Source organism: Simochromis diagramma, unplaced genomic scaffold, assembly GCF_900408965.1.
Source record: "Simochromis diagramma unplaced genomic scaffold, fSimDia1.1 OVJJ01000602.1, whole genome shotgun sequence".
Classification (NCBI taxonomy): Eukaryota; Metazoa; Chordata; class Actinopteri; order Cichliformes; family Cichlidae; genus Simochromis; species Simochromis diagramma.
The window spans coordinates 14,744,044-15,031,554 of NW_024387040.1; the positions used below are offsets into that span (position 1 = coordinate 14,744,044).

General features: G+C 40.5%; 15 protein-coding genes, 3 long non-coding RNA genes and 1 pseudogene across 24 annotated transcripts in view; 8 read left to right on the top strand and 11 right to left on the bottom strand.

Moving 5' to 3' along the window:
* Positions 1-44,136: 44,136 nt before the first annotated feature.
* LOC120741453 lies at positions 44,137-49,183 on the bottom strand. Its single transcript, XM_040044388.1, has 5 exons — positions 49,085-49,183; positions 48,743-49,000; positions 45,060-47,153; positions 44,886-44,984; positions 44,137-44,210 (listed from the first exon to the last, which is right to left on the bottom strand). Exons 2-5 carry the CDS (start codon positions 48,996-48,998, stop codon positions 44,182-44,184), a joined length of 2,478 nt encoding a protein of 825 aa, XP_039900322.1. The 5' UTR covers positions 48,999-49,000; positions 49,085-49,183; the 3' UTR covers positions 44,137-44,181.
* A 2,707-nt stretch (positions 49,184-51,890) lies between these two features.
* Positions 51,891-55,082, bottom strand: buc (bucky ball). Of its 2 annotated transcripts, none has more exons than XM_040043873.1 (7): positions 54,801-55,082; positions 54,543-54,695; positions 52,985-54,448; positions 52,843-52,899; positions 52,435-52,521; positions 52,273-52,346; positions 51,891-52,114 (listed from the first exon to the last, which is right to left on the bottom strand). In XM_040043873.1, exons 1-6 carry the CDS (start codon positions 54,805-54,807, stop codon positions 52,315-52,317), a joined length of 1,800 nt encoding a protein of 599 aa, XP_039899807.1. In that variant the 5' UTR covers positions 54,808-55,082; the 3' UTR covers positions 51,891-52,114; positions 52,273-52,314. The 2 variants fall into 2 exon arrangements, with proteins under 2 accessions (XP_039899807.1, XP_039899806.1); XM_040043872.1 differs by having other exon boundaries at positions 52,000-52,114; positions 52,277-52,346; positions 54,801-55,081.
* A 781-nt stretch (positions 55,083-55,863) lies between these two features.
* Positions 55,864-67,823, top strand: kbtbd2 (kelch repeat and BTB (POZ) domain containing 2). The gene is made up of 4 exons (XM_040043871.1): positions 55,864-56,056; positions 58,649-59,206; positions 62,900-63,065; positions 63,277-67,823. Exons 2-4 carry the CDS (start codon positions 59,034-59,036, stop codon positions 64,834-64,836), a joined length of 1,899 nt encoding a protein of 632 aa, XP_039899805.1. The 5' UTR covers positions 55,864-56,056; positions 58,649-59,033; the 3' UTR covers positions 64,837-67,823.
* A 3,830-nt stretch (positions 67,824-71,653) lies between these two features.
* Positions 71,654-100,038, bottom strand: avl9 (AVL9 homolog (S. cerevisiase)). 4 transcript variants are annotated; one of them, XM_040043878.1, is made up of 17 exons: positions 99,925-100,038; positions 97,995-98,171; positions 93,793-93,913; positions 87,626-87,711; positions 86,662-86,733; positions 85,897-85,986; positions 85,737-85,803; positions 85,601-85,641; positions 85,477-85,515; positions 84,645-84,714; positions 83,832-84,307; positions 83,393-83,516; positions 83,078-83,308; positions 82,558-82,675; positions 82,413-82,466; positions 74,857-74,945; positions 71,654-72,654 (listed from the first exon to the last, which is right to left on the bottom strand). In XM_040043878.1, exons 2-17 carry the CDS (start codon positions 98,076-98,078, stop codon positions 72,527-72,529), a joined length of 1,890 nt encoding a protein of 629 aa, XP_039899812.1. In that variant the 5' UTR covers positions 98,079-98,171; positions 99,925-100,038; the 3' UTR covers positions 71,654-72,526. The 4 variants fall into 4 exon arrangements, with proteins under 4 accessions (XP_039899812.1, XP_039899810.1, XP_039899811.1 ...); XM_040043876.1 differs by lacking the exons at positions 71,654-72,654; positions 74,857-74,945; positions 82,413-82,466 and having other exon boundaries at positions 82,564-82,675; positions 83,078-83,297; positions 83,381-83,516; XM_040043877.1 differs by lacking the exons at positions 71,654-72,654; positions 74,857-74,945; positions 82,413-82,466; positions 99,925-100,038 and adding an exon at positions 99,035-99,114 and having other exon boundaries at positions 82,564-82,675; positions 83,078-83,297; positions 83,381-83,516.
* lsm5 (LSM5 homolog, U6 small nuclear RNA and mRNA degradation associated) lies at positions 99,116-100,809 on the top strand. Its single transcript, XM_040043881.1, has 6 exons — positions 99,116-99,216; positions 99,320-99,457; positions 99,970-100,065; positions 100,295-100,322; positions 100,408-100,480; positions 100,576-100,809. Exons 2-6 carry the CDS (start codon positions 99,421-99,423, stop codon positions 100,606-100,608), a joined length of 267 nt encoding a protein of 88 aa, XP_039899815.1. The 5' UTR covers positions 99,116-99,216; positions 99,320-99,420; the 3' UTR covers positions 100,609-100,809.
* A 7-nt stretch (positions 100,810-100,816) lies between these two features.
* On the bottom strand, positions 100,817-105,609 carry psme2 (proteasome activator subunit 2). The gene is made up of 11 exons (XM_040043880.1): positions 105,439-105,609; positions 105,120-105,152; positions 104,945-105,007; positions 104,759-104,845; positions 103,381-103,429; positions 103,182-103,279; positions 103,009-103,077; positions 102,810-102,877; positions 102,658-102,712; positions 101,332-101,418; positions 100,817-101,146 (listed from the first exon to the last, which is right to left on the bottom strand). Exons 1-11 carry the CDS (start codon positions 105,484-105,486, stop codon positions 101,066-101,068), a joined length of 738 nt encoding a protein of 245 aa, XP_039899814.1. The 5' UTR covers positions 105,487-105,609; the 3' UTR covers positions 100,817-101,065.
* A 1,758-nt stretch (positions 105,610-107,367) lies between these two features.
* LOC120741157 lies at positions 107,368-127,870 on the top strand (annotated as a pseudogene).
* Positions 127,871-130,193: 2,323 nt separating this feature from the next.
* irf9 (interferon regulatory factor 9) lies at positions 130,194-144,868 on the top strand. The gene is made up of 10 exons (XM_040043852.1): positions 130,194-130,302; positions 130,741-130,816; positions 131,546-131,668; positions 131,758-131,938; positions 137,892-138,022; positions 138,329-138,395; positions 139,553-139,612; positions 139,748-140,137; positions 141,379-141,494; positions 142,193-144,868. The coding sequence occupies exons 2-10, from the start codon at positions 130,760-130,762 to the stop codon at positions 142,358-142,360; spliced, it is 1,293 nt and encodes a 430-aa protein (XP_039899786.1). The 5' UTR covers positions 130,194-130,302; positions 130,741-130,759; the 3' UTR covers positions 142,361-144,868.
* Positions 144,286-146,964, bottom strand: emc9 (ER membrane protein complex subunit 9). The gene is made up of 6 exons (XM_040043853.1): positions 146,796-146,964; positions 146,352-146,554; positions 146,048-146,124; positions 145,528-145,597; positions 145,268-145,362; positions 144,286-145,115 (listed from the first exon to the last, which is right to left on the bottom strand). The coding sequence occupies exons 2-6, from the start codon at positions 146,544-146,546 to the stop codon at positions 144,935-144,937; spliced, it is 618 nt and encodes a 205-aa protein (XP_039899787.1). The 5' UTR covers positions 146,547-146,554; positions 146,796-146,964; the 3' UTR covers positions 144,286-144,934.
* Positions 146,965-150,621: 3,657 nt separating this feature from the next.
* On the bottom strand, positions 150,622-153,508 carry LOC120741547 (bromodomain-containing protein 4-like). Its single transcript, XM_040044526.1, has 5 exons — positions 153,378-153,508; positions 152,361-152,407; positions 151,946-152,277; positions 151,592-151,915; positions 150,622-151,200 (listed from the first exon to the last, which is right to left on the bottom strand). The coding sequence occupies exons 1-5, from the start codon at positions 153,392-153,394 to the stop codon at positions 150,622-150,624; spliced, it is 1,299 nt and encodes a 432-aa protein (XP_039900460.1). The 5' UTR covers positions 153,395-153,508.
* A 2,373-nt stretch (positions 153,509-155,881) lies between these two features.
* LOC120741474 lies at positions 155,882-157,195 on the bottom strand. Its single transcript, XM_040044408.1, has 5 exons — positions 157,073-157,195; positions 156,952-157,001; positions 156,780-156,862; positions 156,187-156,694; positions 155,882-156,061 (listed from the first exon to the last, which is right to left on the bottom strand). The coding sequence occupies exons 1-5, from the start codon at positions 157,087-157,089 to the stop codon at positions 155,949-155,951; spliced, it is 771 nt and encodes a 256-aa protein (XP_039900342.1). The 5' UTR covers positions 157,090-157,195; the 3' UTR covers positions 155,882-155,948.
* A 644-nt stretch (positions 157,196-157,839) lies between these two features.
* LOC120741473 (putative uncharacterized protein DDB_G0294196) lies at positions 157,840-159,822 on the bottom strand. Its single transcript, XM_040044407.1, has 3 exons — positions 159,699-159,822; positions 159,569-159,615; positions 157,840-159,497 (listed from the first exon to the last, which is right to left on the bottom strand). Exons 1-3 carry the CDS (start codon positions 159,713-159,715, stop codon positions 158,599-158,601), a joined length of 963 nt encoding a protein of 320 aa, XP_039900341.1. The 5' UTR covers positions 159,716-159,822; the 3' UTR covers positions 157,840-158,598.
* Positions 159,823-160,608: 786 nt separating this feature from the next.
* LOC120741387 (neutral cholesterol ester hydrolase 1-like) lies at positions 160,609-170,468 on the top strand. Its single transcript, XM_040044262.1, has 5 exons — positions 160,609-161,092; positions 163,485-163,707; positions 164,363-164,432; positions 165,516-165,687; positions 166,468-170,468. Exons 1-5 carry the CDS (start codon positions 160,958-160,960, stop codon positions 167,086-167,088), a joined length of 1,221 nt encoding a protein of 406 aa, XP_039900196.1. The 5' UTR covers positions 160,609-160,957; the 3' UTR covers positions 167,089-170,468.
* A 3,401-nt stretch (positions 170,469-173,869) lies between these two features.
* LOC120741107 lies at positions 173,870-176,754 on the top strand. Its single transcript, XR_005697552.1, has 3 exons — positions 173,870-174,341; positions 175,274-175,351; positions 175,546-176,754. It is a non-coding gene; the product is annotated as an uncharacterized LOC120741107 (long non-coding RNA).
* Positions 176,755-194,605: 17,851 nt separating this feature from the next.
* On the top strand, positions 194,606-207,017 carry LOC120741304 (tumor necrosis factor ligand superfamily member 10-like). The gene is made up of 6 exons (XM_040044104.1): positions 194,606-194,821; positions 195,805-195,930; positions 200,084-200,141; positions 200,255-200,350; positions 200,854-201,095; positions 203,591-207,017. Exons 1-6 carry the CDS (start codon positions 194,714-194,716, stop codon positions 203,798-203,800), a joined length of 840 nt encoding a protein of 279 aa, XP_039900038.1. The 5' UTR covers positions 194,606-194,713; the 3' UTR covers positions 203,801-207,017.
* A 3,752-nt stretch (positions 207,018-210,769) lies between these two features.
* On the bottom strand, positions 210,770-218,240 carry msl2b (MSL complex subunit 2b). Its single transcript, XM_040044207.1, has 3 exons — positions 216,932-218,240; positions 213,243-214,609; positions 210,770-212,394 (listed from the first exon to the last, which is right to left on the bottom strand). The coding sequence occupies exons 1-3, from the start codon at positions 217,071-217,073 to the stop codon at positions 212,095-212,097; spliced, it is 1,809 nt and encodes a 602-aa protein (XP_039900141.1). The 5' UTR covers positions 217,074-218,240; the 3' UTR covers positions 210,770-212,094.
* A 39,227-nt stretch (positions 218,241-257,467) lies between these two features.
* Positions 257,468-258,072, bottom strand: LOC120741289. Its single transcript, XR_005697590.1, has 2 exons — positions 257,914-258,072; positions 257,468-257,871 (listed from the first exon to the last, which is right to left on the bottom strand). It is a non-coding gene; the product is annotated as an uncharacterized LOC120741289 (long non-coding RNA).
* Positions 258,073-286,492: 28,420 nt separating this feature from the next.
* LOC120741290 overlaps positions 286,493-287,511 on the top strand; it is a 2,233-nt gene continuing 1,214 nt past the window's right edge. Inside the window, exons 1-2 of the long non-coding RNA XR_005697591.1 lie at positions 286,493-286,866; positions 286,995-287,511. The exon at positions 286,995-287,511 is cut by the window's right edge and continues 1,214 nt beyond it. This is a non-coding gene — a long non-coding RNA (uncharacterized LOC120741290). The remainder of the gene's footprint in view (positions 286,867-286,994) is intronic.
* The window catches only part of LOC120741281, a 12,901-nt gene continuing 12,564 nt past the window's right edge, over positions 287,175-287,511 (bottom strand). For all 3 annotated transcript variants that reach the window (XM_040044079.1, XM_040044080.1, XM_040044074.1), the window contains one exon: positions 287,175-287,511. This exon is cut by the window's right edge and continues 156 nt beyond it. The gene's annotated coding sequence lies outside the window, so the exon portion shown is untranslated.

Consider the following 287,511-nt stretch of genomic DNA (forward strand, 5'->3'; position numbering starts at 1 on the left):
GACTGCTAGCAACCACTCGCCAACTGGTCAGGAAATATACATTTTTTTCCCTATAACAGGAGGTTGCAGGGGGTTCTAGGCCCGTGTGGCTGAGGCTTATAATATCCATCATACAAGGCTCAGTCTTTCAAGACTTGATTATTAGGAATCAACAGTGATCAAAAACAAGTTTGTAAATGTACAACGGAAAAAATGTTGGTATAGTCTAAAGAGAAAACTAGAAAGCATTGCACCAGTCAAATAACGTCTTGCCCTTTACTATCCTAGGTGGGGAAAGAGCACTTTAAGAAGTTTTCATCACAAAATTCTGACAAACTACTCTTGACGTCCTAGATTTAGCAATGATTGTTATTGCCCTTGATCATATCTGGTTATGGTCAACACATGGATCAGTTTTTCTTCCTTTTCTTAACTTGTCCTGGCTCTAATATTTCATTGCAGATAAATCATTTTCCCAGTTTAGCTGACATATAATTCCTTCTGGATCACATCCAGAAGCAGCTTTGATTTAAAATAAATGAGGAGAAGCATTTACAAACTACATCAGTGTCAGAAGGAGGAGGTGGGGGTGGATAGTGGGCGTACAAAGCACTCGACTCTCACACCACAAACTCTAGTATGTGGCTTAAAAAAACAAACAAAAAGAACATTTTGGTCAAGAAAAAGAGGTCATTTTCAAACACTGATTTTTCTTTAATAAAAGCAGCTAATTGCCTTTTTCTAACTCGGTTCTACCAGAACCAAAAAGTGCTAGTGCTTGGACATGCAGAGAAGGAAGAGTGCATATATTGGACTGAGTGGTAAATATGGAGCTGCCAGGCAAGAAAATAAGAGGAAGACCACAGAACATTCATGGATGTAGTGAAGTGAAGCAAGATGCAGGGTAGGGGGTTGGTGTGCTAAGTGAGGATGGTAGGAACAGGGTGAGATGTAGACAAATGATGTACTGTGGACCCGTAAAAGCAAACAACCAAAAGTGTAGTGTAGTGGATATTGCAATACAAGCTTGGATGCTCGTGTCTTCCCTGAACATATTGAATGACCATATTTGGAAAACATTAACAACATTTCTTAATTATGTTTGCATAAAACGTAATTGAAACCATTTATATCACTCCCGTAAGGCATTTTTTTTAAAAGTTTAGTCTCTTATTGTTTTTGTTCAAGTTATTTTTGGCAATATTTTGCAATAGTTTTTCATTTCTGCCACTTTTACTGCAGTTTCAGACAGTTTTACTGCTCTTTGTTCAGTGTCTGCACCACCTTCTTTGTGCATACACCAGTTGTCCACCTCCCACTTGCCAGATTATCTTTGCACTTTGTCAAGTTGACCGTTCCAGCTTTAAGTTTCCATTTTTTTCTGTTTATTATTAGTTTATTTTCTCATGCATTCCTGCACTATGAAGCAATTCACCTCACCCAAATTATCATTTCCTTATCCAATCAGAAATATTAGCATGTCCATGGACAGCAGCAGAGCAGCTGATTCACATAAGAAACATAAAAATATGATATTAGAAAAATACGGTTGAAGCCATAATATAGGCTGAAAGCAGCACGTGTGTGTGTGCGAGTGTATGTGAGAGTGCACTGACTAAATGTCATACAGTAATTATTATTTCTATAATGTAATATTTAGATGGACACAGGGCTGGTTTAGCTCTTACTCTTTCAGCAGAGGTGTTTAATGGCCTGAAAGCAAGAATTAATCTAGAAATAGAATTCAAACATAGACGTAATCTAGCAATAATAATACTTTTATTTGTAGAGCACTTTTTAAAACATACAGTCACAAAGTGCTTCACAGTCTGATTAAAAACTTCACATTAAGTTTACAGGTTCAACATTCATTCCTGCATACACACTTCCATACACACATGAGCCAAAATAATGGGGAACAATCAAGAGAAAATTAACCTCTAAAACTGAGTTTTCAGCTGTTTTAAAACAAACCACTGAATCAGCCGGCAGTCTATCAGGTAGACCGATTAGACTACGTCAGGCTTCCTCGATCCATCAGGCTGGTTAGCCTACCTGACGGACTGACGCTTCCAAAGTTTAGCAGCCACAACCTAAAAGCCTAGGATCACCTTTGGTTTTAAAATAGGAGCAGTTAAGAGGCCCTCAGCATGTTTGCTAAAGGCAGGAGCCTGACCATGTGGGACTACATGCAACTTTGATATGAGACAAGAAAACAGATTCTGAATCTAAGAATCATATTTGTTACTGATGCTCATTAGAGAAAGACACTGCCACTTCTTTGTGAACGCTTTTCTCTGCGTCATCTGAAATTGAATCATTTTGGATTTGGGACTTTAGTTCATACCACACTATACCCTGACTGTAGTTCAGTCCGAATCAGTAGAGCCCAAACTGCTGTTTATTGGTATTTCAGCTGATATTTATTATTCTTGCACTTGTCATTTTGAGCAGGAAATAATTACTCAGAGAATCACCTTCAACCTGTTTCACACACACATTGGAAATTTCCTCTTTTTTGCAGCTGGATTTCTTTTTAAGCCAGACCTAAGCCAGATCTTAGAAAACTGTCTTGCCCTACAGTATTGACTTTAGAAAAGCAGAGACAATCAAAATGTGGGGCATTGTCTTAATATGTGGGCCAGGAGGACAAGGGCTAAAAATATTGTGCAGTCCTACATAAGGAGGGACATCTGGTCACCCTACACAGCTCTGTTTTGGGGACCTCGCCACTATAAGATAAGAACAGCTGCACCTTGCATAGCTCGAAATATCTGACATTTCCTTCTTGGATGTGCAGAAAAAATCAGATGGCTGGGATTCCTGCTGAACCCTTCCAATATTGATGGAAAGAGCAATAATATTGCAATTGTGTGTTATCGAAGCTGCTGCTAAATTGTCCAGAACTAGCAATCTGGTGTGGTAATTAAGGTTGGATAGAGCAGGGCAGGATCAATTCGGTATTTATCTTAAGAATTATTATCTATTGTGAACATTTCTCCAACCATCAGGCCTTCTCTGAATATCCTTTCCAGTGCTGAAGTGCTGCAGCCTCATCAAGAGCCTCTCCTGAGGACTCATAATGCTACACAAATTATCAGCATCATCTGTGTCAGCAGGATTGTAACTGTCTTATTTATCAGGCTTCAAAAGCTTGAATTCTCAGCTTCTTCCTGTTTCCTCCATTCAAATGTGCATTTTGTGTCTCCCAGTGTTTCTTAGCCATCATCCATGAATACCAAAAACTTAAGGACGGGTCAAATAATTCTTTACAGTCTTTACAGTCTAAGTCTATACATTTTGCAGAGTGCCTGGGCAGACTGTCAGTGTTCATTGTTGATGGGGAAGCTGCTGCACCTGGTGTAAAGGTGTAGCATCAGTGTAGGAGGAGAAAGAAAGCAGAACTATTCTGCTCTTCTGCTCAGACTCTATTTGTTCATGGTAAACACACCTATTGTTAGTATTTGCTTAGGTGCTATAGTAGTCAGATTTTTGTGCATAAGTATTCCACATTATGCTATGTTGGTTGGTTTTATCGCTGTCTGACTCACATCAACATCATCAACTATGTTAGATCTGCTTTTTTGCCTTTAAGTCTTAAAACCAATTATAGCTGATAAATGTCAGCGACCACCTCTGTATTGCTTCTGTCTCTCGTTTCTCGTTGTGGTTTTACCGGCTGCTTTTGTTCTGTTCCCTCTTTTGTTATTGTCTGTGTTGTGTTCATTGCTGCTGCTGTCTCTAATTTCTGTTTGTGTACCTCTCGTTCTTCGAGCTTTTCCTGCTTCTTTTAGACTGCCATTCAGATGGATTCGTTTATTTCCAACAAATAAATGAAAAGATAAAAGTGGAAAACCAAGATACATCAGCGAGGTTGGTATCAAAAAAACTAAATTACAAACTAAACTTTATACAGGCCATAGTTATAGATACACACACATAACAATAATAATGGACAATGGTAATATCTTAATTACCAGAGTGAGAACTCAATAAAAGAGAAAAGCCAAACAACTTATTTGTATTGTTATATAGTGTATATATTTCTGTTATAAGAGCTATGAAAGGTTTGCTTTTTCTTTTTTAACTTCCCTCAGCGTTCTTCACATACATCCACTCTACAGCACCACAGTATTCACAGCATCAATAGTCAAAATAACTCTTTGACCTGGTTAAAGTAATTGAAACTTTGAGGCAAGACAAAGATGATTTTCTTCTGGTGAATGGCAACAGGAATACATGATCCTTTCATATTTTCTTCCATGCATTTTTCCTGCTTGGCAGGGTTGTCTACAGCCACTTTAGAATAATCAATTAACGTAAAAAGCTGTGGGAGGAAGCCAAAGTACCTGAAGAGAACAGTGTCATCTTCCTCCTTCTGAGACGCAGACTGAGTTTGTTTTTGTTTGTTCTCTTTTTTTCTTTTTTAAACTTTGACATTTTAAATATTACTGAATATTCTCTGTTTAATCCTTAGTTTAACTATTGGTCTTATAACGTTAGATTCTTAGTTGTAGTTATTGTTGCCTCGGGTTTTCCCTCCTGTCTCTGTTAGATGCTTCCCTGTTTAGTTACTTCCTGTTTTATTTTGATAGTCTTTGTTTCTTTTGTCCTATATTTAGTCTTGCTTTCCTGCTCTTGTTACCCCTTATTCGTTTCAGCTGTTTCTCCTCATTGTGTCTGGATATATAAAGCCACGCTTTCCCTTTTTCCTGTCTCAGAGTGTCTGTTTATCATCCCCGTGTTTTTTCCCCTCCTGTGCTTCAAGGTTATATTTTTAACTCTGTGGGTTGTTCTCGCCCACTCTTAACACACCGGAAGAACATGCAAACTCCACACAAACGGCACCCAGCCAACCGGTGGATTCAAAATCACAGTGATGCCCCTTCCTTAAGTCTAGATGCTTGAAGAATAACCAGGAGAAGAGTGTTTTTAAATTGATGGCGAAGCTAAAACAAATACTTGATTATGCATGATTGACTTATTTATGTGCAGTGAATGGCAGGTACAGAAAAGCTGCAGCTGAGATGAGGAGATGTGATATCCTGAGGCAAAGTTAGAAATCTGTGATTTTTAACAACAGCTTCTGTATAAATGATAGAATATTTAACCAGGTGTTCCTGTGAAGTCTAGATGTTTCTTTTTGGTGTTAATTTATGAGGTTTCGATGGTTTCGTGGTATTGGACGTGGCAGTGCACTCTGTAGATTGAGAAAGCTTTTGGACGATTTTAAGTAGCAAAGACAGAAATATCTGCCTGTATATGTGCTAAAGATATTACAATACAGCACACGTAACATTTTCAAATGAACTTATATTTATATTTGGATGTGGAGAGTTTGTTTATAGATTTATTTATTTGTGTGTGAGTGTGTTTACTTCCTGTGCTGTTGTTCTATATTTTCTCTCTTTTACCCCAGGAGGGGTCCAACATAAATAACTTAAACTTAGCAACTGGAGGGATGGAGACCACTTATGACAGAGTAACAGTCTTGAATGTTTATTACACAGAATTTATGCTCATCTTCGTCAAACAGCAGCATGAAGCCAAAAGTGATGCACAACGGCTGGCATGTAAAAAAACTTTTTTACTGTGTTTCCAAAACATTTCCAGACTAAAGAGCTTTAAACACCGGATGTGTAAAATGTGCAAATATATTATGCATTAAAAGTATTCACTGTTCACACCGATCGCATAATTTTGCAGGAAAAATTTGTGGCATTTTGATCTTTCAAACCTAGCTTGATTTGTTTTGCGTTTTTCCTATTTTTTGCATGCAATCGGACCAATCAGACGATTGGATCTGGCAACAAGCATGCTCGCAGATCAAAACACACATCGGTACTGAATGTACAATGATATGGAAATAGTGAAATAATACTATTTTATTTCAGACACACAGCTGGACGCTGCTTCGGATCAATCAGTTTCTCTGCGTCCTCAGATGTGGTCCCAACTCTGCAGACGAGAGCTCAAGCTGCCCCTCTGACATCCTGAAATATGCATGAAAGCGATCGTGATACAGCTTCAGCTCCTGGATGAAACCGTGAAATTCTCCCTGCTGCTGGCGTCTCGTGAGAACTGGATGAACCCAGAATCTCAGTTACTGTTTAGAAACACGGTGACCAGCTCATCGTTGTGTGTTATTGTTGGGTCTGCGCTTCCACAGGCCTGCTAGTTCAGACTTATTCCCGTTAACAAAGCAAGACAGAACAGCTCAACCGGTTTTCACGTGCTAGCAAGGGAAGGATCTCAGAGCAGCCCTTCTGCCCTCGGTGTCAGACCACTTTGAAGAAGCATCACCCCACAGCAGCCTTTTACTTCTGTGACACACAGTTTACACCAACACCCATTGTAAAAAAACTCCTATGGTGCATCATAAACCCTAAGGCATTGAGTGTATATGTATCCGTGTGTGTGTGTGCATTTAACAATTTGACTCTAACAGTTATCAATTACAAATTTTGAAATTCAGTTTTTTAACAACAAAGTTTTTAAAAAAAAACAGCACATTTTTGGTGTTTGTGGATGATACGCGACAAGCTTGCATCTGAATTTCGTCTAATTTTGTCGCAAAAGCACTCAGTGTGAAAAGGCCTTAACTGTCTTTGTTACCATAAAGATGTCAAACTGTGTCTTTGACTAATTGTGGTTTGGTAACAATGCAAATAGATAAATACTTCTAACTTCGGAGTAAAAGCTCGACTAGGTTTTGAAGAAACTGCAGATCGATCACATTCTGCACTACTCCATCTGGACTGTGGTGAAAGACGGAGTGTGCATTGGTGAAGTCACCAGCATCACTAAAAGCACAGAGCAATGCTGTTAATTTGGAGCACAAAGTTGCACAGTGCATTCGCAGTTTATGCAATGACAACTGACAAACTAACTAAGCTTTGAGAAATGCAAACAGTTCAGCATTAAGATAACAAACAGTAGAAATACCAGCCAGTCTGGTTGTTCTTGATTGGCTGTTTTTGTGCATGTTTGGCCTGCTGTTCCCGTGCTGTGACACACATCAGTGTAGCAGCTCAGAGATCCCCAGACTCCACAGAGGGAGATGCAGGAAAAGTTTGAAGAAGAAAACTTTAACTTCTTCTGTTTCCAGCCACAGTGCATGACTGCCATCTCATATTAATCTAATTTATCATGTCTACCAGAGTTTATGGATTTTAACACATTTCAAAACTTTGTGCATCATGTTTCTGTTTGGCTGTTTAATATATGGTACGTCACTTATTTTATCTACGTCAATCTGGCTCTCTGGTCAGGCTTTCTTCAACAAAATAAATTACTTTCAGTTCTTCCAGAGGACCTGTGCTTGTTGAACTGACTGTTGCAGCTCTTTATGTTTGTACGCCTGCAAAATGAATTTGGAAGCAGGTCAGACCTCTCCCCAGTGCTGTTGCACGATGGATAAGGCGTTTCCCACAGCAAGGTACAAATGTGACAACACAGATATGTCAGCGTGCATCCAGCCAATTGAAAGGGTATCGATGGGCTTAAAAACAGAGCATCCACATTCCTGGAAAATTAGGTCAGCTGCTGCCATCTCTAAACGGGACGGCGGCTGAGATGAAAGGCGGAAAGCTTCGGCGGAGATTTTCACCGCTCCTGTCGACTTTTCCACCACAAAGAATCAAACACCTGCTGCCACTCCAGGCTATAAATGGAGTAATTTAGGGAAGCATGCAGGCTGATGGCGTGTTTGTGAGAAATTTGCGATATCACAGCAGAGCGCGTGGCTGCTGTGTACTTCCCAAACACAAACCCTTCAAGCTCCCGATGTTTCCTACAAGTAAATTAAGGTGAATCTCCTCCTGGCGGGATCAAACTCTTCAAAGGATGCAACATCCAAACAACAACAACCACCCCCTCCTCTTCTACACCCAGTCCTTCCTCTATTTTCCCTTATTAGCTACATCATGTCTCCTCTGCTTCCATGGGAGCTTCTAATTGCCTATTGTGCTCGCAGCTCGGCTGTCTCTGTGATGTGCTGTGACAAGCCGCATCCTCAGAAAAGTAACTCCTGGTCCTTGTCTCCCACACACATCCCCCTCCACCCCCCCTCCCCGCCGTGTGTCTCTTGTAATGTAATGTACATGTCAAGTGGAAGTGTAATGTATGTCGAGTGGAAAGTGAGCATGCACGCGGCGTTCCCAGGACAACCAGTTTGTCAGCTGCTCTCTTTGCCCGTCCAAAGAAGTTTGTTCAGAGTCACAAGCTGCGAGGCGTTCAGATGGAAAGTCTGGGAACGAAGGACGAGGAGACAGAAGCAGCCTTTTTGAATGCCAATGTACAATCATTTCCACTCTGATAGTTTAGCAGCCTAGAAATGATTTCCACGGCAAACCGAGTATAATACTTCACAGATCCCATTCTTTAAAAGTAAAGTAACATTTCTATATTTGGGAAATTGGCTTTCTGCTGGAAAGAACATCTGGATTTAATGGCAGACTCTATAAAAGGTGGATGTAGCTGCATTTTCAAGCCACGATAATGTTGTTTTCTTGGCTCATCAGATATCTTGGATCATCTGCACCACACAGCAAGTCGTATTATTAGTCAAATAACCCAATTAACTAAATTAACTCAATTCCAAAAACGTAGAAGTGGTAGAAAACATGACTGAGATATTTAGTGCAGCACATTGCCACTTGCATTGGCATCCACTTGTAACTCTGATTCTAAGACTTTGTAAAAAAAAAAATCTTTGCTGACAGATTTTGTAGTATTGCTTCGGTACATCACTGTTGGATTTTAAATCAAACAATCAACATGTGACTGAAGTGCAGACTTTCAGCTTTAATCCCAAAAAAGTGTTTAGGAATTTCAGCCACTTCTGCACACAGTCTCTCATTTTCAGAGGCTCAAATGTAATTTGAAAAGCTGGCATAATTTTAAATATAACGATTGTTTTTAAATGAAAAAACAATCGTTGAAAAATATCTCATTTGTTTAATTTAAAAGACTTTTCCGCAGTTTGTTTTCGACCATTATCCTTTGGTGACGTGAAGCACTGTAGGATCGGTTTTGCAGCTTTTCTGTGAATCTGAGCAGAGAGTATAGCGCTATACACTTCACAGTTCTTTCTTCTACTTCTATCAGCAGTTTTTAATAAACCCCAGCAATCTGTTTATCACTAATGACCCACTGGCAGCCATACATGCACGTGCTATAACGTCATGTCCGACAGATGATGCAGAATTCATCATATCATGAACTGCTTCTCATCTTCCCCATGCTTTTCTCTTCCCATTGTTCTGGTTCAAGTTCATCATAGTTTCATCTGTTCAAATATTGTTATTTATTTATGTGCCAGCTCTTCTCGCTGTGTTCTGATGAAGTCTAATCTGACCTTTCTGTTGTTGAGTGTGTTTCTATTAATGAAACTAATTAAGGCATCTCTTCATGTCGACTTTCACAGTGGGACGCCTACATCCTTGAAGCTGTTCTTGACTTTGTTAGATGCTGTGGAGGAGGTTTTCTTAACCTTCTTCTTAAGAATTTACCAGATTTTTGATTTGCCGACTCCTGTTTTTTGCTTTATCTCTCAAAGTTTCATTTTGATTTTACCTCAATTATAAAATGACAGTAAAACCTTTTAAGTTTAAGCTGGAAGTATGTGTTTCAATCACACCTTGATCAGTTTGATTTAAACTGCAAAAATGATGTATTTTCCCAGCAGATTATTGACACAACTGTATCGTCTCATCAGTGCACATTAACATTAATGACCTTCAATGCATTTGACTGTAATGAGTCTGTGCTGTTATTTGCAGTAGGGTGCTCCACTTAAATTATCCTTTTCAATTAAGAACTTCAAGCCATTACCCTCCCAAAATGATCTCACAGATGAAAACATCTTAAATTATTATTAATGTTGTTGGGTTCTTTTAATATTTATGCTTGTTTTATTCCGTGTGCAGTTTTGGTGCTCATTTTTTATTGTTGCTTTACATATTTTGGAAGCTTTTATTGTGGTAATAGTTTTAACTTAATAGCTTAGTTTTACACCTGCTCAGGTGACAGACCAATAAAAATCCAGACATTATTTTAAAACATATTTTCCGTTGTACATCAATTATTTTTCATGATTTCATTCCTCATTACACTTTTTCTCACCCTTTCCCCATTACGTGTTTGTTCATAAATATTAAATGATGATATATTGGACATGTAGCAAGGTGTAATGGGTCTAATGGGCTCATTTAAAAGTAGATGCAGCATATTACCACACTGTTTAATGTAGATTACGTACTATATTTGTGGCTTTGTTTATATTAAAAGTGGACTTCTGGGCTGAAAATTGGCTCCACTTTGACCCTGATCAGATACATGTGTAGGTTTTTGGCCCTCAAAGATAAAAAATAATTAGTCCTGAGGTGTACATTTTTGAAGATTGTACCCATGAGGGCAGAAATAGATATCCTGCACCTGTGTCCATACACTCAGAGACTCTCATATTTCAAGTTATGCTGGTAACATCAAAGAGCATGAAAGTCAGCAGCACGACAGAGGCAAAGACAGAGAAAAAAGAAAAGAAAAGAAAAGAAAAGAAAGAAAAGAGGGCTTGTATGACATCCACAAATCCAGCAGACTGAAATGAAGCTCATACTGTTAAATTAGTGTAATCAGTGAACTTCTCTCATCAGAGGGATCTGCTCCGTCCCCATCTGCTCCCTGCCAACCACCGCAGGGCTTCCTCGGCTGATAGCACCCCGCGAGCTTGGCACCAGGTTCAGCCACCGTGATGAGGACATTTACATATTAAGCATTTGGCTGCTGCTGGTATCAAGAGTGATTTACAGTTAGCAGGGCCCGTGGGCCGAGGCTGACCTTGTGTGAATCACTGGTGCTCCTTGTTTTATGATCTAAGCTGTGGCAGTGTGTGCACATTCATGTTGTTATCAGCCGTAGTTTTCTCATAACATCATCAGACAACTTTCACAAAGGAGCTAAACAGCCTTGAAAACGGAGCACTTGCTGACGTGTGTGGCTGAGCTCTGACTAATGCACACCCCCCGTTAGATGGGTGAGTTAATAATAACTGTATAATAAAAGCTTAACCTGTGCAGCACACAGTTCCACAGAGGCATACAGATCCAGATGCAGTGAAGCCAAAAACACTGGAAAACCAGCTGTGGTTTGTTTTAAACCATAGATTCAGTCAAACTGATGAGCCGAGGAAGTCTGCTCTAAAGCAAATTAAAAATCGTCTCTAGATTTAAAAGAAGAGCATGGAACAGTCAGAATACACCGATCAGATGATAATAAAATTAATAAAACAGATTTTAGAACTTAATTCAGTTCAATTTATGAAGCACCGAATCACAAAAGCAGCTGTTTTAAGGCTCAAAGACTTTAAAATAATCATTCAGAACAGCAGTGACATGCAGCACCAGCTTAGATGTGGGCAGGCTTGTTTTTTTTTTCTCCTTCCCCGTCTTCTCTCTCATGCTTTCTTCCATCTTGTTACTTCCTGCTCTCAGGTGAAGATGTGGGCCACTGCTTCCTCGCAGGTCAGCCTGCAGGTGGAATGGTCTTTTCCTGTGTTTTTTCCTCCCACACCTGTAGTTCATTGACTAATCAGCTCATGATATTTAAAAACCAGCTGGTGCTGCTACACTCCACCATCACGGTGGTAAATAGGCCTCCTTTTTTTTTTTTTAACTTTCCAGCTCTCATATGTTTCATCCAGTAATTCTCTGCTCTCATTTGTTCTCCAGTTGTCTGCCCGAAGCCTGTGTTACGCTTCCAAGTTCACTGACCTGCATAACTTCAAGAAGTTTAATGAGCACAGCCAGTTTAACTTGGCTGAGCCAAACAGCCACTGCAACTACAAAACCAAGGACTTACCTGCAGCTCACCTGCCTGCTCTCTATTGAATCTCTTATTTCCTCACTGGAATTCCCCCCGTCTGTCTGCCTGCTGCCCCTCTGAATCACCTATTCAAGAAAACAGCAAGTAAGGCATCAGAATCATATTAAACTTTGCAAGATGATACCAGTTGCCCACTGTTAACATCTACTCTCCAGTTCAGCAGAAACTCCAGCCCTGCTCCAGCTGTGAATACTCCCTCTAGAGTCAAATACTGGCTCTCTGATTACTCATTCCACCTTTACAAATAAACCTTTTCAAACAGTTATCAGTTGTATGTATGAGTGTAATCTTTGGGTCTATGCATGACAACTATGTTCTGAACTAGCTGGAGCCAGTGAGGACTGAGACACATTTAACCCTCTGTGTACAGTTAAATGTATAAATAGAGAAAATACAAGATAAATTCAAACTCATGCACCCAATTCTTGTTTTTTAAAGTCATTTAATATGTATGCTGTGAAATCGTTCCAGCCTGCAAAAAGAACAATTCGAAGAAATCATCAAAAGCCTCAAATCCCCATGACATCCATGTAAACTTCAAACCTCCCAACTATACTGTCCGCTGCATCATTCACCTGAAGCTGAAGATGAGAAATGGTTGAGGATAAAGAGCATCGTCATACTAAATCGTAACTTTAAAAACGCAACACTTTGATCCTTTATGAGACACTGCCACAGATCATCTTCTGACTGCAAGTGTTACACTTTTTATGCATTTAGTGCTTCGAATTAAAATTTGTTTATTATAAAAATAGAATGAAAATAATAAAATAAACCTTTTTTTTAACTACTGGCACAACACGTTTGAAGCCTTTACGCATTATCTTTATTCACACAAACCTTCCAGCAACAAACCCTCAACTGCACAAAACAGGCTGAAAAGCGATAAGACATCTGCTGACTCACCCCTCGACTGACCACCCGACTGCTCCATTTTGCTTCACACTCCAGCTGGCTTTACTCCCTTGGCCTTACCTTCCCCTAAGCATTTCCTTCTAAAAAAAGATAGACGGGGTATGTTGATGATAATTTACCAATATACCCCACCGCCACCACCTTCTGCTTCGGCTGCTATCATCCAATCAAATCCCCCCTTTCAATCTCAACTCGATGAGGAAGAGATAGGAGTTAAGGTGACCTCGTTCTGAAAGAGGCTGGCAAGGCTGTATAATTGGATACTCTGACATGAGATTGAGTTTATCCCAGGTAAAAAAGGCCCCCACTGACCTGCTTTCCCAGAGTGTTTGCGCAGGGATGGATGTTTGTGAATGAGAGTAATCACTTTACAGAGGATGAGATGGGGCCGCTGCTCCTTGAGCCTCTGAAACAACAATCAGTTTATGCTTGCTGAGAGGAAAAAATGCACCAGAGGTCAACTTTAGTTTGCTGCAAAGCATTTGGCCATTGGTACACTCTAAAAAATATTTGTGTTTGTCGGTAGAACTTAACAAAAAAGCATTTTTCTGCTAAAAAAAAAAAAAAAAAAAAAAAAAGTAAGTTGTCAATGAGTTGACTAATCAATGTTAAAAGTCAGTGCAACACAAAAATTAAAAAACAGCTCCTTAACTTAAATGTTTGAGTATAAATAAAATACTTTTGTCATCAATCAGCAACAGAAAACATTAAGTTTGTGTAACATGTAAAAATGAGTTTCAACATCCTTCCACAGTGGTGTTTAAATAGTTTAAAATAAATTTCTCTCACACGTTTGGATTTGACACCTTATTACAAGTTTAAACTGCAGTCTGTAGATGTAAATTTTAAAATTCGATTTTGTTCAGTCTTTGTGATTCATCTTTTCAGTGTTGCATTGTAGTGTTTTAGAGAAGGTTTTAGCTTGTTAACTCAAAAGCTTCAATAATTCTTTGCATTACAAAAGGTTGCAGTAAATTTCAAAATGCATTGGACTTGCAAAATTTGCAAATTTGAAACATAAAGAGTAGGTGCCAGGTGTATTGATGAATTAGTTGTTACAGTTACAATTCATTTCCTCCTCTGCTTCAGGTCCTATTCATCAAAAGCACAATTGTGCTGTTGATGAAATTTAGGTTACATTTACTTTTACTCACCTTATCCTACTGCTAGCAAAGTGGGCATTTAAAGCAGGCCAGTGTGTAACAGTTTAAATTGAAGTTACAAAGATTAAATCTTTAATTCTTTTAAAAACATATTTAAAATCAATATTTGGCACAAGGCAAGTCACATAAATGTAACAGTTTTGACTTTTCACCTAATAAACTGTAAGTTTAAGTTTTGTTTTGCTTTTTTTTTTTTATTCTCCAGAGTTCGGTGGAAATGAAGAGAGAGGTCGCAATATGTCGCCTGAAGGTGTATCTGAAAGAGAAGGAAGAGGATCTCTTCAGAGAACAGCTGGTAGGTGAATCTCACATTCTTTTGTTTTATTTTTAAATGGCACATTAAATGGAAACATGTCGGCATTTTAACTACCTACCTGGTAAAAATTCAAAAGTGTTGAAATCATGTGGTATATAGTCCTGTTTGCCCCCTTGCTAATTTCCTAGTTTGTTTGTTTTTTTACATATTTGTCACACTTAAATGTTTCAAATTGATCAAATTATTTGTAAGCTGTTACGACCCGTCTAGGGCCAGGCCATAACATGAGTGAGGCACTCGCTTCCCCCCCAAGACCCAAGCAGCCACAAGAAACAAATCCATTAGATACAAGGTGATTTATTTACAATGTGAAATAAAGGAACCAAAACGGGAGTGTCAACACTTCAGGGTGAGCCAAGGCCAAAACAATAAACAAAACAAATCTACACAAATCCCGCACCCCTGACCTTACCAAAACAAAGTCAAATATAAAGACAGAGTCTGACCTCCTTAACTAACTCAAAACAGGAGAAAACGGGTGATCAAAAGAAACGGCAGCTCACCCCTACCCACTCCACTTCCACAGCTTTTAAGCGCACTGCAGCCAGCGGCTGCCACAGGAATACTGCTGGGTCATGAGGAGAAACGCGAGGACCTCTCCCGCTGTAGCACTCCAGCCTCCTTTTAATGGGCGGGTCCTCCAGCTGGAATCAGTCACGTCGGGGCGGTGTATCCACGCACCAATCGGGGCAGGGCCCTGGCACAGCTAAATTAACATAAAAAGACAACACCTGCACAAACAAACACATGAACATGCAAGTTCGTAACAAAGCTTATAAATGATTATTTAATTTATTAGAGGGGGGTCAGTCCACAGAACATTGTTGCAAATGTGTTGTGGATCATCAGGATGTTTGTTGGCAAACGTGAGGCGAGTGTTTGTGTTCTTTTTGGTCGGCATTGGTTTTTGCCTTGAATCTCTCCCATAGATGGTGTTTTTTCCATTGTTGAATCAGGAATCCTGACCTTAACTGAGGCAAGTGAGGCCTGCAGTGCTTAAGATATTGGTCTGTGTTCTTTTCTGCCCCCCTGACATGGAGCTGATATGCTCATGGAGTAATGTTGGTTTGCTGGGCACTCTTGGGGAGGTTCATCACTGTTCCAAGTTTTCTCTATTTGTCGATAATGGCTATCACTAAGGTTCACTGAATGACAGAGCCAGGCTAAGTTGGATGGTTTTTTAACAATGTAGATTATTTTTAGTTTATATATTTGCACAAATTTGTATTTCAAAATATTTTTATTTTTGTCTGATTAGATTAGAACCCAAATGAATTTTGTGTCCTGAGCTGCATGATTTTGTCATCATTCACATTTATAAGCTTAAATGGACATTATCACTTTTTCCCACGTGCTCAGATGTGACAGTTTGTTTAATTTCTTTATGTAATGATAGAGCTGCTTGGACTGTTGGACAGCAAACAGCTTCTTACTTTCAGGCACTGTAACTAAGACTTTTTGGTAATTATCTTATGCAACACTGATTTATTTATTTATTTTTAATTCACATAGTTCACAGAAAGACGTGTAACAGCACAACAGTGCTGCTAATAAAACACTAATTTACACCAATTTAAAATCACAGAGGACTGTCTTTTCCTTGTTGGGTGAACTTCTACATCACAGTCTCTGTCATGCTTTGACTCAGAGTGGACACTCAAATTTTACTGTAACATAAGAGTGACACACATGGCTGTCCCTGCCTGAGCCTGAACCAAATCACAGAGCATTATAGGCCTTTAAACTGCAAATATTACATGTTTTCAATTATTTTCTCAATTCTTCTAAGTCATAAATAACTTCATATTTATGTTGTATTCTAGATGTTTCTATTTTATTTATTTACTTTCTCATCAGAACACCCTGTTGCCTCTTTGTTAACAAACAAAGATAAATTACTGTACCTGAGTGTGACGTGGGGAATGGGAATCAGCTTGTGCTTCCAATCTCTTCGATTAAGGGGAATTACAGATGAAAGTAACCAGTCTTTGCCTCGTTATTCTTAAGCATTTAAAATGAACCCTTTAATTGTGTCCTTGTAGATTCCACGCTGGCGTTGCCTCTCAGATACATGCTCTCTGATGCAGTTTAAATCAGCAGAATAGCCTGTAGCATTTCTGCCTTTGAAGCCAAGCTGAGATGAATTTCAGGGATTATTGCAGTAAAGGTCTGATCAAACACCGCCCAAGTAAATCTGAGGTGCAAATTAGCACTGGAAAAGCTGGAAAATGTAGCTTCTTCCACATTAAGATAAAAGGTGAATAAAAGAGATTTAACGCATTATCAGTTTGTTTGTAGGGTTTTTTTTTTTTCTTCAAGTTTGATGCTTTGGAGTGCAGTGTCAACCCTCACACAGAAGTTTACTGGAATCCACCAAAATTGATGAAACAACACATTTTGGTTTGTGTGGGAAGCAAGAAAAAAGTATAGCAAAGCAAAATATATTTCAGTCTTAGATTCTTCAAAGCAGACTCCTGCTTTGATAACAGCTTTGCAAACTCTTCATTTTTCTCAAACAGCTTCTTGAAGTCATCACCTGAAGGAGTTTACGCAAACATTCAGGACTTGATAAGTTGGTTTTCTCCCTCTCCGTGCTCCAGTTCTTCCCAAACCAACATGTTTGTGGTGCAGCAGAAGATCTTCCAAGAGCTTCTTCCAAGATTGTGACAGTTTGACGGTGTGTTTTTGGTTCATTTACTAATAGCGTGGCATGTCGGAATTCTTTCCTGACATTTAAGATGTTAAAGGTTTGGCAGGTTATCCTGTTTGTTTGTTAGAATTAAGGAAAACAATGCAATTTTCATCTCATGGCATCTAACAGGTGCTGTTGGTGCTTATAGGAGTGGTTGGTGGCATCCTAGATAGATAGATAGATAGATAGATAGATTCAGGCTGTTGCAAGATGTCCACCTTAAGAGCTAGCTTATTTACATCAAAATTAACTACTGGATCGATTTCCCAAGTTTTAATGTCATTATAACCAAATATAATGACATTAAAATGCAGCTTCATATGAACTGGAAGATACTGAACCCCCTGATTTATTTATATATATATATTTTATATACATACCTGAAGATTTCTAAAGGTGCTATGGACATGAACTTCTCACAGGATTTTGAGAATAATTCATCCAATCCACACATGCAAAAAAATCAAAGCATAGATGTCCATAAATTAAGTTCTGTGTAATAATGAGAACAGGGAAAAAGTATTGACCAGGCTTACTGACATGTACTTAGTACATGTCAGATTCAGGACACGGCCTGTATGGAGAAACGAGTCCATGCACTGCTCAGGTGTGATTTTGACCCATTCTTCCACACACAGTCTTTAAATCCTGAAGGTTCTGTGGGCCTCTCCTATGAACTCTGAGCTTTACTTCTTGCCAAGGATTTTAAATTGGATTCTGGTCAGGTGATCGGCTCGGCCAATATAGCGGCTTTATTTTCTTTCTCTGAATCCAATTGCAAGTTTCCTTTGCTGTATTTTTGGGATCACTGTCTTGCTGAAACATTCGCCCTCGTTTCATCTTCATCATCCTGGTAAATGGCAGAAGATTTGTATGAAGAATGTCTCTGTACATTTTTCCATTCATCCTTCCTTCAATTACATGAAGTGTGCCAGGACTGTATACTGAAAAACAGCCCCACACTATGATGTTCCTACCGCCAAACTTCATTGTCGTTATGGTACTTATGCAGTGCCTTTTGACTTCCAAACATGGTTTATATTATCTAAATGTTCTTTAAACACACTTCAGCATGCTTTTGTCTTCAGCAATGGAGTCTTGTGTGGTGAGTGTGCATGCAGGCCATGCTGAGTGCGTTACTTATTGTTTTCTTTGAAACAACTGTACCTGCTGATTCCGGGTCTTGCTGGAGCTCTCCACAAGTGCTCCTTGGCTCTTGGACTCTTCTGATAATTCTTTTTACTCCTCTGTCTGGAATCTTACAGGGAACAACTGGTCATGGCCGTTTTATGGTGAAATTCATTTTTTAATTCATTTTTGCTCACTGGAACCTTGAGTAGTTTATAACTCTTCTGCAACCAATACCATCCATATGTCTTGCAACAATAAGGTTGGCAATGTCTTGAAAGAGCTCATTGGTTTTACTCCTCATAGGATGTTTCCTGTGTGACACCTTGGTAATGAGACACCTTTTTATAGGCCAGTTGGGACTGAACCAGCTGATATTAATTTGCACTAAGTGGCAGGATTGCTTTCTAATTACTGACAGATTTCAGCTGCTATCATGACTTTCCATGCCTTTTTGCACCTCCCTTTCTGCACGTGCTCAATACTTTTTCCTCGTGTCGTTTGTCATTATTGCACATAACTGTCAATTTATGGACGTTTCACTAGTTTGGTCCACGTCCTCATTTTAGGATTTGACAGCGTTTTAGTAGGTAAAGGTGAATGCTTGGACATGAACTGAGCTGCGGTTTGGGGAAGGCCTCGAAGGGACTGGCGACGGCTCCCGAGCAGATCCCCATGTACTAAATAGGAGTGAAGAAGTTAAAGACTTGAGAACAAGGAGGGAAGGAGGGTGGGGCACGTAAACAAGAATGAACAGCTTGCAGAACTGGGGGGAGCCTATATAGACGACAACCGGAAGTAGTGTGTTTGGAGGCGTGGCCCCGCTCCTGAATACATTCTCCAGTCTTTCCAGTCTACAGTCTTTCTCCTCTGCTCTTCTCCCTGTACACCAACTGCTGCACCTCCACCCACCAGTCTGTCAAGCTAATCAAGTTTGCAGATGACACCACCGTTATCGGACTCATCTCGGACGGGGATGAGTCTGCCTACAGGAGGGAGGTTGAACGTCTGGAGTCCTGGTGCAGCCACAACAACCTGGTGCTGAATGCCCAGAAGACAGTGGAGATTATTGTGGACTTCAGGAAGCACACAGCTCCACTCCCCCCCATCATCCTGACTGACACCCCCATCACCTCTGTGGACTCGTTCCGCTTCCTGGGTACCACCATCACCCAGGACCTGAAGTGGGAGCCCACCATCACTTCCGTCATTAAAAAAGCCCAGCAGAGGATGTACTTCCTGAGGCAGCTGAAGAAATTCAACCTGCCAACACGGACGATGATGCAGTTCTACACTGCAATCATCGAGTCCATCCTCACCTCCTCCATCACTGTGTGGTACGCTGGAGCCACTATCAGGGACAAACAGAGACTGCAGCGTGTTGTGCGCTCTGCTGAGAAGGTGATTGGCTGCAGACTCCCATCTCTGCAGGACCTGTACACCTCCAGGACACTGCGGCGTGCAGCTCGGATCTCAGCTGACCCTTCTCACCCTGGACACAGTCTGTTTGACCTGCTCCCCTCAGGCAGGAGGCTCCGGTCCATTCGCACCAGAACATCTCGCCATAAGAACAGTTTCTTCCCCTCTGCTGTCGGACACATGAACAATAACCATATGACTGTTCCCACCACTAACACATGACCCTACGCTGTGTTCACTGCATCATTCCATGTTTGGCACTGATCACCACCTGCACTCATGTATATATCATGTATATATCTATCCACTTAGCACTTTTAATTCTTATTCTTATTTTTATATTTTTATGACAGTATGTTGCACTGAAGCACCGCAGCAATTTCCTAATGTTGTAAACCTCCTCAACATCTGGCAATAAACCCATTCTGATTCTGATTCTGATAATCTCCAACTATGGTTTGATTTCTTTGTATGCATGAATTGACTGAGTTGATACAAACATGTGGTGATAATTTTATGTTAATAGCACCTTCAGAAACACATTTACTTAGAAAACTGGTCATGTGTTCGATACTTATTTTGCCTGCTCTGTTTCAGTTTGTTTGATTATAGATTATTGTTGAAACAATCTTCCTATTTAATCCGGCTGGCACAGTTGTTGCTGCGTTGGGACTTCTTAGTTGCAGTGCAGCATGTGACAATTAAAAGATAGATATTAGTAGTGGCTCATGGTCGAAGTAGCTATTCAATTTGCTCGAATCCTTGAATTGCCCGTTTCTTAATTATATCCCTCCTTCTTAGTTATGTCCACACTAAACTTTGTTCTACAAGATGCACGACTGCACAGCAAAGGTAAAAGAAGGGCTGGGTGCATTAAGAGATTTGAATGGGTAGTCCAGTGAGTAAATGTATGGTCTGGCAGATTACCAATCCAGCCCCATGAATGCGTTTGTGATTGGCTAAATGAACCTTGTTTTAAAAAGTGCTTTGAGTGCTCAGTTAGACTAGAACACTATATAAATTCCCTCCATTTATCACATGTTGTCAAAAGAGTTCTTCGAACTGTGGGTGAGAGTTCAGCAATCCATGAGCGGTGTCAGGATTTCATTTAAGAGACAGCCAAAATAAAAGCTTATCAAGAGCGTATGGACATCCACTTCTGAAGACTGAATTGAATTCAGTTTTTTTATATAGCACCAAGTCATAACAACAGTCACCTCGAGGCGCGTTTTATTGTAAAGACTCCACAATAATACAATTATTGGAACATAGCTCTCTGCTGCACTGTTGGGTTTAGGATGGATCATTGTGAACATTAAGTGTTTTGGTTCTTTGTAATGAAGAGATAATGGAAAGGCTTCCAAACCTGACAGGAAGTATGTAAAAACAGATGTAAGGTAAAAGTTTGTGAGTGTGAGAATATGCCAACTTCCCGAGGGCTGTTTATGCCAGAGTAAACTCAGTTTGAGCCACCAACAAAGACAAGTAGAAACTGCTTGTTTGTTCATTCATCGGCCAGCACAAGCATTGGTTTCCAAGTATCTGTTGGCGTCCATAAGACTGGCAGAAACATTTTCGACTTCCTGCCTATTCACACAAAAAACTACATTTCAGAAAAGAAAAAAGCAAACAGAAAAAGAACATCTTCCCCCAGAAAGACTCGAGTTATTGGAGGAGTTGATTGAAAAACAGGATGTTATTTGAGCATGTTCTCATCCCAGCGTGTCACGTAATGTTATTTTATCATTGCCTGCATCTCACCATCTCAGCATTACACACTATGTGTCCTTTGGCATCTGTGACGCACCAGTTGTAGCAATAACAATACCCATGAGAGCCATCCGCCTTGGTTTTATGGAACTTGAAGGTGCATATTAATAGAAAGTATCAGCCAGATACTGACTGTACATTTGCTTGCTGTAGAATTAGGGACTAAAAACCTCATTAGTAATCATTAGTCATTATTTTATGGCCACATTTACCTTTAACTAAAATATTTTGACTCTGGGCTGAGTTTGGTTGTCTCAGCTTGCACACTGGTCCTCTTTATATGAGCCAGATGTCAGATGTGTTGTGGGATTCAGGCCACATCTGGCCAAAATCAGTGGTCCCAACCCATCTCAAGCCCAGCTCCTGACCACATCTGGCCCTCTCAGCATTTCCCAGTACTGAAACTGAGCTGAAAGTAGCAAAGATTAAGGTGGAATATATCTGTTCTCTTGGTATTAAGTTATGTTTAGGCACTAAAAGTCATAATGATCATGATCAGGTTTTAAAAAAAGAGTGTTAAAATGATGCCGGTATGCATCACATACAGCTAGAAAATGGCATCTTGGTCATACACCAGCAGCTTGGACATTATATTCTGGGACTAAGTACAGGCTACTTATTTTATCAGAGTTATTATCAGTGAGGAGGTGAAAGCTATACATACTTAATTCACTGACCAGGGCTGTCATGTTTAACAGGATGACTTAAATGAGGGAGGACGTTACTGGAGCAATTCATTTTACTGAGGTGGGGTTTTGGGAAAAGTTGTTTTCTTTTTCCTTCTGTGAGTATAATTCCAAAGATGGTTTCCAGACAGGCAGAAATACTGATGTCATGATGCCTGTAAATATGGGTCCAAAAGCACAACTCCGCAAACTAGAAGGACAGGACCTGGGACTTCTAAACAGGTGAGAGAAGATCAGGTCAGATTTTTTTTAGCAGATTGTGGGGCTGGAAGGAGGCAGGCCAGAGGAGTCCAAAGGTGAGGGGGGAGTGGGCAAACAGGTGAGTAATGGGTAGGTATTTCTTCCCCCAGCAGGATTAGACCAGCTTGTGAGAGCAGGTGAGTCAAGTTTGCAGAAGTTATCCAAAACCCTTCAATGAGGAACAAAATTCATAGAGGAGTTTCCAGCTGTTTATGGCAATAGCAGTTTTATTCATACAGTACAACACATTTCATTAAAGGTAAACTTAATGTGCTTAACACAGAAGATAAGAGCACCAGGAAATTCACCAGGGAAAAAAGAAAAAGCAAAGTCACAACTGAGGAGGCAACAATCTAGCAGAATGTGGAGGCTTGAGATGGTCTTTAAATACTGCAGGCTTGATGAGCTAATAACAACCAGGTGGGACGGCTGGAGGTACGAAAAGCTGGAGAAAAATCTGCAGAACCAGCCCACTGCTACGCCTGAGAGGTGATAAAGAGTGAGAGGGAGAAAGGAAGGAAAACAAACTCAGGCCCGCCGGGACGGTGACTGCTGAACCACAACAGAGCCCTAACGATTCGCGGAAAAGCCTATCCTTTCATGTGGAGGACGATGATGAGTGTATCAGACATACGTGTTGGAAGATAGGTCTGTGGAAGATCTCTGATCCCAACAAAACTCACACATTTACACCAGAAACAAGAGTTAAGGATGGAGCGAGAGGAAGAAAAGAAGAACAATGACAAGGGCATGTAATCTAAAAACCACCCCACCTGTCTCAGAGGAATAAATCCCACACAGATCAGGATTAAGACACAATGCTGACAGTATCTGCAGCATGCTGTCCATTACATGTCATGCAGACTGAGCTTTGTAAGACAGGATGCCCTGATTGTGATAGTGGGACAATCTTCAGATAATAGAGTGCCTGAGGAGCTACATGGAGAGACTCGAGGGGATGACTGTCTCAGCTTGATGGACAACACCAAGAGTCTGGCTGTGGATGTCTTCAAAGAAAAAAAGAAGCTGTAAATCCACTCGGTTTGTGTTTTTCGCTGCATCTCACTCTGCAGACACTGTTAATCTCACGGTGTCGCTCTACTTTCTCACCCAAATTTCCTCTTTCCTGTCCTCCTGCCTGTCTGTCTCACTTTCAGATCTCTGTGTCTAATTAATTCTCTCATATATCTCAGGCTGTGGGTGATCAATGACCTCTCACTAATTTACTTGGCAGCACATACAGTACAAGTCGAGCGCTATCTGGCAGAGCTGCTGGTGGGTACAGTACATGTCAGCAGGCGGCCGTGTGCAAAGTATAAAGTGAACTGGCCTCTGAATATATCGGAGGCTGTATTAACATCTCAGCCTGGAAATGAAGCAGAAATTGAATTTTGAGGCCCACTGCTTCTTATTTCAGAAAACTGACCTTCGGTTCTAATGCTAAGTGGAGATGGATGAATATATTATACACTGTGTACAGAGAACCAGCCCACCAAACAGCTCATATCGTGCAGAGGTTTTTATATGTCAAGGGACCTCAATATAAGAGACAGAAAATTTTAAACCAGACCAATGAGACTGAAAACAAACAAAAAGGTGTAAAACTGATAAAAGGCACAAAAAAAATACTACAGAGCAACAACAGATACAAGATAGAGGAGCTTCAGTTTTAATGTTAATTGATGGGAAGTGAAAATTTATTATTAGCTTTAAACTTATTATACTGTAATTTTTTATATAACTAGAAAGAGATGCTATATTAGAGCAATATTATTACAAAGACACAAGAAAAACAAATACGCAAAGTAACCACAAAGATGCAAAATGAGTAAAAAAGGACACAAAATGATTCAACACAATAAGAGAGACACTAGGAAAACAAGAAAAACTACCAAAACGATCACAATAACTTTACACAAACACAAAAAAGACTGCAATGATATGCAAAATCACATTTTGAAGACATGCAAAATAACAGTAAAAACACAAAAAATGACATGCATGCTGCACAGAGGAGGAGGACGCATCTATTATAACAGCATGGCTTCGTAGAACTCGCCTGCCTGCAGCTCAGACCTTTCACCAGCTGTAAACATTTGGAGCACCATGAAACAAAAAAATACAACAAAGAAGACCCAGCGCTGTTGAGCAACTAGAATCCTATCTCAGCCAAGAATGGGTCAACATTTCTCTCCCAGAAGTCCAGCAACTGGTGTCTTCATCTCCCTGATGTTTGTAGACTGTTGTTAAAAGAAGAGAGGCTAAATACATTTTAAAAAATTATTTCAAATACAGTATTTTTAAAAATTAAAAAATAACTTTAAAAAAGTAGAGAGGAGGCCACACGGTCAACATGGCCTTATCCCAGCTTTTTGGAAATTGTAGTCATCAAATTCAAAACCAGACAATGTTTTTTTCTTAAAATTGTGCAGTTTCTACGTCCTGTTTTATGAATAAAATACGGGTTTAGGGGTTTGAAATTCAATGCAATTGTAGAATAACAATAAAAAACAGCTATTAAAAAATGAAATCGCTAAACAGAGATGCAAAACAATCTCAGAGACTCAAAAACATACAGAATAACTAACAAGACATAAAAAAAATTGACAGAAAGGCAAAAACACAGTATAAGAACTGCAAAATGACACACAGTCACTACAAATGATCATTACAAGCAGATGCAAAACAATGTGCACAAACAGAAGCAGATTGACCACAAAGACGTGCAAAGCGAGGTCCAAAATATTCATAAAGATTCTAAATAGTTACAAGGAGACAAATAACTATTCAACAGAGCTGCAAGGAGACTGAAAATCCCTACCAGGAGATGCTAAATGTTAGAGGCGTACTTGTGCAGTGTACTAAATGAACTGGCCTCTGAATATCTGGGAGGCTGTATTAACACCCCTGTCGCAGCCTTGAAATGAATCAGAAATTGAGTTTTGAGGACGACTGCTTCTTATTTCACAAAACTGACCTTCAGCTTTAATACCGGCAGAAATGGGTGAATACATTATGCACCGTGTATAGAAACAGCCCAGCAAACCGCATCCACCACTGCAGAGTTTTTCCCTCCCGCTGTGTCCAGGGGTCTAATGACCTCGTTATGGAACGATCTCCAGGGAGGAAATTTCATGCATTTTGAGATGAACCAAACCATGACGGTAAATGTGTGCACTTTCACACCTGGACGGCGCCTCTGCCCATCGGCTGCATCTCCTCCCCACCTCTGATTCAAATTCGACTCCACTAATCCATGATAGACACACAGCAGGGTCTCCAGAAATCAGTGACCGGGTCAGCTGTTTCCTATCCACGAGGGATTATATCAGCCTGCCTCAGGAAAGCAGGAGAAGAAAGGGGGGGGAAAAACTCCATATCTTGTGTTAAGAGGCTCCAACAAGCAGGCAGGGGATCAAATCTTTGCTCGCTCTCGAGGTTCATTCATCACACTTGCAAGATAAGCTAATTTTACAGGGAAAGTGTTAAATTTAGTGACGATACCATTCATTTTAGCTTCACATCAGAACATCAGCTGAGAGAAGCATCTGTGAGATAAATGAGTCAGGGTTTGAGCATCACAGATTTAATTAGGTTGTGAAAAGTGAGTGTGCGTTATTGCGGAAGCACCGGCACAGCGTGAATCGTTCAAAAACGGCAAAGGAGAGTACAGTAGAAGTTTCTTTTCTCTTAGCAGACAGCATGGTGGAGGCTTTCGCGCCATCTGTGCTTCAGTCTCATCATCTTTGGTGAAAACGTAGCGGCGCTTATCACAGGAGACGCACAAAGACAGCTCAGCTGAAAGAGGACATTATGGTGTCTGACAGTATAAAGGCTGCAGATCTTAGTGTGTGAGGCTCCCACTGTTTTGTGAGTCTGAGCTGAAGTGTTGGAGAAAAGCGAGTGACAGGTTTGGTTCACGCAGCAGCTTATCTTTACAGTTACTGCCATATGTTTGTTTAGGGATGACGATATTAAATTACAGGACATTTATTAAAGGGGATCTATTCAGTTCATTTCCAAATTCTTATTTTTATATTTGGACTCTACTAGATACACTTAACAGCTTGTGATATTGCATTTTATTGAAATAGCAAAGTCTGCTGATAATTCTCAGTTCCTAATCGGCTCTGTCTTTCTGTGTTGTCACGATTTACCGGATATAAGAGGCAGGAATTGAGTCTAGGAACTGAGCAGAAAGAAACTACCAGTTACTCTGATGGTCAGGAAGGGTCTGTAGAAAGGGAGAGACAGGCAGTGGGGAGTTGGGAAAGAGAGTTAACTCCACCCGAGTTCTTCTGTCGAGAAGGTCATGGTGGCAATGGAGTATGTCAGAGGACATGCTGCGTTCCAGAGTTGGTTGAAATGAACAGTGGAGAGTCAGCACGCAGATGCATTCCCTGAGAGAGCAGGACTTTGTGGAGGAGCTCGAGGCTGTGGTGGTTTGAAGGGTTGTCCAAGAGGCAAGGCAGGAAAGTCTTTTAGGTGAGTTACAATTTTCCAGGAACAGAGTTATAGCAAGGAGCCTGTGACACTGTGAGCACAAGAGAAAAGGAAAGAGACTATTTGCCAACATAGTGAAAGTAACAATCTGGTGGAGATTTGCAGCCACAGCTGGTCCCAACATCCTACAGATGAACAATGGTTTGAAGTGCGAGAGTGTGATTGGAATGAGATGCAAAGCTGCCTCTAATTTTAAGCGGAAGGAGAGAATGGCGGAAAAAAAATCCACCAAGCATGAACCAGAACCTGATACCAAACCAACACAAACAGAAAAATAACTTTAGAGATGCTGGAAACACTGATGTGTTTGTTGTGTGTTTGATGTCTTGCTTCTGCTCGCTCCTTTCCACTACAACACTGAGTTAGCAGAAACTTGAACATCCCCCTAGTCAGGCCTCTGAGCCCCTCTGCCTCACAACCTGATGTAATGTTTTTGGGAGCGCTTCAGTTTCAAGCATTACCCTGATTCCTTGACAAAAATGGGATTTTCCATACAGTTTTTGCAATGAAACTTAGTCGTGTCACTACCATTCTGCAAGTAGTTGGCAAGCAACTGTTGCAGGCTGCATAAACATGACATATGTGTACATTTCATGGGAGGTGGACATCATGTTATGACATACCGTAGGGTTACAAAGGGGTTTGCAGTTACACACATAGGTATCAATCCCCTGTGACACCTCTTAACAATCGGGCTTCAAAATTCACCAGTGGGACATTTACATGTTTTATTTTGTAGGACAAAATGTGAAAATGTCTTTGGGTGATGTTTAGACATTTCTCTGAATTCATTAAAAGATAACTGAAAAAGCTATCATTCCTCCACCTTTCTATGGAGGGAAACTTGATGGCTTTTACATTGCTGTTCGCTGTGTTAATCTTACATTGTTGATCAATGGTGCTTGCTTAATGGGGAACCAATCAGTGTTAAGCTCTGCCTAACAGTTTCTCAGAAATCTTTTTTTTCCTCTCTGTAAATGGCACTAAAAGCAAAGTCCTTCAGGTCCTTCATTTCCTGCCTGCCGCTTCCTGCAGGGAAAAACAAGCTCATGTAGGAGCGATGGGGGGCTTTTTACAAGTCTGTGTGCAGTGGCCTGTTGTCTAATATCCGCCACTAAAATGTTCGACCATGCCAAACATGGAAAAAAATTTCAACCAGGCACATTGTCTTCACTGGTGCCATTATCCCTGCCTCTGAGGTTAAGAAATATTGCAAATATTACATCTTGCTCTTTGGAGGGTTGTTTTCTTGTCATTTTACCTTAAATCAGGTGTTTGTTTGTTTTTCAACAGAAGAGCACCCAAAGTGCACCAGAATATACACATCAAAGAAAACAAGAGATAAAATAGGCTCCAGAAAATTCTGTTTTTCCTGACTCAAATCATGCTGTGTCACAGTGTAATCAGCTGCAGCTTCACAGGTGTGTGTGTGTGTGTGTGTGTGTGTGTGTGTGTATTGTTTCTCCGCAGTGCCCCACCTCACTTCCCCACCACATTACATAATCAGGATTATCTCATTCCTCCATCCTGCACGCTATTGTTTGCTATTCCTAACCTATTCTGTAATCCTTTTCTGCAAATGAACGCTCAGCTTCTGATAGCCACATCTGCTGCGTGTTACTGCAAATTAAGGAGGAAAACAACATTCCTCCGAGCTCTTCGAGGGCCCCAGCTACACGTGTTTGCAATCTCCGTCGTCATGAATTTGCTCGTCATTGGCAGTCCCGCTGTGTTTGTTTGGGTAAAATGCCCTGTGCCCAGGCCTGAAAAGCCCCAGATGCCAAGCTGATTACCTCCGGGTGGGGTAGCAGTGCTGCCAAGTGCTCAACTCAGGAAAACAAGTCCATGCTCAGGTATTTATAGTCTTTGAAGCTGAGCTCAAGTGTTCAATAAGTCATACTGTGATCTTAAAGTGGACCTGTTATGCACATTTCCAGCTCCACATTTCAACTACACTACAGTAGCTTTGCATGAGTCACAGCTTATAATAATCCTTATTTATCTTATGCTGGACTTTAGCGCGGCCCTTCTGTTCATCCTCTGTCTAAAAAGAAGCTGTTTAAGCTCCTCTCCCTGCAAGCCGGTTGTACTCAGAGTGGTTGGGCATGAACAGTCTGCATGTAGGGTATGGACATCCAAGAAATGATTAAGGAGCATGAAAGAAAATTTCTCCTAAGATTTTCAGATCATATCTGGAGGATGCCCAGACTACCCTCATCGCAGCATCCCCCAGTTCATCTGGTGGGACACCAAGACATTCCCAGGCCTTCCCACGGCAGCCCTGACTACCCTGTTCAGCAGGTGACTGTGTGCTTAGATGACAATATTTGGGACATCGCCCCTCTCTGACATCATAAAGATTGAGTAGTAGAAAAAAAACTGAAACTGAGTGTTTAGAGCAGCATGAACCCTGATTTTTGCGTCACGAGGATTACTTGCACATACACTGACCTCATTATTTGAAAGCAGTGCATATATGTGACAGAAAATAGGCACAACAGGTCCACTTTAAGTCATGTATATCATTAATCCAGGGCTGCTGAATGCCTGTTCAGCAGCTGATCATGTCTCTTTATTCACGAGCAGATAATTTATGTCTACTTAATATTCATTTCATGCTTTGAACTGAGTATAATCAGCACTACAGTATTTACTGCTGATAATTACTTCACAAGATGAATGTCCTTTTCTGTGTTTCTCCATTTCATCATCATTATTATCCTATAAATATGATTTCTTATCTCCAGCAATTGATGATAATAGTTTTTCTTAATTACGAGGAAAAAATCATTTAATAAATAATCCTCTTTAGATTTTTACTCTAAAATCGTGTGATTTGATCATCATAAAGATCCCAGTTGTGTCTCCAGTAACATTTTTATGAATAAGTCCTTGTTTTGTTTATTTTGCCTCATAGTTCCAGCATCCGTATCTCAGTAAAGTCATTCCCCCAGCAGTATGTATCTCATCAAGCAGGCCACGAAGAGCTTGAAAACAGCAAAAAGTTTTTCTGCAAAACAAACCATAAAGCACTGTAGTAAAGTTTTAATTTGAAACAATGACAGATATGTGAACGGGTCATTAAAAGCAGATCCTAGTTGAGTTTTCAGAAATACATTATCAGAGTAAAAAGCATGATGAAGACGAATAATTAGGCTGGTTGCAAATAAGCCAAACTATGAAAGTGTGACACTTGGCAACACTGGTGCAATGGTTTCTGTTATTTCACTGATCTAGCAGCTCTGGCAACTCACAAAAAAAAAGAATCCAGCAATGTGTCGTTTGCAAGATAGAAAACATGGAAGGAAACAGTGGAAGAGTTTAAATAAGAGTAAAAAGTACTTTTAAAAGTAACTTTGTTAATGATTTACGAGGAGGAATACTGATTGTGGAAACAAGAGTAGCCCCTGCACAGCGTGCATGAATTGAGACTCTGCATCTAGATGATGTCCAGATAGGTTTGTGGTATTTTCTTGAGAACGTCATCATAATGCCTAAGAACTTTCTTGTTTAGATCTAATATCTCTTTTTGAAGATATGACACCTAACATTCATTTTTGGCCTGTTTAGCAACATTAAAGCAATTCCTGGATCTGGATCTACTCCAACACTTCAAATCACTTCAAAGTTGGGCCAAGTCACACCTGTTCTCCTGCAAATCTGTCTGCAGTGTTTTAATTAATTGTTAACAAACATAATCATCTCTTAAACTGGGGTAATTAAACGTTCTGGACTGCCATGAAGCAACTGTGTCAGTTAAAGAACGATCTGAAAATGGAGGCATCTGCTGCCCAGTACAACAAATCCCATTATGATTTTCTTCATTAAAGTCTGAAGGTGTGAAACTGGATATCAAATTATTTCCTCCAGCTAAATTCAGACAAAATTGAAAAGCTTGTCAGTGGTTTTCAGCTCGTAGCTCATCTTAGAAATGTTTCAAAAATAAGATCCATTTAATATTTAGAGAAACAGAGACTATTTTACATGATTTTATTTTTTCATGTGAACTGAAAAAATGTCTGTCTGGAAAAGAAATCTTTATTGGTATGACAAGCTCGGTTAAGAAAATTTCACTTGTTAACATTTATCCAGTGTGTATCCCACTGGGTTGGAGAACCATTATACACCCTAGTAAGTTAACATTTTGACTCCCAGATTATAGTTTAGCCAAAAGAGTTATTAGTTTAGTTTGTAACCCGTTTGACCTGCACCTCAAATTTGCCTTAAACCTCCTATTTTAATTTACTCACTGAGGATCACCCTAACACTCATTTTTAAGTTAATTTCTCAAAGGTTTTGAGATAAGACCCTGAAATTTTCACAGTCTTTTAAGTTATCGGGGCTTCTACGCTTCTAACCAGAGTAAAGATGGGACCACAGCACTCCTGTTTTAGTGGTTTAACTCTGGCTCCCAGTATGTTTTAGAATTGATTTTATTGACTACTTTTCATCTCCTTGCTGTCAGCTTACCACCCTGGCAGAGAATGATGACTCAGGCTGATCCTTAAGTAGTGGTGAGAGATGATGAGATAAGGAATAGATGCATTGGTAGAAGAAGGGAAACCAGGTGGCTCAAGAACCTGCCGACCATCAAAGAGGGAGAGGGGGCGGAACCTTGACCCTCCCTAAACCATGACAATAAATAAATTAATGTTCAGTAAATTTTCACCTCTAACCACAAACTTGTTTTCAAATAAATGATAAATGGACTGATTCTTATATAGCACTTTTCTACTATCCCAGAGTGCTCAAAACGCTCTATACAGCTATACAGCATGCCACATTCACTGTCTTCTTTGCACTTACTAACTACCATTTACACTCCGATGGATGCATTGGAGAGCAACTTGGGGTTAATATCCTGCCCAAGGATATTTGGCATGCAGACTAGGGGGAGTCAGGGATCGAACCACCCACCTGCCGATCAGTAGATGACTTGCTCTACCTCCTGAGCTATAGCCACCAAATGAAAGCTTTGCACTTGAAGGCCTCAAGTATATACTGTGTATGTAGAAACTAGTTATCCATCCCTTATTTATTCCAGCATCTTTGCACTCATAAATATGCAAGACGTGTTGTTTTGTGTGTCATGCTGTCAGTATTTTCTGTTGTCTACTCTGTTACGTGCACTGAGAGCGAAGAAATAGCTGAAGTCAAGATCCTTGTATGTGTACACATTTTTTTCTACAGATTCTCAAATTTTGCAGCATATTTACGTCATAATTCTGATTCTAGTGCCAGAAAAAAGGGAACTCTTTAACCTACCATTGTCACAAGGGGCCGAAGACCAGTACCAGAACTGAAACCAAGCGCAGTAACCCAGAGCAGAGGCAGCAAGAAAGTTTTACCAATGTTTATTGAAATATCACAAGGTAATACTTGGCAGTGGCTAAACAACTAGGCACAGAATGCACAGCGGCCTGGTGTGTGTGGCGCGATAACGTGGGCGTGGGAAAAATAGGGGAAACAGGACTAGGAGGAGCAACTGGACCGTGACTGGGATGTTAATGGTCCCACTGGGGAAACGGGATTAGAACAGAAGTCAAAGGTGAGCTTTGGAGAAGATGAGTATGGCTGTATTTCCATCTTACTTGCAGGAGGCGTGAAGGAAGCATCGAGGGGGAGGCGGCGTGAGTCCGGGTGAGTTAGATGGTGTGAGATGGCTGACCTGAGTTCTGTTGGTTCCTAGGGAGTGTGATGGCAGGAGGGCAGACAGGTGAGGAACAGAGAGATTCCCAAAAAGAAGGTATGTTATCCAGAGGGTATTAAGAGGTTCCAGAAGCCAATGGAGCAGCTGACGAACAGGCGGAGATGAAACGCCAGCGTAGGGCTTAAATCTCCCCAGCCTGATTGCTTCAGTTAGCTCCAGGTGAGTGAGGCTGTCGCAGACGTGGCAGCCCTGTCCAGGAGCGGACACCAAGGACACTCGGGAACCTGGTGGAAATTTCCAGCCAATCACCCAGATCATGACAACCATTGACGTCTCATCAGGTTTGCTGTAGCTTCAAACTCAGGACTGAGAATTTGCTTGAATTCGGTGTATTTTTGTGAGTTTAATATGTATTTAAATATGGATATAACCAGCTGGGATTTCTCCCCTGAATTCACAGAAAACTGCAGCTGTATAGAGGTCAGAGCCACAGCTCTATGGAAACTTGTTTAAACCACTGAAAAATGTATTTGTTCACTTATTTTTAACACTCTCCTGTTTCACCAATGCGATAGTAGTGCAATTGCTATGAGATCGGATACAAACAGCCAGCATTTACCACTGGGTAGTGTCACAGTGGCTACTTCCACCTTTTAAAGACAGTCTTTATTTTAAGGTTCAAAAACTCTTGCTCTACTACAGGAGGAATAAAACACACATTCATTAGACCTCAGGGGTGCACACAATAAATATGGATGAATGAAATGCTCCCCGTGCACCTTGCAGCAAGACTGTTTCATCAGCTACTTTTCCAAAGAGGCCGAGAATGAGCTTTCAGTCTTCTGAGCCTTTAATCTGACATGAGCGAGGAGTGCAAAGGAGCCGCAATGGCCACATTAATGGGAAATATGATCTTTTAAGTCCAGTCTGGACCCAGAAGGTGATGTAATCACACTTTCAGCAGTTTGCATTATCGCGTAACAAGCTTTAGAAACGGCAGAGGTAATCAGTTGCACTTTGACCCTCTCGCTTTGTCGTGACACCATCAATATCGCCCTGCTCCATTAAACGCTCCTCTCGCTTCCTGTAAAACCTGGATCGTTGTGGGGGTTCACTGCCACTGGCTGCTCCACGAGGTGCACTTTGTAAACACGGGTCGTTCGTCAGTTGAAAGACATTAAGTGTAAAAGCCTGGGGTATTAAGACCGCCAAGCATTGGCTGATCTATCTGCCGTCATGTCGGTGGAGAAATGCTGAGCCTGCAGCGACGGGGCGCCTGGGCTCGCTCTCAGGACCTGTGCGGTTAACAAGTGGACATGCTGAACTTTGCAGCTTCTGCTTCCCTTTGGGCTCAGCCGATATTGTAAACCACACTCCTTATCGCAGAAGCCAATATCCGGCAAGGCCACACTTCATTGTCGTTTATGCTGCAGAGAAGTGGCAGGAGGGATTTTTCACTGCTGTTCTGATGCTCTCTGCTGCTCTGAGGGTCACAGCTCCTTAAGCTACGAGCAGCAATATCCCAAAGAGCAGGGGGTGCTAAAAACAGGAACTCTTGACATTTCCGAGAGCAGCCGAGCATCACCTGCTTTTCAATCTGACCTTCTCAACAAACACTGCATCGTCTAAAACAAGGAGTGGTTTTCTAATCCTCATTTCCCTGCAGTTTCACACTGTGAAGACGCGAACTCCTCCAGAGAAAAAGGAATCTGATGCAATGGTTGCAGTGTACAGTACGAGATTAACATAAAGGCTTTCTGTTGATGAAAGTGTGCCATTCATACGAGCCACTTTGTGTCCTTCAGATATCACAGCTGGAGAAATAATTGTTTTTTGCTAAAAATCCACTCCACTTGTGGAAAAAGCTCATTTGAAAAACTGCAAATGTGGCAAATTAAGTAACCTCAGAAGTATCCTTGATTTGCTCTTTATTCACACTGTCTTCCAGCCATGAAACTCACAGCTGCAAATGATGGTTAGCAAGCAGCTAAATTAAGGTCTGTATAGTTTAAACCAGGGGAGGACCATTCACCGGCCTCTTCATGTGCCCCCACACCTGTTTGTTTACATGTGTGGTCCTGCAGAGTTTGCTGGAGCACAGACAAGGAGCTAAATTAAATGCCCACAACAGTACTGGAAATACATCAATTGGCAGCGTTTGTGTCGCTGAGGAGACGACGTTTCACCTGCCCAACACTGAATGAACCAAACAAAAGGAGTTGTGATTGGACTCCAAATTTAATTAGGAAAATGAGCATTTCAATAAATAAAACGCATATTTGTTCCCTTTGCTTTACAATATGTTAGCTTGGGGGGGGTCTAAAATTGCATTTTTGCACCAGCAAAGTGATTCCCAATGAGCTATTATCCAAAAACCTGGCATTTCTCGACATGCAGACATTCAGAGGGAGCTCGGAGGAGGTTTTTTCAAGTTAGCCCAACTGGGAGGAGGCTCCAGGACATCTCATCTGGCACGGAAAAACCTTAATGAGTCTTGCTAAGGAAAGAAACATCTGGAATTTCTTAACCAACTGCCCCTGTCACCTGATTCTGGATAAGAAGAAGATGGGCGGATGGAAGTTTCTGCTCCAGTTTAGGTGAAATTCTAGTATTTTGCAGCTTGTTAACCACGATAAATATAGTCTAAGATACCAAAATAACGTGGTTTTCTACTGATGTGGAAGAACTTGACTGGCTCACACAGAGCCAAATGAAGCTGATCTAATAAAATGTGGAAAGCCTGATCAAGAAGATTATAGAGCGTGAACGACCAGAACAATCTTTTAGGGTGGTAAGGTTATTTTCTGTCATATTTTATAGTATTAGAAAGAATTAAATAGTGAGATCAGCTTATGTGTAAGTCATTCCTGGGATGTGGGTATTTCTTTTATTGGGTCTGCATGATGTCACAGAAAGGGGGATATCCCTTATAATGTCATGTCTGCCACACAGATTTGGCCGTGTGTATGGAAGCTCCACCCACCTGCTGGCCAAACCTTCTGTTTGTAAGGGGCAGCCAATCAGAAAAAAGAGATCAAAGCTGACTTAAAGGGGGGCGAGTTAATGTGGGTTGTTTCAGACAGAGGGTGAACTGGTCTGTATGGTCCTGTATGAGATAAATAACTATTATTTTGAACTGTGACACATGCAAAGCTATTCTATTGCAGTCCAAGACTATAAAGTTTGTGCAAAGTAGTCACAGTAGAAAAGGTGGTGGCAGCAGTGCTGCTCTCAAGTGAAATTCATTCTGCTGAAAGTAAATAAACTGCCCCCCAAACTGGCTGCACAGACTTTGAGTGCAGGGCAGCAGAAATCAACTCCCCACCCATAAAAAAAAAGTTAATCAGGCATCACTTTTCGAGCTCCTGTGTGAATGCAGGCAGTGTTGTGTAAAAGCAATAACAGTCAAGGTCATGTTTCACTGTGGCTGCTGGCTGATCTACATTTCCTCCAGCTGCAGCTCACTGTTGCCAATAACACTATGCAGCGTGACCTTGACTGTGTTATTGCTTAATTGAGTGCATACACCTGAGTGTGGGATGCCCCGGAGGAAATCGCCCCCAACGCTGCCTATGGTAGTACCACCAAGAAACACGCGACATGCAGAAAGTGACCACGAGAGAAATGCATTTATTTGCCGTCTTCCATTCCTCACCACAATACTGCAGAGTGGATGTGCTGTCTGCTAAAGTTTCACATTAGGGAGAGAACTACAGCAGTGTACAGAGCTGCTTTTGTTGCTGTGTCAGGTGACCAATGCACTAAGCTGCCAAAAAAGTCGGTGTGGTCTGCTGAGTGACTGATGCTGCCCTCCTATACTCGGCCCAGAGTGGCCAGCCGTAGCCAGGCCCCTAAATGGGCGTCTGGATGACAGAAGGGATCCTTCAAATGGGCATCCATCATGTCCTTCAGGAGCTGCAGAGACCAGACGGCAGGACACCGGTCGAGTGTTTCTCTTCAACCGAGGAAGGAGTGATGACCTGATGATGTACAAGTTTTAAAGACAGAGATCTTCACAAGTGTATTGCCAGCATAGGTGAGACTTTCACAGAGACCTGCTTCAATTAAGCCTTGGCATGCAATATAAGGCAGGCAATGAGCATGTTGGAAGCAGATATCTATTTGTAAAGGGTTCTTGAAGGAGACCTATTATGCTTTATAGCTTACAGGTTACAAAATTAGCATGATCCAGATCTTTATTTATCTTGTACTCGCCTTTGACGGTGCCCATTGAGCCATTTTAGTCTTTTTAAGTCTCCACTCACTAAAAGTCACAGACACGATATCACGATGTTACACAATGAGAGAGCTGTGAAAAAGCAACATAAAATACAAGTCATCCTAAAAAATGTGAAAAAAAATGAAAGCAATGATTTGGTCCTGATGTTTCTAAAAGGGAAAAAAAGGAAAACATGGAAATTCTGGGTTTGTCCAGTTCTAATGAGAAGGCAGCAGCAGGGAGCACTTCATGGTTTGATCCAGGAGTTGAAACTGCATCACGACACCTTTTATACATATTTGTGGATGTCAGTGGGGCAGTTTGAGCTCCTTTTGGCAGAGTTGAAACCACATCTGAGGAGGCAGAGAATTAATTTTAGAGAGCGGACTGAACAGAGCAGCGTTTAGTTATGTAGAGGTAATTTGTATATTATTCACCTGTGCACATTTTGATCTAAGAGTGTGCCAAATGCACTGATCTGATTGATCAGAAATGTTTATTCGGATCTGAAAAATTGAGCTTTGTTATAAAAGACAAATGTCACAAATCATCTTGTGAAATTCTGCGGTTGGTGTGAACGGCTACATTAAAAAAAAATTTAAAACGCAAAATACACATGCTTTTGTGTAAAGCTCTTCAATATAAACATGACCACTGTGATGTCACCAAGCCGCTAGTAAAGTAGCGTTACGAAGCCTCGTGATGGCCGCTTTCACCAATGGGCTCTTTGAAACTGGGTGTGAGATCTGACGTCACGTTCTTCAGCTAACATCTTGTGACTGACACCTCGTTAGCCAAGTGAAGTGAGAAGTATGGTTGTTTTCCTGAAGACTTTAATACCATCTTTTTTTACGATCAGAGGAGTCTCCCCCTGCTGGACATAAGAAAGAATGCAGGTTAATGGCTCTCACTTTAAGCTACATTCATCTTTTATTCGTGGTCATCCAGGTCTCTCGTGTTCAGTGTTGGTCAAGTTACTTGAAAAAAGTAATCAGTAACTAATTACTGATTACTTCCACAAAAAAGTAATCCCGTTACTTTACTGATTACTTATTTTCAAAAGTAATTAATTACTTAGTTACTTAGTTACTTTTTAAAAACACGATTTACAACCTGAATAGGTGATAAAGCGATAGATCTTTCAGCCCAATTCTACTTTTTCTGCATAATCCATCATACAAAATGTAATCAAATGGAAAAGTCTCTTTTTTTTTTACTTGTTTTATCAGTTTTAATGTTTTAACTTTATGCATCAAGCAAAAATTTAATTATATGCAACATTCTCTGACTTGAATAAATTAGTTTAACATTTAAACCTATTTTCTGCACATTCCAGCACATAAAATAAAATATTTTTTGTGTTTGCACTCAGTCTTTCAAATAGATGCAAGTAAAACACAGCAGAAAATAAATAAAGTCAAAGACTCAGCGGTCCTGTTGCTCTATTTTCACCTGTAAAGCAGGACTGGGGTAGGCGGAGGTTTACCCTGGTGCAGGTGTGCTGCGGTCAGTTGAAGAATCCGCGAGTTTCTCTGTGAATTTCCCATTACGTCATTGCGCACTCGGTGCTTGTTTAGGGGTTTTTTTCGCTGTAAAAAGAAATTTTCTTCCCACGCACAACGGACGCTAATGTTTTTGTCACTTTTTATGGAATCAAACTCAAAGTAAGGTCAGTACTTCCACGCTTTAAACGCTGCACGCTCATACTCTGTCCCACAATCGATATATGATCCATTGTTGATCTGCACACAGCTGTTGTCACTAACAGCGCACTCGCTTACGTCACTGTGGTGAGACATTCTCGCAAAAAAATCACGGTTTTAGTAACGCAGTAACGCAGCGTTCCTACGGGAAAGTAACAGTAATCTAATAACCATTTTTGCAATAGTAATCCCTTACTTTACTCGTTAATTGAAAAAAGTAATCAGATTACAGTAACGCGTTGCTTGTAACGCGTTACTGCCCATCTCTGCTCGTGTTACTGTCAAGAATAGTGCGATTAAACCGATATTATTGTAAAAAGGAAAAGATTTAAATCACCTCTTTTTGATTCTCTTTTATTTGTCAGTTCAAAGTTCGTCTTTAATATTAATAACACTTCAGCTGTTTGATTCAATATTAATAATATTTAAGCTTTTTCATCTTTTAGCCTTAGAAATAAAGAATTGTTTTCAGATGATAAATCCTGTCTGCTGCATAAAAAAAACTGCCAGCACTGACAGTCTTCAGGCTGTGCTTCTATTTACCGATGTATAAATCGCTCACTGTAATTCACTGCAGGTCTAATTTTATATTTCTCTGTAAACGGAGCAGGGAGCACTTGAGGAAACTCTCCTCAAAGTAATCTCGTGCTCTGATACCACTTAGTCATCTCAGAGCCGTCGGCTGATGATGAACATTTCAAAACACTTGAACCGTGTGACACGTTCTCCGCCGTTCTCGGGGAAAAACCACCTCGACAGCTTGACAGAATCGCTCCAAACCGTTAAGGAGGCTGGATGGATGCTCTTAACCTCCTACAGCTTTTATAGGAATCTAAAGCGGCTACGCACACAGAGGCACTGACATTAAAGCAGGCTGCTTGAACACAGTCGGAGACAGTGTGGAGGGATGTATGCACACATGATAAAAGAACATGGTTCAATCACAGTTTAGATACAAGAATACTTATATTTTACCTTTTTTTTGCAGCCTAAAACATTTGCATTGTGCCATACATGCATATACAAGAGCCAAAAACATAATACACCATCATATTCAATCCCCAATAGTCAAAAACCTTTAAATAATCTCTCATTCTTGGCTCTCGACTGATGATTTGGTGGTTAGCACATTAATGGAAGCAGTGTAGGGGTATTTTAGATAATATTTTGATATTTCAGTCAGTCAAAATTTATTATTCCTGGTCACACCCCTAATGCTGCTGTATGGCAATTACATAGAAAGCCTATGCAATTGTGAAAATCCATGAGCTGGGATTCTCCTGATACTGCCGACAGTCAAAAATCAAGGGCTAAGCTTAGTGATGCCGTTTGAGGGCAGCTGGAAGTGTATGATTCAACTTCACTCTTAGACAGAGACAGGGAAGGAAAAAGTAGTGGGCTAAGAGAACAGGGAGCCAAATTTCACTGTGGGTTTTACTGCAACTTCATTCAGGGCATCAGATGGATTTCCATTGTTGTTACCTGTTAGTGGAGGGAAGAAAATTTAATGGTAACCAATGTGAGTACCACCGGGGAAAGCTTAACTTCACACTTCCTGCGAAAGTCCCTAAACTCAGAGAAAATCCTCTGCCTTTTTCATGTCTTGTAAACCTAATTTAGACACTTCAAGGAACATGTATCCATCCAGTCAGGCCACAAGGGCAGCAGACTAAGGATCCTTCATGCCAGCCACATTTTCCGCTTCCTCCTGGGGGATTCCAAGGTGATCCCAGGGTGGATGAGATATACAAAATCTCTCAGCGAGTTCTGGGGTCTCCAACCAGTTAGAAGTGCTTGGAAAATCTCCAAAGTGAGGCGCCCAGGAGAAATCCTAAGCAGATGGCCAAACCTCCACAACTAGATCCTTTCGACATGCAGTTGAATTCAATTCAATTCAATTCAGTTTATACAGCACCAAATCACAAATACAATTGCCTCAAGGTGCAGACAGACGAGTGACTTCACTCCGAAACCCCTCAAGAAGGAGGGGTCTAAAGGAGCATTCAGACAATTAATTCTCAGTTCTATGCAGTAATGCAGAGACATGGTTAGACTAGCTTATTGTAAATGTTGCGAATTTTCCTGAATATGACTGGAAACTGACATTTTAAAGGGGAGTTGGGAGATGTGCCTGTTTCTCACTGCTGAAATAGTCCTTTAACTGAGCTTTCTTGCCTGGATATTAGACTTTAAAACTCTAACAGAAACCTAAGTTATCCCCAGGCTTTAACATGAGTTAGGAGCAGCTGTGGTTCAGAAGGTAGCACGCTCATCTACTGATCTGAAAGTCAGGGGTTCAGTCCCTGAATCTTTTGCCCTACTGAAACCCAAATTGGATGGATGCATCAGCAGATAAGATGTAAAGGGTTCAATAAAGGTTTCTGAGACACCAAGTTTTGCATTAGTACAAAGCTGGCCTAAAGCTAAAGGCATGAAAACTGGAAGCCAGTAAGAGACATCTGAGAGAGAAGAACAGGAGTATAATTATTATAATTTTTATACTTTTTGTGTGACAGTCTTTTAATAAACTGTTGAACTAATCCTTTAAGGGAGTCTATTCTTATTTTGCATTTCACATTTTACAAGCCTTCTTATCTGCCACCATCACACGCAGCAGCTTGTTTCTGATCATCACCTTACTTTTCCTCAATGATAAGAAAGTATTAAGCGACCTTGTAAAGCAAGATGTTAATTATAATAATAGTTTGTTCACATGTACTTACAAGATCAGAGTTGCAAACTGCAACACAGAGAAGTAAGAGAGAGTAAAACATGCAGAAATCCTTAAATTATTAATAGAAGCAATAAAAACGTGAACCAGTGTTAAAATAAGCAAAACTCAAAGCTGGATGGGCAGGTAGGTTTTATGTGCCTTTGGTTTCTGTTGCTAAGTGAACACAATGGACCTAAATAGTTTTATGACCTACCCCACGACTCTGACAAAGGGTTTCTTTTAAAAATAAAACACCACCAGCTTTATTTTCAGGTTCTTAAGCTCATAAATGACTGTTTTGCTGCAAGTAGAGAAAGTGAAGAACTGCAAAATGCTCTCACATCAGAGGTTTTCTTCATCGTTCTGTCCTTAAGAGGGCATTTCAGTGCACTTTGTGTACTGGAATACATCAGCTCACACCCGGCCTGTGAAGGGAAATCATCCCTGCATAACGTTTTACCCGCAGAGACCCCAAACATTTACGTGCCTCCCCCGGCTTGATATCAGACACCCTGCCACCACCACCTCATCATGGAAGTACCTCTGGGAGACAGTCACGTCTAAGCCTTTCACATTTACCCATAATGCAGGTGTCATGAAGATGGAACGATGGTACAAAGCAGGAGTCTCCAAGATATGAGCTCTGAGACCAGCCGGGCCGAGCTGTCCGTCCCCGCCCTGAAACTGACGAATCTGGGGGGAAATCACGAGTTGCGTTCCACTTACTGCATCTTTCCTCATCCCATCTGGCCTCCCTCACCACACTGTTAGCTTCAAAGAGCCCCTGCTCCCCGTTAGACAGAAATCACTTAAGAGGGTTGTTTTAAATTGCAAAAGCTTTCAACCGTCTCTGAAACAATGCACAAAAGCGGGCCTTTCTCTGCCTTTGAAGACGGCATTGTGTGGGCTTTCTGTGCGCATCTCTCCGCGGAGGACGAGCAGAAGAAAGGAAAGCAGTCACTGGCCTGTTGCAGGACCCTGAAAGTCACAAACACACGTGGACTCCCACAATTCCTTTATATAAAGTGGCTCACAAAAACATGCGCTCTGCTTTTCAGTGCTTACCTCCCCTCCAGCAAGGAAAGCTATTATTATGGCACATTACATGTCAGTAAGACTGGTTTCAAAGGCCCACTGAACACTGCATAAATGCTAATGTTCTGTTTCCAACATGATTCATTACTTATTCAGTCCGTTTGAGTACTATTCCTCTTGGGGAGTGACATTGTGTATTAATGGTCAAGAGTGGGCTTCACAGACATATTTTTGTCTCTTGACAGCAAATTCAGCAAAGCATGCAAGTGCTTTTCCCAGAAACAACCCCTTCTGCACCGCGTTTTCATGATTTCCCTGAAATAATCATCCACAGGATCAACAGTCAAGCTGGCTGCTCTTTGAGCTAAATGCATCTCCAGACTTTTGAAGACCTTTTCACAGTTATCTGCTACTTTCCTTCTTTCTAGTTCAGTTCTTCCTGTCATATTTCCTGCTAATGTGGCTACTGTGGCTCTGTGGTTAATGCTGGCTTTGCGCCACTCCACTGGGAATTCTGGGAAACGAGCAGTTGCATAAAACAGACCAAGATGGTCCTAACAAGGGTTAAAAGTCAAAGTGAGAATGAAAATAAACAGAAATTCGCCACCGCAGGCCTGAACAATGAAGCAGGATTTGGGGCTCATCAAGAAGTGTGGCGATGTACTCACTGAAGTATATCGCCATGGTAACTTGTGCTGAAGACTTATCCAGCTCCAGAGTCGGTTACGTTTGAGATTAGAGAGGAACAGATGTGTAACCACTATATGTAATATAATATATAGTACTTTCTATTTTTACTCTGTGAATAAAAGTTTTCATTTTCTCTTTGCATCTGAAGATGTAGCTGCTCTGCATTTTTGTTAGCTACTGTATAAAGACAATTAAAGGCTTCTTATTCTAATGATCATAAAACCGTTTGTACTTGCAGACCTCATATCAATATATGTATTCTGTTTTTAGAGTTTTCCTTTACCTGCTCTCGGGTAACCAGGTCTGCAGCTGAAAGAATAACCCTGTCTTACACACTTCTAAATATTCATTAATTGGAATAATAATGACATCTGACATTTTATGTTTAAATGACAGATGTGAGCTATTGCAAGTCCATTGGACACAGCTGGTATTATCGACAGCTTTTTTCCAGTCTTACTGAGCAAACACATTCAAACACCACTCTGATCTGCCTGCTGCTACTTTCAGCCTGCACTGGTTGTTTAGCATCTTCATAGTTTAGTTTCAACTTTGCAGTCTACCTACTAGTGTTTGTGACTACTGAGATGTGGCCAGCACCCAATTCTTTCATGTGAACACGTTTATAGCTAGTCTAACAAACCCTGTGGGTTTAATTACCTTTATGTGTCCACTTGGCCTGATTCAAGTAAGTGAAGCCAGCTAGTACAGGCCATTCTACTCACTTCATTAAGAGTACTCCATATTCATCCTGATAGCCCAAGCCAGTTACAGTAGCCACATAATAGCCAAAAACGTTATAAGTTCACCTTTTTGGTGCTAATAGCTCATTAGTACAAAGAACAAATGAGAGCCAGCTTCTTGCAGTTCAGCTCAAGGCCCTTCATTCACCAAGTCTATCAAAACAGGTCAAACCTTCATAAAAATTTGCTGTGCTGATCAGAGTCTAATGTTCGTTTTGTAGGATTTTGAAGTTCAGTTATTGAAAGCTAACAGTCTGGGCTGTAAATGCTGACTGCATACCTCTCAGCAAAAGTTGCAGGTTTTATTCCCCAATGACTGCTGAGACAACCAGTACTGATCTGAACACGATACATCAAGTCTCCACTTGATAGATGAAAAATTCAAATTACCTTAAATCTTTTAAGATGTTGAATAATTTAAATCTGATGAGCAGTTCTACTTTCCAAGAAATTTTAATCTGCTGCTCTTTAGAAAAGTGGCATTTCTGATCGAGTGTAAGGGATTGTGTCGTTAGCATAGAAATGGGTCCATCTAGTGGACACATTCATAACTGCAGCTTGAAAACAACAAAAGCGCAGGACAAAAACTTAATTCTGTGTTTATTCAGCAGCAATAAATAGTGAATAATGTGATCACATACAGACAATTAAAGTGGGAAACATTTAAATTAAGTGTACATCAATTTCTAAAAAAGTGCTTTTTCACTTTGTGAGATTTGTGCTAGTTGTGCAGATCAGCATCGTGTGTCTCTGGTATGAGTTCCTGCAAAAAAAGGACAAAACGTTTACACTTCATTTGTTCATATCTGACCATTTTTTCTAAATAAGTAATAAATGATACACTGTTTATATTTAAAGTTCTTATTTTGAGCACTTAAGACTCAGTTGTTTTTTTAAACCAACCCAAATATTCAGAATTAAGGGCTAATCAACTGTCAGACATCCCATCAAAATAAATAACCGTTACATCATCCTTGTCGTTCGTCTGAGCTGCAAACCTCCAAGAGGACATATGGACGAGAGACCCTTCATCTCCCGTTTTCCTTCCTATAACCTTGAAATAATCTGTGCACCATGCTGAAAGATGCCTCAATTCCTACAAAGCATCAGGTGGACAAAGGCTACAAGAGCAGCTATAGTAAAGCATGCACTTCTGTGGAGTGTTTTACTTTCAGGTTAACAGGCTTCGAACACAGCCGGACTCTAAACCCTTCTTTTAAGTGTAAAAGTTACTTCAGTTATTTATGATAGTTCTGCTCTTTACAGTTGTTTAAAAAAAAAACATTTTAAAAAATGACCGACATCTTGTCACACTGCAGCCTGTTCCCTGTTTTGAATTTAGTTTAAAAATCAACCCTGAATATAAAAGGTATGTCAAACACTTCTTACATCTGAGACCATAAAATAAATCTGAAGCATGGTAAAACATTAGGCAAACCTTGTGATTGTGGTTGTGATTTCTTGTGTCTGTTCAAGTGTTGTGATCTGGTTTCATTCTTGGAGCCATCTGTGTCACTCTTAGGCATCCATGATTTCTCTGTTGGCAGAAAAATGTTATTAGAAATGTGGACCAGCATGTAAGGAGAGAATTCTAGATAAACTGCGTGCTCACCAGTTTGCCACCTGTGCATCAGGTATCTCTGGTCCACATTCCTCCAGTTGTCCTGAAGAGGCACAGCACAGTTCTCATCCATTTCCCGGATGGCATTCCCGGTGGTGCAGTGGTGTAGCCTCTCCCAAGCAACAGGCTGATGCTGCAGCTCATTGCACACACAGTTCTTCTCCCTCAGCTTTGGATACATTGCTCCAGGACTCTTCTCCAGGTTCTGCTTGCATGCTAGTGGCCTCTTAAGGTCTGAGAGCTTCCTGAGATTGTCACCCGGCCTCCACCTTTGACCTTTGCGACACGAGCTGTTTTCAGAGGATTCGCCCTCAGTGTCATGGCCCCGATGAGGACTGCAAAGATCAGGATTAGAATCTTTCCTCATCAGCCGCCTCTTGGTGTGAGATTTACATGCGTCACATGTCGGTAAGGGGGTGTCGTTCCACTGCTGGAAGGGAACCGCTTTTCTTTTTAAGTTGTGCCCGTCAAGTCCAGGGCTGACAGACATACAGGTTCTACGTTTTGTCAGACATCTGGAGCAGAGTCTTTCCCTCTTTGGCACACGAGTACTGAAAACGTTCTCATTGAAGCTTCTGCTGAGGCAGCATTCATGGTCGGAAAGGCTTCTTCGATCTGCTTTGCCTTTGGGTTTGTATTTCTCCTTTGGCTTGCGAATATTTAGTTCTTTGTATTCGAGGTCTAGTTTTCGCCTTCGAGCAGAAACATCTAAACCCTGAGGTCGGGTCTGCTTCTTGGGAGCTTGCGACAACTTGTTGCTGTAGTAGACATTCTCAAAATCAGCTAGCCAGTTAGTTGAAGGGAGATAGGCAGGTAATGATTCGAAGGATGTGTCCTGAGAATCCTGGATACTGGTTTCTGTTCTGCTTTGGCTTCGATCTGCCCCAAGAGGAGAGCTCTCCAAATGCTGCACGTCGGATACAGCCGCCATCTCCGTGCACATTAGATTTGGTTTAGAAGATTCTTCCGAAACAGGTGATTCCATCATAGGGCAGATATCAGCTTCAACCACCATCTCATCCTGCACAATGGAGACTACTCCCAGGTCATCCTCTTCCAACGGCGGCATGTCAGTCATAGCTGTGCCATCTTCCGGAGGAGCCTCCTCTTCCAGCATCATGTCTGCAGAAGTCACCTCATTAGTAGTCAGCGTTTCCTCAAGAGACTCTGCGGGACCATTTTGGATCAACGACTCTGAGGAAGGAACCAAGGTGTCGTCCCTGGACCAAACTGAAGACTCCATCTTCCTCAACTCATCCAGGTAGCTTGTATCAAACGACAGGTGAACGACTTCGAGTTGGGGATTCTTGGTCATACTCTGCTCTCTCTCACTCATCACCCCAGCTTCCCCACATGCTGCCTCTTGAGACTCCAAACTGGAAACGACAGGGACCATCTGGTTCCCAGATTCTTCTAGAGCAGGGATATTCTCACCTGTGCTGGGTGCTCCAACTAACAGGATATCAGGACAAACCTGGAGTGCCTGCTCCGACTGGTCTGCAGGGAGGCAGAGTCCCTCGTCCTGCAGGACGTGACCCTGGAGAATGGAGCTACACTGGACCATGTCCTGGGAAAAACTACGGGATACTTCTGCGGTCTCGTGAGAGTGCAGAAGCTGTAGTCCCACAGGTGTGGTGCAGCATTCAATCCTCACCTCTTCAGTTTGAATCACAAAGCTGCCATTTGATGGCGTCCTAATGGTGGACGAGGGCACCATGTCATTACTCTCTGAAGAACTCTCCACAGTCAAGGCTGACGAGAGCACCCGACTGTTGGAGACATTGGTGGTGCTGCTGCTACAAATTGGGAAGACACTGGATGACTCCATGTCTCTGGAATTTGGGGTGCTGGTGTTCTGTGTCACTGAGAGTGGCTCAGTTTGCACCTCGGAGCTGGTCATTTCTCTGGTTGGGGAGTTGTGTTGGTAGCGCAACCTGCGGGCGTGATAGGCCATGGTCTGGTAATACTGGGGGTTTAGCATGCGCCTGTAGTCCATGAGATGAAGGTGGGTATGTGGGACGACAAAGCCAGGTGGCTCCATGTATGGATTAGGCTGATAGTGTGGCATCATTGGCATCCCAAAACCTGTAACAAGACACAAGAGGATTAAGTGAATACCTCCGATTTTAATTTGTTAAAGGCTGCCACTACAATGGTTTACTACTGCTCGTGGGGAGCCAGTTAGTGCATAGCTACAACATTGAAACCACAGCTGCTGCAGATGTTAATAAAAATACAATACAAACATTAGAACTACAGCCATGTAGGGCTATTCATAATGCATACCCTCCTAGTTTGGCACTTAAATTTTAATGACAAGGCTTTGACTGTAGTAGTAAATACTGGGCTGATGAACAAATGAGATGGTCTAGTGTCATCTTGTGTGGGACTGCACAGTATTTACCCTCCTCGTCTCCCCTTTCTACATAAAAATGACCAATATACAGGTGAAGACACACAAAGGAGAGTGCCAAAGACATCATACAATGATTAAATCTCACAGCTGGCAAAACATTGTTGCTTTTTTTTAAAGATATGATTCAAAAGAGACAAGTCTGATGCAGCCTTCCTGAAACCAAAGATTACCACAAGGGAAAAGAAAAAAAAAAAAAAACCCACTACAGCTCAAAGAGCTACATTTAACCATCAGTGGGAAAGAAGGTCATTGCTGATTAAGACCGTTTCATCAATCAGACTCCTTTAGTGCATATCTACTGAGCAGTTTGACACTGAACACTTTCAGGTACAGCTGTTCAGCTGCTTGTTACTGCAAATATCTAATGAGCCAATAGCAAGCTTCTGTTTAAACACCACAGTCTACCTGAATATTGTTGCTGACCATGTAGAAAAAAAAAGAACACCTGCACACATCTTCTAATCGCTGTGTCCAAAAGGATAACACCACATCACAAAGCTCAAGTCAACTCAAATGGGCTTCTTGAACATGGCTCCGTGTACTTAAATGGCCTCCACATTCCCCAGATCCACATCCAATAGAGAACCTTTGGGATGCGATTGATCAGCAGATTCTTACCCTGGATGTGCAGCTGTATGATGCCATCATGTTAATGGGCTGAAATCTCTGAGGAGTGTTAAATCTGGAGCATTAGCGATTTAGGCAGCACTGAATTGGGATTTTGTTTTCTGTTTTTTGTTTTTTAAAGTGACCAAGTACTAGCAAAGTGTACTTAATGAAATGAGTGGATTAGCGGGCAGGGGTTCTCTCATAGTTGACACAAAGGCTCATGTTGGTACTTCAGGGAAAGACAAAAGTTGCAGGATTTAGCATTTGAAGATATTGAAATGCACATTGTGAGATAAAGTCTAGACAGCTTGCCAGATACAAATTTCTGAAATATAATTACACACCTTTTGTGAAATAAGTGTTATTTAATGAGGATTTTAAGCAGACAGCTACAGGATTAAGTAAGAAAAAGAATTAGATACAGGGATTAGATTTCACTCCTCTCAATTATTCCCTAACATTTAATTCCTAATTAATTTCACCATATTCAGAAACAAGCAGAAACCCATTTATTAAACAGGTTCTGAGAACCTGACAGCATTTAGAGGTTTCACAGGCTTGAATAATGTTCAGCATCTACACAAGGATCTTTAGTCCCAAAACTCTCATTAGTCACATTAAAAAGCACTAACAGTTGAGTTAAGCTTACCTAAACCTGGGTAACCATAGTATGGATTGTAGGACACAGGCATGGGCATCGGTACAGGCCACTGTAGACTCTGCATGGGCATGTATGGCTGCGAGGGCTGTATGTAGAAGAAAGGTTTGTGTTGCTGCTCCTCAGCACGTGGAGCCCCTGGAACCGGTTGTTGGGGCCCCTGGGACGGCTGAGCTGCACTCAGTGGGTTTGGACCACGAGGGCCCAAACTGTGTGAATATTGCAAGGTAGACGTTGCTGCCTCCATATCTGAGCAAAGAGAAGAATCAAAATAATTATTGATACCTTGTTACCGCAATACCCTTTGACAGAATAAAAGTGACTTGTACCTACTTGCATAAGGGTTATCCACTAAGAAGCCAACACACCTCCTCTGCGGGTTAAATAGGAAATCAAGGGTGTGCGATTAAGGCCAGGCTGGCATTTTAGTGCCAGGTGACAATTGTCCAGTTAAAGTTAAGCAATTTGCATTAAAAGCCAATGAGAAATGTTTGTTTCCAAAGATCCCCTCCCACTCTGCATCAGCTCACCTGTGAAAAAGGCAGGTAGATAGGCAGATAATAGATCAGAGACGTGGAGAAAGTAAGACTGATGACTTCCACTGACCCAAAACAGGTGACAGGGGAGGTGAGAAGCTGAGTGGCTCTAATGGAACAGAGCTGCTGCTCATTGACGTGATCTACCTGATGAGAGTAGCATTGATAAAAGACGCAAAGCAGCTCATCTTGTCATTTTTAGCGTCTTCGTTAAGTTCCCCCTTACTTGGAGCTGAGCAGCAGTAAAATGCAAAGCACGCATCCACAAGCCCTGTGTGATATTCACGTTTGACCCCTGAAGAGCCAATTATGAGTTTAGATGGGAGATCATTAAGTAGCCTTGAGCAATGTTTAAAGATGGCATTATCCATGAAGAATAAACTAACAGACCGTTTTGTTGACTTTGCAGTGATTTTAAATCAGCACTGCTACTGGAAGAGGCGTTCTATGAAGGCATTAAAGAAAAAAACGTACCCTTTTTCTCACGTACTTCTTTTTCTCACCCTGTTTCGCATGTGGAGACTGAAAAGCTAACTGATAATTCACAGAAACTTTCTTTTATTGTATTGAAAGGTTGTAAATGCAGACACCAACACTAGTGTTTTTACACAGTCTTCAAAGGACCAGCAAACCTGGGACAAATTCTAAATGCAATGGATCGCTAAATAGTTGTAGGTTTTCCTTGAAACTTTGAACATCTTGTATTACACAAGATGAATAAAAGCCCCAGCAGAGTCTGCTGATTTTAATTTAGATGTACAGTATTATTTCCAGTTCACACTCGTGGCCTGGAGAACCCAATACAGCCAGGACCATCACCAAAAAGCAGGGAGGCATTCTCGAGGTCACCAGGCTCCATGCACTCCAGCTCTCAGCTCACAGCTGGATTCAAATAATTGTTTTGGTTTTTTTAGGAAAGCTTCTGAGTGAAACATGTCTGTGCAGCCATAATGAGAATAAATGAGTTCTTTAACAGCTAACGAGACGACCTCTTTTAATAGAGGATACGCTAAAAGAAAGGAAAATGCGATAGCATCCAACAGTTCAAAGCAACAAACCATCAACATAAGGTTGTGCAGATTCTTTATCATACATCTGTTTTCTTAACTACTTCCTTCAGCTGCTCACTTTAGGGGTCACCACACCAGCTCATCTGTGTCCATCTCACCCCATCCTAAACATCCTGCTCTACCACACTAACCCTCTCTTTTGGAGAGAAAGGAGCCGACTCTACACCCTTTACAAGCCGCTAGTGCAAATCAGGAAACTATGAACTAGATACTTTGAACTTTATGCTGGCCTAATCAAATCTGCTTTTGAACGTCCTGTGCTCTGTATTTATGTTACACACCAGTTTTAAATAAATAAAACTGGGGATCGAACCGGCAACCTTCCGATTACAAGACGAACTGCCAACTCTTGAGCCACGTATTAGTTCTGTCCTTCGCTCTAATGGTTGAATTAATTTGACTTAAGTCACAGAAAGCCTCAATAAAGGCAGAAGTTACACCTTTGTCTCAGAATAATGAGGTGGTATTTTTATTTTTCATATGACTTGCATGTCTTGAAAGAACACATGAAGCAATGTGTCTACCATGAATTTTTTTAATCACATCTTCAGGTAATTATTTCCAAACCAACATCAACCAGAGTGCCAGGTAGATTTTGGGGGGCAAACTCAAGGACAGAGAGCAAAGGGAAACCATCACTTTCTTGTGTCCTTGACTCCTCTTCCCACCATAGGTGCAAGCAGAAGAGGTGAAAAAGGGATACAAGGAAAAGGAGTCAAAGCAACAGGTGCTTGGTATATAGTCTCATTTTAAAGTGATATAAATGAAATGACATTTCACACAGCTGTATTTTATGATCTCAGATGTAAAAGTGCTAATGTTGTAATTCAGTTAATAAAATAATGCAACAAGGCAAGATGTACACGGAGAAACGAGGAAGAAAGGATTAAATAACAAACATGAGCAGATGAGCTGCTTAAACGGTCCTCCGTCCACTAATGCTTGTATAGTCCAGCTGTGTACTATGTCTCCTTTATCCAGTGAAGGTAAAAACACTTCCACAACTATAGATCCTCCTGATGGTTCTAAGGAATACAGAAATTAACTTCAGGCTCACAGGCAGGACAGGGAAACAAGGAGGTACACACTAGTGAATGAGAGTAGCCTAGAACACAATCAATGATGCTCAGCTAGAAAACATTGGACTACCCCACCGCCTCCCCCCGGTCAGGAGAGCATCCTTTGAGAGGTTAATCAAAACTGTTCTTCAGTGATTTCAAGGGTCTGCAAATACAATTTGGCATTCGATAATACCAGGTTGATATTAATAGTCTTCAGGACAATACCGAGAAAATCCAACCATTCCCTTTTGAGAAACCTCAGAAACAGACTGAGCAGAACATCAGCCTCGAACGGATCGGCTGATTGTAAAGTGAAAAGAGAATATTTTCCATGCCAACATAATACAGCCAGCTTTGTTTAAACTTTGTGTTTTGCATGGAGGAAACATTACTCCTGGGTAATTCGTTCCTACCTGTATTCAAAATGTTAAAAACAAAAGAGTCACCACAAAGATTAAATAATGACATTTTATTGGACTGGCCCCAAACAATGGCACACCCCCAGGTGTTACTACCTCTGTGAAATCTGTTAATCATGAATAGTGCAAGACAGTGTCACTGAGGTTTACTTCTTTTTTTCTTTTTCTTTTTTACTTTTTTCACCAAACATAAATAGGCCTCCTGTGCGGTGCATTTCACCTAGTGCTCCAAATATCTCCAAACACATCCTTGAACATTTACACCCTTTAGGGGGACCTGAGGGGGAAAAAAAGAAAAACAAAATTAACACACTTTAATAAATTATATAATCAGTTGTCAGTCACTATAAATATATTAGACCCCCCACAGCAGTACAGAGTACTGCAACTGAGTGAAAAGTACCCCATCACATCAAGCATTTTCCTGAATTTCACCTACAGATCCACAAACTTTGTTCAAAAGTCGGTCAAGGGACATTAACATCTCGGTTCCCCTCTCACTGTAGAACCTGAATAAACAACAGAGTAGATTCTGTTAAATATTCACACAGGAAATCTAAAACAGAAGAACTACCTACTAAAGAAAAACACATTAACCTCTGTTCCAGTGTGGTGGCAGCTCGTCGTCGTCACGGGCCTCATCTCTGGGCCTGTGGTACATCACTTTCCACTGAGCACTTGTTTCTTTTCAACCCGTGCAAGCAGGAGACACAACAGTGAGTGAAAGTTTAGTAAAACAACATGCACACAGTAGAAATGTATGAAAACTGAAACTATGCCACAGTAAAACCACACCTTTAGTCAATTAGACTAAAGAGTTTATGGTTTATTTGGCATTTGCATTTTTTTTTTTTTTTTAATTGTATTATTTTAAAATATGACAAACACTGCTCACATCATAAGAAACAAACTATGAAAACCTAAACCACTCAGCTGATGCTGGTGAGCAGAATTTAAAACCAAGCAACAATAAAACTTGAAAGGACAACATTTCGAGTTGCACACCTTGTCTCCTCCTGGGAATCACATCGCCTTCAGTCAGATCTTCTCTGCAGAGCCTCTCTGTGAGAGACAGTTCAGAGTCACTACAATGAACAGAAAGGATCTGAAAATATCACAGGAGGAGGCATCCTTGGCTCAGACTTACCTTGACATGTCCTACACTGCAGCTCGCCGCTGTCCATCTCGCCAGCCTCACCTTCACCTGCCTCTTGCTTGCAACCATCTCTCTCTTCGTCCTGGTCCACTGCATCCGTGGGCTCTTTGTACAGGCCTCTCTTATACGAAGACTTGGCTGGATGCCTTTGTGGTAAAGGGTGAGTCTTCCTCGGTGAAGAATGCTTCCTCACAACCACCCTGATGGGCTGCTCGCACCCTCGTCCATATCTGCCCTCATCCTCCGAATCTCCAGCATCGTCCATGTACATCTTTGAGCTGTGAACTTTGCTCCTGCCCGTCCCTTTAGCGAGGCTCTTCCCACAACACGCGCACACATACCTCTTCGTACCTGGCCGCCACACTTCCTCTACATCCTCAGCAGCACGGGGAGATCCACCAATCACCTCGGTGAGCCGCCTTCCTGCGTACATGTGGTGCTGGGGAAAGAGGTCCACGTCGTCCAGATCCGTGGAGAACATTTCATCTCTGGAGGAGAGTTCATCCAGAGATGGACTAAGGACGCTCATGCGTTCGTGTGTTGGCTGCATGGACAGGTAGTTGTAGTAGTAAGGAGCAGTCGGGGAGCAGAGGTGGCCAGGTCCGGCAGATCCGGCAGATCCAGGTGTTAAAACATCATCGAACGGCAGCTTGAGGATCTGGTAGCTCCGATCAGCTTTGGCTTCATCCAAAGACACTGCTGGATGTTCCACTGTTGAGACGTGGTCTCTGTTTTTAGACTCCTGTACTGATGGCTGAATGGAGGAAATGGCGAGTGAGGCTGGAGTGGAATTACGCGGCTCCTCGGCATCACATCTGGGAACACATTGATCAGTCACTGAGATATCTGACTGGATATCCATGACTTCTTCTTTCCCAAGATGGAGGAAACCATCTACTGCCGACCGCTTGCCCTCAGGACACTCCTCATGGACAGAGGAGCTATCGAGGGGCAATTCCTCTTCCAGTCTTCCTGCCCAACATCCCTGAGCGCTCAGGGTGCCTAAGATCATTTGGCTGGACTCATTGGCTGCAGTGGATCCGCCGAAGGTCACAGTAGTGGACTCTGAATGCAACATGCGAGCCTGCTCTTCATTCTTCTTTTCTTCTTCTGGAGAAAACATTCCTGAGGACTGGGACGCAATTCCGGAGTCGAGTTCTCGTTCGGCGCCCTGCAGTTCATTGGCTCGAATTTTATCCAGGCACTCGATGAGCTTGGTTATAGCATCGCTGGGGTCAGTTTGGGCCTCCGAGCAGGCCGTTTCCCGACGGCCATGAGGCTGTGGATGGTAGTGATGCTGCTGCTGGCGAGGTACGTCGCCCCAGACAGGAGCGTGGAAGCGAGGCTCAAACATTCGCCTGTAATCCATCGGGTAAATAGGAGCATGTGGTAAAACAAAGCCAGGGTATTGCATGTACTGGTAAGGGTGCATGCAGGGGCGGCCAAAGTTAAAAGCTGGGAGGATGGTAAGAAGATAAAGGGAATGAATGGCAATGAAGCTGCACGCACCTTCTGCAGGTTTAATGCAACAGTGGATGAGTGTACATACCTCCAGGCAGACCAAAGTGACTGTATGGGTTGTTGAGCTGCCACTGTGGATAGACGTAGCAGGGCTGAGATGGTGGCTGGACATAGAAAAAAGGTCTGGGATGGTGATTTCTCTGTTGTCCACTCCCAAATGATTGTGGCTGTTTGCTTGCATCTACAAAAATGTGTTTTAAGATCATTAACAAGCAATAAGTAAATAATCTATTATTAAATTAAAGGTTTAATCAGCATGAGATGAGATACTTAAGGCTGCCTTTACCGTCCATTTTCTTTCTCCTTCTTGCTCAGCCTGTCAGAAATAAAACCTCCAGAGGGATTAAAACAGCCACATAAACATCCCCAAGCTTCTGGAAATTAAACTCGTTCGTTTGTTTGCTTGCTTGCTTTTTTTCTCCTTCTATAGTTAAAGTTCCTCTAAACAAACAAAGGTAAAGACGCTTCCCACTCAGGTCCACATGACGCGACAATAAACCAAAGCTGAAACATCTCCGTTAATCAGTCATATAGGAAACAGCTGCAACTCCTGCAGGGCTGCCTGATTCAAGCGCAAACGGAGAAATCAGCATCGCGACCTGATCGGGTTAAAGTAACCCGAATAAATAAATAAATAAATAGTTAGGATTTATTCCAGGGGGTTACAACCTAAAACGGACACACAAAATAAAGAGTCGGCATCAGTGAATAAGTCAATTAAATTATGTTACGCCGGACAGTTATGTCTGAACATGCCAAATTCAGACCAACACCCGACATCGACATGACAGTTATTTTATTTTATTTTATTTTATTTTATTTTATTTTATTTTATTAGCCGAAGGGAGACATAATTAAACAAAAATCGAACAAAGTCAGTTAAGGAAAATATCGATTTTAAAAAGGGCTCAGAATAGGACAAAGAGATCATGGCTAATGAATACTAAAACTCACGAATAAATATGGTTAATATGATATCCTTTAAAAACGTTTTTTTGTTTTTGATTCTGTGTATTTATTTGCTTATTTGATTGTTTCTTTGTAGAGCCAAATCTTTGATTAAAAGCTTAATTCTAATGTCCCATAATTATTTGCCTATATATTTAGATCTGTAAGATTAATGAAAATTATATTATCTATTATTGTAAATATCAATAAAATACTAGGGTTTTATTGTTAAGTGTTAATAAATAAATGTTTTTAATAAATAAGAATGCAGGGGACTTTGCTCTTGTCGGTGGTTCTAAAATAAATGTCCATAATTGTTTTTCTCAGGTGCAGTGTCTGTCTCAGTCCTGCAGGGGTCGCTGTTTGTCTCTTCATCAGAGGACGCAGCTCGCTTGATTCCGGCGCAGGCGCAGTATCCTCTGTTGGCCTCTTGTCTTGGAGGCGCTTATGATGAGTTAAAAGGTTGTCCGCTGCTCGGACCTTCCACACAGCTACTCAGCGTCTCAGCTCGGCACGGGGAGATCACTGCACGCCTTCTGTTGATGGGAAGAGATCCCGTGACGGTTTAGTGTGTGGATCCTGCTAAGGTTTACAGTAAGCTAAATTTTTGTTGTTTTTTAGGCGTTCTGCGCGAGAAGTGGCTCAGCTTATTTAGCTCTTTTAGCAGCTAGCCTAGCAGTTTGTGTTTGTGTGCGTGTTAGCAACATGACCACTCTCGTTAGCTACTGCTATAACGCCCTTTTTTCATAGCAGCTTCTTTGCTGAGTTGATGATATTATATCCGTGATTTTCTAACTATAACTGCCGGCTCATCCTTCTCGCTAGCTAACTGGTAAGGTACACCGGAACTACGAAGCTAATGGGGAAGCTATAGTTGCTAACTTGCCGCGGGTGACTACTTGAGCCAGTGATATAACGTTACATAGAGGCTAGATGTCTAGCTACCGTAATCAACAGATGGGGGACCACCTCTGTGGAGGTACACGTAAGAAACATAGCCCCATGGTGTTTGCCAACTTCAACATCTGGCTAACGGCTCCATGTTTTAGACAGCACCGGGGTTTGTTTTGGACGTGGTGGAACGTGCTAACGAAGCTAGCAGTCCAGTTTCAGTGTGGTCCGAAAAATGTTTGGCCGGACTGAAAAAAAAAAAAAATCTCAGTATTTATCTGCAGGATAACCTGTTAGCAGGCTGTGAGGCTGACTGCGTCCTCGGTGGCTGGTTGGCTGCGTAAAAAGTACGTTTTCCGAGGTGTTGCTTGCAGATTGGGCCCGCATTAAGTGGTAGAAACCCTGTAGACGCATAAATGTGGATGGAGTTGTATCAATCTTGACAGTTGACAGCTGTTAATAAAGATAGATAGATGATCTTAGAGTCTGCATCAGCAGAGTGATTTTCCGCGGTGTGTGGAACGTGCTAGTAAATTGCACCGATGCATAACCCCGAATCCGTTAGCCTGCAGACTGATGTAACACATGTTAGGTAAAGATTATTAGCGGGTTTTTTTTTCTTTTCTTAATAACATCACCTTTGCGGCTTATACTCCAAGGTAGATTTTCATAGACCTGGGTGAGGTTGAGGTTCAAGACAGGTGACTAATTGGAGCTGGAAAACCCCTGCTTCAGTGTGGCTTAGTAAGGCTTTTTTTTTTTTTTTTTTTTTTTTTTTTCTGGCAAAATGTGGTGACCCATCTTCCTTGCTTCTTGGCACTGCTACTGGTGATGTAACTGCATATAGAACATTTTTTAAAACATTGTTATTTCCTGAGGATTTTCACTCATTTTTTTTTTTTTTTTTTTTTTTAATTGACAGCTGTGAACAAAGGTGAAATGAGATCAGATCAGGCAAAATGGTTTGGTGATTATTGAGAGTGCTTTAAAATCCAGAATCTCTTTAAGGTATTAGGTAGAGTTAGGATCTGGTGACTGGTGAAGACTTTAACGCACTCATCTAACTATTCGGTGACCCTTGAGGTCTGTACCGTAAACCAGTTGATCTTATCCAGATAACATCAGAGTTAAACTTGGGTTTCCTGTGACGGTGGTTTACTTTAGGATTGTGTTAGGAAGGGCGTTTGGTGTAAAAACTCTGCTACATAAAAGTTAGGAGCCTGTGGTAACCCCTTGCACCAATGGAGAAGCCATGCTGTACACCAGCAAACAACAAAACGTGTCTTTTGTGACTGCTACACCTGGAGTTACAAAGGGACTGTTAAAAATGGACACATTGTAGCCTTTCAAAAACAATTTTACAAAAAAAAACCTGTGAATCCATGTAATTCAGATGCTGTCTTGTTTCTTAGAAGGGTTTTGGGTAGTTTCTAGCCAGGCTGTTTTTTTGGCTTTTTCCTACTATTTCCAGTTCCAGTGCGATACACATGCTTGGCTTTGGGCATTTGTCGATGTTGAGTAGCAATTCGATACCAGTGTTAAATTAAATTGAGTGACTGGGAATCTTTTTGTAAGCTAATATCAGACTAGTTGCACTCTCTCTAGTTTTGTAATATAACATTTCTATCCAGCCCAATCTTTTGAGTCAGACCAATATTCAATGCAAATATTAGCTCCATGCATCTCTTGTTGTTTCATCGCCTAAGTCACTAAACAGTGATTGCATATTTTTGTGAATTTTGGGGTGTAATTATTTACCATCTTCACCATCATCCTGTCATATCACCAAATCGCTTCATACAACAGAATTTAGTGTGGGAAACAGTGCCTTTGCACAAAAAATAAAAACCATTACAGATTTTGAAACCTATGTTTCTCGGGTAGCGAATCGGGTGGGGATATTTTCCAGTGTTAACCTTTCCCACCCAGCAGGAAATGGTGTGCTTCAACTGATAATACTCTTTAGTGTGAGATCACACAGACTGCGCAGGTTAAAGACAAACTAATGTCAGCGTTATTTGCGCTCTCACTGAAGAGCTCCTCAGAATTCAAGGCTGCAGTGCATGTGGGAAAACGGCTGTACTCGCTGACCAGCTGCCAGTGCAGTTTCTGGACGAGAGGGTGAAGTGAGTGCTAAGACTCTGACAGGAAATGCAATTTTTTTTCAGGGTGTTCAATGCTCAGACAACCTAAAGAAAATCAGAGGAATGTAAAGAGTTTGTAGATTTCTTATTTTCCTTTACTGCTGGTTTCTCTGCATGTGAGACTCACGCTTCCTTTTTTCTTTTTTTACAGACAAGCACTGATGTAGCAGCTCGCTCTCTCTCTACCTCCACTCCCCAGTGCCTCACTGCATGACCTCAGACAACAAATAGGAAGCCCACAAGGGGGAAACAGCCCGTTCCTCAACCCGGACCCCCTTCCTCTGGACGCCTCGTGGTAATGCTCAGCTTTTGGCACATCTCTAGCAGAAGGAGCAACAGATATTTTTCGACATAGGTGTTGTACGCCTCCACTTGGGCTTGGGGAGTCATTAAAGAGTTGGCCCCTGCCCACTCCCCCTTCCCCATTTATCCTCTTGAATCTTTAAGATTGTAACTTTTTCTCCTGGTTGGCTGGAGTCCGGTTCTGCCGGCTGCGTTACTTTTCAAAACTGGGGCGGGATTCATGGGATGCGACCATGTCGGATCTCAGTGAGCGCAGGCCGGTCAACACGGACTACGCTGTCTCCCTGCTGGAGCAGCTCAAGTTCTTCTATGAACAGAAGTTACTGACTGACGTTGTGCTGCTGGTGGAGGACACGGAGTTCCCGTGTCACAAGATGGTCCTGGCCACGTGTAGCTCCTATTTCAGGTGAGTGCACCTCACGGGGATGGAATAACTCGCGTTGTGCGCGTCTGCTTTTAACAGCCTCGGGCTGCTTGTGACTCTAAATGCGAAGAGATGTATGCATGCTGTCTTTATGTAGCCTGGTGAGGTCTGTGGGCGCTCACCTCCCTCAGTTTTAATGAATAATGCATCTTGTAGTAGAGCAAGCGTTACCTGCTCTATACAAAACAAGTGGATGGGGTTACTTGAGTGCTGGAATGTCCTCTACACCAGTTGAGGGTTTGACATAGCCAGGGGGAAAGTTTGTCAAGCAAGCACAAGCTAAAGGAAGTCAAATTCCTTGTTTGTGTGAACGAACTTGGCCAAAAAAAAGATGATTCTGATTAACGAAAGTGTGGTAATTAAAATGAAGAGGCTCATCGTGGTGGTATTAAAAATATGAAGGAAGCCATGTTTTTGAGACGCCGTCTTATTGAAATGCATGCTGTCATCAGGACTAGACAGCATGCATTTTAAAAATAGGTGAGTATTGACTGTAAAATGCATTTTAGTGTCCACCTGTTCGACAGAAGTAGTCTGTTTTATCAACAAAAACGTTTTTTTGGGCAGCAGTTTCTGATTAAAGCCTTCACCAGGAAGACAGGTGTAAAAGATGGTCTGCTTGAGCCCAAACTAAGGGACTGAACTGCTCTGGTCTGCACTATGTACCACGGCCGAGCTAAAAGGGAAGGAGCCAACATGTAGCCCGGGACAGACACAGATGGAGGCAGAGAGTTGATGCTGATGAACCAGTAAAGATGATGTAGCTGTCAGCAGAGATGGAGACAATCTAGACAATTTCTAGAGTTGACAGTAGCAGTGCTCATGACTGTATTTAAAGTCAAACATTGGAAAGTTAAAAAGTTTGCAAGACCCCATAAATCAAACCACCTGCTCAGCTAACTCAAACATTAGGAGATGCATGTCTTCAATTTCTCACACGGTGACAAACCTGCAGAAGTAAGAACAGGTTAAAATAAAGCTGCAAGCAGTGATGATTGTCGAGGCGTATCCAGCAAGTATGTGGATGTCTTTAGCCATGGATTCTACTTGGATGTTGGACAAACAAAACTTGCTAGGTGGTTTTGGATACCCCCTCATTATGTGTTTAACCTGCAGTGGCAGTGTTATGTGCATGTTTATCACGTTGTCCAGATTTCCTATTGCTACTAGGAATCGCAGTAACTGAGAATTATTACTGGCACATACATGGCTGTTATCACACGTAGTGCCTGTAGTGATCAAAATTGTTTGATTTGATAAATCATTTCCTGCTTTTTCTTCTTCTCTCGTCATTTTTCAAATCAACTGGAAGAGAATGAATTTAAAGAGAAACTCCACCGTGAACCAGGGTTTGAGTGGTGAATTTTTAGAGGAGTGTTGGCCATTTACAGAAGTTGCATCAATAACTCTACATGGATTCGGTGCAGAAATAGAAATTGAGCCTTTTGCCTGATTGTTGATGTTAAGCTAAGTTCAGTGATAAGGTAGGTAGATGCTGGTTTTGAACCTGCTTTGTGGTACGGGCACTGAAATATTTATGCATGCATGGGGAAAAAATGAAGCAAACATATCACTCAAAGCCCCCCGAGGCCTCATTTGTCCACACCACATTGCATGATAAAGAGTGTGCAGTGTAGTGAATAAGATTCTGTGCATGATGGGAGCTCCTGCAGCATTTGAACACACCATCTACCTCCTTCCTGTCTCATTGCATGCACTCCAAGAAAAACCTCCCATCAATTCAGACCTCTCACAACCGTTTCCCATGCAGTCGTTATCTGGTGTGAACATGGGAAATGTTTCCCCTTCGGGGTGTAGAGGTGTCGCAGCACTTTCTCTATAAAGTGGAGCCTATTCCTCCTCTTTCTCTCCACGCATGCCTCTCTTCAAGGAATGGAGGGCGTCTGTGCAGAGCGCTTGTGTTTATAGGGGGAAAGTCTGGTCACGTAGGTCCTGGTGAAAGATGGAGAGCAAAAAGTGGGGAAACAAGGGAGGTGGGGGTGTGCAGGGGTATGCCTGCAGGATTGCGTAATACAGGCTGGCAGGTTTGGTCGCTGTTGTGATCAGCACACAGACACACAGCCCCCAAAAGCCAGTGTTCAGGTGGGCAGGCAGTTCTTTCTTTTTCATACAGTGATTGCTTTGAAAAATAAAAATTAGAGCAGCATGTTGTAGTCAGCTGTTTATCACCCTTGAACAACATTCAACAGTGCTCACCACAATGTCAAAAAGCTGATATATTCAAGAACAAAGGGCTTCAAATCCTCAAACCAGTGACTGCGAATTATCTTCCGGATGTTTTTTAGAGCAGGGGATTCTCTGGATTTTAAGTGGGCATAAGGAAATGAAGTGTTAGTGCTTTCGGCCTCCCCAAAATAGTAGTTGTGCAGTAATACACGGTGCCTCTGAACACTCTGTATCTAGCACAGAATCCAAATAAATGTAAATTACCATCTCAAGCCACTAACTGTTCCTCAGATTTGTAAATCTGAATGAACTGATGCAGTAAAGAGGCTCTGATTCACGCCAGCTGCCGATGAATGACAACATGGCAGCGTGGGCATCCCACCGAGGCTGCTGATGCAATGTGGGGGTTGGAGACTACCAGCCAGGTGCTGGGTGTTGCTTGTCGCCTTTTGTCATCTGGTATTAGTGAAACAAGCTTATTAGTGTTCAACAAGACAGCAGTAACATCTGTGATGCTGCAGTGTTTACCACAGATTATGAACTCCAATACAAAGAGTTGAAGCTGTTTTGTCAAAGGTACTTGGTGAAAATAACTTAAGCTGGTCTGCTCTTCAGCCTTGGTGACTTCATGTAAAAATACATGAAGTAGGTTGGAGTGATGCTCCAGAGCAGAGGCAGCCCAAGGTGATGAAGTTGGAGGAAACTCAGCTGACCTGAAATTCTCATTGATGTTCTTGTAGGTCACGGTATCTTTAATGTGACTTTTGGATAAGTTGGTCTTCATATAATTTTATAATATAAAGATGCATGACATAACACAACCAGTTGTTAGTTAGTGTTACCCAGCATGCATGTGCCGTTACTGGTGTAAGAAATGGTTTGTTTCACCGATTTGTGTCTCAGGATGTTTGCCCTGTTAAACAGGATCAGTTTTGGATTAATAATTGTTTTCATATTAATGACTCACGATTAGAACCTGACAGATGGATAAAGAATTATCAGTCCTGTGTTTCAGTCAGACATAATTTGAACAGAAATGTTAAAATGAGGTGACAAACTTACTTTAAAGTGAAGCCTTTGTGTGGGAAATGCTGAACTTAGTTCTGACATTTTATACAGATATTAAGAAGTCAGTAATAAATGGGTGTCATATTAGTATGTTAGATAACTGGCAGCTATAATGCCAGAGTTACCTGTAGAAAGAGAGGAAAGTACAAACTGGATAAAGCAGGCTCCTCTCCATCAGAGCTCATTGTATCTGTTATCTTCCTCTGAGTTATGATTAAGATGGTGTGGAAAATGTTTTCTGTTCATTTTTTTTTTATTTATTTATTTATTTAAATTGGGTGATGCATATGATTTAAAATTTCATATCTTCATGAACACCAGTGAACCTCAGTTGACATGAGATCTCGCTGTTTCACTTCCTCTTACATCGGCTGCTGCGTTGACTGTCGTCTCACTGTTGTTCCGGTCTTTCACTCGCAGGGCAATGTTCATGAGCGGCCTCAGCGAGAGCACGCAAACCCACGTCCACTTGAGGAACGTGGACGCGGCCACCCTGCAGATCATCATCACGTACGCCTATACGGGCAACCTGGCCATCAGCGACAGCACAGTAGAGCCACTCTACGAGACCGCCTGCTTCCTGCAGGTCAGTGCAGTGAAGGACAAAGAAAAGGAACAACCTGTGCTATTTCTCTGTGCCAAAGAGCTCTGTTGTTGATCTAAATTTGTATCAATCCGCCACTGAAAGTAGTGCTCTGGTAGTGGCCTCGATAAATTCTATCCTTATTTTGTATCTTTAAAGATAAGAATATGAAGAAGACTAAAACTAAAGACACATCCTTTATTCTCCTGTTTAGGTTGAGGATGTCTTGCTGCAGTGCAGAGACTACCTGGTGAAGAAGATCAACGCTGAGAATTGCGTCCGCATGCTGAGCATCGGTGACCTCTACAGCTGTAGTGAGCTGAAGCAGAGCGCCAAGCGCATGGTGGAGCACAAGTTCCCCAAAGTGTACCGACAGGAGACCTTCCTCCAGCTGTCCCACGAGCTGCTCATAGACATCCTGAGCAGTGACAACCTCAACGTCGAAAAAGAGGAGACTGTGCGCGAGGCTGCTATGCTGTGGTTGGAGTATAATATGGAGGCACGGTCACAGCACCTGTCCTCGGTTCTGAGTCAGATTCGCATAGATGCACTGTCTGAGGTGACCCAGCGCGCCTGGTTCCAGGGTCTGCCGCCTAACGACAAGTCTGTGGTGGTTCAGGGCCTCTACAAATCCATGCCCAAGTTCTTCAAGCCACGGTTAGGCATGACTAAGGAGGAGATGCTGATCTTCATGGAGGCCATGTCAGAAACCCACAGTGACGGTTATGTATTTTCCTCGAACGTGCCTACTACAGTAGTGTGTTACAGCCCACAGGCGGAGAAGGTGTACAAGCTGTGCAATCCCCCGGGAGACCTGCAGAAGGTGGGCACGCTTGTGACTCCTGATAATGACGTGTTCATCGCTGGTGGGCAGATCCCTCTCAAAAACTCAATCTCCAACCATGGCAAGAGTGGCAAGTTACAGGCGGTGTTCCGCTCAGTCGATAGTTTCTTCTGGTTTGATGCCCAGCAAAACTCCTGGGTGCCCAAAACCCCCATGCTGTGTGCTCGAATCAAACCCACGCTGGTCTACTGCGACGGCTTCATCTATGCAATCGGAGGGGATAATGTCGGAGGAGAGCTGAATAAACGCACAGTGGAGCGCTACGACTGCGAGAAGGACGAGTGGACCATGATGAGCCCCCTACCCTTCGCCTGGAACTGGAGCACCTCGGTGGTGGCGCATAACTGCATATACGTCATGACCCACGATTTGATGTACTGCTACCTGCCACGAGCCGACACCTGGATGGAGATGGCCATGCGCAAGACGAGCCGCTGTTTTGCATCTGCAGCCGCCTTCGGCGACCTCATCTTCTACATCGGCGGGCTCCACGTTGTCAGCAACTCCGGCATCCGTCTGCCAACGAGCACCATTGACGGCTCCTCAGTTACTGTGGAGATTTATGATGTCAAGAAGAATGAGTGGCGTCTGGCGGCGAATATCCCTGCCAAGCGCTACTCCGACCCGTGCGTGCGGGCCGTGGTGCTGCTCAACTCGCTCTGCATTTTCATGCGTGAAACCCACATGAACGAGCGTGCCAAGTATGCCATCTATCAGTATGACGTGGAGCTCGACCGTTGGTTCCTGCGGCAGCCCGTGTCGGAACGTGTGCTCTGGGATCTAGGCAAGGACTTCCGCTGTGCGGTGGGGAAGCTGTATCCCTCCTGTTTGGAGGAATCCCCCTGGAAACCCCCAACATACCTCTTCTCCCCCGATGGCGCAGAGGAGTTCGAGGTGGACGGTGAGCTGGTGGCCCTCCCTAACGTATAGCTCATAAGCACCCCTCCCCTATCTCTCCGTCTAAAGCAGGAGACTATATTACCAAGGAATAAACAATAAGGGGAGGGGGCTCATTGGAACTCTAGAAAACAAAAGGGTTTGACTTTCTGTATTGTAGAGGGAGCTCTGGACTTCAGAGGCTGTTGCTGATGAGCAGCCCAAAACAAGTTTGGAGCAACAACAAAAAAACGCCCCCTCAAAATTACTAATCTTAAAAAAATGTTTTCCCCGTGTTCTTTTGGTTTCTTATTTTTCTTTTTTTGCCAGTGAAATGTGTTTAGATTTTCCTACATTTGTCATACTGTTCCAACTAGAGCCCGACCGATATCAGCTGGTGCCCAATTGGCACGTGTCTTGTCCGATATTTTTCTACGAACGTAACACAAAAAACAAAGTTTGAGGTCATTCAGGCGTCCAAGCAACTCAGACTCCAGTGTTTCCTGCAGATTTCGTTTCTGTTTGTGGTGGTCACGTTCTGAAATGAGTAAAAAAAAATATTACTGTTTTATAAGGTGCTCCTCTGCAGTTTTCAATTGCTGTGGTCTCTGTGATAAATAACAGTGCAATATATTCAGCTGCCTCTCCGGTGAGTCTCTCATCACTCGGTTTGGACAGCTGCTGACCAGTGCCAGCAGGTGTCCAAATCTACCACAGGGGGAAAGGCTGGAGAGGCAAGGACCACCACAACAGTGAGCCAGCCATGAGGGAAACATGAGGTGGGAAGGGAGTGGGCTTTGAAAATAAGAGCGTTTAAATTTGTGGAAGTTATTTTGCCCATGTCTGCATGAGAAACACTGGACTCATGGTTTACATTCACTCAGCACTGTCAGCAGCACATGTAGCAGAGTAGGAATCACAGCTTTGAAACGTGGTCAGGCAATCGGCGATCTGCCTCCAAAAGTAATTTTAACCATGATAAATAATGAGAACAATCTGAAATGCTCCAGGTTTGTATCTCCACCGATCAGCCACAACGTTAAAGCTGATCTTTTATTTATTTTTCCTTCCAATGATGGTTATTTCAAGCCACTGTACACACTGATATTCACTGGGAACTATTCAGTATTATACCACTGTTCATAACAGTTGTAACACAGTTTGTTTTGTTTCAGTTTCACTTGGCGAAGTTTGCTCTGCACCTCATTTTCGTTTACTCTTTGGAGGTTTCTGGTCGTTTCAAGGCACGATGCACTCTTATAATCACTGGGAATTACTCAACACAGTTTGTTAGTTTCACCTGGCGGAGTTTGTGTCAAATCTCATTTTCGTTTACGTTGACAGCCGTTAAGTCACCGCTGGCTTTTCGTGCTTCGTTGTGTGCAGCAGCCTCTAGGTCCATTACTGCCACTCACTGGTAGGAGACACACATCACATCACTTTAGCTTTGGTGTTATAACTTATCCTAAAATCATGATCATAGTTCTCTTTGCAGTACAATGCAGTGGTGTCAAAGCTGTTTGATCTTCAGGCAGGTGGTTCTAATATTGTGGCTGATTAGTGTGGGTGTGTATATACACAATTTTTAATTTAAAAAAAAAAAAAAAAAAAGAGCATCCACACCAAAAGATCCAGCGTCGTTCAGGCTCTAGTTCCTACAATATGATAATCTAAACGTCAGCAGATGCAGATGATGATGAGGATAATGATGCACTTGTAAATCTACTCAAATGTCAATGGCAACTGTACCAAAATTACCCCCCAAAGCCCCTTATTAGATTGTTGCTTCCCCCTCTCTCCGCTCCTGTTCTTTTCCTCCCTCTTCTCTCATTACTGATGAAGGAATACTCTGCAGAAAATCTGGCTTTACAGCATGAGAACCTCAGTTTGATCCACTTTAACATTTTTCTTTTGCTCTGTGCAAAAGAAGCTGATTTCAGACGTTAAGTTAACATAGTTAAAGTCGGTCAAAAGTGAGTGTAGAGTGCAAAAGTGTAGAAAAGCAGCAGTTCTCCCCATTTGATTGTTAAAACAGAAAATGTTTGACTCTTAATTTAAAAAAAAGAGTTGTATTAGATTTTAACTGCGTCATTCTCTGCTTTCAGCTTTTATAAGATTTGCTGCTTTTCTTTAACTTTTTTGCAGAGGTAATGAAATAGTTTCTAATCTAAGAGTTTAAGCTTACATCTTCAAATTTCAGTAACACTGGTTTACTTTTTTTTTTTTTCTCTCTCTCTTGCAGTCACAAAGCAGGTGAAGTTTAATTTCCAGCAGAGTTTTCCTTTTTCAAAAAACAGGATCACTTATTTCCTCAAAAGGCCTGCAGACGAGGGAAGCAGAGGCTGCGGTTTTTGGGGAAAGGCCAGAGAGGCTGTTTTTAAAAGCGAGAGAGAGAGAGGGTGACTGCAGGTTCAGCCACCCGTCGCCTCTCCTCCCTCACCTCTCTGTCCTCTGCCCTCACGCCGCCGCTGCCTGTTCCTCGAGTTGGTTTGCACACCGGTCTTCCACACAGCCAGCAGTCAACGCCTCACTCGATCTGCCGTGACACGATCGTGACACTTTGTTTTTCTCCAACACACAACTCCATTCACAGTACAAACAGGTTTCTGGCTCATCATCTTTTTAAGTTTTTGTTTCTTATTTCCAAGCTGCTGAAATATATAAAATGTATAATAGAATATCTATTTTTCATATGTTTAAAAGAAAACTGTTCTAGTGTGGGGAAATAACCAGGTCTATTTTGTATTAGGTTGTTTTTTTTTTTTTTTTGTTTTTTTTTTTTCTTCTTTTAAATTAATATCAGACTTTACTGTAGTGTGATTGTGGGGTTTTGTTTTTTTTTTCTTTTCCCCTATTGAATTACATTTTCCGAAGTGAATATCGAGGAATCTTGCTGCTGATTGGTTGTGAGAGGAGCGGGCTGGCCTTGGGATTTTTTTTGCTAAGGAAACTGTCCCGCCAACCACTAGCAGAAGTGGAGAGGGGCGGGGTTAGAGGAGGGAAGGGGTCTTCCTCCTACTTTTTTTTTTTTTTTTTTTTTTTTTTTTTTCTAAAAAACATGAGCACAGGTGCTTCATGACGAACCTTACTAGCATGTTTGGCTGCATCATATTCCTTTGGCACTGTATTTTGAATGAACGTTAATTTATTAAAAAACATACCAAAAACGTTCCTGAAAGTAGACTCCCTGTTTGTTTATTTATTTGTTATACAATTTTTGAAAAATAGGTGCTAGATGAAGAAATCTAAAAATAATGCACGTTTTTGAAATTCTTTGCTGTGGGGTTTCGGCACCTTGAAACAATGAGGTATTCAGTGTAAAATAATGCAAAATGCTGTCAAGCAAGTTTATCTTTCATGCCTGGCATTGCTGAAATACTTTTTCAAGAAGTCAAAGTGTCTTGCTTACACCCCTACATACTGTTTATTCTGGTTCATGTGACAGACGTTAGTGAAGTTGCAGTTGCTGCTAAATACAGAAACTGAGCGAGGAAATACAGAGTTGCTGCCTAGGAAAGAGCAGGGCATTTTACATCCAAAGGTACAGCTCTATGTGGAGAATAAAAATTTATTTTTTTTATTTATTGTTTTTTCTTAGCGATGGAAAAAGACGTGTAGGGGTGGACAGGAGAAAAACAAGCGAGTGCTGTTTGGAGCTGTACATGTGGAACTTCCTTTAAAACAAATGCTAAACAGCTGAGTGGAGGTCAAACTGTGTAAACTTTACAGTAATGGATGGTGGTTTGATGGATGTAATCAAATTCTCCACTCAACTGTGTAGCATTTGTTTTGAAGGATGTTCCACACGTACAGCTCCAAAAGGTAGAATTGATCAAATTCTTTTATCCTGTATAGGTGTGAAGGCATAAATATGCATGCAACACGTTTGTATATTATATTGGTGAAGCCATCAATACCATTAAATGGAAACAACACCAGGCTGCAGACACGAAATCGAGAAACAAAATAGTTTCTGTCAAATTGCTCAGATTTACTTTCCCGTTAACGTTAGTCACAGTAGAAAAATGGGATGGAGACCAAAAGCAAAATGTTGCAACTTCAGTTGTTGTTTCAAAGACTGGGACCAGATCTGCAACCAGTCAGTTGCTGCCTCCGAAGCAGTTTTGGTGCTTTGAAGTGGTGATAAAATAGCAACGAGACTGAGTCAGTCTGCTATCAGTCTGCAACTGAATGCAGTCTTTGAGATTATACAGTGGTTGTGATAAATTAATTGCAAATCTCTTGCCATCTATTTCACATTAACAACTTACATAGAGTAAAGCCAAAACCTTCGAGATCTGAAAGAAGTTCTTCCACAAATAGTGACACAGTTGCTGCACAACAGCAGGGTCGGGTGCGGCCAATTTGAAAAGTGAAGCTGGTCAAGTGATGTCTGCTAGGCTTCACCTCAGCGAACTTGAGTGAATAAGCTGGAATTCTCCTCGTTTGTCCTTTTGATGCCTTATCGCTCCAAAAATGGTCAAAACAGTAATGTTGAGGCTTACCCAACAGCACTAAGTTTGGACAAATTTGTCATTTAGTTTACTTTTTGAAATTATCTGAACCCAATATGTCGCATTAGAAAGATTCTAATACACAACCACCACTGAGGATGGTGAGAAATGAGTCTGGAGAAAGGTTTTGAAAGTGGAAACATGCTGTCATTTGTGAAATAGTTGGGTAATAACTGAACTGAAAACACAAACATCGACGTTTATGTACCAGAAACGGAACTAAGGGTTTTCTCTTTAGATTTCTGCTAATCATTAGGCATCATTTAAAAACATAAATCAGTTCCCCTGAAGGAGGGATTCGGTGGGTGTGAATTTCTGATTGTCTCTGGGTAAAGCCACATGCAAGGTCGTCGGGTTCATGAGTTCCGTTATGCCAGCGTGCAGTTGTCGGACAACACTGTGCTGTGTTTTTGTCGAGCCATGTGGTGCTGCCACCACAACAACAGCCCCCCCTCTCTCACTCACACACACCAGCGCTTTTTTTTTTGTGTGTAGGTGGGGTGGGGGACTAACCTACATTTGTTCCCAGACAAAAACCCAGAGGGATAAAGGAAAATAAATGCTCCCGTGTATGCTAAAAATAAAAGTCTGGTGGGTTTTTGTTTTGATTGTTTAATACAGCAATATAGTTAACCCGATGTCCTTCTCCAATACATTAAAAGCATCTGTCAAGAAAATAATCTGAATCTGAATTCATAATACATTCATATATATATATATATATATATATACTTAAATACAAAATGAAAATATATCATTAGAGGATTTAAAAAAGCAGCTTTTCTTTACAGTTAGCAATTTAACATACTTAATTCTAAATCAAAACACCAGAAAATGAGTCAATGTCCAAAGAAGCGTGAAGAAGAAAACAAAAACTGTAAAACTGGACTGGACAGAGCATGCTCACTGGACCACTTTTAATCCAACAGTTGTTGAGTATTTGTAGCATGGAGGGAAAAGATCCTTCAAGCACCTCAAAATTACAGTTATACAAGGTAAAGATCCATAAAAAGAAGATATAACAGCTGCTTTGTGCAAATACACAGTGGTCCACAGACTGGGACTTTTTCCAGTGTTGTTACAACAAAACATGGATAGTCGTGGGACAAGTTACACAAGAAATAAATAAGTTGTCTGCTTTACCATCTTCAAATATACTTTTTAAAATATATTTATGCATGTATACTGACAGTAAAGTACAAAAAGGCTTAGGTAAGGGATTACAATACCCTGTCAAACACAGCTGGGTTTCATCACAATCAGACATTAGGTTCACAAGGATTTCTGTAATAACATTGTGGTGTTATCATAACAGCGTGTTTGGGATTTGGAATTTTAATGTTTATGTAGGAGTCAATCAAATCTAGAGCTATGACTAATCAAGTAATGTCAACTGAAAAGAATTATTCAATTTGATACCGTTTTTAATTACATATTTCCACAAAACAGACAAAATGTAAATCAAATAAAAACATTTACATGTAAAAATAATTGATACTAAACAATACAGTGGACTCAGTTTAAAAAAAGGCTTCCCATTTTCTCCTTTTTGACTCCTTCCTGTTATTGTCTAAAATAAAATTATTATTTTATTTCTCCTCACCAAAATATCCTGGAACAGCCAAATTAAGCCAGTTTAAGTAACATTGGTGGGTTTTTTACGCCAGCTTTTTCTTTAGCTGTTACCTAGCTAAAGCTAACATTTGCCATTAAAAAAAAAAAAGTTGTTTTTCTGGTAACAGCAGCAAAAAAATTCAAACAAAGTTAACTGGTTAACTTCATTTAAATGGTCACATCAAACCAACATTTCTCTTTGTAACATTAGTGTCTTATGGTCATGTTAATAGTCTTCACATATTAGTTCCTACATTTGCAAAGATTTTAAAGATTTAAAGGTCCATAAACTTTAAGTCATAAACACAATGTTGTTATCACAACGACTTAGAAGTCTGAAGTTCCATCTGAAAGGAAAGAAATCTGAAATTTAATTTTACATTTACAATTACATTTTTTAACTTGTAAGCTAGTTGAAAAGTAAAGTAACATTAGCCAATTTTCTTGTGTGTTTTAGTTTGGGAGGGGACGACGACTTTTGCTTAAAAAAAAAAAATGTTAGACTCATCTTATTAAATTCTTCTCTTTTTAAAAACAATATTAAAAAAAAAATGTCAATCATTTTAACTGCATGTTTTCTAGGAAAGCTTGTTTCTGACTTTTTTACTATCCATAAATTAAAATTTCAGGTTAGCTTCTAGAGAGGAGTCAACATTTGAAGTTGGGTATCTAATAATTTTAACTTAAAAGTAAATCAAAATTTTTAAATAATACAGAAATTTTAACTTACTTTTCATTGGCTATGTTTGTTTGTTTGTTATTTGTTTAAAAAAAATCAAGCAATCAATAATGTTCCTTATAATACTCTTTTTCTCAAGCTAGCTAAAAAGTAGCATTAGCTTGCTAAATTTGATGATGTTAGCGACTATTATAAAGAAGTTTTTGTTTTGATTTTTTCATTTAAAATCAGTCCTGTTAAATTAAAAATGATAATTCTGATTCATTACCACTTGATTTGCTCTTGTAAGTGATATGTTATATTTCACGCTATTACTGCATTAACCACAATGTTACCACAGGGGACGGGTAAACGGGATCCAGACTGCATTTAAAATGTGTACCATTAAAACTTTCAAGGGACCACAGATCATGCTTTTCCATTCAATGCTGTGACTTATGTTTTCTATATATATTTTACTTAATGTCATTTCTCAGCAAAATAGTCACCTTTTTAGACAAACTGTATAAATATGCAGCACAGAGTGAACACTGCAAACCCCAGAACAGCATCTCTAGTGTCTCACAGGAAAGCATCCAGCAATACAAACGGCAGCAGTGAGAAAGAGGCGGTCAGACATAATAATGCAACCTGCTGAATTTTCTGGCTTTGATGAAAAGCAGTGGCAGTCTCTGCCTCACAGTGGTTATGGACTGTACAGGTAACTCAAAGGCAGTGTCTGCCTCCTTGTCTGGGATGCGCCCCGCAAATATGATGCTGGAAAAAAGTGCCAGAAACACCAACTTATGGCTGTATATTTCAGATGGCTCTCATTTGATTTTGAATAGAGATTTACTATCCTTCATGAAACTAGCGCTCACTCTGTCGGCCCCCAAGCTTCACAATCAGAGGATGACACAGAAACAGAGTCAATGAGGATTTCCGGGGGTGTCCGTTGTCACGGTTTGACTGCAGTGGCAGGTTCAGGACAGGCTGGGGTGGATGCTGGTGCCGGCTGAGCCAATGTGGAGAACCAGGTGGACATGGCCGTCTTGGCGCTGGTCAATGCTCCTCCCACTGACTGACCTGAGAGTGGAAAATAGAGAATTTCACTTTACTTTTTTGTTTTTCCTACAGTGACACCAGAACGAATTCTTACAGTAGACATTTGATTACTTAATAAGGGCAAAGTCATGGTTACAGCTAGGTCTGTAAGTGTTTCTACAGTCTTTTATAAAACTTCATTCAGTTTGGTATTTAAACACTTAAAAGCATGCTGTGTTTGACAGAGATCAGGTAACTAAGTCTGAAGAATACTCAATTTCTTTACCCTTTAGAAACTCTTGGGTTGCTTTTGCGGTTTGCTTTGGTTCATTATCACTTTGTACTTTACTGCTTGGTGTTTACCTTACAATATAAATTCCCTTGAGAGCTACTCTTGTGGTAATTTGGCAATACATAAATAAAAGAAAGCTGAAATTGAAGTGAAGGTTCCATTTCCTGGTTCCATGCCATAAGTCAGGGGTGGGGGAACTCCAGGCCTCAAGGGCCGCAAGTTTTAGATGTGTGTTTGATCCAACACAGCTGATTTAAATGGCTAAATTACCTCCTTAACATGTCGTGAAGCTCTCCAGAGGCCTGTTGATGAACTAATCATTTGATTCAGGTGTGTTGAACCAGGGTGATATCTAAAGGACACTGGCCCTTGAAAGCCTGGAGCTCCCCACTCCTGCCATAAGTCTTTCAAGTCTTATGTGGCGTTCCTGTTTTTGAGTGTAACTGGTGTTTTTTTGCCCCTTGTTGTCAACTTTCTGTATTTATATTTGCCTTTGACAATGATATGCATACCTCCTCAAAAGTGCTTCATTTGGTTGTATTTTGTAAAAGGTTTTTCTGAACCATGGAATTCCGTGATCATCCACTTCAGTGGTTTTCCAGGCCTTTTGGTGTTGCTGAGCCAGCCCGTCTGCTTTTTAGGAATGTGCCGCATTGTTGGATCTCTCTAATAGATTTATTTTTCAGCCTAATGATGGTCTACTTCACTTGTACGGTCATCTCTTTGGGGCTCAAACTGAAAGCTGAATTAAAGCTCAAAGTTTGCACTTTAACCCTCTGGGGTCGCTGGACGCGCCGGCGCGTCAAAAATCACATGACCAATTTAAGACGAAACAGCTACAAGATGCAGCACGTCAGAGTCTCCATTTCAACTTGGGTCGAAAGTGCAGACTTCAAACTATATACCAGTTTTTGAATTGTGTCAATGGGCCACGTAAAACCAGAGTTATGATAAAAAATACACGCGATGTTTTTTTCTGAGCAAAACAGTGGCGTTTACAGCAGGAAGAACGGTAAAAACGGTGTCTCCTTCCCTATTGGTGTTAGAGTTTACCATGTCAGCCAATCAAAAAAAAATGATATGACAACATGTGACACTTGGATGTTTAGGGAGAAGTTTTTAGGAGTGACACCCGCAATGGAAAGCGGGCGAGCGAAAGACAGAGAGAGAGCGAGTTTTCATATGTGAGACATTAGTGACGTTTAGCGTGTTTGGAGGCTGTAGTTAGTTTGTTGTGTAGTTATTGTTTTGTATTGTGTGTCAGTTATACTGCTGAACGTCACATTTGCTCTAAAAAAGACGTCAAAGGCAGATTCCAGTGTAAACGCTGTTCACGCATGGAAAACTGGACTCATGCACCTCCTGCTGTCAGACCTGCAGGGTTTAGGCCTTTGATGTTCTATTCTGTCTTATACTGAACACAAACTACATTTCTTGGACTGGCACAAATAATTTGTGTGCCTTCTTATTTGATGCAGCACACCTGATTGTTCTGTAAATAGATTTAAAATGGTTATATAAAAAACGCACGCTGCATTTTTAGGTAAATAGTACCATATAACTTTGTTGTTTGCAAAACTTGTGCATAATTTTTAGAATTGTACAATTTCTATTTGCACTTCAAGTTATGAAAATGATTCGTTAAACATGTTTGTGGGTTTTACAGTAAAAAATATAACTTTTTTCTACTCGGATTTTGAATTTTTTGTCTGAATTTAAATCAACTGTGCTAATATAGTATACTAAAATGAAAAAAGAACTCAAATTTCAGATATTTGAGGTTGTGCTGAAAATGATACCAAACAAGGCAAGAAAAACTTATTTTAAAGGTGAAATATAGAGGTAAAATCAAATGTAGTCAAAAACGGCCAATTATACCCTGGACCCCAGAGAGTTAATGACATGTTGACTGGTAACAGTCTGATCTGGGTTTAACTGAGCAGCTGCCTTACCGACTGCCTTCCCAGTCTGGACTACACTGCGACTGGTTGTCATCATGGCGTTTCCGATCTTCTTCCCTCGCTCGCTGTTCTGCACCGAGCTGCAAAGAGAAAACAAAAGGTTCACAAACGCCCAGAACAAGCAGTCTCTATTTTCATCTCCCTGTCTACAATCTGACACTAAAGGAATTCTTCCTCCTTTCCAGGAAAGAAACCACATAAACGTGCTGTTGCTAAATGTTGCACAAACCTGTTAAGGAGGATTATGTAACAGCAAAGAGGCTGAGCATCAGTCACAGGTGGTGAATGTGATGATCGGAGCTGACCCAACAGCGGAAACAAGACGACTAAGTTTCACAACAAATGTAGGGCTAAATGCGGCCGCGCCTAGCTTTATCTGAACAGCAGCTTGGCGCGAATCCAGCACACAACCTTTCACGCGGATCCCCGCTGACCTGACATTCAGCAGGAATCTCACTCCTGCATCATCTGGGCAAACAGCGGCGTAGTTAAAAAAGACGATGGGGATATATGTCAGCAGCTGCAGAGAGCAGACGTCCGTCACTCAAGCCTCTAATCAGCCGTTATTTCATCTGAACATAAACTCACTGTCAAGTTTACTACACGTGAAAATCAAACCAGAGGCCCGCAACGCCGAGGTTTGGGATGCACTTACAAGTGATGTGATTACATCACTGGATTTCAACACGCTCACATATGTTCTGTGAGCCAACAAGTCTCAATTTGTCTTATTTATGTTTATGTTATGTTAAATAAAATGCTTGAGGAAAACAAGAAAATCTTTAAGACAGAGAATTTAATGAATATGAAGGCAGGGTCTCGCTTTTATTCTCCATATTTATGGCCATATTTAACCTAAAAGACTGCGATTCAGACTACAAGTCTGCAGGGACTTATTAAAAAAGGTTTTTATAAAACTTTTCATCCTCATATAACCGATTTTTTCCCCCCAAAATGTGTGACTTCTTTCCCGTCACAAAATCGTGACTTTCTTCCTCAATAATTTGTTACTTTTTTATGCTTCACTTGACTTCTTTCTCTTCTAAAGTTTGAGGGTTTTTTAGTTTTTATGTCTTAATAATGATAAATTTGCATTCTGGGAATTTTTCTTGTCCATCTTTGGTTTATTTATTAACTCATTTTTAAAAAAGTTCAAATATGTGAGTTTCTTTTCCCTCATAAATTTGTGACATTTCTGTAATATAACCCATCCTCTCCCGGGAGCTTCCTCCCTTTTTTTGGCCCTATTATGTCATGTGTAATACACATCAAAAGGCAGAGAAAATAAACTAAATCAATGCAATAACTGTGAATATTAAAGCAAACATTCAAGATTTCCACTAAGAAAAACTGCTGCCAAGATTCAGAGTGGCTCTGAGAGGCCTGCAGGATGTAAAGTCTACATATGAAACCTAAAACCAAACAGAAAATGAGACGTGTGCGTAGTGCCATCATTCCTTCAAACCACACAGAGCCAGAGTAGCATCGACGTGACACCGCTCTCCGCAGAAGCGGAGCAGAGCGTCAACTTTGCGGCATCTTGGAGTCAGACGGCAGCGCCCTGCAGCGCCGTCGCCTGCAAGTGGATCTGCCAAACAAGCTGCGGTTGCTAAGCCCATGTTGCTAGGATCAATAATCCAGCTTTGTGGCTGCTCATTTCCTCGGCAGGAACCTCTCCTCGCTGTGCTTCTTTTTGGCTAAAGTAGAGGATCTGCTGACGGACAATCCCAGCGGGGCAGTTGGGTCACGCAAGTTAAAGCAACCGAATATAAGTGAGTGTAGAAGTTTCCTAAACGAATAAAAGAAAAGAAAATCTGTTTGTTTTATATTTTCAGCACCCCATTTGTTACCATCACCGACTCAACAGTGCCACCAGTAGTCAAATAAAAAAATAAAAATAAAAAAAATCTGCAAAGCTTGCAAAATTAGCAGCTGTCTTTAATGTTTGGATGGTTGTTGTTGTTTAATCATCTTTTGTATAGGACTGTATTGCAGCACATTGTTCCCAGGGTTTCTTGGAGACCATATTTAGTATAAATCTAGAAAAATAAAATATATCAGTAAGAGTAAAATATATGAGTAAGGGACAAAAGCACCATTAGTTTATTTATTTTGGTCTTGCAAACGTCCCTGTTAACAAGGCTTATCCTGATGTAAGTGTCTAACGCCCATTAGCACTGCTAACAATTCCTGTCATGTTGGATTTGAGACTATTTTAAACATTCTGACACTAAACAAAGCTTTTTTTAAACTTAATCCATATAATCTCCTTTACATGAATGTGGGTTAATTTACCATCACAGTCGTCTGTTGACATGTGCTGTTATGACAATTTCTTATGGTCAAAATGTGTCCGAACAATAATTTCACAACTTTTACATTCGTTTCATGTAGAGAAATTGTGGAAATATGCGGTTCCTTTGTTTTGATATTATCGGCTTTGATTTCATATTAACAAGAAAGTATTCCTGTAGAAAATATGATGTAAAATTTAAACTTTTTAAAGCCTTAACCATGAAATAATTGCAAAAAGAAACATTTTTTGAGAACTGAGTGTTTATTGAACCTTCCGATTGGTCTTTAAAATAAATTAAATATTAATTTGCATATATGAGTGTTCATTTGTATCATATTTGCCACAGCGGGCATTTTTTGTAAGTTAATAATTACAAAATATATTGTGGAATTTATTTTGGTTTTTCAGTGGGGGAAAAGAAAAGCCAGAACACGATTTGCTTTAAAGGGTTCGTTTTGAATTTGTCACTTTTTCCTTATAAAATTCGTTACTTCTTTCTCACAAATTTTGAAACAAAAGAAGAAACCTGTGATTTCTTTCCTCGTAAGTCTGTGGCTTTCACCTTGAGAATTTCTGGCATTTTCCTTTTTTTTCCCCCCCCCTTCCAGGAAAATTTTGCAATTTTTCAGTTAAAAAAAACAAAACAAACAAAACACTTTCTTTTTTTTTTTTTAATTTGAGAATTTGTTACTTTTTCCTTGCAAATTTGTCTTTTTTTGTTAATTTGTTCCTTGTTTGGTACATGAACAACTGAATTCCTAATAGGTCACAAGTGATCCCATCTGGTTATTTTTAGCCTGGTCGCTTGAGGGTTAAGGATGGCTCTTGACACTGGTTTAGTGGTTTATGTTTATTCATTACACATGATTAAGTAAACCTACTTAAGCTCTTAAAGCTCACATATGATCAGAAATACATCAAAATTAGAGGAGTATTATTTTAATACTAATGAACAAGATCCAGAACCACGGTTTTAAATGTTTTGCTCGAGATGAACTGCAGCACTGGAAAAAAATCTTAACTTTGAATGTGTTCAGGGGAAATCTGGGTGAAATAATGGAAACTTTGTGGCTCACATGTAAACCTGCCACCCAGTTTCACACTGGTTTCCAGAAAGCCCAGAGCGTCTGTGTGCACTCTCCATCGAGCTGAGTGACCCAAAAAAACAGCTCCTTATATAGCAGAGCGCGGTACGCCAACAGTAAAGAATCAGTGTGTGTGTGCGTGTCTCTGCAGCCGTGCAGCTCATCACATGACTCTGTTTTCTGAGAGCATCTCTGCCACCGGCTGCTTTTTGTCCAATGCTGATGACAAGGGGACATGAAAAGAGTTGGCCTTTAGTAGCCCCCTCCTGGCGCTTCAATAATACACATGCAACACAGCACATTCACAAGGAAGTCAAGCGTGGCACTGAGTCTTTCTCTTTCTTTAATCCAGTGATGAGCTGAGTGGAGTGCACAGACTCAGCCTTCTTTTAAACTTTCCCAAGCAGTGGGATACATCAGGCTCGTCACCGTCTGCCCCACTAACCCCAGTCCCCCCCTCTTCCCCAGCCGTGATGTCTCAAGTTGCAGTAAAACAGCTCTGTGTTTACCGATGCAGGGAAACACAGGGGGAGAGCTTTCTGCTGATTCTCCAGCTGATGAGAAGCACCAAGGCAGCTCTTTGGGGTCAAGAGAATGTCCCGAGACTGACGGACACCAAATAAATAAATAAAAGGTCACCGATGACACATGTTACTAAAGAAAACACAACAAGCTTTCTTGGTATGATAGAACATTTTAATATGCTGTTTTATTGGCTGGTGTGACTCATAGTTGTCTTGGCCGATACAACGCAGCAGGTTGCAAAACACTTGTGACTTCTAATCTACTGATTCATGTTTCTCAATACAAATTGTCCTCCTGTTTTTATTTATTTATTTATTTTAAATCTTTTATGCCTGCACATGAATTTCCACTCCTTATTTTTCTGACTGAGCACAATTTTTCAGCTGCACAGTCTCATATGTGCTGATATATGTTCACAAAATGAATATTTTCTACAATTAAAAAGGAGAAACAGGAAGTTGGGGGGGATTGGGTGGTGAAGTGTTCACACGGTTCACACCAAAGACCAGAGTTTGCGTCATTTATGTCAGAGGTTTTTGCATTTCTACTTGAAGTTCCCAAGTTAAAATACTAAAAATTATTAAACATCGTCATAATGCTACGTTTTCTGTGGAAAAAAAGAAGATTTTGAAGACTTTGTTATGTTTATAAAAAAGTACAGCGCATACTACTCATTTTAAAGCTCTGTTTTCTTGGTTGCCATGGTGATACTAAAGCATCTGGACAACATGTGTCCTGCAGAAACTAAATATACTTCCTATTGGAAGTTTTTATTTCGCAATAAATAAATAAATAAATAAATAAATAAATAAATAAATATAATGACACAATATGTTCTCACAAACACAAACAATCATCCTGTTTTTTTGTGACTATTTTAATTTTTTGCTTTGGCTTCTTTATACTTAATATTTTATATTGCATGTGTAAAAATACTCGTTCAGTGTTTCTATTGTGTTTGTTTTTATTTATTTTCTACTAAAAGACAACTCTCGCGCATTCTTGATTCAATAACTGTAATACATCGGTGACCTTTCTCATCCTATTTAGTGTCACTTGATATTTGATTCTGATGTCTTTACGGAAATAAACAGTTGCAAAGATTTTGTTCATAGTAAACGGAGATGTTCACAAATCTAAATATAGCAGCCGTACTGGAAGCGCTCCAGAGGTTAACGGGAACGTGATCCTAATCGGGACACCTGCCAAATTTAAATCAAGTCATTTCTATGGGCCGATTACCGGAACATCTTCCTGCGCAGTCTGCAGAGTCACTGCTCCGATTCTCAAAAAGTATTTTAAAAATTATTCAATCATTTATGATTTTTTTTAAACTGCAAAATATGTTTTATTATATTTAATGAATTTTAATTTGAAATTTTGCTAATTTTACATTATTTTCAATTTATAAGTTTCATAATTTTTCAAAGTAAATGTGCTAAAAGTGCGCAGGGGTGTCTGTTAATCTAGTAGAAGTCTCCTGATTGGACGCTGTGCAGTTACACTAATCTAACCCTGTGCTGTTTGTCTGTGTGTTTGTTTACTGAAGCATTACGACAAATTTCTCAGGGGCCATGTCACCGAACACCAGAGGGTAAAGCGAGAACTTTGGGTATGACAGCCAAGCAGATCCTACCATGAAGCTAAGTTAGGGACCTAGACACTCTCCACTGTGTGTGTGTGTTTGTGTGTGTGTTTGTGGTGGGAAGGCATTTATCTGAAGCGTAACACTAGACGCGGCACTCCAGCTGTGGACGGAGTCGCCTTTCATCCACACTTCCTGGAATGAAACTGGAGCTGAGGCTGAAGAAGTCTCTGGCTCAGTTTTTGAGAATGAAACTCACTCATAATTAATGACTCCGGCTGATATGAGACCCTCGCTGCCACCGCAACCCCCGACCCGAGACGACTGACCGCTGAGCTGCTATATCCATCCAAGCGACGCGCTGCCTGCTGCTCCTTGTCATATACTGTATTCATAAAGTATTCACAGCTGGGGTGTTTGGGTGCACTGAGCCTGACAGCCATTGGAAATTTAATCATCAGTGGGTCTAAAAACAGACGCTAAAATTTTAAAAACACATTCTTCAGAGCTGGGAGTCTCAATCTCCCATATTTTGACTTATTTTTACTTCATTTGGCATTTTAAGCAAACACTGTTTTACCATTTCCAGCTCCACATTTTCATCCTTGGACTTTTTTTAGAGTAACAATTGCATGATTCAAAGTTCAAAATAAACGTTATTTATATTTTACTGGGCCTTGGTGCAGACTCTCATATTATTGTCCGTCTGAAAAAAAACTGATAACCCCTCATTGTGACATTACAGAGCCAACAGTAGAAAACACTGAAACTGCGTTTAGAGGAATCTGAAGCCTGAACCTTTGGCTCATAGGGTTTACCTACACAAACGCTGGCATCATCATTTGTAACTTTGGCCCTTTTTAAAAATAAACTGTCAAGATCTTTACAGTATAAATATATCAACCTTTGCATGTGTTAAAAATTAGACAGCTCCTTCAAAGTAAAAGCTAGAGGATTTAGCAAAAGTGGGAAGGATACCTAAAGTGGTACCTTAAGAAAAAAAAAAAAAACGTCTGGCAGGGGGAACAAACAAGGAGATATTATCTTAAAAATGCTCAGAATGTGCCTGGGGGGGGTGATCTTATATCACATCGTTGAGAAGACAAGTGGAAGAAGACCTGAAGCAGGCACAGAAGAGAACCACTCCTAGGCAGACCCTGATACACCCGCCCAGTATCTCTGCATGTATGCATAATGTAACTGTCAACAGTATTGAATGCAGAGTTTAGTACTAACAAAACATGTCTGAAGGTTCTCAGTCATTAAGGTCAAGAAAAGCGTCTGGACTTGTTCAAGTTTCTTTTCACCTCTCATCCGAGAAGCTTCTTCAGTTCAGAGAGGAACTGGTGGAGAGTCCCAGATTTCTAAGCCCTATTGGGAGTGTCCCTCAGAGGGTCATCAGAATCAGAATATTTTATTGATCCTTAGGGAAAATTATTTTGGTTACAGTGGGTTCAGTGGTGCTTTTTGGTACTCTCAGTCTCTCACTGAACGTGCTCCTGTGACTGACCAGCATGTCATGGAGTGGGTGGGAGGTATTATCCAACATTGTCTTTATTTTGGACAACATCCGCCTTTCCCACACCACCTTAAGGGAGTCCAGCTATGAACCCCCTATTGATCTTGTACCTAATAACACAAGCCAAGGTGTGAAAATGGGAGTGCGTCACAATCAGCCAAGGTTTCGTGGGACCACCCTATTATGTGACAACTAAGGTCAAGGCGGGGCAAGGTCTCACGATGAGTACTCCTGCATCCTGCAGGTGTCACTTTACAAACTCTGTGTTTGGTTTAATAAAGAGGGAAAGTTCTGCAGATAGTCTTTAAGCAAGGCTTTAAAGACAGGAGCCCCATACTCTCTTGCTCCCTCTGCTGCTGCAGCTTTGACTTCTTCTAACCACTAGAGGGCAGCAACATACACGCTCTGAGCTGCAGAAAACAAGCGATGGGGTGAAGCTTCACCCTGCATCTTACCTGCTATTAAAACTAGATACAAATCCCTGATTTTTAGAAGAAAAAAGAAAATAATAATAAGATAACATGAAATTGCACTCACTGTGAGAGTCGTAGCTTTACGTCGGCTACGCTGTACTGACCCTGGAACGGATGTCTACAACGGAGAAGATGGGATCATGAAAAACAAATAAGAAACATTCAAAAGCTGCAGGTAACAGAAGTCAGTCGCTCTCCTGTCCACCTACCCTGGGGTGACGGCGGTCATGCCGGGGTGCTTGTTGCTGTACCACACCCGGTAGTTGTGGGTGATCTTCCACGCTGTGCCGAAAGGTGCCCCGTAATCTGCCAGCAGCCGCTCGCTATCTGAAAGGAAGAGATGGGAAACAAAGACATCAGTTACATGCAATATGGCAGCGCCAATCCTGACTAGTAAGGCATCTAAACAGGATGAGAGCTTTATGGGTTTTTTTTTTAAGTTGTACTAGTTGGAAATAAAGTTAAAACCAACTATCAGATGTGGAAACAGCTAGAAATGCAGGATAGATTTATTTATCCCGCTCGTCTTGTCTCTTTCTGGGGCATTTTCACACATTATTCTGTCTGTTGTGATTTAGTTGATGACATTAAACCTAATATAAACGCCCCGTCCATTTCTAAATGCGTACAAGCTCCCAGATGTGTTTTATGGAAGCATGTGATTGCTTGTAAGAGCCTTTCTATGTGTTTATTTTACACATTTATTGTGAACAGTTTTGATTGTCTTACCTTGCTGTAATGCAGAAGACAGTAAGGAGTGAAGGTAGAGGGTGAACTGGGCTCTGATCCACTCGTCTCCACCCTCCCAGCCCGTCCCGTCCAGGAAGACATCGTCGCGGTTCTCCGTCACGTGTTTGACCAAGTAGTCGGCGAAGCGCAGGTCTGCAGTGGTCAGACTCAACATCTTTCTGAGCTCGGGGTCTTGGATCTGGATACGAGCTTCTTCCACCTGAAGCAGTGAAGTATTAAAAAAAAATATTAAATACTTACATTTTAAAAAGTTAACACAACAGTTTCACACACAGGACTTACTTCGACGACTGGCGTCACTGAGGTGCCTCTGCTGACGGAAGAGGATGTTGGTTGCTCCGGCGACAAAGCCTCGCACCGTCACGTCTGACAGGAGGTGATGCTGCTGCAGCGCCATGTAGGGCAGGCACAGGTAACCCTGGAAACAAGAAAAGACAAAGGCCGCTGTGTTTATGACAGCCGTACACCTGCTTATCTCCACCCAGCTGTCTGAGCTGAGATTTTAATGGTTAATTATTAAACAATATTGATAAATTATAAAGTTGTGTCAAGAAGACATTTCTAATCAAAAAGGCGAAACAGGAACAGGTGCAATCAGGGTCACGCAGAAAACTTCAGAAAAGACTCACAAGAAGACGGCAATCGGCAAAAGTCCTCTCAGATTTAGGTCTGAGGGTTGCACCACTTCAAAGGAAACAGAATTTTTAACAGAAGTATTAATCGCTGCTGTTACCTTAGTGAAGATGGCGAGTGGCAGGCCGTACTGATCCTCCTCCAGACCTGACACCAGGCCCTGGGTGACCCCTCCCTGACCGGTGACTGCCTGCGGCTGCACTGTGATCGGCGTTCCGGGTTTGGAGTCAAATGTTTCCGGGAGCTCTGGCTCCGTCTCAGAAGGTGCCTCTTGCGGTCCACCTTCGTCCAGCACGCTGGGGTCCAGAGTCTCCCACTCGCTCTCGGAGGACTCGGGAGAGATGCGTGAGGGCGGCTTGAGGTGGTGATTGTCGCCCTCTGAGCTATTCCCAGAGGATTCTGTGGCAGGCTGGGCCGTCTCCACCCCGAGGTCAAGGGCGGAGCTATCGATGTCGGTGACAGACACAGAGACGAACTCTTCGGCACCCGAGACACTCTCCACTAAACTCTGGTCCTCTGACACGCTGCTCTTAGGTCTGTAGTGGGACGAGTCCACCAGGCCGTGTTCGATCATGCCTGCACGAATGTCACAGCAAACACGTTCTATCACTTTACTACTACAATTGCACCACAGGCTGCAAAGCCTTTCACACTGGAAGAGCACAAAGATATTTGCAGGACAGGTTTGCATAACATGAATGTGTCATATGCCTAACAGTTAGCCAAAAACGAAAATAATCACTAGAATGAGCATAAAGTCAAAACTGGAACAAAATAATCAATAAAATGAAACAAGAATCCAAAACACAAAAACAACACAAACAGTTTTATTAGAGAACTCCTGTGCCGGGTGTCACAAAGCCCTGATTCAAAAGATCAGTGCCAGATCTGTCTTCCTCTTGGAGTTACTGACCTGGAAACAGCGATAACACTGTCATCAGAGCTCCTACTAGTCTGTTGACAGGAGACACATAGAACAGGACCTGCAAACATGAGCAAGAAGAAAGAAAGAAAGAAATGGAGGGTGGACTTCACAGCAACTAAGATCATTAAATATTTAAAAATGGACGAGACACACAGAATTTAACAGGATCTATAAGTGTATAAAAGACTAATACAATTAATAAAGGAGCCAAAGGGTCATCCCATGCCAATTCACAGTGGCTAAAAGCTTCCAGTAGACATTTCTTAATAGAAACTGTGCAAAACTTCAGGTCCCTGCTGTCAAGGCAAACTGGAAAACTACCTGAGCTCGATCCTTTAAACGTTTTAGGATAGATATCCGGTGTGATGGGTCTATGAATATGGATGCCTAAAAAGATTTGTATGTCTGATCTCGGACATCAGGTTTGGAGACTTTTAGAAAGAAAAATGTTGCAGGTTTAAAGTAACTTGGGCAGATTTGCCTGCAAGGAAGAGGGAAGGCGTGGGTAAGACTGTGGTTATCTGCCAATACTGAGCACCACTCGACTTAAAAAGCATACTGATCAATATCTGAATCCCAAGTATACATTAACATTATATGGTTATATTTAGAGCAAATATGGTGGAAATGTTTGTCCAGAAAAACTGTGTCAGGACTCTCTTATACCTGAAAGGGACTGAAAGGAGTCATCGGGAAGATGAGCTAAAAGAGCCACATCATAGAGGCCTCGTCTTCTCTTAGAGCCAGGACTGACAGAACCTCAAAATTACCAGATTATATGAAGAAAAGGGGAAGGATGCATCAAAGTTTGAATTCTCACCTTCTTTTCCAGCAAAATGAGCTTAAAGAGGATGAGAGCCTGCAAAGATTTAAAAATAAAAAATGTAAATAAACAGGATATTTTGGGTGGATTTCAGTGCTTAAAGTAATCAGATTTTCCCCACCTTGTGTCTGAAGTGCAGGATTAGATCTCTCGGCGACATCCCTGATGGGAGAAAAACAAAATGTTTATGAAAAGGACAAATAAAAGCTGAGATTTGTTGTTAAACCCTCCTGTTATCCGACAGATCTGGCACGTACCTAGATAAACCTGTGATCCGTCCAGAGCTGAGCCCCTCAGAGAGCTGTTCATGTGGTCGTACAGTTCCTGCAGCGAAAACAGGAGGTGAGCAAGCAGCTGACCGGAAGGTACAAATACTACTACCTCACTCAAACAGGTTTAGTCTGACTGTTTTCTCACCTTCAGGATTGAGATCTGTGAGAAGTCTTTCTCCTCGAAGTAGGCGTGTGTGATGAGCTGAAGTTTGGCTTGGAGCAGACCGTAGAGAGGCTGCGAGGAAATTCAAACACACCGTACGCGAGTGAGTCATTTACAGTGTGACCCATAAAAATCCTGTCAGGCTAATTTCTGCTTTATATTTATTTAGCATGGGTGGCGACATCCTTTGTCTTGATGCTTTTCCTCCTGCCTCTGTTTTTCTCCCCCACTCTACAGTTGGCACTGCTAAAACAGGGCCTGTGGTCCCCTCCCTAAAATTGTATTGTCATAGCAACATAACCATGTGTGGAAATCCCAACAGGGACAAGGGGATGCTGATACGCTTTTTCTGGGAAAAACAGTGTTTTGCCCCCTCAATGAATCCCTGTAAATGATGTTAAATTATTTATTCCTATGTATGGGGGGGAAAAAGGAATACCCTGGTTTGCCTCTGAATATTACCTCATAAGAAACTGAAGTTTCTTATAAAGCCAAAAGATTTAAGGGTAAAACATAAAACATTATGAATTAATTCTCAATGGTGACACATATATAACATACAGACACATATAGATCAGCAGACAGTGAGGAGGCCGCAGTGCCGGGAAATAAAAACATCCTCTCTACACGATTTGCTTCCACTTCTCCATGTGAGCTCACTGCAACATTTTACGGCCCACTGACTTAATTTAATTTTTAGACTGAAATTAAAGCTTATTAAATTAAGTCATCCAGTGACTGACTCACCACTCGACTGAGGACACAGACGCTCTTCTGAACAGTCTCCCTGGTGACATCAGCCTGCCGGACCTTTAGGGCCTGAAAGGCGAGCAACAAAAAACAATCGTGAAATAAACTTCCCTCCGTAAGCTCTGCTTTAAATTGATGCTGCAGTTACAGCGCAAAAGGTTTGGGTCAGTTTCACTAGACTCAATGCAAACAACAGACACAGCTTTGGGTCTGAAAAGTGAAGCAAATGCAGAAATCTAATAATGCACATTTACATCCTATAATGACAATAATAGCCAACAGGCGGCTCGGGTTAGGGTACCATGGCTACCATTATTAGGAAGTACGGCTTAGAGCAGAAAGGGAAATTGAGAAGAGAGTGTGATACGATCTGGGATGGTCCACAGCTCTACCATGTGAGATGCAAGGGTCCCAAATGTTTGAAGTTATTAAATGTGAAACTACAGACCTCACTTACAGTGGTGATCATCACACTTCACGTCACCCTTTTCCTGCAAACGTAGCAGCTCTGTCTCTAGTTTTAGCCACTTGATCACAATGGCATCTTTTTCTCCTGGAACTAAAACACCTCTTTCTTTCAGGAACTACTCTTGCTTTTGGGACGAGGCAATTCAATTCTATTCAATTGTATTTGTATTGTGCCAAATCACAACAACAGTGGCCTCAAAGTGCTTTATACTGTAAGGTAAAACCCTTCAATAATACAAAGAAAACAGAAATAATCAACCTCGGTGGCTATTAAAGAAATGAGGAAGTTTAAGGCACATTTCAAACCTTTTAGCAGTAGCTGCAAGTGACATCCTACCAGGCTCTTACAAAATCAGTAAAAACGTTTTACAAATTATATTTACATAAACTGCCTGGTTCCCCACCCATGTCATGGGCGTAGCTTTCTGTCATAGAGCTGCTGCACATAGGTGCCTGCTCATTAAAGTGTGCCTATTGCCATTCATAAACTGACCTTTGCTTCTATTTGACGATAACAGGACACTCCATAGACACACTTTGTGTCTCCACTGAGAGGCGGCAGGTGAAAATACACCGTGTCTGCAAACCAACAAAAAGACACAATCACATTATTATACTACGTGCTAAAGGGCAGAAAGAAAAGAATAAACAGCATGAGAAAAATCACTTGTGTGCAGTTAGATGAGACTGATATGCATTTTCTGTGGTAAAACAGCAGATTCAGCAAAGACCATCAATACAATAAAAACCTGTAAGTTTAGATAAAGAGTGTTTGTGGAACTGCAGTGACTGACGGCAGGTTTTCAAACCAGCTGCCAAACTGGATAAACTTGAAGGCAGAAGCAAACATTTACAAGTTGCTTGATGATAGCTGGAAAAAAGAAAAGAAAAAGCCGTTCTTCATGTTCAGATTAACTACAGCTCACAAGTCACGAGTAAGAGTTTGTGCAGTTTACACTCCGTTTAAAAATGTTTGCTTTAAGTTTTACTTTTAGTTCATCAGTTGTATTTGTCAGAAGCAACGTTTAAGAAATTCAGAACCGGCTTTACAAGACAGACACCTGCACATATCCCATCAGCCAATCACATGGAAGCATGAGGACACAGTTGAGACAACCAGCAGAAGTTCAAACTGGACATCGGAAAGAGGAAGAAAGGCGATTCGAGTGGCACTGAATGTGGTATTGTATGCAAAAGAGCATCTCTGACGATGTACACACAAAAACAGCAGCAGAAGCCCACAGTGGATGTGACTCCTGTCAGCTAACAACAGGAAACTGAAGCTACGAAAGCTCACAAAAACTCGACCCTAAGAGACTGGAAAAACATGGCTGCATCTGATGAGTCTCAATTTCTGCTCCAAGATTCAGAGAGTCGTATCAGAGGGTACAACAGTCATTTTAATGTGTCAATAATCAGTTAACGCCACTCTTGCAAGGAAAAAAAAAGCATATTAGACAGAAATGCTTATTCATTGTGCTGCGTTTTGTGTTGTTTTCTTCAAACACAATTTTTGTTGCAGTATTTTGCAGAGTATATTGTACATTGGATGGATTTCCTGCCATCTAATTGGACACCACAGAATGAAACAGATTAAGTGTTCCAGCTGATAGAGAGGCACGGCTCTAACACTGAATATTACATCTATTTTACATTGAGAGCTCTTTGATAATTGTTTTATTAAACAACAATCAATAAACATTTTAGGGCTACTGAGAGCTGAGTATCAACAGTTTTGGAATCAGCAATTTTTTTAATGGCCAGAAACAATAAATGAAGGATGACTGCATTTGAGAGTCACGTTGAACTATTTCGGTGCATTCAGGGACACTCTGGACATTTGAACAAATAAAATCTTTGCTGCACTAGACGTCCAAATTCCCATCATCCTTTTAAGCATTTTAAAACTTGTTTACGGAGGCATCTCAAGCGTTTTGCTTCCCCAAAAAACACATTTATAAAAAAAAATGCTTTTCAAAATTAGCAGAAGAGAACTTCAAAAACACATAAATTCACCCAACAAAAAAACCCCCAAGATAAATCATTATGATTATGGTTTATGTACAGTGAAGAATAAGGAATTCAAAAGGAGAAATTCTCATTACTGAGAGGTTTGGACTGGGAGTCCAAAAATCATGTGCTTTACAACCTGATTCCTCTTCTACACTCACTGGGAGATATTTACCAATATAGAAACAACGTCAGTCATCAATCAAAAGCACAAAGATTAGAAACTGCAGCGACACGACAGCTGTCCTCTGTCATTAAGAAGATGATGGGGAAAGGAAGAGACTCGAATAAAACTTCAGGGCTCAACCGTTCAATTCAGTCTGAGGAGGGGGGCTGAGGAGGATTTCACAACGTGACTAGTATTTCCTCTGAACAAGACGACAGTGGGGTCACAAAGGTTAGACTGTGGACGTCACAGATTAAAGAAGAGGCAACGGCGGGGGCATCTGGGCAGAGGCCACACTCTCTGTACGTCAAACCCAACCAAGCAGCCCTGATATGCCAGGATCCAGCTCTCATGTCTCTGCTCAACACAGCAGATTCTGCTCCACTAGATCACCATCTTTCTTTTTTACTGACTGGATCACCTGTGCGAGGATGTGATAGCTTAAGAAAACTGCTTTGAAATAGTTTAATGAGACTGGTGATTTTCCAGTGCCAAACATGTGCAGGAGACTCTCTGTTTGCTTTTAGTGTTTCACAGAAGCAGCCGCTGTTGTTTCTTAATCAGTTCGCAACACGCTGGAGGCAACAAAGGAACCGATCCACAGAGATTTCTCTACAGTGAAAACTGTGCGAGTGGAGCTCAGGCTGATATGTATTCAAGGGGGACTTTTTAGACTCGGGGGGACAGCAGGGGGGCTCACAGGAAGTCAGCATAATTGATCAGACATAGCACCAGTGTAAACTCTCAAGGCTCATGCAGCAATGAGCCCTCCTGCATTATTTACTCATTTTGCAGCTCCATGTACATTATTACTGGATAATACTTATTGATTCATTAAAGCTGCAGCTGGAGATGATTGTAATTACTTTAGATACTGCTGGCCAGTTTAGGAAAGCCAAATTTAATCATACATTCATCCAATATTTATTACACGCCTTTGGACTGCAGGAGGACGTCAGAGTATCTGGAGAAAACATTCAGGGCTCCAACCAGGAACCTCCTGGCTGTGATGCATCAGTGCTGACTACTGACCACTACACCACTGTGACAAATTACAGTATTTGCTTCAAAAAATGTAGTAGAAAAAAGTAGAAGATGAAAGTATAATAAGAAAGAAAAACATCAAAAGTATATTAAAGCTGTACTTCAGTAAAGCAGAAAGCAACACCCGCATGTTTGATGAAGCACAAATGCCTTTCTGATACAACTCACCCATTTATTTGGGCTTGGGCCTGGCACCAACTTTTGAGCCCCGAGGTTGTGTTTATGTCTCCTCCCAGTCGCAAACTGGGGATTTTTCACATGTGAGTCACGTGTGTAATACGCTGCATGACAAATCTGAGTAAATACACCCAGTTATGTTGCAGCAATGGTCCTAGCCCAGTCTGCAGATATCTGCATACTACTTAAAATTTTATTTTATTAAACATATTTCAAAGAGGGTGCGCCTCCCCAGGCCCTGCTCTTCTGGACACAGCCCTCGACTTGGGAAAAAACAACAATTCTATTTTTATCCAGACCATATTTTAATAAACCTAACAAAGCAGTTTCTAATGATATTTAATATTAAAGTAAAGCAAGTGACCCCAGAATCCAAATCTGGGTTTTTCAGCCCTTAAAAAGTGATGAAAACTGAAGTCCAGAAACATGACTCACTAAATTAAATGGTGTATTATTTCAAGCTGTTCCTGAATATCCTGGATACTTTTACTAATCAGTCTCTTGGTGTAACAGCAGTCTCTGTTACATGAAGCCCTCGTTTTTTCACTGCTGAATCACCGAGCTGACCAACAAGCAGCTGACAGCTCTGAGCAGGAAGTGAGAACTGTCCTCTCCATGCTGATGAGTGTAGTTTTTGAAGTTGAAACTACAGATATGAACCTTGGCTCGGTTCCTGCTATTTGCCTTCACAGGTCAGCGTGAAGCACGGGCCCGTCACATGACTGCAGCCACAACAGGCGAGTCACTCACTATCGCTCACACCCACCTCTCTGTTCACAGAAGTGACACCAGCCTTTTAAAATCACCGGAGGACAATCATGATTTTATCACCTGTGTGAGAAGCACCTGCTGACTCATTCCCACACTTTGAAAACTCAATAAAAAAAACTTCAATAATAGTGATTTAAACCCTGTTTTATTGGCATAATAACCAGCCAGGTATCTGAGGCCTCCAATTATCTTGTCAGTAATTTGATGCCTTTTGATGAATATTACGGCCTGCATCGTGGTACAGCCTGTCCAACAAACAGAGGACTGACACAAAGATATAAACAACTAGAGGGAAAACCAGCACACCGCAGACCACGGCCTCTCTGTGTGAGGATCTAAACGTATTCTACGCTAGATTCGACACAGCGAACACCATGAGACCGGACAGTGTGCGCACCGCGGATGACATCAGTGCGCACACTGTGTCTGAGGAGGATGTGCGGAGGTGGTTCAGGAAGGTGAACGCACGCAAAGCTACTGGTCCGGACGGGATTCCCGGCCGCGTCCTCAGGTCATGCGCGGCTCAGCTGGCTGGAGTGTTCACGCACATCTTCAACCTTTTCCTCTCTCTGTCTGTAGTCCCAGCCTGCTTCAAAATGGCCACCATCGTCCCTGTACCCAAATCCTCCACCATCTCCTCATTGAACGACTGGCGACCTGTAGCCCTGACCCCCATCGTAAGCAAATGCTTCGAGAAGCTGGTCAGGGACTTCATCTGCTCTGCACTACCCGACTCACTGGACCCTCTACAGTTCGCATACCGCCACAACAGGTCCACTGATGATGCCATAGCCCTGACACTACACACTGCCCTGTCACACCTGGAGAAGAGAGACACGTATGTGAGAATGCTGTTTGTAGATTACAGCTCAGCATTCAATACCATCGTTCCCTCGAAGCTGGACAGGAAACTGCAGGATCTAGGACTGAGCAGCTCCCTCTGCAGCTGGATCCTTAGCTTCCTGTCTGACAGACGCCAAGTGGTCAGACTGGGCAGCATCACCTCATCCCCCATCACACTGAACACTGGTGCTCCACAGGGGTGTGTACTGAGCCCTCTCCTGTACTCACTCTACACCTACGAGTGCACGGCCACTAACAACTCCAACATCATTGTGAAGTTTGCGGACGACACTACAGTGGTGGGTCTTATCACCAACGGTGATGAGACAGCTTACAGGGAGGAGGTCAGCGCCCTGACCCACTGGTGTCAAGACAACCATCTCACCCTCAACGTCGCAAAGACAAAGGAGTTGATAGTGGACTTCCGGAGGTGCAGAGAAGTACACACCCCCATCACCATCAGCGGCGCTGCTGTGGAGAGAGTGAGCAGCTTCCGGTTCCTTGGCGTACATCTGGCTGAGGATCTTACGTGGTCAGTACACACAAACAAAACAGTGAAGAAGGCGCAGCAGCGCCTCTTCTTTCTCAGGAGACTGAAAAGATTCGGCATGAGCCCCCGCATCCTCAGGACCTTCTATCACTGTGCCATTGAGAGCATCCTCACTGGATGCATCACCACCTGGTATGGCAACAGCACCGCCTACAACTGCAAAGCTCTCCAGCGAGTAGTGCGGTGCTCTGAACGGATAATTGGAGGTGAGCTTCCCTCCCTCCAAGACATCTACAGGAAGCGGTGCCTGAGGAAAGCGGGGAGGATCATCAAGGACTCCAGTCACCCCAGCCATAAACTGTTCAGACTACTTCCATCAGGAAGGAGGTTCTGCAGCATCCGGTCCCGTACCAGCAGACTGAGAGACAGCTTCTTCCACCAGGCCATCAGACTGCTGAACACGTCATAGACACCTCAGCTTCACTACTGGAACTTTAACATTATGCACTCCATACTGTACAGTAACGCCACTGTTTTGCACATGTCTCAACTCTGTATATTTTATTTTATATATTTTATTTATTGTTTACTCTATTTAATTTGGAAAATATGTGTACACACACACACACACACACACACACACACACACACACACACACACACGTAGAAAAATATTTAGTATACACATCCAGAAATGCATACATTATTATATATTGTACATATATTTATTAGTTTCAGATGTAGCCATTCTTGTATTTTGCTTGTTTACATTATTGTATTTTGCACAACTCTGTTGCTTGTGAAGCTCGCACACAAGAATTTCACTCACATGTGCTGTACCAACGTACCTGCACATGTGATGTGACAATAAAAGTGATTTGATTTGATTTGATTTGAACTATTCGTGTTCACATTCACATAACCAGTAACACACGTCTTTGGGCTGTGCTAGGAAGCTCGAGTACCTGGAGACAAGTGGAGAACATGAAAACTCTACACAGGCCCATAAGCAAAGCTTCAAGCTTCAAAAGCACGTTTGAAGTCTCAGCAGAAAAATGCTCCATTTGTAAACAATCTGTCAGCACTCTGCAAATGAAGTAACACTGGGATCTTTGTAAGACTTCATAAGACTTAATTACAAAGTGAGTTTGTGCCGTACCCTCCTGGTAGTTGTGTGCTCCGTCAGGAAGAGCCAGGAACGGGAGGTACTTCCACTCTTCTGGGAGCAGGTTGCTGTCATGACCCTCGTCTGGCATCAGCGGCGGGTAAGAAAATTCGACCTGAGGAAAGAACGGAGAAAGAACAACACCTCATTTAGGCTGTTTTAGCTCACACGGGTAATCTGCGAACAGACTGAATACAAATGAGGACGTTTGTCAGTTTGAAGTCATGGAAAATTTCCATCACTTGCACTGAATGACCTCACATGTGTTTTCCTAATCATTTTACCCTCACCTCAAATGAAAACTTAATGAGGTGCAGGAGGTGCAGTTTGCCACGTCTTCTTACTGTGATGTTTTGTGCCGGACGTTTAGCTTCACTGAGGTATTTTAGTGACTGTAATCGTAATAAATTTATACAGGGATGCTTCTCTAACGGCTCTAATTGTGTTTATCATAGTTATACTGCTTCCTGTATCTGGGACACATATTCTAAAATCTAATATCACTAATTATGAGCCGTTTGTGTATTAAGTACCCGCTTTAAGGCCTCTAAAGTAATAAATCTTCCTACACGACATCTGTTTGGAAGGGTAAAGGTAGACAATGTGGTAAAAAACATCACTTTACTACAGCAGTTGGAGTTAAAAAGAAAGACGTGGCTTGCAAAGTGCTTCACAAAATGAAAGTAATTTATAGAAACCAGATTTTATTGTCATAGTGTAACATCTGTAGTTTGCATGTGGGCTTAAAATGAAAATCTAAAGTTACACATGCATCTGCCTATTAGAAAGTTATGGTATGCAGTGGAAGACACAGCAGCAGCAATTTACATCATGTTGATCATTAATTTTCCTGTTTAGTTGGACGGTGCATGCTATTACCGTCTTTCCGTTAATAAAAGACACTTCAGTGTCCCTTCTGCCATAGGAGTCATTAGTAATGTGAGAATTCAGCCAGCTGCTATAATGGCTCGATCATTTCACTCAGACAGGAAACCGTCCGAAGCAAAACTCAACCACAACTGTAGTGTCAAAGGCCGCCTAGAACATCATCCCAATGAAACTGATGGTGCAGAGGAATAGCCTAGAAACAGGCCTGCAAAGCAAATACCATGCACATCCTGGAAGCAGAGGATTTATGAGCAATCACTCTCCTCAAGCCAACTTGGTGTCACTGGAGTGGCAAAAAGAGATCCAACTAAATCAGAGAAGGCTTTGGATTAAGAGTAGACTCATGGGGGCAGTCAATAACAAAACAACAACAACAACATCTCAATGTGAAAAACACTGAAGACCCAATAAATGTAAAAAAAAAGTTCGAAACAGATGTTTCCCACACCTTTTCAAATATTTCTGTCCAAACTTTTGGTCCAATTATTCCAAAACCTGGCCAAATGTGTTATTCAGGATAATTGAGTTTATCCCAACAACACTTTCCAGGTGATTTACTGGTCGGCCAACATTCACACCCTCACCAGCAGCCACAAGCTGTGGGTAGAGACCGAAAGAGTGTAGAGCTGTTCCTCCACATCAGGAGGATATATGACATTCAGGCATTTGACCCAGATGCCTCCAAGGTGAGCTGTTTCAGGTATGTGAGGAGACCTCGGGGGAGGAGCTCAAAACCAGCTCCTAGCATCACTTCGCACTGCTGCACACAGAAACAGCAGTACTATCAGGTAATCAAACTTAATTCTAATGACAAGAGAAAGAGAACGGCATGTCTCCAGCTCTTTTAATCAGCTTTGCTCCTTTCTCTACTGCCATTGATCCTTTCTCTACTGAGTCGGGTCCTAATTGAGGTTCCCATATGTGAAAGCACTTGAAATAATTACTAACGCTCAGCAACAGTGACTTAAGTGTACCTTAGAAAGTTTCATATACACATCACATTTCCTTACTCGTGAAGCAATGAGAGAGAAGTAAAGTAATCTAACTACAAAGAATGAGTTAATTCAAATGCAATTGAAAAACAAAAACAGCGGACCCACACACTGCTTAAAGATTAAAGTTAGATTACAGTTTTCACACAGCTGAATAAACGACACACAGAAAACTGATTGAACAGAAGTGTGAGATGGTCGAGAATTTACTCCAATGTCCTGTTATATCTTAGATAGCAAGGAGCAGACGGCTGAGTTTATTATTAAACTTCACTGAGACAATCTGCAGATTTCATTAACAGTTTAATAAACTATCATCTTGTCTTTATTTTTAGTTAGCACAGACCTTAAACACTTCAAGCTGTAAGCTAATGATAGTTATATAAGAGCAGACGCTGGTGCAATAAGATGCATGTTTTACGTCCAATGGACGCATGATCTGATTAGTCGACTAATCGCAAAAATAATCAGGTGACTAGTCGACTATCAAAATAATCGTTTGTGTCTATGGATGAAATGTCTAACTTTGGACCGAGCTCCACATTTTGTGGCATTTTCATGCAAATCTGTCCATGAATTACTATGTAATCCTCCAAACAAACAAACTAAGCCAACTGCAAAACATGTTAGGGTGCAGATTTTTAATGTATGTGCCAATGTTTCTTAATGTACTGTTAAAAATAAACTTTGCAGATGCAAGGAATTAAAAAACTTTCAATGCCTTTATCAGGCTCATTTGTGCATTTTTATTTGTGTTTACATGCTTAAAAGTAAGTGGGAAAACATAAGTAAACATATTTCTGTGTGATGGATGTTCCTGCTGCATCACTGATTAAGGTTTCCAATAAAAAATACATGTAAAAGGCCTCGAAATCCTGCCAGGCAAGCAGATGGACAGCAGGTGAATAAGAGGAGGAGGGCGGTTGTGAAAGAGAGGCAGAGAAACGGATTAAAGAGCCAGGAACCCAATCTTGTGCAGCCCAGCAGGAGATCGCTGACCCTTATCCGATAACCTCCACCACCTCCATCCCCGAGTGCAGGCCCATTAAAGGCAACAAAGACTGCACACTGGGTGCTTTATCGGGGCTCTGGTCTCATCTTTACATCAGGAGAACTGCTGTTTTATCTTTGTGCTTGAGCAGCAGCTGTTTGCAAAACCGCAGAAAGAAAAACAGATGGAGAGCGGAGACAACAACACCACCACTGAGGAGGAGGAGGAGGAGGAGGAAGTTCAGTGTGTAACTGCACATTTAATGAAATTTGAATCAGCAGCAGCAGAAGAAGAACAAAACAACAATGTGAGAGAAAATTAGAATGAGTAAAGCAGGGTGTTAAGCTCACTTTACATTAACGGCCACACAGAGTTTGGTCTTAGGTGATGATTTGTCAGGCAAATTATTTTCACAATTAAACAACTGCTACAAATGTGAAATCTTGTAAACCCCCCTGGTGGACGGCCAAAGTTTCATATGTAGTAAAAATCCTTAAAAAGATAAAAAATAAAAAGGTAAACACTGAGTGCTACTGCCCCTCAGCAAGCTTCTAGAAGTTAGCCAATCAAGAAACAGCAGGTTTAAACGGAAGGGGCTCTTTAAAGAGAGACTTTGTTTCAGGCAGAGGATAAACTAACCAGTCCTGTAAAGGGCCAGTGCAAGATCGAGCAGGAGTTTTTAAAACTTTTTAGCATGCAAATCTGCTCAAGTGCTGTCCTAGAATAATGAGTCAGTAATGCCAGTAATGGCACAAAACATATTTTTCACTTTTAAACAACAACTCCTATAATAGTGACAGTTTCAAGTGTCTTCTTTTGACCAAAAGGCCCTAAATATTAAGTAAACAATGACATGAGACCAAGAAAAGGTCTCATGTCATTGTTTACAGCTCAAAGAAAACCTGAACTGATTGATTAATCGGCTTGTTTGCTCCATTTTTGTGCATACCCAGATACAAACAGGGTCCAGGAGCAGTGATGATGAGTATGCTGCAGCCTGTGATGAAAACACTGAACTGTTGGCAGCAGGGCTGGTGTTATGTAACCCTGTGAGCCCACAGCAAACAGCTGATCTTAACCCCTCTTCACTGACAGGGAAGCCAGGCAGTGAGAAGTCTGTAGTTTTTACTGTTTTTATGTTTAGAAATGTCCGCATTACTGCAGGACTGTGCATGCGCTGTTTAAAAAAACAAAAGGCATAATAGACACGTAAGTTGACACTCGTACCGTACAGAAGTTTAGTGAAAATGCACCTTTATGTCAACTCGATGTGAGGACTCGGTTAGCAGTTAGCCGATGTTAGCTGGGAGCAGGGGTTCACGTACCTGGCAGCCTTTTTTGTGGTGAAATCCAACCACCACGATGTGCAGCACCGGCCCCTTCCCTTCGTCTCTGCCCTGAGGCTCCATCCCCGCTGCTGTACCCGCAGTCTAGCGTTGTTTTAGCTCCGGAATTGGATGTAAACACAGCTAACCGAGGCCGACTTTTCTGTCTATATCTCCCTGAATATGTGACAGACAGACAGCAGCACAGCAGAGATGATTTTCTCTTCCGCTTAGTCCCCACTGGCCAAATGTGCAAGAGCATTCCCCGCAGCGCACTTCCGTTTTCGCTTAGCGAAATTTAAGTTTACAGTTAATTGCTCCCCAAGGACAGTCTTCAGTAGAGTCAATGGAGCACATTTACTTAGACAAAACGTTCTTAAGTGTGCAGACAAACGCCAACGTTTTTTTTACAGTTTTCAAAATTTCTTCATTGATATTAAATTCAACTTAAAATAAAATGTCAGTTGAATTTAATTTACCTTAATAAATTCAGGTTTAATGAGATAAATGTCAATCTAGACTTTAAAGCTAGCTTAACCAAAAATACATTAATTTTTACTAAAATCGAGACCTGTAAAGTATAATTATTTAGCTAAGTTGTGCTTACTAGCTTTTAACTGATTAACTGTTTTGTTGCCTATCTTATTAAATTACTTTTTAGCTAAGGTTTCCAATTGTATAATGTTATTAATATAACGTAATAAAAACATTAAAATGACAGATTAAAGTTTTAATTCGCTGTTGACCAATATAACATAATATAATTAGATAACAGTTAACAATTATGTTGAGTGTATTTTTTTTTCTTAAGCAGGACAGAATGAGTTTAAAAGCTTTAAATGCAATCAGGCTGAAGTTCTTGTGGAAAAAGTAATGAGTTGACTAACATTTCCTTCATATTTTCCTTCATTTCAATCTGGAATTTCATTGATATTGTCAGACAGCTTGCCCTAGAATAAAGTCCGGATAATCTGCATCTAAAAAATAGATAGTTAGCTTAGCTCTTGTGTTTCCCGCTCAATAGACAACGTGCATGTCACCTTAAATTCCACCTGTCAAGGAGAGATGAAGCATAAATATCCGCGGTCAGATTTTACAGGGGTGAATTATCTTGATCTCTATTCTGTTCTCTTTTTTAAACACAAAAATGATGTCATGTGTTCCTCGACACAACTTGCGCCATCGTGTGGAGACATACAGAATAATTTAATATCACCTTCAGGTGTGTGTGTGTGTTTTGTTTGAATTTTTAAAAAGTGTATTATATTTGGTTGCAACCATGAATGTTTGAATTTCTTAAAAAGGAGACTCTTTTGTTTCCCCAGAGACGAAATTCTTCTGGATTGATTGATCTTGTCTGGCTGGCCCATTACTGTTCGTCTGTCGATTACTTCTGGCTTTGTGGAGGGAAGTCTCTTGATTGAACATGTCGGCTACAAACCCGTCGCAGCTGCTCCCGCTCGGTTTGTAAAATCTCTATGATGCTGTGTTTTGTTCCTGACGTCTGTGGGTTTAAATGAGGCTGTTCCGAGTCAGCGTGCGACGGCCGCAGTTTGAGCCGCGGCTCACTGAAAATCATTTTGTAGGCAGATGTTTGCTAGTTAGCATTAGCATCACGCCGGTAGGGAGCTAACGCTGCGGCTTTACTCTCTACAAGCACAAACAAAATGCTTCTTATTTGGTTTAGTTTATTAAAGTAGCAGAGAGGGCAGGTTTCTATCTGAAAATTTACAGATTACTGGATTATCGTCTATTGCCCTATTGGCATGTTCAAAATAAATTTAAAAATTACATTGTCGTCTTTTTTATTCTATTTAGTTATTAAAAATTTATAGTATTTCAAAGGGTTAACTGTTGAGTCCTTAACAAAGAGAGACACCAGTTAATAAAGTAGGTAGGTAAGTGAAGTGTAAAAAGTAGAAACACTCACCTGAATTACAGGATGTGTAATTTCTCTGTATGTTTCCTTTTGCAGAGCTTGTGGACAAATGTATCGGCTCCCGAATTCACATCGTCATGAAAACTGACAAAGAAATTGTCGGCACCTTGCTGGGCTTCGATGACTTCGTCAGTATCTTTTAATTAAAACGTGTCCAGATGAGCGAGTTAGTGCACGCCTCAACACCAACAATGTACAAAGTCTTACTGTATTGTGCTGCACACACCATCGACTGTTTGAAGTCATCCATGCTCACAGGTGGAGCCCATGCGATGAGAAGCAGTACGAGAACTATTGTGTTACTTTTTGTTTCTCTTTACTGTTTATTGTTACACAGTTTGTCTTTAACTGTGTGTGTCAGACATGGTCCTGGAGGATGTGACAGAATTGTAAGTACTCCTGTTACATTTTTACTCTAACTACACCTTTTCTCGGGTTCACCGCTGACTATATTTATAAACAAATGTGTTGCAGTGAAATAACACCAGAGGGGAGGAGGATAACCAAGCTCGACCAGATCCTCCTCAATGGCAATAACATCACCATGGTAAACAAACAAACGCCTGATTGTGTCCCATAATCTCCCCCGGTGTTTTAAACCTTCACAGGATGATTTATGGCTGCATATTTTCTCTTCTGCAGCTCATCCCCGGTGGAGAAGGACCAGAAGTATAAATGCCCGGAGGCCGGTTAACCTTCCTGTGTTGCTGTTCCTGACTTTATTATGTAATTATTATTGTTGATGTCTTGTTTTTTCTTTGGGTTTTTCCTCCTGATCCTGAATGAGAAAGATATTTTTGTAATAAGATTCCTCACTGATGAGAGGTGCACATGCCGAAAAGTTTTTCTTTGTTAAAAATAAATCTGAGGATGTCACACAGTCTGAAAAACACTTTTCTTTATTCATTCTTTACCACACAACTTAAAATTTAGTGCAAATCTTGGTATAAAACGAAAGTGTTACCATGAAACAGCAGAACTAAAAAAAACCATCCAGTTGTTTATGTATTTATTTTAAATGTTTATCAAACAAAGAGCCGGATACTTGATTGATATTGAGTTTAGCAGGTGATCAATGCAGCTGAAGGTTGTTTAAATTCATCCCAGTGGCTTTTCCCGTTCCCCGGGAGCCTCAGTACATCGAGGGCTTCTCCTCTCCTTTTGGGTTGGTCACCTTCTCCAGGTTTTTGCTGATGATGTCATAAAGCTCGGCCTGAGGAAAACGAGCAGAGATGCAGATTAATAATTGACTTACAGCAGCTAAAAATACATTGTTAGTGATTAAACTGTTTGAAAATCAGTTTTTTAATCTTAGAAAAACTCAAATATTTTATTTAAGATCCATTTTTTTCCATGGTTTTAAGTATTTGGGAGGAAATATAAATGTAGGCTTCTTACGTAGAAGCCGCGGATGTCGAGGACGATCACTCTGATATCCGAGTAGATGGCCTCGTCCTTCTCGTGTACGAGTGAGCGGTAGTCCATCTGAGGGCAGAAGAAAAAGAGTTAAAGGCAATTTTTCATATTTCCTTTTTGTGTCATAAACTTCGAGGCTTGTTGGGATGTTCAGTGACGAAAAAGACTAAAACCAGCTAGTGTTCATCCATCTCTGAGATCTTTGTGTCTTCTCTCAGGCTTTAAGCTCATATTCAGCGTATTTACCTTTGCAGCTCTCATCCACACATGTATTCAGTCTTGCTTTTACTGACTTTAATCCATTTTGAATGGAGTTATCTGACTAATGTGACTTGCTGTGTGTAACAGACAAGAATTCTATGATCGGGTTTGGTGCGTGAAATTCTGGCATCTAATTAGTTTGTTATGTCACAGTAATTAGCAGGCATGTCTGGACAAGTGGCAAAAACTAACAGTGGTGGCCAAAATGCTAAAAGTGAGACTTCAAAGTGCTGCTATCATCCACCTTTTATACTGTTCAAATCTGATACTGGCATTAAATCCAGCTGCTCTTTCCACTTGAAAGAAAATTTCCCAAAACTCATCCAGCATCACTTCCTCTGCTCCGTGTGGTGGTCAGGATGCACAATGTTAGAAAACTATGGGAACCACTGCTCCAACTATTATATGAGAAAGATTTTTAAGGGCGTTTTTTTACACCTATAGTTTGTTATAACTTTGGTCCGAATCATTTGATGAGTTTGCAAACTTGTAGCTTTTTTCCTGTGATTTGGCTTCTTTTCACCCAGAAAAGAATCCAAGTGAACTCCAAACAAACCAAAGTGCATGATTACAAAAACGTGAGCACATTCAGTCCCCGTATTGGCCAGATGTGCCTGGGGTGGGAGCGACAAAAGTACAAACAGGAACAAGGTGCCGTGTTCTGGAGGATTACGTTCATTTCATAGCTAGTTGCTAACCTGTACAGACCTTCGTCTACCTTGTCCACATCCCAGAATGCAAACCACATGTAGGTACAGGGAGATGTTTAGCTTATCTAGCAACGTACACCTGGCAGTTTAGATTATGGTCAGAGTGCTTTCACAACATAAACGAACCATACGGGAGGAACACTACCTCCTCCAAAGGGTCTTTATTACTGTGCTCACATGTGCACAAAAGAAACGCAACGGGGTGCAAATTAAACCAGAGTTCAGTTTGAATGAACTAAACACAGCAGGTGTGAAAGCACCCTAAGTGTGTTTGAACTCTGTGGCACGATGTTTGCAGTCTGCGTTCGAATGTAGAAAGGCAGAGATCATCACTCACCACATGAGTTTCCTTAGAAGCTTTGGCCACAGCATCCCCCCTCTCTGTGAAGTACCTGAGGATTTAAACAGTAGTGATGAAAGGCTCCACTGTCAGTAAAATGACACAAAGGCAGCTGCCGCGCTTTAAAGAAGGATTTACGTCCAACCTACTTGTTGATGTTGGTCTGAAAACCGTCGACTTTGGTTCTCACTGCAGCGATTCTCTCCAAGATTTTCTCCTGTGGTTTAAACAAAAAAAAAAACCTTAAAGGTCAACGTATTTCTTTATCACATTAATCCAAAAGTTAAAATCAGTGGCTTTATATTCAATTGAAATGAAAGAGCAGCCAATTAAACAGACGACGTATACCTGGATGGCAACTCCGAAGTCATTTCCATCCTCTATCTTTGGGATGAGGTGCTGAATCCAGCAGGTGACCTGCAGTTTGAACCCAGAGCATTAATCCTCATTTTAAAATCATTCTCATATTGTTCCTGTCTTAGAGCATCAATCAGCCCTCAGAGCGGCAGTGATTCACTCACAGTGATGATGGTCTCTCTAAAAGCGACTATCTCTGGTTTCACTCTCTCCAGCACCATCGTGATCTTCTCGTTCCCCTTGATGAAGCCACACTTCGGGGCTGAAGAGCAGAGAGAACAGATGAAGCTTTTGTTCCCCGCCCCCACAGACATCACATGCTACCTTTCAGTTTTCACATGTGTGACTACAAAAATGCCTTACGCTTCTTCTTCTTCTTCTCGTCGTCTTCATTCTTGTCGGTCTCCATCTCCTGAGAGAGACGTTTTTTTACAGAGTGAGAAAAGATCGGGCGTCTTAAATCAATTAAAAATGTGAAAAATCAGATGTCACAGTTTGTGCACAGCCTTCCTCCTTCTTTTATAATCCTATCTGTGACCCCACAGCAACATGGCAGGGTGGGGTCATTTTTTGATAATCATAGCACATGTTTTGATGTCTCCATAGGTGCTAGACCCCTTTTTCCTCCTGCAAGTGAGGAAGCTGAATATTTGCACTCACATTAATCCAGTTAAAATTCATTCAGAGCCAATAAAGACACATTAAAAGGTCAAAGCAGAGAGATGTGAGTGTGTCGGTCGACTGTGTCAATTAATGCACTAGTGAAGAGCACGTCAGAAAAGTAACTTTCAGTATATTAAAAAATATAACTGAGATTTCTGGAAGGGCAAAGCTTCTGGTCTCTAATGTCAATAGTTTTCTCAGAAAATTTGAGCTTAATTTTTGTGAAACTGTTCCCTTGATTTCAACAGTTTTAAGGAATATTATGTGCCTTGTATATGACAAGCTGCAACCAAATATCAGTCCTCTACCTGCAAAGCGGGGTCTTTACAGGCCTCCAAATCTGCTGTCAGAGATCAGACTCTAAGCTTCTGTCACTATGTTATCCCGAGCTTCACCCTGAGAGTCTCAGGGTGTTTTATTTTAATTCGATAAACAGAGATGAAATGAACCAAAAGTTACCGACCTTCACTTATCCCAACTTCTGACCATAACTGACCTTTTCTTATTCCTTCTGCATGATATTATAAAGATAAGTTGTTATAATAATGTAATTAGTAGCGTCGTCCTGAATCTTATCTGGATGTCCGGCTCATTATAATTCACGAGCCTCAATTAAAGTTGTCCAAACCAACCCAGATTTATTTTAACATGCGTTGGTACAGCCCAAGTTAAATAATGTTTTATTACATGTGCATTTCAAATCACAGTGATTGTGTAAAGCTCCAGAAATATTAACTTCCACGCTTGTGTAGTAAAGTGAGGATATTAGAAACTCCATGGCACTTTTCATAGCTGTGCAGATAGCAGTCTACTAATCAAAAGGTCGGTGGTTCGATCCCCGCCTCCTCAAGTCTACGTGTTGAAGCGTCCTTGCGTGAGAGGCACGGAACAAGTTCTTGTGTCAGTGTTTGGGTCAATTAATGTTGCCGAATGACCCAGTTTTTCAAAGTAAAAGCCTTCTCACCATTTTAGTGGACTGAAGCACATTCATATGGAATGAGTGATCTCAAACACATTCATGTTGGCCATGTTTAGTGAAAGATGAAGCTAAAAGCGTGATAGGCTGCGGCGCTCTCACCTCGTCCTCGGGGGAAGGAGGGTCTGGTATGGGGATGTCCAGAGGAGCCCTAAGAGAAGCTGTTTCTGTGATGCTGAAGCCCTCATCCTGACATAATAATCAAATAAAAGACAAACACAAGGACAAGAGTGAAGAGCAGTTTTCCCAGGTCAAAGGTCACAGAGGCTGTCAGTTAAAATGCTTCACCTTGAGCAGAGAGTCCAGCTTTATGATCTTCAGAGGGATGAAGTCAGAGAAGAGAGTTTCTGCCTGGAAACACACACGCGCGCACACAAAGAGGGGCCTCAAGTCATTATTAAGTCACAAAAGTTGGTTTATTTCAATATTTTACTAATTTAACGCAATCAATGTGTCAACTGACCTCCCGATACAGAGCCTGGCGGAAGTTGTCCACCTGTGGAGAAAAGGTGAGCAGACTAAATAAACCAACTAAAACACGGTTCAAGTGCTGACTCACGTTTGTGAAAAGCTTTACTTTCGTTTTCCTGCCCGCTGCGGGGGACTTTCCGCTGCTTTTCAACTATAACCGCCTGCTTTCAAACACACCGGGGCTCAACACTCACACCAAGTCCGCTTTAAAGTCACTGCAGGCCGCCGGGAAGCCGTTTAGCTCCTTTACCTTGCAACCTGCCCTCCTCAGAGAGCGCTTACTCCCAAAAAGCAAAAGCTCACCGACTTACCTTCCCCGCAGTCGTGCTGCTTATTTTCAGAGTCGCTGCCTTTGACATGACTAAAGAAACTTTTTTCAGGAATATATTATCATAAATATATCCGCTGGAGCGGTTTAAATGAAGTCCGACGGCTGCAGCACAGGACAATATGTCTGTCTTGTGGATTTTTTTATTTCCTCATTCACTTTGCTTTCGATTTGATATCGGATGCGCCTCCTACTGACTCCCTCCTCCTCTCCTGGCACAGCCTCAGCTTTCAAACTTGAATATCCTGTACATGGCAACCCAGTACACGGTACAGACACCGAGAGGCGTTTACAGGATTATTTAAGATGAAGGCGGTTGTCTGCAGAGCAGAATAGTGATTTTACAGTAAATACATTTTCAAATCAATTTCCAAAGAGTTTAAGAATTTAAATATATACCGTCAATTTAAAATGGCCTCTTTTAATCTTCTGTACAGTGTAAGCCTGTAGAATAAACAATAAATTGGATTAGTTTCACTGATACAGCCTCACGTCAGTTACAGTATAAAGCTGATTTCTTCCACACCCCTAAAGGACGTTTGACAAAAGAAACTGAAAAAGAAAATGAAACTGAGCCAATGAAAAAAAGTCATGTGGTTTAAACAAAATGTAATTACTTATTATGATCTTCATTGCCTCATCCTGAACGCGTCTTTTGTCTTGTATTTGTATGAAGGAGCTTAATCTGCTGATGGAGTTCAAGGAGTCAACAAGTCATCAGAGTTAGAGCAAAATTAATGAATGACGTTGGATGTAATATATATACTTCTTCTAGAAGATTGCGCTAAAATGAACGTGACTTTGCACAGTAGCTTCTTGTTCGATTGGTCAAGAAACTTGAGAAACATTAAATATATAAAACAAAGGTTTTTATGAGCTGACACATTTCTTTTAAGTCAAATAAAATAAAACTATACTTTAGAAAAAAGAAAAATAGATGGGAAATTATTTACTCACTTAAAATGAACCTAAATAAAAATGTGGCTGTACCTAATAAAGTGGCACTCACTGGTAGTACCAAGTTAGACCTTCTTTTGCCTTCAGATCTGTGGCATATCTGCTTCAAGGTTCGATGTGCTGTGCGTTCAGAGATGATCGCCTGCATGCCTTGATTTTAATGAGAAGTTATTTGATTTACTGTTGCCTTGTTAGCAACTTTAAGCAGTCTGGCCATTCTTCACTGACCTCTGGCATCAACATTTTCACCCAGAGAACTGCCTTTCACGGGATGTTTTCTGTTTTCCAGACCATTCTCTGTAAACCTTAGAGATGATTTTGTAGGGGAATCCCAGTTGATCAGCAGTTTCTTTTAAACCAGCTTATCTGGCAACATCAACCATGACATAGTCACTGAAATCACCTTTTACACTATTCTCATGCTCAGTTCGAGTTACTGCCTTATGATTGGCTCATTTGATATTAGTATTAACAAGCAGCTGAGCTGGTGTCACTAATTAAGTGGCCAGCGAGAGTGGAGGGGATGTTTTTTTTGTTAAGTTTTCTTAATTTAGTAGTTTTAAACAATTTAGTAGTTTTAAACAACGAAAATTAATGCAATAACTAATGAAAAATACAAATTTGCATCACTGATGATTATTTTTCAAAGATAGTACAGATAATAAAATACCAGACTCAGACACATTTTTTTGTCCAAAAAGCTGGTAAAAGGTGTCACAACAAACAAAAATGTAAATATAATATGAAATATTTACAAAATTAATTAAATAATTATTTAATAATTTGGTCGCTGGTCATAATTAATTAAATATTTAAAATTTTTTAGGCATGATACAACTGGGAGCTTAATAAATACATACATACATACATAGTAAAGTTCATCATTTTCATGACTACTGTTACTGGTATAGGTATGTAAATTCCGCTTTTATTTTGAAAAGATCACAATCAGACCGGAAATATGGAGGAGTTCCGCGTTTAAAGCATAAAGCTAGCTTCAGACAGACTGAAGCAGCTCACTGTAGAAGAGGGTCTAACCGCTGGCTTGAAATCTAAAACATGCTGACTTTACTGGCGGAAATGTAAAGACTTTATTCGGAGAAGAGGCGACAGAAATAACCGTTAAAAGAAGGCCAGAACAGCTGAGGCGGTAAGTTAACTGATCAGATATGAAGCTAAGTTATGGAGCTGTGTTAAAGTTTCTGTTTTTAGAGTTTCGTTTTCAGCTGCTGTGAATTGTTATTGTTGGGACTTCAAGACGGTCAAAGTGACAAAAAAATCCACCGTCGGGTCCAGTTAATTTGATGTTTTACTGTACAGAAAGTAGCAGGGAGCGGATTTAAAGTGGCGACTGTGATGTGATACTGAACTGTTTACCTCTGAAACTATGATTAGCCTGGACTTTCCCATCAGATCACATGGGTTATTAAAAGTGAAATGATCAGTTATAAAGGTCACCGATGACTGTTTGATTTACCTGAATGTTGATCCTTCCTGTTGTTATCCTTCCTCTGCCACTCGTGTCCTTTTTCAGTGTGGATTGGTCATTTTTGGATTGATTTTTAAAATAATAAACAAGGTTGCAAGTTTTGCACCTAGCTATTTTTTATTTTTTTTATTTAAGGATAAGTATTTGTTAAAATATATTAAGTATTTAATCTGTGAACACGTGGAAAAGTTGTGATCAGGCGTTAATACTATGTAGTTGAAGAACGTCTAAAAATCAGGTGGTAACTCAGGTAATCACTGTTATGAAACCATTGTGTTTGACTTCTGTGTATTGGGTCATTTCATCAAATTCCTTTTATTTGACCAGCTCACATAAAAAATAAAATAAAAAAGAAACTATGGAGAGATGCCCTTCATAATAGGAGTTATTGGAAAGGTCAGAAAGTTCAGGTCCCTGCTGTTATTAGACTTCTCAAAAATCATTTTTCAAGTGAAGACGAGGGCTCAACTTTTTAGGTGTTTTTATAGCATCATTTTTTGAGAGTCAATTTAAAATTTGTTATGTAGAAAACTACTTGACCTCGTTCCTACAGATGTTTTAGAGTAAATACCTGTTTTTGTGGCTCTCAGGTATGGAGTCTTTTTTTGCCACCATAATAAAGATTAATACTTACTATCTCAAAATTTCAATATCTAACCCAAATTTTTGACTTACAAGCGTTTTTTTTGTTTGTTTGTTTTTTTTCACTGGCAGAAACAACTTTCCACTCTTATTCCTGATTTAGTTTTCTGTGGGGAACCTTTGTAGAGCTTTTGTATAATTTCAGTAATCTGCTGACATTTTTGGGTCCTTATATTGATGCTGTGGTAATGATTTATATATTATCTTTATTTATCCTGATTGTTATTGGTAAATACAAATCATCTATAAAAACTGCATGACTGAACTTTGACATAGTAGACACACCAATAAGCTGGACATCTTTAACCCTGCAGGAAAGCAGGGTAAGATAGACAGAAAACAGCCCGAGGCCTCAAACGGTCCCTGCATAACAACATGGAACGAGGCGTGGCTGGAACCAGCAGGGGACCTGCTCTCCACCTGCAGACAGCCACACCTGCAAAGCTTTATTACAGTAGTTTACAGATCATATTTAATAATAAACTGAGTGTCTTGGTCATCTTAACAAAACGCTATCGGAATTTTGAGGTTTAATGTATTTTGAAATTTGGAGGTTACACTGTGAGTTTATCAGCAATGTAAAAGTTCTCATTTCTTAAGAATGTATTAATTAATAGCAGTAAATGTCTGTTATTATTATTAAATGTTGAATAAGTGACTGATGGAAAGGTTAAAAGCTGCAATTTTTTTTTAGCTTTTTGATCTCCTCTGGCAGTCTTTGCTGAGTCTCGCCGCACATTAATGTGGCTTTTATGTTTTCCTCTAATCAGTGATTTCTTTTACAAAAACCGTCTCACAGACCGAAAATAACAGCAAATTTGCAGTGATTTTCCAAACCAAATAAATCAGCTGATCCTCGATTTTGAAGCCCTGGAACGATCTCTAAAAAGTTCTCTTCTCTTTCTAACAGCAATGAGCAGCAGTCCTGCGTCCGTCCAGATGGACGAGGCCAGGAGAAGAGCCCAGTCTCTCCTTTCGTCCTCGGGTTCAGCTCAGGAAGTGAAGGCCGACGTTCAGACGATGGCCGCTATCGAGCTGCCTCTGTCGGAGAAGTACCGCCACGTCTCAGCTGAGGTTATGTTGAAGGGAGAACTCGGCAGGTCGTAACAAACAGGAGGTAATCTTTTCTCTTAAACGATCGCTTTAGTGCAGTTTGATGTAACATTTCTGTGTCTGTTTGATCCCCAAAGGTCTACTCAGTTTTTTTTTATTAAGGAAAAAAGATTTTGTGACACTTATCTTTGATTTTTTTTGATGAAAACAAACATGAAGATATCCACAGGGGAGTGAAAAATTATCTTCAGCACTGTGGCTTCTGTTAGTAAATTTGTTCCAATCTTAAACTCTGCTACAGTAGCTTTGCATCATTCATTATTCAAAATAATCCTTATGCATTTTACACTGGGACTTGACAGTTCATCCTCTGTCTGAAACGAGCTGTTAGCCCCTCCCCATTTATGTCAGCTTGTTTCTGTTTGGTTACCCCTCTTTAAAAGATTTTGAGAAGGCCGAATAGGGATTTCCCTCTCTATGATGTCACACAGAACCAGGAGCTTAAAATAAAGTCAGTGTTTAGAGCATTTTTCTTTTCTGTAATCAAGTTTGAGTATCGATATCATGGGATATAGCATAGCTTCAGCAGCAAAACTGCATCACTTCAATGTCTATGACATAGAGAAACAGAAACAAGTATTGGTATCCTGGATGCTTGTATTGTATTGCATAGTAATTCACAGGAGATATGAATAGGATAGGATATGAAAGCTCTTTTTTAACCTGCATTTGATACCAGCCTCATCTGCTAGCTGTGATTCATTGTAACATTGTTGTTAACTAAATCATCACAAATAATTCATTTGGATTGAATAATGGAGGCAAACTGATTAACATCAATACTAATTTTTCTTCTCAACAGGTCCTGGAGTCTTTGAATCGATTCATCAAAGCCTTGAGCATCCTGGAGAAGTATGGCTGTAACCTGACCTCTCCCACCAGACCCAGATACTGGAGGAGTGTCAAGCATAACAATCCTGTTTTCAGGACTACAGTGGATGCCATCAAAGTGAGGAAAAAAAACTCCATTGTGTCCAAAGATTGTGCAGAAACTTTGACTGAGAACCTTTAAGTTTTGTTTAAAAGATTAGGATTGAAATGTGGGTTTTGGTCCACAGGGAGGCCGCAGAGTCCTCTATCTCTACGGTTACACTAACCAGCAGGTCGACGGCCTCAGCTTTCCCGACGAAGTCGAGGATCCGGATACTGAAAAAGTCGCAGCGGTGACGCTGGAGGTCATGACGCTACGCACGGAAGTGGATATGATAGTAAAGGTTTGTATCGACTCCTAAGCAGATCTGATCATCGGTAACATGTGCGTGCAGTTTTGATGTTCCATTTTCTTATGTTTGTTTGTTCAGGGCACTCATCCTCACCTAGAACACTTCAAAGAAATCATCCCATTCGTCATCCCAAAGGTGTGTACACGTTTCAAAAGGCTGTCGGCCGAAAAGTTCATTTAAGTTCATTAAAGATAAAAACAGGCTGAATTAAGATAATCTGTTTTTTAATATTTGTCCTTTTTCAGACTTCATTCGTTTTGTTTGTCATGCTGATATTTATTTATTTTTGTTAAGGCTCAGATGGTGACTGACTCTGTGGCTAAGCTTCCCGTAGAGGAAAAGAAGCAGCAGCAGCAGCAGCAGCAGGGGGACAAACCTCTGATCCTGCCTCTTCCTCCTAAACCTGCTCTGGTGCCAAAACCATCAACAGGTCAGCTACTGCCACACCTGATGGCCTGGGAGTTTTTATTTTATTTCTTTTTTCATTCCAGCAGTTTTTCTTCTTAACTCTTAACCAAATTAGTTTCTTCTTCATTTGATGCCACAAAGTTAAGAAGCTTTTTATAAACTTTGCTGTGCTCCGAAGCAATTTATAAACTTTGTATAGCATTTTTGAAGACACACAGTTATGGTAAAATAAAAGTACACCCTCTTTCAGGTCTAAAGTTTCCATATCACGTATTACACTGCGTCATTACGTTAAGAACAAAAACGAGTATGGCTTATTTAGAAGGGTTGCCAGGAGAACGCCTCTTCTCTTTAAGAAGAACATGGCAAAGTTGAACACGTCTAAACAAACCACAGGACTCCTGGAACAATGTCCTTTGGACAGAGTGGGCCAAACTCAGCATATCAGCACAAACACCTCATGACACCTACCGGGCACAGTGGTGGAGAGGAGATGATTTTGGGATCTTGCAGACAATGAGTAAACCATGAACTCTTCAGTATACCAAAGTATACCAAAACGACCTGATACGTTTTAAAAATGTGGTCTGTTTCCTGTTTGTCTCCAGGCTCTGCTGCAGTGAGCGGGTGCAGTTTGTGCGGCGGAGACGCGTCTCTGTTTTGCTCGTCGTGTGACAATCCACATTTCTGCGACGCATGCGATGACCTCTTCCACCGACACCCCAACAGAGCCAGTCACAAGAGGGACAAATTACAGCAAACCAAACAAAGTAGGCCGAGTTACATCTGCAAAACAAAAGTCAAACCTCGGCTCTGCTTGTTTTTTTTGCTGCTTACTGTTTTAACTCTTTAACGTCTTTTTCTTGCAGACACCTGCACCATCTGTGGAATTTCTGCTGTCCATGCTCGTTGCGCCACGTGCCTCCAGAGGTTGTGTCTGAAGTGCGACAAGCTGTACCACTCCCACCCTGATCGTAAAGGGCACAACAGGACCATTACTACACCTGCTAAAACATCCAGGTGAGAAGAGAAACCCACATTCAGCTCTTTATTTGGCAGCAGATCAAAGCCAGGAAGGACACAGGCTGGATTTGTTCACCATCTCCTTTGTTACAATAAAAGATCAACTTTGTTTGATCAAAACTCCAAAAGATTTTGCTGAGAATCAAACACCAGGGTCTCTAGAGATCCCTGAAATGTCTTAGCAATGTATTTTATCACATCTGAGGATCTGCAGCTGTGGAGGAAATGAAGATTAGCTGAAGACATGTTCTTGTTAGGAGCTGAAAAAAAAATGTTGTCCTTCTCTGCTGCTTTTCAGCCCGTCTCTGTCCCCGTGGGAGTGCTCTCACTGCACTACAGTGAACGAGATGCGAGCCGTTCTCTGCACGACCTGCGAACGGCCTCGACTCGCCACAGCTGTGTCCACTGTTCTGGAAAGCACCATGTCACTTCCTGCATCGCCGAATGCAGGTAAGAGCAAAGGTTTACACACGCAGCAGGTTACAGGGTGTCTGTGAATTAACACATTTGCTTATAAAAGGCCCTATAGAGTTTAAAGTTCACTTGCTTATCCACCCTCTTTGTTATTTTAGAAAAACGGGAAGATCCAAGTGTAAGAAAAAATGGTTGGAAATTGTTATTTATTATTATTGTTCTCTGTGGTTGAAACCAATTCCTAGAACTTCCCACTAAGGACAGGAATCCCTGTTTTGAGGATGGATGAAACTTAAGATATAGCTCAAGATAAACATAGTATTTTTTGACTTATTTGCCCACACACTCAGGCAATATTTTTTTAAAGGTATTTATAGTAAATTTCTGTATTTTAAAAGAGCTGAAACCTTTCCAAATTAACTAAAGCTTTCAAGAGAATAACATCAAACACTATGCGTTTGTGGTTAAAGAATTCATGCACTGCACTGCATGTAATACCAGGTTGTATCACTAGGGGGGTGCCAAGGGTCAAGGTCACCTTTCTTTTAAACTAGGGAGGTCATCAAGGTCACATCAGAGGAAATCTCTTAAATATGAGTGGGCAGCTGAAAAGAGATGCATGCTGGTAACTGGTGCCCCCTGGTGGTGAAAGGAATAGTTCAAGCCTCAGGAAGTTTTGTCTTAAATTTTATTTAAGGTGCCATTAAGGTTGACTTAAAGGCTTAAGTTTAATTTTCAGACGCCCTGTGCCCTCGAGTTAAAGTAGAAATGCTTTTAATTTATTAAAAGCACCGAACTTTAACTTATTATGGAGGAAACATTTGTTTTTACATAAATATTCTGCATAATATGTTAAAGTTTGAAAGCTATTTGATTTGAACTGAACTGTGTTGGTGCTCGTTCTCTCAGAGTGGCAGTGTAAGAGCTGCACTGTGATGAATCAAGGCAGCAGCATCCTCTGCGAGGTGTGTGAGCGCCCCCGTCTGGCCACTCGCCCTCCGGTCTCCTCTGACATGTCCATCCTCAGATCTCTGTCTGACGCAAAGGTTTGTCTCCTGCTGCTGATAACGCTACTAACCTGTTTCTTATTTTCTCAGTCTTTACTGTGCTGAGCGTTGGCACAGACTGAGACTACAGATTCCTGCTGAATGAAAACCTTTTCTGTTAGTCTTAGCTCTGCGGGGAACACATTTATCTACAGTCACTTGTTGTTGGGTTTTCAGTGAAGCAGAGAATTCATAAGAAGACCGATGAATGAAAAACATTAATTTGCTGTTAAATTATTCTGCTGATTAGATGTTTCTGAGATGTTTTTGGCTAACTCATGTTGTTGTTTCATCGTATGTACAATATATTTAGGTTTGACCTTGTTTGTAAGACATTCTACATCAGCGATCCCCAACCCCGGCCCACAGACCGGTACCAGTTACTTGAGTCGTTTGGGCCCGGGTGTGAAATTTGTGTTTCAGGGTTTTTATCGTTAACTCAGTTTCCCTGGGTCTTTTCCCGTGTTGTAGTTGTGCGTCTTGTTTTGAAAGAAATATTTACATATTACCATAGCGACCAGAGAGGAGGGGCAGAGAGGAGGATGCTGTTGGCGCATTTTAGGAGGACGCTGCTAATAAAGTTACACAATTACACAGTGAAGTCGCCTTTATTATTATATTTACAAAATACCACAGTTTTTGTCTTGGGCGTAAATATTGTCTGACATTAAACCGGTCTGTGGCGCAGAAAACGTTGGGGACCGCTGTTTTACATGGTAGCCTCTGTCTTACACCTGCTGTTCCTTAAGCTTAACAGCTGTACCTATCTCTAGATATAGTCAGTTTTTCTTGTATTAGTCAATAGACCAGGATCCATATTATTATCATCATCATCATCATGGTCAGGATCATTATGACGTCCTGAATCACCACCTACCAATCAGATATCTAGACCTTGTCCACAGATAGTAGGAGGACTTAATCCTTTTTTTTATAGCATTAAAGTCAAGTTTAAGCTACACATGAAAATATTACCATAATGTCAGACATAACTTAAAGCATGAATGCCATTCTCACTTGGATTACACTCAGGTTAGTTTAAGTGAGGATGGAGGTGTCCCAGCAAAGCCTTTGAAGTCATCAGTTTTTGTTAGTGTTTGCTTTACGTGCTTTTCTTTCTTCTTCTAGCAGTGGACGTGCCAATTCTGCACCTTTGCTAACACCAAGGCCTCCACAGTGTGTGAGATGTGCAACATGTCCCCTAAAGATTCTGGTGGACTTTCTCTGCCCCAGTCTCTCCAGCAGACGCCGTGCGGACCTAAGGACCGGCCACAGCCGAAGCCCCGAGTCAACCTGGAGCTGAAGAGGCAGAAGACGATGAAAGAAGACGGGCTCGCTCTTGTCCGTCACATCAGAGTATGGCAAACGTTTCACACAGACTCTCCTCAAAACATTTAAATGACATTTTTCAAATTAAATTACAATATTATAGAATTGAAACGCTGGAAAAGAGAAGATGCATTACGTTTCTCATTCACAGGAAGCAGAAACGCGAGGCATTAGCCCAGAGGAGGTGTACGCCGCTCTGGGCGCGTGCGGTGGCAGCAACGTTAACCCCTGTGACTGGCTGACCTCAGAGCTGCCTCACCTGCTGGATGAAATCTGCGCCATGGCCGCCTCCGTCCAACTGAACTACAAAATGGGGCGTGTCGGGACGCAGCCCGTGCTGGAGAGAGACGGAGGCGAGTCCGAGAAGAGCGGTCCGACCTCCATAGGTGACAGCATGAAGCTGTCCAGAGCTGAGGCCAAGCTGGCGTGGCTGAAAACAGGAGGAGAAACCGACAAAGCCGTGAGAGAGCTGCTGAGAGACCGCAAAGAAAAGGTGGGACAATTAAAAGCACATTAAAGTTTTAAATACATATTTATTGTTAAAAGAAAGTATGAACTTTTCTTCCTTCTATCTCAAAAAGGACTCTTTTTATTTTTAACCTTCATACTGCAAATATTTTGTGAATTACGACAGAAAATTGTTTCTTTTGATTTAAGAGCAAACGCCTGTTTTTAATATTGTTTATCAGCAGTGTAAAGACTCTTGATGTGAGTCTTTTATGTTCACTGCAGCCATTTAAAGTGATTCCTTTGTTTCATTGTTTTGTTTTTGTTGTTCCTACTGGGTGAAGATGAAGGAGCTTCACTCTCTGGGCTTCCAAGATGTGGCCCAATGCGAGGAGGCCCTGCGGCAGAGTGGAGGTGAGATGCAGGGGGCTTTGTCTCTGCTTCAGCGCCCCCTGCTGGAAGCTTTCCACCAGCGAATCTGGACAGCCCAGCCCGAGCCGCCGATTGATCCCGCACACCCAGACAAACAGGTTTGACTAGAAAGAGATTTTTGTTTTGACGTGTATCTTTTTCATTTTAACATAAACCTCTGTGCTGACCTGGCTTGCTTCCTTCAGAGGACGTGCAGGCGGCTGCTGGCATTGTATGACCTGCCCAGCTGGGGGCGCTGCGAGCTCGTCCTGTCGCTGCTCCAAGAGCCAGGGTGTCAGCTACTCCCTGGAGGATGTGGTGCAAGCCGTGAAGGAGTCACATGACAGAGATTTTATCAGGCGTCTCCTCAACAACGAGTGCCCCATCTGTCTGAGCATCTTCCCCCGCAGCAAGGTGGGTCATCGGGGAGAGCGATCTGTTTCCGCAGCAACCAGTTATGTTTAATGCACAGCTCTTAAAGTCTCTTTCTTTTCCCCTTGGTACTCCAGATGCAGTCTCTAACGTCCTGTCAGTGCTCGGTGTGCCTCGAATGCTTCAAGGCCCACTTTACCATCGCCGTGAGAGACAAACACATCCGAGACATGGTGTGTCCCAGCTGCTGCGAACCCGACATCAACGACCCAGAGAAGCTGGACAGCTACTTCTCCACGCTGGATATACAGGTGAACTCAGAGGAAATGTGCCGGAAACGTTAACGTGAAGAGTCCTAAATAGGAGTTTTAACAAGAGACCCGAGATGCATCTTTAAACAGGTCATTTATTTTTGTTACAAATACATGACACAGAGCATATTTAAAGAAATAAAAGGCATTTCTGAGCAACACTTTAGCTCAGTGGATGAGCAGGAGACCACGTGCCACATGGCACTAGTGCAGCAGTCCGGATTCAAATTCCCTCCCCACGCCTGTGAAAAGCTGTTTTCACACGTTCACTGAGCCCTGAACTCTTCTAGATATTTCCTGTTGGAGGCGCATGTGCATCATATCACATAATAAACACTTTGACCTGCACTCTCTCTGCTACAAGGTCTGTGCCGTGTCCTTTTGTATTGATGTGAGAGAAGCACAGGGGATAATGGTCGCTTGAATTAGTAGTAAAGTGGGTGTCCTGCCTCTCTCAGCTCCAGCTGCCTTTGCCTAAACCTCAGAGTATTTCCACAGACGACAACATGCCTGATGTGAATTGTCTCCTGCTACATGTGAGAAATAACTACAGACAAAGTCTCAATCATATTTCCCAAAGCCTAAACAGATGTGCAATATAAACAGCTGTATAAACAGATTAAGCGTACTATAATTATTTACTCACGAACTGCAGCTTGAACATCTTTTCCTGACTGTATGCAAGGCTGTGGGGAACACTTCAGGGGCTTTTAGTGTCGTCTGCAGATACAAGGGCCAAGATTTCAGTTTGCATCTGATTCTCCATGTGATCATAAGTACTTATGAAGAAATTATGAAACTGGGGTTATTTGTGGGTTTGATGGGAGAATGGAGCTTTGTTTCAGCTATTAAGACAGAATTTGATCTGTAAACAGATTTTTAGCTCTTTAAGATATTCTTAGAAGATGCTGTGGATTGTAATCATGCATGATAATTGCATTTATCTCAACATAGTCATTTTTAAACAGGGTGAAGTGCTCAGAGGGGGAAGATGTTTTGTTTAAAGTGCTCAAAATGACATTAAACTAGTATCAAAACACATCAGATTGCAGATGGGTGTGAAAATAACCTGCAGCTGATTTTCGTCTTATAATAACGACGCGGCGACGCCTCGTGTCGTGTTTTGTTTTCCAGCTGAGGGACTGCCTGGAGCCTGAGGTGTACGACTTGTTCCACAAAAAGCTGACCGAGCACGCTCTCATGAAAGACCCCAAGTTCATGTGGTGCTGTCATGTGAGTTCACCGTAACGCAGTCTGCTTGTTCGTCCCTGTCGTTTAACAATCAGATTTCCACCCTGTAATTTGCATTCCATAGTTTTCATACAACACATAATTTGGGTTATTTTAAGCTCCGTCTTTGAAGCCTGGATTTTATTGACAGTGTAACCAGACAAGGACAGACAATCCTTGAACGCACCTCAGAGTCAAAATAATCTAGTTTTATCCTGTAGTTGTAGCAGTTGTTTGAAATTCATATATGGAGTTAGATTAAGTAAAGAAACAAACTAATTTTCTTGAAAACATTAAAAGAATAAGGAATTAGGAACTTTGGGTGTTAGTGCTGTAGATTACAGTTGTTTTTTTTTTTGTTGTTGTTTTAGAAAATAATCATTGGCCTGTTAACTTACATGAAGTGTGGAGGAAAAGTTGAACATCCACAAACGCTTTGTCTTATTTCAGCCTTTGTAGGTACTTTAGTTTAGTTTTATGATACAAGTTAAAAAAAACGCAGCCAGTCCTGGTACAGCTGTATTCTCTGTTTTCTGGATGAGCACATTATTGAAATGGATAAAACACCACATATGATTTCATTTAGAAAGTCAAAGAGCCTCCTGAGTCCACTCAAATCAGCGGCCTAGTAATGGACTGACATCAGGTGTATTGGTGGGAAAAAAAATCGAAATCTTATCCTGTTAAGAGTAAATCAATAAAAAAAATCACATCAGCTCAGATTTCTGCAAATTGTGGGAGAGAAAATCACAGAGCCACTGCCAGACCGGGCACGCTGGATGATTTTTTATTTACTTATTTTTTTTCAGGCAGGTTTGTTACACTGTCTCTTTGACGCCTGTCACACATGCTCAGTGTGAACCTGCTCTCATCAGTGAGCAGAACGGGCTGCTAATGGCCGTTTTCCCTTCATTTTCTGCAGCCGTGTATTTACTGATTATTTAAAACCAAGCAGAGATCTCTTAGCCTTTTCTAATAGGGATTTTTAGCTATATTGAATTTCTCTTTCCTGTCTTTCTCAGTGCACGTCTGGGTTTATCAACGAGGGAGACCAACTGAAGGTCACATGCCTGTCTTGCCACAAGAGTTTTTGTGCTCAGTGCAAGAAACCTGTGAGTATAATCTGAAATATTTTCCGTTGTGCGTGGGAGCTGTCTCTTATCTTACATTTGATTAAAAATAAGGAAGAGGTCTCAGAAGTTTCCACATGGAACCTTGAAACTTTGCCACTTCAGTACAGGAAGCACTCAAATCATTAACCCCTTCTCTGGTCACAGTGGGAACCTCAGCACCAGGATGTGTCCTGCGAGCAGTTCCAACTGTGGAAGAGGGAGAATGACCCGGAATACCAGAAACAGGGACTGGCTGGCTATCTGAGAGACAACGGAATTAGTAAGGCTTGCCAGAGACTCGACCTAAAACCACAACCACAAGTTTCATTTCCATGTTTGGCTCCTCTGTTTGTACATCAGTCAGCTTCCCTCACCACACACAGTTTGAATGTGTGCTTTCATCTGTGCCAATTGTTCCTGTTTTCGCTCTTATCTCATCTTCCCGCAGCATGTCCTCACTGCAGGTTCCAGTACGCTCTGACGAAGGGCGGCTGCATGCACTTCAGCTGCTCGCAGTGCAGGTACCAGTTCTGCAGTGGCTGCAACAACCCCTACCACAAGGTGAGGGTGAATTATAGGATGAATGTTTGTGTGGTAGACAACCCCCTTTTTCTTTGTCATATCAGTGGCATGTAGGCTTGAGCTCCAATTCTCCATAATATCACAGCTCTAGAAAGAGGGCTGAGCCTGTTGGGAGGATGTGCTTTGTATGAGACAAGCTGCAGGTTGCAGTCTCATTTGTTTCAGGACACATCCTCTGGTTCATTCTTGATCTTCTAATGTCTGGAAAATTCATACAATTTGGTTTAAGACTGATATATTTAGACAAATATTACACATCTTAAAGTGTTGCAATTTTTAGTTAAAAGTGTAACATTTTCTTTAACCTGACTAAAACCTGCTGCTCCTTTTTTTGCAGACTAAATGTAAGCCTGACTGCTCTCTCAATTGCTTGCACGCTCATCACCCTCGAGACTGCCTCTTCTATCTTAGAGACTGGGAGCCTCCCAGACTACAGGCGCTTCTACAGGTGAGACGGTCACGTATGTATGTTTCTTTGCATTATTTGCATTATTTGCATTGCTGATTGTTGTGCAGGAAGCTGCAGCCGACCTACGTGGATTACATATCAGCTGACAGCTGTGCCGCTGAATCCACCTGGCTCCACTCTCTAAAATATCCTGCTCCACCTGTCCTCTCACAGCTGAGCTAAAAACCACAAACCACACATGTGTTTTCTTCTGCTGTTCACCCAGTAAATTGTTTTTATTTTAAACTGTTGCTTTCCATGAGGGATGGTTCAGTTCCTGTGTTACCTGAAGCAGATGGCAGTCGGCCATGAGCTGAAGCAGACAGCGAGCGAGAAATGTTTGTTCGTACTGACAGGAATCACAGAGCGCTTTACAGGAAATAATCTGAGACAATGCAGAGTTTAAAGAATTGAAATGCATTGCAGAAACTTATAGTAAGGGAAACAGAATCAAAATGCAGAGTATGAACTGCAGAAAAGCAGAAACTGCCACAAAACGTCATTCATCACAACAGCGCAGCGGTCACAATCTGTTTGCTTCTTCCGACCAATAACACCGGGCGCTAATTACATGTGTCTACCTTAAATACAGTCCCATAAACACACCATACTATAAAGTGACCCTTAATAGCACACATAAGGCAACAACACAAAAAATGTCTCCCACAACAAGATTGAAACATTTCTCGTTTTTTTTTTTACCCTGACTCCATCTCATATCTCACTACCAGCGGGATTTAAGTAAAGTCGAGCAGCGTCTTTCATACAGATGCTGAAAGTAAAGCTGTTAATAGATGATGAATGTTATCAAAGAAATCATGAGGGGAAGAAGTGAATAAACAAAAGGACCGGTGAGGAAATGCTTCGTCTTGGGCTCTCGCGATGATCAGGAGAAAGAGGTTTTGGAATAGTTAAGTTTGTGTTATTGTGACTTTGTGTCGGTCCCACAGAACCACAGATAGTTTTCTGGCTTCAAAGAGGTCCATTTTCTTTTTAGTGTGCTCTCCCCGCAAACCAGCTTACACCTTTACAGCTTAATTATTATTAATTGTTTGAGCAGCTCTGTGTACTCTGTCAATGTAAACCACATTATCCAATTTTCTAAATGTATTTCTAATATATTGCACTTTGACAAAATAATGTAATATCAGCTGTGTTTTGTAGAGTTGGAATGAAGATATTTAAGGTCATCTGGAGGATAAACTGACTGGCTGTGAAAAACAGGGAAAAATGATTTGATTGTAAAGGATAAAACAAAATGTCCTTGTGTTCATACAGTCCACTGTGCCAGATATAGTAAATAGAGCCTATGTCCTGTTGTAAATAGAACTTTGTTTGTGCTTGGTGTGTCCCCTCCCCTTTGAGTCACCAGGGATTTGGCCTTTTGACAAATAACAACACAAGTTTTATTTTGTGATTTATCCTCATTAATAACTCGTCTCTTTGTGGCTCTATTATATTCATAAGTAAGAGGTGGATGGTATGTGAGGGTTTGTTTAAATCTGATGAGCTCGTCCCCGATCTAAATGTAAACAGCGTGTTTATTGATTTGTTTTTCTGCCCTTAGAGGAGCGGTGTGGAGTTCAACACGGATCCCTCTAATGGAGCTCAGACCGGTAAAACAGTTTTTGTGTTAATGGGAATCCTGGCATGACTGAACAATTTCTGAAAATTAATTTGCTTTTCAGGATGTTTAGAGAAGCGAAGTCGGATGCTGAGCATTTCATTTCTCATTTGTGCAAAACAAAAACAAACTTTGGCAATAAAAGAAAAATAAATGCATTCACCTTTATTCATGCATATCCAGTTCACAACAATAGTTGTGAGGGAGTGTTTTATATTTTACCATAGACTTTACGATATTAGGGAGTCAATCAGAACAATCGGAAGATCCTCTTTGAGCAGCATTTAGTGACAGCGGGGAGGAAGAATATTCTTTAAACAGGAAGACACAGTGCAGGGCAGCCATCTGCTGCAACCATAGAGAAACAACGGAGAAAAGAAACTGAGTGACATGCTGCAATAGCATCAGGCTGTTTATAGGCTCAGGGTGCGAGGGACTTCCCACAATGCACTAAGGGAGGGTTCAGGGTCACCTGATTCAGCCCTTATTATAAGCTTTATCATAAAGAAAAGAGTCTAGTCTTAAAAGTAGAGAGGGTGTCTGTTTCTTAGATCTTTGAAAAGCTATAGCAGTGTATTTGTTTATGATAATATCTGAAAATTGAGCTCTGTAAATAAATACTGCACTACATGGATAAAAGTACTGGGCCTGCTATACACCAAACAGGAGCTGCTATGAAGCTGCTGGTGCACAGCGTTTGTGCTGCTGTTAATGGCAGGGGAGGTTTGCAGCTCGGCAGCTATGCCTCAGCACTTGGTGTAATCCGCTCTTTAACGGTCAGGCCCGACACCAGGCCGAGTCGCTGAGGTGCCTAAATGCTTCCTCTTCAATCGGATTGTGTAATATTTCAGAGGGAAGACATTTCACAAACAGACTTGCTGCTGTGGTGGCATCCTGTTGCATTACCACACTCAAGCTCCTCAGAGCGAGCCATTCCTTCCTAAGCGTTTGTAAAGGCAGACTGCATGGTGAAGTGTTCGATTTTACACACCTGTGGCTCAATACTTTGGTCCATATGGTGTTTCATCACCCTCATAGTAATGATGATAATGATGCTCATGTTCAGTAAATAAGGAGTTTAGACATAAGAAATATTTAAATGGATACAAAAAAGGTTACAGCTGATGTTTAGGAATGATGTAATATGACAGTGATGTTGTTAAGGGGCTGTTAGTTCTAGTGTCCATGCGTAGGAATGCAGGTGGTATTTAATAAATGAGCTCTAGCATGAATTCACTGACTTTTTGTTGTTATTTTGTGGTTTTTATATACATTTTAATTGACTTTGTGTTTTTGGTGCAGATGAATGTGGTGTGATGGAGCAGAAGGATGAAGGCGGTCAGCAGGTGGATTCACCGTGTGGCATCAAAACACAGCCGGGACAAGCTGGACTCTGCGAGTGAGTGAATCTGTGTTGCCACGTCCGCTTCCTTTTACAGTTTTTCATGCATCTTAATTGCTTCGATGGAAGTTTCAAATTAGAACGCCACTCACAGCGCTCTTAATCGAATGTGTTGAAACAGGAATTAGCCTTTCTCAATATGTTTGTACGCGCTGCTGCTGTTTCTACACATGAAGATGTTTTGTCATTGTTGTGGTTGCGGTTCTCATGTGATTTCCACACCTGTATACTGTCCTGCATTGACCTGTTGTGTTCAAAGAGTCAAAGCCTGTCAGTGGTGACGGTGAAGCTTCCCATCAAATAGAAGCATGTGCATGTTATAGCACTGCTGATTACACATAATTGTATACTGTACATATATGGAGTATGGTTTTATTCTACTACGCGGTTGTTGGTGTGTATTTTATCTTTGTCCGTACCCTGAAGCTTGTAGCATCACAGGTGATTTGTGACACAGGGGGAAGTGATCGAGATACTTAAATGGAAGTTTTGATGACTGAGGGCCAGCATAAACATAAAGGTTCAATCAGCACTAAAGATTTCTATATATTTTTTGTCATGTGTAGAGATAAGCATCACATTGAATCGGGTGTATTTTTTCTAACTCCAGCACAAAGGCAGCGGCTCTTATTTCCCTTCATGCCCAGTTTGCTGTTTGTAAGGATGATGCTGTGATTTGCACTTGTGTGCTGGTTTATAGTTTTTCATTTAGCACTGCAGTATGTTAGCATGAATGGAACCGAGGCTGAATAAGATGTCGTTTCTTTGTTTGTAGCCAGCAGGGACACACATTGAGAGTTTAATAAAACTTGAAGACTCCCTCATCGTGTAACCTCTGACACTCTTCAAGTCCCAGTTTGTCCAAATTGGGGGTTTTTTCTGGTTGCTGGTTTTTTTTTCCACTCCTGTCGAATCTTCTTTTTAAACCAGCAATTTGCACGTCCAAATCTTTGGGGTGGGAGAAACGCCAGTAATGTGTGCTTTTGCTCCCACTGTGATCTGTCTGACCTCATGATAGAAATATGTGACTCTTCAGTGGCTCCATTATGTTCAGCTGTGCCTCTGTCTGGTGGTGTGTTGTGACATCTTAAAGAATTTCCGCTCAAAACAGCTGCCTGCTGCAGCAGAAACATCCCTCCAAGAGTGATGACATAGAGCTAAACAATGAAGTCCCTAAAAAGCTTCCAATTCAACTTCTAGTTCAAGTTGAGGTTCAACCGTAAAAGAAGTTTTAATGTTGTTTTATGGAAACAGTCTGCGACATTTGAGACGGCGATAAATCATACACACAGGTGCAGAAACGTCTTAACTTCTGTCAGAGAGATTATCAGGGTTCACATTCAAGAAATCCAGCAGATCCGGAAAGACAGGATGATGCTGGAATTTCTTTTCTTGCATTATTCAGTCACTTCACCCTCTTCAGATGAACCACTACGTACGCAGGTCCTCCCCAACACTGAAACATTTTACAAATTCCAATACATACCAGAGTTTAAAGAGAAACAAAATGAGATTTAAAGCCTGGAGCGACTGATTTACTGTAATCTCATTAGAAGACGGTAAACTGAGACGAGTTCAGGAACAAAGACGCTGTAAAAGAATTCATCACCACACCAGGTATCTGCTCAGAGCTGCCAGGAACTGGCTAACATCAGCTTTTTCCTTTTAAAACCCAGAGTGTGATTCAGAGAGTAAATCAGGTCAGGCAAGAAGACACACCAGTTTGAACTGTTTAGGTTCACTGTCACGGCAACATTTGTGGCAGCAGTTTCCAAAGAAAAGAGCCACTCTGCACTGCCTGCTCAAGCAGACTCAGCTGAACGGCAGCTTGTGAGTAAAGTGGTGGTCAGATAGTTTCCTCACATGTTGGTCGAGACCCAACACAGAGTCAATACTGGGATTGTTCAGGTTGTAGCTGAGTGAACTCGTTTCCAACACACCGCCTAAAAATCAAAATCAAATATTGCAGGTGAATCTGTGCCTCCTTTGATGAAGATAACTTCTAAGATTCATGTGTGTGTTTGTTCCCACAGTAAGCACTACAGGGAGTACCTGGTGAGCCTGATAAACGCTCACTCTCTAGACCCGGCTCTGATCTACGACCTCAACGAGGTGATTCGGGCCTGTGAGAGGTACCAGGTGGACGTACAGCGAGGAGAGGGCGAGGAGGACAACGCTTACCAAGCTCGACTGCTCAAGGTGGGACGCCAATGAATGTATTCATGCACACAGACAAAGAGAGTTCAGTAGGACTGGGCACTTTGGATAATTCAGGGGAAAATAAAGAAACGATGACCTATAATTACTCTGAGAATGTCAATAAATGCAATAACAACTAAAAGAAAAGAGGAAAAAGGGGATTTAAAAAAATAATTAAAATAAAAATTTCTACCCTAACCTACGTCATTATCTCTGGGTAGTGACTGAAAGAATGAGGGCTCTCCATAGAGACAGAATGAGGAGCTCTGTTTGAGCATGCCCTACCAGGAGGACGCCCCAGGGCCAGACCCAGGACCAGCTGCACAGATCATCTCTGTTGGCTAGCTTGGGAACGACTCGGTGTCCGCCAAGTCCGGTTGGATGGAAAGTAAAGATAGTATAAATACAGTGTGAGAAAATATATAATTAAATATAAAGTATATATGTAATGCAATGCTAGATAAACATAGCTGATTTGAAAATAGCTTATAAGAGAACCAGAAAAAATCCATCAAACTTAACTTATAATTCATATAAAAAAATACATCAAATAAATAAATGAATGAATATGAGTGAATGAGGCTAAAATCAAGTTTATTTATAAAATGTTCACAGTAAAATAAAATTACAGATGACCAAGAAAAATTAAAATCAGCTACAATAATAAAACATCCAGGATTATTTTATGTATTTATAACATTGATTAACCAATTAAAATTACTACAATCATCTTTAAGTACACTAACAATGTGAAAAACATTAGGAGCCACTAAAAATATAAAAAATAAATCTTGAAAAAAGTATATTTAAAAAACCAAAACATGATAAAATAGAATTCAAAGGTACAATACGCTTTACCAAGTAAAAAAACAAAACACCGGAACAAAAATACGACTCATAAAAATTCAACACAAACTCCAACACGGACACAAAGTTACTAAAAATATGTGATCATGGGGAGTCACACGGCATCTGTCCTTAAAAAGAAAGCAGAAATGAATTTAAGGAAACTGCCTGTCAAAGCAAGTCATATGTTTCTTCTGCTGTTCGAAGGCCACTCTCCACAGAAACCTTTACAAATAATTACTCTTTCTTAATTGGTTGAGATCATGTAGCTGATTTCTGTTCTCCCCACAGAAACTGATGGAGGTTCCTCTTGGAGAAAAAGTTCCTCGAAACAAATGAAGACTTCCAGACTTTTTTCCACCCAGATCCACATCAGAGGAGTGTACTATGAAGCAAGCTCAACAAAGCTGGGCTTTCTCCGCTTTAGCTGGCTTGACAAAACCTAAAATCCCAGTGAGAGATAACTGCTGCTTCTCAACTTTCTCTGTTAATGGAAGCTTTCTGGTCTGGGCTCACATTAAAGGTGGTGTTTGACTCATTATTTCACAAGATGATTGAATGCCATTTACGTCAATCAGAGGAGGTCACTGAGAGAGATGAATGATATATTTTAAAAGAAAATGAAGCCAAAGATGAGTGCCACAGAAAGCTTTTAGCCTTGCCTAGAAAACCTCAATTTTAACGTGACATTAGCAGACGAGAGCTTCTTCTCGAATGATCAAACCAGACAGTTTGTAGCATGTGACCGATCGCGGACTGAAAACTGGCAGCACAGCAGCTGATCATATGAAGGAAACTAAAGCTGTAATCTTAGAGAAATATGAACAGGTTAAACACAGAAAACAGACTCAGTAATGCTCAATCATCGGGATACAATAAATATAAATGAAATATAAATATTCCATTAATTCAACAGGCTTTGTCGTTTAATTCAGACTGAATACAGAATAATAAAACTGCTGTAAAACTCCAGGAAACACAGAAAAAAAGCTACAAATAAAGTTTCTCCTAAAAATCTGCATTTAATGATTGATGCTTATTATTTATACTGTCACTAAAAACACTGAGCTCCACGGGGAATGGATGCACTGTTTCAGGTGATTTCATATGTGCTTTGGTGTAGCTGCAGCATAAATTACCATGGTGATGTAGCCCTGTAAGAAGAACAGCAAGGTTTAGAGCTGACGTTAACTCCATAAGCAGAGTCCTGCTTTCCATAGAACAGGACCAGGTTGCCTTAAGCATTAGTTACCATGGTGATCTAGCAGGTTAAACTGAGCCTGTGGTCACTGAGGTAGAGCAGGTAGGTGTGTGTGTGTGTGTGTGTGTGTGTGTGTGTGTGTGTGTGTGTGTGTGTTAGAATAAAAGCGCTGTATGAATGTGTGTGCTTGAAGTGAATTAGGCTTGTAGTAAAAAGCACTTTGAGGGTTCACGTTCATTTAAGAGATCCACCTTCATCACAGTGAAAACTCTGACTTTAAGCTCGCCATGCTCAACTAACCAGTTTATCTCTTTGTAGTACACCTCTCTATATTCAGACTGTTTTTAATTAGCATGTTTATTTTATTTTAAATGTATTTGAAATTTGTTGTTTTATTTTGAAGGAGATAAACCTTTTGGAATGGGTTTTTAAAAAAATCATTCATTTGTGATTTTCTTTTGCTCTCACGTCTGGTGCCTTTTTAGGTAGCAGTGATGCACAAATTTTAAGATTTGATAGGAAATAATTTGTGGTGTGGAGCTGGCTCTTGATGTAATAAACTCTCAGTTTGATTTATCCAGTTAAATAAATGGAAACGTCTGTTTCAGAATAAATGTATGTTTATTAACCAAAATGGGTTTTTTTTGTTTTTTTTTGTTTTTTTTTCCAATCTTTAACATTTTGTCTGAGAGTTTCTAGTTTTTTCTGCTTTATAACCGATGGATGGATATGAGGTTGAAAATCATCTCAATAAATAGAATGATTATTTTAACAAAAGTGGAGTTACTGATGTCCTTTGTTTTGACAGATTTTGTGGTGTTTTCATTAATACAGTTAATTTAGCCAAATGTGACTTTTAAAGTGTTGTTTTTAATGAGAATTTAAACGTTACATTTGTGAACAACAAGATTACAGGTTAGTGTAAAGAAATGATACAAACTTGTGTAAGGAGAGGAGATTTCCTCTTTTTCCTGAATGCATCAGCACTGCTACTTAGAAACCCTGTAGGCGAAAGCAAAACTGTTATCAAATAAAACATTTAATTAATTCTGTATCAAAGAAAAAAGTCCAAGCTAAGACTTTAAGTTCACACAAAAAAGAACTTTTTAAATTTAAAATGTAAAGTACATCTTATGTTAGTTGTTATTCTGTGATTGTATTTCAGTGAGATTCATTTGTTTTACTTTAAGGATAAGGATAACCATTCAGAGGGTTTAAAGAACATTTACTTGAATTTAAACACACTACAGTGAATTGATGGTTTGGAGATTTAGTATTTTCTTATTAAAAGGACCTGAAGGTAAGGAAAAAAGGCACAAGAATAAAGAATAAATTAATCATTCAGTCAAAAAAACATCATTGAACATTTATAGAATCTCTGCTGTTAGTATATATATATATTGATCCGGTGTAACATTATGATCACCTGCTTAATATTGTGTTGGTCCCCATGTTGCTACCAACTGTTCAGTCCATGGATCGGACTTGTTTGTCCAGCACGTCCCACACGTACCCGATTGGATCGAGATCTGGGAAATTTGGAAGTCGAGTCAACACCTCAAACTTGTTGCTGTGCTTCTCGAACCATTCCTGAACCATTTTTTGCTTTGTAGCAGTTACAATGCTGAAAGAGACCACAGCCATCGGGGAATACTGTTTCCATGATGATTGTGGAGGAACATGACCCTAAACACTGCTTAGGTAGGTGGAAAGTGTCAAAATAACATTCACTTTGTTGGCAGGACTCAAATTCCCAGCAGAACATTTCCTGAGGCATCGCACTGCCTCTGCCAAAAAATGACTCGTTGGCCTGCAATCTGCCAAAAACACGTCAAACATATTCCTTATGAATACTATCACATCATTTTGACCCAGAAAGAATATTCCCATTACAAGGTAGAAACTTACGCTTATGGTGACAAGTTAAAACAAGATCTAAGGACCTTTAACTACACTCTTGTATAACTGTTTGACTGTCTGGACAAGTTACACAAACATCAATCTAAATATACACTCACTGGACATTTTATTAAGTACAACTTGCCAATAATTTGCTAATACTTGATTTTTCATGGTGTAGATTCAACAACTTGCTGGAAACATGCTTCAGAGACTTTAACCCTTATTGACAAGATAGCATCACAGCAGCTGCAGCTTTCTAGGCTGCTGTGATGTGAATCTCCTGTTCCACCACATACCAAAGTTGCTCTAATGGACTGTGGTCTGGTGCATGTGGAGGTCACTGGGTAGAGTGAACTCATTGTCATGTTCAAGAAACCAGCTTGAGATGATCTGACATTTGTGACATGGTGTGTTACGTCTGTCATAAACATAACATTTTCATCCCGATAACTGCCGCCCACTGGATATTTTCCCTTCTTTGGATCATTTTCTGTAAGCACTAGAGATGGTTATGTGATAAAATCCCATCACATGAGCAGTTTCTGAAATACTCAGGACAATCATGCCACATTCAAAGTCACTTAAATCACCTTTCTTTATTGATCTGATGCTTGGTTTGAACTTCAGCAGGTTGTCTTGGCTGTGTCCACATGCCCAAATGAACCGAGCAGCTGCCACGAGATTGGCTGATTGGATATTTGCGTGTTCCTGGCTGGTTAGTTCATTTCCAGCTCATATATCTGCTTTATTTGTCATGCAGCAATGAGGAACAAGGCCTTACCTGGCCATGAATCTGCTTCTTACTTATCGTCCAATTATTTTAGAGCCTTTGAATGTCATTCCTAAACAGGTAATGGAATATTTATTACAATCCCCTTGAATGAAAGGTGAAAGTCTGCACTTCAGTCATTCAGTCACATCTCCACTGTGCACATACTCAGGGACCTGACTGTGTCTCTGTGTGTGCTCACTTTCGCCCCCTGGTGTCAGGCTAGCAGAGCCTTTCTCTAAAACCACGTGACTTCGGGGAAAAGGAGCGCCTTCATAGACTGAGCCGCAGAACTGAAGAGGAGAAGACAGTCAGTCCGCAGGCACCGCGGAGGAAACACAAGCGAGGTAAACGAAACTTAAATCAACTTCCTTAATTTAACACCTTAGCGTCTATATTTGATTTTTTATAAATATAACATGCGGCGGTGGGAGGATGTTTGCAGCTGCTTTGTTGTTTCCAGACCAGACTCCATTTAAAAAAGACCTAAATTTAGAAAGTTTTTGTCTTTCTTTCTTTAATGTGTGTCGGCTCTGTTTAAAGACCCGGCTTGAACACGAGGCTTGAACTTGGCTTTTTACGCGAAAGCAAATCGACGTTTATTCATATTTTTACACATTTCTTATGTCTAATATTGGATGTTTTTGATGTGCCCAGAATGAAGCTGTGCTATTATTAAAAATATGTGAGGCGGGGTGGGTGTAAGAGGGCATGTCGGGGCAGTTGATCGTAGTTGTTTGTGTTGATGTTTTGCCGCTGGCCCTGAAACTTTGCGGTGTTTTCAGCATTTTTAAAGAAGCAGCGATGGCAGCTGGGAGAATGCGCTCCACTCGCAGACTGCGCTCCTGGATCGTCGAGCAGGTGTGTGTGGCTGTGTATGTGTGTGTGTGCATGAGTGTGAGAGGGAGGCAGGGAGAGGATAAGGACAAATGAAAGAGTGGGGTGGGGGGGAAGGGAAACGGGAAGAGAAAAAGGGTGATTGAGAGGTCACTAACAAACATATATTCATAACTATGGGGCTGAAAATGACACCAGCAAAAGTTTAACTTTTCTCTTGTTAGAAAATCAGCTGCAATTGCATAATCTGCTTAAGCAAATTGTAGATCAGCTGTGGAAAAATGCACTTTTCTGTTTCTACTATCATATAAACGTGTTATAGGTGCTTATTGCTACTTTTTATTTTTATAAAACAGTTTAAACCCTTGAAAATGAACTAAAGTCATAAACTGAATATCAGGAAATAGCTGATTTTGACTTTAGGCCACAAGATTCTGTGTATAGTGTAGAAGTGATATCAGCTGAAGTTGAGCTCAGCTGCACTTTCATCAGGTTTATATTTTTTAGATTAGTTGGTTAAGAAATAAACAGATATTGCTCCAATTATGTGAATGTGTTCTGCTTTTTCTTGCTTTCTGACATATATAAGTGAAATCAGTGCAAGTGCAAACTTCACTGTTTTTTCTACAAAGACATGCAGAAGAGGTGGCTGGTTAGCAGCCCTGATTTATGTCTGCAGTTATTCAGCTTTAGGTGAAATTCAGGGAAACTATAAGCTGCTCTAACGTCGCTGTGTTTTTTGGTTTGTTTCAGGTCAGCAGTGGGAAATATCCGGGGCTGGTGTGGGATGACGAGGCCAAAACCATGTTCCGCATCCCCTGGAAGCACGCGGGGAAACAGGACTTCCGCAAAGACGAAGACGCCGCGATCTTCAAGGTAGCTCTTGAAATTCTCAAGATTTGCTTTAAATGCCACAAATCTTGTGTGCTTTAAATCTCTGAGATCGCCATCGCTGTCCTCCCCAGGCGTGGGCAGAGTTCAAGGGGAAGCTGACAGACGGGGGCCAGGACAACCCGGCCGCTTGGAAGACCCGTCTGCGCTGCGCCCTCAACAAGAGTCCTGAGTTTAAGGAGGTGATGGACCGAGCCCAGCTGGACATCTCAGAACCGTACAAGGTGTACCGCCTGGTCCCCATCAGCGAGCAAGGTGAGGCTTGACGTACCTACTCAGCATGCTCTGGCTAGGTCGTAGTACGACTTAGTTATACCTCAGCAGCAAAGCATTTGACTTACCTCAGACCTGATAACCTCAATGACAAAATCAGTCTCGTGGTCACACGAAGGTGGTTAAGTCAACCCAAAACTTCCCAGTGGGTCACATGAGGGCACAGGAGGCAGGACAGACATGTGACAGCAATTACAAAAACATACATGTGAAGACCAGGCGAGGCCCGAATGTGCAGTGTAAAGATGCTGAATTCAATAATGTAACCATGATATCTTCTGCCAGGGTAGAAATGGGACGTTTTTCTGTAAGAGCTCTGATAGTTGGTGTTCACACTTCACTGGCTCAGATGTCTTCCATCTCAAACATCTGTATTTCATTCAAAATAACTGCTGTTTAAGATTTATTAGCTCACAGTCTAACACGAGCAGCCCGGTTTCACTCCTGATGGCAGAACAATGCAGGCACACCAGCGCACAAGGACCCTTTGTGGCGGGAATTCAAAGCAGCACCGTAAATTATACCCCTGCCTTGTTTTACGAAACCAAGGACAAAGTACAATATTTGAAAACTCTCAGTAGGTTTAAGACACAATACAGCCCGAAAACAATGAAGCAGGCTGGGAGTGTGCGTGAGAGAAAGAGTGTAGTGTTAAAAAGTCTTGTATATGTGCTTTAAAAGGTCAGTAAGACTGGAAAAGCTGGCAAAAATGTTGAATGTCAAAGTTCTTGGTATCCCTGCTCGATGATGAAGAATAGATCTAAACTACTCCTAAATCAATGTGAAGGTTTGGTGAAGGTATTTCTGTAGAGCATGTAAGATAGTTTTATAGTTTTTTCGGAATTGTTGAAAATTTTATACAAGATCAGCTAGCATGCAGCTTAGGCTCCCTGATTTAGTATAAACCTTGCGTATTTGATATAATCTCTGAGCCATCAGAGTCTTAGGAGTCTTAAGACTACAGACTCTCTACCTACACACAGGAAGTGGTGACCCTTTTCGGAGAATTGTTAGGTCACTAAGTGGTGGGCGCCGGTATGCGTTGTTCTCTTATTTGGAGCAGGTGTGGTTTGCAGCATATGTTAGCATGGCACTGTGGCCCGGTAATGCTGGAGTCCCACAAATAAGAAGGTTGCAGTGAGATTGCAGATATGCAATCTCACTGCTTTGAAGTATCTGCAACCACTTGAGTCAGTGGGTGATGAAGTCAGTCTGCAATCAGTTTACAACTGAATGGGGTCAAGTTGGCATTTACACACAATATCTGTGTTATTGTGTGCAATTATTTCCTCTCTTGCAAAGAGTCATGTAACAAATAATTTGCCTTCATTGGTCCAGACTGACTCAGTCTGATTGCAGCACGTTGGCAGTCTGTCTGTGTTTATACATTAAGACGGTGATCGCATGGAAAACCAGCTGTTCCACAGTGATTGCAGCCAGTTGGACTGTTTGTTTGGAGACAGGTTGCCTCCCACCAGGTGATCTGTGTAATCGCCTTGTTATTACAGTTATTGTGTGCAATTATTTCCCAGAGGTTAAGGTTATTGGAACCTCTGGTGAGAAGATGCCAGATGCAAAAACATTCAGTGCAATCGCCTGGCAACCACCGATTTTTCCCAGCCACGATGTTCCTGTCCTATTTTCATTTAATGTAACTGAGCCAAAAAGACGTGACCCACCCTTATAAGAATGCACATCCAGGGTTAAACACAAAGTTAGCACGATGAGCCACAAATCCTGCTACATAGTACCAGCCTGTGATGATCGTGGCAGGTAAACTGATATTTCAGTTGTAATGTAGGGCAGACCTGCACTCACTCACACAGTCACATGGTCAGCTTCCCTCTGGCAGGTTGGATTTTTATCTCAAGATAATGATCAACAGTCTTTGCGTCACTTTAACAGCCAAAAAATAAACTGACTTAATCCTGACCTCTCTGAGTCAGACTGGTGAACTCATTTAAAGCAGGTAGTATGGGAATACTTGTAGCTCCTCGGGGTTCGTATTTAGTCATGATGGGGGTTAACCTACAAACCCATTCTGTTTGCAATACACTTTCACAACAGTCTGTTGCATTTAACGCAACAGTGGATGTTTGCCTGGCTGCCACTTAAAACTGTTCCAGTTATTGATTGAGAAGCAAAAACAGTTCACGTGCTTTGCCACGCCTGTGCATGCTCATTAAAGTGTAGGGTGAGATGAGCAACTGCAGGCCGGCGATGTCTCAAAATGCAGCAGCTCTTTTTCTGAGAAACAGAAACCTCAGGAAGCACATGACGACTGCGTCTGTCTCTTCAGGCTGCAGGCGCACAGATCCAGCGCGTTGATTGGTTGGTTACATCTCAGAGATCGTGTGAAGATTAAGGAAAGATGAACTAAAACTAGTTTCCTCTCACTTTTAGTAAATGCAGTTAGTCAGTTTCTTCTGCTCTTAATGTGGAGGAGCTTTGTAGCTTTTATTCTGAAAGCTACAGTTACTAACAGCTCTGCCATCAATTCTGCTTTTACAAAGACTTATTTTTTTTCAGCTTTTCTTTATCATCATAACACCTCATAAATACTGGATTAAACTATTACTATTATACATGAACCGGTCAGAATATTAGGAACACCCAGAAGCCCACCATCACTAACTACAAACTCCATAATTAACGTGAACGAACTGAAAAACTGGATCTAAAAGTTTCCCACGGCTGATGGTAACGTGTTTACAGTTTTGCCCGACTGTTAGCAGGGCTGGCATCGCCGCTGCTGAAAGCTGATGCCGGGTTTATAGCTTAATAGCTCCTCTGTTTGAGAGGGTTGAATATTTAATCTGTCAGCAGGACGTCACAGACCATCAGAAATACTCTGATAAGTTTATCAGCGGCAGCCAGCGAACTTAATGTTAAATGTGCTGCAAAAACAGCCTTTCGGTTTCAGCTGGTTTTAGTTGTTCGTCCCTGCAAGACTTTTTTAAACTAGCAGAAAAAAATTAATATAATATAATTTTAAATGTCAGAATGAGTGACACCGAAGCAAACCTAAGCAAGAACTGAAGGAAGGGTAATCAAATGTATGTATATAGGTTTTCTTTGTTGTTGTGGTCGACATTGTTCTCCATTTTTAAAGGTTTGATTCACTAAAATAATTAGAATAACCTTTATTTACATCAGAGAAATGAATGTACACATATGACATATAAACGTGGTTTTAATCGGAGTGTTTATCTGCTGTGGGTGCTGGCCACTCACAGGATTTCTGTTTGATTTCAGATTAACAGTAGATGAGAAAATGGAGGTTTAGCTGCGTTAGGTGTTGCAGAGTAAATGTTGCACAATGTGCCTGCAGAAACTGGTGAACTTTCTTCTCTATTAGCGCACGGTTAGTCTGATCACCACTTCCACCTTTTCTGCAGCGTTAAGCCCTCTCGCTGTTTATTTCTCTCACACCTTTTTTTTTTAAGTGGCTTTTGGACCCGCTGACTCTTGACCTATTTTCTGCTGCTTTGCCTGTTTAATGTCATAAAAGTGCCAAACAAATATGTTAAATGTATGCCGAAGGGTATTTAAAGCTCTGCCGTGCCCTCTGCTCTCGTTGTGTTGCAGATGTTTGTCTGTTTCCAGGGAGAAATACCTGGATTCTAGTCTGGATTTATGACCATCTTTTCTTCTGATAATCTCCTGCACTTTGGTCTTTGCGTGAACTTTATCTGTTTTTAAGTTACTTTTTTTCAACTTTTCTTTACGTTAGATTTTATTTTAATCACTGGAAAGTCTTAAAAAGTAAACAAGGCATGCAACACAATCAGTCACGTGTTAAAACAGAGAAACAGACATTATTAAACACATTTTAATAAAAGCCTATAAATCAGAGACATGACAGAGATGGGTGGAGAAGGAAAATACTTAGAAAGAAGTTCCTCTTTTAATCATTGCGTGTAGTTCTGCTGTGTCTTATCGTTTCTTTAAAAAAATGATAAATATATTTTAAAACATCTGCTTTTGATTTTAAGCCAAAAAAAATTATCAGTAACTTTCTTTCCAGATGTCTGACTTCTTTTATAAAATTCATACTTGGACCTTAAAGTTATTAGTTATATATTTTAACTGTTTAAACATGTCCTCTGCTGCTTAACCAGGTTCAGATTAGTTATTTTTACTTTTTGTATCATTCATTCAATCAGCAAGTTAAAGCACTTTGAATTTACATCTGTTTTGTAAGATTGCTCCGGGTCAGGATAAGGTGCGTTAACTTTGCGTATTTCATTTTGATAGCAGGAGAAACTGGAGCATCGCTGTCAGAAACATGCAAATTCTGCACAATATCCGGCCACCGCGCTGCTAAATACTGATTCAGCTACTGCTATCAGGGCTGCTGCTCACAGATGTTTTCGATAAACGGTCAGTTTGTCAGTCGATAAACTGGTCGGTCCCTGAGATTTACAAAAAGAGACATGAGCAGCTGGGGCTCAGCAGGCACAGTGGGTATCTCTGTTATTTGGGAGGTCTGCAATTTGATGCCTGGGTCCTCCAGGCTGCATGTCAAAGTCATCTGGGGTGATACACTCACACTTGATTCCTGAATTAGGCTTCAGCGGGCAATCTACGCGTAACCTGATGCACACTTTGATAGGAATGTAACCACGTGTCGGGTCGATGCGGCGAAGGATTAAGAGGCGTCTGAGGCATCAAAAAAAGCACTTGTGTGAAACGATGTAGTAGAAAGTTCTTCAGGCAGAACGGCACCAATCAATATACTGCACAGTCCTCAGGAAATATGTGAGATTTCCAAAATAAAAGCCCCCAGTTATTTATAGAGATTTATCATCATGCTTTAGGGCTGAGGTGTCAAACTCCAGCCCTCGAGAGCTACTGTCCTGCAGCTTTTAGATGCATCCTTACTGCAACACAGCTGAATCAATTGGTTGGATTACTTCAGCCAACAAGTTTGGCAAAGGCCTGATAACAAGCCATTCGTTTGATTCTGGTGTGTCGGACAAGGATGTGTCTGAAAGCTGCAGGACAGTAGCTCTCGAGGGCTGGAGTTGGTGACCCCTGCTGTAGGGTGCCAACCACATGTGGCAGCGCTCTCATATAAAGTGTCAATCACAGCCTTGCAGGATTTAGGCTAAATAACATTTTATGTTAAATGTGCATCCTGGCATTTAAGGAGGTGTACATTTTTTCTTCATTTTCATCTACAGAGCTACTAAAATAAGGCTTCTCCCTGTATTGGCTCTTCCTGCAGCCTGTTGTAGCCACAGTTATGTGCATTATGCTCATGCATGCAATGACCGGAGCCAGTGATTCATAACTTAAGAGTAATCATTGATCATTACACTTTTTCGCTTATAAAATCTCTAAATTATTCACTTCACGGCACTAGGACCAGTGGAAAAACAAAGCCCGACATTTGGGAAGCTCAAACCATCGAATGCTTCCCCATCAATTAAGGTGGCACTCTGGTGAGATAGCATGGGGAAGTACTGACAAAAACACATGTAACTGATTTAAATGTCAGTAAATCCATCTGTTCTGTATCTTTTCTTCATTTTCTCAGCATGAGACTTTGTAAAACTAATTTTGTGGTGCGCTTAAAGGGCTGCAGAAGACCAGTGCGACTCACTTTGCATTATTGTCGTATTTTAAAGCTGCTATAAAAATAAACTGTCTGTGCATCACCATTCAGAGGTCAAAGTACAAACATGACGGAGCCTGACGGAGTTTATCTTTGGCTATTATTTTGGTAATTACATGGAAAATAAAATAAACACCTGCAGAGCTGTTTGTTTGCTAGTTCTAGTGAGGACATTTAATCAAAGACTTTTTATTTTGCCAAATGAGTCAAATTCTCGTGGAAGCAATGGGGCCGAAGAGCACTAAAACGACTCAAAAGTAAAAACAGCCGGTTGTTTTCAGCTGCTTCACGAGTGTTTCCTCTGTGTGCGTTTAGGTGTGGTGGTGCCTGAAAAGAAGAGCAGAGAAAAAGCCTCCAGGAGGTCGAAAAGGAGGAGAAGCGATTCAGACAGCGACGCCGACAGCGATGACAAACAGATAAAGAGGGAAGAAGCCACGTCTCAGCTGGTGGGTTTATAGGATGTGGGGCGTATGCCGAGTCATTTTAGCCTCAATGTTTGCTCCGAGATAGGAGAGCATCTGATAGCATCTCGAAGTCCTGCAGTATCAAACGCTGTTTGCCATTTCTGTGTAGTTTGAATTATAGATGTTGGTGTAATGACTCCTTCCTGCCTGCTGGAGCTCAGCTAATCTGAGCATCTGAGAGGCAAATTAACAGAGACTTAAAAGCTGCGCAGCATAAACAGCATAATTGAAGTGAACCGAACTGAAGTTCATAAATACTGATTGCATTTTTTTTTGTCTGATTCTCAGTATGTCGAGGAAAGCCCGGTCCAGACGGAGGAGCCCACTCAGTGCCCCACCTTCATTCAGACGGACTGTGAGTTTAACTCTCTTTGTAATCTGATTACTTCTAATTACTTCTTCGTAATCGGGATTTTTTCTTATGTATAGAGTTAGCGATGCGAGGAGTATCCTATGATTTCCCCTCACGTTTGTTCTCTTTTCCATCTAAAAAGATCTAAAAGATCCATCTGAATCGTGATCTCTGGCTTCCTCAAATGTAAACAATGAGTTAATTCTCCATTTCACACAGTTGAAGGCTTCGCCTGTAGCCCACACAAATAGTATCTCAGAAACTTGTTTACACCACTGGAAAAAAGGTATTTTTTTGTCATTCTTAAATCAAAATTTTAGGTTATTGACTCCACTCAATAACCTAAAATTTTGATTTTCGAATTTCAAGTTCTTTCCTCAGTTTTAAGTAATTTCATCAGTAGTTTGAGAGACATAACAACGTGAAACTTTGACTTACGAACGACAGAAATTGGTTTAAAGTTTTTTTTTCACTGGTGGAAATAAGTTTCCATATTTCACATGTTAAGAAAACTTTGCTTTGAGTTTGACGGAGGATCTAAAAGTTAAGCCAATGGGACAAATTTCCGTGTTTTCCTGTGATCCTGTGAGGCTGCAGTCACAGTCTTTGCTTTGTAAAAATCATATTTGCACTTTGAGGACGAGCAGGTCTGTCGCTGCCTCTGAAATCAGGTCATGTCCGAGGAGAAATCTAATCGCTGACCTTGGGTCGGGTGATTTTATTTATACGCCACATGTCATAGCACGTATACAGGTGTCAGTGTGCTTAAAACTAAAAACATAAAATCCTGTGTAGGTCTGCTGTTCCTTAACCCTCTCGGGCTCAGATGAACTCTTTTGTTGCTAATGCACAACCAAGTCCTGCAGTGGTACTTCTGAGTAAAAAAAACTCATAAAATATGTACGTGGGGTAATCAGGTTGTTAGTTTGTAACTGTTGCAAATCGGCAACGCCTGCCTCGAGAGGGTTAAGGCAGTAAAAACTAAACAAACTTTACAAAGAAGTAACATACAAGCCTACACACGCACATTGTGAAGCAAATGGATTACTGCAGTGTAACCTTGTGTTCTTATTTCATCATGTGTTTACATTTCAACTAACAAATCAAACTCACAGGCGACCAAAAGAAGCCGCTGATGTAACTGTTTTATGTCCCTTCAGCGGTCGATGAGATCAGGTTGGACGTGCGGATTGAGGAGAGTGTGACCGCTCCCGTAGGAGGTAATAAAGCATTTACAGCTGAGCAGGCTGTGATATGCTGGGTTCAGAGTCATGAACCCAGTCACGACCTGCTGTGAAAGCACTGAGTGTTGTTGGCTCGAGAAGATAACGACTCCTCTGTCTCCATCTCTACAGCCCAGGACTCCTTCAGTGTGGCAGTTTACTATTTAGGACAGCAGGTGCTCAAACGTCAGATTCAGGGCACCGATGTGCGGATAATGTACCTGCCCTCCTCGCCTATTCCCCCCACGCCACTCGTCCTGAAAGCCAGGTTCCCACGCATCCCGCTACCCGAGCCGCCCTCCACGTTGCCGGCCGGTCCGGAGCTGCAGGCCCTCTTCACCCTGCTCCCCTTCATGGAGAAAGGGGTGGTGCTGACCTCCACTCCGCAGGGAGTTTACGGCAAGAGGTTCTGCCAGGGGCGGGTCTTCTGGACGGGGCCGCACACGACCATGCCGGACCTGCACAAGATGGAGAGGAACACAGAGCCGGTGCTCCTTTTCAATAAAGAAATCTTCAAGCAACGTAAGTCAGAAATGAGCGTGCTGATATTTGTTAACAGCCCTGCCAGATGCTGCAGAACAAATTATCACACAGATGTTATCACAGCAAGAGCTTGAATGTCTGCGCAGTGAAGCTAATATGTACTCTGCAGGAAAAAAAGAACTCACCAGGACTTTAATCAAAATATGTCTTTTGTTTTTTGAATTAGTGTTTATTAACTGAAGTATCACAGACTCATTGCCATCACTGTTTTATGAACTAAGTGTGTTTTTGCCACCAAAACATGGTTTGGCGCCAGTCTGCAGCTGTGATTGGATAATTGACGGGGCATCCAGGATCATTTTGCTCTAATGCACTGCTGACATGGTTAGCTCACGATCGATAATAACACTGCTATCAAATTGCCTTATTTCGTGTTATTGGATAAAACCGTTGCCTGGTGCTTGTCTGGGCAGCAGTCTAACCAGAGATGCCCGCGTCCAGCTCTCCTTTGAGGAAATGCAGAAGCCTTTCAAACACAGCAGATGCACATAATCTCTGCAGCATGTCATCCTCCCATTTGGACACATGCCATACCCAGCAGCAGCTTTAGTCTGACTCCAGGAGAACACCGTTTACGTGTCTCCAACACACTTTGTTCTTAAACTAAGGGTGTTCAGGATCTTTTATTTTGAAAAGCTGCTAATTCAGTTCTGTGTTTGACTTGTCGCATTCCTTACCTGCTCTGTGCAGCTTGACCTGACTACAGGAAAAAAGAAAAACATTTAAAAATAGTGCAGTTTTCAGCAACGTGAAGTGGAGGGCTGCTCCTGAACGGTGTTACAGGCTGGTACGTCACTGGGAATACGCGTCTCCCAAATAACTCCGATGAAGCCAGCTCGTAGCGATAGGTGAGGGTAGGAATGCAGGTCGAGCAGTAAATAAGCTGCTTTCCCTTCATTCTCAGCTCTTTCTTTACCGTAGCAGGCAATCAATCCTCCCACACTTGGAAACACAATACGCATGTTCATTATACATCTGGCAGCGCTGTTTAAGACTGGAAAATCAATGTTAAGTGCATGTTATTTTTTAATTTTAGAGAGTTTTCATGATAATAAGGTCCAATCTTCAAAAAACTTTAGTCTTTGGTTGAAATTGTCCATCTGGAATTTTGATTTTAAATGTCATGAGCAAAGATTCACTGCAGGGCTGTTTTTTGCCCTGAGCTGATAACTTACATGAAGCGCTAATAAACGCCCGCCCCTTCCCTCCTCAATCATCAGAGTTGGACTACTTCCGTACAAATGGCGGCGAGCCTCCCCAGTGTGGCTTCACCCTGTGTTTTGGAGAAGAGCTGAGTGACTCAGAGGACCCTTTCCAAAAGCTGATCATTGTTCAGGTAAACCACACACACTCAGCAGTATGTTTTTTCTGTGGTGGGGATTTTCCAGGGAATTTCAGGTAAACCACACACTGGATTATTGAAAACTGTAACTAGAGAAAAGTTTCCTTTCTTTGTCCTTTAATTGTCACCAGTATTCATTTTTCTACATGAGATTCCTTTAAATCACCCTTCAGGTGCTGGGATTGTTACTCACATGTGATTTTAGTGACACCTAACTTATTTATTCTTCTGTAACAACTTGTGCTTAACTGGGGCCCTCTTCCCTGCTCTCCTTTTTGTGATTCGTTAAAGTGGACTTGCACACTCCTCATCCAAAAGCTCAGGGTTCACACTGCTCTGAATGCCCCATTTTTGGCTCTTTGTGATGTCAGAGAGGGGCTAGCCCTCATAACTGGTTATATCAGGCATAGAAACCCCCCCACATGCTGTTCAAACCTTCTGCTTGTGAGGGGAAGCCAATCAGCTGAAAGGGAAGCGTTAAAAACAGTTCTAAAATTCATTTTTAGGGACCTTTAAATGTGGAGAAATCCGCAGCTCCAACACAGGAGATCTGAGTAACTAACAAAAACTACCTTCACTACTCTCTCTTCTACAGATTACTTTACGATGGGAACAACGGCAGGTCCAGAACGCTCAGTCCGTCTGATTTCAGTAAATGGTAAAAACTGCCTTTACTGCTCTTTCCTCTGCAGATCACTCTACCGTGGGAAGAACAGCAGGTACAGAACGCTCAGTCCATCTTTGAATCCATCACCATCCTCCAGTCTCTGGCCAGCCAGTCCCCGCTGGGAGAAATAACCCTGAACCTCGTCACGGTGCCTTCGCCAACCAACGAGAGCATCGGCTGCGGGACTTTCTAAGCACTTTGATGGGTGGCATTTGAAAAATAAGACACATTTCCCCCTTATTATAAATCCGACAGCTAGAAGGATTTTTTTCTTTTATTATTCTAATTAAGACAGATTATAATAAGATATCAAAACAGGAACCTGCAGTTATTTTCTGTGGTAATTGTTTTGTTTTTTCATATTGCCCAAACACGTTGCACAGAAACGGATGCATAGCATTTAAGAGAAATAGGAAATCAAATGGTGAACTAATATAAAGGGGACCTATTCTGCTTTTCCTTATTTTTTGCCACAGTGGTCAAAACCCATATGAAAAAAGTTTGACAAACTCAGTTTCAAACAAGAGTAGATTTACCCAATACTGTCATATTACACACATATTTTTGACCGTTAGCACAGAAATAGCCCCCTGCAGCTCCTGTTTCCAGTGAGGGCTGTTTAAGAGGGGCAGCCAATCAGAAAAAAAGCTGGCTTGAAGAGGGAGGAGCATTTGGATAAGAGGATGGAGTGACTAAAACCGTAGCACAGACTTGTGCCTCACAACAGGCTGTATTCTTTATCAGACAATAGCATCAACAATGCTAAAAATGCTAAGAGAACAAAAGATCGCGTTTACAGGAGAAACTTTCCATTCAGACTAAAATACTTTTTGTCTCAGGCTGTTTTTATGCTTTCAGGTGGCGTAAAGCTGAGAATTTTACCGTAACACGGGGATTGACTCCCTTTTGTAACCAGCAGCCTCAAGTGGCCATTAAAGGAACTGCACCTTTTGACGCTGCTGCAAGACGTCCTGTAAAACAAATAGGACTTATTTTGAACTGTGAATCATGCAAAGCTCCCGGAGTAAAAACAGAGTTGGAAATAAGCATTAATAGGTCCCCTTTAATATCAGTTTTGGGGTGCACCTTCTTTTTCATTTTAGATATTAGTTAGTGTACTGGTAACACTACATGTAAGCCAACACTTGGAAGCTTTTTATATTCATTGTGCATCTCAGAATGTGACGTAAGCAGCATGCCGATCAGAGCTGAGCAATCATCTTCCTGTAAATTCCTCTCATTGACTATTGGGTCATTTTAGATATTATAAGTCTATTGTTTTGGTTAGGGATTGGGGGTGGAGCCATTTAGTACTGTAGACGCTGCTTAAGTTGTGTTGATGAAAATTGTTTATACCACAGGACTAGATAGAAGTTTCACTGTACAATCAAAGGGGAAAAAAGCATCATAATAGCCTGCAGTAGTTCAGTAGACTATTTTGTAAAGCACCTTTATCTTTACTATATTGCCGTCAAGTCTTTTCAGATCCAGTGCAGATGTGTCCTTTATACCATTAGGGTTTTGTAGTTAAAAACATTTTTTACAAATGTGTCTTAAATGGTCATCTTTTAATAGACAAAAACTGAAACTGGAGATGAGAAAGGAGGAGCGTGTCACCCTGGAGCAGGTCAGTCAGGAATATCACATTCAGCGCATTTATTTTTTTACCATTTACAGTGAGAAACTTTCCCGATTTACATGACTGCGCGCTGTTAGACAGCTACACCGTTGTATTCATTTTAAATGCCTGTTAACAGTTAAACTTTCAGCTTTTCTTTGGGGGTTTGTGAAGGACGAACAAAACACACATTTCAATACAAAAGTTCTGCAGTGAACACAGAGAGGAGAAGCTCTGAATATTTGGCTTATTGAGAGTGTAAGGCAGCCTCAGTTTGACTCATTGTAAGGCAGGTTTCCCAAACTTGCAACACATTGTTCCTCTTTCCTGAAGTTAAAATGATTTAGAAGAAATTTCCTCTAGACTCATGTTATTTTTGTAGCACCTGCTGCAGAAGCTTGGCAGGTATTTGCTGAACAGCAAATAACAAGAACAGCTGCAAAAACACGCTTTAATTGAGGATTTAAGGTAACAACACAGAATAAAGACACTAAACAGTATAAACTTTGACAGGGAGTTTATTTGAATGGTCAACTGTTATATTTGTAATGTCACAACTCTATTTAACCAGTTCTTTACAGTGTAAGTGCCCGCACGAGGCATTGAAGTCATAACAAACACATCTGCACGGTGTTAAATAAAGGGTGGATGTACCCCCCCTCCCCATTTTATTTTTAATATATTACTTTAAGTCTTCCCAAAGTCAAAACCACAAACTTGAGAGTTCCTTTTAAATCAAACCTAATGAAAAACAAATATTTTGAGCTTCATCTAGCTTGGTATTTACTGCAGGATTTTAGTATTGTAAGGCATTTTTGTCCTTTTGTCCATCCTGTTTCATGTATAGTTTGCTGGAATCATACTAATGCATAAACTAAGGGAAAGAGGGGGAACATATCTATATGTTGTAGTAGTGTTAGAGGAGGACTTCAAGGTGGAAGTGTCCTTTAAATGAGCAGGGTATTGGGATGGACCACAAGGCACACTCTGGGGTTGGGCGGGAAACTAGTGAGATGTAAATATTGTTATTTATGCATATATGTTCTTGTTCACTCGGAAAAAAATAAACATCTCCTTAAACTCTGTGTCGAGTGTGCGTTGTTCTGTAAAAATCACATTTGTGCAGAAAAAGTGATGCTACTCTTCAGTCTAGATGTTTCCGTTGGCCGGCGAGGCGAGCTCCTCTATCTTGGTGTTAAGTTTCTGATTGGTCCAGTCTTTCGTGATGTCGTCCAGGTGGCTGTCAAAATCCACCAATAGCGTGTGATCACCTGACTCCATCATCTGGCTCGCTATGGCCCGAGTCTCCTCCCACTGTCTCAGCATTATCCTGAACAGGACAGAGGAAAAAAGGAACAGGTGAGTGTGGTTTTCAGACAGAATTCAGGCGCAAAAATAAAAAAACAGACGTGCTGCTCAGCTTTCACAGCGTGTCCCACATAAACGTGCAGTTTGCTGGGATCTGGTCATTCATGCTCTTACGTGTGTTTGTCTTTGAGTATCCATCTTGAGTCTTTGCGCTCGTACATCACGATGGGAGGAACCCGATAGTCTGGAGACATCTTACTGCCATCGAGCTGTAAGAAAAAATAAAAAACATCCTGAACTACTTTATTAAACAGACAGCACAGCTAAGCTTAACTTATTTCTGAAAGCCTGCTTACCAGCAATAAAAATCTGTCCAGGTTAAACCAGCAGGTAAGAGACAGCCGATAAAACAATTTTACTTCTGTTTTTCTTACCATTAATAAAACTGGATTGTCAAACTGCTCTGCAATCTTATCGGCGACCTTCAGCGCACACGGTGTCGGGCTGCCGAGCAGAAAACATAAAAACGTGTTAAACAGAAACTCCTGAGACCACACGCCTCCGCCAAAGCCGCAAAGTTACAGAAGGATGGCATATTTTTCTTGAGAATATCATTTTGATATGTATGAAGATCCAGTTTATTCATTCCAAAGCTAACTTTACTGCTTGAAAACTGACAAAAGGTAGCCCTTTAATCTCTTTTCTGAACAGAGAGGTTTCTGTATGATTTCAGATTTGTTTAAAATTTTAACTAAAATGTCTTTTTACATCTTGTTTTAGTTTTTATTTAATAACCTTTTCATGCTGGTTTTCCCATCTAGACAGATGTGCTGAGCTGTAACGTGTTACTGCATGAGGTACGAAAGGCTAAATGTCCAGCTTTGCCGCATCTCAAAACAAAAAACAGGGTTCAAATGAAAACCTCATTAGTGACACGAAGCTCTGGAAACCCACTTGTTATCAGACACGCAGGCGTTGGCTTGGTAATATCCCACTATCCTCTGCTGAGTCTGTGAACACCAAACATCCACCTGGAAGGAGGAGAGCACCCACCGCCACTTTTAAACTTCATTTAATGCTGATGCAAGTTATAAATTCTTAATAACTTGGTAGCTTGGTCCAGAATATCTGACTGCAGGGTTTTATGCCTTCACAATAAACAATCGCGAGGAGTCTTTAAGGTCTTCTCCGGGATCAGAGCTCCAGACTGTGGTGCTATTAAACAAAATTGTGAGGGCAGAAAAACACCTGTGAGCACCTGTGTAAGGGCCAGCTGGGTGATAGGAGCCAGGGGCAGGTGGGAGTGGAGCAGCGGGACACAGTCAGTCACGCAAACAGCGCCACCTGTCGGGCTGGACGACAACAGCAGGCCATTGATGCTACAGCGCGGAAAGAGGCAGGCGTGCAGGTACATCTTCACGTAAGCGCGACAGGACAGCTCCACCTCACCCATGGTGTCCGCTGCGGGGAGATAAGAGCACAGAAGCACTGAAAACTTGCCTCAGAGGACCGAGGCTAGCGGGAGAAGCACTGATGAGACACATAACAAAGGGCTGCCGTTAATAATGTCGCTGAATTTATCGAAAATCAGAAGGAAAAACGTCCGCAAGTGGGTTGTTGCTCAATGAGCTGCCAGCCGGCCACACTGTGAATGAGCATTAGCATCCAAGCTAACCAAGCAGAGAATTTAATTCCGCCTTACCTGAATGGGAATATCAGTAAACACCTAAATCTACAGCTTCAAACTGGAAATATCAAATTAAGCTTTGCACGCAACTGTTGACACGAGCTTTTAAAAAAAACAGACCCAATTCACTTGACAGATACATGAAGAGCGTCTGAACGGCTGCTTTTGGTCCCGCCTACATGTCTTAAATGTAATTACCTGATTGGCTAAGAGATAAAGGCTTTGTAATGCGGTTCGAGATAAAAGATGCCAATCATTTCGTCAGGAGTTCAACGTAAACACGACTATGTGTACGCTTTACGGTAGTGCGCCCTCTACTGAAGTGGATGACCGAGGGGATAAAAAAAAAAATAGGTGTGTGTGTGTAAAGAAAAGTAAAGCTATATCAAGTACAATAGAATAAAATAATATAATATAATAATAAAATATACATGACTTAATTTGTGTGACTGACTTCTTTTGCACTGACAGAACTGCACCTCTATTTAGTCTAATAAAACTACTTTGTTATTGTAGTTTCATTGCTACAATGACAAAGATTCTGGTTCTGAGAAGACAAAACAAACCCACTCTGAAAACTCAAATTTGAATTAAATATTTTAAATAAATGTTACATTCATAACCCAGCCTTTCCCTGTCAACGATGGCTTCTTGACAGATGCTCTTCCACTGAGACTATTTGTGATAAGGTTTTATTGAACAGTGGATCAAGTGAAAGGCCAGATGCTGGCTAGTAGCTCTTTAGGAATCACCTTCACTTGTCAAACTGTTTTGAACAAAAATATGAACAAGTTGTGTTTTGCAAATTATGCTGGTAAAGTATCTAAAGATGAATGTAAAATTGGGTTCTTTGCCAAACTACCAGTGTCCAAAAAAAAAAAAAAAAAAAGAAAAGAAAACATTGCTCAGTATGAGTGTATATTTGTATATTTTCAAGTAACTTTCAAGTGGCTTCAGATTTTCTTATGATTGTATGGCTAGATAAAATGCAAGACAGAACTAGAGAAGTCCTTAGATACAAATTTCAGCATATCTCCCAGAAGTGCAGAGTGTACAAATGTTTGAGTGAGAATCCATTTTCTTCAGTCTCTTATCCAACTAATAGAATAAGTAAGTAAAACTTTATTTATATAGCACCTTTCAAGATAAAAATCACAAAGTGCTTCACAGAAGCTAAAACCTAAAAATAAAAATCAACCAAAAGCAAGTTTAAAAAGATGGGTTTTTAGCAGTTTTTTTTAAAAAGCGTCCACTGAGTCCACAGATCTCAGGCTCAAAGGGAGAGAGTTCCACAATCTGGGGGCCACAGTTCCAAAAGCTTTGTCGCCTTTTGTTTTCAGCCTCGTGTGTTGGACAGCAAGCAAGCCCTGGTCACATGACCTCAGGGACCTGCTGGGAATGTATGGATGTAAAAGTTCACTTATATATGTTGGTGCTTGTCCATGCAGAGCCCTGAAAGTCAAGGTCAAAACCTTAAACTGGATTCTGAATTCAACGGGGAGCCAGTGCAGCTGAATCAGCAGGGGTGTGACATGGGAAAACTTGGAGGACTTGGTCAGAAGCTTTGCAGCGGCGTTCTGAACAACTTGTAGACGCTCCAAAGAGGCTTTACATAAACAAGTAAACAAAGAATTACAATAATCCAGACGAGATGAAACAAATGCATGAATGACAATTTCTAATTCGGAGCGCGATACAATGGGACTCAGCTTAGCAATGTTTCTCAAATGATAAAAACAGGAGCGAACCAAAGATTTTACATGGGCATCCAAAGTCAGAGCTGAGTCAATGCTAACACCAAGGCTCCTGATAGACTGTTTTGCAAATGTAGCAAGTGGACCCAAGTTTTCCATAACACTAGGTACAAAATTTTTAGGAGCACAAACAAGAACTTCCGTCTTCTCCTCATTTAGTTGAAGAAAGTTTCCAGCCATCCAACATCTAATGGAGTCTATGCACTTGTGCAAAATCTGTAGCTTGGAAACATCATGGGGGTTAAAGGAGATATATACCTGAATATCATCTGCATAGTGATACGAAATGTCCTTAAAAGTGCTCAATAAGTGTTGAAGAGGAAGTAAATACAGTAAGAACAATAAAGGCCCCAAAACTGAACCTTGTGGCACACCATAGGCAAGAAAAGTAGAAGAGGAACTGTACTTCGAGGTAGCCACAGAAAAGGATCGTTCATGCAAATAGGATTCAAACCAGTCCAAAGCAGCCCCTGATATACCCACCAAACCTCTCAGCCTATCTAGCAGAATATGATGGTCCACAGTATCAAAGGCGGAGGTCAGGTCCAACATCAACAGAACGGAGCATTCTCCTGCATCACATCTCATCAAAATGTCGTTGGAGACTCTAAGAAGTGTAGTTTCAGTAGAGTGAGCTCTACAAAAGCCAGATTGGAATTTATCCAGAATGCTGTATTCATCTAGAACAGCTATAAGCTGCTTAGCCACAACCTTTTCTAAAATCTTAGAAATGAACGGTAATTTTGAAATCAGTCTGTAGCTACTGAGAAGAGAAGCATCAAGCTTAGGTTTTTTTAACAGTGGGTGAATAACAGCATTCTTACAATAAACAGGGACCTGACCTGTTTATTGTAAGAAACCCTAACTTTATCAGTAAAGAGGTATCGGTACAAGATGTAACTTATGTTTGTCCTTTCTAAAGTAATTAACTCAATAGGAATTCAAGTTATGTTTAAACAGCCTGCGTGCCTGTGTGTCAATACATTTAGGTAGAAACCTCACAGCAAGTTCACTGCAGTGCAGCTAGCATGTGTGTTATTTCTAAAAACAGATTAAGTGGCAGGAAGGCAGAAAGTACTTTTTATATTAATTTAATGTGACAAGTTCAGATGACAGTGGTTCAAATGCAAAAAACTAAGCATCTTCGGTGTTGCAGTGAGAATACAGGGATTAAAAATAATCTGCAAATTTTAATCACACACCCATCTTTGTCCAGTGCTCTTTCAGATTTGGTTAGTATTTAGGCTGTACCTGGAAAGCAGACACCAGCAGCTTTGCAGCTTGAGCAAAAATTGGGAGATTGCAGTAGCTTCTTGGGCGCGTGCTGCCTCCCTATAGTTACATTTTAAATGTTTGGCTGCTTTATGGGGAAATTGGCCACCTGGTCCCACTTACCCCACCAAGCTTATACTAAACAGGTGCACTAATTTAAGACCTTTATACATTTAAATAAGTTCTACGAACCATTAACCACAATCATAAAATAGAGAAAATCTTAAAGAGACTGGATGTGGGTACCATGAATCCCCATGTGTCACAACAGTTATGATGCAACATTCATTTCTCAAAGACTGCAGAGACTTGTTTGGTATCAGCTTTTCACCATTTACAAAATAATTTCTACAAGTCTGGGAAAAGCACTGGTGTGTTGGTTGATGTGGATTATTTTTTGCACAGGCTTATTTTTATTCCAAAAAAAAAAAACCCCCCAAAAAAACAAAAAAAACAAAAACCAAAAACAAAACGCATGAGCTAAATCAGACCTCAAGACTCCTGTTTAAAACATTCAAAGGTGCTCAGAAACTTGGCATCAAACGGATCAGCACATACAAAACATTTAGTAGTCAAGAGTACAAAGCACAAACTAAATGTTCATTTGAAAGGTCAGTCCAGTAGTCCAGCAGGTTCCACACTGCAGTTCCTAAAATCAAAGGCATAGATTTAATGTAGTGTTTGAAACTTAGGATTGCCTTATTGTTTTTATACATGCCCTGCTCCCCTCAACAAGGATGATGTGCCTGAAAGAAACCCACAATAAATTCATTGATTTTGCGCATTTTGTTTTCTGATGTGCCAGTGTGGGTGGCTTACCGACATGAAGCTATGAAATGTTGGTATCTGATCTGCAGGGGGTGCTGAAGCTTCTTGGCCTGGTACAGTGGCACCTTGGGACTGTAGCTTGGCAATCGGGATTGGTAGTGTGACATGAAAGGCTGGTAGCGTGGCTGCTTGGCCTGGAGCTGGTAGAGTGGCCGTTTGGGCCATTGGACTTCCAGAAGCTGCTTGAATTGGTAATATGTCTGCTGAGGCATGGGCTGAGGCTGAGGGTACAGGGGCAGAACGGCAGCCTGCTGGGGCACCTGCAGATGGAGGTACAGGGGTGGGAAGACTGCCTGCTGGTGCACCTGTGAATGGGGGTGCAGGGATGGAAAGACAGCTTGCTGGGGAACCTGTGGATGGGGGTGCTGGGGCAGAAAGGCAGGGCCCTGTGGTGGCTGAGGATGCAGGGGTGGGAAACCCTTCTGCTGCGTTGCCAAAGGCAGAGAGTGTGAATGCAAACCAGTCTGCTGGAGAACCTGTGGATGGGGGTGCTGGGGCAGAAAGGCAGTCTGCTGGGGAACCTGTGGATGGGGGTGCAGGGGCAGAAAGGCAGTCTGCTGGGGAACCTGTGGATGGGGGTGCAGGAATGGAAAGACAGCCTGCTGGGGAACCTGTGGATGGGGGTGCTGGGGCAGAAAGGCAGGGCCCTGTGGTGGCTGAGGATGCAGGGGTGGGAAACCCTTCTGCTGCGTTGCCAGAGGCAGAGAGTGTGAATGCAAACCAGTCTGCTGGGGAACCTGATGTGGCTGATGTGGACGTAAACCAGTCTGCTGCTTCGACTTAGGGAGACTTGGTGGATGGTGTGGATGCAAATGGGACTGCTGGGTCACTTGAGAGAGACTGGGGTGGATGCAAACCAGTGTGCATTGTCACCTGAGATGGACTGGGTGGATGCAAACCAGTGTGCATTGTCACCTGAGATGGACTGGGTGGATGCAAACCAGTGTGCATTGTCACCTGAGATAGACTGGGTGGATGCAAACCAGTGTGCATTGTCACCTGAGATGGAGTGGGTAGATGGTGTGGATGTAAACCAGTCTGCTGGCTCTGCTGAGGCACACTGGGTGGATGCAAAACTGTCTGCTTGCTCTCCTTAGGCACACTGGGTGGATGCAAAACTGTCTGCTTGCTCTCCTTAGGCACACTGGGTGGATGCACCTGAGGCTGATGCAGTGCTGGCTTACCAACATGCTCTGACAACTCTGGCTTTTGGGGCTGCTTTACCTGGCAGCTCAGGGTTGGGCAAGGCCGGCAGGCAGACTGCTCCTTGTGCGGGCAGGGCCGGCAGCTAGGCCCCTGGGGTGGACAGGGTCGGCATGAAGGCTGCTTATTGGGTAGGCAGGAAGTTTTTAGTTGTTGTTGGGGCACCTGTGACTGCTTGGGTTTGCGCTGACGTGGTTGAGATGCCCGTAGATTTGGTAGGGGCTGAACATCAGGCTTTGGTTCTTTGGACACAGAGCCATTCTGTTTTAGGGTTTCAGATTCAGGGTGATACTGGTTAGTGGAGGACATAGTTGTGTTGTGGCTTTTTGCATTCAAGGGTGAGGTATGATTTCCAAATGTCTCACTACCATGCAAAGTGTCATTCCCAGAGTTAAGACTACTTAAATCCAATCGATCATCTGCAACAGGCACCTTCTGATCTGCATGATTTTCAAAAGGGACAGTGTTATAGGCTTTTAAGCAAAAATTTAAGTCTACAAAATGCAATGGTGTGTTTGCTTACCATTTGCTTGAGGTCCTCCCACAACTAACAAAAACAGCATCCACCATCTAGACAAAATACCAAAATGACTCTAAGCTTTAATAACACAACTTAAGAGATGGTTTGATACAGATATTAGTAAAAACTAGTGATGGGTCCAGCAACACTCACGCACCGACGCATGTATCAAGCTCCCCTAGCGATGCCTTGCCGTGCGTCGCTTTAAGAAAAAGTCACGTGATCGATACAGCTGCTGTATCGCTCATTGCCAACGCGCCAAACTGTGTTTAAAAGGTACCGCATCCGCATCTGCCAACGGAATGAGTCGCCACCAAAAAAACAAAACAAAACACAAAATTACTCTTGCAAAGATAAAAAAAAAAAATAATAATAATACACATCTCTCCATAACACAATGGAGCCCGAAAGAAAAAGAAATGTTTCTGCTGTGTGGAATCATTTTGATCTTTTAACTGCAAATAAGGTAATAGTTTGTCTGTCTTTGTTTCAGTGTAATCTTTCAGAATAGAAAAAACAAACAAACAAACAAACAAAAAAAAACCCAGTCATGTGACTTGAAGTGTAAATTATTCATTTCATTTTATGCAGGTTAAATGTTGCATCTGTTCTGCGGAGGATAAACCTATTTTCTGAATAGAAATTTATAATAAACTCTGAGTCAAATGGGTAATATTACATTCACAATACTTTCATTTTAAGTTACACTTAATGTCATTCATAATATATTTTAAAGATGTCTACAATATTTGTGATATAGAAGATATAAAATGATTCCATGGAAAGTACAATACCTTACAGTGTATACAGTGCATATAAGTATGACTAGGTCATTGAATCAGTGTCTGTTGTGAGTCTCAAGTAAGTTGCCTGCAATGATATTTAAAGTCCAGCAGGTGTCAGTATGGAGCAAAACAGCAAAACTGTCGACACAGTGTCGATACAGTTTGGGGAATGTGCTGAAACGCTTCACGAGGCCTCATCTACCCATCACTAGTAAAAACAGTTTTAAAAGCTTACCTTAATAAAAAACTCATGGTCTCAGCTGCAGGAAGCAGCAAACTCTGCCACTTCTCTCAGCTGCTACCAAATCAAGAAGCTGAAAAACACAGCCAGGCCAGTGCAGCCCTTTTAAAAATTTTTCCTCTCTGTCATGGGTGGTTAATTGGACTCAGGTGTGATTGTTTGTATGCAGGTGTAGCTAATTAGGAAACACTGTGGCCAACAGTAATGTTTTAATCTTCTTCATTATTCAACATTTGCACATAAATAAGTGACATATTATTCAGTACTTTTAAAAGTTTTCGGCAAAATTATCCACGCCCACTGCTGCGCTATGAAGTCTGGGATATTTTGGGCCACGAAGTCTACACCGCCACATCCTTAAAATTCAGGGAAATGAAGGACGCATTTGAGGCTGCATTTCGAGCAGCCTTTGAATTGGGACAGCCTCGCTGTCGCTGTGACGTAATCGGCCTTAAAATGCGGCCTTTAAGGCTGCAGACCCTGAATTGGGATACAGCCATATTCTACTGTTTTACACGGTGCTGTATGCACAAAACCTTTTTTTTGTTTTTTTTGTAAAGCATAATAGGTCAGGCTGGGCCAGTTCCTATGTATTTAACAGTTCTATCACTGATACTTTATTCTGTTTATTTATAGTCAATTACTAGTTTTTGGTCACTATTATTCTGGTATTTATTGTTATAAACTGTGTTTTAACTAGTTCTTGTTGTTTGGGGGCCCTTAAAAATGAATTATTTCTCAAGAGCTTTAAGAGGATAAAACATATTCATCAAAGTATCATACATACAAGGATGTATGCAGAAACCCAAAGACCCCTTTCCCACAACACTGCTCAGAGAAGTCATTCCATTAATTAATGCCTCAATCTTAAATATGTCAGCCTATCTCTACTAATAGGCCACTAGTACCATAGGTCTTCAAGCTTGCAGTTGTTAAACCTTTAAGTAAAAAGACATATCTTGACCTATCTGAATCAGCTGTCTTAGGAACAGTTCTGTTTACGTTATATGTGCTTGCTTTAGGCAGTATTATTAGGATGCATAGTATACATTTTCACTGCTCTGCAGATGACACCCAATTTTATCTAGAAGCCAGATAACGCAAACCATTTAGATAAGCTGTAGGAATGTCTTAAAGACAAAGACGTCAATCACGTCTAACTTTCTGCTTCTTAATTCAGATAAAACTGAGGTTATTGTATTCTGTCCTGAAAATCTTAGAAATATGGTATCTAACCAGATTCTTACCCTGGATGGCATTACCTTGGCCTCCAGTAACACTGTGAGGAACCTTGGAGTGAAGTTTGACCAGGACATGTCCTTCCATGCACATATTAAACAATTATGACTGCCTTCTTCCTTTTGCACAACATCTCTAAAGTTAAAACTGTCCCATCTCAGAGTGACACTGAAAAGCTAGTTCATGCATTTATTACTTCTGGAGTGGACTACTGAAATTTATTATTATCAGGATGTAAGAAAAAACAAAAACCTCCCTTAAAAGCCTTCAGTTTATCCAAAACCCACAGCAAGAGCACCGATACGGTCTAGAAAGATCAAATTTTTCTCTTCCTTGCCTCGCTGTTAATCGAATTTAAAATCCTGCTCCTCACATACAAGGTCTTGAATAATCAGCCCCCCGTCTTATCTTAAAGACCTTATAGTACTGCATCACCCCAATAGAGCACGTGTGTGATTCCCACTATCAGTGAGCTTCTATCCTCAGGCCAAGTCCTACGACCTTATGTCCCATTCCAGAACTTTCACTGTCATATCTGATTTGTTATATCAAACGCTGCTACACCATTTATGTTTATATTACCCTGCTCGCTGTTGTACATTACACTGGTCCCTGCATTGCTCTGTCAATAAATTGCCATGCTAATAAGGCAGAAAGCACTTTAACATTCCATTTGCACAATGTACATTTCCAGAGTTTAACCTTACTTATTGTTTAAGTCTTGATCAAAGGAGCAGTTCAGAACATTTCATTGTGTGTTGTACTTGTATGACAATGTGACAAAGAATCTTGCGGTTCCTAGAGTATTCAAAAGTAGGACAGGAGGCAGAGTCTTCAGCTGTCAGGCGCATCTTCTGTGGAACCACCTTCAAATTTGGATTTAGGAGACAGACACCATCTCTACTTTCAAAAATAGGCTTAAAACTTCTGTTATAGCATATAGTTGGGGCTGGATCAGGTGAACCAAAAACCTTCCTTTGTTACGCTGCAATAGTTTCTGGGGGATTCCCATGATGCACCAAGTATTTTTAGTCACCTTTCACACTGTGTTTATAAACCACTCTGTATTTAATCCTTAGTAATTATCTTTGGGGAGAGCTCTTCCACAGCATCTCTTATCTGCAGTGTAAAATTTCAATCTGCTTTGTATACAAGTTTCTACAAATTGTAACTCTTAACAGAAGGAAAGCATTGTGTTGGCATCATACACACATCTTGTCAAACTTTATTACCAAATCATTCAGTAAATGCTTAGAGAGTCAAGATGAAAGTTATTTTAATTGGGAAGGTCCGCACAATGATTCAGAAGGCTCAACATTGCTGTGCCTAAGAGAAAACATTCATGAATAAAGGCCATTGAAAACCAGTTATCTCATTAATCGTTTTCCATGACCATTGGTCCCTTTGTGTGGCTATTACATTAGCACCACGTTCTGTGCCTGAAAGAAATAAATCCCACTTAAAATTCACTCCTGTTACTCAGCCAGTAAGAAGAGCTCACCCAGATGAAGGTTGAGCAGAATATGGACTGTTTAAAAAGTTTAACTTTCTAGAAGTAACTCACCTGGTGGGGATACTGGAGTTGCTTGCCTGGGTAGACCAATAACTTTCCCCCTGTAGATGGGCAAGACAGTCATGTAGTGTGGACGCTTGGACTGGTAGTAAGGCTGGTAGTGTGGCCATTTTGCATGGTACTGAGGCATCTGGAGTGAGTATAGTGGCCACTTGGCCTGATAGTGAGGTCTCTGAAGCTGGTAAAGTGGACGGTCAGACCACTGGGGCCACTGGGGCAGAAAACCAGGCAGCCTGAGTGGAGAACCAGGCCGGTGGGACACCAGAGGCTCCTTGGATTGGCAGAAGTGCTTGGGCGGGCAGGAAGGCTTCCACTTTGGCTGGGTTGCCCAAGATAGGGAGTCAACCTGCTGTCTGGGAAGCTGTGGTGCACTGGTGAACTGCTGGGCCTTCTGGGGAAAGCACAAAGCCTTTGAGCTGTGCCAGCATACACGCTGAATGGGTGCCTGAGGTTTATGCTGCTGCCGGGGGACCCGTGACTGCAAACCAGACTTCACTACCTGTGACATTTGAGGATGTGCATAAAACTAGTTATCAGGCAGAGACTTGCACGGTTAGATTCACTGTTGTGCCAGGATCACTTGCCTTTGCATTCAGGGTTAAAGTATAAGCAGCATTTGACTCGCTGCGCCATGAAGCATTCACTCTGGGGTAACGACTACCTGAATCTGGTTGGTATCCAGCAAAAAGCAGTTTGTTAACCTTTAAGAATATTTAATCTATGCAATTCACCAGTGATGCAATTTAACTTGCTTACCGTTTGCTTGATGACTTCCAACAGTGAGAAGTAACAACAACAACAGCCAACTAAAGAAAACAAGTGTCTGTAAGCTCTAACTGAAAACTTTTAGCTTCATAGAAACCTATTTAGTACTTGCCTTAATGAAAACCTCATTGCTTCAGCAGCAAGAACCCACAAACCCAGCAGCTACTGCTGTCAGCTGCTACCAAACCAGGAGACCAGCAAAAGAACCTGAGCTCTCGAAAAGCTTTAAAAGGTTTACCCTTTATCTTGTTGATTAGGTGACCACAGGTGTTTCTACTTCAGAGCAGATTAAGCTCACTATGACACCAGGAAAGGACCTTGAGGTATTTTGCAACTCTTTGCAAATCATTTTCAGCAGCTTCCATTGTGCAGATGCTGTTCAGATGACTTAAATGTGAAAAACCTGCAGCTGAATTTTTTTGGAGCTGCTGATTGGTTTAGATGTTTGTTCTTAAAGAAGCCTAAATATTTTCACTGGATTTCCAAATAGTATGAGTTTAAATTATGAAGGTTAATTCTGCTAAAAGAATATATGTGCAGCTGACAGAAGTATTCCGCCATTGGCTTTATGTCTATATCAACATGATTTCTATCAATAAAATCATTGCAAAGTTTGGAAATTCCTTTGCTACAAACATTAAAAAGTAGGTTTAGCTTAACAAACAAACAACACATTAAATAAGTGTACTAGTCTAAAAATCTCCTTTATTTCATTTATTGCAAAAGTTTAAGAATATCATATAGCTTAGAAAAGACAGCCTGCTCACTTTACAGGTTACCACAGCTGATCGTGGGGCGACCGTGGCTCAGGGGGTTGGGAAGCGCATCTGTAACCGGAAGTTTACAGATACGGAGTAGTGCTCCCTCTAGTGGAGGGGATTGTAAAAGCTGCATTATTAGAGTTACAATAAAGTTTACTGAAGCAGAAAGCACCAACGTCTAAGAAAAAAAACAACCCTGTGAACTTTGCACACTCCTAGAAAACACATTGAAACACAATAAAGGTCTGCCAGGTGAACAGTATCTACTTTGATCCAATGTTTTAAAGAAAACAAGTTAGAAGCAGTTCTTAGCCTTCTGAGTGTGATGGAGTAGATGTGCTGTGGAATGGAATTTTTAAGATATGTTCAATGGAAATATTGCAAAAACCCTTTTGGGGCACACATTATGCTGGCAGCCTTTGTCAAAGATGGTGTAACAATATAGGGGATAATATAGGGATTTAGTTTAGCTTAACGCTAAACTAGATATTGAGCTCTTCAACAAATAAATAGACACATATAGCAAAATAATTATAGCAGTAGCTGTATTTTACTTTGAAAGGTCAGAACAGTGTTTCAATGTTGCAGTGCCTAAAACAGAAATCGTGAGTTCAGGAAAGTAACATCTGAACTCTTGGATGATCTTAGAGGTTTCACTAGATAACCTTCCCCAATGTTTCTCTTAGTGTTGCTGCCACATGCTTATTAGCTGCTGCGCCGGAAAGAAATTCATGTTGAACACAAAAGTCCCCCGATGTTGCCCCGCCTACTTTTATAACGTCCTAGCGGAGACAGTTTGATTACAAAATTTGAGGGGAGAAGAAAAAAAAAAAGAAAAAGATTTGGATCATAATTTTAATGAGTCTGCTTGAAAAACTTATTTCCAACGTGTATATCTGATCTGCTGGGGGTGTCGAAGATGCTTGATCCGAAAGAGCGGAGTCTTGGGTCGGTGTCCTAGCAGCCTTTCCCGGTAACGGGATATCATGGGCCGGTAATGTGAGTACTTGGCCTGGTAGCGAGGGATCAGGAGCTGGTAGGGTGGCCGTTGGGGCCAGTGGGCCATTTGCGGCTGCTGGAGCCGGATACTTGGCCGGGGTACCTGCTGCCACTTTAGGGCCGAACCAGGCTGCTGGGGTGCCTGAGCCACCTGTGCCCATTTGAGTTCAGCTCTAGGCTGCTGGCGCACCTCTGCAAATTGTAGCTGTTGGAGAGGGGATTGATGCATTTGGATTAAATCCAGCCGCTGGTGTGATGAACCAGGCTTCTCTGGCACCCACAGCTGCTGAGATGGAGAGTAGAACTCTGGGGATACCTGGGACACCTTAGGCACCACCAGCCGGTTGAGTGGAGAACGGGGCTGCTGTGGTACCTCCAGCTGCCAAAGTGGAGGACTACGCGGCATTGGCACCTGCAAGAGCACCTGTGATGGGCAGGTAGTCTCACTGGGTGGGGAGGTAGGTGGCGGCACCTGGGGCTCCTGTGACTGCCTGGATGAGAAGGTACGCTGCTGTTGGAGCACCTGTACCTGAAAACCAGACTCCACTTCTTTTAGTGGAGGTTCAGTATTACTTAATGAATACTGGAGATCTGGCAAAGACCTGTTTTGTGCCAGTGTTTCGGCTTCAGGCTGATAATCCACTGTTACTGTTGTGTTGTAGTTACTCTCATTCAAGGTTGAATTATAGTTATCAAGTATCCCACTGGTCCCTAATGTCTCATTTTTAAAGTAAACGCTTAAATCCAGTTGATCATCCGTATGGGCTAATTCTTGATCTGTGAGAGAACATTGGAATATGTTAGACAAAAATGTTGGTGCATAAAATTATCAAATTTTATTTGCTTACCATTTTCTTGATGACTTTTGACAGCTAGCAAGAACAACAGCAACCATCTAGACAAAAGAGACTATAAGCTTTAATAGCGGCATTAAAAATATGTTTGATTTAACTTTTAAAAAACTTCTTTAAGGCTTGCCTTAATATAAACATCATAGCTTCAGCTACAGGAAGCAGCAAAGACAGACACTACTGTCAGCTGCTACCAAACTATGGACCTAGAAACTAATGAACAGACAGTGAGTCAGAAACTCTTTGCAAAACTTTATTTTCTTACCTTCTTGCTTAATTGGCCAGCTGTGTGACTACTTGAAGCCAGGTGAAGCTAATTAAGAAACCAGCGAAGCACAATGAGGCACTGCAGGCAGATTTAAGCAACACTCTGCCAACCTTCAGTTCAGCTTTCTTCAAATGTTTTATCAGGGTTGTTTGAAATGAAGCAGACCTGCGTAGTGTTCAGATTTCTTAATATTTATATTTAATATATTTTTATATCTAATATCTGTTTGTTTTTAAAATCAGTATTTTAATAAATTAAAATTTAATTTTAATGCATATTTATTTTTAATTTTTATTTGATATTTTAAATATTTTATTTACCATTGTGAACAAATAAAAACACATCATCAACAACATTTAAATTTCAGTATTTAGATTCATCACTTAATTATTAAAACAAACTGTTAATGTTTACAGTAATATTTTTATATTTGCATTATTTTTAATACAAACATGTTAAATTTAAAATATGCATTTAATATTTACATTTAACTATAAAAAAATATATTTGTAAAATGCATAGAATACTTTCAAATTGTGATTTAAAATGTATACTTTATATTTAAAAATTCAAATTGTTTATTTATATTAAGCGTATATGACTTTTATTTACACGTCACAATTTTTGTTAGTTTTTTAAATTTCCTACATATTTTACATAAATATTTATAATGTCATATTTGGATTTACCATTTTAATTTATATTCATACTTAATAAATTGACATTTCTATTTAACGTTTAGATTAAAATGTTTGCAAATATAGCTATAAGTCTGACCAAAACTGACACGAAAAGAAAACATTTGAATTTAAATTTGTCAAAATGTCGCAGTTTTATTTCAGCATTTTATTTCGGTTTACCATCGGAGCTCAAACGGACTACATTTCCCAAATGCAACAATGTTACGAAATTCTTAAGCTACTTCCTTAGGAAGCATTTCAAAATAAGATGTATGTTTCCAGCGTAACGTCCTATCTTTGTGAAAAGATCCCTGCTCTCTGCATAGAGCTTTAATTTTGAAGCCGGGGTCATTCCTCCCATTCTCGTCGATCTCTGGCGGAGGCAGCGACCGCTCAGGACCGTGTGGGAGGGTTAATCTCGTTTCAACCGTGGACGCGATGAGGCTCCGTTTGGCCGGAGCCGTGCTGCTGTCAGCGGCCGCCTACTACGTCTACCTGCCGCTACCGAGCGGAGTTAGCGAGCCGTGGAAACTGATGTTGCTGGACGCGCTTTTCCGGAGCTTCATGCAGGCGGTGAGAGCTGACTGATGACTGACAGGAGGGCAGAAAAGGGCAGGTTGATGCGAGGAAAGACAGGGCTGTTAGGATCACAACACCTGAAGCACGAAACCGTGCAGGTGAACGGGTGATATGAAAATCAGGGTTTATTTTATAGCAGATCCGAGGTCGTGCAGAGAGAAGGAAGTTCCTGGTTAAAATGAAAGCCTGGTATGACGAATGAGCCAAAATAAAAATGTCTGTAAAAGCCAAATCTAAACAAGAAAAAAAATATGGTTTTAGTCTCAGCCAGTATCTATTCTCACCTTCTAAAATCTCGCCTTTGACGAATGCCTACTATAATCTAATGATTAAAAAGATCTAACTCTACACTGAAATTGATAACGTCAAGACAAAATCACAACAACCACAAAAAACAAAACAAAACAAAACAAATACAGAAATGGGACGAGAAATAAAAGGTAACTAGAAAATATACAACTAACTTAAGTCTGTTCATAGGTTCAACAGGTTAATTGAGAGGATAAACCCAGAAGTTTTAGAAAGTCTTGGGGTTATTTTAAAGCTTGCTTTCATCACTAAGATGGCCTTTCTGTCTTCTTGTTTATGCATTCATTCATTGTTCTTTCATTACTACAGAATCCTTGTATATGACACTTAAGATAGATTTGCTCTCTCTGTCCTGATTGCAGTCTTAAATCTGAACGGGATCCAGAGAGAAAAACTCTTAATGCAAATTTTGCAATTTATGTTCCCAGAAAATCCCACCAGGTGGCTGGACTTGACTGCAGCCATCATTAAAACAAAATATTGATTTTTGTGCTGCATTTTTTTTCCCAAACTATGCTCGTTTTGCCTTTCAGCGCATCTCTTTCACTCATATTTAAATACGCTCCTTATGTATTTGTTTAGTCATTACTAATTTTGTTTACTATTTGTTTACTATATTGGCCAGAATGATTATAGTGAGCATTAGTGCAATAATGCACAGCAACAACTTCGGTTTTTTTTGTTTTTTGTTTTGTTCTTTACACAGAACAAGGAGTTTGTTGGTTTAATTTTTGATTAAACGGTGTGAAAATTTTGAAAATTCATATTTGTTATTATTATTATTATTATTATTATTATTATTATTATTATTTAATTATAAGTGGTTTGTAAGGGGAAATTTTTGGAATTTGAGATTCCAACTAACCACAGCATTTTTTCAGGGCTGGTGACTCACTGACACGGAGCAATAACACCTCCTCAGGCTGGTTGTCGTCACCATTTCAACACATTGGCAAAGACTAAATCTGAAGACTTTCACCTCACCTTATCTGGGAAACTTTGTCCTATACTTGAGTAAACCAGAACTTTCACAGTAGAATCAGAACTACTGCATGAAGCTTCTTTCACAAAGGGTTGTTGATAAATCTGCATATAGGATTTGGCAGATTTTAACCTGATCCTGACAGTTTTTCCAGGGAAATTAATTATAAACTATATTATATATATTAGAGTTTTTCCTCCATACAGAAAATATTGGCACTGACCAAACAGGTTTTGGCTTTCCATCAATGGAAAAGTACAAATCAGCCACAGTCCTTCAATCTGTATTCAGGGAATAACATAAAAAGGACCTTTAACTAGGCAGGCCACTTAGCTGTAGCTCACCTGCAATGCTTCATATTTAATTAAACACCACACAGTTTACACGCCCACATCTTGAGTGACGAGTTTCCATGCGTGTTCCCCACATTGAACAGGTTTTCACGCCCTGCTGGTTTCTTACCTTCAGGTCTCGTCACTTTGAGCACAAAGAGACAAATGGTTCTCTTTGTGTTTTGGAGACTGCAACCCCAAACCTGTGGCGTTCCAGTTCAAACGAAATCATTTCCCTTAGAAAACTGTGAATATTATTACAAAAATGCGTTATTAAATCTCTTTGCAACCGCACAAAAAGTCCAGATTAAAATTTTCTGGATGTGTAGTTTGAGGACAATCGTTGCGCCTGATGGTGGGAATGATTATTGGGTTACACTGTAAACTGATTTCAGGGAATAGGCGAATGGTGCCACACAAGCTTAACTAATGATCTGCTCTGCTTCAGAGCAGAGCTGTAGCTAAACCTAAAAAATCTTTTAAGACTGGTGAAAGTGTCAGATGAGGTCGTGTAGGCAAACCCTGTGCTAACCCCCTGCATGCTCAGTCCAAGTGTGACGATCTAAAGCCGAAATCGTGGTTCTGTAACCAGCTTTGAGCATCAGTATTATGGGATTTATCATAGTTTCAACTGCAAACCTGCAATATTTCAATGTTTGTGATGGAGACCAACAGAATCCACAGAAGAGAACTGCAAAAAGTACTTGAAAAAATTTCCTTGAGCACAAAATATAAAAGTTATTTCTTTTTTTAAAATTTCCAGAGTGATGTAGCTCATGCGATGGGCGTGTGCCACCGCGTCCACGTGTTGAACCGGGTGGTGTCCTGGGTGGAGGTGATTGAGGCTCGCTCCAGCCCCGCCGTGAACGTCACGGACTCCGCGCTGGGAGGCGTGCCCACCCGGGTGTTTCATCCCATCGGAGGGGAGAAGCTGAAAAGAGGAGTTATTTATTTCCACGGTGGCGGCTGGGCCCTCGGCAGCGGACGTGAGTGCGGTGCATAAGAGGCTTTAGACAACCGTAAAGCTGCTGACGGTTAAACAAATCCAATCAACTTAAGTCTGTTTTTAAGCCTATTTTTCTGCTGGTTTCAGTGTTTAGATCTCACTGTGACAACGTCAGCTTGTTAAACACAGTCTTATATGAAGGGGGAACTTTTTTCTCACATTAGGAGCAAACGCTGCTTTTCTTTTTGGGCTAAAGTTCATTTTTGTATGAAGATGCTATCATCTTCATACCCGTGTCATCATCACTGAGCCTCATTTATTCGGTGTGTGGTGCTTTCATTGCCTAAAGATTTGCTGTATTTAGTTTGTGAGCATATTGTAGCTTCTACCTCCAGTATTTTACAGAAATAACTTAAGTTTTTATTCGTTATGAGTCGAAACAAACGACTGAATCAATAAAGTCATAAAGTCACAGGTCAAATGATCTGAAAGTCATATTCCCAAAGACTTTACTACTACAGGAAGTTATACGAGCAGCCATATGAGTCATCCTCTGCTGCCCAGGAATGCTGAGACTTCTAAATCTCGTGGTATCGAGTATAATGTAATACCAACTAAGCCTAAAATGAATTTGCAATATATTACTGTAGCCTTACTGGAACTTCAGCATCGGTCACTGTTTATGTGCTTCACAGGAATGCGCTCCTATGACCATCTTTGCCGGAAGATGGCGGAGGACCTGGATGCCGTCATTATGTCAGTTGAGTAAGTTTTGGGCGTCGATCACGTGAATCTAGAAGGAACAAACCTCACATTGAAGCTGCAGGTGGTGGATTTTTATGTAAAAGGTTTGAAGACAACAAGCTATGCTTTTCTCTTGTTGTTTAGCCAATCGTAGCAATGACAGCTGATTGTTTCATTTTGATCTGAAAGTCAATTATTGACGTTTTCAGACAGCATGTTTCAAACTCTTCCCAAAGGAGGAAAACTGGGTGAAAGTTTTCAAGAGTTTTTTTTTTTTTTCCATGTTTAGCATCAAGGCCCGTTTGTGACCTTGGAAACAGTCTGCAGCAGTCTGCCGCACAGACTCGGGTCTGTTCATTTATCATGGACGTGGTTTAGCTGAAGGCCATGTGATGTGGCTGAATGTGCTCAAAACATCAGTGAAACTTGTGATGAGATTATGGTCAAAGATGTACCGATTGTGCCACTCTAGGCTGATGTCAGTATTTGAAAGACCCATTTACTCACAGATATTTAAGGGGTGTGTGTAAATTTACTTTTCTGTTATTTTAGTTTACCCTTTTGGTAAAAATCCCCATGAAGTTTCTGTCCTGCCTTGACATGAGAAAGATTACACAGGAAAAGATTACTCTTTCAAATCAGTTTGCCCCCGCTGGTGACTCTCTCCTCTTAATGGAGAGTTTCTGGACTTGGATTCTTCCTTTTGTTTTTCTTATTTATCCAAATCCATCTTCATATGCTCTCCTCTTCAGCACTGCCAGAAAGGCTGCTTACTGCAGAGCCCCTGGTCTAGCCCAGCTCTGCCTTTAAACCCATCTACATCCCTGCCACAGCCTTTAACCAGGCCCAGCTCAGCCTGTTTGACTCTGCAGTAAGCACCTACTGAAATCACTGTTCACCCCAGCAGCTAGCTCAGGAGTATCATCACAGATGAAGGATTTAAAACTTTAATATTCTGTGAAACACAAAGAAAGTCAACATTTAATATAACAGATGTTCATTTTTACCTCCAGTTTTAGCTTTTTCTGTCTATTTTTTTAATTATCGTCATTATAACACCTGAGTATGATATTGCTGTCATGTTAAATTGTCCGTTTGCTGTAGCTACCGTCTTGCTCCAGAGGCCGTGTTCCCAGATCAGTACCATGATGCAATAGCGGCGTCGCGGGCCTTCCTGTCCACTGAGGTTTTAGAGCACTACAGCATCGATCCCGAGAGGGTGTGTGTGTCGGGAGACAGCGCTGGAGGAAACCTGGCTGCTGCTGTGGCGCAAAAGGTAGAAAAACAAATGCATACATAGAAGGAGAAGCAGTTTTGGGGTAGTTTGCTACTGTTTCTACTTTCTGTTTACGCAGAATACACACGTTTCTGTTTGTTTATCTCTTGAAATGATTACCTGGTGTAAGCGACCCTGTGTGTAAAGGGCAGCAATGGGCACATCTTAGTGTTCTTCTATTTTTGGCTGCTCCCTTGAGTGGGTGCCACAGTGGGTCGTCCGCCTCTATCACATCCAGTTCTGTCCCACCAACCCTCTGCACGTCCTCCTTCACTCCTTGACATCATTACAGCCTGGTTTAACCAGCCTATCACAGCGGAGACAGTGGAAACTGTCAGAAGACACCAGCTGTGTTCAGAAACTAACCTCATCAGCTTGAGTTATTACACAGGTGACACAAGGCAGCATGTGGACAGTTTGAATCAGGTTTGTCCTAAAGTGCCCTTCCCCTGCTAAAAGCAGAGCATTTACAGTGTGCAGGGTCGGGAAGAGCGCAAGCGAGTAAGCTGCGACAGCGCCTGTAGAACAACTTTATTTTAAACATGCGTTATCACATTATCTTAGAATCCACAGAAATCAATGTTAATGTTTCCTATTTCTGAAAGGAGAAAAAAACATTGGCCTATATTGATATTGGTGTCAGTCAAAAAAAAGAAAATTGGTCGGGCTTTAAATATCAGGCAAAAAGCTGCCACCGAATATTTTATGTAAGGACTGAAATCTGGTGTTTCTGAGTGTTTTTCCTCTGAACTAAAATCTAAAGCTTGCGTGTGTCCACAGCTCAGCTCAGATGACACCCTGAAGGTGAAGTTCAAGGTCCAGGCGCTGATCTACCCCGTGCTGCAGGCGCTCGACTTCCACACCCCATCCTACCAGCAGAACCAGGCCGTGCCCATCCTCTACAGGCCCGTCATGGCTCGCTTCTGGCTGCAGTACCTGGGCGGCAACACCTCCCTGGAGCCTCTCCTGCTCGCCAACAACCACAGCTCTCTGGACGAGTCGAGCATCAGCGCCGAGACTCGCTCGAAGCTGAACTGGACCGCTTTGCTGCCGACTGAGCGCAGGAAGCACTTCCGGCCGGTGCTTAAAGAAACCGGGTCACCTGGCGTGGTGGGCGAGGTGCCGGGGCTCACGGACGTGAGGGCGTCGCCGCTGCTGGCGGAGCAGGGCGTTCTGGGCAGGACGCCTAAGGCGTACGTGATGACTTGTGAGTTTGACGTGCTCAGGGATGACGGCTTAATGTACGCCAGACGTTTGCAGGACGCTGGCGTCACGGTGACCAGTGACCACTATGAGGACGGCTTTCACGGCTGCATGGTGTTTGCGTATCTGCCGATGATGTCGAGCGTGGGACGGAGGAGCATGAACAACTACATCCGCTGGCTGGACCAAAATCTGTAGGAAAAAAAATCGTAGTTTCCACTTTGTGGTATGAAAGATGAACTGGGGCAGAAATCTGGGATGACTCGAAAAAAAAACATGATCATAGCTGTTAAAACATCCCAGCTTGAGCCAAGAAGGTCAAAGGTTGGATCCACTGTGTCGATGCGGAGGCGTCTGTTTAGCACATTAAAGTTTAAAACCACTGGACCTATAAATCTACAATCAAACACGCCACCGCACATCCTCAGTGTGTCCTGACACCAAAACGTCTTCAAGCAACTGTGACCAAAGAAAGTTTTTATATAGAAACATCTATATAATTAATGGCAAACTTATAAAGACAGGTTTTATACTTATTAACTTTATTTATTAGTTTTAAAATGGAAACGAGTAGAAAACTACAAATATAAACATATAAGAAACTTCTTTATACAATAATATTCGCTGAAAACCCCTAAAGCTTAAAACATTGTGCCATAGCAGCATAAAACAGTGATTCGCTGGCAGGTGATTCATTAAAACAAACGGCTAACGCTGCAGCAGTTTTGGCCCACAGTATAATTACTGCTGTCAGTTAGTGGGTCAGTGCAACAGGAAAACTAAGAGCGGCTCTTGTTTTACTCAGCAGTAAAGCAAATTATCATAATTCGGCATCATCACTGCCAGATGCACAGCTACACGGCGGTATTTTTGCTCCACAGCTCCGCCCATAAAAGTCAAAAGTCAAACCTGGTTTAAATTGGGCCGATCTAACCCTTCAAGGTCGCCTCCTCAGGCAGCGATCAGTTAGATTGCTCCCCAGGAGTCCAATTCTGACCATTTGGACTTTTCTGCAATGCTCTCTGGATCTACTCCACTGTGTAAAAATGGGGACCTTAGAACTTGAATGGTGGTGAGTAGAGTAGCTGATGATTAGAAACCACCAAACCATGTGGCTACTAAAAAACCGCTTTTAAATGCTTTGAGTCAGCACAGTTGTAACCCTCAGATACCTCAGGAGATTATCGTAGAGTTTGCATGATTACAGTCTGCCACGGGGGAGAGATTCATGGTGTATAACCCCGTGAGTGTCGTAAAAAATGACAAGCTTGCTCCTGTGTGTGGTTTCAACTTCCGCTAAAACCGTTTAATTTCTGAGTCGTAACTTAAAACCTTGTCGTACGCCACTTTGTAGCTGACGGTCAGTGATTAGGGGATATTTCAGGCTTAATTTATCCCTCTAATGTCAGCCGCAGTCAGCTGTATCATTAGTAGCCACTTTAGTCACTCAAACTAAAGATACATTTAAATCTGGACCTGCTAATGTGCAAACTTGTGAATTTCACTGACATTTTCTCATGTCTGGTCACCGCATCCCTGCTAGTTCTCATCTTAATATCTGATCTCAGTGATGCTAAGAAGTACAAATCAGTTAAATGTGAATCAAAGGTTTGATATTTATCATAGTCAGGTATGCTTTTTGATTTTTATTAGCAAAGTTCCTCTGAAAACGATATAAAATATACATATTAACACTCAGACTTGAGAAAACACTGGATACTAAATATTGAATTATTATTATTTTGTTTTGTTTTTTTTAAACACAGCCGAGGTGGTGAAAAAACGTTTTATTTAGTTTAAGAAGAAGTGCAAGAAGAAACGACACAGCCACAGCTTAACCGTGCTGAAGGATAATCTGTGGCTTATTTCCAACATTTCCTGCCATCAGTTGCATTTTCTCTGGGTCGTTTTAACCCTCAGAGGCCTAAATATTCCAGCTGCCCTGCTCCCAATCTAAAGCCTGTAATTTACAGGATAAACAAACAGACTTCTGTGACAAGAAATGAAACAGTTCTTCTTTAACGTTAGACCGTTTAGTGCGTTTTTTTTACTTGATTGCTGTGAGTTAGGCTTTTTTAAAAGCAAAAAATCACACGTTCTGATGGCTGATAACTTAAACCTCGCAAGTTTGATAACAAAGTGACGTCATTTGCTGCAAATTGTTCTTTTTTTGCAGCAGGAAGTTTGACTTTTGGGTGACATTCAGAACTGAAATGACTGAAAACATTCGATTTCATTTTCAGCATAATTATGAAGAGAAACGACAACAGGCCCAGCTGGCCTGTAGTACGGCTCAAAATTCCTCAGATATGATGTTTTATGATGTAACGAGACACTGAAGACACACACACACAAAGCCAGACAGTCGGGCTTAGTGTGTGTGTGTTGTAAAAGTATGTCAGAGTTCACAGCTGTGTATACTCACTGGGTTGTGCAATAATGTATGTCTCAAACTGTCTCTCAATCTCTGTAACTTCACTCTCAGATGACCACTGGACCACGGGGCCAATGCAATGATGAACGCTGTGAATTATTACTTTTTAAACGAGTAAAATTGCTCTATCGCCACGAGAGAATCGGTCCCAAGCGGAATATCACGTTTCCCGCTCGCCCGGTGCTGCTGGCTCAAAACAAATATAATGAACTGACGGCGGTGAATGACTCGCTGTTGGCGTTCAGCCCGACTGGAGCAGGAACGCCGAGCTGAGGGTGGTCACTACACCCCTCGAATTATTCCACAAAAATGTAATTTTCTTTCTCTCCTTTAAAGGAAATGATTCCAGACGTCTTATTTCTAACATGTGGCTTTTATTCACGTACATGTATAATGGTATAACTCATCTATAAATTAGACACGCGGGCTTGCGGTAAAGTAAGTCTGAGTGCTGTCATTTTAATTCTGTATGTGAAATTATGCGTTTAATGGGTTCGCATTGTATAAATAAGGTTTTAATGCGAGTCGGGTTATGCAACAGGTTGTTTCAGGCGAGCCGATATGGAAAACCGGGCCCAGATGTGCTCCTGCATTGCTGGTAAATCTCGTAAAGGAGCTGTTTTATTGGCTGCTGTCACAACTGTGCAGGGAGGATGAAGAGGTTTCCTTTTATGTTATCTATGTTTTTATTTCCACTCTGCGCTGTATGTTTGTTGTAATCTGGGTTTTAATTTTCTGTCCGTGCACGTGTCAGTGCGGGAGACCCGTGACACTCCTGGATAAGTTTTTAAGCTGTGATTAAAAGGACAAAGGAACTACAGGCGGTGCTCAGCAGCACCGGGTAGAAGAGCAACATAATGGTTTGTTATCTACATCTGCTGTTGTTCAAAAAAAGCCAAGATCCAGACCCATAAATCATTTATAACTTTACTGATGTTGATATGACTGCAGCTGAAATGAGGTTCAGGTTTTGGTAACATTGTGCTTTAATTAACCGTCCTGCTGAGCATGTAAAAGCAGCATAGAAATGATATCAGACACAGTGAAGTACTACTGTCAGAGTGCTTTTTAAACTGTTTTTTCTGGCATATCCCTCTTCAAGTCACAACCCATATGTTTTTGACCATTAAAGGTACTGTACTGGGCAAAAGTCTCAAGCCATTTCTTTGTAAAAAGTGGAAAAATGTGCAGTGATTTATTGAAAAATGTGGCGTTACGGTATATCAGGCAAAAACCGAGTTTATACAATTCGATATCTTGGTGTGACCACCTTTATTCTTCAACACAGCCTGAACTTTCTGAGCAGCCTGACCGCCTCCGCACACGCTGACGATGATTTCAATCAAAATGTAAAATTTGGATTCCCGCCATTTGACCTGTTGCCCTGATTTTCAGTCCAGTTCTTGTGTAATTTGACTTACCACAGCCTTTTCTCCTGTTTCCCCTCCTTAAGAATGGCTTCTTGACAGCCACCCTTCCACTGAGACCATTTCTGATGAAGCTTGTGTGATTGAAGGGCCAGATGCCGATCTCAGGTCCTGTGTCAGGTCTCTGCAAGAGTGGTTTTTCCTTCTCCTTAAGGACACGACTTCCACACACTGTTCATCTGCTGTAGATAATTTATTAAGCCTGCAAGTGCTTCTTTTGTTCTGTCACTAAGTTTCCAGCTAATAGCTCTTTGGGATCTCTGCATCACCATGTTAATGTAAAATTGCATTTCTTTTGCCTGCCAAACTGTTTTATCTGTGACATTTTTGTAGACTCAGCTGAAAAATTTGGAAATTTGTGACCCTAAAGATACAGTTCAAAATTGATTCTTTGCCAAGTTATCTGCTGTGTGCAGACACCACTGATTCATCCCTTGAGTTGGGTATCTTTGTTTTGCTTAAGTGATAAGGAGCGGAACAAACAAGTACAGGCACTGGACTGAAGGTGTGGGAAAAAGCAGTCAGTGTCCAGGGAAAAAATTTGAAAGACTACCAGAAAGTGTGGAGAACTACAACCCAAGACCACTTTAAAAATTTCAAGAATGTCTGACACCTTGGAAGGAAATATAAAGAAACAAGGGGTAGCTTGACACATTTTCACAGCACTTCAGTCATAGAATTATTTTATTTTAAATCTCCTGCAACATTCACCTAAACTATTATCAGAATGTGAAACGATAACTGCTGTGACTTTGTCAAAAAATCTATCGATCTGAAGAAATGTCAAGTCACGCTGAACTTGGGCTCCAGTTTACTTTTGTGTAATACCAGTTTTTACCACAAGATGGAGCAGTGAGTCAGTGTAACCTTTTTTTAACCAAGTAATTAAAAACATGTTCTTATTTACCATGGCAGGAAAAGAAGAAACATCAAGACCAAAAACTTTACACTTCAGAAAACATGCCACGCACCTGCTGGTTAAATACTGCCACCTGGTGGTCACAGTTACAGTTAAAAGTTCTGTAGACGGTGTTGGCAAAAACACAAACGCAACACTTCAATTCCTCGGTGCTGGTGCCGCTCCTACCTTTCGCCGCTCCTGCTTTTCATTACCATCGACTGGTTGAGGTGTCAAACAACATGCGACCGTCCACGTTGCGTCCAACGGAGGATGTTTGCACAAATGGAAGATCTTAACGGCACAGATGATCTGGCAGTAATTTCAATAACAATATACTCGTCTCCAAGTGAAGATTGACAGACTCTTCGACTACGCTAAGAAAACAGAAGAATGAAGTGATGTTAATTTTCTTTTTCAAACTGCTTAATTTTCATTACTACACTTACAACTGAGCCAGACAAAATAAGACAAGACAAGCAAAAAAATGGAAAACTAAAACAATTTGAGACCATCATCATTATCCTATTCTAATTCTCATCATCATCACATTGTCTTTATTATTATACACACAGGTAATTATATAACGAAGTCATAATATATGCGGTTATAGTATATAATATATATAATCGTAAACTACAGCTTATAGGGATAATAGTAATAAGGAAAAAAGAACAAATGGTCCAGTCAAAGGTCAGATTTCCTCAGTTTTAAAGTCACTATTACTTTGCTGTTACTCATCTCACAGTTTCACAGCTCTGAGTCACCTCTAGACCTGATCGGAGGGGCCAGCACAGCGCCCACATACACCAAAAACAAAAACAGACCCCACACCGCTTCATGGAGGGAGCCTGTTACTGAGTAGTCACCAGTGTTGGGAATGACACAGGGAAACCCAATTCTGCAGGGGAGACCTACCTCGGCACTTGTGCAGGTGAAACCAAAGGGAAGATATGCTTCACCATATTTTCTACTCTTTGGCTTAGAATGAAGTTGCTTGTAATGGCTGTAATGGCTCTGCGCCCCCCCTAGGGGGCGGGCCCCACACTTTGGGAAGGTCTGTGCTAATGCTCATCTGCCTCACAGTTCAATGCGTTGTCTGTTTAGAGATGCTCTTTTGCGTAACTTCATGTAACAAAGGGTTACTTGAGTTGCTGTTGTGTTCCCGTCAGCTCAAAGCTGTCTGGGTATTCTCCTCCAACCTCTGGCATCAACAGAGAACTGCCCCTCATTGCATATGTTATCCTCATTAAATAAGCTCTGTTATGTGATTCTAAAGACAAGGTTCAAGTTGCATTGATGGGGTAGACTTCAGACAGTGTGGAAATGACCTCATAGCCCTTCCCAGTTTGATGGGCAGCTTTTCTAAGATCATTGCTGATGTCTTTTCTCTGTGTCATACCTGAATGGTCCTCACCAGCAAAACTGCCCAAACTGCTGCTTTTATAGATGTTTTCACATTTGCTGGTGATCAGATAATCAGGTGGAATTAATTAGCAGGACCCAGCTTCTACTTACCTTACTACTTTTTATGCAAACAGTGAGGGTGTACTTCATTTTTCACATCTGTATGTGTGTTGCTTTTACTCTTAAATGTCCATCATGAGCCAACAGTAAGTCTGATATTCACATTTAATTATTGTTATTAGGAGCGTAGATTACACTCATTAGTGATATTAAAAATGAAATAGGGGTTTATTAATTATGATTGGAATATTTGAAATAACAAAACAAATATTCCGGAGTGATTTAATTAGACTTTACATAATTATTTATTCAGTTAATTCGCTATGGATCACACATTCATAAATTATAGTCACTAAATTAGCATTTATTATAATTGCCTATAATGTACTTATTTTATTCTTCATCCCACTGCTGTCATTTCTAAGTAAGTAAGCGTGTATGTCTATTACACGTATTCTAAATCTTTCAAATATACAGCATGCATGTGCTAGCACTTATTTTTTAGCAGCGTTTAATGAACTGGTATTGAATTTCACAATAAAAGTCTACCACAGGAGATGGCGCCAAATCCTCCAATGCACGCAAACCTTCAGCCAGTAAATCCACCATTACGCATATGGGTTGATGTTATTTATCACTACCATATTTCTAGAAACGATATAAAACCAAATTGTTCTGTTGTGAATGTGATAGATTTGCACTTCAATATTTTTTAATTCCTCGACTTAGTTTTTAAGACCGATTTTGATCAGTGTCTCTTATTTGACATTTTGGAGAGTAAAAACATGTGCAGAGCGAGAGATTTGTGCCAGACTTTCTCCATCTGTCATCCGGGTGAAAAACTGGCTTCAGTCTGAGCCGATCTCACACTGGTTATCAAAGAAATAGGTTGGCTTCCCATCCCAAGGTTTCCTTGTTCATTTTTTTTTTTTCTTCTTCAAGTCAAAGCTTGCAAGGAACCAGAAATTCATCAGGTGCTTGTGTGACAGTAAACAACATGCCTGCCTGGTCATGTGATCAAGAAATGGCAAAAATATGCTTCTACCTGACAAACAGGTCTTTCTGTCTTTGCATGCTATGAACAACCAAACCTGCATCATCAAGCCTGCAATGAGCACAGCTGAGGAGGGATTCAGGAGATCCCCGCTGATGAAAAGCATGAAGGAATCAGAGGGGAAAAGATTGTATAACATTACACTGCAAGGCAGCAATGTCTCTAACACAGGTGGGTCTTTTTTCTTTGAAGATTTATCGTATTTCACTGCCAAAATGTGAATTATGACTCTTTCCTGTTGTCTTTTCTAAACACGTTTTAATTTCAGTTAGCTGCTATTCAATTCAATCCAGTTTTATTTATCTAGCGCCAAATCAGAACAACTATCATCCCAAAGGTGCTTTACATTGTAAGGTACAGACCCTCCTGCTGCACAGGATCTTGTGTAAAACCATGAACACGTGTATGTTCACAACTACGGAGAGCTAGAAAGGAGAAAAGTTTAAAAAGCTGCTCTTTCTTAAGTTTAGATGTGCTCGGTTTCCTTCAAGTGACCCAGCGGTGTAATTTATGATACCAGCTATATTTTTATATGTATCATTGTGATATTCCCACACAGTCTCACAGCAGGTAGTTGCGACCTTTAATTTATAGATTTGAATTTTACAGTTTTTCCTGTCACTGAATATGATTTTTGTTCTGCCAACTGACATTAACATAAAATAAATCATTTCATTGCTCACACCAGGGACCCGAGATTGAGCCACACATCATTTTTTATTATTTTTAATAAATAATCCATTGAATCCATTACTTGGTTTGGTTTGGATATCAAAAGTGCCTCGGTTAGGCTTAAAAAAGATCTTTGCTTGTGTTAAAATGCAATGCTTGCCGCTTCTTCTAAACTTCGGTTTTCTTGGTGGCACGTCCCCGCTTTGTCTGGACCACATATGTGTTGCAGACATGAAATATACTTCCTTTTGAAAATACGTGAGATTTAAAATCTTGCTGATTGTCACACAACAGTTCATGACAGTTCGTGCTCATGAATACAAATGGATAAATTACGTTTCATTTCACATTTTGCCATCTGACTAGGATGGGTATTTTATTTCAATAATAAATACATTTCCCATCATTAATCTGCCTCTACTGCGTTTCAGGGTTCACAGGAATTGGCACATTGGTGCGAGAATAATAACTTGATGAGAACCTCAACTCTAACCACGTCTTGGAAAAATGTAAATATATTTGATACATGTAAGGGTAGTTATTTCTTTGTGTCTCCGAGTTGCCAAAAAATGTAAAAACAGTAATACATGTTCTGATAGTGTAGAGTTAATGTCATCATATGATGACTTAGCTCTCACAAGGTTAAGATTATATGCTTTGATTTGATTGCAAACTTTCACTTCTAATAACTACATTTTAATAGGAAACATACTGAACATGGAGACACGAGGACTCAAACTAAACCTGAAGACGAAGAAGAGGGAAAAGTGGAGGAGAAGGAGGAATGAACTTAAACTTCCACGACACAAAACAAAAACTATTGATGCGACACTGAAACTCATCACTAGAATGACCAACATGAATCAAATATTCAAAGATGTCACAGGAAATAAAGCTGTTAAAATAAAAGATCTAAGAAAACAGTAATTGTAACAGGCACCCAACTCAAACTTGATTTGGTTCACTCACACTAGAATAAAAACAGGACTGAAGCCTCTTTAAGACTAAGAAAAATTGGTTTTTGCAACCTGCTTGTTTGTTTTTTTCACCTTTAGTGATTCACTGGAAATAGTAGCAGTGACCAACTACGTGTTCAGAGGTTTAGCACATAACAGCCTCAACCTCTGGGTGAGCACTTTCAACTTAAAGGTGACTGCACAGCAGGGGTGGAGCTGGAGAAATCTTTTTAGGGTGGCACTGGAATCAAACAGGGTGGCAAAATCAAAGCCATTTCTTTACCCTTGTACAGGTTTTACATTCTGTAATATGTATTATATATGGTTAAAATACATCAAATGCAGTAAGTATACACCTTTCATATAAACATAGTCTGTAACTTTCTTATTGGCTTTAGCCCAAATAACTAGTTACATTTTTGATTTTATGTACTGTATAGCCTATATAATAAACCAGCATGTAGCCCAAAAATATAAAACCCAGAAGGCTACAGAACATGAGGTGGATCAGTTAGAAATACAACTCTAATTTTGTTTCACACTCTTTTTATTAGAAATAATCAAACTCTTCGATGCTTAAATTTACAAAACATTTAAAAAATCTGGAGAATTTTTTTCATGATTTATTGGTTTAATAACTCTCACCGTCTTTCCATTTCCAAAGTTTAGGAATCAAACACCTTTGTTGAAATTTGAAATGCCAACGATGTTGATTCAAAATGTGCTCTGGTGAAATCATAGGCTTTGGTTGCTACTGGCAACAAGAAATAAAGCTGTTTCGATGCTATTGGCTGAACGATTTTTAGGGTGGCACACGCCACCCGATGCCACCACAGTAGATCCGCCCCTGTTGCACAGATCATCTAGTGAGGGCGACCTGTCCCCAAACAGTCAGTCCTACTTGGAGTGACTGCAGTCACTGAGGCTACGTCCGCACGTACACGGGTATTTTTGAAAACGGAGATTTTCCGTTTTCGTTTTAAAAAATAATCCCGTCCACACGTAAACGCAGAAATGAAGGAAAACGCTGCTAGGAACATGCCAAAGCAACAGGTGGTGATATATTCCTAACCATGTAGAAATGTTGGCCAATCAGAAGTCTAGAAGCCTCGGTGGGAAATAGTAAACAAGGATGGGGCATAGAAGCAGAACTGAGTCGTATGTGTGGAGGGACAGTAACTGTGTATGTATATGTAAGCATTTAAACACTGCAGAGAGTACAATTACAGTAATAGTATTGTAGAAATTCATTTCACTGAAACAATAACGTGGCGCACAGTGTGACGTCAAAAAATGCGCACACCTTTGACGCTGCGTTTTCTGCGTTTTCTCCGTTTTTCTCGTCCACACGTAAATGCAAAAACTGAGTTTTCAAAAATATCCACCCTGGCCGGAGTTTTTAAAAATCTCGGTTTTCAGTGACCGAAAACGCCGTTTACGTGTGGACGAAAGGTGCAAACGCCCGGGTACGTGTGGACGTAGCCTTAGATTCCAGAAGATTTGCAAGCTATTATTCATTATTGTAGGCAGACAACTCACAGTTGTTCACAGCATTTTGTCCATGTTTGTATATAAAAGCAATGTCATGGAGAAACTATGTCACTTATACACAGTTTAAACTGCTGTCCTGCAGCATCACTCACTGTGGCTTGGGCTGGACTCTGAATGTAGTCATTAATGTGAATTCCTGTGTATGTTGACAGCAACAGCATTGCAGTATTTGCTGATGTATCACTGTTAATTGCTGTAGTACCCCAAACTGACTTCATATACTATAAGCAAAACAAAAAAGGCCAACAAAATGACGCTTTCCCATATTATATTATTCTGAGTGTTTTTTCCAGCATTTTTTTAATCACACATTGAATTTGACCATTTGCCATTTATGTAAACTTGTGTAAAAACAGGCATTTTATTACAGTGTTACACAGCCTGTTTTTAAAGGCAATGAGACGGCAAGTTCAGTTGTAGTAATTTTGCTTGTGCTGTGGTCTCCAACCACTATTTCCTGTAGTGTAGCATGAAATAGCATGGTTACTTGAGTGTTCAGATGATCTTGCCTATCCTCTTTGCATTGAGTCAGTCTCAGCATACCTGTGATTACTAAAAATCTTCCTCGTCAAAAACGCAGGTGTGCAAGAGAAGAGTAACTTACGCCTACATCTGTGCTGACTCAGAAGAGTAAATGTTAAATGGGAAAATATGAGAATAATATGTGCAATTAACAGCACCTGGTTTTTCTTATGTTTTCCTTCACATAAAATAAAGACACATGATGTGTTGATGTAGAAGTAAAAATAGAGTAAAAAAAAAAAAAAATCACCAGAATGCACAAACTGAAGAGTCTGATCCTGAATATTTCCCAGGGGATTACTTCTTAATGCACACTCCCCCACATGTTCAAAGGAAACCTATTCTCTTGGCCACGGGGCACGCTCAGTGTTTGATTGCACACTTGATTAGCGTGTAATTGCCCATAAGGACTTCATTACCCCACACTCTTTTTCTGAGCGAGTGGGTGGTGGGTCAGTGACACAGCTGCAGCCTGACGCTAAACAAGCCACACGAGTGAGTGCAAGTACTGCATGAATATTCTCTCAGCTATTGTTTTTCCACAACCACTTAATCCCATTTAGAGCCACTGCAGAGCCAAGAGCTTATCCCAGCATGCATTCTGTCTGCAGATCAGAGGCTGGATCCTTCAAAGTCTGCAATTCAACAGGGAATAAATCACAGGCTCACGAGAACTGCCACATGTCAAAGACTCTGGGAAATGTAGAAAAAATCTATAGCCTAATCCCCAAATGTAACCCTGTGAAGTCTAAGTAATCAGCGATGATGACAAGTACATTAACCTTTAACCTTTAGCTGTGCACTATCAGATATGTGAATTCTTTGGCTTTTGTAAACTGGCCTCCTAACTTTATGTAATCAGAGAACAAAAATAAACATTCTAACAAAGGGTGTTGTGATCTATTTATATTGCCACAACCCTTGCTATTTAAAAATTACATATCTATATTATGTTTATAATACCCAAGTGGTAATCCCAAAATAACTGTGCAGTTGTTCTTCTTGTATAATTATGCACAAGCAACACAGTAAACTAAGATAAGATGAGATTCAGAGTAAAATTATTATATTTCTACAGATATTCTGATAGTTTTGTTGTTGTCACGTACTGGGTTATAAAAATTAGGGAGTGAAAAATCAATATATCTGCCTTAATTTTAAGAAACACACCATTCATCTATTTTCTCATCTAGCTTATGGTTGCAGCTGTTGCAGAGTGCTGACTCGACAGACATAAGGCTGCAGATTCCATGGGCTCAACAAATTCAACAACAGGACTTTAGTCTGATGATTCTTGATTTCTGCTGCAACATTCAGTTGAAACTGGAGCAAACAGCATGAAAACACAGATCCATCCTGCACTGACGATTCAGTGTAGTGCCAGCTGAGCATCGCTTAAACACCACAGCCTTTGAATTAAATAGAATGTAAAAAGACATTCTATTTAATGTCTTTTTACGCTAAAGTTACTCAGAACATTCAAAATGGACATTGCGTTGTTTTCTTTTAAAGATAGACGAGCCGCCCTCGCTGTTCATTAGAAAGAATCCAATCCTGATTGATTTTGGTTGATTTTTCACTTTAACCTTAAGACTTTAAAAATTAAGAATATTGTGATCATTTACAGGAAGAAGGTGTAGAATCATATAAGTTTACATTTCTTAATTCCTTTCAAACATACATTTTGAATTATTTGTACAACGGCAATTAATATGTTGTGATGTTATTTCTTTGAATGTCCATATGTGTCAATTGTACTTAATTCTTGTAAATGTTCAAAATAAACTTGTTTATCTTAAGCAGGGTTATATCTTTGTGTTATTACCACATTTTCCAAAGAAGCTCCAAGTCAAAATCATCTGCCACATAAACATTACTCCGTACAGGTGTCCTGACTGACGTAAGAGACGCTCCAGACAAAACATAATAATGTAGCCGTGTGTAGTCAGCTGTATCTACTGTAGTTAGCTGTTACTTAAAAGTGACAGGATAGGTTGAACTGGGGTTTTAATGGGGGGTTCCCAGCAGCTCAAATTGTGCTCCAGGGACCCAGTTTGGCTTAAGTCATCCCTGCCTCTGGGTCTCATTTGCAAACATTTCCATTCGCCCCACAAGGAGATTTAAAAACATGCAGCTCTTACCGTTCACACCACTTTGAAAACCTCCCACTGCATTTATGAGTGGGACATATGTGAGAAGATAAGAACACAGATGAGACATTCTATAGCATGGAAGTATAGTTAGCGCCTGTGCCGTTTGCCTATGTGTGACCCTGCAGAGGCCCGACTTGCTCCCTGCCCCCTCGTGCTGCTCGTTAATCACCGGGTGCCTGGATGATCATTTCTTGGGAAAACAGAGCTGCCAGGAGCGAAAACAAACTGGTGAGAATGTGAAATGAAAGCCGGAGCAGTTGGGAATTCATGAGGGAGAATGTTATCGCTGCGACTAAAGGTCATATTGTTCACTTCTTCCTGACCGGCAAAGAGAGAAAAGGGAGTGTAAGGCAATTTGAAAAGAGGTGGAGGGAGGGTGAAACTGCAGAAAGAGAGGGAGAGAAAGGCAGAGGGAGGACAGAGAAAGATTGGTAGGGAGGAACAGAAAACCACAATGTGGGCCTCAGACTGCACAAGGACACGTTCGACATGCAAACACGCATGCAAATCTAGCCAAAAGTATGCGGACACCATAAAATCTCAACCTTGAGCCTGAGCTGGAGAAAAGGTTTGCGGAATTATTTCTGCACTGATTACTCATGAATACATAAATCTTAGTTACAGACAAAAACAATTTGACCAAACTAATCACACACACACACAAATAAATGCAGTTTTCATGCCTGAAAACAAGCTGAGTAATAACTTACAGTTAAGACTGGAAAAACTAAGTGGACCTCTGTGCTCATGACTTTTCCAAAAACTACACAGAGTCAAGTATTTAATTACAAGGGGTGAGATTCAAAACTTGGGTTGCAAAGGTGCCCATCCCTGCAAATAAAGACGTACGAAGGCTATCTGAAGAAAGATTGGCTGGTTTAATGTCATGACATTTATAAGAAGCATAAAACATCACCAAACCCTGGAAAGGCCATAAAAGCTTATCAAATGTCTTGGGAGTCCATTAATCCACAACAGGGGCAAACTATTTTCAAATGGAGGAAATTTAGTACCAACCATTCCTGAAAGAGGTAAAAAACAAACAAAAGGGGGAACAACAAAACACCTGCAGACCCAAACATGTCTACAATGTGCTGTAATCTGTTTCCATCTGTCTGCTATAAAAACACGAGCAAACAGAGACAGCAGACCTCCAGTTAGCCTGAACATTTCCTCTGCACCATGCATGCATCGAGACCCAGGGTATGATCAAGACAATGTCTCCCATTTTAATCTGATGTGTGTTTATGAAGATTTGACATGAAATATCCTGTTTTAAACGTTCTCAAAACTGGTAAAGAAACAAATTCTGGATCCAGCTCTGGATGTCATAAATGGAATGATTTCTAAGTTGACCCACGTAAAATGCGAATCCCCCTTAACTTTTTCGATAATCCTACTTACAAACAGATGAGCTCCCTTGGTGATTGTAAATACAGTATAATGGATAAGAACAGTTTATATGGAAGCACATGGCTTTTCCACAGTACTTCTAGAGCAGGGGTGTCGAACTCCAGGCCTCGAGGGCCGGTGTCCTGCAGGTTTTAGATGTCACCCTGGGTCAACACACCTGAATCAAGTGATCAGTTCATTACCAGGCCTCTGGAGAACTTCAGGACATGTTGAGGAGGTAATTTAGGCATTTAAATCAGCTGTGTTGGATCAAGGAAACATCTAAAACCTGCAGGACACCGGCCCTCGAGGCCTGGAGTTCGACACCTGTGTTCTAGAGCAATGTTGTGTGTACACACGAGACAAAACAAATCTGCCTTTCTGGTAAAACACACAATGCTACATTTAGTGGAAAGAATAATACTGCAAACCAGCATCAAATCCTGGATGGCTTAGCACTGTCAGCACTGTGGTTTGACACTGACAGGATCCTTTTCTGTGGAGTTGGAATTTTCTCTGATGTTTGTGTGGGTTTTCTTTTGTAACTATTGTTTCCCTCTTCAAAAACATGCAAATAATTCTGTTTATCAAGGCCAAGGAAAAATCTTGCAAAAGAGATTTAAAATCTGAAGAGTTTTACTCCTTAATTAAAGACGTGTTTAAAAGAAATACCTCATTTCTGCTGTAAAGCATGGTGGCGGTATCATGACTGGCTGCTACGCTATCCCAGTGACAGAAGGGTTTGCAACCACTGAAGTAACAATGAATTCAAAGTTCCTTTAAAGAAATGTTGCAGGGTGGCTCTGCATGACCTGAAACTTGAAACCCGACAGGTTTAGCTAATCAAACAAACAATAATGCAAAGCAAAAAGAACGCTAACACAGGAGGAGACGAATATCAGTTTTGTAAAAGTCACCCTGAAATCCTGACATTAAGCACAGTGAGATGCAGTGGCATGAACCTAACACAGCTGTGCAGTCAAGACATGCTGGAAATCCTGAACTGTCTGGTAAGGAGTTCATCCGAGAAGTGGTAATCATGTGCTTTCCATGCGGGACTAGTGATGTGAACGGATAAGAATTTAGCAATTCCGATTCCATTACTGATATCACTTATTAATTCAATTCCTTATTGATCCTCTTAAAATAAAATAAATCACTTTTATTGTCACGTCACATGTGCTGGTACACTGGTGCAGCACATGCGAGTGAAATTCTTGCGTGCAAGCTTCACAAGCAACAGAGCAAAATGCAACTAACTTCTGGATTGTCATTGGGTTCTCATTGGCTCTGTTTTGAGAGTCACCACAGCTAAGGAGCAATAAAGAAATTCCATTCATGCAAATTAGTTGCATGCTGTGGATTAAATGTTCGTGCATGTTTGTTGAGGTATTTCCCCTCTTTGTTGTGTTCAGTGTCAGAGTCGTTATGGGATTGATTGTTGGGATTGAGGAACACTCTGTACCAAAAGTATGCAGACATTATGGAAGGACCACATACTGACATCTACAACTGATAAAGCCAAAAAACACACATACACTGAGAGAGACAAGGATGTCTTTACAGTAACCTTAACCATAACCTGCTCCTGCTTAACCCTGTGTCTAAATGCACAATTTGCTTTACTGTTAAAATACTTAAAATCTAATAATTAGCATTTATGGAACCTGCTTTTTAGTTTGAACTGAGACTGCAAACTAAAATGTAAACATTTACATTGAGGTCAGTGCACTATAAATGTCCCCACAGCATCAGTTGTTACACACAATTGTGTGTGTGTGTGTGTGTGTGTGTGTGTGTGTGTGTGTGTGTGTGTGTGTGTGTGTGTGTGTGTGTGTGTGTGGAGGGAGGGGGTCTCTCTCTCTTTCTCTGAAGTGGACTCCTCGATTGCCCGTTCTGAACTCCTGATTCCTGAAATGAAACGAAGCACGGAGCCAGCAGCAGTGACGTTAGAGCCTTTACACACATGGCAAAGTGGAGCCTACACACACACACACACACACACATGCGCACACGCGTACAAACACGTACATACAAGTAAGGGAGTAGGAGTTAGGGCCTGTTACATGCAGAACAGTCCACACAGCAACATAAGAATATCTGACAAATACAAGTGGAGACAGAAACTTTGGAAAGTCCCCAAAAGTTTCCTGTTTGCTCATTGGTCAGATCTCAGCTTTCCGGTGTGCCTACTGGCAGCCTCGATTGTCCCACCTCTCTTTTTCCGAGGTGTGCATGTGCATGTGGCAGATATCAGTGATATTGTTCAGCTCTGGGTCCTGTTCTTCCCACTGGCATGGATAAAACGAATACAGTGTGTGAGTGTTTGTGGCAGGAGGGTGTTTTCTTTGGCAAGAACTCAATACAAGAAAGAGAGAAAAGGGGAGAGAGGGAGTGATTGTTTTCCTTTTCTAATAACGTGTATGTTTATAATAACAGGCTTTAGGCTTTAATAGGCTTCCAAAAGCTTTAGAATTAGGTTCACACTCGCTTGCTTTAATTACACTAATTTTCCACAGACATAAACTTGTCAATGCAAATCAAAACCTTAATTTTAAATCCTCAAATTAATGGTTGTTGTGTGAACAGCTCTTTGCTCCCCTAATGTGATTATCTGAATGGATTTCTACTCTTGAAAATATATCGATCTGAACTGACTGCCTGGGGTAAGCACAGCTGATCTGAATCACGGGAAGAATTCTGAATTGAGAAAATACTGTCAGCACCTCATTAAACATTACAGTTACAAACAGCAGAGAGCACCAGCATCTGGCATGGAAACTTAGTCAGTTCAAAACAATCAAAGTCCATCCTGATGCACGCTGTGAACTGCCCCCACAACACCATTTTCTTGTTCTGTGCCTCCAAGATTGGATGGTTTTATCTTTACACTGTGTTCCAGACAAGCGCTTGTTTTGTGCTTATAGTCTTGTTTATTTCATGCAGACAGTCACACCTGGACATTTAAACAAGGCCATTTTGAAACAATGAGGTCAGTGCATGTGAAGGAAATGCGAGAAATGCGAAATTGATATTCTTTGACTGGTTTGCAGATGATTCCTGGAGGTGAAATTGGCTGCAAAAAGGGCGCTGCACCAAAACCTCCTTTTGACTGATTTGTTCCCTCTTGCACTGCAGCGGTCACCTGTAGTTTGCAGTGAAGATGCTAACTTCTCTGCAAAAACTTGCTGACCAATATCTGTGCTGGAGTAAAATTAAAGTACAAAGTGCAAAACAAAGTGGAAAGGGAGAATGTTCACCTTCAAAGTAAAGGTTGTGCAAGGTGCAGCTTTTATTTTGAAGGCAAACTTCTCTGTTTCCAGTGGGTTACTTGCCTGTAGGCCTGTTTGACTGGGGCTTTTCACCCTCCAATAACCGCTTACTAATCGGTCAGGGAATACTCATTTTCCCATTTGGACCAGTGGCTGTCAGATGATTGCCAACCAGTCTTTAGGCCATTGTGACTGGGGCCTTATCGTTTTGACACTACAGTGTCATGTGTTCATACTGGCATGGCAAGTTAACATCATGTGATTGGCAATTACATGACTACAAAACTTTAATACAGCCTTTTCAGGCTCTGAAGATCTTCTATTTATGAGGGGTATTCAATCAGAATCAGAATCAGAATCGTCTTCAATCAGGAGAAAGTTGGCTCAAAGTCAGAGGAGATAAAAACAATCATCTCTGACACACGATGAACTGAGGGGCCACAACAACCAAGGTCATTATAGTAAACTAAAAACTAAAACTATGTGTGCTTATAGAACTAAGTGAACTAGAAAAAGGAATCAAAACATATTTTCTTTTAATCTTTTAATCTTTGCCAGTTTGGTTGGATTTCTCAGCACAACCAGCCTGAGGAGATCTGGGATGTCTGCAGGACTGTTGCTCAACCAGCTTCATAGACTGTTGTGGTTATATTGAAATCTCACTTGCCGTTTAACATAGTTCCAATGCGGAGCTGAGAATGACACTGATGTGCTGCACATAGAGTTTATAGCTGTTGCTCATTTCCAACCCATGTCCCTTGTGGGGTTTTTACATTCATTATACACAAATAAAATTTACAACATTCAATCACATAAGACCATAATACAATATGAATGCAAAACTACAAGAAACACACTGTATAATATATAATAAAGCAGACTCTCCAGTAGAGTCCAAGTATAAAAAATACATTCAGAGCTGTAAATGAGCAAAACAGATCAAACTCCAATATTATCAAAAACATAATTTTGTTCTGGCCCATTTAAACCTCAACACTGGTCTTCTTTTAGGAGCTTCAGGGCAGTATCAGAAGTACTTACTCTAACATGGAGAAAATTAGACTAATACAGAGAAGCCTCATGAGCTGTGTGAGGCTCATTGTCATTATTTAGCTGGTTATGCATCAGACTAATGCAGTTTAGTTTTCTCATCTCTCACTGCTTCTGGATCTAACTGTTGAAGGCGCGGGGGCAGGAGCAACCAATCAGAAGAAAGTTAAGAGTAGGGGAGCTAAAACATGTTGTTTGAGAAGATGAACCGAAGGGCTGCACTGAGGCCCAGCAACGGATAGATAAGGATCATTTTAAACTGTGAATCATGCAAAGCTACTCTAGTCTACTCAAGTCCATGGATAGAAATAAGGAGCAGTAAATGAGCTGAATAGAGCCACTTTAGAAACCACTTCATGCTGGCAGTAATACAGAAAACATTGTTTTCTTTTCTTTTTTACAAGGTGTCTCACTCTTGGTTGGCATTTTCTGTTCTTCCTTTGGTTTTGGTGTGCCAAATATCCAGTTGTACGCAAAGCCCCTTTTGTTTAGCCCTTACATTCAGATTTATTACATGTAAATTGTAAACCTTGTACAGCCAAGTGATTAAAGTGAAAGGTTTGCAGTTCTGGCTGCTGGTTTTATTGGTAAGTCCAGGATGTCCAACAAAGTAATTTCTAAAATCTCAGACAATAAAGCAACAGAATAACTATATAGCAGTAGTTTATAATAAGCTTCAATGGGCCATTTTTTTTTACAGGAGGACAATCTCTTCCTGTAATGGTAATAACAATAAAAATATATTTTTAAACTAAATCAGAACTTTGGACTGAGGGACAATGGGAGAAAGAAACAGAGGCAAAGAGACAAAGAGAGTGAGGAAAACGAGGCCAGAAGGGAGTGAAAGACGAAGTTTGGAAGGCGACTGAGGCAGGAGGGAGTAACTTTGTGGGGGAGTCGGTCAGCTCTCCCCTTCGTATCCCTATCAAAACTTGGCTGCCATTCAGAACTACACTCAGACCGTGAGCTTGGGTCTGTATTAATCATAAAGTGGGGATTAAATCCTCTATGTCACGCTATGGGGCCTTGAAGGTTGTTCTTTAAAGGTAAAGATTTATTTTAGGGTTGAGACGTATTTCTTTGCTTAAGGTTCCCAATAAGGTCGGGGTCAGACATGCCGTCCCTCTGATGAAATCTTTAGAGGCTGAATATGAGTCAATCTAACCTCCTCTTTAATGACTAAGTTGTGTCTCTGTGTCAACATGCATGTCTTTGTCTCGCCTACAGCCTTGATGGACCTTTTCTCTGCACTCTCTATCACGCCACACGGCTTACAGACGCCGTTACCCCCAGCAGACCCTGCAGACTTAGCCACGGAGCTGAGTGAAACCTAACCGGGGAGCACGTCTCCCAAGGGGGCAGTGGAGCGTGAAGTCAGATTGAGGCCAGATGTTGCAGATGCAGAAACGAGCCAGCAGGACCAGGATCCATTTATAGGCTCAGCCCGCCTTATTGCACAACAATGTATTGATAATTACATCACCAGAGCTGCTCTCTGACTGCGACATTAGAGCGAGAACAACCCCAGTGATTCCACTGTATAAGCTTTCTAACGCAGGTATTTTCATTCTCTATCTTTATAAATACTTTAGCAAATCCTCTCCTTGAGCTCGAAAATGCCAGGACGGTCAGTCTAAAAATACGTTGACATTTTTTCAGTCACAAGGGACAAGCAACAAAAAATTGTGAACATTTATAGCTCCAGAAAATGTTGAAATGTCCAAATACTGGAAATACTTGGAGATGTAAGTTTTGGGGGATTTTTATTCCCTAAAGTTTAAAGTCTATTGAATGGTGAAGATATTTTTGGTCTACTTTAGAAGTTGTAACTCTGATTGCTACAACACCACAGGGAGATGGTTTCAAATATTTAGTGTAAAAGTGTTTTTTGCTTGTTTGTTTGTTTTTTAAGTTAGTTGCAGAGATGATGAAATGTTTCCATAAAAAACTGAGTGCAAAACATTAAAAACCGTAGTCAAAATATCAGCTTTAAAGCTGGCAGAAAGGGAAGAGTTGATTTTTTTTAATAGAAGCAGATAAAGTGGAAACAGTGCTTTGTACACATCTAATCATAATGTACTTAAAGCATTTGACCAACTCATTCTTCCACATATCCACAAGGAGTCTGTAACCTTCCTCAAACTGAAGCTTGGGGCGAGGATAAATGTTATATTTACATAATGTTTTCCAAATGGTTTCCATTGTTTGAGGTTTAACTGGCATTATTTCAATTTTGAGTCCTTGTTTCAACTTGTTCAACTTCTTCCTCTGCAGTGATTTAAGAGCCAAAGTCATTATCCCAAAGAACCAACGGCTAATATTTGATGAAAAGAAACCACATTAGTGTTTTAGTTTGTCATATTTTCAGAAAATATTTTTACCACTTGTGTCACATTTGAGAGAAACATGACTACTGATGTTTTGCAAAGGCCTGTATGGGTCAAATGTGTGAGATGCATTTCTGCTGCAGCTGTCATGCTCGGGGGTCTAACTAGGGGGTTTCTGGAATAAGGCTTCATAGGTGATAAAATCTTTTATTATACTGTTTTACTATTCTGATTATTTTTAATTTGACATATTAGAATTGACAGCGATGTGACATTTATGCACAGATGTGGGGTAAAACCCTCGCGATGCCTGGAGTGATGTGAAGGTTATGGGCTGCTGGGTTACTGTTATGCTGTAGTGTGATGACACAAATCATCACACTACAGCATAACAGTCATTCTTTAAAAACAAAGTTTTGTGATTTTAGAAAAAAATTAAAAATAGGTTTTCCCACGGTGACATTATTACATTAAAGCTGTTGTCAATTCAAGAACGAGAAGACGTTTACTGATATTAGATTCTCACTTACCTCTGGCAAAGGGTCAGACACTGTTTCATGTTATGCTGCGATATCAAAGTATGATTTCCTTACACAACCAGAAAGTTAAACAACTGACAACTCATGAACATGAATCAAACTAATTCAAAAATATCATATGCATTATAATAATAAAGTTTATTTGTATGCTTGTGTACACTTTTAAAAACCAGTGTCACAAAGCGCTTCATAGAAATAATTAATAAAAGAACAAACTCAGAGGAAATTATAAAGAAAATTATGAATCGATTAAACTAGGCTGAGTAGACGTGAAGTGTAACGTCACAATCAGAGTCAAGTTCAATGTGATTGCAAAACTTTATTGAAAAACTTAGAAGTGACATAAAATGTAATCACTAAAACAATAAGATGGAGGTAAAGTTCAGTTTTATAAGTAATAACCTCAAAGATAAGCTGATGAGTTATAAGTTTATTTTGCTGTGTGTGGAAGTTACTTTGACCCAGAAGAAATTGAATAGAAGGTGGAATCAACATTGAAAATAAAACCTCTCACATGCCATAACGTCTTTTGATCCTGCATGGTGATATTCCCCTTAACAGTGGATCCAAAATGTTGTTGAAGTTTGTCAACAACATTTTGTCCCAATGCTTCTTTCTTTTTGTACCATTTTGCTTGCTTTCCATAGAAACTAGTATATCTGCTGTGATTCTGGTGCTTGAAGCTGGTGATAGGAAAAAGATCCCCTGACAAAAAACAGATTTTGGCTTAGATTGTGACACTTGGAGTTGATGTACAACCGATTTGGTTTCAGTTTTTAACAGACCTCAGTGTTTTTTGCAGTCTTGAAAAATTCATGTGGATATCTCCTGTAGTTAGGAAGTTATGAAGGGGGAAATTTATTCCAGATTTGGTTCGATACATACGTGTGAACGGCCTTATATATGCAACGCATTATAATGTACTGGGTTATACAAGTTTTAATGTCTTTTATTCATAGCCAACACATGCTAGAAGTGTGGTGTATTGCCCACAGATGAGAAACACATTAAAAATCAACCTTCACATTGATTTTCCAAGACTCTGAAACTCCGTTGAAGGGTTTGGAACGCCATTCCTCCAAAAGATATTCCCTCGCTTGGTGTTTTGATGTTGGTGTTGATCCAAGATCTCCCATAGGTGTTAAATTTGGTTGAGATCTATTAACTGTGAAAGCCGTAGCAGATGATTCACATCATTTTTCATAATAATCAAATCATCCACTGACCCCGTGTGCCCTATAAAAACGAACACTGTCATGCTGGAAGAGACCACTCCCAGCGGGATCGAAATGTGTCATCATAGGATAAAAATGATCATCCCGATCGAGTTTGTAATTGCAGAAAAACCTTTCCTCTGAGGGGACAACTAGACCGAGTGAGCAAAACGACCATCACAAAAACATCAGATCCCCTCTCTGCATTTTCAAGGGTGAACATCAAACCTTTTCCTTTAATTCGTCTCTGCATCGCAGCATCGCAGCACATCCCACAGCTATTTACAATTTAAACTCAAGCCAGGAAGAGAAAAATGAACTCTATCACTGAGACGCCCAAAACTTGGCTTTTAGCCACCATTGTTTAAAGGTTAAATGTCAGTGCAGCTATTTTTTTCTGTAAAGTTGGGCAGCAGCTGTCTTTCTTTCATACCGACTTCATCATTTAACCTCAAATTCCTTCCATCCGACTTTATCCTTCAACGCAGAGGCATGTTCAACGCATGAACATCAAAACCCTGTACACTTCCAAGAAAGTGCAATCATTCAAAGTGTTCTCATCAATTATTTGCTCCCAAGGAGAAAATATGTCCAAAAATAGGCAACAAGGTTCAACACCTTCAGTGAAAAATATAAGGTACCAGGCAATTATCCTTTCAGATCATTTTTCACCTGGTGCAGTTCTAAAAAGCCCTTTTTTCAATCCTCAACTCCAACAGAAATGAGATGGATTTATGGTCCATGACAATGTGTAGAGACATTTTGAACTAAAACAGAGAACGCTGGGAAAGTCTGCTAATTTATATAACCTGACACATATCTTCAGGTGGTCAGAGTCTTTGAAGTAAACTCTAAGTTATGATTTTCTCCTGAGCATACCCTTTTTTTTTTAACTCAAATCAGAAGGCTGTTGTTCATTGATGCAAAACATATCTGTTGCTCAGGCTGCAAGCAGCAATCATGGGCCCTTGCACCTTGTTGCATGTCGGGGCACGCTGCAGTCGATGGGCTTTATTTCAGGCATGTATTCAGGTCTGGACTCTTACAGGATGTTACAAAAGAGCTACAAATCTCTTAGAAAACACCTAGTTAAAATTGCGCTTCATGTTGCTGCATATCATGTATAAAACACAAGAATTAATTTTCTCCTGTCCACCAAAGGCTGTCTTTCTTGTTGCCAGAATACTCACGCTGCCAGAACTTTCATCAAACATGAGAATATTGGGATAGACTGAGTGATACTTCCAATTTCAGGGAAAATTCCCCCACAGACCAAACACGACGTTCAAAAAGTCAAAAGGTTTGCAATTTAGATTATGGTGAGACTGAACATATTTGATGTTGACGCGGTTGATTCTCCGGGATTTCTCCAGGAATCTGTTGGAACACAAAGTCTATAAACAGCTGGGATGTTGCTACAGTTGCACAACAAAATCAGAATAGCAGTTTTTGCAGAATTTTGCATATTGAGCTCGTGCAGGGCAGAATTCTTTTAAAACACAAGATGTTTTTGAAGTTTTTGAGAAAGTCTCTTCTTCTTCTTTCACATTGGCTCTGGTTTCAGTCTTACATTACTGGCAGTACGCAATATGTCACCTAAAAATGCTTATGTTCCTCTGTTTCAGTCAACCAAGGAGTTCTTCAAGGATCTACTGGGATCTCTTCCTTTCATCACGTTCAGTTTCCACTGCTATGCTAATGACATACAGTTGCCTGTACTCCCATTTGTTCCTTACCAGCTGCTTGGGAGAAATCAGAAACAGGATCTCAAACAGTTTTCTAAAACTGATCAACAGTAAAACTGAACTCCTGGTTTATGGCTCTCAAATCTCTGCTTCAAAAAGATGCCCATCTGTACATTGATGGATGATATATTTCACCATCTCCAGAGGTATGCAACCTGGGTGTCATATCCTGGATTCCACCCAATTATTCTCATCCCATATTAAATCCATCTGTAACTCTGCCTTCTACCAACTAAAGAACATCTCCAGACTCCAGCCAAAGCGCTCAGACTCTGCAGCTGAAACCTTTGTTCCTGCTTGTTTGGTCTCCCTATCAAACCCTGCATATAAAACATGTTTCTCATATAAAATCCTTCTCCTCACCTATAAATCCATACATGCATGTGCTCCACAGTATTTATCTGACCTTCTCCTCCCTTACTCTCCATTTTAAATTCTGTATTTCACAGATAAAGGCTTACTCTCCATCTCTCACACCAGACTGCAGTCCTTTGTGGACAGAGCCTTTACTGCTGCTGCTTCCATTCTCTGAACAAAGCCTAGTCTGTGAGATCTGCAATGACCCACTGTGGATCTTGGAGACTAGGCTGTGTTCAGAGTGTGGACATTTCTCTGGACATTTTTAAAAACAATTAAAATGGCACCTATTTACTGAGGCCTTTGAGTATGTGCTATGTACATATGAGTTATTAAGCTTTTAGGGTGGTTGATGTTTCATGGTAGAAACATATAAAATCACAAATTACATGCCCTTCAATAAAAACTCAAAGGTTTGAAACAAAAGCGTCACAAACATCCTATAAGAATAAACTGACCAAATATGGTAATGTGATAAATTTTCTGTGGGGAGTTTGCTAAAAGTAAAAAGCCTGCAAATAGTAAAAATGGCACCATAATCACACAGTAAATTTAAAATGACTGACATCATGTTAGGTTTATGTTGTGGTCCCTTAACCTCCTTGGCTTCTGCTCCAGCTTCTATCTACGTGTGTTTTTGCTCTGCTCCTGGCTTTGTGGATTTTGACCCTCTGTTCCCTGTGCACAGGTTCCTCTGGATTTCCTCCACCATTGTGGTGGGTGTGACCTTGAGCGTGAGAATGAGAAAACTGCACATAGTGGATATTTGGACCCCTTTCCATTGGACCCCCCTCCCTGGAGCACCATTCCCTGTTTGCACATTTGCAATAGCGTCTTCACTGTAAATAAATGCACTGAACTGAGCTCTCCCGAGTGTGCACCTGACTCTACCAGTCCATTAGTCTTGACAGTTCAAGGTGATGATACAAGAGTTTTTCATATGTGTGGCTACAGAATTTCATACATGCAACTTATCAGGAATAATAAATACAGGGTAGAATGGACAGTGCTGGCATTAAAACCTGCACCGCGGAGCTTTTGGTCAATAAAAAATCAAAAGCTTCCCAACCTGCTTTAAACTTTTCCTACATGATGACCCGATCAACCTTCTGCACTGGGTTTTTCTTTGTTTGTTTTTACGTATAAAGCCTGTAAATGTCAGTAATTACACAGTCAATTCAGTTTTCGGTTGGATTTTGGGTATGTCTGCAAGAAGTTATTTTGTTCATCTTGGGATATTATATGCAGCCAAAGAATTTCATGCACGCTGATCCCTTCAGATGGAACTCCTAAGCATGCGCTTTGAAGTTAAAACTTCGGTATTGTTTTCATGAAACTCTGAAATTTGCTACAGCACCCTGGATACTGTAACAAAAGTTTCAACTTTTAGAATATTAAAGATAAGAATGACAAAATATTATCTAAATCTGACCATTTTCCAAGAAGGAGTTCATTGAAGGACAAAGCTTAAAGTGCCAAAAATGATGCAAAAATGTGACACTTGGATCAGGTATCGATCCAAAACTTACTCAAAGACCTGAATCTCAAAAAAATCTCAAAATGTCTTAAAATCTTAACAAATGACAAAATGACAAATGGACAATTTATTCATTTTACTCCGGTGTTGTTCGGTGTTTACAGCATTAACATAGCACGGAGGAAGCTAACTACAAAGGACCAGCAGTTTGGAGGCTGTAAAGAGTTTTGACCTCAACACAAACTGTGGTCAAACACACTGAAATGACTGAAAACCTCCTACAATTTTTCCCCTGTTGGCTTCTTTGTCTCTCTTGCTCTCACTTGTTCAGTGTAATACTTGTTGGAAGAGATATTACATTACATTGTTGTTGTCAACTCAATTAATATGATTTCACCGCACCTCTTGCCAAGTGTGATGCTTGTGCGTGTCTGAGCAGTAAAAGGAGGTGCCACAGAGAAACCAGTTCAAGTGTAAAATGACAGCAGCAAGTAGTAAAGACTCACAATGAGTTGAAATGACACAACAGGTGAATAACAAATATGCTTATTTTAGTTTCTATTTGTTATTGTACTAATTAATACACTTTATTCATTCATACAGTTAGATACCATTTGTTATGTAAGGCATGCCTGCTGAATTAATGCTCTTACTCTTCCTTATGGAAAGAAACACAGCTTATTAACAGCTTATTAACTTGACACCAGGCAGCAGGAAAAACTTGAAACTAGAAAAAGTTAATCCCCAAATCAAAATAGTTAAGTGGGCGATACACACATATGACCCCTTACATCTGAACTGAAGATACAATTCATTTAGGATACTAATGATAAACACAGTTGTTCCATTGTTGCCCTGGACCACAAATTCATAAAGATTTAATACAAGTGGTGAAATCATTCGTTTAGATTAGCCTCCACAAACTCTCTATGCAAGTCCTGTGCATTCCAAAATCCAACTGCTGAGCTATTCTGAGCATGTTTCAGAACATGATCTCCGGTCATGTCAAAGGCATTTTTCTCACAGTAAAACTTGGAGCAGAGATCTATAGCAACGATATGAGACTTCATAATAAACTAGAAGGCTATCTGTGTTTTTTCAGCGCAGAAATGAAACAATAATCCCTGCAGCACAAATCTCAAAGAGGGAAAAGCTCTTGTTCTTCAGGCCCGGCCCCGCCTCCTCCTCCTCCTCCTGCTTGCAGGGGACAGAGAGGGTAGAAGTTAAGCAGTCAGCTCTCTGCCATTGTTCTTGTTCTGGACGTCTGCGAACGGGACGGGTGGCGCTGGTCGGGTACCGGACGGCAGTCTGTCGTTATGACGGGCTCCGGTCCGAAGCTCGGGGTCCTGCTGCTGGTGGCGGTTCTGCTGCAGACTGTGGTCGTCACCATCACCGTGCTGCACTTCACAACGGCTCTCAACTCGGTAAGGAAGAATTTAAAGTTCGGACAGAGGAGTAAGGGACGCGCGGAGGCTTTTACGCATGGCCGTGCTTTGCGCACAGCGAGGCGGGGGCAAAGTTGATGCAGCCGCGTTTTACTTCATTTTGCTGCTGACTTAATTAGAGTTTTAATGCGCAGTTCAGCGGTGACAAGTTCTGGAGCAAACCACTTTAATTAGTTTTGCGCTCTGGTGTTGCTGCTGCGCTCCAAAGAACATATAGCCCACTTTTAATTTCTTTTTCTTTTTTTCTTTTCTTTTACACATTGTAATGCAGGTCACTTATGCTGCTCTGGAGTTAGGTTTGCACAATGCAATGTCACGCAAACATACACACCTTGTTTTTCTCTGCAGCTGCAAACGTAGAACAGAGAACAAGGAAGTTAAAAAGAAAAGCAGCAGGAGAGGTGGCCTGCAGATAATTTTACGATCATCTGTGACTGTCAGGAAGAGTCTGTACAGACCTATGCGCCTGAATTTTTGTGAGTGTGACTGTGCTGCCCTGACTGTACTTTTGTTGAAGTACATCTGAGAGTCCTCTGCTCAGATGGATTCAGTCCAGTACAACTCTCAGCCTTTGTTTACAGTAATCAATCATTAACCCAGAGATGAGATGCAGCAGCGATATGTGGAAAATGAAACTTAAACACATGACAAGGAAGGAAAGGGATGCATGCCAGGAAATTATGATGACTCAGGTTCTAAAGCCAACTCTTTAGACAGTAATTGTTTTAGTGTGGACAATGGGCATTTTTCTACAAAAAAAAGAGCAAGAAAAATTGGTGCAATTAAGTTAACATCAGCATGTAAAATTATGTTTTTAAAGCGAACAGACCTTGAAAACAACTTTTGGTTTTGCAAAATGAAACCACAGAGACCGTCAGGTGTGTCAGGAATGTTTGATGGGAAAATAAAGAGACATTGCTCCGCTTGTTCCATGCTATACTTCATACCTTCACTATTCACAGATAAAGGAGACTTTTGCCAGGAGCAGTGTCTCCTGTCTGACGGGCACTGACCTGCAGAGCATCACGGATGTGCGAGGGGATCTATGCTGGCAGGTCACTCAGCAGGTTCACCTCCTCATCGAGAAGGTACAGTATCACGAGGAATTATTGCTTACTTTTACCCCCCAGAACTTAACTGACCTATAAAATCCACAAACTGTGTGTAAACAATGAATGCAGCCACTGTGGCATTACTTTGAAATTAAATGAAAACTGTGAAAGAAATCAGGGTGCTTACTTTAAAGCTACAGTCTAAATTAATAGGGAGAAAGCGTCTTAACTTTAAGCTGTCAGTGGGATGTAAAAACATGTAGAGAATAAGCAGCAAATCTGATAAAACCCTCTTATAATGTTTGGCTACTTTGCCCCGAGATGAGGTTTAACACTGAAACCTCTTAGGGGATCATTTTGACCTCATCCTGCAGGAATACCAGTGATGGCAAATAAGCATTTCTTAAGTTCGTTTTCATTGAAATGTTCAAATTTTGTTACAGATTGGACAAAACAGTATTTAAGATGAAGTATTGAGGGTTTTGCTTGTTATACAAATAACTAACTTCACTAATAAACAAGCAACACAACAGCTAACACATCTAAATAATTTCATTATTGTAGAAGAAGAACGTCACTGAAACGTCTAAGAGAAATGGCGTTAGTTATGCTAAAATAAACAGGGTATAAACACAGTGCGCTCATTGTAAAAACATTTTAAATCTAAACCTCAAAGTGGGTTTCAAAGTAATATAAACATTTTAACAGATTCATTATTGTAGACGTTTGACACACACTCCAGAGCCCCACACTGACTACACGATGAGTAAACCAGTATTAGTCATGAAATGTTATCATTCGTTCATTAGAGTGCCGACACAAACAGCAACTCAACATATGCTGAATACGCGCCATGTTTATGCACACTATGGATACAGGAAGCCAAGAAAAAGTTAGAATACACTTAAATACATCTTTATATTTAACCAATAGAGAGCTGTGTCTGCTACCACACAGCAGAAACCGCCTCTCCTATTCACATGCACAGCAACTTGATTGGCTTTTAACTTGCTGCTCTGAATATAATGCCTCTGACGTCACCTGCTTCTTTCTAAAACCCTCTTCTGAAGCCTCAGTGATAGCATTTTGGCTGATGCCATGCTGTTCTTGTTGTTGCTGCATCCATAGACTGTTTAGTTGTAACCTACAGACACATATATCAGATAATTAGTACTTAGAAACAGTGATAAAATACCAAAGAAGAGACAAAGACTTCCTGGAAAAGCTGCTGGTATCCAGAATCCACATATTAGCAGAGAGCTACAGGCTACCTGACACTCATCAGACGCACAGCCCTAACTTTAAGCCTGAATAAACTTCAAATAATTCAGGTCTCATACAGCTACTATGAAGGGTTCAATGAGTCACTAGAATAAAAACAGTTTTCAGTAAACCTGTTTAAATCTGCTGTGAAGGTGTACATGTTAAACCTGGGAGTTACTGGGGGGACTGACTCACTTTAGGAGCCTCAAGTGGTCAGTAGAGCAGCGGTCCCCAACCCCCGGGCCTTGGTGAGTGAGTCGTTTGGTACCGGGCCGCGAGAGTTGAGGCTCAGGTGTGAAATGTATAGTTTTCAGGGTTTTTATTGGTTTTCAGCGTTATTTTGTTATCGTTTTTATCGTTTACTCGGTTTTCCTGGGTCTTTTCATGTGTGTTATGAATAAATTTTCTTTTTTTCGGTACCGGTACTAGTTTTATTTTGTTGTATTTATCCGCGACACCTTAAAGGCCGGTCCATGAAAATATTGCCGGGCATAAACCGGTCCGTGGCGTAAAAAAGGTTGGGGACCGCTGCATTAGAGGCTCTGCAGCTTCTGGCAGCTCAGAGTTGCTTTCATGTCTCAGCTGCAGAGTTTTTCCGCTTGGTAAAATCTGAAAATGAGCTGTGCATATTGGTTTCAGCCGATCTCTATTAATGACTCGAATGATTTGGCCAGCTGCTGAGATTTCAAAACTTAATTTCTTCTCCTTCACTGCACTGCATCAAAAACTCCCCACCCACAGGGCTTTGGAGACATTGCTAACCTCCCACACTCCTCCCAGCTGCAAAGTCTGAAAAATGCTTACAAAGCAAATGCTGAAGAAGGTTTATTGTTATTTTTTATTCCGCGGTCCCTTATTTAATTGAACTCCGCACAGCTGGAGTTCAATTAAATTTCAAGCAAAGCAAATTTCAAGCAAAGTTTTACTCTTGATGATAAACACAAGAGGGGCATCGAGGGAGAGCAGAAGTACGACTAAAAAAACAAGGCTTCTGTTTAACAGGGCTCCATTGTTATCCTAAAACTATTAATTTATTGTTTTCCATGGGATTCATTGGCAGAAAGAAAAATGTAGAATAAAGGCAGCTTTATCTCTTAAACTCAAAGAGGGGTCATTATTATTATCATTATTAGGGGCTTCCTGTGGATATTCGCTGAAGAAAGAAAAACTGAAATGATCCAAATCACTGCCTGCGGATGCACAATGAACTCCTTCATAGCTGGAGATGTGATGTGATCCTGTGTGGTTTAATCAGCACAGGAATGCATTCACCTGCCCTGCACTGACACACACACACACACACACACACACACACACACACACACACACACACACACACACACACACACACACACACACACACACACAGCAAACATATTCATTTTCTTTTGCTTGCTATTTGTGCACATTGTTTGTTTTCGTTCCCTTCTCTCCTCCTCTGACTTTGCTGCTCTGCTAAATACTTCGAGTTGGATTTTTTCCGATTCTGCTGGTTGATTAAATTTAGTTCAGAACATAAACAACACAGAGACGGTCTGATCCAGGACGTTGGTTCGGGTTTTTAAACTCGGAAGGAATCTGAATCTACAGTAGCATTTCCTCTAAAAACACACTCAACAGGCAGGTGAATGGTAGAAACCTAAAAAACACCCATAGCTGCAGATGTATTGGTGTAAAGTTTTACAGCGTCAATTAAACCTAATTTAATCATTTTATTGTACTCACTGGCCACTTTGTTAGGTACACCTGTTGAGCTGCTTGTTAACAAAGATATCTAGTCAGCCAATCACATGGCAGCAACTCAGTGCATTTAGACATGCAGACAAAGTTCAACCTGATCATCAGAATGGGGAAAAAGGTGATTTAAGTGACAGACAAGCTGATCTGAGTGTCTCAGAAACTGCTGACCTGCTGGGATTTTCCCACACAATCATCTCTTTGGTTTACAGACACTTGTCTAAAAAAGAGGAAATATCCAGTGACCGTGAGTTCTCTGGGTGAAAATGCCTCATTGATGCCAGATTGAACTGATAGGAAGGCGATAGTAACAAACCACTCGTTACAACCAAGGTATGAAGAAGAGCTTCTCTGAACACGGAACATGTCAAAACTTGAAGCAGACGAGCAGCAGACGACTCTCCTGTCCGCCTGGTGTGATGAGTCTTAGTTCCTACAAATGTGCTAGCACCAATATCGGCAGGATTTTTCCACTAAGAAGCATTATTTGCATAAAAAAGACATCTTAAGACAATTGATCCTGTAGGAGAAAATATTTCTGTTTGAACCAAAGCAATGAACCGGCTGACCAGCCGTTTGTCAGACTGACAACCCGCTATTAGTATTCCCGTGCTGAAACTATCCAGTGACATCTTGTTTTTAAAGTATGCATGAATCTCTAATCTCCGATGATTAACTCATCTTTTTTGGGAATATTTGAATAAGTTACCTGTTGTTATGTTCTGATCATCTCTTTGACAGCTAAATAATCATTAAATGGTGTCTTATCTCTTTTCTCAGATTCTTTCAGAAAGCCTCTTCTTTTTTTTCTTTTAAAACACATTTCTGCAGCTGAGCTAAACTGTCCAGAACCATTATTTAGAAAATGGTTTTAGTTGGTTTGGCAGTAGTTTCCAATTAATTGGCAAAAGAAATGAAAAACACGAGGAAATTGGAGACGGGTCGTTTCCAGGAAAGAATCCGTTGCCAACGTTAACACGAAGACTTCTTTTTTTATTCAAAGGAGCAAGTCTCCTGATCTGATGTCAGCACATTTACAGGGTCAAAGTTAGATAAGACGCTGCTTGGCAGGTCTGCGGTATGAGCTGATGGCCCCGCTCGGCAGATAAAGTGGCAAAAGGTTATTACTATGTTTAATGTTACAGACATATTACTCAAAAATCTTACTTCACCACTGTTTTTCCTACAGTCATTGTCTCAGCAGAGGCAGAGACAGAGGCTGAGGCAGAATTCGTCGGAAGTGAAAGGTGAGAAAGCAAAACCGAAACATGCAAACATCTGACCTATGACCTACTAAATACTGATCTATCCTCTGATCTGACTTTTCTGGGTGTATTTTCCATCCTTTCCTTCACGTTAGATGAAGTCTCCCAGGTGCTGCTCTCTCTCTCTCGCCCCAAAGTTGCTGCTCATGTCACGGGCAGCTATGTCCCCAAACTGGAGCGAGCAGGAGGAGGTGAGTGCTGCTGAAAGTGGCCGCTAGGCGGATTGAGTTAGAGCAAAATTTAAACAGCATGCACAGAGTGACCTTTCAATTTAAAGGCAACGTCTGTATTTTATTCTTGGACTCTACTAGCGTAGCTTTGCATGAGTTACACTTCAAAATAAGCCAGATCCCCTGTCTTAAACAAGCTGTTTGCCCTTTAAGCCAACTTTCTTCTTATTGAATGCCCCTCATTAACAAAATTTGGACAGCAGTTGGGTGCGGCTTCTGGGCCTAAGATGACCACATTAGGGATATCCCCTCTCACTGACATCATAGAGATTTATGAGTAGAACAAACTCCCAAAACTGAGAGTTTTTGGCTCAGAATGATTACTTTCACATATCCTGACCTCGTTATTAGGAGTCTTTAAAACAAACTGTTGAACTCCACCACCCTTAAAATGAAGTTTTAGCTGTCATCACATGTGATTGCATAACAGAATCTGACGTTGTCCACTTGCCTTACTTCCTCAGCTCCAGTCTTTGCTGGGCGGCGCGTTTATGGCCAGAAGATCTCATGGTGGGAGGGCCGTAAGGGGCTGGCCTTCCTCCAGGACGTCCAGCTGGTGGATGGGGAGCTGGTGGTGTCGCAGCCGGGCCTCTACTACGTCTACGCCCAGACTTACTTCAGACACAGCCACCTGGGGGAGGATGGAGAGGACAGCGAGGAGGTGGAGGATAGGGGGAAACCTCTGCTGCAGTACATCTATAAGAAGGTGAGAGACACATTCATAAACTAACTTATCACTTTTTGTTCTTTCACTCGTCTAGTGTTGTAAAAATTTGGTTTGACCTGTACTCATGCATCAGTCTAATTATTCATTTTGGCGATAAAACAAAACTCCTTCTGCATGAATTAAATCCAGCTTGTCTTGACCTATCTGCACATTTATTTGTAATCTTTTAGTGTTTGTTGCACAGAACATCGCAGACTGTTGAGTCACTGGGGCGGGCAGGGGTGTGTTAGGATGGTGTCTGACTAGTAAAATATGATGACTAATAAGCATTCAGACAGAATTGCTGTAAATATCGAGTAATCTTTGGCTTCTGCTTTGTCAGCTAAAACTTCAATTAAAGGGGACATATTTTACCCATAAAAATGAAAAAGAGCCATTTTCTAGCATTATGCTTGTGTATTAATGGGCATTCAAATCCATTGTGCTTTTTATTTTTGGATCAAAAATGAATTAAAATAAAAATGTCGAAAATGGAGCCCACTGGGGCATCCAGTCTGGTGGAGGAGGATGTAATAGTTGGGATTGTGTCGCAAGTTTTAAAGCTGATGAGTTCATGAGAGTGTTTGTTCAAACTGTTAATTTCTGCCAATTCAGACGCCTGAATCATTGTTCGGAGTCTTTGGAGTCCTTCTGAAGAAGACATTACAGATGGCCTAGGGCTGTGCGATATGACCAAAATCTCATATCCCGATATAAGACATCTATCGTCCGATAACGATATAAATCACAAAAATGTAACATTTTCTGTAAATTCTGTGAATCTCGGGCAGCTCGACTTGCGTGAAGTGTTTCCAGCTGCGCGTCATGTAGCTGGAGTCGAGTGTTTTAACCGATGCATGAAACGATACATTTTTAGACGTAAGTTGTAACGGCCGCCATTTTCTTTGTGAGAATTTATTTATTACACGGCGTGCTGCGGGGAACAGCCTGTTCTAACGTTTGAGTCTAAGGTTTATTTTTTAGCACCTGGCGGCTCTTTTTTACTTCTCATCTGTAAATAATCTGCTCTTTCACGTGATTCAGTTTACTTTGAAAAGTCTCAACAGGATCTTGAGCTTTATTGTGAAAGGTTTATGTGGAACATAAACAAGCAGACACGCGATGGTTTTACCGTCATTGTTGCTAACGACAACGCATAAAAACAGGCGCTTGTCCATCTGTAGTGTGGTTATATTAAATATAAGAGAAAGAGAGAACTTTAAGAAATGAATATAGCCACTACAGTGACCATCAAAACCATGAAAAAATATTGCCGTAAAGAGTTTATTTTGCGACACCACGAAACAAACGATAGCGTAAAATGAAACGATAGACGTTTTTATATCGTCATCCGATATATATCTTTATATCAAACAGCCCTAAGATGGCCTGTCATAACAAACCAAATTAAGGAGGTTGAGCCGAGGATCTGCACTGATGCTTCTCCGTTATTTATGACAACAATCTTTCTTGTAGTGACTGTGGAGACTGTGCAAGTGGAAAAACATGCTGAACTTATTGTCACAATTTTTTAAGGCATCCTGGGCCATGTCTCATCTGTTTGTAAATGGATGTTTTATTAAATGTGACTGTTGGACTTCACTAGTTTAACAGTGGTCATGCTTGATGTTTGCAGGTATGTGACAGTAACCAGTCACTCACCAGGCAAGCTGCAGCTGATTAGCATTAGCCAAATTAGCTGCCTCAACTATCACCTGACCAACTTCCACTTGATTTTTTTGCTGAACGACCAAGCGAAAACCTCTGGTGCTGAAATGATACTGTGTAGTACAGGCCATCAAAGAAGTCTGTGTTAAAGTTTTTTGAGTAATAGTCTTTTTTTTTATTAGTGAGCATTTAGAAACCTGCCACCGAAGGGCCATCGGTGGCTGTAGCTCAGGTGGTAGAGCAGGTCATCTACTGATCGGAAGGTTGGTGGTTCGATTCCCGGCTTCCCCTAGTCTGCATGCCAAATATCCTTGGGCAAGATACTAACCCGAAATTGCTCTCCGATGCATTCATCGGAGTATGAATGTGTGTGAATGTCAGTTGTGCTGGTGTGAATGGGTAAATGCACAAGTTGTGTAAAGCGCTTTGAGTGCTCAGAAGAGTGGAAAAGCGCTATATAAGAACCAGTCCATTTACCATATGCCAGTGTACTCATGGATTGGATTCTGCTTTGTTTTTCTGAGCCCAGATTATAATTGAAATTAATTTGTTTTGTCCTGCAAAAGACAGATTCTTGGACCAGAGTATGATTGAGAAACTTGTAAACAACTCCCAAGAAAGCTTTTGTTTAAGACAAAATTTAGGAGTTTTTTGATCATAAGCAGTGACAGCTCGCTGACAGCTGATTGGTTGCTTCTCTTCTCTGTGGTTGAGACTCAAACATGAAATCAAAATTTGTAATTCCTGCCTTCACGCCACCTTTGAAGCACTCATTCTTTAGCGCTTCTAACATATCGCATTTCTCTCACCTGCTCTTCTCCCAACAGATGAGCTCATACCCGGCTCCCATCCTGCTGATGAAAACAAGCCGCACTTCCTGCTGGTCCCGAGGTTCCCAGTACTCTCTGCACTCCGCCCACCAGGGGGGGCTGTTCCCGCTCACTACCGGCGACCGCCTGTTCGTCACGGTGACGAATGCATCTGCTGTGGACATGGACGAGGAGACCAGCTTCTTCGGTGCATTTCTGATCAGCTAGAGTAGCAGGTCTTGGACTGGGCATCTCGGGTTTTACCTGGTGAAATAGCTTAATGATGCTACCGCGCTGTAATGATGAGTGTGGTAGCATCTAGACTTCTCCTAGAGTTCAAAACTATAAAAGTCAAGGAGAAGTCAAACAACTTTTACGACACTGGTTCTCTGGGGGGAGAAGACACTGATGTGGCTGTGCATGAGTGCTTATCAAACCAAACAGACTTTTGTATTCGAGTGTCTTAAAGTAAGTGTGGACTGGACTTTCCAGGGGTGTAGTTTTTTTTACAAACATCTCTTTAAGGCGGAAGTACAGTTTTTAAGGATATTTAGGCCCAAAAGCAATTTTAATATCCAACTAGGCATCTAATGCCTAATTCATAGCTCTGGACCCAATATCCAACCTAGATCTTCAGCAAAATATAGACTACTTGTTGCACAAACTGTTTAATTTCTTGTTGTGTCATCTACAATCTGTGTGGAGAGCAAAAGGAGGATTCAATTTGCTAAAATGCAATCTAGAAAGGAGTTCCTAAACTAATCCACGGGCTACACCGGAATACCCCCCAAATTACACGTCTCCAGAGGCTTAAACAACAGACTAGCTGAAGTCTTGGATAGGTAGGTCTCAATGTCACACTGAGATGCAAACCTGCAGATCAACTCTTACAGCCTACTACACACCCTGAGGCAAATGTAATGTAGGGCATGCGTTTTAAACTGCTTCAGCCTAGCTACAGTTGCTCCACACCTGCAAGCCACTTTGTAGCCCACCTTCACCTACCGCTTCTTTTTCTTTTCTTCTCTGCAGGGTCTTGCTGCTGCTGCAGGGGTCCCAGAGCAGAGTCATGTAGCCAAAAGTAAATTAGTGCAGATGGAAGTAATGTTTCGCCATAGTGGTCTTGCCTGGGGTAGACAATTTGGCTGTGAAGTGGCTGTGCAACACAAATATCCACAGGAAAGTTTGCCAAAGACCGAGAGTTTGTCAAACTTTTATTCTTTGTTCTTATTCTTCTTTAACCCCTGAAGCAGTCATGCCTAAAACCACCAAAAGTTGGAACCATTGAAACTGCCTGTGTTGCCTGAACAGGCTTCCACTTCCAGGGGGCTAGCACAAAGAATCAGAGCTTTAACGCTTATATCCAAGCCTATGACTAATTTAGAAACACTAAGAAAATTGTACGTCTTTGGACTGAGGGAGCAAACTGGACCACCTGGAGAAAAGCCCATGGAGGCACAGGAAGAACACAAAAGCTCCACATAAAAGGCCCACCTGGCCACAAAGTTTAAACCAAGGAACCATCTTGCTTTGAGGGGACAGTGCTCCCCACCAGGCCTGGATACACCAATCACAAATAAACAAAAGCAATACCAGCTGCAGTTGTTCTCAGTTCTGCCATTAAGAAATGTTTGTATAAAAGTCATTTGAGTCCACACAGAAATTTTAGGTGTATTCCTGTTTAGAGATGTAAATGCTGTGCTATATTTTTTTATTTTTATAATAATCATTAAGTATTGAGTTCGTGAACCCTTTGTTCTTGATATTCCCCCAGCCAGAGTACAAACATGTGGGTAAAAGTATGAACCTTAGAGACAATTTACTGCCTTTCAGATATACTTAATATACCGACCCATCATGTTGACAACTATATTGGGACTATGAAATAGGGCTGCTTACAGTCTCGCTTTTTTCTGTCAGACTTCAGCATTTTGGCTCGTCAACTCCAACCTTTCTCCAAGAGGTGCATTAAATGCTCCCTTGCAGTTGGTATTCATGCTATGTTGGATTAACTGCAGATGTGACTTTCAGACTTGGGAAAATGGTTTGCATCTAAACAGCAGAAATATGCTGTTTTCATGTCTGTGTAGCTCTGCTGCTTTCCACATTGTTGTAGTGAACAACACAGCAGATGCCTTCCAAGGTAATTCAAATTAAAAAGCTGTTTTCACACATGCTCTGCAGCCCCGAACCTTAGTAGACATGACCAGACAGAGGTGCATGATGGAAAACAAATGTTTCAGGCAATCAAATAGGACCGTAGCCTGATTTAACCTTCCAGATCTCTCGTATTAGGTCCCAGTGATTTGTGAGAGCAGAGCAGCTATTGTTTGGTACAGCACTAATGATTCAGAAAAGAAGAAATTCAACTGTTGACAAATGTCTTCACTCAGTCTTTCAAAATAATAAAGCGTGAGAACAGAATATATAACAAATAAGGTGACCAGGTTTTTCCTGTCTGCTAGCTGTCAGTAAAAACTGGCGGCCAAGTGATTTCAAAATTTATGCGATGGGAATCAAACCAGTGCACTCCCCAACAAGTTCCAGGTCACGTCCACTGTCCTGCCAAGGAAATGTTTGTTTTCATGTGCAACTAGAGCATCAAACAAACCACACAAACAGCTTTTTTCCTCCAGTTTTTGCTTGTTTAAAGCAGCTGGCCTCAAATTTCATTCTGAGTGGAATAAAATATAAAATCTTGATTCTAACTTAAGGTGCAGAAAACCTGGAGAAGTTGCTATAGTTAACATCATCATCATCTGCTAATGGCGTGAATGTAAACCCCCTCCAAATATTTACCATTACCACAAAAATGATCAGCTCGATGCTGCTGAACACGAGACTACACCTGGTAATGTAACTTTAAGCAACGAATACTTTTAATCTGGTTATGAATTCAATCTCAAGTATCCCCATTAAAGGTATTTTGTTGTATTCACTGATGGATGCAGCAAGATTTAGTTGAGTTTAACGTGACATAAAAAGACATGAATGCAACATTCACTGTATTACTTATGTAAATAAATACAAAGCACAATCATTTCTCGTACGTTGTGTTTAAGAACGCGTGTTTGAACTTTTGTAAAGGTGGTTGTTTAAGTTTTGTTAAGTCATGTTATGCTCCGGACCAGCTTTGGTGTAAAAATGTGGTTTCACATTTGTGTTTTGGGGTTAATTATTTATGAAGTGGATCTACTACAAAACAGTCCATGCTATTTTTCCCTTTCACTCCTGATCAGACTGGGAAGTTGATGTGAATTAAGCCAGTACCTTAAATTCAGCCCTCTTTGTCCACTTCAGTTTATTTGCCAGACATCAAAAACGGACACTCATCAGGTTATTAAGAATTAAATTCTTTGCCAGATAATTAAATGTGAATGTAAATAATCCAATTTTTGTGGGTGTAAATATGTGAAATAAAGATTCAATAAAAAAGCTCTTTGGATTTTTGTCCATTGTCTTATGTGAGAGACAGTTGCACTGGTGACGAGGGTGAAGTCCAAGTTCTAATCAAAAGCTGAGGTTGGCAAACTCTGAGTCCAGAAAGTCAGCTCTTAAGGATATAATAAGAAATTCTAGGAAACATCTGTCAAAGTGTAAATCATAAATTAATACCACCACGTTTTTGGAAAACTACAAAAGCACATTCAGTAACGTGATGCCAGGCTGCAGCAGCACAGCATGTTCTCTGGTAGCACGAGAAAGCAAGCGGGTCACAGAAGTCATGGAGGAAGAAGCCTGGGATTAGGAGAGTTTTCTTTCTCTAAAGGTCTGCAAACCAAATCACTTTAATCCTCCTCAAAGTTTGAAGGGTTGCTGTTTGTTTGTGGTTATAAATTAGGGGCATTAAATGCTGAAGAGAACGGAAAATTATGCAGTTTAACAAAGAAATGTGAATGCATTAAAGCAGACATCGTAAAAAGAAAAAGAAGACAAAAAAAAGAAAATACCGTTAGCATTTAACAATTATACAAGAAAAGAAAAATATATGTAATAATACACTATGTGTAATTAAGGAATTAATTTTTAGGGAAAAAACAAATAAGCAGCTGAATAAATAAGAAAAAGGTGTGAACGTGTGTTATTTGTGATCTACGGGGGGTTAAAATCCTTAAAATCACAGATCTATGTGATTTATATGATTTCAATTTGCAAAACTTTTTTAAACGTGGGCACAAATCATACCTCATGTGAAATACCTGGGGTTATAAATTACATTTTAAATTTAAATAGATGAAAAGTGCCAGGTTTTTTTCTCCAAATAAGAAACACGAAAGCAACATCGAAGAGCCCGCTACCAGACACAGTCATCAAATCATGCCTCGGGTCTAAAAGCAGGCAAACATAAGAGAATAGAACAATGAATCAGGGCTTCTGAATAGAATAGAATAGAATAGAATAGAATAGAATAGCCTTTATTGTGATTGTACATGTACAACAAAATTATGGGTGCTTAACACCAACTGTGCAGGAGTAAATTATCAATAGTAAGATAGCAGGAATAAATATCAAACAGAAGAAATATATACAAAACAAGAGAAGGGGGGGGGTCAGACTGATGGTGCAGTTTGATGGTGAGGATGTCTGCAATGGTGGTGTTGAACATTAAGCCGTAGTCCACGAAGACCATCCTCACGTAGCTCTTTCTGTTCTCCAGATGGATCTGCAGGGCGATGTGATGACATCCTCTGTGGACCGATCTGTAAGCAAACTGGTGGGGGTCGAGGGAGGCGGTAGACAGGCTCTGATGTCCTGAGACACTTTGTGCTAGAAAGGCTTCATGACTACAGACACGAGGGCTATGGTGCTATAGAAAATGAGGCTGTCTATGCCATTTTTTGGGGGGGTGGGAATAGTGGTGGAAGCCTTCCGAAAGGTGGGAATGGTGGCATAAGTCAGAGAGAGGTTGAACAGCCTGGTGAGCATCCCTGCAGGTTGGTCTGGGCAAGCTTTTACCACAGCCTCGGGGATGCCATCAGAGCTGGCTCGTGGGGTTTACCGTTCTCAGTCTGCTCCTGACTGAGGGGGGGGGGCTTAAACTGAGCAAAGACGGTGCTGAGCTCCCCTTCGAGTTTGAGGCTGCTGTCTGGGGTTGGGGGTTCAAATCATTAAGGAATCTCAGAATTAAAGGAACAAGACACACGAATTTACAAATAAAATGTAAATCTATAAAGTTAGTGCATCTTTTAAAATACATTCATTTAATATGAAAATATAAGATTTTGATGTTTGTCAGTAGTTTCACCGATTACATTATTAATACAGATTTTAATTTGAAATTGATGTAATTTTGCTTTTCGATTGCTGCGATGACGTCCGTGTCTGTTTTGTCTTATTTTTGTAAATGTTTTATTATTAGAAAGAAAGAAATTGTTACTGATTATCATTATTATAATTTTTCCTTTTTACAAGACATATTATTCAGAAGAGGCATGGCACAAAAACGTCTGAAAAAGAATTAAATAAAGGTATGATAAATAACTACTCTGATACAAATAGAATTAAAAACATGGAGACAGATTTTTTAAGTAATGCAGAAGAAGATGAAACAAACCAAGTATATCAGACATCATGTTTAATAATTAAGCTAAAAAATGATTGGTAAGATTGTGGCAAATGAGATGGATTCTTCTGACAATATTTATAACTATTTTAACATTTTGCACAAACTTATTTGCCTTAGAGAATAAATAATTAGAAATTAACCCAGAAATTACTTATAATTGTAATAATATAGAAGGAACTGGGACAAAATCTATTGATTACCTATATTTTTATTCATGTCAATTTTAAAAGAAGTTAAATCTAATGAAAAGTTTCCATTTTGTAGAGTTTTTATGTTTGTAATAGAAGTATTTAACAAGCTTTGGTAAATAGCAGAACATATTATATTGGAGACTTGTTCTCACTCGACTGACAGTTGTAAACATGATCCACAAAAATGTGGATATTGAGATATGAAAGATTACTGAGAAAGGATGTAAACATCTGGATAAAGAACAGAAATTGCAATTAATAATTTCTACACACACACATATGTAGTGTGTGATCTGTGTGATTGTTTAACTTCCAGGCAATAAAAGTTCTTTAAAATCACATTTTGGGGATATGTTGACAACCTTTTTAAATTCTCTTTTAAATTATATTTACTAGTGATTCTATAAAGGCATTTGTTTAGTAAATTTGAGGAATGATAATACGGTTCATTTTGAAAATGCTTTAAACTCGTGTAATAAGAAGAATGCTACCAAGTAACAACACTTGCTTCTAAACTAGACTTTGTGGACGGCAGTTAAATTGTTTTTAAATTTTTAATTACATTCAAGTCTTCCATTAAAGATTTCCTGATATCCAGTCAATTCTTTATGAGCTGTGTAGAATATAAACCTTGACATGAATAAAATCTGTGATTTTATTTATTTTTCACGACATTTTTTATCAGGAAGTTTTACAAGAAAATTTCTAAGGTTGTTTATTTAAGTTTATTTTAACCCTGTAATGTGACAACACAAAGTCACTTTATTGCACTATTTGTTAGTTATGTTTAACGTCAAGATATTTACATTGATTTCAGATTTGTTTTGACAATATTAGACAAAATAAACGTAGTTGTTCTCTCATATTCTTTTACGTTCATACCATTCTACTCATTAAGCTATTTGTTCTACATTTGTTGTGTTCAAGCTGATTTTTGACTGTTGTAACAAAAGAATATCCAAACCTTTGGACAAGTTGATCTTATCTTACTTAGAATTGATACTTCTCTGCAAATCACGTAGCAGAATAAACCACTGGTAACCTAAACATTGCTGATATAAAATTACAAAAGTGAAGAGAGCATTGTCACGTTTTAGAGAACTGGATTGTTCCCACAGTCACAATTAAAGCCAAGTTTCATTGAATCAAAATCATTCCTGTGGATCTAAATTTATAAAATGTGTTTGCTGTTTTAACCTTTACATCATAAAGGTTTATTACTACAAAAGGCATTTACAGTTACATCTTTAGTCCAGTCAAAGTGGCTCAAAACTGCTTTCTAGCCAAGGCATGTTGCTGGTGCCAAATAATTACTGCAGCATTAGGTCCAACACTGCCCTCTACTGCCTAACTTCAGCAGTGCCGACAGATCAATAAATACTTTCAACATGCTTAATCTCAGTGATAAAGGGTAGAAACAAATAACCACACAACACTTTGTAAGTTTCTGATTTTCTTTCTTTTTTGTGGAAATATGTTACAGTTATATTACAGGTATTTAAATGCCCAGAGGGAGAACAAAAACCTTTTTGGAGACACCAGAAACTAACGCTAAGAAGAGGACGACGACAAGAACTTAACCGGAAACAAACTGGTGCCCAACACGTAACCTCTACGTTAGGAGACGTCCAATAAATACTGCAAATGTTGTTAACGCATTTTTATTTAAAAGAAAACAAAACAAGACAAGGAAAACAGGTGTGCTCTCCTCCTTTTGAGTCCTTTGTAGTATTTAGCAGCAAGTGTGTAGCTTCCAGAAACCAAAAAAAAAAAAACTTGTGGAAAAGCAGTGCACAGGGCCTGCAATCAACCAGAGTTTTTATACACAAGTAAGAACAACAACAACAAAACATTAAAAAAAAAAAAAAAGTGGGATAAGTGCTGAAGTTTTACCATCTTCCTGCCTCAAAACTCACCAAATCATCCAACCTTCCCCAAGCTTCAGGATCTTTAAACATTCAAAAGACGTAATCAAAACTCGGCTGGTGGTTTTAATCATTTTTATTCCTTACGTATAAGAGCTTTTATTTCTGGTGGTTTACAAAATCTACTTTTACCAGTGCGAAAACATTCTGGTTGAATGCAGACATCTCCCCGCTTTGCATCGGCTTCCATTGGTTTTAAAGTAACTTATAAAATATATCATAAAACGTCTTCTTAAATGGAAACCGATAAGTCCATGTACAAAAGGTTCTCTCTTATATATAAATTACACCAGTCTCTGATGAAGGTGGTGGTGACGATGTCTCCATTCCTGCTAGTAAGGTTCATCTTCAAATAAAACCCTCCCATACACACTCACATGCTCAACGCACACACACACACAGACATGGACACACAGACACATACACACACGCTGAGAGCCGTGTGACCGTGGTCAGCACGCCCGACTTAGCTACACAACATGCTCTACATATTACCCATAGTAGAGAAGAAAACAACAACAAAATAAACCCCTCTATACCCACTGAAATGAAATCTCTGCACATACAGTAACGCTACATCTCCTCTTTCTTCTTCTCTTCTCTGTATGCAAGACCACAAGCATGGTGCAGTTTCGGGCGTTTGGATGGAGGGCGCCTCCTCAGCTTCAGCTGGTGACCCTCGCTGCCGCCTGTCACTGTAGCTGCCTTTGTTCTGGCTCCGCCGCTGTACGAACCGATGGGTGACGCCACCCAGCAGGGTGAGGGAGGGGCGGCGGTGGTGGTAGGGGTGGGGGAATGTGTGTGACTACTGACCGCGGAAGGGGAGGGGGGGGCCGGACCTCAACAGTCAAACCGCATCTCCAGCGAATCGTCATAGCCCCGGTTGTCGTGCCCCGCCCCAGATAGGAAGGCGGCCGTGACAGGCGCCCCCGTGGCTGTGGTGACGTTGAGGAGGGTGTTGCCCGGGGAGCTGGTGGCCGGGCTGCGCAGGGCCGCTGCGGCGATACTGGTGAGGTTGATGCCCAGCGTGAGCCGGGTCTGCTCCAGAGCTTTCTCTGGCACGGCGAAGGCCTCCAGCTTCTTCTCGCCATTGGCCATGTACGAGTTCTGGCAGCCGCGGCAGATGCAGTCCAGGCAAGCCTGAGAACAACGAATGGGATCAATAACATTTAACAAACAACAACATAATAGATGATGTTTGGGTTATAGCTGCGCGTTTTATTGGTCTTCCGGTTCACTTCGACATTATGTTTTTGTTTCTTAACGAACTTTGTAAACCACCTTTAAAGTTTCAAATATAAATAAAGGTATTATTAAAAAGTAAATATTAAGTTTAATTTGCCTTCTAACAGTTTTCAAGACATCTCATCACTTCTACACACTTCAAAATGATTGCCTGTTGTGTAATCTGTAAATAAAAGATGGATGTAGCCACTGTGATGTCATCCGTGGATGGGTGAAGTCCAGTAATGAAGCCTCAAGTTAAGCATTTATGGCATAATGATCAGCTGGTGACAATCGAGTACTTGCCTATTGACTGACAGCATGTCAGCAAACCTGAGATAAGCCTACTTTCTGATTGTAACAATGATCATAATTTACAATACGGACTTAATGTTTTATTCAATATGACCATAAACTAGTGACCGAGCCCATAAAGTCATCAAGAAAGTGTTTACTGAAGGCACAGAAAAGGGGAACTGAGGGCTGGAGTCACTCCCTCTTGTCCATTAAGAAAAAAAAGTGCAGTTTTCAGTGGCTATGTCCACCTTTTATACAGTTGAAAGCAGCTATTACCACTCAACACACAACTTACAGAAAACCAAAAGCCGTCCATTGCTTTGATTTGAATTTACAGTTTAATATGATTATTTTCATACAGAGATGCCAGTTTCTTACTTCAATACAATGCAATTAGTTTCAATTTGATGTGATAACAAACAGAAGCGATTTTATTAGTGTATGGATGGTGTGTGGAGCATTCTCACCTTGCGGTTTGAGTAACAGGGGCAGCGTTGCCCCCTACAGGTCAACACTGAGGGGTTCTGGGTAGCCCGGCCGCACTTGCAGCCCTTCTTCTCCACAGGCTTCTTGTACAGTGGCTTCGAGGGGCTGGGTGGGTGTGTGAGGGGGTGAGCGTGAGGGTGAGGGGGTACTCTGTCACGGGGCTGCGTGCGGGGTTTGGGGGCCCCTTGCCTGGCCTTGGTGTACGACTTCTTGGCGGCACCGTGGTGCTCCACAGTCTTTTTCAGAGCCTTGTTGGGGACAAGTACAGTCTTACCCACCTTTGGGGTGCTGCCATTAGGTACCGGGGCTAGGTGGGGGTGAGGCGTTGCTGCAGGGAACTTAGGTTCCTGTTTGGTGGTGGCACCAGGGTTGGGGTGGTGGGGGGAACTGTTGGCACCAATGGGGGGCCCTCGTAGGAGGCTGGAAATAGGGAGGGGCTGCACCTTCTCGCTGTCGCTTTCTGAGCGGGAGCGTTTGCGGTGGCAGCGAAGCGGTATACGGGGGGTGACTGCAGAGGGCTGAGGAGGGGGCTGCAGTGAGGGCTGCGGGTGTGGTTGGAGGCGACGGGAGCTGTTCTCTGAAGGGAGGGAGGCGATGAGGCGGGATGAGTCTTGGCCTGATGGGCAGTGAGGCCCGTTTCGGCTAGACTGAGGTACAGAGGGGTGGCAGCCTGGCTGAGAGTTGGGCTCAGGTGAAGGGTCAGGGTCAGACTCTGTCTCTAAAGTTCTGAGCACCTCCTCTACACTCAACAGTAGTGGCCCCCCGCCGTGTTTCAGGTCGTCCCCGAAAGCGCCGATGTCACAAAGTCCCGTCTCTGAAGTGCCTGTAACACTCATGCACACTGGGATCTCCTCTGAGAAGCTCTCCTGCTTCGTGGTGATGGGGTGCAGTCTGTCTGAGCTGACCAGGCCGTTACAGTCATGCAGTCCGTTAAAGCCCACGGGGCTCGGTTCTTCCACCTTGAGCTCCTTTGTTGCTGGACCGCCATCGGGCTGACCCACCTCAGAGGTCGACACCGTCTGTGACAAACGAACAGAGTCTGAGACATCCTCCGCTTCTGGCTCACTCTCCGCCAATGTCAGGCCCTCATTGAGGATAGCCTGCAGGTCAGGTGAGTCACTGGCAGCGCTGGCTATGTGTGGTGCAAGTGGCGACTGTGTGATGTAGAGACAGAGCTTCCTGTAACAGTGGACGAGCAAAGAGAGCTGCCGGTTTTCCTCGAAGCGGGAATAGTCCTTGCACCAGCTGCAGGACGGCTTCAGCTGCATTCTCTGACCCTTACAGCCTCGACAGACGTAATGCTGACATGACGAGTTGGTGGGAGCGATGGGGTCCTGCAGCAGGTTGCCTGAGCATGAGAGGACAGGGAGAAAAGGTAAAAAAAACATGAATGAAATTGCAGATATCACAGGAACAGGCAGAACAGCCCACATAAATGATTAAGTGGCCATTGCAGGATCCAGAAAAGACAGCATGAATTTTTATTTCTGGTGTAAAATAGGCCTTTGGGGTGTGAATGGGCGAGTAATGATGTCCATGGGGGGGTGTCACTCCACCTCTCAGCTTTGGACACTGGTGGGGCACTAGAAGAAGATGACTGATGGGTTCTCTTCCTTTTATACCGCTGTGCAAACACTAAAAAAACGAATACACTAAATTTGCTAATAGATTTCAAGCAAATTTATGGCTATTTGCACACTTCTGCAAATAACAATAAATACAATAATCAGTATTTATCATAACAAGTTCAAAGTGAGGTTGCAGTTTTTTTGTGTGTGTTTTTTTTTTTAAATAAATGACACAGCATGTGGTCTGCATATATTTAAGGTAATGAGTCTGCATTACCCTAGTTAATGTTTACGGTCCTTTGATAAAGGTTAAAAGTGTATATTTTCCTTTGGGGATAGCAAAAATGTTTTATATGCATGTAAAATCATGAACATAGCAACACGCCTGGTAATAAAATCCTTAACAAGCCAGCAATCATCATTAACATGAGATAAATTATGGCTTTATTTACAGACGATTGGTTCCTTTTTGCCACAGCTTCCTAAACTGACATGTATTTGTAAACCTGAGCTGTGCTTGGAGGTTTTCCAGAGTGAAAGACAGCCTCTCTTTCAGGGGAGCTTCCTGCTAGAGAGTGCAGCTGCAAAAAGAGGGGGAAGGGATGAAGTTCCATTCACAAGAAACAAGCAGGCCTACACATACGGCTCTGCCTGTTTGACAAATCAAGCATAACTCTATATTTAAATGCCATAAAGACTATTATAGCCATCCATCACAGAGGACATGGAAGTTTCTCAGTCTTCTTGCAATCACAGCACCATAAATATCACCTTTACGTAAATAAACGCATAAATAATTCATCAAACCATCCATTTACTGAGAACCTGCAAAAACAGCAGCCACAGCTTCCTCTCTATATTGGAAATGGTATATACACTCACTCTGGCCGAAGGGAAATGCAATGCATTTTGTATTGGCGGTGAAAACCCTGTATTAAATATACATTAAAAGGTTGACTTTAATATCCAGCCGAAGAAATGCTCCCTATACTTTTATTAAAGTTCGTTTTAGTTCAGTGAAGTAAACACTGTAAGTGAGCTGTCTCCTTAAACGACTCCCTTTGCTTTCCTTTCCTAGATGGAGTTGAACATTTCTGTATCTGAGGAGGAGGAGGGTGAGAAAGCAGATTAGGTGCTCAGCATCCAGCATGTGAAGGGGCTGTTATTCAACAGGATGAACCAGAGAAACGCCCAGATGCTGCCAAACAGCACCCAGAAGGGGGTGTGTCAGGATGGGTGTAGCTGTGACTTAAGATGCGTTCATGACACCTCGGAATTTACCATATAAACAACCTTTTGGAGAATACAGCAGTTTAACAATGCAGCTTGATTAAAAAAAAAAAAATTACAAATTTAAAACAGAACCTGTTAGTTATAACAATAACTAAATGCATAAACAAAAACAAATTATTTAGTCAGTATTGAGATCACACTCATTCAAAGTTAAAAAGAAAAGGGGGGGAGGTGTCTTTAATTCAAAGGATTTCCTTTAAATGTAAGCAACAGCAAATAAATAGCTAAATGTGAACTAAAATATATCTATAAAATGTTCTTAATGTGTTCATATGGAAAGAAGCATTTAATTTTAACTTAATTTTTTAAGCACTCGCTCTGGGGAGGGGGATTCTGGTTTTACTAAACTTACTTAAAAATAAAAACATGTTTGTCTTTTAAGTTAAGCAGATTTCCTAAAACTACGACCCAGCAAAAAAAATCCAAACAGGAGTTGCCAAATACGTCAGACATAATACTGGCTATAGTTTGATTACCTGGTTTTCATGATCCACAGGAGCCAAAATCGTAAATGCAATTAAATGTGGTTCATTGCCGAGCTCTAAATTTAAGTAAAGTACAAGCACTTCAAGACATATTCAAGTACAACACTTCATATGCGCGACAGCTCAGTTTCCACCATGCTGCTGACTTCTTTTGTAATGTACTCAGACATTTCCGTCAGTGCTTGAACGCAGCACCATTTAAAGGCTCACTCCCACTGTTAAGACAGCTGACAACGTTACCTATAAAACATCCTCTCAATAATAAACACACACATATACACTGGCTTGCTGTTAAATTAAACTATAATATAAACTCACACTTACCGCAGACCAAGCAGGAGAGGGACTGGCGGAAAAACGGCAGGAGCTTGCAGAGCTCCGCAAGAGCCCGGGGGTCTCGGGGGTCGCACTGCAGCACCGACCGGCTCGCAGACACGAAGAGAGAGGTCGCATTCACCGGGTTCATCTCAGCTGTCTGGGCCCGGCGCTCCAGATGTATTAATACGTTAATAAAAACACACCAAAGTCACACAAGAGGATAAACAAACTACCCGCAGCTCCCGCTTCCCGTGAGATAAAATTACTGTTTTTATCAAGGGAGTCCGGTGGGGGCTTTGAAGGGGGCATATAGGTGGATGTCACGGCTTCAGTTCCCGGTTGCTAGATAAATCCCACATGAAGAGTGAAGATCCAGGTTTAGTCATCCCCCGGTCACATCCAATCCATCTTCAATGCGCTGTCTTAGCTTTGAAATCACCGCAGCCTCCGATCGGAGATTTGTTTGCATTAAAATGCAGCTTCATGCGCACCGTTTCGGTTCGTTTCCTTCCCATACGTAATTTAAATTAAGACAAAGCATCGTGAGGCACTCCTTCCGTCGCCAGTGGCCTTTTTAACGCTTCTCACAGACACAGCTGGCTAGCTAACTAGCTAGCAGCTCCGAGATTCAAGCAGGCTACTCTGTGACAAAGTGGCCCGGTTTGCAATCGTACTCCCATGATATCCCCATAGTCCACATGCATGCCTGTCCCGAGTTGAGCTGGTGTCACACAGAGCATCAATTACCCCACACCGGGGCGTCAGCGGCTCCTATTTCCTCACTCGGTGCAGCCCCAGCAGGCTCGTTATGGTTGTGTTATTGTTCGCAGAGATTCACGGCGGCTCGAAAACAAAACAGGCCGCCTCGGCTTCAAAAGCTCCTCCTCGGAGAGAAACGCCGACACCCGCTCCTAGACAGGGGAGCTAGCGTGCGGACGAGCAGATGGTGGCGTCCGAAACAAAAATAATATCGAAGCCGCCGCGGTTCTATCCGTGTGGAGCCGAGCAAGCCAGCGGAAGCACCGGGCTCTGGTGACAGTGCTAGCCGTCAGAGCTGCGCAGGGAAGCCGGCTAAAAAAGCAAGGCCGCTCCCCTCTTCGCGGGATTATCGGGAGTCTTTCGTTCTCGTTTCCCTCCTTGGTGGGAATGTGGTGGGAAAAGGGGAGTTTATCAATCCTTCTGGAGCTTTCTTTAGACCCCCCGAATATCAAAGGAGAGAAAAATGATTAATTTCCCTGTTTGTGTACCTTGCTATCGTTAGCCACTGAGTAGTCCTCACACATCCCATCGCGTTTCCTACACATAAACAAGGGGGCGCTGTTTCTCACATCTCGCGAGAACTCGGATAAGGCGGTTCAATTAAAAAAAAAAAGGAAGAGCGGTAGATCTAACATATTGAGATGATTTATTTCACTTTTTAAACATAATAAACGAAAATTAACCTTCTAGATAGATAGATATTTTATTTTTCAAAGACCACGTTGTTGAAAAAAGCACAACCCATTCTTGGTTTTGATTTAGGAATAGTGACTGATATTTCTGATATTCACATGACGTTTTCATTTCTTCTTTATATCTAAGAAGGCAGTAAGAAAGTCATTAGATTACATTCATTTTTTCTAAACATGACGATGGCAGTGAAAGTGCCCACTTTAAGACTTCACAACTAGACTTAAAATCCAGTGGGCAACTTTCATCTTCTGTACTACGGTTGCCAACCGTCCCTTAAAATACGGAATCGTCCCGTATTTAAAAACAAAAGTACACGTCCCGTATTGAGCTAATAAGGGACGCACTTTGTCACGTAATACAGTGAGAATCAAAAGTAGTCTATAACTTTTAATGGAATTAACACTTTGTTTGAAAACATAATTCCCAGCCCCTCTCCTGCTTTGTGACCAATGAGCTGACAGCACACTTATGACAATTCGAGTATAACAATTCAGATTACCGCTTATCTCATTGGTCGAGGAAAGGTCGCTTACAGAGAAAATACCGGAAGACAACAGATGACCACAACAAGAAGCATGGCCAACAGGGAAACAAACGCCGACACTGCAGTGCAAGTCTCGGATGACAGTACACCTAATGCTGGGCAGACACTGTGCGATTTTTTCAGTCGCGTTATTCAGCTCCTGCTCAAACTGCACGATTGACTCGCAGGGGTTAGAAGTTCATAGGTCACGGTGCAGGGTCTCACACTATACCGCCCGATGCTCTGATGCGACCTGAGTGCTCACACTGTGCGTCCATAAAATGAAGGTTATAACAGAAAATCTGTCGCTCTCTCTCCCTCTCTGTCTTTCACTCACACAGACACATCACCACCACCATTAACTTTGCTAAATTGCTAATGAAAAACATTGATCAGGCAGCTGTGATTGAGCAGCAATGTAAATCCAACTATTTTCACGGTTGTTGTGGTCATGATAATTTTGTGATGCCACATCGAAAAGGCTCGGATGAGCTTTCCAAAGTTCTACAGGTTGTGCCTCCGTCGCTTGTGTCCAGATCACACGCTGCACAGCCGTGCTGAGAAAGGGAAGAATGGGAAAAGGAAAACACCTGGCTGGAAAAAGTTAATATGGGCATGTGCAATGAATATCAGCGCTATGTGGCCAGAAGTGTGATAATATAACTTATTTTGTGTAATAAACAACTGCAAGGATAGATGATTACAACAAATTGATGACTAATACATAAAAGTAATACATAGATGAATAATGATGATGAGTTTTGATGCGTAATCATGGGAACAAGCGGGTTTACAAACAGGAGCAGCTGATTAGCATTAGAAAAGCTGAAATAATACCTCAACTGAAGCCAATTGTACTAAATGCACTAAATGTGCACTGTTACAAGAATATTTTTCTTTCTATTGTTTTCTATTATTTTAAGTTAAGCAGGACAGAGTTCTTTTAAAGAAAGATTTACTTATATTCTCAAAAGTTAAGCATGACAGGCTTCTGTTTAAGAAAGAGACCTGTTTTACTGTGTTAATGTTGTCATTTTGAGCTAAAAATAAATGGCTAAATGATCATTTGTTTCACATGTGTTCATATCACAAAGAATAGAATATGCATCTACTTAAATCAACTTCAAGTCAAATGGTTAAAAAAATAATTTCACACACAAAAAAAGAGCTAGAAAATTCACCACACTGGGAAGGGTGAAGACAACTGGGTCGCCCGGCCCTGGCCACGAGGTGTCCCTTATTTATTTTTCAGGGAGTTGGCAACCCTATTCTGTACTCTCTTTGGTACAGTTGGTACGCTGGTATAATGCATGTCACATGTGGAAAAAATGTGCCATTAAAAGACAAAAATCTGAAAGACTATCCTTCCATTGTAAGTGTAAGGCACAGTTTCACTACTGCTGTTAGTGCAGTGACTTCCTATTGAGAAATACTATTACACTTAGTTACATTCAACTGATGACTTCTTCAGTTTCACACTGGGGTCAAACTCTAAATGGACTGGTGACCTGCCCAACGTCTATGCCCTATTATAACTGGGTAGGCTAGTTTAAAAGATGAATAGATTATATTTTTCTACACACACACACACAAAAGGAATTTAGCCTAAAATGACTATTTCTATATTATTTTTTAAAATGACATACTATGCTCATTTGAAGCTCCATATTAAATTCTCTATATCTATATCATTGCAATTTATTGCAATTTTGACTTTTAATTTTACTTTGGTATCCACAGTGGTAGCTACGTCACACTTTATTCCTTTGTATTTCCGTGCGTGGTGAGAACTCGGTGCAGTTCAGAGATAAAACCACGGTGTGGTGGTGTTTGAGAACCAGAAGGTTGACCAAAGACGGGGGAACACGGAAAGAGAGGATATAAATACATACTCACGGAAAAGTCAAACTAGTCTTAAAAAAATGGCAGCCTGTCTGATTGAAACAAGCTGATATCTATCGATGAACTATCCCAGAAATTACCTTCTGTTTCCTCTCTCTTTTTTTTTCTTTGTCTGCAAGGTTGCTGACCACCAGGGACTTTCCGTTTTGTCTCGTTGAGTTATGCGGAAGATGCATTTTCAACAGCATGCTACCTTACCATCCAGTCACAGCACAAACAGTTGGTCAGCTTTGATAACTGATGAAATTAAAATTTGTAATTATCAAATAAGTGTTCAGCTTTTTAAATGTAATCACTTTCTGCTCTTTTTCGTTAAGCCTAATAGTGAGCTAAAAACTTTCATTCATTTGACAGCTGGTTAGACAAAACAAAACATTTGAAATCTTAAATAATTAATAATTGGATAATTAATCATGTAATAAAAAAGAATCAACGAATCAGTGATGAAAACCATTGCTGTAGCCCGTCTGTAAGTTTCAAAGTTCTAGTATTCCCGTTTTAAACTGACAAAAAGTGTGAATTTCCGTTTCACTAAGAAGGCCAAACTTAGCATATAGTTTACTGACATGCTCTGACACACTTTTCACGTATGAATAGATCTAAACACAAAGCTGCCAACCAGCCATCAAACGCCTTTATTTTCCTTTATAAGGTCAGCCAGCATAAGACATTCTGCTCATAGATGTATATTACCTTTGACTACACTTGACAGTGTTGACTGTGAATATGGCTGCATACTCAACCCTGCTCAGAATCCATGACATCTAGGCCTCAGTAGGGCCTCAGAACACAGCTAGAGCCAGGGTAGACCCAGATGTGTCTGTTTTTTGTTGTTTTTTAATTTGTAAGTCTTGATTTTGACATAGTTAGTGAAGTTTACTCTGTGCAGTAGAACAACACGTCGTAGTTGCACATAAAAGATTTCAAAGCCACAATACCTGAAGCTTTTTCAGTCAAAGTCTCATCTTATAGAAACCTTTTAGTTTGTACATACACGGGGTAAAAGGTAAAAGCAGTGTATTGCATAGTGCTTTTCTGCTCAGTCTGAGCACTCAGAGCATGTTATTTACCACACTTTTTGAATTTGTTCAACTTGTGTGGGTTTTATTGAGCAATATAAAGTTCAATAAAAGGTGAAGTTTTAACAGCTGTTCAATGACTTTGCCTGGCTACACAATACATACTCGAACTGATGTTCCTGCAGTTTCTCAGGCAGAAACCTGTTAAATGTTCCCAGCTCATTCTAAAAGACAAAAGGCGACTGAGCGTTTGCTGTTAGTGCTCCTCGGTTGTGGAATGACCTCATCGGTGTCTTCTTTTTTAGTCACTGCTAAAGACTTGTTTATGTCATAAGGCTTTTTTGAAAATCTATTTTTTATTTTTGACATTCTCAACCAAAGTCCATCTTATTCTTTTAATGTACTGTTTTAAAATGTAGTTTTAAGTTATTAATCACAGTGGAGTCAAAGCGTGGTTTTGTTCTTTGTCTTATTTTGACCTTACACCTGTGTCTTGCGTGTCCTATCTTTACCCGTATGTAAACTGTTCTAGTTTGTTCTTTTGTTCTCCGTTTCTGGGAAGCACTTTGTACTGCTGTTTCTTTTAATTGTTATATAATTACATTTTGCTATTAGTGTTCAGAAGTGCAAATATATACAAAAGCCTGCTGATAAAGACCATGAGATGTGGAAAAAGCGTGAAAATTAAAGCTATAACTGACACAAGTATAGTTTGAATGTTTCTGATATACACGTGCATTCCATGTGCAAGAGTAATTCCTCTTTTAAGGTTAAACAGTGTGTCATGGAACCATGACTGTTTCCTTTTTTGTTTATTATGGCAACCGTGGGCGCTACAAATAGCTGGTTAGTCAGTCTCTGAGGGCTATTCTTAGCGTGTCTCTGATCATGCCCATGAGTTTGGGTGATTCCCCTGCTGTTTCTCACATGTGGCACCAAGAATAGTTTGTCTTTGCTGAAATAATTAATCGAGCATTCATTAAGATAATTTGTGTTGTATTGTTGTATTATTTAAGACTTTCTGTTTTAACATCACAAACCTGTGCAGCAGCTTTTATGAGTCCACATTCTGTGTCTACTTGTACAGTTCATAATATCAGCACATGCCTTACAGTGACCACTTGCATCTACTCAGTTTCAGTTCCTTCAGCTTCAAGTGGAGGATCGTCACTGGTGACTGGGCTGTAACCACAGACTCGGCTGTGGTTACGGCCAAGAGACCGAACAGCAGTCTTCAGAGGAAGAGCCCTCAGTTGTAATGTCAGTTTTATGAATGAGTTCAAAACGACCAATAAAAACTGACACTGAAAGAAAGAACTATAATGTGGTGGCTGTCAGTTGAAAGCAAAAGAGGTAACAGAGCTCCGATTACAGACAGCAAAGCATCAAAAGGCCATAATGAATGAAGCTGTTATTAAAGGTTGAGCGATTTTGCTTTATATTGGTGGACTTTGTTGAGAAATAGTTATATTTTCCAGAGCTTATTTAGTGCTATAGCTTGCTGTATGCATTTTAATAACAGGTCAATTTAGGAGAAGGCCAGCTGTGAGAGAGAACTAGGTCAGAGGGTGACAGGTTGTTGAACTTATCTTCTCTTGTCATTGCACATTTTTCATCAGTCTGCCTGTGATTTTTCAGCTACTTACCTATGTCACCTATGTCTGCTGTGCAGGTTTCATCTCCTCCCTTCATTATTACCTGCTCTACTCTACTGTGTTTCACCTACTTAATCTGTGAATTAACTCACCAAATTGTCTATAAATTTCATAGCAGTCTAGCATTCCTCTTGTGACAGTCGTCTCACAAATTTGACACAGATCAGTTTCCTGGTTTTTGCATCCTCCCGCTGTTTGTGTGATTGGGTTGTCTTTCCGTTACTTCTAATTTGAGGTGTTATCATAAGATTTGACCTTTTATTACAGTGCTTTCCATAAAATAGCTCTATGGGCTAATTACCGCTGCCCCAAGATGATTTTTGGTAGTATTTGCATGTGTGCGTGACGTTCTGTCTGTAAACACAATCGTGTGAAAAGTTGTAAAGGAATTCTTTGTAGGTGTTTAGAGTGGGGTCATGTTAACAAGCCGTTATAATCTGTCTGGGCCTTCAAGGACAGCTCACTGTTTTATTGGCCGAAAATTGACAAAATGCCTTATAACTTAGAAACTACGATTCTTACAAGTGTGGCGGTTATTGCCAACTTATAGAAAGTACCATATAAAGATCATATCCAATCTGACCTCTGACCTTTCCTTCAAGGTCATTAGATTCATCTGAATGTTAAAGTGATAATTATACTATATAGAGCTATTTAAAATTATGTTTCTCACTGCCACTGTTTGTACTGACAACATATAAGCATATAAGAAGGTCAAAGGTCATGGGGATTCTAAAAATCACGCTACTCTGGATGTCTGGATCTCTTTGTCAAGTTCAAATAAGGCCAAACTTTTATAAAAATGTCTTTCTCCATCTCTAAATACATATATATGTGTGTGTGTGTGTGTGTATATATATACACACACACACACACACACACACACATATATATATATATATATATAATATATATATATATATATATTATATATATATAATATATATCATATAAATATACACACATACAAACACCCAGCACGCCCCTGCGGGCGGTTTTATCCTTCACGCTCGGGTCCTCTACCAGAGGCCTGGGAGCTTGAGGGTCCTGCGCAGTATCTTAGCTGTTCCCAGGACTGCGCTCTTCTGGACAGAGATCTCCGATGTTATTCCCGGGATCTGCTGGAGCCACTCGCCTAGCTTGGGAGTCACCGCACCTAGTGCTCCGATTACCACGGGGACCACCGTTACCTTCACCCTCCACATCCTCTCGAGCTCTTCTCTGAGCCCTTGGTATTTCTCCAGCTTCTCGTGTTCCTTCTTCCTGATATTGCTGTCATTCGGAACCGCTACATCGATCACTACGGCCGTCTTCTTCTGTTTGTCTACCACCACTATGTCCGGTTGGTTAGCCACCACCATTTTGTCCGTCTGTATCTGGAAGTCACACAGGATCTTAGCTCGGTCAGTCTCCACCACCCTTGGGGGCATCTCCCATTTTGACCTCGGGACTTCCAGGTTATACTCGGCACAGATGTTCCTGTACACTATGCCGGCCACTTGGTTATGGCGTTCCATGTATGCCTTGCCTGCTAGCATCTTGCACCCTGCTGTTATGTGCTGGATTGTCTCTGGGGCATCTTTACACAGCCTGCACCTGGGGTCTTGCCTGGTGTGATAGACCCCAGCCTCTATGGATCTTGTACTCAGAGCTTGTTCTTGTGCTGCCATGATTAGTGCCTCTGTGCTGTCTTTCAGTCCAGCTTTGTCCAGCCACTGGTAGGATTTCTGGATATCAGCCACCTCCTCTATCTGCCGGTGGTACATACCGTGCATATATATATTTATATATATATTTATATATATATAAATATATATATATATATATATATATACGGTATATATATATAGATGCCAGTTACTTCTGGAACTTTTGACTTTAGTCCATTCAAAACTCTTTTGAGCTTTTTTGTTTACAGATAAAATGACACATGTTTGCAGATGCAAACAAGAAAAAGAAAGCATGTCCAATTTGCACCAAGTTTATGTACCTACATTATGCATATAATGGCAATTGTCTGTATATCTTTTGACTTTTTCAGCCAAAAACATTTGGCTCTAAACTGGAATGTTTAATGAAGTTGTGCAAACTGTATAAAAACTACAAACTAAATGGAAAGAACAGATACTCTCAGAGAGACATATATTCATCTGCATCTATACTTTCCTGGAGGATTTTATTAAAAGTTTAATCCCGATTATGTGCTTTTATTTGGGGATAAAACCCAAAGGGTTTCTCTTAGTTCTCAGCAGTATTTTCTGTTCCAGCAGAAAGTTGGGAAACATGTTCTCCTGGTCACAGATATCACCATAAAAGGACAGGAAATTGGAGACTTAGTGATACAAATGGATTAATCTGCCTTGTGTATTTTGGGATAAACCCAATGAAATGAACATGTTCTATAAACAAATACAGCAGTTTCTGTTTAAACTCACTGATTCATCTGTTTATTTGTTTTAGGCAGGATTCAAGAAGTTCAGAAAAGGTATTATGATACAGAAACAACACTAAGAACAGTTACAGTGTGTTCTTATTTCTCTAAAGTTCTTACAAGTTGATTTTCAAGTCTAGCTTGTATTTTTAGTGCTTTTTCAACCAAAACTCTCATCACTCGAGAGAGCCATTAAGCCATCTCTCTTCAACGGCTACTTCATTAGGTACACGTGTTAAACTTCTTGTTAATTTTTAATCAGCTCATTATATGACAAAGACTACATTTAGGTATGTAGACATGGTCAGAATTTTCTGCTAACATTTAAACTGAACATCAAAATGACGGAAAGGGGAAAGGCTGGTCTGACTACTTCAGAAAGTTCTGATATGTTGGGATTTTCCTACACAATCATCTCTAGTGTTTACAGAGAACCGTCTAAAATAGAGAAAATATCCAGTCAGCGGCAGTTCTCTTGGTGAACTGCTTCAAGCTGATGGGCAACATTAACTCAAAAACCCACTCATTAGGCTAATGCTTAAGTTCTGCAGAAGAACATCTCTTAATGCATACAAACCTGACTTTGAAGCAGATGAGCTACAGCAGTTGCTCCTGTCTGCAAAGAACAGGAAAATGAGCATCTATGTTGCATCAAAGTTGGACAATAAAAGACTGTAAAAATATTTATTGGTTTGATGAGATGACAGGGTCACAATTTTGCAAAAACAGCATGAAAGCATGGATCCATCCTGCCTTCTAGCAGCAGGTCAGGCAGTGAAGTAATAGCATGGGGGCTTATCACAGTGGAGCATAATTTAAACACCACAGCCTACCTGAATACTGAATAGGAGTACTGTTGCTGACCAGCTCTTTATGACCACATTGTGTTGGCTGTAGCTCAGGTGGTAGACCAGGCTGTAGGTTGGTAGTTCAGTGGTGTATAAAACGATTTGAGTGCTCAGGTAGAGTAGAAATGTGCTACATAAGAACCAGCCCTTTACCATTACATTGGACATCTTCTGATGGCTACTTCCAGCAGGATAACAGACCATATCTCAAAGCTCAAATCACTTCAAACTGGTTTCTTGAACATGATAATGAGTTCACTGTACTCCACAATCACCAGATTTCAATCCAATCGAGCACCTTTGGGATTGCTGTGCTGATTCACATAATGCATGTGCAGCTGACAAATCTGCAGAAACGTTCTGATACTCACACAACATGACATGCAAATGTTATGAGAAATAAAAATGGACCAAATTCTTTGAGGAATGTTTCAAGCACCATGTTGAATATGTGACATGAAGAATTAAGACAGCTCTGAAGGCAAAATCTTGAAAATTAAGTCACTTTGCATGGGAGGAATAGTACAAGGTGGACACCAGAGTTCTCAAAAACGATGAGCTCTTGTCTGAGATACTGAAACGGATCTGCACATATATGGATATGATCCAGTCTTTTCTGAGTGCATGAGTCTTTGTCCTCTGTCTCGTCATTTTGGGTGCATGAGTATTTCCATTCAAAAAATGTTGCGTGACATATATAGTTCTCATATTGTTCCTCTTTTTGTGTGCAGCTACAGTATAAAAGATCACCTTCCTCTGGCTCATTTATCCTCAGACTTTTGCAAATCCTGCACAAAGTAACAGAAAGAACAGGAAGCAGTTTACAGCTGGGACTCTGTCAGCATGAAGATGTGGACGGCCCTCTCTGTCAGCCGCTGGATTTTTCTCCTCAGCCTGTCTGTTGTGATGTTCTTCTCAGCATCTCAAGGTAAGCCTGAACTCATGATTGAATGCAGTCTTATGTGTCATGTTAAACCTCTGCAGGTCTCACTGTGCAATGCAAAACAAAAAAAGGAAATATGCAGAGAAACAGTCAAAAGTTGTGCTTGTGATCAAAAGCGAGAAGGGTTAAATCTCCTACATTTGAGGTTATTAACAGGAGATCAGTAAATAGTCAGTAAACTGGATGTAAATAAATACTGAGAGTAGGAATGAAACCAAAGTAAAAATCCCCAAACAGGTAAAATCAAACGGAGAACATTAGTGGTTTTAAAAATAAGAAAACGGTTGTAAAACCGAGCAGGCTCTGACTGAAACCCCTCATGACTCACTCAATAGTAAGTTCGCCATTTTGTAGTGCTTTTTAAACTCATACTGAAATCAATGTATCCCACAACACCTCTTAAAAAAGCAGTGTACAATCAATGGTAAGTACCCAAGCACTCCAAACCAACATGCAATGTGCTGAAAAAACACAGCTGCACGAGAGGAATGAAAACAGAGCATCACAACATAAACCACCACAACGCCTTTTTATGTGATTTGAAAAACACACTCAGCTGGTTTGTTTATCACAAAAAAGCATCTCACAGCTTTTTTATTTCAGCAAAAATATTTGTCAGTATGTAACTGTGGGATAAAATAATGAGAGTAAAGACTTCCCTCTACAGCAACAAGTAAGTAGTGAATGAATGCTTAAATTTGGATGTAATAATCTGTGGGTAGGATGACAAATCTGGCAGGGAACAAAGAACGGTGTGGATAATAGGAAACACGTGCTACTGCTCAGGGTGGGGTAGGCAATAACAGAAGGCTGGAAATCAAACAAAGACTGAAAGCAGAACAAACAGGGATAACAGTATGTCGCAATGTAGATACTTGTGTTGCCACATTTATATGTAGTCTTCTTCAGTATTCGACGTATTTACTTGTATGGCACAGTCATTTTTCTCGAATCAAACACAGTTAACTGTAATTATTTTGCTAGTTGCTCTATTTTGTGAGCATTTGTTACCTGTTGCGCCTCTAACTATCCACAACATTAAACCTTGAAGATTTAACATGCGCAGACATCAAACAATACAACAAAACATGTTATGTGCAGCTTTGCCAAGCAGCTGCGTCTGGGCCTAAAAATAAGGCCAATTTAGAAGTGCCTAAGTGACTCGAAGACAGTCAGAATTCTGCACTTGTTAGCATGAGCGCTATTAAAAAGAGTTAGAAATTTGAGACACAGCAATGGTGACTGATTTTAAAATAAAACTAGTGACCCAAACTGAAACAATATCTCATGATTTTCGATCAGTACAACAGGATGCCATCTAACCATCAACCACAGTGAAATGGCTTTACATAAGTGCTTCTACTTTTTAGCGCCTCATTCTCGCCACAGCTGACCAAAGAAGAATTCTTGTAATATTGACTAATCTCCTTATTTTTCTCCTTTTCTCTCTTTTCGTCTGTGCAGCGGATTCGGTTGTAGGTCTGTCCTGCTGCCGTAACGTCAGCACCAGGAAGATAGCACGGATCAAATGGTGCTATGAGCAGAAACCACGCGAGGGCTGCAACCACCATGCTTTCTTGTAAGATCATCATAATTTAAACACGCTCACGCCACTCACAATGTTTCCATACATGTAAATATTAAATAGCTGTCTCTGGACTTTTTCTCGCCCAACATTTGCCACCGTGGGCTTCACCGTAAATATAAATAATGTATGAACTTCTTTTCTAAAGTTTAATGTGGTGGGAAGAACTGTTAGTGTGATTCCCACTGTTGATCTTAAATCTAGATAAGAACAGGGGGAAATAAAGATACAATATTGCTGGGGCAGAGGTGTTACATTCAGTTTCACTGATGGCTACACTGAGAAATGACAATGGCATCAAGGTCTACCATAGTTTTCCAGTGTATTTTCATGTAATTGAAAATAAATGCTCATTATAGCCTTCTGTGCAATTTGGTTCACATATTCGCCCTCAGCAACTCCACAAAACTTTTATAACATCCACCAAGGCAGTTTACCTGTACAGCTTAGCAATGTGAGGAAATTAAACCAGCCTAAAGTTTTAAAACTTCGGTTGAACAAACATGCTCTTTCCAGTTCTGTAACTTTCTGAAGCTTCTGATTCACACGCATGACTGTGTCTTTGCTGGTAAGTGGAATTAAACCTCAAAAGAAGAAAACAGTAAAAATGAAACTGTTGCGGGCAAGGTAGACATGCAAGCCGCTCTTCACATTCAGTAAAGATGAAGGCTGCACAGTCTGCCACCTCACCTGAAGCTGTCTGTTAGCTAGATTGTTAGCTACCTTTGCTGCCTACAGCTAAGCAGGCCAAAATTGTAAAGAGGTAATATAGCTATTACCTGGAGGACCAGATTTGACATTAATATCATAAAGTTTGTAACTGACTTTAACTGATGTTTCTGCTCCTAGGATTGCAAACCAGCGCCATAAAGATAAACCGTGGTGTGTCAACCCAAATTCTAAGTGGCTCAAGGACAAAATACAGAAGGTAACATGAAGCCAGACTGTAGATCTGTGTCTGAACTACCAAAAAAGTGTAAATTAGTGGTTCACCTTGTCATACCACGTTAAATTGCTTGTGATTTTATTTAATTCCAGATAATTATTTGCGTTGAAATCTGAACCAAAGAAAGTCAATTCAGACCAAGGATAGAGGATTAAGGAAAAATGGAACTTTGTCTTAATCTACTCATCTACACATGTAATTTATGTACATTATTTATTAGCTCTATTAGTAATGTAAATTAGTACAGCCCTGAAATAGCTGAATATTTCTTTTTTTCTGCCGCATTTGCACATGTTATCTAGTTATCGCATAGTTTCAGATGCTAGTCACACTGCAGATTTACATTTTACCACTATACGGTTTGTGGTTTGCCTTTTTATCTGAGATAGTGTCATCAGTGTACTGCTGGAGAGTGGGCACTCATCAGTTCTTTCACCAAAGTTCAGCTGCTTGTAATAAGCTCCTGTCCTTTCAATCTAGTGTTCCCATTTAGCTCATCGACTGTTTTTATGATGTCCTTTAGTTGTTTTGAATATCTTAAACCTGCACTCTTTCTAATGGCCAGCAGGGGGCGACGCATCTGATTGCAAAAAGACTTCTTGTTGTATAAAAGCTGCTCGTTTCAGGTCATATTGGATAGAACAACAAGCTCAATTTGTAAATTGTGATAATGCTGAGAATTAGAAAGATGGATATTCAAAATATGCTCTTTGGTTAACAGCTTTACTCATCATGTCCCATTCCAAAACACCACAATCACCATCGTAGCGATGAATCTAAAACCAATGGGAGACATCACTGTCACAGCTACCATTTAATAATTTAATTCTCCTGTATTTAAACAATATATCAATAAAATTTGGAAGTAGATCATCTCCTTTTTACATGATCAGTGCCATGTGAAAGATTACTAAATGTAATCTTTAACCTCTAGTCTACATCTGTTGTCAACCACACAGGTTAAAGGTGTAGAGGAGGTGTTTGTGAAGACCTCTCATTAAAAGTTGTCAAAGATCAAAATCACAGGGGAAAGTACTTTTAGGAAAGTACTTTCAGATTCGGCCTCAAAAGCTGGTCAACCAATAATGTCATCACTTTAATTAGAGATGCCTGTTGAAAGGAAACCCCCATAAAGTGAAATGTAGGAGGTGCAAACCACTTGTTAATAAGCGCAGCACCCACATGTTATCAGGTATGAAGCTGGTGGAAGGTGGTGAGGTGGTGAGTCCCCCCTGCTTGATCCGTGGAAAGCTGGTTTCATGGACCGAGGGAACATTTATTAATAAAACGTATTAAAATGCTTCTCTGTATGTAATAAACTCATCTAACTGTATCTTTCCTTTTCCTACATTTGCAGGGAGAATTAAACTGCCCTCAAGATCTGTCATTATTAAATGAAGTTCCCAACAAGCCAACAACAGCATGAAGTAAAACAGCAACGTTTTATCCTGAAATACTATTTATTTCTTTTACATACATATCTATTTAAAATACAAGATATTTTTTTAAAGTAACTGGAAAAATGATCATTGTGGTGGCATTATTTTATTAAGTTGTTGTACATTTCAACAATAAAAGTGTCTTTTTGCATGTTAAAAGGAAAATGTGTCTGTTTGGCATCTCTCTGGTTTGTCTGTGATGGCTGTGCTGACAGAACTTCTGGGTTGATTCAGTTTGATGTGTAAAACAGTAGCATTTAGAACAAATATATGACAAGCAGACGCATTAATTTAAACAGGTGCAAATTTATTGTCCACGTATCTAACTGGGATGTGCATGACTCGTCGATTATACATAAACATGTTGTTACTAGTCGAGATTCATCAACCCAGGCAATGTTATTGCCATCTCCAGTTATACAGTTTTGGAGCCTGTGAGTGTTTTTATACATGTGTGGAGTAAACTCCTAACGTCCACACAGGATAATTTGCTTGATGATGAATGATGCCCTGTACTCTTTAGTGAGCTCTCATTTCATCCAGATGCTGAAGTTCATTGAAGGTAGCATGTTTTCGACCCTACAGCACACCCTGACAACTTTTGTTTTATTAAGATTAATACTACCAAACAAGCAAATCATAGAGAGCAAAAGTCAATGAAAGAAGAAAAAACATCTGACTTGGCTCATCAGTGTCAGTTACATTGTTTCCTCTGTTTTAGTCTTGTATATGAAGTAGGCCATTTTCTTCTCAGAAGGGAAGTTTGATTTCCCAGCATCTGTGCAGCTTTCTTGGTATATTAGCAGCAGCCAGCGTCTCCTCACAGATGGTACCGATATTGCAATTATAAATATGTTATTAAACAACACATATGCAGCTTACTTAGGAACTACCACTCTAAAATGTCCCTTTTGTGTGACGACATATAGTCCATTGGGGTTTATAATAGATATTATCAGGTATAAAATCATAACAGAAACTTATTAACCTGGAAGAAACTATATGACAAGCCTCAACACAGTAGGAAGGAAGCTACCCACCACACAACTCTGTGGGAGTTTATTTTTGTGTGAATACATCACCAAACAGCCCCTAATTCAGTGACAAGCTACAGTATATAAGATGAGCCGCTGTCACACTTTGACAAGTTCATCAGCTGGTAACAAACCTGTTCACAGCTCAGATCCAGACTCAGATTTGGTGCCTTTCAGCGTCTCAACATGTGTTCGAGTCTCTCCACCAGCCGCCTGATTCTTCTGATCTCCCTGAGTGTGGTGATGCTCATCTCTGTATCAGGTACAGTTTTTATTTCTGGAGTTTGTTTTGTTGTCTAAGTTCAGGACAACAGCAGCAACAACAGCTAAAATTCTGTTTCTCAGCATGGTTATAAATCTATCTGGTCTTAATGCAACTTACTACCTGATAACTAATAGTGTCTAAAGAGACTACAGCTAGTACAGACTGTAGCAGAGCAGCTGTTTCTGGACAAATTATAACTGAATAAAAGAGGGGTTTGGGTTTTTTTTTGGCTACAGGGAGCAACTCTGGACAAATTTAAAACACAACTTCAAGATCTGTACCACTGATAAAAGACAGGTGTATTTTTTCAGTAATGTGATTTTTCATATTACACATAATAACTGGATCCGTAAATGATTTATACAACATCTGAAAGCTCAGTTTATTTCATTCTTCATGATATCTGAAAGGCTCTGAAGAATAATGACAATGTGTGTGATGATGTGCTGCAGGGACTGGCCATGTGGGGAAAAACTGCTATGAAAATCATTCTAACCAAAATGCAAGAACCACAAAGTTTACACCTAAATGGGCAACAAACATCATCAGCTGCATTGAAGACAACAGACATGACTGCCTTCATGGCTATGAGTAAGTAGAACTTCTTCTAAATATACTTAAACCAAATAAAATGTAGAAACTAATTCTTGATTAAAAATCCACAAACACAACAATGAAAATGAGATTTGCACTGAAACCTTGATGTAGCAGATAAATGTTCCCCTCTCTAACATACAGCACTACTGTTTGCTCTGTGATTGTTTCTAATGTGGTGACGTTGGGGAATCTGTGAGTTTGTGCTTATGAGCTTGGAGGAAACCTGAGCTGTTCTCTCACAGCATAATGCAAAATGGACCCTGCACATGTTCAGTTAACAATAAAGTGAAAATGTCCAATCCTTTGATTTATTTCCCTCTCATTATAAACTTCTTTTTTCTTCCAGGGTCAAAACACGTGCAGGAGGAACATTTTTCCTCAGACCAAACACCGAGTGGCTTAAAAGGAAAATAAATAATGTGAGAAACAAATTATTTATAAAAATGAGGACACAAAGTTTAGAAAAACCAGCAGTGACTTTCTATCAAAAGTGTGAAGATTATAATATAGGTAATAAAAAGACACTGTGTATATCTGTCTAATGGTGCTTCACCTTCTCTCTTTCACCACCACAGGGAACTCTGCTGTGTCCTCCAGCGATTCCTAAATGAAGATGATGGAAACGATGAATCAAAGTAAAGCAGCAAATGGAAACAGTTCTGCTGATTTATGATTTCACACTTTTACAGAAATATTTGTTGAGAAATGTTGATTATTTTTTGTAAATTATAGATAGAATTTAAAAACCACTTTTGTTGTCATATTTAGTAAAAATGTCATTAAATATGAATGTTCGAATTTTTCTTATTCTATCTTCAAGCTGTGAACAAAGACAAAATCAATAAAAGCCTTTGAAACTGCATTCTTTAATGGTCTGTGTGATCATTTACTATTTACTGTAAAAAATGTAACTAATGAGATATCACAGCTGTGAGGTGCTGCATGTGAGATGCGAATAAAATGTAGATGTATATAAAATTAAAATGAACACATCAGATACCCCCATGACTCTAATGGAGGAGAATGCACATTCCCTGTTTATGTTAAATTTCATTAGTTTTATTTCATTAATGTTGGGTTGCAGGAGCAGCAGACTGAGCACAGACACTCATGCCTCCCTCCCCTCAAGAAACACGCACCGTTATCATTCCTTACGCTGCACATGATAAACCCCACTCCTCACGCTTTAGCACCTCTCACTACAGATGCCAGTGGAAAAGGTGAGAAAGAGATATAAGAGCAGATGAAACAGGAAGTCAACACACTCAGACATCCTCGCCTTTTTTTAAAACATAAAAACACATTAGGAAAAGACACACCTGTACCTTCTTGATTACAGCTCCTCCTGCAGCCTCCTCACTCTGTCCACTAAATACAAATTAGAGTTTGTGACATCTTTCAACTTGGAGTGGGAACAGGCACGAATCAGAGAAAGGAGAATGGTGACTTGTCTTTTATTGCTATAGTGATTGTGGATTCTTGTAGTTACACTTCCTTTGTTCTTCTTTAATTCCATATTACTGTTGTGTTGTGTAGGGTTCTATCTTTATGTCTTGTCTTTGTTTTCTCCTATCTTTACAAATAAATCTGGGAAATAAAATTCTCAATCTCTTCAAAGTGGTAGAGCAGCTCACTCAGAGGGTGTACTCGTTAGAAGCCCAAAATACTGGAGCTCTACTCTGAGCACCTTCTGAGACTGAGCCCAGAAACCCTTTAGAGAAAGTTTATTTCCACTGCTTCATTCATTGATATTTTTGTCTGTATCCAACAACATGTGGCCATTTGTGAAGGTGGTGACTACAATCACCGACCCTGTGTTGGATACATAAACCCACCGTTTATCTATCCAGCTATGAATGCAAGAGGTAAGAGGTCATGTTGATGTTGGCAGCACATGACCAATCAGAGACAGGGATACGTAGATAACCTGGACAAGAAAACTAAACATATTTTGCTGAAAATACTTTAGGACCCAGGGGATTAAAGGGAGAGAATGTAAAGCAGTGGGTGCTCACTGAAAACAGTAACATTTTAGCTAAAGTGTGAAGATTATAAATGAAATAAAAGGTTATAAAAAGACACTTTGTATATCTGTCCAATGGTGCTTCTTATTTTTCTTTTCATGTCATCTTCTCTCTAAGCAACACAGCTACTGGAAACAGTTCTGCTTATTTATTAGTTCAAATATTTTACAGAAATATTTGTTATGAAATGTAGATAGTTTTCATGCAAATTATTGATAGAGCTTTAAAAACAGTTTTGTGGTCATATTTATCTTTTAGTTGTTTTCTAAATGATATTTCTCATGTTTGATAAGATTCATTACAAAACTTGAAACATTCCAGTGCTTTCCACTGTTTGCTCTGATGTAGCTGAGGTGTTAACATAGTTTAACAAACACAATGAAGTTAATGAGTAAATAACGATCATACTTTCAACACATAATGACTTCAGGGTGGCTGTAGCTCAGGCAATAGTGTGGGTCACCTACTAAACAGAAGGTTGGGGGTTCAATCCCAGTCTGTACACCAACCCAATGTTGCTCTCGGATGAATCCATCAGAGTATGAATGTGTGTGTAAAGGTAGGAATGGAAGCATTTAACAACATCTTAGAAAAAGCGATTAGGTGAATGAACAAGTTGTGTAAAGGTCTAGACAAGAGTAGAAAAGTGCTACATAAGAACAAGTCCATATACTCAAAATTAATTTTACATTAAATAATTTTCTTTAAAATATAATAAAAATATATAAAAACTATGAATAAAACTGAATTCAATTGAACTGAATTGAAGATGTGATGAATCCAGGGAACCTCCAGGGGGAGCAATATTTACAGAATTAATTTACAGGACACTGAATAACTGGTTTTGGTTTAGAATTAATTCACATATCCACATAACACTGCATTCTAAAATGCGTGTGCACGTTTTAGTTTACACTGTTATGTATGATTAATCTTTGTTTTCTGAGTTACCTTCGTTGCAGCTGCTTCAGTCCCTTGATTAAGGAGCCAATAGGTGGGAAAGGGGCAGAGCGAGTTTCAGTTAGGTCAGTTTTTAGTTATCAGTATGTTTTGTTTTTTCTTTTAACTTTGAGCAGAGTTCTGTTATTTTGACCTCTTTTATGGGCCCAAGATTTTGATTCTTTTTGCCTGATTTAACCAATTATGTTTTGGGGTCACATAAAAATTCCATTTTATCCTTTTTTTGGACTTTAACCTGTGTCTAAGTTTCCTTTGCTGCTCGGTACATCACACAGCCAAACAACTATAAGTGAAATGAACACGGTCCACAGGTGCCAGGCAGAAAAGGAATCATCAAATGTGACCCAACAGCTACATGAACTCTACATGTCTGTGACCAAGATGAACTTAACATGCCAGCTGACCCTGAACAGTTGGTGGCACACACAAGTGTAATATTTTCCACAAAGAAGTCCCTAATACAGCAACATAAAAGGAATTTGTGTGACAGTCTTCGTTGGATTGACTTTTGAACGACAGGAACTCACTGTGTATTTATACTAGTCTAGAATGACTTGTGGAGCCATCTAACCAAGTGTGGGGTCAAAGGTTCAAACAATTGTATATAAACACAAATTCTTTGACTGTGTAATCAATTTGCTATAAGATGAAATTAATTAGGACAATGAGGAACAACCCAGAAGGAAACCAGTAGATGACATCACTGTCATGGCTACCTCTGTCTTACTGTCTATGGCAGGCCACTTCTAGCACCGTCATCTCATTGGAGGGCCACTTTAGTGTTCAAGTAGTACAAAAAAAACAAGAAAAGAAAAGAAAACACCCACTAATATTTCTAAAAATGTAATGTTTTGCTTGTTTTAACACGAACATGGTGTAGAGTCGAGTCTTAACAGCTTACTTAGAACTGGGCTCATCAGGCACTCTTTTTGGCTGCAGTGGCCATTATCATAATATATACATGCTTCCATCTCCCGTTTGTGGTCGCTAGCACCTCGTACTTTTCGACTTTGCTTTTTCTCCCACCATCGCGCTCGCACACAAACAGCGGGAGGGGCAGTCCCACACGTTCTCCCTGCAGCACGGACTACACCGCCCATGCGGCTACAGTCGTAAAGGGCCATGCCTGTAACACTCTGCTCCTATTGCCTTCACATTAAATCATTTTTCGAATAATATTTTTAAAAAACATTTCTTCACATCAATATGCGGGTCACAAGTAGAGGTGATGTGGGCCGCAAATGGCCCGCGGGCCGTGGTCTGTGCTCTTCCACCTGCTTTTTTAAACATATTTTTTCCCCTGAGCTCAAACACTTTATTAATAAAGTTTGGAAATAGATCATCACGTACCTTGTGTTAAAGATCACTAAATGGTAATCTTAAGCCTCTAATTTAAGGTCTGTACCTGTTGACAATTGCTAAGTGTAGAAGCAGTTTCTGTGAAGCCCACTCATTAAACGCTATTAAAGACAAAGTCACAGGGAAAGTCCTCTTAAATGTGGCCACAGAAGCTGATCACCCAGTAATGTCACTGTTTTATTCTGAGTTGTCTTTGAAAGGAAACCACCATGAATTCAGATGTGGGAGGTACAAACCACTAATAAAATCAACACCCACAGATTAACAGGAACGAAACTGGTGGAAGATCACGTCACAGAGAGTCCCCGTGCTCAGCCAGTGGAAAGCCTTTCCACAGACCGAGGGAACATTTGTAATAAAACATGTTAAAATACTTCTCTGTATGTAATAAAATAACTAACTTTACCTTTCCTGCTCTCTCTTTTCTTTTCTCTACATGTCAGAGAGGATTAAACTAAAGATTTGTCATTAATAAACTAAGTTGTGTGCAAGTTTCCAACAAGTCAACAAAAGAGTGAAACAAAAACATTCATTCTCCAGCGAGGCTTCAAACGATGAACCACGTTATAGCGAGGGACCACTGTAATTGTGAAGATAAGTTCCAACATACCCTTCGTAAATACCAACATATAGAGACCCTTGCCCACAATCATTCATGTATTTTTTTATGTCCTGTGGCTTTTTTTCACGGTTTGTTGACATGCTGTGTAGGTGTGTACTGATATCGACATAATAGGGGAAACATCTGGCTTTGACTATTGTTCACCTGTAGTTTGAATGCTGGACATTGGCCTGTTAAATCATAAGAACAGTCACTATACAGAGATGTGCTTCTGAATGTGGACGATGTGTCTTCTGCATGCAGTAATGCAGTTCTGCTTATGTTGAGTGATGTAAACGAACAATCGATCTACACACTTCGAACATCAAAATTGATCATTTGATTTTTTATGACACAGCAGTGGTGAGTGTTCCCACCCTCTGCTCTTTGTAACCTAACGTAATCTTTCCGTTTTCGAGTTTTGGTCATGATTTTTGAGTCCACCTTCGCATTAGCAGTTGACTGCAAAATAAAGCAACCAGAACTGTACAACCTTACATCTGGTCTTAAAACAGGAAGTTAGCATTTTCTTGTGCACAGGGTCTATAACGTGGCGCACAGTGTGACGTGAAAAAAGGCACATACCTTTGACATTGCGTGACGAACTCTGTATGAGGTGTGAAATAAACCGCAATGGAGTTTGAAAACAAAATATGTGTGTGCGTGTTTGAAGGATGAATAATATTATTTATGAATTGGATAAATAATATATGTTGTCTGACAGCAGAACAACACTTGTTTCACAGCAGCGTACTGCTGCTCCTACTGCTACTGCTGTTAGTAATGTTAATACTACTACTATAAAATGTCAATACTTGTGGGATGACTGTTCATATATTTCCAGTTTATAGTACATATTATCAGGTTTAAACCCATTACAGACACATTGAGCTGTACAACAAACCTCAACACGAGAAAGGAAGCTGCACGCCACAGCAGTCTGTGGTTGTCGTGTTTCCATCAGTGTTTATTTTTGTGTAAATACATCACCAAACAGCCCCTAATTCAGTGACAAGCTACAGTATATAAGATGAGCCGCTGTCACACTTTGACAAGTTCATCAGCTGGTAACAAACCTGTTCACAGCTCAGATCCAGACTCAGATTTGGTGCCTTTCAGCGTCTGAAGATGTGTTCGAGTCTCTCCACCAGCCGCCTGATTCTTCTGATCTCCCTGAGTGTGGTGATGCTCATCTCTGTATCAGGTACACTTTTTATTTCTGGAGTTTGCTCTGTTGTGAAAGTTCAGTAACAACAGCTAAAATTCTGTTTCTCAACATGGTTATGAATCTATCTGACCTTAATGCAACTTTCTAACTGACAACTAACTGTGCGAAAAGAGACTAAAGCAAGACTGTAACAGAGCAGCTGTTTCTGGACAAATTACTGTCAACTACATTTAATAAAATCTATATGATTGATTAAATCCAGTTGTATTGTTGTCAGCTATGTAATTTTTTGAAATTAACATAATAACTGCATCAGTAAATTATTTATACAACATCTGAGAGTTCAGCTTATTTCATTCTCCATGATATCTTAAAGGGTTTGAAAAATAATGACAATGTGTGTGATGATGTGCTGCAGGGGCTGACCACGTGGGGAAAACCTGCTATGAAAAATATTCTAACAGTGGTGTAATAAACACATCTACACCTAAATGGGCAAAAAACATCATCAGCTGCTTTGAACAAAACAGACATGGCTGCCTTCGTGGTTATGAGTAAGTAGAACTTCTAAATACACTTAAACCAAATAAAATGTAGAAACTAATTCTTTTTTTTTTTTTTTTTTTTTTTTTTTTTTTTTAAATGACGTTGGGGAATCTGTGAGTTTGTGCTTATGAGCTTGGAGGAAACCTGAGCTGTTCTCTCACAGCATAATGCAAAATGGACCCTGCACATGTTCAGTTAACAATAAAGTGAAAATGGCTAATCCTTTAATTTGTCTTCTTTGCTCTAAACTTCTTTCTTTATCCTTCTGTTTTTTTCTTCCAGGGTCAAAACAAGCAGAGGAAGAACATTATTCCTCAGACCAAACACCGAGTGGCTTAAAAGGAAAATAAATGAGGTGAGAAACAAATTATTTATAAAAACAAAATGTGGACACAAAGTTTAGAAAAACCAACAGTGACTTTCTAGCAAAAGTGTGAAGATTATAATATAGGTAATAAAACGACACTGTGTATATCTGTCTAATGGTGCTTCACCTTCTCTCTTTCACCACCACAGGGAGCTCTGCTGTGTCCTCCAATGTTTTTCTAAATGATGATGATGGAAACGATGAAACAGAAATATTTGTTAAGAAATTTTGATTATTTTTGTAAATTGTTTCTGGAGCTTAAAAATAGTCCTGTAGTAATATTTATTAAAATGTCATGAAACGTGAATGTTTGAAGTTTACTTATTCTGTCTTCAATCTGAGAAGAAAGATAAATCAATAAAAGCCTTTAAGTTCAGATGTATAATGGTGTGTGTGATTATTTAGTATTTGCTGTAACAACATATTCTCATGATGATGTCATGATCTCAGGACACCAGGAAGCACAGACGGCAGAAATCACTTGGAAAAGTTATTCACGAATACATAAACGATCAACACAAAGACACATAAATGGATGCTCTACAAACTAGAAACACAAAGATGTTCAACTAGAGGAAAAAACACAAAGATGATGAAGTGAGCTGGATGAAAAGACTGTGAGGTGCTGTGTGTGAGATGTGTATAAAATGTATCTGTATACAATATAAAATAACTAATATGAAATGAACACATCAAATACCCCCATGACTCTAACATAGGAGACACATTAGAGACTACAGGTTGCATGTTTATGTAATTAGACTTAGACATTAGACTTGGACTGCAAATGACTGGCTCCACTCCTCACACCTTGGAGCCTCCCACTACAGAAGAAAAAGAGGAGATAACAGGATGTTAACACACATCTTTGAAACATTAGTTTTAATGTTTTTTCTTTTTTAGTCACAGGCAGAGAAATAGTGAACTGTAGAAAGTCTGATCAGCTTAAATAACTGAAGCTGTTGATCTTTAAAGAGTCCTCCCACTATAGTTTGTGTATTCCAGCTGTGCCACAGTGTTTAGAAGATGTGACTCTCTGTCCTCTTACATGCCTCGTAGATTTCTTAATTCACACGATTTCATAGAGGCAGCTGCTTTTGAAGAATCATCAGTCCTGCGACTGTGTGTGGCTCAGTGTTGTCCAACAAACTGAAGTTGAAGGCCTGATTTTCTCTTTAAAATCCTTTTAAATCATCTGTAGAGAAAATTTGTGAAAGCAGCGGGTGTTCACTGAAAACCAGCATTAACATTTTAGCTAAAGTGTAGATTATAAATGAATTAAAAGGTTATAAAAAAGACACTGTGTATATCTGTCCAGTGGTGTTTCTTATATATCTTTTCATGTCACCTTCTCTCTAAGCAACACAATTACTGGAAACAGTTCTGTTTATTTATTAATTCACACTTTTACAGAAATATTTGTCAGGAAATTTTGATTTTTATGTAAATAGAGCTTTATAAATAGTTTTGTGGTCATATTTTATAAAAAGCTATTGAATATAAATGTTTGAAGTTTTCTTATTCTGCCTTCAAGCTGAGAGCAAAGAGAAATCAATTAAAGCCTTAAAAATCTGATTTTTGCTAATGGATTGTGTGTGATTAATTAAAATTTACTCTAAGTATTATAACGGACAACAAAATACTCATTGTCATGACAACATCATGATCACGGGACACCAGGAGGCAGTATATGGCAGAAGTAAAACTGAACATTCAAAAATCACTTGGAAAGTTATTCACAGATACGTAATACGTGTTTTATTCATACTTTCATTAATGTTGGGTTGCAGGAGCAGCAGACTGAGCACAGACACTACCTCCCTCTCCTCAGCCTCCTCCAGCTCCTTTAGGGAAGCACTGAGGCGTTCCCAAGTCAGCCAAGAAACATACGTCTTTGTTATTCCTTAAACTGCATATGATTAACTCCATTGCTCCCATCATAATCCCTCTCACTGCAGAATGCTGGAGAGGAAGTGAGGATATAACAGATATAACAGGACATGAGACATCTTTGTCTGTTAACGTCCTGTTATATCCAACCCATGTCCAAACATGATTTGATGCTCGCACATTGCACTAAGTACAGGGTACTTGCATCGTATTTACCAGTCATGTTATAAAATGATACCAAGATTTCAAATAATCGTGCAAACACTCTATAAGAACAAAATCTTTTCGTGTATTTCTAAATGATATTTCTCATGTTTGATAAGATTCATTAGAAAACTTGAAACATTCCAGTGCTTTCCACTGTTTGCTCTGATATAGCTGAGGTGTTAACATAGTTTATCAAAGACATGGATTAATTAAAGGTTAATGAGTAAATAAAGATCAAACTTTCAACACATAAGTATTTTGGGGTGGCTGTTCAGGCAGTTGTGTGGGTCACCTACTAAATCCCAGTCTGCTACAGTCTGTATACCAACCCAGTGCTGCTCTCCAATGCATCCATCAGAGTGTGTGTGAATGTTAGACAGGAAACATTTAACAGCATATTAGAAAAAGTGCTTTTGTGATTGGGTGAATGAACAAGTTGTGTAAAGGGCTTTGAGTACTCAGAGTAGAAAAGCGCACCATAAGAACCAGTCCATTTACCATATTGTTTCCTCCTGAAAAAGGTCAAAGTCCATATACTCAAAATTCATTTTACATTAGTGATCGACTTACATACAAGACTGTGCCACACTAGTGGCCCAGATTATACAGAGTGTCTGGGGGAGGAACATATATTTGTTGATGTTTTCTTGTATTCTTGTAAGGTCTTTTCTTTAACATAGAATAAAAAAATATAAATTATGAATAAAACTGAATTTAATTCAATTGAATTGAAGATTTGATGAATCCAGGTATTCTGAAACTCACTTTGCATGGACAGAAAGAACATCCAAGGGGAGGAATATTTCCAAGAAACTCCATCATAATCCACTTTTTTAGTTCTAGCTAACACTAGAACTATTAGTACTGCAAGTCTTTTCAAACAAAAGATATTTTAGACACATGATGAAGCAGCTCATAATCGAGTCAGGGTTCAAGTTCAAATATTTTATTCGAGCTAAAATATAGTTGCAAAAGCCTAAACAAGACAGCAGCAGAGTAGAAAAGTTATCCAGGATTCTCCCTACTAAAATCTAAATTACAGACCTTGTGCTGCAATCTTTCTTCCCACCATTAAGCATTAAACAGCCAAAGAACTACAAGGGAAATGAACACGGTCGACAGCTGCCAGGCAGAAAAGGAATCATCAAATGTGATCCAACAGCTAATCAAGGTACATGAACTCTACATGTCTGCAACCAAGATGAAATTAACATGCCAGTTGACCCTGAACAGTTGGTGGCATACGCACAAGTGTAATATTTTCCACAAAGAAGTCCCTACTACACCAACATAAAGGGGGATTTGTTTGACAGTCCTCGTTGGATTGATCTTACTCAGAACGACAGGAACTCATGTATATTTATACTACACTAGAATGACTTGTGGAGCCATTTATAAGAAAGTGTGGGGTCAAAGTTTCAAAATAAAGACAAATTCTTTGACTGTGTCACTAATTTGTTATACGATGAAATTAATTAGGATGATAAGGAACAACCCAGAAACCACCAGGGCTTAAGCCTACCAAGTGCTTCATAATGAGACCTGAAACCAGTGGATGACATCACGGTCATGGCTACCTCTATCTTTTAATACTGTCTATGGCCCTCCCACCTGCTGTTTTAAACATACCTTTTCCCCAGTGGCAGCTGAACTTCATTCGACCATGGCCTGCAATGACTTTGCCAAATTCTTCACTGACAAAATCCAAAAGATCAGACAAGCAATTGGTACATCAACAGCAGATTCAGGATATATACTGTGTCCACTGAAAAACTGTTTAAACATGATGAAACAGTTTCACCCTATTAACAGCAAAGACCTGGAGGACATCTTAGGTCAACTGAACTCCTCCTCTTGCTGTTTAGATGTCCTGCCAACAAGTTCTTTCAAAAAGGTCTCAAAGACTTTGGAGTCAGACCTGTTACAGATCGTCAACTTTTCTTTAATATCAGGTGTGTTTCCAGAACCACTAAAAACTAATTAAACCTATACTGAAAAAGGAAAATCTTGACAAGACACAAATGAACAACTACAGGCCGATCTCAAATTTCCCATTTTTAAGTAAGATCATTGAAAAAGCAGTTTCTCAAAAGCTCAATCCGATCATTCAGTCTGACTTCACTAGCCGTGTCTGGGCCTAAACTCCGCTGCAGGTCCATATATCAAATGATCGCTGTGGCATTACTGAGAGTTCAAAAACTGTCTTAAGTCTTTCATCTTTAATAAAATTATCAGCGTTCTGCTACCAGGTGTAACAATTGAGTTTAACATCCAGGCATCCATGAAAACGGAATTTATGACATTTAACGGAGTTAGAAGTTAGCAGGAAGTTAGCTCGCTAGCTTCCACCTAAATACAATATAGCATGTCCTGACTGCGGGGTTTTGGAAACAAATTAAAACGTACAGCTCTGTTATCACTTCCAACCTAAATGAAGACAGAAAACTAAACAGCAGTGACGTTTGTAGGGTTACAGAAGTTTGGCTAGCTGGTATATAATGATGTGCTACGTGACCGCTAGCGACACAGCTATGTTAGCATAATATAAACAAGCTAACTTTTTTTCCACTTGAGAAAAGTTAACGTGAGTGTTCTCGGTGGTCAGGAACAAATGTAATTGCATGGCAGGATGCTGTAAAAGGACCAAACTTCAGCCAGGAGAACAACTGAGATAATCCATCCACAATACGAGGTTAGTCATTCATATACTGCTGCATGGGCTGGGCTGTAGTTACATCCTAAGGTTTTAAAAACTGAGCTTAAATAAAGGATTAGCGGTAATAAAAGCCGAGGGAGGTCAACGGTGATCACTGACTTTTTTAGGAGCTTTTTGAGATTAAATAGAAGAAAATACAAAGCATTAAACATGTTAACAACACAAAAGCCATATTAAATGCAGACTACTTTAGGCCCGGAAGTAGGATTCGTCACGTCATCACTTAATAATCGGATTACTTTTAATTCTAACTGCTATGAGGCCTTCCAGTCAGGTTTTAGACAGAACTAAAGCACTGAAACTGCTCTGACCAAAGTGTTTAATGACATATGTCTGAATACAGATAGTGGAAAAATGTCAGTTTTAGTTTTACTGGATCTCAGTGCAGCATTTGATACAGTTGACCACAACATATTACTCAAACGAGTGGAGAACTGGGCAGGTCTTTCAGGAACTGTACTAAACTGGTTCAAAACCTATTTAGAAAACAGGAAATACTTTGTATCAATAGGTAACTTCACATCTGAGCAGACAAGTATCACATGTGGAGTTCCCCAAGGTTCCATCTTGGGACCCCTTCTGTTTAACATTTACATGCTCCCACTGGCACAGATTATAAAGCACAACAAAATAAACTATCATAGCTATGCAGATGACACACAAACATACAGTGGCTTGCAAAAGTATTTCGGCCCCCTTGAACTTTCCCAAATTTTGTCACATTACAGCCACAAACATGAATCAATTTTATTGGAATTCCACGTGAAAGACCAATACAAGGTGGTGTACACTGTCATGGTCCTGGGTGATCCAGTGCTTTACTATTATTATTTTCTAGTTTATTCTGAATTTGTATTAGTTCTTTGGGTTTGGTTGTCGTGTTTATTATCCCTACCTGTGGTTCTCTGTGAATCTTCTGTGTTACTCAACATTAAACTGTATTTCTCCGCGTCTCTCTGCCCAGCATTCTTCATCTGCCATCTCTGTATATCTCCCGCTGTCCTTATGTTTTTCAGGTTTGTTTGTTAGTTTTTCCCAGTTTAGGTTTAAGTTCAGTTCTGCCCTCACCTTTGTTATTTTCACTGTAAATAAATCTCCACTCGCATCTTCACTGCCATCTGCATCTTGGCAGCATCAAAGCAGGAGTCATTCCACCACACGACTGCTGCGGCGGCCTCAGAGGTTGTCTAAGAGAATATTGGGAACAACAACACCATGAAGTCCAAAGAACACACCAGACAGGTCAGGGATAAAGTTATTGAGAAATTTAAAGCAGGCTTAGACTACAAAAAGATTTACCAAGCCTTGAACATCCCACCGAGCACTGTTCAAGCAATCATTCAGAAATGGAAAGAGTATGGCACAACTGTAAACCTACCAAGACAAGGCCGTCCACCTAAACTCACAGGCCGAACAAGGAGAGCGCTGATCAGAAACGCAGCCAAGAGGCCCATGGTGACTCTGGACGAGCTGCAGAGATCCACAGCTCAGGTGGGGGAATCTGTCCATAGGACAACTATTAGTCGTGCACTGCACAAAGTTGGCCTTTATGGAAGAGTGGCAAGAAGAAAGCCATTGTTAACAGAAAACCATAAGAAGTCCCGTTTGCAGTTTGCCACAAGCCATGTGGGGGACACAGCAAACATGTGGAAGAAGGTGCTCTGGTCAAATGAGACCAAAATGGAACTTTTTGGCCAAAATGCAAAACGCTATGTGTGGCAGAAAACTAACAGAGCACATCACTCTGAACACACCATCCCCACTGTCAAATATGGTAGTGGCAGCATCATGGTCTGGGGGTGCTTCTCTTCAGCAGGGACAGGGAAGCTGGTCAGAGTTGATGGGAAGATGGATGGAGCCAAATACAGGGCAATCTTGGAAGAAAACCTCTTGGAGTCTGCAAAAGACTTGAGACTGGGGCGGAGGTTCACCTTCCAGCAGGACAACGACCCTAAACATAAAGCCAGGGCAACAATGGAATGGTTTAAAACAAAACGTATCCATGTGTTAGAATGGCCCAGTCAAACTCCAGATCTGAATCCAATCGAGAATCTGTGGCAAGATCTGAAAACTGCTGCTCACAAACGCTGTCCATCTAATCTGACTGATCTGGAGCTGTTTTGCAAAGAAGAATGGGCAAGAATTTCAGTCTCTAGATGTGCAAAGCTGGTAGAAACATACCCTAAAAGACTGGCAGCTTTAATTGTAGCAAAAGGTGGTTCTACAAAGTATTGACTCAGGGGGCTGAATAATTACGCACACCCCACTTTTCAGTTATTTATTTGTAAAACACTTTTGGAGTCGTATGATTTTCGTTCCACTTCTCACGTGTACACCACTTTTGTGCTATATAAATGAACTTGCCTTGCCATGACTTCAAACACTTTATTAATAAAGTTTGGAAATAAAACAGCACGCACTTTGTACATGATCAGTGTGGCAGTGAAGATTACTAAATGGTAATCTTAAGTGTGTTATTTAAGGTCTGTACCTGTTGACAATTACTAAGTGTAGAAGCAGTTTCTGTGAAGCCCACTCATTAAACGCTATTAAAGACAAAGTCACAGGGAAAGTCCTCTTAAATGTGGCCACAGAAGCTGGTCACCCAGTAATGTCACTGTTTTATTCTGAGAATTTAGATGTGGGCGGTGCAAACCACTAATAAAATCGACACCCACAGGTCAACAGGAACGAAACTGGTGGAAGATCACGTCACAGAGAGTCCCCGTGCTCAGCCAATGGAAATCCTTTCCACACACCGAGGGAGCATTTATCAATAAAACATATTAAAATACTTCTCTGTATGTAATAAAATAACTAACTTTACCTTTCCTGTCACTATTAAACAAAGTAATGCAAGTTTCCAACAAGTCAACAAAAGAGTGAAACAAAAACATTCATTCAAACAGATGCATTTAATTCTCCATGTTTTTATTAGAGATGTGCAACAATCCATTTGAACACTGCTGCCCTCAGCTCTGGAAATATCGCTTCCAATAATACACAAAACTGTGTTATTAGAAAACTGTGAAAAAATATCAAAAATAAAAATAATAATTAGTAAAATGTTTCCCTTCAGTGTTAAATGGATTGATATTACAGCAGCTTATGTTTAAGGTTAAACTCATACACTTCAATTCAATTCAATTCAATTTTATTTATATAGCGCCAAATCACAACAAAAGTCGCCTCAAGGCGCTTCATAGATATTTGTGTTTCATGTCCAACATCATATTTAATAAATCATTTGTTTGTAATGGCTGTCGTCTGAGGTTCTACGATCTCTAAAAGGGAAAGATTAAAAAACAAACAGATGTTCATGAGCTCAGAAATACGAAACCTACATCTTGATTTTATTTATTGCTATTGGATAAATATTATATGTTGTCAGACAGCAGAACAACACTTGTTTCACAGCAGCGTACTGCTGCTCCTACTGCTACTGCTGTTAATACTACTACTATAAAATGTCAATACTTGTGGGATGACTGTTCATATATTTCCAGTTTATAGTACATATTATCAGGTTTAAACCCATTACAGACACATTGAGCTGTACAACAAACCTCAACATGAGAAAGGAAGCTGCTCGCCACAGCAGTCTGTGGTTGTCGTGTTTCCATCAGTGTTTATTTTTGTGTAAATACATCACCAAACAGCCCCTAATTCAGTGACAAGCTACAGTATATAAGATGAGCTGCTGTCACACTTTGACAAGTTCATCAGCTGGTAACAAACCTGCTCACAGCTCAGATCCAGACTCAGATTTGGTGCCTTTCAGCATCTCAACATGTGTTCGAGTCTCTCCACCAGCCGCCTGATTCTTCTGATCTCCCTGAGTGTGGTGATGCTCATCTCTGTATCAGGTACACTTTTTATTTCTCTGTTGTCAAAGCTCAGTAACAGCAGCTAAAAATCTGTTTCTTAACACGGTTATAAATCTATCTGGTCTTAATGTAACTTTCTTACAAACGGTAACAGAGCAGCTGTTTGCGGACAAAATACAGTCGATTACATTTAATAAAATCTATATGATTAATTAAAGCCAGTTGTAGTTTTTTGTCAGTTTTGTGATTTTTGGTATTACACATAATAACTTGATCAGTAAATTATTTATACAACATCTGAAAGCTCAGTTTATTTAATTGTCCATGATATCTGAAAGGCTCTGAAGAATAATAACAACGTGTGTGATGATGTGCTGCAGGGGCTGACCACGTGGGGAAAAACTGCTATAAAACATATTCTAACAGTGGTGTAATAAACACATCTACACCTAAATGGGCAAAAAACATCATCAGCTGCTTTGAAGACGACAGACATGGCTGCCTTCATGGCTATGAGTAAGTAGAACTTCTTCTAAATACACTTAAACCAAATAAAATGTAGAAATGAATTCTTGATTAAAAATCCACAAACACAACAATGAAAATGAGATTTGCACTGAAACCTTGATGTAGCAGATAAATGTTCCCCTCTCTAACATACAGCACTACTGTTTGCTCTGTGATTGTTTCTAATGTGGTGACGTTGGGGAATCTGTGAGTTTGTGCTTATGAGCTTGGAGGAAACCTGAGCTGTTCTCTCACAGCATAATGCAAAATGGACCCTGCACATGTTCAGTTAACAATAAAGTGAAAATGTCCAATCCTTTGATTTATTTCCCTCTCATTATAAACTTCTTTTTTCTTCCAGGGTCAAAACAAGCAGAGGAAGAACATTTTTCCTCAGACCAAACACCGAGTGGCTTAAAAGGAAAGTAAATGAGGTGAGAAACAAATTATTTATAAAAATGTGGACACAAAGTTTAGAAAAACCAAAAGGGACTTTCTACCAAAAGTGTGAAGATTATAATATAGGTAATAAAAAGACACTGTGTATATCTGTCTAATGGTGCTTCTTGTTTTTCTTTTCATGTCACCTTCTCTCTTTCACCACCACAGGGAACTCTGCTGTGTCCTCCAATGATTTCTAAATGAAGATGATGGAAACGATGAAACAAAGTTGAAGTAAAGCAGCAACGGGAACCATTTCTGCTGATTTATTAGTTCACACTTTTACAGAAATATGTGTTAAGAGATGTTGATTATTTTTGTAAATTATTCATATGACCTAAAAACAGTCTTATATATTATATTTATTAAAAATGTCATTAAATATGAATGTTTGAATTTTTTTTTATTCTGTCTTCAATCTGAGAAGAAAGAAAAATCAATAAAAGCCTTTAAGTTCAGATTTATAATGGTGTGTGTGATTATTTAGTATTTGCTGTAACAACATATTGATCATGATGATGTGACAATCACAGGACACCAGGAGGCACAGACGTCAGAAGTAAAAGTAAATATTCAGAAATCACTTGGAAAGTTCTTCACGAATACATAAACCATCAACACAAAGACACATGATCTGAAATCTAGAAACACAAAGATGTTCAGCTAGAAGATGAACTAAACTGGATGAAAAGATTAAAGTGATGAGAAAGTTGCAAAACTGAGGTGCTGCATGTGAAATATGTATAAAATGTAGCTGTATACAAAATAAAATAACTAATATAAGATGAAACCTACAACATCATCTTGCAGCAGATGGTGTCAATGTGTTCAACAATTCAGCGCAACAATTTGCACAAGGAGATGCTGTATAGGAGAATAATGCAGAAGAAGCCTTTTCTGCGCACATGCCTCAAACAGAGTCGTTTTAGCTATGCTAAAGCACATTTGGACAAGCCAGCTTCATTTTGGAATAAGGTGCTGTGGACTGATGAAACTAAAATTGAGTTATTTGGACATAACAAGAGGCGGTATGCATGGAGGAAGCAGACGTTAAGTAAGTAAAAAGATCACAAAGTACTTCTCAAAGGGATGACCAGTGTTGGTCAAGTTACTTGAAAAAAGTAATCAGTAACTAATTACTGATTACTTCCCCCAAAAAGTAATCCCGTTACTTTACTGATTACTTATTTTCAAAAGTAATTAATTACTTAGTTACTTAGTTACTTTTTAAAAACACGATTTATAACCTGAATACGTGATAAAGCGATAGATCTGTCAACCCAATTCTACTTTTTCTGCATAATCCATCATACAAAATGTAATCAAATGGAAAAGTCTCTTTTTTTAACTTGTTTTATCCATTTTAATCTTTTAACTTTATGCATCAAGTAAAAATTAAATTATATGCACCATTCTCTGACTTGAAGAAATTAGTTTAACATTTAAACCTATTTTCTGCACATTCCAGCACATAAAATAAAATATTCTTTGTGTTTGCACTCAGTCTTTCAGATAGATGCAAGTAAAACACAGCAGAAAGTAAATACAATCAAAGACTAGCAGTCCTGTTGCTCTATTTTCACTTGTAAAGCGGTGAGTGGGGTAGGCGGAGGTGTGCTCTGGTGCAGGTGTGCAGCGGTCAGTGGAAGAATCCGCAAGTTTGTCTGTGAGTTTCCCATTACGTCGTTGCGCACTCGGAGCTTGTTTAGGGTATTTTTCGGTGTAAAAAGAAGTTTTCTTCCCACGCACAACGGACGCTAATGTTTTTGTCACTTTTTATGGAATCAAACTGAAAGTAAGGTCAGTACTTCCACGCTTTAAACGCTGCACGCTCATACTCTCTCCCGCACTCGATATATTATCCATTGCTGATCTGCAGACAGCTGTTGTCACGAACGTCGCACTCGCTTACGTCATTGTCATGAGACATTCTCGCAAAAAAATCACGGTTTTACTAACGCAGTAACGCAGCGTTCCTACGGGAAAGTAACGGTGATCTAATTACCATTTTTGCAATAGTAATCCCTTACAACACTCGTTACTTGAAAAAAGTAATCAGATTACAGTAACACGTTACTGCCCATCTCTGGGGATGACAGAGTATAAAACGTTAAAAGTTAACAAAATGCAATTCTAAAAAGATGTGTTTTAGTTGTTTTTTAGAAGAGATCACTGACTGCACAGATCTTAAACTCCGAGGAAGAGTTTCACAGTCAAAAGCTCTGTCTCCCTTGGTTCTCAGCTTTGTATGTTGAATAACCAGTAGGCCCTGATCACATGATCGCAGGGACCTCCTAGTGAATGAAATGAATGCATGAATAACAATCTCCAGTTCAGAACGAGATACAATAGGGCTTGATTTAGAAATGTGTCTTACGCTGCTGGCACGCCGTTTAATTCTACTAAGTTGGAAACAAAAGGTGCCTCCTACCACATCAGCGTTAATACAAGATGTATTGAGACACTTGCAGCTGGAAAGAATTAAACTCCTACTAAAGGGGAGGTTGGAGGAATTCCATTCAACCTGGCAACCTTTTATAGATCTCTTCAATACTGTACAGATATAAAAGATCACTGAGCCTCATTGGTAGTTCGATAAATAGCATCCTCTGTCCAACGTTCTTTCGTTGTTTGTTGTTGCATTTTTTGTTTTGTTTTGTTTTTACTTTGTTTAATTCTTATTGTATATATGTAATCATTTATATTTGAATCTTAGTTGCCTTTATGATAAAGAACACTGGAAAACCAAATAAAGAGATTTGAGAAATGTGTCTTAAATAATAGAAGCAGGACTGAACCAGAGATTTGATATGAACATCCAAAGTAAGAGCAGAGTCACAAATTGAAGAATGGTCCAAAATACCTTCAACCAGAATCCAGACTGTCATTGGAAGTGATAGGAATCAATTAGAGGCTGTTATTTCTGCAAAAGGAGTATCTACTAAATATTGATGTAAATTTTCTGTTGGGGTGCCCAAATTTATACAGCTGGCTAATTTAGTTTAAATAACTATTGATAGAAACTTCATTTCACTGTGTTGAGGTTTGTTTTAAAGATTACGAAATGGTAATCTTAAACCTCTAGTTTAAGGTCTGTTGACAACTAGGGATGGGTACTGGTATCTGGTGCCATGATGGCACCAGTTCTGACATAAACGGTAGTAACCAGACCGAAAAGCAGCGCACATTTCAGTGCTTTATTTTGGTGCTTTTTTTCCTGAGATGTCATACTCTTTGGATTTTAGCCAATCATTTTACCTTTGCAAGCGTAGTAGGCGGGCCCAGGTACGTACGTTCTTTTAGAGCAGAGCTACAGATTAAAAATGCCCAAGGCGAAGCGGTCAAACGTCTGGCTGTACTTCACAGCAAAAGATGCAAACTCAGCAGTTTGCGACAAGTGCTTTAAGCTGATACTGTCAAAGGAGGTAACACCTCCAATCTGATGAAACACCTGTCGATGCACAGCGGGTTTTTAAAAGCCGAGAAATGTATCGTATTTGATAGCTTGCTGTGAGACCTCACACCGTGCACATCTACTGCGGGTGGTTTGCCTGTTATCGGACCCGGAGTTAGCAACATCCCCCAAAAACCCGAAGAGGAGAGTCCTGGCCCCTAGCCCTGCCAGTGTAGCAGAAATGATAGAATAGAATAGAATAGAATAGAATAGAATGCCTTTATTGTCACTATACAGTTGTACAATGAGATACAGAGCATCTCCTACTCAGTGTAAACATGCTGGGGGGGAGGTACAGTTCTGCAGCGCTATGTACATATGGACAGTATTAACATAGGGAAAAACATATATATATATATAAAATGTACAATATACAAGCCGTAAGTAATATGTAATAAATAGGGTTATGTATATACAGTTGAGTTATTGCACATAGATGACAGATGATGATGGCAGCAGCAGCAGCCGTTCTTCTCTGTGTGAGTAGCTTAATGTTGTTTGTGTGTAATTTACATTGAGTAGGCTAACCACATTATTAAATTAACGCATGTAGGGTGAACTAGCAAACACCGTAGTAGTTACATGCGGCTGTCTCTTGTTTGATGGCAGATGCTTCACCCTGGCCAAAAAGACTAAAATGACCAAAGAAAAAGTGGAAAACAGCTAAACATGAGAGGTTTTTGGACAAAGTGTGTGTTCTTCATTCTTTAAGCTCCGGTTTGAGCACCGTTTAGGTACCGACACCGTGTCAAAGGTATCAGTTTGGTACTGGTATCGGATAAAACCTAAACGATACCCATCCCTATTAACAACTACTAAGTGAAGAAGCAGTTTTTGTGAAGACCACTCATTAAATGCTATTAAAGACAAAGTCACAGGGAGAAGTCCTTTTGAATACAATTAATCACTGGACAGCTGAACTGGAACTTGCAAATTAAAAACATAATGCATTTAAGGTAACCCGTTTTCATTTTTATTTAAGAAGAGAATTTGTTCCACTGTGTGATGGCCGAGTCTGCTTGTTTTCATGGAGTAATTTCTCCTGCCTTAAAAAAAGAAACCCCTCTCAAAAGAGGCTGGAGTGCACAGAAACTGGTAGAGATGCAGGTATCTGGTCGTCCTGGGTTTCACAGACTATCAGCTAAAAAGAATAAACATATTAAATTGCTGGACATTTGTAGAATAACATTTAAGATTACTTTATAAATAAAATATATTTTTTATTACATTAAATGTAAAGAGTCAAATGGAAGTCTTTGTAAAGTTATTTCATGATATTTATATTATGAAAAGCAGATTTTTGACAATTTAAGGTTTTTACATTTTTAGATAAAATAAACACAAAAAAACAAATAACAAGAACACAAAACTGGCAAACCCAACCAAAACTGACCAAAATCTACCGAAAATACTCCCACATGACAGAACCTCTCCTCTGCCTCTCTGGCTCCATATCTCTCAATAGAACGATCTGTGGTTTGCTATCTCTCACCATCAGAACGCTCCACAAATCCTGCGAATGATTCACTTTCTTATAAACAGTGTTGGCGAGTTATTTTGAAAAAGTAATTAATTATAGTTACTAGATACTTCTTCAAATAAGTCACTTAGTTAGTAACTGAGTTACAAGATTCTGAAAGTAATGAATTACTTGAAGAGTAACTATTGTGTTACTTTAAAATACGTTTAACCCTCTGGGCTCCAGGGGATAATTGGCCATTTTTAACTACTTTTGATTTTACCTCCATATTTCACCTTTACAAACGATTTACTTTGCCTTGTTTGGCATCATTCTTTTCAGCACAACCCCACATGTCTGAATTTACAGTCATGTTTTCATTTTGACATAATGTACTAACACAATTGATCTAAAATCAGACAAAAACATAAAATCTGAGTAGAAAAAGTTATATATTTTACTGTAACAACCACAAACATGTTTAATGAATCACATTTCATAATTTTAAATGCAAATATTAATTGACAATTTTAAAATCATATGCAAAAGTTTTGCAAACAACAAATATATATGGTTACAATAATAAATCTGAAAATGATAAATTACTTGACTCCTTAGAAGAAATAATGAATAACTCCTTACTAAAAGATAAAATGGTTAGAACGCAGATTAATAAATTAATGGCTCATTATGGAATAAAGCTAACAGAGAGAAGTCCTTTTGTACCAATTGGGAACTTTTTAAATTTGAAGCATGCAAATTCTTGAGAAGATATGGGAGTCAAATTATTAAATCAAGGAAAGCTGAAGAGGAAGAAGTGATCAGCAAAATTGCCTCTTATTACCAGAATTCCCCAGAAGAAATCTCAGAGGAAGATAAATTAACTTTACTAGACCTTCAAAATAAATTGGACGGTTTATATCGATGCAAGGCTGAGGGTGCTTTTGTAAGATCCAGGAAGAGGTGGCTGGAGGAGGGAGAACAAAATTCTGCTTTTTCAGGCTTGAAAAATACAGATCCAAAATCAACTAAATATTAATGGCATTGTTTCTGACAATCCTAGAGAAATTTCACATTTCTGTGCCAAATTCTATACTAAACTGTACAACTCAAACTATAATGAGGATGTCTCAACACTGTTTCTCAATAATATTAAAAACCTAAAAACTATTGTTGTGGAAGATAGAAGTCACTGTGACAGCCCTCTGACTGTGGAGGAAGTTTGTAATTCTATTTCTGCACTTAAGGCCAACAAATCTCCCGGCACAGATGGTTTAACTGCAGAGTTTTATAAATCATTTTCTAATCTCCTGGCTCCGTTCTTACTGAAGGTTTTCATAGAAAGTATAGAGAATAACACCCTCCCTCCTACTCTTACTCAGGGTCTCATAACACTTATTCCAAAGCCAAACAAAGACTTACTTCTTATTGATAATTGGAGACCGATCTGTCTGCTCAATAATGACTATGAGATTATGGCTTTAGTACTAGCTAACAGAATTAAAGAGTTCTTGGATACAATTATCGATGAGACACAATCAGGCTTTATGAGAAATAGACACATTTCTAATAACATTAGACTGGTTTTGGATCTACTTGATTACTCTGATTTGGTATCTGACAATAGCTTCATTCTCTTCCTGGATTTTTAAAAGGCTTTTGATACAATTGAACATCAATTTATTTTCCAGTCTTTGGAAAAATTTAGCATTTTTCTGTAAAGCTTCAAAACCTTGCACACAAATGGCAATAGCTCAATTAAAATGACTAACGGCTCCACCCCGAGATTTGACCTGTTATACAAGGAATCACCATAGCTGATAAGGAGCTCATCATCAGCCAGCTAGCTGATGACACCACTCTTCTTGAAGAATGCAAATGAAATCCGTCCAGCCCATGGTGATCGATGCAGCAATTCTGTTCTGTACAGGAGAGACGTCACGGAGGAGATCGTCTGCAGTGATCAGGATGCAGGACACAATGTGATGTAAAAAAACGTGCAAACTTGCACTAAAAAAATCTGTGAAACAGCGAGGTGAAAGGTGAAAGGTGAACCGCGTCATAGCGAGGGACCACTGTAATTTTGAAGGTCAAGCTAAATTTTCTATCCATAAATGTAAGTTTATTAATAAAACACCATATTTCTGCCTTTTTATAAGGATATGGAATAGTACATACAATCAATATCAGACTCAACCAACAAAAAGGAACAATATTTATATATGTTGATTTTTGCCCGTACTCATATAATAATTTTTTTTACCCCTGATTTGTATGTTCATGTTCTGTTCTTTCTTAAACTTCATCTGTTTGTATGTTGTATACTGTCAAGATTCGAGTTTTTGAGGAGGAGACAAACGACTGCATGGTCTCTCAGTAGATGTCAAAATAGTGATTTTTATTATACATATGTACATATGGGGAAGATGAGCATCACAAGCCTTTAAGAGCCGATCTCCCCCGAACAGTCTCTTCACAAGGTTTTTATTGCAATGATGACGTCAAGTCACATGATAAGTATCAGTCAGTTCTCACTTCTATGTCCTTCTATGGCTAAGAACAACAACATTTTCCAGATGTTTCCACTCCGGCTTTCTGGGAACTTAACCAATAGTGTGTTCATGAGTGTGTATTTTGTGAGTGTATGTCCAACAGGGAGCATGTCCTGAGACGACCTCCCTTTCCTTAATAAGTGTGTATGTGACCGTGCGTGTTTTACATAACTCTGTATGTGCATGTTTGTGTAAGCCTGCAAGTGAATGCAGGAGGCCCAACTGGACCCTCTAGCTCAAGAGGTGCTTTCGCCACATGATAGAGTATTACATCTAGAATGGGTTTTATCCTACGTGCTCTGAAATAAACAATAAATGATACATGATAAACTGAAGATAAGTAATACAGACTAATGAAGTAAATGAAGTAACGATGAAATAATGACGGTGCTTTATGAATGATATATAGTGCCAGTAAAATAAGATGTTTTCCTCGATAATACTTATTGTGTGTTCAATAAAGTTCAGTAAAAAAAAGTACATTCTAAATGAAGCTTCAGACGTCACTAATCACGTGACTCTGGCCAAACGAATCAAGCCTCGACACAGTGCTTCTGAAGCAGTGTGTTGATCTTTTTCACACACGCACCGGAGCGTCAGCTTCAAGCGGACCATCGCTACCTCTCACATCTAAGGGTAAGTGCCAAGGTAACTTTGAACTGAGTTCAGTCAATCTTGAGTTTTTTTAAGTTTTCTGTTGCTCTCTGTGAGAGGAGACCGTTAAAGGCTCTCCAGAGTGTAGCAAAACAGGAAACAGCTGCTGGGTGTGTGTAAGTGTGCAAACGAATAGATTAGAAGTGCAAGTGAGCCACGAGTAAAGAAAGGTCAAGTTTCGTGAGTTGTTTTTCTCAACACTGATCACGCGCTCAACACTCTACACATACTTGCATCACACGCGCGCTCTCAAGCATCAATATTGTACAATTCTGGGCGTCACGTGAGTTGCAGGTGTTACCATATAACGGAAATCTCCATTTTTCTGTAGCTGAAGGCTTTTCAGTGAGTTTTTTGGACATCCTGATAATAATGAATTACAGTAGTCCAGCCTGGAAGTAATAAATGCATGAACTAGTTTTTCAGCGTCACTCTGAGACAGGATATTTCTAATTTTAGAGATGTTGCGCAAATGGAAGAACGCAGTCTTGCATATTTGTTTAATATGTGCATTGAAGGACATGTCCTGGTCAAAAATGACTCCAAGGTTTCTCACCGCGTTACTGGAGGACAAGGTAATGCCATCCAGAGTAAGAATCTGGTTAGATACCATATTTCTAAGCTTTTCAGGGCCGAGTACAATAACCTCAGTTTTATCTGAATTAAGAAGCAGAAAGTTAGCAGCCATCCAGGTCTTTATGTCTTTAAGACATTCCTGCAGTTAATCGACCTCTGTTGGAGTAGCGTTCAGATAGCTGCTCTGCTCTATGTTGGTACAGGGCATTGAAGATGATAACAGTGGGTGGATTATATTCTTAAACTTAGTTACAGCGCTTTCAGAAAGACATCTACTTTGATAAAGTCTACTCTCCACTGCTGTGTAATCAATTATTGTAAATGTAAATGTTATCAGGAAATGATCAGACAGGAGAGGGTTTTCAGGAAACACTGTTAAATGTTCAGTTTCTATGCCATATGTTAAAACAAGATCTAGAGTGTGATTAAAGTGGTGGGTGGGTTCTTTTACATTTTGAGAGAAGCCAATTGAGTCTAATAACAGATTAAATGCCATGTTGCGGCTGTCATTTTTAGCATCTACATGGATGTTAAAATCAGCCACAATAATTATTTTATCTGAGCTCAGAACTAAATTAGATATAAAGTCTGAGAAATCAGACAGAAACTCTGTGTAAGGCCCAGGTGGACGATAGATGATAACAAGTAAGACTGGTTTCTGAGTTTTACAGCTGGGGTGGACGAGGCTAAGCATCAGGCTTTCAAATGAATTAAAAGTCTGTCTTGGTCTTTCATTAATTAATAGGCTGGTGTGAAAAATTGCTGCCACACTGCCCCCTCAGCCTGTGCTTCGAGATTTCTGGTAGTTAGAATGACTTGGGGGTGTTGATTCATTTAAACTAACATAATCATCCTGCTGCAACCAGGTTTCTGTAAGGCAGAGTAAATCAATTTGTTGATCAATTATTAAGTCATGTACTAACAGGGACTTGGAGGAGAGAGACCTAATATTTAATAATCCACATTTCACTGTTTTACTCTTTGGTTCAGATGTGGATACTATATTGTTCTTTCTTTGTAATTGTTTATGTTTAAGTTGTTTGTTGCTGGTTTTTGGTTTGTTTTTTGTCTTTTTGGAAGCTGACACAGTCTCTATGGAGATGGGTTTTTGGGGGGGTAGCAGGAGAAGAGAAGCTGCAGAGAGGCGTGTAAGACTGCAACTCTGCTTCCTGGTCCCAACTCTGGATAGTCATATTTTGGGGGGTTTAATAAATTTGTCCATATTTCTAGAAATGAGAGCTGCTCCATCCAAAGTGGGATGGATGCCGTCTCTCCTAACAAGACCAGGTTTCCTCCAGAAGGTTGGCCAATTATCTATGAAGCCCACATCGTTTCTGGGACACCACTCAGACAGCCAGCAATTTAAGGAGAACATGCGGCTAAACATGTCACTCCTGGTCTGATTGGGGAGGGGACCAGAGAAAACTACAGAGTCCGACATTGTTTTGGCAAAGTTGCACACCGATTCAATATTGATTTTAGTCACCTCCGATTGGCATAACCGGGTGTCATTACTGCAGACGTGAATTATGATCTTACTGAATTTACGTTTACCCTTAGCCAGCAGTTTTAAATTTCCTTCAGTGTCGCCTGCTCTGGCCCCTGGAAGACAATTGACTATGGTTGCCGGTGTCTCTAGCTTCACATGTCTGAGAACAGAATCACCAATTACCAGAGTTCGACCCCCGGCGGGTGTGTCGCCGAGTGGGGAAAAACGGTTAGACACATGAACAGGTTGGTGGTGTACCTGGGGCTTCTGTTTAGGACTATGCTTCCTCCTCACCGTCACCCGGCCGCCCTCTTTCCCCAGCTGCTTGGGGTCTGCTGGGGAACAGCTAGCGGGGCCTACGCTATCTTCGGCTACACCAGCTACAGGGGCCTGGCTAGCTATGGGTGAATGAAGGGTGCGAAGCCGAGTCTCCAATTCAGTAATCCTGGCCTCCAGAGCTGCAAATATGCTACATTTGTTATAGGTATCATTACTGCTAAAGGAGGCCGAGGAGTAACTAAACATCTGACACAATGAGCAAGAAAGTGCAGGAGGGACAGGTGAAGTAGCCATGGTGCTAACGAGTCGGCTATGAGCTAAGCTAAGCTAGCGAAACAGTACAGAGAAAGTGAGTGAATACTTTGGCTATAAATTAGGTAGTGAGTACACAAAGTGTGCTTCGGATGAAGCACGTGAAGATTATACTATGAAAAAGAATGTATTTAAAAGTTGTTAATTAAATTGCTAAGCAAATAAGCTACTCAGAAACACCACTGTGTTTGAGCAGGAACAGGAAGTGATACTCTACCGCAGAGCGAGCGAACACCAAGTGACAGCGCCACCAAGAGTCTTATCGTTGCAAATCGGTGTGTCGGCCCACTGGGCATTTGATTCCAATAACAGGCCTCAGTCTCTCCTGTTACTGGTCTGCCATACTGCTAAATTTGGTATCGGTGCTCAAACCTTTTTGTGTCTGTTTGCCCACCTCGGGAAGCAAAAATTTGTTGTTTTTGTTGTCAGACGAACATATGAGACACTTTGACTCTTCAGTGCAGTGTGGAGCCTAACAAAGATCTGTTTTGTGTCCCAGCTGATCAGCAGGAGGAGAAGAGTCTGATGGAGCAGCAGAGGAACATTTTCAGCTACTTGGACTCAGCTCAGCCACTACAGAGAAAACAATGAGCTCAACACAGAAGGTGACAGACAGAGCAGGGCAATATGACCAAAAATATTTATCACGATATACATTTGAAAATTTGCAATAACAATATAGCTGACGATAAAATTGACACTAGACAAAATACTTTACAACTCCACGACTTTATCAGTGCAAAAAAACCCCATCAATGTATTTTCACTTAAACAAGCAGCTGTTTTTTATGTGCATTAAAGTTTATATAAAAATTTAACAGTGAAAATACAAAGGGCGACCGTGGCTCAGGGGGTTGGGAATCGCATCTGTAACCAGAAGGTCGCCGGTTCGATCCCTGGGCTCTCTGTCCTGGTCGTTGTATCCTTGGGCAAGACACTTTACCCTACTTGCCTACTGGTGTTGGCCAGAGGGGCCGATGGCGCGATATGGCAACCTCGCTTCTGTCAGTCTGCCCCAGGGCAGCTGTGGCTACAACTGTAGCTTGCCTCCACCAGTGTATGAATGTGAGAGTGAATGAATAGTGGTATTGTCAAGCGCTTTGGGTGCCTTGAAAAGCGCTATATAAATCCAATCCATTATTATTAAATGCCTTGGAGCAAATGTCGGCCAATTTCCTCTGGAAAATCCTTTTGGTTAAACTCTCAGCAAGCAATTTGCATTTGCACTGTTAAATTTTTATATAACTTTAATGCACATAAAAACCAGCTGCTTGTTTAAGTGAAAATATATTGATGGGTTTTTTTGCACTAATAAAGTTGTGGAGTTGTAAAGTATTTTGTCTAGTGTCAATTACATCGTCAGTTATATTGTTATCAAAAATTTTCAAATGTATATCGTGATAAATATTTTTGGTCATATCGCCCTGCTCTACTTTCATGTGTTACTGTTTAGGCTTAAATAGGTTTGATGTTTGGTGCCTTTTCCTTAATGTAAAAAAAACCCTTAGATTACAATCAGACATTTTTCTTGCATTTGATTTGATAAATGATGATCTTTTGATTGATAAACGAAAATGTTATGGACTTTCACCAGCTGCTTTGTGCTGGATGAAAAGTTATTTTGGACAGAAGATAGCAGAAGGTTTATTGTAATGGTTATTTCTCAGTTATGAACTGCGGTTTACCCCAAGGCAGCTGCCTCGCTCCACTTCTCTATTCAGTTTTCACTGACGATCTGCAATATGTCTTGGCTTAATCTTGGGTATGCCAATGATTCCACCAAGTTTTATTCAGCCAGTGACAACTCTGAATTGATCAGCGTGTCACAACAAAATTTGCTGAATGTGTTTGACTGGATAAGTAAAAACAACATGATTTTAAATGTATTTAAATCCAAATCTATGTTAATTAGAAGCAGATTAGTCAACAGCCCACAACTGAGTCTTTCCATAGCCAGTGTTAGAACACGTCACCCAGATGAAACTACTCGGCGTTACCATAAATCACCACCTTTCATGGTCTCAGCACATCGATTGTTTTTAAGAAAACGGGACAAGGCATAGCTATGGCTATGAAATGCTCTTTCTGTATCACTTCTTCAATTATGAAAGATGTCATTAATGCACTAGTAATGTCTCATCTGGAGTATTGTTCAATCATTTGGTCAGCTGCTAATAAGACAAACATAGGGTTTATTATCACTGAATGGTTATGTATAAATCTATAAAAAAGTAAGTGTGTGTGTGTGTGTGTGTGTGTGTGTGTGTACACAATCAGGAGGGATGGGCATGATTTTAGTGTTTGAACAGTCATGAATTATTTTTAACAGCAGGTTGGATGTAATGTGTTAGAACTACCAGCAGGTGGGGATAAGAGACCTTTAAGGTGTTTGGTGCCACACTCCACCTTCAGGTTTAAAACTAGTGTTAATGGAGGGAGTTTGAAGGTTGAGTTTGTTCCACGACTGCATTTCACTCACTGCCTCTGTTTGTATCTCTGTCACTGCAGGACCAACATGGAGCGAGAAGTCAGCGCTCTCAGGAGGCTGACAAACCTCACCAAGAAAGAGAGAGAAAACATACACCTGTGACGAGTGTGGGATGGGTTTTATTTCCAAGTGTCATCTAAAACAGCATCAGGTCATCCACACTGGAGAGAGACCGTTCAGCTGCGACTTGTGTGGAAAGTCTTTTTCCTGGAAGGGTTACCTAAAACAACACCAACTCATCCACAGTGGAGTTAAAGCGTACAGCTGTGATCAGTGTGGCAGAGCTTTTACTCACAGTAGCAGCTTACAGAAGCATCTAGTTACCCACTCTGGAATTAAGGCATACAGCTGTGATCAGTGTGGCAGAGCTTTTACTCACAGTAGCAGCTTACAGAGGCATCTACTTACCCACTCTGCAATTAAGGCATACAGCTGTGACGAGTGTGGGAAGGAGTTTACTGAGAAGGCTGAACTAAAACGTCATCAGGTCATCCACACTGGAGAGAGACCGTTCAGCTGTGACTTGTGTGGAAAGTCTTTTTCCAGGAAGCGTTCCCTAAAACAACACCAACTTATCCACAGTGGAGTTAAAGCGTACAGCTGTGATCAGTGTGGCAGAGCTTTTAATTGCAGTAGCAACTTACAGAAGCATCTAGTTACCCACTCTGGAATTAAGGCATACAGCTGTGACATCTGTGGAAAAACTTTCAGCCGGCAAGATCAGAGAAATACACACCTACGCATTCACACCAGACATGATGTGTACTGCTGTGAACAGTGTGGCAAAGAGTTTACAACAGATGCACAGTTACAACGACACATGTTTACCCACACTGAGGGACGACCTTATAAATGTGACCTGTGTGAGAAGTCTTTTAAATCTCCACGTTACCTGAGAGAACACCAACAGATCCACACCAGAAAGAGACTCTACAAGTGCAGTTACTGTGAGGTATGTATTTATATTGTTATCTTGTCATTTTAGCCTGACTGTTTGGAACAACTCTGCTCATTAAACTGTGTTAGCATGTTAGCAATTCTACTGCATGGAAAAGCAGCTCTGAGTGATTATTCAGATTTTCATGTCAGTTATGATTTTAGTATTACTGTAGTATTATGGTGGTAGTATTGTAGTTATTGCAGCCCAGTAAACTGAGTGTGTTTACTGAAACAGTAAAATGTAATTGGACATCTGCAGAGATGCTCTTTATTTCAGGCGACGTTCAGGATAAAAATGTTGAAGGACTGACTTACACTGTCTTTGTTTAGAAGCAGAGTGACACAGATGGATCCAGTTCTCAACCCTGTCATCACCGTGGTGGTGGGAAAGACTTTCGTTGTGACCTCTGTGGAAAAACTTTCAGTCGGCAAGCCACCCTAAAAACACATCAACGTAGACACACTGGAGACAAACTGAAATACTGCAAAGAATGTGGGAGAAGCTTCACCACATCAGGTAGCTTAAAACGACATGAACTGATTCACAGTGGGGTCAAAAAGCACCTCTGTGATCAGTGTGGGTCATCCTTCACCACTGCATGGGAGCTTAAAACACACAAACAAGTCCACACAGGAGAGAAACCATACAAGTGCAGATACTGTGACAAAAGCTTCTCACAGTCAAATAGTCGTAACTCTCATGAACGTACACACATGGAAGGAAACTACAGCTGTGACCAGTGTGGCAGAGCTTTTACTCAAAGTAGCAGCTTACAGAGGCATCTACTTACCCACTTTGGAATTAAGGCATACAGCTGTGACGAGTGTGGGAAGGAGTTTACGGGGAAGGATGAACTAAAACGTCATCAGGTCATCCACACTGGAGAGAGACCGTTCAGCTGTGACTTGTGTGGAAAGTCTTTTTCCTTGAAGAGTTCCCTAAAAACACACCAACTCATCCACAGTGGAGTTAAAGCGTACAGCTGTGATCAGTGTGGCAGAGCTTTTACTCACAGTAGCAACTTACAGAGGCATCTAGTTACCCACTCTGGAATTAAGGCATACAGCTGTGACATCTGTGGAAAAACTTTCAGCCAGAGAGGGAGCCGAAATACACACCTACGCATTCACACCAGACATGATGTGTACTGCTGTGAACAGTGTGGCAAAGAGTTTATCACTCACACACTGTTAAAACAACACATGTTTACCCACACTGAGGGACGACCTTATAAATGTGACCTGTGTGAGAAGACTTTTAAATCTCCACGTTACCTGAGAGAACACCAACAGATCCACACCAGAAAGAGACTCAACAAGTGCAGTTACTGTGAGGTATGTATTTATATTGTTATCTTGTCATTTTAGCCTGACTGTTTGGAACAACTCTGCTCATTAAACTGTGTTAGCATGTTAGCAGTTCTACTGCAGGGAAAAGCAGCTCTGAGTGATTATTCAGATTTTCATGTCAGTTATGATTTTAGTATTACTGTAGTATTATGGTGGTAGTATTGTAGTTATTGCAGCCCAGTAAACTGAGTGTGTTAACTGAAACAGTCAAATGTAATTGGACGTCTGCAGAGATGCTCTTTATTTCAGGCGACGTTCAGGATAAAAATGTTGAAGGACTGACTTACACTGTCTTTGTGTCTTTGTTTAGAAGCAGAGCGACACAGATGGATCCAGTTCTCAACCCTGTCATCACCGTGGTGGTGGGAAAGACTTTCGTTGTGACCTTTGTGGAAAAACTTTCAGTTGGCAACAGAACCTAAAAAGACATCAACGTAGACACACTGGAGACAAACTGAAATACTGCAAAGAATGTGGGAGAAGCTTCACCACACCAAGTTACTTAAAACAACATGAACTGATTCACAGTGGGGTTAAAAAGCACCTCTGTGATCAGTGTGGGTCATCCTTCACCACTGCATGTAAGCTTAAAACACACAAACGAGTCCACACAGGAGAGAAACCATACAAGTGCAGACACTGTGACAAAAGCTTCTCATATTCAGGTCATCGTAACAGGCACGAACATACACACATGGAAGGAAACTACAGCTGTGACCAGTGTGACAAGAGCTTCAGGAATCTCAGTTCATACTCCAAACACAAACGATCCCACGTTACTAATAAACTGTTTCACTGTTACCAATGTGCCCAAACATTCACCTCATTGTCTGCTCTGTGCAAACATCAGCGTGATCACTCAGGGCTGAAATCACTCCCATCACTGGATCACAGTGAATCTGAAGAGACAGAAAGATCCTCTGGTTTCAGTGTCAGACTCAAAAAGCTTGAGATCAGGCTCCACAGAGTTCAGATAGAATCATTTAAACTTGTGTTGAACTGAACTGGTTGCTGGGCTGAACTTCTACATAATACAGATTTACATGGGATCTTATTTTCTGTCGTTTTACTGAGTCAGTTTTGTCCTTTTTTCTCTGTCCTGGTTTTGCTCGTCTGTAAATAATTGAAACTCAGTCAAATAGTTCATTGTTCTCCAGCAAAACGTTTTGGAAACTCATGTTTAACCTTTAAAACTCTGACATGTTTTAGCACACAAGGCTTCATCGGGGAGTTCACTCATGATTGGACCATGAGAATAAAGGTTTTTAGTTCTTTCAAAGAGAGTCTTGGAGGTGTTTGATGTTTCTGTTTTTCTACATAAAGCAAGAAAATAGTTTCTTGCTTTATGTAGTGTGGAAGTTTTTAATGTTTCTTTCATCTGTGATGTTCTTGAATGTGTTCACATGAAGATGGTACAAATAAACTGTCCTTTTAGCTTCAGCTCCTAATTTATTCATTATTTATGGATGTAGCACAGCAGCAGTTTCTTGATTAACACATGGAGGGCTCAGGATCTGATGGTAAATAATGTTTTGTGTCCTTGTACACATCAGACAGCTCAGCTGTTCCACAGATGTCAGGTTTACACAGTGGGATGGTTTGTAAGAATGCAGCTCTCCTGTGGATAAATCCTTACTCTTAGCCTCAGGACCTCACACAGTCCCAGCAGGTTCGGTCAGAAGATTTATCCCTTATATCAAAACTTCACAGAGTCTCCTTTGCTGTGCTGTTTTCACAAAGAAACGTAAACTGAAGACCTGAACTTACAATGTTTTAATTAGTTTAGCAGATTCAGTGTCTCCATGATCAAATCTGCTGTTTTTGTGCTGCTGTTGGTAGAAAGCCGTTTAATACTGAAATGAACTGGCTGCGTGCATCTCTGAATGTAAATTGGTGCACTATTAATAGATCACTCTGGAACGGTATCATCACCCTAATTTGCCCACTTAGTAAATCTCACTCATGGCCAAGAAATTGAAATAAATCTTGTTTCCCTGCTGGATAGTGATCCACTGTAACTCTGCTCCTCCTTCCTGTTTAGGATTTCTGTGACTGAAGTAAAATTCCCTCCATCCATCACTTATCCCAGCTAACCCAAAGTAAAAGAAAGTTTTGCTCATCTTAAAAAAGCATTACAATAATGGGCATTACCAATGCAAACTGAATAATACAGAAGATGAAAGAATAGACTTTGATCAGTTAATAAAGCTCATGATCTTGATTCATTGTGGCTGCTACACAGATACTTCTGGGTCACTTCTCTCAGTTAGGAACCTTCCTCACCAAAACTGACTGTTGGACCACACCCCTGGTTTCATGAGAAATTGTTTCAGCCATGATTTCTCTTCCTGTATTTCAGAGTAAAGACTGAAGTGACAAATGGAAACATGTTTAAAAAACGCAATGTGAGAGAGACGTTGAGGTCCTTAGAAGTTACCCTGGGTTTTTCTGTCACCCTGCTAGATGTTACACACCTTGTTATTGGACTGATTTCTACTGCTGGACTACTCCTGGGGAGAGTAACAATACTCTTACTAATTAGCTCCCTTTCACACCTTTGGGGATATTTATTTTTGTGCTTGCAGCGCTGTGAGCCAGAACAGCGAGAGAAAAATCTGCAACAGCAACGAGCCGAATGCTTAAGTGAATCCCAGCAGCTGCACATGTGCTACGCTGATTTAGAGGATATCTTTGCTCTGGATTTACAACACACACAACAAACTTGTAAGCCCTAGTTCAGCTCCCGAAAAATATGCTTGAGTTGTTCTTGTGTCCAACAAAAATGAGTTCTAATATGTTTTATGTTTAATGGTACTGCATTGAAGTTAGCACAATTTAAATTCCAAAAATTATTAAACTCTTAAATGAATGGCATCTTGACATGGACTCGGTGAACGGCTTAAAAAACGAATACATTGTTTTACATCTGTGTTGCTACCCTACAATCCGTCCTGTTCTGTATTAAAATTTATAGCCTATTTAAAATCTAAAAGTTAACATTGTCCGTAGCCTGCTGCTGTACCACTGTCCTGTTTGAAATGTAATGAGAGAAACTGGTTATTTTGTCATATTGCATGTGCTGATATTTAACCCAAGGTACTAACTAGCTAACTGACTGGATTCCCATTAACCTTATAACTCCTGCTGTGTGTGTGTGTGTGTGTGTGTGTGCAGAGAGACAGCCTGGTTCATAATGGATATGAGGAAGTTTATTCAAAAAAAGAAGCTACATTTAGGTAAAGGTGTAAGGTCAAATTATCCAATAATGTTGGATCAGTGTTTCAATATTTATATCCTTTATTAGATGTACATGTGGTTTGGTTATTTGTCTTTTGGTTGAAAGTACATTGAGAGAGGACTTTTTCTTAGTGCTCTTGATAGTATTTATTTATTTATTTTATCTGATTGAGTACAATCTATTTGTGTATGACTGTCAGTCCAAAGAGGGAGAGAGAAAAGAGGGGAACCTGAGGAGAAAATACAAGGTTAGGAAGAACCAGGTAAGAAAACAGACGGGGAATACTAACAGGCAAAACAGAAAAAGAAAAAAAAACAACTAATTTTACAATCTGGAAGTTGTGTTCTCCCTATATTAAAGCTGTTATACAGAATCTGCAAAACAAACTGGGTTGTCAGCCCTGGCACTCCATTACCATATTGAAATTCAGTCAGAGGAAGTCACAAAAACTTTGCCAAAAACGTTTTGAAGCTCAAGATTGAGGCTGGTGTCATTCCAGATATGTTAACATTGTATAATCTTCTGGATAATCAGATCTTCCCCACACTGAAAACTGTTATTCAGGTTGCCCTAACAAACCCAGTTAGCAGCTGTAGCTGTGAGAGGTCATTCAGTCTCTTGCGTCAGCTCCATACCTGGCTGAGAAGGACCATGGGTCAAAGCAGACTCCAGCACCTGGCTGTGATGTCATCTGAGAAAGAGATGCTTGAGAGACTTGACCACCAAAATGTGATAGACAGGTTTACCAACCTCAAGGTGAGGCGACATAGGTTAAAAGAAAAGAAAAAATCTGAAGGGCCATAGTAGTATCTGCAGTAAAGATCTTTTAATACATTGTATACATTGTACCATAGGCCAAGGTGTCTCAATTTTTCAAATTTTTGTAATAATATTTTGTACACTCTTCTATTTTTGGAGTGTATTTTTTTTATGTATGTCTGTATTATATTATACATACACTTTAAAAGTGAATCTCTGTCCAAAAAATGCACCCAGTTTACCTTTTACTGACTATGAGCATCATTCATTATTCATTATTCAATATTTCATATATCAAATTATATTCGAATTGGTGATATGTTGTGGCGAACAAAGACCAAACGGTAAACCATGATTTAAATCAAATCTCAGGACGTACCACAATTCACAGATCACATTAAGTCGGTGGACCGACACATCAAATTCACCAGGGAGGATATGAAAAGTGGCAGGTTAGCCTTCTTAGACTGTGAGATTTCCATCAGTAATGGGGGACATCTAAAAGCTGACGTGTACCGTAAATCTACACATACGGATCAGTATCTAAGGTTTGACTCTCATCATCCACTGGAGCACAAACTGGGTGTCATCAGGACGCTACAACACAGAGCGAACACCATCCCCACTGACACAGCGGCCAGGGAGGCAGATGAACAGCACATCAAGAAGGCCCTGAGGAAATGTGGTTATCCCAGCTGGACTTTTGTCAAAGCGGGAAAGGCACCTAAAGAAAGCTCCGGCCGATCCAGGAGAGAAGGACAACCGCTGCGCAAGCGAAAGCCTGTAGTGATCCCATATGTGTCAGGAGTATAGAGCAGTTGAGACGCATATTTCTAAACACCGGGTCTCTGTGGCTTTTAAACCTCAAAAGACGCTGTGCCAAAAACTGGTCCACCCTAAGGATCGGGTCCCTCGACACAAACAGAGTAACATAGTGTACGCTGTTAAGTACCAGGAGGATTGCCAGGATTTATACATCGGGGAAACCAAACAACCTCTGGCAAAGCAGATGGCACAAGACAGAAGAACTACCTCGTCAGGCCAGGACTCTGCAGTCTATTCACACCTACAGGCCAGTGGACACTCTTTCAATGATGAGGATGTACACATCCTGGACAGGGAGGAACGCTGGTTTGAGGGCGGAGTCAAGGAGGCCATTTACGTGAAAAGGGAAAGACCATTTCTGAATCGAGGAGGGGGCCTAAGGGTACATCTTTCGCCATCTTACAATGCTGTGATTGCAGCCATTCCCCAACTCTCTGTGAATGGTACTCATGGACATTGATCAGTGGTCTTTGATCAGTGGGTTTTGGTCAGTGGTTGATCAATGGTCATGAGAATTTGCATAATTAAGATTAAGGAACCTCCCAGCCCATTGTTCCTTCAGTGGGCTGGTTTCTGTTTATAAGATTGGGGAAACCTGCAGTCAGCTGAGACTGAAGAAGTCACTTGGATGAGTGACGAAACGTTTCTCCCACAAAATGCAACGTCCAGATGAACAGAATCAACTTTTTGGAGATTTACTTTCCTGGATGATTGAGAATGAATCAAGAAGAATAAATCAATTTACACATCATATTCATATGAGTACGGTCCTATTAACCCTCATGCTGTACAGCAGCGGTCCCCAACCTTTTGTGCGCCACAGACCGGTTTATGTCAGACACGGACCGGCCTTTAAGGTATTGCGGATAAATACAACCACATAAAATGATCCGACCAAGACAAAAACTGTGGTATTTTGTAATTATAATAATAAATGTGAATACACTGTTTAATTGTGTAACTTTATTAGCAGCGTCCTCCTGAAAATGCGCCAACATTAAGAGTAAAATCCTCCTCTCTGCCGCTTAATGCTCTCTGGTCGCTATGGTAACGACTACAACACGGGAAAAGACCCGGGGAAACCGAGTTAATGATAAAAAGCCTGAAATACATAAATTTCATACTGAAGCCTTAACTCCTGTGGCCTGGTACTAAACGAGGCTGAGGAGAGGAGAGCAGGGAGAGGATGGACAGACTGTTTTCACTTCTAGAAAGATTAGTTCCCAAATGAGTTATGTATTGAGAAATTTATTTATCCATCCATCTTCATCCGCTTTATCCGGGGCCGGGTCGCAGGGGCAGCAGCCTAAGCAAAGAGGCCCAGACCTCCCTCTCCCCAGCCACCTCCTCCAGCTTATCCGGGGGAATACCAAGGCGTTCCCAGGCCAGCCAAGAGATATAATCTCTCCAGCGTGTCCTGGGTCTGCCCCGGGGCCTCCTCCCGGTGGGACATGCCTGGAACACCTCACCCAGGAGGCGCCCAGGGGGCATCCTTGTCAGATGCCCGAACCACCTCAGCTGGCTCCTTTCGATGTGGAGCAGCAGCTGCTCTACTCTGAGCCCCTCCCGGATGGCCGAACTTCTCACCCTATCTCTAAGGGAGAGGCCAGCCACCCTTTGGAGGAAGCTCATTTCTGCCGCTTGTATCCGCGATCTCGTTCTTTCGGTCACTACCCACAGCTCGTGGCCATAGGTGAGGGTAGGGACGTAGATCGACCGGTATTACTGCAGCTGCAGCCCCAATCCGTCTGTCGATCTCCGGCTCCCTTCTCCCATCACTCGCGAACAAGACCCCGAGATACTTGAACTCCTCCACTTGGGGCAGGAACTCATCCCCGACCCAGAGTGGGCACTCCACCCTTTTCCGGCTGAGAACCATGGCCTCAGATTTGGAGAAATTTATTTATTTGAATATATTTGTTACATTGTTATATGTGTTGCATTAGTTAAAAGGTTTTATGTTATTAATAAATTGATTCAAACAAAGTAATTGTCACTGAATTCAATTTGATTTACAGGCATTTTTAACATGTATGAACGTATGTTCATCTGGTGGGCAAAAATATGAAGAGCAGCTTGAATCTACAACGAACTGAAACAAACTGCTCGATAATGACAGCCAACTCTATAGAGTGGAGTTCACATTTCTGTCTGATATTGGGTCACCGTTGTGTTGCTGTGAACATGTATTTTGTGGGTGAAAAAATTGTTTATTTGTTTAATACATTTTGATCAACTTTCCTTGTTTAAACAAGCGCCACGGTGTGGTCTCTCTTTGTTTGCGACTTCTTGATGTTGGTAGATAGTAATATTTGAAAAATACATATAATATAAACATTATAATGTACAACACATTATGGAGTACATTATTTTTATTACATTAAATGTAAAGAGTCAAATTGAAGTCTTTCTAAAGTTATTTCATGATAAGTACATTATGAAAAGCAGATTTTTGACAAGTTTTTTACATTTTTAGATAAAATAAACACACAACCCCCCCCCCAAGAAAAAAGATGTGCATTAGACACAGGACTGTGTGCTACAGCGACAATACTATGTCTTGCATGCAAAACTTCGCATTTGTTTATTATTTGCGCAGCCCACTGGTTAAAAGCCTCAAAGTCAAACCATTTAGCTCGAGTGGAGGTACCATCATTGTGTTTGAATAATTTACGGGGTGGGTCCATGGTGTAGATTTTAAAAGTCAGCAATTTAAAAATCTGGTACTAATGAGATCTAATAAATCCCAGGTATTGTTTATTGCCTGCTGGGTACTAGTTAGAGCCACTGCTATTAATTGCAAGTCCCACTGTACTGCTTGTTGATGTTGGCTGAGTTTAGCATCAATCAAAGATAGTATATCGTTGTTTGAAGCAGAATGGCTCTGATCAAAAGTAGAGGTGTTTGCTGCATTTAAGTATGCGTCATATGTCTGTGATATTTGGGAGTCTGTTATGCAGCATTCTTCAAAACCTATGTCTGTACCACTGTTGTTTCTGACACATTCTGGCGTAGTGGGTATGTCAACTATATTGAAATCTGATAGGCTGTACTCAGAAATATCGCTGAAATCACAAGGCTGGCACTTGCGTGTATGTATGGTCCGGTGATGAAGAATGGTTCTGAGTCTCCATTGTTGCACAAAGCTTGTGGAACAAGCCCCCAGACAACATAGCCGCTGGGATCCCTGGGACACACAAACCCCTCCACCACGATAAGGTAGCGATTCAAGGAGGAAGGAATTTAGCAGTTTTGTTATTGTCCATATTTTAAGGGAGTTTTCTTTACGATAGGAAAATGTTTTATTCTGTTTCATTAAGTTCTCCAGGAAGAATGATAAATGGTTTTTTATAATAAATTTGTTAATACTTTATGCTAAATTTTCTATCCATAAATGTAAGTGTATTAATAAAACACCATATTTCTGCCTTTTTATAAGGATATGGAATTGTACATACAATCAATATCAGACTCAACCAACAAAAAGGCTCTCAAAACAATATATATATATATATATATATATATATATGTGCGATTTTTTGCGCGTACTCATATAATTATTTTTTTACTCCTGGTTTTGTATGTTCATGTTCTGTTCAGTGGCATGTCCAGCGGGGTGGCCTGGGGGGGCACAGGCCACCCCCCCAACCAGACTGGCCACCCAAGGTGCCACCCCGAAGCTAAAACAATAAAATTCACTCAAATATCAAATGTAAGATTATGTTTTCTCAGTGAAGCTCAGATATCCGAGTGTAAGTGAATGCAGCATCGGCTTCTGACCATCACGTTAGCAAAGGAAGGAGAAAGATGTCACCGCGGAAAACAATTTTTCGGTGAAAGAAAATGAGGATAGAATAAATGTCCTGGTAAGTAATATTAGGTGTGTTGAGTTTAGTCAACTTTGCTGAAAATAGAATACCAAGGAAAAAATAACACTTACAGAATTATTGCAACCGTCGAATATTTCAAACAGTAGGCTATTGGGGTGAGCTAGCATAAGAGTTATGAGTTATAAGATATAATCCAAGTCGTAAGATTACTGTGTGGAGCTGCAGATTTGGTTGCAGGTTAACATAGCTGGACTGGCCATTGGCCATACTGGGCATTTACCCGGTGGGCTGATGACTTATTTATTTATTTTTTGTAACGGCATGAACAATGAGAGGTGGTGGATTGGCCAGATGGTGGCCGATGTGTAAAAATGGAAAGGGACTATTCCACTTTTTTAAGGAGTGGTTGGCAACATTTAGAGAAAATAGTACACGTTTCGTATTGAGCTGAGTAGGGACGCAGTTTGTCCCATACTTTAGCTAGAATGGAAAAAGACAAAAAGCTGGATTTATTCTGTGTGTTTACGCTGCACAGCTGCCTCTTCTTCTGTCATTCTCTCCCCCTCCTTCTCCTGTTGCTACTTCAATCATGAAACTGGATTGAAACCAGGATCCTTTTCTATGTAGCTGACAACTGGTAACTGTACAGGGGCGGGTCTAGCAAAGTTTTTCCAGGGGGCCAGGTAGGGCATTAACAGGGAGAGGGGGGTACAAATAAATACTTTTCTTTCTTATTCTCATTTAAAATATCTAGCTTTAATTAAATAATTATCAGAATCTTGCGAACAAAGTTTTTATCTGATGTAAAATGTATAGAAATCATACATATACCAAAAAGACAGTGTACATCACTGTCACAACAGCGTTTGTTTTCATTCAAAGGCTTTATGGCTTTAATACCTGGTGGGCCGGTCTCTAGTCAAAATGCCCGGGCCGATTTGTTTTTTGTCCCAGCTGACTGTATTTCATCATCAGCCAGTGTTGTTCTTTATACATCAATATTACCAAAGTTTACCATAACACAGCATAGAAAGTATTTACTTGCTTTCAGGTTTCATTCAAATGTTAGTCTTTTCATTTGTTCCCCCACTTTTTTCCTGTTTCAAAATTAAACACCAGTTTGTGAGAAGATTGTCTCCTTTTTTCTAATGGCAGATAAAGTTTTGCATTGGCATTGGCTAATTTGCCAATTGTATGTTAAAAATGTTCATATTTTAATATTCAAAAATGTTTTTGCCCAAAACATATGTGCACTATATGTCAGTAAAAATACCATGAAAATATTGCTGTCCTTGAATGCTGAATAAACACTGACAGAGCACCGACTGTATCTCTTGTACTTTATCAACGCAGTATCTAAAAACTTTGCACTGTAGTGGTTAAAACCTGATTCTAATAAGAGTTAAAACCGCAATCGGTTATTAGGTTTATAGGGTTATTGAATTATGGTTAACGGTTGGCAGAATTTTTTTTAACATTACATCTGCCACCCTTCTCCAAATCTGTGCCCCTACCTGTCCCCCCCCAACAAAAATTTTCTAGACACGCCACTGGTTCTGTTCTTTTGTAAACTTCATCTGTTTGTATGTTGTATACTCACTGTGTTTCAATAAAGTTCATTTTTTTTAAAAAGTACATTGTAAAAGAAACTTCAGACGTCACTAATCACGTGACTCTGGCCAAACGAATCGAGCCTCGACACAGTGCTTCTGAAGCAGCGTGTTGAGTTTTCTGACACACGCACCGGAGCGTCAGCTTCAAGCGGACCATCACTACCTCTCACATCTAAAGGTAAGTGTCAAGGTAACTTTGAACTGAGTTCAGTCAATCTTGAGTTTTTCGAAGTTTTCTGAGTGAAGTTTTCTGTTGCTCTCTGTGAGAGGAGACCGTTAAAGGCGAGGCTCTCCAGAGTGTAGCAAAACAGGAAACAGCAGCTGTGTGTGTGTAAGTGTGCAAACGAATAGATTAGAAGTGCAAGTGAGCCACGAGTAAAGAAAGGTCAAGTTTCGTGAGTTGTTTTTCTCAACACTGATCACGCGCTCAACACTCTATACATAGTTGCATCACACGCGCGCTCTCGAGCATCAGTATTGTACAATTCTGGGCGTCACGTGAGTTGAGGGCGTTACCATATAACGGAAATCTCCATTGTTCTGTAGCAGTGGTTCTCAAACGTTTCACAATGAGTTTCACCCTTACCGGCGACATCAAAGCGCAGTAGTATAGGCAGTAGCGATTTTTGACACGGGCGGTTTCCCGGAGTGGCGTCGTGGTGGGGGGCGGCATCACGGGCATCGGCGAAAAATAAAAATTGCTCGTACTCATGCTGCCCCGACATCATGCCAGCGCATATTGGGAATGTCGTAGGCACCGATCGGTTTTCTATCGTCCATTTGCTGGGAGTAAGGGCGCCCTCCGTTTGCGAGGTGCGCCTACTTGCTGCTGAAGTCAAAGTAAACTTTATTGTCATCTCCGCTACATACAGTCCAGTAAATAGAGAGACGAGACGACGAGGCTCCAGTTACAGCAGTGCAAGTAAACAAACAATAAATACAAGAAAAGTAAGAAAATAAATATACACTTTAGGACTCTGGGTAAAGGGATCAATAACAATTAAAAATTAATAATTTACAGTTTGATGATTTAAAGTCTCACACACAACCCCTGGAAAGGAGAGGGGGACATGCTGCTTCCAAATAGAGCACATTTCATTCATAATGTTGTAAATCCAAGCCCATTATGTATTCACGATCCGAATACTGGGTTGTGTGAAGTCCCAGAAATAAACCTTAGACAAAGTGAATCTGTGAACTAAGCTGTAGGTCTATTAGGTTATTTGTAGTGATCCTCGGGTTGGGGGATTTGTGTTCATACTGGAGTGCAAAATTAAAACCAATGGAAGATGGACAAGAAAAGTTCAAAGCCATCAGGTGCTCAGTTTAAAAAAATAGAAAAGAAGAGGAGGAGTAACGAGCAAAAGATACAAGTAAGCAGATGTGTCATTGGATAATGGCAGGTCACCCTGAAACAATCAGACTAAACTCCAAACAATACATTATGTTACAGATTTTAATATTAATTAGTCATTGTTAATGGTTGATTTGTCCTGTTCTCATTGTATGACGAATTATGATGGCTGTTTGGTAGCTGTTTGCATATTCTCTCTCTCTCTCTCTCTTCATGTGTGTGTTTCTCTGGTGAACTTAGACAGCATGTGCATTAACATTCTATGTTAATGCACAATCCTTAATATGTTTTATGTGTGTGTGTGTAAAGTTCCACAATACATGTGGAACTTTCTATTTTGTCTGTTTTTGTGTCTTGCAAATAAAACTTGAATTCAATTTTATTATGTATTTATTTTTGGCCTACATCAGTGAGAAATGCCAAATTATACACACAAACTTATAGAAATCACCACTCTGGTTATTCATGATGATTTCAATAACATCACATAATAACATGTAACATCACATCCTGTAAGCACAGCCTGCCTTTTGTCTTTTCTCTGGAAATGAACATTTTCAGCCAATATAGGTAATACATCAACATGGCTGCCATGGCTAAGTTAGGAATATTTATAATGTAATTTCCAAAACTTCCATATGATCTGCAATTTGTAGCAGATCTACTGACTGTCACAGAGCAGCTGGAGCAGTCTCAAATGGAGGTCAGTCCACTACTGCCACCTGTGGCCAAGTGCCATAGCCTACTACTAGATTAACTCGTGACACATCTGCACCTGTTTCTATGACCATATTGAGTAGAGTCTGAGTGGCTGCACTTACACTGGTGCATTCAAATCCACCCACAAACATATTGAAAGATGCAATGTGGATTGTCAAGACTCAAACCAATCAGTAAGCAAAGACAGCAGGGATCACTTGTTTCTGTTTATTATACAGCCAGATTTACTTGTGACACACATGTGCAGCTGGCTTTATCACCTATTTTGAATTTGTTTCAAGCACAATACATTTGTAACTTTCGGTGTTTTCCGGTCTTCCAAAAGAAGAAAAAAACACCCTTCAACTACATGACATGCAATTGTGTATTTGTTTTCACCTTATCATACACTTGAAGTTTTACAAATCACCACTCCTTTTGTTTAATATCATTTCAGTCTCAGACAATCTAGTTTTTCTTACAGAGATTGAATGCACCTTCTGCGGATGGCGGTACCACACAGTGTGCGTGGACTTCCCCTGTACAGAAGGCAACTACAAATGCTGTGAATGCTAAATAAACAGAAACAAATGATCCCTGTTGTCTTTGCTTAATGATTGGTTTTAGTCTTGACAATCCTCATTGCTGGCATTGCATCTTTCAATGCCAGCAATGCCAGATATCAGTGCTCAAACCTTTTGTGTTTGTTTCCAATAAGTTGCCCACATCGGGAAACAAATGTGTTCTTTTACTTGTCAGATGAACATATGAGACACTTTGACTCTTCAGTGCAGTGTGGAGCCTAACAAAGATCTGTTTTGTGTCCCAGCTGATCAGCAGGAGGAGAAGAGTCTGACGGAGCAGCAGAGGAACATTTTCAGCTACTTGGACTCAGCTCAGCCACTACAGAGAAAACAATGAGCTCAACACAGAAGGTGACAGACAGAGCAGGGCGATATGACCAAAAATATTTATCACGATATACATTTGAAAATGTGCGATAACAATATAACTGACGATATAATTGACACTAGACAAAATACTTTACAACTCCACAACTTTATTAAAAAACCCATCAATGTATTTTCAGTTATACAAGTAGCTGTTTTTTATGTGCATTAAAGTTATATAAAAACTTAACAGTGCAAATGCAAATTGCTTGCTGACAGTTTAACCAAAAGGCATTTCCAGTGGAAATTGGCCGACATATCCTAAACATAACCATGTATAATATCCAGAAACTTAAAAAGAGGTTATACAGTCGTGGCCAAAAGTTTTGAGAATTGCATAAATATTGGAAATTGGAAAAGTTGCTGCTTGAGTTTTTATAATAGCAATTTGCATACACTCCAGAATGTCATGAAGAGTGATCAGATGAATTGCATCGTCCGTCTTTGCCATGAAAATTAACTTAATCCCAAAAACCCTTACCACTGCATTTCATTGCTGTCATCAAAGGACCTGCTGAGACCATTTCAGTAATCGTCTTCTTAACTCAGGTGAGAATGTTGACGAGCACAAGGCTGGAGATCATCATGGCTGTATCCCAATTCAGGTTCTGCAGCCTTAAAGTACGCAGCCTCAACGGTCCTCAAGGGCCGCGTACTCAAATATCGCTAAGGCAGAAAGTGCGAGGCTTGTAGGCTTGTGAAATGGGACGGTCTAGCCTCCGTCATGCTGCCCAGGTTGCCTAGCAACCATGATACTAACAGCTGGAAACGTTTCATACAGCTTTGTTTGACAGAAATGAAGGAGAACATACTTTGTTCATTTGTTTCTACATGAGCTCTGTGTGATTTAATAAGTATCTGAGGCTGAGACCACAGGACTGTAAAACATGATTGTTGGGCTTCATTTCTGTACTGAACAGTCATTTTAAGATTAGCTAGTAAATAACAATTAGCTAATGTTGTTCATGAGACTAAAGTCATCTCACTCTGGTAATGTAACTATAATATTGCCAATATTATAGTTATTATATTAATCACTTGACTCAAAGACAAGTTTCTTTGACAGTGTATATATAGATGTATCATATATAAGAGACAAATATTGTTCCTTTAATTTGTTGGCATTACTAAATTTGGCTCAATGCTTACATATCTGTGTAAAAAGCAAATGTACGAGCTGTGATAACTGTTTCTGATAGAATGAAGAGTAGACTGATATATGAAATATTCCTTTATTGGGTGAGAAAATCAGACCATGTCATAACTGCTTTAAGTCACACAGAATAGATATCAGAGCCTTAAACAGGCTGACTTCTGCTAAATGGGTCAAACTGGGCAGAAAGTATACAAACACATAACATCCTTGTAGAATATGATGTAACACTATAGATCAACGTACCTCAGAATATATAAAGCATATAAACAATTACAGCAATATGATGCAACAAACACAGCAGTGCTACTGATCCAAAATACTCAAAGCTTCATAGAACTGAAACAAACATTTATTTTAGCTCCATTCTGCTGCTGATACATACTTTAGGTTTCTGAACATTAAACTTGTTGCTGCCTTTCATAGTGTGTAACTTGAAGGCCCTGAGTACTTTCTCCCACACTGAAAACACTGGAATGATACAATTATTTGAACATTACCTAATAAGACTGATTCAGGACAGACAGTTAGTTATGTTAAACTTTCCTAGCAGTCCTTCACAAACAGGGAACAGTCTGTCTATTCTCTCCATCTGTCAGCTGTTGCTGGCTCTTCCTCCTCCTCTTCCTCACACACTGCTGAGTTTGTCCTGGTGGATCATCAGGGGTGCAAAGCCTCACAGATGATGTGCAGCAGTGGGTCCCTCAGTCTGTCCTCACTCTGGACACTTGCAGTTGTCACACATAGAAATCAAATGTGTGATAAGCTGCAGGATTCAAACACAAGTGTAACTTATAAACACATGTTCATACTTTTATTACACAATCAGAGAGAAAGAAACAGAGAGAGAGTGCAGGACAGACAGACAGGTGAAAGTCTCAGGTGTACACACTGCTACAAAACAGCACAAGAGAAGGAGGATTTAGTGTTTGTGTTATTACGAGTGCTACACAAGAAGAGTTCCCAGATGGTGCAGTGGACACATGTGTGACTCCTGTGATTAAAGCATCTTTCTTTCAGCTTAACGAGTGAACCGTCAGTTCGTTCAAACACACGTTAAAGTGCGTTTGGCTCGACACCAGCGAACAGAGGCAGCAATATAACATAGCTAACATTAACAGTGCAGTGAATCCTGCTTATGCCGTGATATTCAGGACTGCAAACCGAGCAGCATCACTGACTTTCAGCTTGTTGAGTTTGTGTATATATGACTGACTTTAATTATCCATAAAATCATCACATGCTCTGTAAGATTAAGGTCGACCAGCTGGATCCTTACCAGCTATTCTATGGCTTACTTGTAGTTATAAAGAAAGCAATTCTGTTAAACACACCACATTTATTTCTGCTCAGCTGCAGTATCCAGGTGAAATACATAATCATATTACACAGTTTTCAACAAACGGCAATTTAGTAAAACATCGGGTTAAAAGTAACTTTTTGTAAAACTGTTATATTTAGAGCAACTTTTAAGTGGAATAAATTGCCTTATAACATTAGAGAATTAGCAACTATTCAAAACTTCAAAGAACATTTAAAAGCTGATTTACAGAACTTTTAGATGTAAATATTGTAAGAGATGATTTGTTTTTGAAATTTGTGTAATGTGTCTCAATGTTATTGATATTATTATTATTATTATTGATTGCTTATGTTTTAACAATTGTGAAACCTCACTGTGGATGTAAGAGCCAAATTATCTGGATATTTTGAATCCACTTTATTGTATAATATTTTATGTGATTGTATTTGACGGAAGACGAGCTACATGGAAGCTAATGGGGTTCCTTTTGAATAAACAAATAAAAAAACATAGGATTTATTATCAGTAAATGATTATATATAAATCTATAAAAATTATAGAAATAGGAAAAAAAAAATAATATAAATTATAAAATAATATAACTGTGTGTGTGTGTGTGTGTGTGTGTGTGTGTGTGTGTGTGTGTGTGTGTGTGTGTGTGTGCAATCAGGAGGGATGGGCATTATTTAAACAGTGTTTGTACAGTCACGAATTATTTTTAACAGCAGGTTGGATGTAATGTGTTAGAACTACCAGCAGGTGGGGATAAGAGACCTTTAAGGTGTTTGGTGCCACACTCCACCTTCAGGTTTAAAACTAGTGTTAATGGAGGGAGTTTGAAGGTTGAGTTTGTTCCACGACTGCATTTCACTCACTGCCTCTGTTTGTATCTCTGTCACTGCAGGACCAACATGGAGCGAGAAGTCAGCGCTCTCAGGAGGCCGACAAACCTCACAGAAGAAAGGGAGAGAAACCATACACCTGTGACGAGTGTGGGAAGGATTTTACTGGGAAGGCTTCACTAAAACGGCATCAGGTCATCCACACTGGAGAGAGACCGTTCAGCTGTGACGAGTGTGGAAAGTCTTTTTCCTTGAAGGGTCACCTAAAAGAACACCAACTCATCCACAGTGGAGTTAAAGCGTACAGCTGTGATCAGTGTGGCAGAGCTTTTACTCACAGTAGCAGCTTACAGAATCATCTAGTTACCCACTCTGGAATTAAGGCATACAGCTGTGACGAGTGTGGGAAGGATTTTACTTTGAAGGATAAACTAAAACAGCATCAGGTCATCCACACTGGAGAGAGACCGTTCAGCTGTGACTTGTGTGAAAAGTCTTTTTCCTTGAAGGGTCACCTAAAGCAACACCAACTCATCCACAGTGGAGTTAAAGCGTACAGCTGTGATCAGTGTGGCAGAGCTTTTACTCACAGTAGCAACTTACAGAAGCATCTAGTTACCCACTCTGGAATTAAGGCATACAGCTGTGACATCTGTGGAAAAACTTTCAGCCTGATAGGGTACCGAAATAGACACCTACGCATTCACACCAGACATGATGTGTACTGCTGTGAACAGTGTGGCAAACAGTTTATAACTCACACACAGTTGAAACATCACATGTTTACCCACACTGAGGGACGACCTTATAAATGTGACCTGTGTGAGAAGACTTTTAAATCTCCACATTACCTGAGAGAACACCAACAGATCCACACCAGAAAGAGACTCTACAAGTGCAGTTACTGTGAGGTATGTGTTTATATTGTTATCTTGTCATTTTAGCCTGACTGTTTGGAACAACTCTGCTCATTAAACTGTGTTAGCATGTTAGCAATTCTACTGCATGGAAAAGCAGCTCTGAGTGATTATTCAGATTTTCATGTCAGTTATGATTTTAGTATTACTGTAGTATTATGGTGGTAGTATTGTAGTTATTGCAGCCCAGTAAACTGAGTGTGTTAACTGAAACAGTCAAATGTAATTGGACGTCTGCAGAGATGCTCTTTATTTCAGGCGATGTTCAGGATAAAAATGTTGAAGGACTGACTTACACTGTCTTTGTGTCTTTGTTTAGAAGCAGAGCGACACAGATGGATCCAGTTCTCAACCCTGTCATCACCGTGGTGGTGGGAAAGACTTTCATTGTGACCTTTGTGGAAAAACTTTCAGCCATGAAAGGAGCTTAAAAAGACATCAACGTAGACACACTGGAGACAAACTGAAATACTGCAAAGAATGTGGGAGAAGCTTCACCACACCAAGTGAATTAAAACGCCATGAACTGATTCACAGTGGGGTTAAAAAGCACCTCTGTGATCAGTGTGGGTCATCCTTCATCAGTGCAGGTCAACTTAAAAAACACAAACGAGTCCACACAGGAGAGAAACCATACAAGTGCAGACACTGTGACAAAAGCTTCTCACATTCAAGTACTTGTAACAAGCATGAACGTACACACATGGAAGGAAACTACAGCTGTGACCAGTGTGACAAGAGCTTCAGGAATCTCAGTTCATACTCCGAACACAAACGATCCCACGTTACTAATAAACTGTTTCACTGTTACCAATGTGCCCAAACATTCACCTCATTGTCTGCTCTGTGCAAACATCAGCGTGATCACTCAGGGCTGAAATCACTCCCATCACTCCCATCACAGTGAATCTGAAGAGACAGAAAGATCCTCTGGTTTCAGTGTCAGACTCAAAAAGCTTGAGATCAGGCTCCACAGAGTTCAGATAGAATCATTTAAACTTGTGTTGAACTGAACTGGTTGCTGGGCTGAACTTCTACATAATACAGATTTACATGGGATCTTATTTTCTGTCGTTTTACTGAGTCAGTTTTGTCCTTTTTTCTCTGTCCTGGTTTTGCTCGTCTGTAAATAATTGAAACTCAGTCAAATAGTTCATTGTTCTCCAGCAAAACGTTTTGGAAACTCATGTTTAACCTTTAAAACTCTGACATGTTTTAGCACACAAGGCTTCATCGGGGAGTTCACTCATGATTGGACCATGAGAATAAAGGTTTTTAGTTCTTTCAAAGAGAGTCTTGGATGTGTTTGATGTTTCTGTGTTTTTTTTCTACATATAGGAAGAAACTATTTTTCTTGCTTTGTGTAGTGTGGAAGTTTTTAATGTTTCTTTCATCTGTGATGTTCTTGAATGTGTTCACATGAAGATGGTACAAATAAACTGTCCTTTTAGCTTTAGCTCCTAATTTATTCATTATTTATGGATGTAGCACAGCAGCAGTTTCTTGATTAACACATGGAGGGCTCGGAATCTGATGGTGTCATCTCTCTAATTTGCCCACTGCGTAAAGGATATCTTTGCTCTTCATAATTCATAACTTCATAATTACACAGGGTCTAATTATGAAGTTATTAAGCTGCACATACTTTACGACCTGCTTAAGTTCGAGGTCACAGCGTCTGTAGAGCAGCTGGAACATAATGAAGTCTACAAGGTTAAAGTTTTATCTTCACTTGTTGTTCTCTCTGCTGCTTGGTTTGATGGATCTGAGAGCTTTTGTTTTTATTACTGTTATTATAATTATCATTAATATTTTACTCTTTAAAAGCTTTAAAATAGTGTTTGTGTTTTGAAAAGTTGATTTAAGAATTGAACAGAAACATCTGTCATAAAAATCGCCCAAAGGCACAGAGACAAACTCAAAGGATGCAACCTGTAACTTTCTCTTCCTTCATGTCAGCACCATCATCGATTATTTATATTAAATGCATATAGCAACAGTAACACTTTAGTTTGGATTTCATAATTTCTGTAACTGGAAAATATTATTTTGTTTAAAGACAGAAGTGACTGCGTAGTTGCAACATTAAAGTGAAATATTTAATAGTCTAATAACAGATTAAATGCTGTGTTGAAGCTGTCGTTTCAGGAGGAGAGAAGCTGCAGAGAGGCGTGTAAGACTGCAACTCTGCTTCCTGGTCCCAGCTCTGGATAGTCATATTTTAGGGGGTTTAATAAATGTGTCCATATTTCTAGAAATGAGAGCTGCTCCATCCAAAGTCAAATCAAATTCAAATCAAATTCAAATTTTATTTGTCACGTACACAGTCATACACAGTACGATATGTAGTGAAATGCTTGGACAACTGCTCGTGACCTAAAGAAAACAAAAAAAGGAAAAGGCTATGAATAAGATAGGAAATAAATATGAAAAATTAAAAAGGGTAAATTTAACTAGGAAGGAATAAAATATAAACTAGAAAGCGAAAATTTCTGAAGAAATTTTAAGTGTGCCTATGCCGCTGCCAATGAGTGTAGTTTGCCATTCATACGGCTCCAAAAAAAAAATCCAAATAAGGGTAGACAGGCCGTACTACTGCTGGCATACCACTAGAGTGAGCCAACACCACAAATGAAGTGAGTGAGCCAACACTCCACAAATTAAGTTTCACTTTCGTTTCAAGTTAAGTTTCACTTTCCGTCCCATTCATTTCAATGGGAAAAAACTTGCATTAAAATATTCATATTTAAAAAACTATAGAAGTAATAAACACCAAAAGTCATAGCACACCATTCCTGATCCAGCCGCACAAAATGGTATAACATATATGAAGCTTGTGTCAAAACTGTGGGATGAGTTACGCGCGGAAATTTCAGGCTGAAAAAGGAAAATAATAATAATAATAATAACTAGAAAGCGAAAATTTCTGAAGAAATTTTAAGTGTGCCTATGCCGCTGCCAATGAGTGTAGTTTGCCATTCATACGGCTCCAAAAAAAAAAAATCCAAATAAGGGTAGACAGGCCGTACTACTGCTGGCATACCACTAGAGTGAGCCAACACCACAAATGAAGTGAGTGAGCCAACACTCCACAAATTAAGTTTCACTTTCGTTTCAAGTTAAGTTTCACTTTCCGTCCCATTCATTTCAATGGGAAAAAACTTGCATTAAAATATTCATATTTAAAAAAACTATAGAAGTAATAAACACCAAAAGTCATAGCACACCATTCCTGATCCAGCCGCACAAAATGATATAACATATATGAAGCTTGTGTCAAAACTGTGGGATGAGTTACGCGCGAAAATTTCAGGCTGAAAAAGGAAAATAATAATAAGAATAACTAGAAACCGAAAATTCCAGAAGAAATTTTAAGTGTGCCTATGCTACTGCCAATGAGTGTAGTTTGCCTTTAATGTCGTGCAATTAGTGCAGGTTGCCATTTATAATACTAGGGGGAGCAATATGCAACATGAGCATAGTTTGCTATTTATACCACAAGAGGGAGGGAAATTGAATACAGCTGATTTTCAAGTTAAAGAAAAGTAAGCTGTATTGTGATCTCTGCTATATGCAGTGCAGCATACAGAGATGAGAGAAAGATGCTCCAGTTACACCATTACAAAAGAAGTTAATAGATATAAAAGAAATTATGTTTAAGTCTGAGGTGTTCAAGAGAAGTTACAATTTAGATTTTACAGTTTTGAGTCGTTTAAAGTGAACAGTTTAACAGATTGTAAACCAAAGTAAGTTTTCTTAGTAGAAAAAAAAAGTCCATTAAGCGGTATTCAATTTGTATTTCAAAGGTATTTTAATGTGAAAAGGGAAAATTATGCAAATTATGAAATTTCCCCTTGTGGGACTAATAAAGGTATCTTATCTTATTCAAACTATATTTTGTACAAATACCATTTACAATAATGTATTCCATTTAAACATGATATTTAGATTGTGGTAAACAGCAAAGCAATATAAAAAGGAAAAAGGAAACCATTCAAGTAACTTTATATTATGAACCAAAGAGTAAGGCAAAAGTATAAATGAAAAGCATACAAGCATTAATGTATATAGATAAACCCAACAATCATATGACCCCCTATGAGCAAGCACTTTGGCGACAGTGGGAAGGAAAAACTCCCTTTTGACAGGAAGAAACCTCCGGCAGAACCAGGCTCAGGGAGGGGCAGCCATCTGCCGCGACCGGTTGGGGTGAGATGTAAACAAATCAAAAACTGTCCACAGAGCTACAGGGGGCACACTGGGATCGCAACAGCAGCCATAGAGGGAGACAGATTAGGA

Coding starts and splice junctions, on each gene's coding strand:
- LOC120741453 (XM_040044388.1), bottom strand. CDS start 48,998: ATGGAGGCAGCAACGTCTACCTTGCAATATTCACACAGTTTGGGCCCT. Junction 47,154..48,742: donor CTATGGTTACCCAGGTTTAG/GTAAGCTTAACT, acceptor GTCTTGTTACAG/GTTTTGGGATGCCAATGATG. Junction 44,211..44,885: donor ATCACAACCACAATCACAAG/GTTTGCCTAATG, acceptor CTTTTTTTGCAG/GAACTCATACCAGAGACACA.
- buc (XM_040043873.1), bottom strand. Junction 54,449..54,542: donor TCACTTTGGTCTGCCTGGAG/GTATGTACACTC, acceptor CCATCCTCCCAG/CTTTTAACTTTGGCCGCCCC. Junction 52,347..52,434: donor GCCACCACACTGGAACAGAG/GTTAATGTGTTT, acceptor TTGTTTATTCAG/GTTCTACAGTGAGAGGGGAA.
- kbtbd2 (XM_040043871.1), top strand. CDS start 59,034: ATGTCGGATCTCAGTGAGCGCAGGCCGGTCAACACGGACTACGCTGTC. Junction 59,207..62,899: donor ACGTGTAGCTCCTATTTCAG/GTGAGTGCACCT, acceptor TTTCACTCGCAG/GGCAATGTTCATGAGCGGCC. Junction 63,066..63,276: donor AGACCGCCTGCTTCCTGCAG/GTCAGTGCAGTG, acceptor TCTCCTGTTTAG/GTTGAGGATGTCTTGCTGCA.
- avl9 (XM_040043878.1), bottom strand. CDS start 98,078: ATGGAGCCTCAGGGCAGAGACGAAGGGAAGGGGCCGGTGCTGCACATC. Junction 86,734..87,625: donor ATCGTCAAATAGAAGCAAAG/GTCAGTTTATGA, acceptor CTCGCCTTTCAG/GCCCTAAAGGTCCGGCAGGC. Junction 84,308..84,644: donor AGTGTTATCGCTGTTTCCAG/GTCAGTAACTCC, acceptor ACATTCGTGCAG/GCATGATCGAACACGGCCTG.
- lsm5 (XM_040043881.1), top strand. CDS start 99,421: ATGTCGGCTACAAACCCGTCGCAGCTGCTCCCGCTCG. Junction 99,458..99,969: donor GTCGCAGCTGCTCCCGCTCG/GTTTGTAAAATC, acceptor TTCCTTTTGCAG/AGCTTGTGGACAAATGTATC. Junction 100,066..100,294: donor GGGCTTCGATGACTTCGTCA/GTATCTTTTAAT, acceptor TGTGTGTGTCAG/ACATGGTCCTGGAGGATGTG.
- psme2 (XM_040043880.1), bottom strand. CDS start 105,486: ATGTCAAAGGCAGCGACTCTGAAAATAAGCAGCACGACTGCGGGGAAG. Junction 105,008..105,119: donor GCCAGGCTCTGTATCGGGAG/GTCAGTTGACAC, acceptor GTGTGTTTCCAG/GCAGAAACTCTCTTCTCTGA. Junction 104,846..104,944: donor AGCTGGACTCTCTGCTCAAG/GTGAAGCATTTT, acceptor TTATTATGTCAG/GATGAGGGCTTCAGCATCAC.
- irf9 (XM_040043852.1), top strand. CDS start 130,760: ATGGCAGCTGGGAGAATGCGCTCCACTCGCAGACTGCGCTCCTGGATC. Junction 139,613..139,747: donor TGTGACCGCTCCCGTAGGAG/GTAATAAAGCAT, acceptor CCATCTCTACAG/CCCAGGACTCCTTCAGTGTG. Junction 141,495..142,192: donor AAAAGCTGATCATTGTTCAG/GTAAACCACACA, acceptor TTTCCTCTGCAG/ATCACTCTACCGTGGGAAGA.
- emc9 (XM_040043853.1), bottom strand. CDS start 146,546: ATGGGTGAGGTGGAGCTGTCCTGTCGCGCTTACGTGAAGATGTACCTG. Junction 145,598..146,047: donor GCCTGCGTGTCTGATAACAA/GTGGGTTTCCAG, acceptor TCTGCTCGGCAG/CCCGACACCGTGTGCGCTGA. Junction 145,116..145,267: donor ATACTCAAAGACAAACACAC/GTAAGAGCATGA, acceptor TGTCCTGTTCAG/GATAATGCTGAGACAGTGGG.
- LOC120741547 (XM_040044526.1), bottom strand. Junction 152,278..152,360: donor GGGAGGACCTCAAGCAAATG/GTAAGCAAACAC, acceptor AAAATCATGCAG/ATCAGAAGGTGCCTGTTGCA. Junction 151,916..151,945: donor ATAAGCAGCCTTCATGCCGA/CCCTGTCCACCC, acceptor CCTAGCTGCCGG/CCCTGCCCGCACAAGGAGCA.
- LOC120741474 (XM_040044408.1), bottom strand. Junction 156,863..156,951: donor TGGAAGTCATCAAGCAAACG/GTAAGCAAGTTA, acceptor GATACCAACCAG/ATTCAGGTAGTCGTTACCCC. Junction 156,062..156,186: donor AACTCCAGTATCCCCACCAG/GTGAGTTACTTC, acceptor TATTTCTTTCAG/GCACAGAACGTGGTGCTAAT.
- LOC120741473 (XM_040044407.1), bottom strand. Junction 159,498..159,568: donor CAAAAGTCATCAAGAAAATG/GTAAGCAAATAA, acceptor GTTCTCTCACAG/ATCAAGAATTAGCCCATACG.
- LOC120741387 (XM_040044262.1), top strand. CDS start 160,958: ATGAGGCTCCGTTTGGCCGGAGCCGTGCTGCTGTCAGCGGCCGCCTAC. Junction 161,093..163,484: donor TCCGGAGCTTCATGCAGGCG/GTGAGAGCTGAC, acceptor TAAAATTTCCAG/AGTGATGTAGCTCATGCGAT. Junction 164,433..165,515: donor GCCGTCATTATGTCAGTTGA/GTAAGTTTTGGG, acceptor CGTTTGCTGTAG/CTACCGTCTTGCTCCAGAGG.
- LOC120741304 (XM_040044104.1), top strand. CDS start 194,714: ATGACGGGCTCCGGTCCGAAGCTCGGGGTCCTGCTGCTGGTGGCGGTT. Junction 200,142..200,254: donor GAATTCGTCGGAAGTGAAAG/GTGAGAAAGCAA, acceptor CCTTCACGTTAG/ATGAAGTCTCCCAGGTGCTG. Junction 201,096..203,590: donor TGCAGTACATCTATAAGAAG/GTGAGAGACACA, acceptor TTCTCCCAACAG/ATGAGCTCATACCCGGCTCC.
- msl2b (XM_040044207.1), bottom strand. CDS start 217,073: ATGAACCCGGTGAATGCGACCTCTCTCTTCGTGTCTGCGAGCCGGTCG. Junction 214,610..216,931: donor CCTCTCCTGCTTGGTCTGCG/GTAAGTGTGAGT, acceptor TCTCATGCTCAG/GCAACCTGCTGCAGGACCCC. Junction 212,395..213,242: donor CCTGTTACTCAAACCGCAAG/GTGAGAATGCTC, acceptor CGTTGTTCTCAG/GCTTGCCTGGACTGCATCTG.